Genomic DNA, 288358 nt, shown 5'->3' with positions numbered 1-288358 from the left:
ATTGCGTTTTTGACTCTGTGGTTGTTGTCTCATTTTAGTTTATCATGTTTTACATAAAGCTGCTTTGCTTTTGATACTTCCTGGTACTTGACTTGCCAAAAATTTATTGATACAGTCATGTGCGGATTACATGCATTTTTAATGTGTTTCCACAGCGGAAACGCAATATAAATATATGTATAAATGCAAATTTTTCACATCAAATGCTAATCTATGGGGAAAATCTTCACAAAACTAATCATACTTGAAAGAGAAATTGACATGTTTCGGATTTGAAACACACGCCGCTGGTCAGTTTACACAGTGAAATAAAAAAAGCACAGCGTACATGAGATTTCTATAAATCCTATCTACTTTGTTGGAACTGTAAAATGCAAAAACATGCAGAGTCAAAAACTCACCAAAAACTTCTTGTATGAACACAACCTTAGGGTTGGGTCACACTTGTATATAAAAAAATCGTTCAGAGATTCAGCCTGAAAACCCAGGACAATTTTTTTCTCTCTGTCATTCGTGTGCAGTCTGTTTTATTTTACTGCAGCAGCTATTAATCATTTACAAGAACATTTACAGTTTTCTGTCTGACAGAATTGTGATGTATATGTGAAAATCGGATGCTATACTGTGGCTCTGTATGACATCTGATTTTTTTACATGCACATGGGTTTTTAGAGTGTTTCCACAGCGTAAACACCTCAAAAATACATGTAATCCACACCTGAGTATATCACTAAAGTTTTGTCAAAGCAAAAAAGTAGGAAGTATCAAAAACAAAGCAGCAATATTTAAAGCATGACACACCAACAAGAGAAAAAAAGTGTCAAAAAACGCAATAAAAATGCACACAACAATGCTATGAAAAAACACAAGTAACAACTTAAATAACACATTCTACATATTTTCTGAAGTTGTCAGGTTCAGTTGTGAAATAAGCCATTTCTTAATGATTTTGACCTCCTGAATTCAAATCTGACAATGAAAATTTTTAGTTGTCTCTTGTTTCGATCATAAAGAGTTTTCCATTTATTGCTACACAATAAATGCATAAAATTTTCAGTACTTTGAAACGTTATTATTTTTGCAAATATAAAGATACCTAATTTTTTTATGCCAATTGTCTGATATTAATTTAAAGTAAACTCAGCAGTAGTGTTGAGCGATACCTTCCGATATCGGGAAATATCGGATCGGATTGGATCGGACCGATACCCAAAAAGTATCGGATATCGCCGATTCCGATACCGGAAACCAATGCAAGTCAATGGGACAGAAATATCGGAATAAAAATAAACCCTTTCTTTCCTTGTAGGTTAATTTTACATGAAGGAAAACAACTAAGAATAATGTAGAATGTATTGGGGGAGGTGGGGGAGACTATAAAGGCATAGAGGTTTAGCCCAATTAAATGGAATAGCAGGAATTAATATTTTTTTAAGACGTTCTGAGTTACGGAAATATTGACTATGTTAAGTTTTTTTATATTTTGTCAGATATTTATGTTTTACTACTTCCATGCTTTTCACCTTCTTTTTTACTTCTCCCACACTTTCTCCTTCATCATCCTCAGCATCAGCATCTTTTTCATCAACTTCTTCTTCACCTTCTTCATCTTCTTCTTCTTCTCCTTCTTCGTATTATTCTTTTTTTTTACATTCTTCATATTCTTCTTATTCAACTATTATTCTTCTTCATATTCTACTTCTTCATCTTCTTCATATTCTTCTTCTTCATCATATTCTTATTTGTGACAGGCATTCCTGTAGTTGTTATCTATAAAAGTTTGAACATTACACCTTTCGTTCTGCCCGTCACAAAAGATTTACAACAGGATTTGTCCGCGTTCAGTTTGGCCTGCAGCAGCAGGTCTTTTCCAGGGGCACCACGAGGAGGAACGGACTCACCCTCATACACTGCTTAGTCATCTTCTGCTTATAATTTAGATATTATCTTTTGCTCTGATTTTTAGTCTTATGCTTAATGTTCTTCCGCTTTTTGTTCTGCAGCTTCTTGTACTTCTGCTTCTTGGTTTTCTGTCTCTTGTTCTTCTGTATCTTGGTGGTTGTCTTTTTCTTCTTTGTCCTATTGGTCAACTTCTTCAGGGTCATCTTCTTGGTCTTCTTCGGGGTGGTCTTCAGGGTTGTCGTCTTCGGGGTCCTCGTCTTTGGGGTGGTCTTCAGGGTCCTAGTGTTCAGGGTCGTCGTCTTCGGGGTCCTCGTCTTCTTCAGGGGTGGTCTTCAGGGTCCTCGTCTTCAGGGTCATCGTCTTCGGGGTCCTTGTCTTCTTCGGGTTGGTCTTTAGGGTCCTCGTCTTCAGGGTCCTCGTCTTCGGGGTCCTCGTTATCTTCGGGTTGGTCTTCAGGGTCCTCGTCTTCAGGGTCCTTGACTTCGGGTTCCTCGTCTTCTTCGGGGTGGTCTTCAGCGTCCTCGTCTTCAGGGTCCTCGTCAGGGAGATCCGGAGTGATTACCAAGAACCATTTCAAAAAGTTTGGACTTGGAAATGTAGCAGAAGGTACAAGAAGGCTGAGGAACTGCCGAGAACCAGCTGATAGTACTGGAACCCGGATGGGTAGCAGAAGGTACAAGAGCCAATGGAACTACCGAGAACCAGCTGAAGGTACTGGAACTCGGTTACTAAGCAGGAGGTACCTGTGCCAGAAAGCACTACCAAGGACCAGCAGACGTTGGTGGAACTTGGATACCGAGAAGGAGGCACCTAAGCCAAAGGCATTGCCAAGAACCAGCTGACGGTACTGGAACCCGGTTGGGTAGCAGAAGGTACCCATGTAAAAAAAAGTTGCAAGGCCGCGAGCCGGCCGCAGTTACCGAAACCCACAGTCCTACAGGGGGTGCTTGTCTTATTGGCACTATGGAACCAGCCTTCATTGCCAGATTCCGCAGCCCACATAGGAGTCACCTAAACTGCAGGCACCATAGAGTCGGCTAACCCGACCGCAACACGACAGGACAACGCATTGGAGGCAAAGTGACGTTGACACTACCCGGAAACAGCTGGCATGCTGGAACCAGGCTGGGCAGGAGGGAGTACCCATGCCAAAGACACTGCCGAGAACCAGCTGACGGTACTGGAACCCGGATGGGTAGCAGAAGGTACAAGAGCCAATGGAACTACCGAGGACCAGCTGACGGAACTGGAACTCCGTTACTAAGCAGGAGGTACCTGTGCCTGAAAGCACTACCAAGGACGAGCAGTCGTTGGTGGAATATGGATACAGACAAGGAGGCACCTAAGCCAAAGGCACTACCGAGAGCCAGCTGATCGTACTGGAACCCGGATGGGTAGCAGAAGGTACCCATGTAAAAAAAAGTTGCAAGGCTGCGAGCCGGCCGCAGTTACCGAAACCCACAGTCCTACAGGGGGTGCTTGTCTTATTGACACTATGGAACCAGCATTCATTACCAGATCCCGCCGCCCACATAGGAGTCACCTAAACTGCAGGCACCATAGAGTCGGCTAACCCGACCGCAACACGACAGGACAACGCATTGGAGGCAAAGTGACATTGACACTACCCGGAAACAGCTGGGGTGCTGGAACCAGGCTGGGCAGGAGGGAGTACCCATGCCAAAGACACTGCCGAGAACCAGCTGACGGTACTGGAACCCGGATGGGTAGCAGAAGGTACAAGAGCCAATGGAACTACCGAGGACCAGCTGACGGAACTGGAACTCGGTTACTAAGCAGGAGGTACCTGTGCCAGAAAGCACTACCAAGGACCAGCAGACGTTGGTGGAACTTGGATACCGAGAAGGAGGCACCTAAGCCAAAGGCACTGCCGAGAACCAGCTGACGGTACTGGAACCCGGATGGGTAGCAGAAGGTACAAGAGCAAATGGAATTACCGAGGACCAGCTGACGGTACTGGAACCCGGATGGGTAGCAGAAGGTACAAGAGCCAATGGAACTACCGAGGACCAGCTGACTGTACTGGAACTCGGTTACTAAGCAGGAGGTACCTGTCTCAGAAAGCACTACCAAGGACCAGCAGACATTTGTGGAACTTGGATACCGAGAAGGAGGCACCTAAGCCAAAGGCACTGCCGAGAACCAGCTGACGTTACTGGAACCCGGATGGGTAGCAAAAGGTACCCATGTAAAAAAAAGAGTCAAGGCCGCGGGCCGGCCGCAGTTACCGAAACCCACAGTCCTACAGTGGGTGCTTGTCTTATTGGCACTATGGAACCAGCCTTCATTGCCAGATTCCGCAGCCCACATAGGAGTCACCTAAACTGCAGGCACCATAGAGTCGGCTAACCCGACCGCAACACGACAGGACAACGCATTGGAGGCAAAGTGACGTTGACACTACAGGGAAACAGCTGGCGTGCTGGAACCAGGCTGGGCTGGAGGAAGTACCCGTGCCAAAGACACTGCCGAGAACCAGCTGACAGTACTGGAACCCGGATGGGTAGCAGAAGGTACAAGAGCCAATGGAACTACCGAGGACCAGCTGACGGTACTGGAACTCGGTTACTAAGCAGGAGGTACCTGTGCCTGAAAGCACTACCAAGGACGAGCAGTCGTTGGTGGAACTTGGATACCAAGAAGGAGGCACCTAAGCCAAAGGCACTGCCGAGAAACAAGCTGACGATACTGGAACCCGGATGGGTAGCAGAAGGTACCCATGTAAAAAAAAGTTGCAAGGCCGCGAGCCGGCCACAGTTACCGAAACCCACAGTCCTACAGGGGGTGCTTGTCTTATTGACATTATGGAACCAGCCTTCATTGCCAGATCCCGCAGCCCACATAGGAGTCACCTAAACTGCAGGCACCATAGAGTCGGCTAACCCGACCGCAACACGACAGGACAACACATTGGAGGCAACGTGACGTTGACACTACCCGGAAACAGCTGGCGTGCTGGAACCAGGCTGGGCAGGAGGGAGTACCCGAGCCAAAGACACTGCCGAGAACCAGCTGACGGTACTGGAACCCGGATGGGTAGCAGAAGGTACAAGAGCCAATGGAACTACCGAGGACCAGCTGACGGTACTGGAACTCGGTTGCTAAGCAGGAGGTACCTGTGCCAGAAAGCACTACCAAGGACCAGCAGACGTTGGTGGAACTTGGATACCGAGAAGGAGGCACCTAAGCCAAAGGCACTGCCGAGAACCAGCTGACGGCACTAGAACCCGGATGAGTAGCAGAAGGTACCCATGTAAAAGAAAAGTTGCAAGGCCACGAGCCGGCCGCAGTTACCGAAACCCACAGTCCTACAGGGGGTGCTTTTATTATTGGCACTATGGAACCAGCCTTCATTGCCAGATCCCGCAGCCCACATAGGAGTCACCTAAACTGCAGGAACCATAGAGTCGGCTAACCCGACCGCAACACGACAGGACAACGCATTGGAGGCAAAGTGACGTTGACACTACCCGGAAACAGCTGGCGTGCTGGAACCAGGCTGGGCAGGAGGGAGTACCCGTGCCAAAGACACTGCTGGGAAACAGCTGGCGGTGCTGGAACCCAGGGTAAATACTAAAAACAGAGTGGAGCCAGAGGCCTAATTGGAGCAAGTTTAAAGTCAATAGTAATGTGGACAGAGCAGGAGAATTTGCCGGACACACAGCAGGGGAACAGCTGACATTACTGAACCCCAATAACACTGGAGCAAGCGTTGACTGTACAGATGGCACTTCTGAGAAGCAACTAGTGGTATTGGAGCCCAGGGTAAATACTAAAAACAGAGGAGCCAGAGGCGTAATTGGAGCAAGTTTTAAATCAGTAGTACAGTGGTTGTGGACAAAGCAGGAGAATTTGCCGGACACACAGCTGGGGATCAGCTAACGTTACTGAACCCCAATAACACGGCAGCAAGCATTGACTGTGCAGACGGCACTTCTGAGCAGCAACGAGTGGTATTGGAGCCCAGGGTAAATACTAAAAACAGAGGAGCCAGAGGCGTAATTGGAGCAAGTTTTAAATCAGTAGTACAGTGGATGTGGACAAAGCAGGAGAATTTGTCGGACACACAGCTGGGGATCAGCTGATGTTACTGAACCCCAATAACACGGCAGCAAGCGTTGACTGTGCAGACGACACTTCTGAGCAGCAACTAGCAGTATTGGAACCCAGGGTAAATACTAAAAACAGAGGAGCCAGACGTGTAATTGCAGCAAGTATTAAATCAGTAGTACAGTGGATGTGGACAAAGCAGGAGAATTTGCCGGACACACAGCTGGGGATCAGCTGACGTTACTGAACCCTAATAACACGGCAGCAAGCGTTGACTGTGCAGACGGCACTTCTGAGCAGCAACTAGCGGTATTGGAGCCCAGGGTAAAAACTAAAAACAGAGGAGCCAGAGGCGGAATTGGAGCAAGTTTTAAATCAGTATTACAGTGGATGTGGACAAAGCTGGAGAATTTGCCGGACACACAGCTGGGGATCAGCTGACGTTACTGAACCCCAATAACACGGCAGCAAATGTTGACTGTGCAGACGGCACTTCTGAGCAGCAACTAGCGGTATTGGAGCCCAGGGTAAATACTAAAAACAGAGGAGCCAGAGATGTAATTGGAGCAAGTTTCAAATCAGTAGTACAGTGGATGTGGACAAAGCAGGAGAATTTGCTGGACACACAGCTGGGGATCAGCTGACGTTACTGAACCCCAATAACACGGCAGCAAGTGTTGACTGTGCAGACAGCACTTCTGAGCAGCAACTAGCAGTATTGGAGCCCAGGGTAAATACTAAAATCAGAGGAGCCAGAGGTTTAATTGGAGCAAGTTTTAAATCAGTAGTACAGTGGATGTGGACAAAGCAGGAGAATTTACCGGACACACAGCTGGGGATCAGCTGACGTTACTGAACCCCAATAACACTGGAGCAAGTGTTGACTGTGCAGATGGCACTTGTGAGCAGCAACAAGCGATATTGGAGCCCAGGGTAAATACTAAAAACAGAGGAGCCAGAGGTGTAATTGGAGCAAGTTTTAAATCAGTAGTACAGTGGATGTGGACAAAGCAGGAAAACTTGCCGGACACACAGCTTGGGATCAGCTGACGTTACTGAACCCCAATAACACAGCAGCAAGTGTTGACTGTGCAGACAGCACTTTTGAGTGCCAACTGGCGGTGTTGGAGCTCAGAGATTACAGTTCAGGTGGTAGAAACATGAACACAACAGGAGACCTGGATACTGTTGCCAACCAAGTATTTATTCTGGAAGAGGACTGGCAAATTCATGAGAGATCCAGGCCTTGTTCATTTTGAGAAAAGTAAGCCGGTCAACGTTATCGGAGGATAGTCGCATGCGACGGTCTGTTAGTACACCACCTGCAGCACTAAAGATGCGTTCTGATAATACACTAGCAGCAGGGCAAGCTAGCACCTCCAATGCATACTGGCTAAGCTCTGGCCATGTATCCAGCTTACAGACCCAAAACTTGAAGGGAGAAAAGCTGTCTGGGAGTACACTGAGAGGGCAAGACATGTAGTCTGTCACCATCTGACGGAAACGTTGCCTCCTGCTGACTGGAGCCGTCTGTCATGGTGTAGACATTTGTGGCGGCGGGGACACAAAACTTTGCCACATTTGGGCCATACTGGTCTTGCCTTGTGCTGAGGCGTTGCTTCTGCTCCCTCTTTGTGCAGAGCTTCCTCCACTGCCTTGACGCACTGAGCTGCTTTGTAAAGCACTAGCAGCACTGCTCTCGGTTGGAATGGAGAACATGATGGAATGCACCAGTGCGTCTTGGTACTCCCGCATTTTACGCTCCCGGTTCAATGATGTTATGAGGCTTTGTAAGTTGTCCCGGTAGCGAGGATCTAGGAGGGTGGACACCCAATAATCAGCCGTGTTGAGAATGTGGACGATGCGGCTGTCGTTTCTCAGGCACTGCAGCATGAAATCAACCATGTGCTGCAGACTACGCTGTCTCCTGCTTGAGGCGTGATCTCTGCCTGCTCTGCATCACCCCACCCTCGCTCTAGATACTGACTACTAGAGCATTGTGTACCTCCCTCCTCTGGACAGATGTCTTCCTCCTCCATTGACTCCTCCTCATCCTCCTCACAAAGTGTCCCCTGCCTAGGCCTTTGGGAGGAACCACATTGCGTAGACTGTAGAGAAGCAGATGGCATTTGTGACTCCTCATCTTCCACCTCTTCCAAAACCTCCTCCCTTAGTGCTTGCAGTGTTTTTTCAAGCAGGCAGATAAGGGGGATAGTCATGCTGACAAGTGCATGATCTGCTCTCGCCATCCGCGTGGAATAATCGAAGGCACGCAAAACGTGGCAAATGTCCTTCATAGAGGCCCACTCAGTGGTGGTGAAGTGTGAACGGCGCGCACTGCGACTTGTTTATGCCTGCTGCAGCTGGTACTCCATTACTGATGCCTGCTGCTCACACAACCTCTCCAACATATGTAGCGTTGAATTCCATGTGGTGGGTAGGTCACATATGATGCGATGTTCTGGAAGATGTAATCGGCGCTGCAGAGCTGCAATACGCGATCTTGCGTTGCTGGAACGCCGCAAGTGAGCGCACTCTATGTGGATGTAGCGTCGGCGTCCCTGCCTCCTGCTAGGCAGGGACGCTGTTCCCCTCACCTCTCTGCTCCGTGCCCGGCGGCTTCCTCCCGCTCTGCTTGCAGCGCCCGCTCTCCCCCGGTCACTGTGCTTAGGGCGCGCGCGCGCTCCCCCTCTCTTAAAGGGGCCGCGCGCGTCGCCCTAAGGAGTCCCCGGCCAATGGCCGGAGGATCCCTCCATATATAAGGCACCTCCTCCAAAATGGAGGTGCCCGAGCAATGTTGTTGCACTGTTCACTACTCTGCTTCAGCCCTCAGGTCCCGTTTCCAGTTACCTGCCAGTTACCTGCCAGTTACCTGCCAGTTTCCTGCCAGTTTGCTGTCTGATTCCTGCCTGTTATCCGCTTACCCGTTTGCTAGCCTGAGGTCCGACGGTCTGCCTTCCGACTCCTGTCAGTCTGTCTATGGACCAGCTAACCCGCTCACCTGGGAGCGCTCATCTGCTACCTGCCTGTTAGCCTACCTGGAGGCTCCGCCGTCACGTGCTGTGACCACCTGCCAGTCCAGAGACTCTTGCCCGCTCACCTGGGAGCGCTCATCTGCTACCTGCCTGTTAGCCTACCTGGAGGCTCCGCCGTCACGTGCTGTGACCACCTGCCAGTCCAGAGACTCTTGCCCGCTCACCTGGGAGCGCTCATCTGCTACCTGCCTGTTAGCCTACCTGGAGGCTCCGCCGTCACGTGCCGTGACCACCTGCCAGTCCAGAGACTCTTGCCCGCTCACCTGGGAGCGCTCATCTGCTACCTGCCTGTTAGCCAACCTGGAGGCTCCGCCGTCACATGCTGTGACCACCTGCTTATCCAGAGACTCTCGCCTGCTCACCTGGAAGCACTCATCTGCCATCTGCCTGCTAGCCTACCTGGAGGCTCAGCCGTCACAGGTCGTACCTGCCCGTTTACCCAGAGGCTGTCCCAGGCACTTGCTGTGACCTCCTGCCCGTTTACCCAGAGACCGTCCCGGTCACTTGCTGTGACCTCCTACCCGTTTACCCAGAGACTGTCCCGGTCACTTGCCGTGACCTCCTGCCCGTTTACCCAGAGACTGTCCCGGTCACTTGCTGTGACCTCCTGCCCGTTTACCCAGAGACTGTCCTGGTCACCTGCTGTGACTGCCTGCCTGTCTTCCCTGGTCGCCACCCGCTTCCTTACAAGGACCGCCCCCTTGTATAAGTTGCTCAGAGGTTCCGCCTCCCAGACCCGTTACAGTTTGCTCGGGCCATGGAACCCGGTGGCACCCAAGCTCCCTCTCTCTCGGACCTTTGTCATGAACTGTCCCGACAGAGGTCCCAACAGGAGTCCATCCTGGGTCACCTGCGGAATGTCAATACTCGCCTGGACACTTTGACTGCTCCACCAGCAACCACCGCTAGTGTCATGACTCGCAGCCCGGCTGCTCCGCTGCCCACCAATACCATAGTATCCTGCTCTGGAATCCGGCTTTCTGCACCTCCTCGCTTCGGAGGCGACTCCGCTCAAGCTCGGGGCTTCATTAACCAGTGCACCCTGCACTTTGAACACCAGTCCCACCAGTTTAATTCCGACCGGGCCAAAGTAGCCTTCATCATGTCCCATCTCACGGGAGAGGCACTGGCTTGGCTAAATCCTCTATGGGAGAGAAGAGACCCTCTGGTGTCCGACCTGCCAGCCTTTCTCACGGCTTTCCGGAAGGTCTTCGACGAACCCGGACGGAAGACCTCATCCGCCTCATCTCTGCTACGCCTCCGTCAAGGGAGTCTCACCGTGGGCCAATATGCCATACGGTTCCGTACCCTTGCTTCGGAGCTGGCCTGGGATAACGACGCCCTGGTGTCCGTCTTCTGGGAGGGTCTGTCCGGCCGTATTAAAGATGAACTCGCCGGTCGGGACATTCCTACCACTCTCGACGACTTGATTACACTTGCCACCCGGATTGACATCCGGTTCCAGGAGCGCGCTAGGGAGGTCACCCGTGAGACGAGGATTCCACGTCTAGTCCCTACCTTCCAGAGACCCGTCACTCCCTCTGTTACTCCCCAGGCACACTCACCTGAGCCTATGCAGGTCGACCAGAGACCCGTCAAGACTTACGACGTGCCGAGGGGAGCTGTTTCTACTGTGGCAGTAAGGAGCACCGGATCCGTTCCTGCCCTGAGAGGTCGGGAAACGCCTGTGTCTAGGATCGCTCAGAGAGGTCGCCCTAGACAAAAGTAAACCCTCTCCATCCCTGATGCTGTCTGTTTCTATCTTCTGCGGAGAGAACCGCTATTTTGAACTGGCTCAACTTGACTCTGGAGCTGCTGGAAATCTCATCTCTCAATCCCTGGTAGAAAAATACCACATTCCCACCAAACCTCTGGCCGTACCTTTATTTGTCGCCGCCGTGGATGGGGGTCTCTTACCACATCCCATCCAACTCATCACCGAATCTCTGACTCTACAGGTGGGAATGCTGCATTCTGAGAGCATCTCCTTTCATGTTCTGCCTGGACTCTCTCACGCACTATTGCTTGGCCTGCCTTGGCTCCAGAAACATGCACCCGTGTTTGACTGGCAGACCGGAGAGTTCCTTCGCTGGGGACAGGACTGCCATAAGACTTGTCTAATTCCCATTCGTCCTGCCCGTCCTTCTCCTACCCCAGCCAATCTGCCCGGTCTTCCGGTTCCCTATTGGTCTTATGCGGATGTCTTCAATAAAAAAGAGGCAGAAACTTTACCTCCTCATAGACCATACAACTGCCCAATCGACCTGATGCCCGGCTCTACTCCTCCCCGTGGGCGAATCTACCCTTTGTCCGCTGCCGAAACCCGGTCCATGTCTGAATATATTGAGGAGAACCTGGCCCGGGGATTTATCCGGAAATCTACCTCCCCGGCGGGAGCAGGCTTCTTCTTTGTCAAAAAGAAGGATGGCTCACTCCGTCCATGTATAAACTATAGAGGCCTAAACCAGATTACTGTGAAGAATAAATACCCCCTTCTGCTTATTCCTGAATTATTTGACCATCTGAGGGGGGCTAGAATCTTCACCAAACTGGATCTCCGTGGGGCGTATAACCTGGTCCGTATCCATCAGGGGGATGAGTGGAAGACGGCATTCAATACCCGGGACGGCCACTATGAGTACCTTGTGATGCCCTTCGGTCTCTGTAACGCTCCTGCCGTCTTTCAAGAGTTGGTCAATGACATCTTCCGTGATCTTCTCTACTCCTGCGTGGTGGTCTACCTGGACGATATCTTGGTCTTCTCTCCGGATCTTCCTACTCACCGGAGGGACGTTCGTCAGGTCCTGCTCAGGCTCAGGCAGAACCACCTCTACGCTAAATATGAGAACTGCATCTTTGAGCAGACCTCTCTTCCATTTCTGGGCTACATAATCTCTCAGACAGGTTTACAAATGGATCCTGAGAAACTGTCTGCCATCCAGAAGTGGCCCCGACCAGAGGGGTTGAAGGCTATTCAGCGGTTCCTGGGCTTCGCCAACTATTACCGCCTGTTCATACCGCACTTCTCTTCCCGGACCGCCCCTATCTCTGCTCTCACCCGTAAAGGTACGAACCCCAGAGAATGGTCGCCCGAAGCAGAGGAGGCATTTCTTTCCTTAAAACAGGTCTTCCTCTCCGCCTCGGTGCTGCATCGTCCGGACGGCAACAAACAATTCTTCCTAGAAGTTGACGCCTCCTCCTCCGGAGCTGGGGCGGTACTTACCCAAAAATCTTCTTCCGGAAGAAAGGTAACCTGCGGCTTTTTCTCCAAACTTTTCTCCTCTTCTGAGCGCAATTATTCTATAGGAGACCGAGAATTGTTGGCCATTAAGATGGCACTGGAGTAGTGGCGTTACCTGCTCGAGGGGGCTCTCCACCCGGTAATAATTTACACTGACCACAAGAACTTGGCATATCTCCAGAGCGCCCAGAGACTTAACCCGCGCCAAGCCCGGTGGTCTTTGTTTTTTGCCCGCTTTGATTTCATTCTTCATTTTCGTCCGGCTGACAAAAACATCAAAGCTGACGCCCTGTCCCGATCCTTTCTGGTGTCTGATCTTGAGGAGGAGCCTAAACACATCATCGATCCCGCCAGAGTAATGCAGGTAGCCCCCGTGGGCCTAAATCGTCTCGCTCCCGGTAAGACGTTCGTAACGGAGTCCGATCGGAAGAAGATTCTACACTGGGGTCACTCGTCTAAGCTAGCTGGGCACGCCGGTCAGAAAAAGACCCTCCAGCTTATTGCCCGGCACTACTGGTGGCCTACCCTGCACAAGGATGTAATTGACTATGTTTCTGCCTGTGTGTCCTGCTCCCGCAACAAAGTTCCGAGACACCTGCCTGCCGGCCGCCTTCTTCCTCTGCCTGTGCCTGCTGCCCCGTGGCAACATATAGCTATGGACTTCATAACAGATCTCCCCGTCTCTGCCGGTTGTACGGTCATTTGGGTGGTCGCTGACCGCTTTTCCAAAATGGCTCATTTTATTCCCCTGCCAGGCCTCCCGTCTGCTCCCGAGCTAGCTAAAGACTTTATCCGCCACATCTTCCGTCTCCATGGTCTGCCTCTCCACATCGTGTCAGATCGTGGGGTTCAGTTCACCTCACGCTTCTGGAGAGCCACATGTAAACTGCTCGACGTCACCCTGGACTTCTCCTCGCTTACCACCCACAGTCCAATAGTCAAGTGGAGCGGATCAATCAGAATTTGACCAGTTACCTCCGGCACTTCGTTAATGCCCACCATTCAGACTGGGTGGATCTCCTACCATGGGCCGAGTTCTATTACAACAATCACGAGAGCGAATCTTCTTCTAAATCCCCGTTTTTTGTAGTCTTCGGTCAGCATCCTCGGATCCCTTTTCCTGTCTCCACCTCTGTGGACAACCCGGCCGCGGAATCTCTCGTTAGCAAATTTTCCTCCATTTGGGAGAGTACCCGATCCGCACTCCTTCAGTCGTCCGAGCGGATGAAGAGACACGCCGACAAAAAACGCCTGGATTCCCCACAATTTCGTCCCGGAGATAAAGTCTGGCTCTCATCCAAATATGTCCGGCTCAAGATTCCTTCCTATAAGTTAGGGCCTCGGTTCATCGGCCCACTGGAGGTTATCAAACAGATCAACCCGGTGGCCTATAAATTGAAACTCCCGGCCAACTTACGGATCCCTAACTCCTTTCATGTATCTCTTCTCAAACCCGTGGTACTTAACTCCTTTTCCAAGTCTACAGGTACGCCTCCTGCTCTGGTTTCTGCTGAAGACGAGTTTGAGGTAGAGAACATTCTGGCCACCAAAAGGGTAAGAGGAAAGACCTTTTTTCTAGTGGATTGGAAGGGGTTTGGTCCTGAGGAGAGAACATGGGAGCCCCGGGAGAACATCCATGCCCCTCTCATCCTTGCTAAATTTCTGTCTGGCCTAAAAAAGGGGGGGCCCAAAGGGGGGGGCACTGTAGCGTCGGCGTCCCTGCCTCCTGCTAGGCAGGGACGCTGTTCCCCTCACCTCTCTGCTCCGTGCCCGGCGGCTTCCTCCCGCTCTGCTTGCAGCGCCCGCTCTCCCCCGGTCACTGTGCTTAGGGCGCGCGCGCGCTCCCCCTCTCTTAAAGGGGCCGCGCGCGTCACCCTAAGGAGTCCCCGGCCAATGGCCGGAGGATCCCTCCATATATAAGGCACCTCCTGCAAAATGGAGGTGCCCGAGCAATGTTGTTGCACTGTTCACTACTCTGCTTCAGCCCTCAGGTCCCGTTTCCAGTTACCTGCCAGTTACCTGCCAGTTACCTGCCAGTTTCCTGCCAGTTTCCTGCCAGTTTGCTGTCTGATTCCTGTCTGTTATCCGCTTACCCGTTTGCTAGCCTGAGGTCCGACGGTCTGCCTTCCGACTCCTGTCAGTCTGTCTATGGACCAGCTAACCCACTCACCTGGGAGCGCTCATCTGCTACCTGCCTGTTAGCCTACCTGGAGGCTCCGTCGTCACGTGCTGTGACCACCTGCCAGTCCAGAGACTCTTGCCCGCTCACCTGGGAGCGCTCATCTGCTACCTGCCTGTTAGCCTACCTGGAGGCTCCGCCGTCACGTGCTGTGACCACCTGCCAGTCCAGACTCTTGCCCGCTTACCTGGGAGCACTCATCTGCTACCTGCCTGTTAGCCTACCTGGAGGCTCCGCCGTCACGTGCCGTGACCACCTGCCAGTCCAGAGACTCTTGCCCGCTCACCTGGGAGCGCTCATCTGCTACCTGCCTGTTAGCCTACCTGGAGGCTCCGCCGTCACGTGCTGTGACCACCTGCCAGTCCAGACTCTTGCCCGCTTACCTGGGAGCACTCATCTGCTACCTGCCTGTTAGCCTACCTGGAGGCTCCGCCGTCACGTGCCGTGACCACCTGCCAGTCCAGAGACTCTTGCCCGCTCACCTGGAAGCGCTCATCTGCTACCTGCCTGTTAGCCTACCTGGAGGCTCCGCCGTCACATGCTGTGACCACCTGCTTATCCAGAGACTCTCGCCTGCTCACCTGGGAGCACTCATCTGCCATCTGCCTGCTAGCCTACCTGGAGGCTCAGCCGTCACAGGTCGTACCTGCCCGTTTACCCAGAGACTGTCCCGGTCACTTGCTGTGACCTCCTGCCCGTTTACCCAGAGACTGTCCCGGTCACTTGCTGTGACCTCCTGCCCGTTTACCCAGAGACTGTCCCGGTCACTTGCCGTGACCTCCTGCCCGTTTACCCAGAGACTGTCCCGGTCACTTGCTGTGACCTCCTGCCCGTTCACCCAGAGACTGTCCCGGTCACTTGCTGTGACCTCCTGCCCGTTTACCCAGAGACTGTCCCGGTCACCTGCTGTGACTGCCTGCCTGTCTTCCCTGGTCGCCACCCGCTTCCTTACAAGGACCGCCCCCTTGTATAAGTTGCTCAGAGGTTCTGCCTCCCAGACCCGTTACAGTGGACTTGTGAAGCAGTGCATCAAGATCCGGATAGTCCCTCAAAAAACTCTGCACGACCAAGTTGAGCACATGTGCCAGACATGGGATGTGAGTGAGGTTGCCTAGGCCCAGAGCTGCCACCAGATTTCGGCCATTGTCACACACTACCATGCCTGGCTGGAGATTCGCTGGCACAAATCACATGTCGCTCTGCTGCTTGATGGCATTCCAGAGCTCCTGCGCTATGTGGCTTCGATTCCCCAAAGAAATTAATTTTAATACGGTCTGTTGACGTTTGGCCACGGCTGTGCTCATATCGGTCATCATAACAGGTAACCGTTCACGGGTCGATGTGGAGGTAGACCGTGACGGCTCCTGCAGCGCTGATACAGAGGAACTGGAGTATGAGGAGGAGTCAATGTGTACAGACTGGATTCCTGCAATCCTTGGAGTTGGCAGAACACGTACAGCGCCACTCTCAAGATCTGTACCCGGCTCCACAACATTTACCCAATGGGCAGAGAGGGAAAGGTATCGTTCCTGTCCATGCTTACTGGTCCACGCATCGGTGGTCAGGTGGACCTTGCTACGGACGGCGTTTTGTAGCGCATCTTTCATTTTTACCTCCACATGCTGTTGCAGGGCAGGGACGGCTTGCCTGCTGAAATAAAAGCGGCTGGGCACGTTGTATTGTGGGACTGCCAATGCCATAAAGTTACGGAAGGTGTCAGTCTCCACCGGCCTGAATGATAGCATTTCAAGGGCCAGTAGTTTAGCAATGCCAGCATTCAGAGCCTGTGCTCGGGGGTGGTTTGCCGAGTATGGGCGCCTTTTCTCCCATGCCTGTGCTAACGATGGCTGTAGACTGGCCTGGGAGTGTGAGGATGACAGGGAAAATGGTGCAATGGGTGGAATTACACTGTGTCTCTGTACAACAGTGCCAGAGATTCTTCCATGGCGATCCTGTGAGGAAGCATAACCAGCTGTGTGTGAGCTGGAGGAAGAGGCTACAACACGAGCTGAAGAGGTGGTAGGTGGCGCTGTAGGTTGGCCTAGGTCTTCATTGTGTTTTTGTAACTCTACCACGTGCTTGGTCCGCATATGTTTCCACATATTTGTGGTATTGAGGTTGCTGACACTTTTCCCTCTTTTCACCTTCTGATTACACAGCTTGCATTTGACAAAGCAAATGTCATCTGCAACTGTGTCAAAAAAGGACCAGGCACTGCAAGTCTTGGGAGCGCCCGCTTTGGATTTTGGAAGAGCCATGCTCCTAATGGGTGCTGAAGTGGAGGCTACAGGCAACCAAGTCTGCCCCCTCCCTCTCCCTCCTTTTTGGGCTGTTTGGGGAATCTCTTCCTCAGAGCTGCTCCCACCACCTTCCTGTCCCTCACGCCATGATGGGTCAAGGACCTCATCATCTACACCACCCTCTTCAAACAACTGCTTCTCCTGGGTAGTCTCGACAGCACAGTACGCACCAGAAAGTGGCACCTGAGTCTCATCATCAGATGTGTACTGAGGTGTGCTGCTGACCATAGGCACTGGCCCACCCTCCTCTTCAGATTCAGAGAGACAGAACGGTTGCGCATCAATGCTTTCTTCAAATTCTCGAATTCTGCTTGGCTGGCCCCCTCTTTCCAAGCCAAAAGATTCAGAGAACAGAAGTAGAGATGGCTACTGTCCAGGGCTCTCTGACTGCCTGGGCAATTTGGCAGGTGGTGAAGAGACAGATGGGTGCTCTTCAGTGCTCAGGACCTGAGAGGATCTGGAATTAATTGAAGTCGATGCGTTAGCTGCCATCCATCCGACAACGGCTTCAATTTGGTCCTCCCGCAGCAGTGGGGTACGGCTAGCTCCTACAAAGCTGCGCATAAAGGACTGTTCCCTGGTAAAACTGTGGGATGCTGAGTCACTGGTGCCTGCAGCAGGCACAGAATCCCCACGTCCTCTCCCTGCAGGCACAGAATCCTCACATCCTCTCCCTGCAGAAACTCGACGCCCACGCTCACGACCACATGCCTTACTCCCTGCCTTCTTCATCTTGGTAGACTGATAAAGATACGCAGAAAAGTACTAAGGGCTTAGTGTGCTTATTCCTGAACAGCTGCTAACAGGTATAAGAAGCACAAATTTTATAAAGTGTGGACTAGACTTTAATATGAGCTAATGTGGCCTACACAACTGTAAAGTGGAGTGTTTGGTGAACTTTATTTAAGTTTTTTTTGTCACAAAAAGACACTGGATGTGCCCAAAGATGTAATACCGATAGTATCGCAAACTTTTTGCAGCTGTTACAATGTTGGAAGGTAAACTACAATGCATTAGATGAGGCTACAAAAAATAGGCTAATACTAATCTGGCTGGGGCTGCAGGGCACAATGCTGCAGAAAGGCTCCTCTATCTACTCCTATATAGTGTGTTTGGAACCAATGTAGCTGAATACGGATGGAACCACCACACTAATAGGAGAAATCAGGAAAAATGTTCAATTAGCACAAAAGGACAATGTATGAGGCAGTGACGCACGCTGAGCGCACTACAACCAGACGTGGCTGAAGCACACACTACAGCGTGAGCTGCACTCACACACAGAGACCTTGCAGACAGGCGTGAACAGTGCAGATGCAGAGCACTGTGCACTAGCGCTGCAAGAAAAAAAAAAATCTCTATCTACTCCTATATAGTGTGTTTGGAACCAATTTAGCTGAATACGGATGGAACCACCACACTAATAGGAGAAATCAGGAAAAATTTTGAATTAGCAAAAAAGGACAATGTATGAGGCAGTGACGCACGCTGAGTGCACTACAACCAGACGTGGCTGAAGCACACACTACAGCGTGAGCTGCACTCACACAAACAGACCTTGAAGACAGCAGTGAACAGCGCAGATGCAGAGCACTGTGCACTAGCGCTGCAAGACAAAAAAAATTCTCTATCTACTCCTATATAGTGTGTTTGGAACCAATTTAGCTGAATACGGATGGAACCACCACACTAATAGGAGATATCAGGAAAAATTATGAATTAGCAAAAAAGGACAATGTATGAGGCAGTGACACACACTGAGTGCACTACAACCAGACGTGGCTGAAGCACACACTACAGGGAGAGCTGCACTCACACACAGAGACCTTGCAGACAGCGATGAACAGCACAGAGAACAGTGCACTAGCGCTGCAAGGCACAGCAATTTATAAAGTAGCTTGGGTAAAGCAGGATAGACCAAATAGGTAGCTAAAACAGTCCCTCAGAACAACAGCGTCCTATCCCTAACTGAATTCACAGCAGAGTGAGCTCAAAATGGCGACAGCGGCTTTTATAGTGCATCAAGACATAATTTCAGCAGCCAATCACAGCCATGCCATTAGTTAAGAAGCCTACATGCCTAACAGGATGTGCCCACACTTCATAGGATCCGCATTGGCTGAATAAAATGAAACTGGCTCATTGCATTATGGGAACTTCCTATTCCGGTATACGATATTGTAAAAGTATCGGAATTAAGAATCGGAATTCCGAAACTGCGAATATCGGCCGATACCCGATATTTCAGTATCGGAATGCTCAACACTACTCAGCAGTAGTGTTGAGCCACCCCCGTAGTGTTCGAGTTCGGTTCGGTTCGTTGAACACCCGTATGTTCGCCGAACTGTTCGTCGAACTGTTCGTCGAACACCTTCGAACACCGTTAAAACCTATGGCAGGCAAACAAAAACACATAGGAACACATAGAAAACACATAGAAAACACTTCAAAGGTGTCCAAAAGCTGACAAACTGCTCAGAAGACACAACTACCACATGGAAAAGTGACAAGTACATATAGTCATGCGAAAAGAAAAGAGGTGGAGGAGTAAAAGGAGGGGGAAATACAGATATAGGCATGTCATGCCCTTCTAAGACCAAAAAAGTGCGAAGCCGACACGGCCGGTCTGTTTCTGCCCGTGCGACCTCCGTGTCGCCGGGTTTGTGCCAGAGCTGTGGTGGACCCTGACGGCCAGCCCCCCTCTCCCAATACTGGTGCCTGTCCGCTGGTGTGTCGAGCGAGCCCCCCTGCGGTGGAGGCAGGTCTAAGCTTTTTAATTTAAATTGTCTCTCTAATTTGAATGAGTACACTTTAAATCCATTTACAAGGATCTATTGGAGGGCAAGTCTGATGCCAGCAGCCGCGGGAATTCCAGCTCCTGCAGCGTCCACTAAAGCTGCTGCAGTTAAAAAGCTTTTATAAGGATCGAGCTCGGCGGTCCTCTACAAGGCGTCCTACCGCTAGTCCCAGCCCCTGTGCCTTGTGGTGCCTCCCGATGCTCTTCACTGAGTGTCCCGGGGGCCCGAAGCATTTCCTTTGAAAAAATTAAGTGTCCAAACTACAGGTGGTGTAACTTGCTTAACAGCTGGGATAATCCGCTGACTAGCAGACACTGCTACTAGGCACAAAGTATTTCATGGGCTAGATGCAGTTAAAAATTTGTAATTAGATACTCTTGTTGGATGCTGAGAAAGCATTCCATAGAGTCTCCTGGCACGCCATATATTATTCTCTTAAAAATCTTGGGGTAGGGGTCTAGGGGAACCTTTTATAGGCAAAATCACGGCCCTGTATCGCAATACGTCACCTAGGCTGAAGATAAATGGAACATTTTCATCACCTTTCATAATCACCAATGGGACAAGGCAGGGATGTCCTCTGTCCCCTCTCTTATACATCCTAGTGACGGAGCACCTGCTCTCATCAATTCACCATAACCCCAATATTAGGTGGATTGAGGTGGGAGGCACCGAGCACAAGTGCTCTGCATTTGCTGTTGATGTCCTAGTATATATCACTCAATCACATATATCCATCCCTACTGTTATGGCTGAAATAGATCACTTTGTTACATGGTGAAATTTTAAAATCAATGCAGCGTAGTCTGAGTCCCTCGATGTCTTCCTCCCCAAATCCATACAGGATTCCATCCAGTCTAACTTTCCATTTGCCTGGCCCTCACAGGGTATCAAATACTTAGGAATTCGTATTCATATAGACCTCTCCCGTCTATGTTATCTTAATTTTGGGCCCTTTATTGAACAACCCCATACAGATCACGGTTGGCAAGTTAGAACTGTAAGATTTACTACGTGAACCACTGGTGTTTTGTGGAAAAGCACATATACACTGTGTTCCAAATTATTCTGCAAAAAGTGTTTAGGAGTGATAAGGTAAGAATTTTTTTGTTTGTCAGTTAAACTCATTGATGGTGATGTGTGTCAAGGCTCTTTATATCACTGTAAGCAATTGCAGACACCTGTGCTAATTAGTTTGGCAGGTGTGTCCAATGAAAGGCAAGACTACTTAAGAAGGCTGTCTCACATTATTAAGCAGCCTACATTTTCTGCCAAAATGGGAAAGAAAAAGGATGTGTCGGCTGCTGAGAAGCAACAAATTGTGGAGTGTTTAGGTCAAGGCATGACTACAATCAACATTGCCAAGACACTTCATCCTGATCATCGCACAATCAAGAAGTATGTAGCTCATTCACAGTACACAAGTGTGCGTGCTGATAAGGGAAAATTGAGGACTCTTTCCTACAGGCAATTACATCAGGTTAAAAGAGCAGCGGCAAAAAAGCCTTGTCATAGCAGCAGACAAGTTTTTGAAGCTGCTGGTGCCTCCAACGTCCCCCAAACAACAAAATGCAGGGTCCTTCAGAGGTTTGCAGCTGTGCGTAAGCCATCCTGTCGACCTCCTCTATCCACTGTACACAAGCAGAAACTGCTCCAGTGGACCAAACAATACATGAAGACTGACTTCAAAACTGTTTTGTTCACCGATGAGTGCCGTGCAACGGTCAATGGTCCAGATGGATGGAGTGGAGGATGGCTGGTTGATTGACACCCCATGCAAACACGGCTACGGCGCCAACAAGGAGGAGATGGAGTAATGTTATGGGCTGGAATCATGGGGAGAGAGATTGTTGGCCCCTTTAGGATCCCTGAAGGGGTAAAGATGAACTCCATAATGTATGTGGAGTTTCTCAAATAGCACTTCCTGCCATGGTTCAAGAAGAAGAACCATGTATTCCGTAGCAAGATCATTTTCATGCATTATAATGCACCATCTCATGCTGCACATAACACATCTGCATCTCTGGCTGATATGGGCATAAAAGGGTACAAACTTATGGTGTGACCCCCATGCTCCCCTGACCTCAACCCCATTGAGAACCTCTGGAGCATCATCAAAAGGAGTGTCTATGATGGCGGGAGGCAGTTCACATCTAAGCAACAGCTCTGGGAGGGTATTCTGTCCTCATGTAAAACAATTGAAGCAGAAACCATCCAAAACCTGACAAATTCAATGGACGAGAAAGTTCAAAAGCTCCTTTCGAACAAGGGGTCCTATGTGCAAATGTAACATCACCTAGAATAAAGTTTTGAGTTGAAAACTGTTTGATTTCAGTTTCTAATAGCCTGCTAATGCTTATAATTTCAAAAATGACCATTTTTTTGTTCTTTATTAAAATGAAAAGGTTGATCGAAGAGTGTGGGGGATCTAAGAGTGTGGCAACCCAGTAGTCAGGATTATTTCGAATTCTGACAATCTGAGGGTCATGTTGCAGGTAGTGCAGCAAGAAGGCACTGTGTCTTGCGCATCTAGGAGCCCCAAAATTATTTTCCGGGCAAGATGCAGCTAAAAATTATTATTTATTTGAAAGCTGGTGGAGCTTAGTATAGATGGCCTAATTGAATCAGTACTGCAAACTGCTACAAGGCCAAAATTATTTTACAGGCAAGAAACAGATAATCATGATTTTTATTAATAACACTGGTGTACAAAAAAAAAAAATTCTGGCATGGACTTTAAGAACAGTTTTAGACTAATTTGTGGGTGCTGAATTCAAATCTGATCTTATAATTTCTCTATCACATCACGTTTTTGCGCTATAGGTATATAGCCCATTTTCAATAATTCGAAGAAAAATATAAGTAGTGTATGAAAAGTGCCGGTTTATACGGTTCACTAAGGTAAATTTAATTTTCATTTAGTCTCCCAATAAATGTGAGAATATCTTTGTTTTCTTTGAACATGCATAATTCCCATTTGTTATGATAAGAAAGTAAAAAGCAGTTTTCAAACACCCTTGTTTTCTGTGCTACTGGGACAGTAGAGCTACAGCAGAGCATTGGGTGAAAAGTGAATGGCCTCAGCGAAAGAGTTTGGCATCAATGATCCTCTAGTGGATAGGAAGAACATTGTCTTTCCTCCCTTGCACATAAAACTGGGATTGATGAAGCAGTTCGTCAAAGCTCTCAATCACAGTGGAGAATGCTTTAACTATATATGTTCAACTTTTCCTATTCTTAGTGAAGAGAAGAAAAAGGCTGGAATATTTGATGTACCTCAAATAAGAACACTTATGAGAGACCCAAACTTTATCACATCAATGAATGAGACAGAAGAAAGAGCTTGGAATGCATTTTGTAATGTGGTGCAGAATATTCTAGGGAATAAGAAAGCAGACAACTATGAAGAGATTGTGGAAGAGCTACTAATGAGTCTGCAAAATCTTGGATGTAGAATGAGTATCAAGATTCACTATTTACACAGCCATTTGGACTTTTTTCCAGAGAACCTTGGGGATGTGAGCAAGGAAAAAGGGGAGCGTTTTCATCAGGACATTAAAACAATGGAAGAACGGTATCAAGGCCGGTGGGACTCACATATGATGGCTGACTATTGCTGGAGCTTGATGAGAGACCACCCAGAAGCTGTACATCACAGATCAGCCAAGAAAAGAAAGTTCAAATAACTGTCATTTGCCATTCATCTGTGTGCCATATACAGTGCCTACAAGTAGTATTCAACCCCCTGCAGATTTAGCTGGTTTGATAAGATGCAAATAAGTTAGAGCCTTCAAACTGCAAACGAGAGTAGGTTTTATGAACAGAAGCATAAATCTTACAAACCAAAAAGTAATGTTGCTCAGTTGAATTTTATTAAATTTTAAACATAAAAGTCTGGGTCAATTATTATACAACCCCTATGTTTAATATTTTGTGGAATAACCCTTGTTTGCAATTACAGCTAATAATCGTCTTTTATAAGACCTGATCAGGCCGGCACAGGTCTGTGGAGTTATCTTGGCCCACTCCTCCATGCAGATCTTCTCCAAGTTATCTAGGTTCTTTGGGTGTCTCATGTGGACTTTATTCTTGAGCTCCTTCCACAAGTTTTCAATTGGGTTAAGGTCAGGAGACTGACTAGGCCACTCCAACACCTTGACTTTTTCCCTATTGAACCAGGCCTTGGTTTTCTTGGCTGTGTGCTTTGGGTCGTTGTCTTGTTGGAAGATGAAATTACGACCCATCTTAAGATCCTTGATGGAGGAGCGGAGGTTCTTGGCCAAAATCTCCAGGTAGGCCGTGCTATCCATCTTCCCATGGATTCGGACCAGATGGCCAGGCCCCTTGGCAGAGAAGCAGCCCCACAGCATGATGCTGCCACCACCATGCTTGACTGTAGGGATGGTATTCTTGGGGTCGTATGCAGTGCCATCCAGTCTCCAAACGTCACGTGTGTGGTTGGCACCAAAGATCTCGATCTTGGTCTCATCAGACCATAGAACCTTGAACCAGTCTGTCTCAGAGTCCTCCAAGTGATCATGAGCAAACTGTAGACGAGCCTTGACATGACGCTTTGAAAGTAAAGGTACCTTACGGGCTCATCTGGAACGGAGACCATTGCGGTAGAGTACGTTACTTATGGTATTGACTGAAACCAATGTCCCCACTGCCATGAGATCTTCCCGGAGCTCCTTCCTTGTTGTCCTTGGGTTAGCCTTGACTCTTCGGACAAGCCTGGCCTCGGCACGGGAGGACACTTTCAAAGGCTGTCCTGGCCGTGGAAGGCTAACAGTAGTTCCATAAGCCTTCCACTTACGGATGATGCTCCCAACAGTGGAGACAGGTAGGCACAACTCCTTGGAAAGGGTTTTGTACCCCTTGCCAGCCTTGTGACCCTCCACGATCTTGTCTCTGATGGCCTTGGAATGCTCCTTTGTCTTTCCCATGTTGACCATGTCTGAGTGCTGTTCACAAGTTTGGGGAGGGTCTTAAATAGTCAGAAAAGGCTGGCAAAAGAGATCTTTAATCCACACATGTGAAGCTCATTATTCTTGGTGCCTGAACTACTTCTTAATACTTTAGGGGGACCAAACAGGATTCTTGTGGTTTGAGGGGCTGAATAATAAATGACACTCTGAATTAACTTTTTACGTTTTAAAAAACAAACAAAAAAAAAAAACAAAAACAAAATTTGCTGCAGTGCATTTCCCACTTCCTGGCTGATCTACAGTACAAATGTCACAATGCCAAGTTAATTCCGCATGTGTCAACCAGCTAAATCTGCAGGGGGTTGAATACTACTTGTAGGCACTGAATATGTGTTTTTATATTTTGTAGTTTAATTTTGTAAGTAAATTTGATTTGCTGTACACAGACTTTGTAATTTTTGTTATTCCTTGATTAAAAATATACAAAATGTAGTAACGAAAATCATGAGGTTTTTATCAAAAAACATTCGATAGGAGTAATTTCCATCAAAAATATCACGAAATCCTGATGTGATAGCCAAAAATGGAGTTCGTACTAGTAATCAGCAGCCAAAATTGACTTAAAATATGTTTTAAAACCTTTTGACAGAAAAATTGCATTGACCAGTGTAATTTTAAATCTGGTGGAGCTTAGTATAGATGGCCTAATAGAATCAGTACTGCAAACTGCTACAAGGCCCAAATTATTTTCCAGCCAAGATACAGATAAACATGATTAGTAATTTTAAATCTGGTGAAGTTTAGTATAGATGGCCTAATAGAATCAGTACTGCAAACTGCTAAAAGGCCCAAATTATTTTCCAGCCAAGATACAGATAAACATGATTAGCAATTTTAAATCTGGTGGAGTTTAGTATAGATGGCCTAATAGAATCAGTACTGCAAACTGCTACAAGGCCCAAATTATTTTCCAGCCAAGATACAGATAAACATGATTAGTTATTTTAAATCTGGTGGAGTTCAGTATAGATGGACTAATAGAATCAGTACTGCAAACTGCTACAAGGTCCAAATCATTTTCCAGCCAAGATACAGATAAACATGATTAGTAATTTTAAATCTGGTGGAGTTTAGTATAGATGGCCTAATAGTATCAGTACTGCAAACTGCTACAAGGCCTAAATTATTTTCCAGCCAAGACACAGATAAACATGATTAGTAATTTTAAATCTGGTGGAGTTTAGTATAGATGGCCTAAAAGAATCAGTACTGCAAACTGCTACAAGGCCCAAATTATTTTCCAGCCAAGATACAGATAAACATGATTAGTAATTTTAAATCTGGTGGAGTTCAGTATAGATGGCATAATAGAATCAGTACTGCAAACTGCTACAAGGTCCAAATCATTTTCCAGCCAAGATACAGATAAACATGATTAGTAATTTTAAATCTGGTGGAGTTTAGTATAGATGGCCTAATAGTATCAGTACTGCAAACTGCTACAAGGCCCAAATTATTTTCCAGCCAAGATACAGATAAACATGATTAGTAATTTTAAATCTGGTGGAGTTTAGTATAGATGGCCTAATAGAATCAGTACTACAAACTGCTACAAGGCCCAAATTATTTTCCAGCCAAGATACAGATAAACATGATTAGTAATTTGAAAGCTTAAAATGGTTGGTGAGGTGATTTTAACAAATCATCAAGCTTTTACTCTCCCCAGGATGACACAGGGGTAGAAAAGTCGTTTCGGATCCATGATTTGTTCATCTTTATGAACGTGAGTCTGTCTACATTATCAGTGGAGAGCCGTGTGCGCTTATCTGTCAGCACACCACCAGCAGCGCTGAACACATGTTCAGACAGAATGCTGGCTGCGGGGCATGACAAGATCTCCAAGGCGTAAGTGGCGAGCTCCGGCCATTTATCCAGATGGGAAGCCCAAAAAGAGCAAGGGTCCAGTGACACAGTCATGGCTTCAATGTTTACTTGGAGATACTCCTGTACCATCGTCTCTAGGCGTTGACTATGTGTCAGAATTCTTGTCTCCTGTGGCCTTGCTAAGGATGGGCTAAAAAAGTGGTGAAATGATTCCGCAAAATTGATGTTACCAGCAGATACTGTGTTTCTGTTACGTTTTGAGTGCTGAACACTCGACAGTCCCACAGTTGGCAAGTTGGAACTGTGAGATTCACTACGTGCACCACTGGTGTTTTGTGGAAAAGTACATGTAAGATTCTGCAACAAGTCTCTGCTGATACTCCTGCTTGCGTGCATCCCTTTCTATGGCAGGAATAATTTCTGCAAATTTACTGCTGCCGACTGTCTGGACTTTGCAGATGTTAGCCCTTCCGCATACAACGCCTCCTCCTCTACTTCCTCCACCTTCTTTTGTGCCACCACCTGACTCCGAATTCTGTTTAACATGTGCTCCAGCATGTAAATCATCGGAATAGTCATGCTGATAATGGCATCGTCAGCACTAAACATCTTCGTCGCCATTTCAAAACTGTGCAGAATGGTGCATAGGTCCCTGATCTGAGACCACTCCTCCAGCGTGATTTGCCCCACCTCTGGATCTCGTTGGCCCAGGCAATACGGCAGAACATATTGCACCAGGGCTTGTCGGTGCTGCCACAGTCGCTGCAACATGTGCAGAGTTGAATTCCACCGGGTAGGCACATCGCATTTTAGCCGGTGAAGTGGCAGGCCCAACGACTTCTGTAGAGATGTAAGTCGCTGAGCTTCGGGATGCGAACGGCGGAAGTGAGCACACAGCGACCGTGCCCTCTGCAGAAGGCCATCTAGTCCAGGATAGTGGGCTAAAAATTGCTGGACAACCAGGCTCAACACGTGAGCCATACAAGGCATGTGTGTGACATTGCCCCGGCGAAGGGGCGCACCGAGGTTTGCAGCATTGTTGCACACGGCCTTCCCTGGTTTCAGGTCCAGTGGATACAACCATTCATGAAACTGGTTCTCCAGAGCTGACCACAACTCCTCAGCTGTGTGACTCACATTTCCCAGACATTTCAAAGTAAAAACCGCCTGATGACGTTGAGCTCTGCTGCCAGCATAGTAAGGAGGTGTGCAGGATCCCTTCTGCGCAGTTAGAAAGCTTGTGGCATGACCAGACAGGCTTTGGGTGCAGGTGGAGGACCGAGAGGAGGTTGAGGAGGCAGAAGCAGTGGAGGAACTTCGAGATAATGAGGATTGACGCACAACTCGTGGGGACGGCAAGACTTGGACAGCAGCCCCTTGTCCTGCTGTCACCATAGTTACCCAGTGCCCAGTCAGCGACATATAATGCCCCTGTCCATGCCTACTCGTCCAAGTGTCTGTGGTGAAATGCACCCTGTCACACACAGAGTTTCTCAAAGATGCGGTGATGTTGTGTGCGACATGCTGGTGGAGCAGAGGCACACCTTTTTTTGAGAAGTAGTGCCGACTGGGCATCTGGTACTGGGGCACTGCGACGGACATAAGGTCTCGAAAATCCTCTGTGTCCACCAGGCGGAAAGGCAGCATTTCTGTAGCCAAGAGCTTGCAGATGGTGAAATTCAACCTCTTAGCTTTCTCATGGCTAGGAGGAAATGGTCTTTTTCTTGTCCACATCTGAGGGACCGAGGGCTGCCTGTTGTGCTTAGATGGGGTTGAGAAGGGTGTCCCCGGCAAACTGCCGGTCTGTGAGGAAGATGCAGGCGGACATGTTAGGTTGCCTTGATCCAAAGGTGGTTATATCGATGCCGGACCGCGCTCAACACCAGCTGGTGTTTCCACCTCCAAAGAAAATGATGTCCTGCCAATCACGCTGGCTGTTGCGGGTAAAGAGGTGGCAGGTCTGCGTCCCAAAAACAGGTGTGACTGCTGTCCCCCCAGTCACAGAGGATGAAGAGGCCACGGATGCACAAGATGTGGCAGACGGTGGTTGGCCCGGCCGGCTAGGCCGCATTGTAGCACAGTGAGCTTCCCAATGCAACTTATGCTTCATATCCATGTGCCGGTTCATGCATGAAGTACTCAAACTATGTTATTTTTGGCCTCTACTTAGCTTTTGCTGACAAATGTTACGGATAACACAAGTTGGGTCATCCTTATCGATCTGAAAAAATTCCCAGGCTATGCAAGGCTTAGCACTCATGCGACCTGAAGAGCCACCACGACTTGTGGTCAGAGGCAGAGTTGTGTTTAAGGATGCAGTTGTTGACGTGCTTCCAGTACTACGTCTCTTGCAGTACTGATACTATTAGGCCATCTATACTAAACTCCACCAGATTTAAAATTACTAATCATGTTTATCTGTATCCTGGCTGGAAAATGATTTGGACCTTGTAGCAGTTTGCAGTACTGATTCTATTAGGCCATCTATACTGAACTCCACCAGATTTAAAATTACTAATCATGTTTATCTGTATCTTGGTTGGAAAATAATTTGGGCCTTGTAGCAGTTTGCAGTACTGATTCTTTTAGGCCATCTATACTAAACTCCACCAGATTTAAAATTACTAATCATGTTTATCTGTATCTTGGCTGGAAAATAATTTTAAATCTGGTGGAGTTTAGTATAAATGGCCTAATAGAATCAGTACTGCACACTGCTACAAGGCCCAAATTATTTTCCAGCCAAGATACAGATAAACATGATTAGTAATTTGAAAGCTTAAAATGGTTGGTGAGGTGATTTTAACAAATCATCAAGCTTTTACTCTCCCCAGGATGACACAGGGGTAGAAAAGTCGTTTCGGATCCATGATTTGTTCATCTTTATGAACGTGAGTCTGTCTACATTATCAGTGGAGAGCCGTGTGCGCTTAGCTGTCAGCACACCATCAGCAGCGCTGAACACATGTTCAGACAGAATGCTGGCTGCGGGGCATGACAAGATCTCCAAGGCGTAAGTGGCGAGCTCCGGCCATTTATCCAGATGGGAAGCCCAAAAAGAGCAAGGGTCCAGTGACACAGTCATGGCTTCAATGTTTACTTGGAGATACTCCTGTACCATCGTCTCTAGGCGTTGACTATGTGTCAGACTTCTTGTCTCCTGTGGCCTTGCAAAGGATGGGCTAAAAAAGTGGTGAAATGATTCCGCAAAATTGATGTTACCAGCAGATACTATGTTTCTGTTACGTTTTGAGTGCTGAACACTCGACAGTCCCACAGTTGGCAAGTTGGAACTGTGAGATTCACTACGTGCACCACTGGTGTTTTGTGGAAAAGTACATGTAAGATTCTGCAACAAGTCTCTGCTGATACTCCTGCTTGCGTGCATCCCTTTCTATGGCAGGAATAATTTCTGCAAATTTACTGCTGCCGACCGTCTGGACTTTGCAGATGTTAGCCCTTCCGCATACAACGCCTCCTCCTCTACTTCCTCCACCTTCTTTTGTGCCACCACCTGACTCCGAATTCTGTTTAACATGTGCTCCAGCATGTAAATCATCGGAATAGTCATGCTGATAATGGCATCGTCAGCACTAAACATCTTCGTCGCCATTTCAAAACTGTGCAGAATGGTGCATAGGTCCCTGATCTGAGACCACTCCCCCAGCGTGATTTGCCCCACCTCTGGATCTCGTTGGCCCAGGCTATACGGCAGAACATATTGCACCAGGGCTTGTCGGTGCTGCCACAATCGCTGCAACATGTGCAGAGTTGAATTCCACCGGGTAGGCACATCGCATTTTAGCCGGTGAAGTGGCAGGCCCAACGACTTCTGTAGAGATGTAAGTCGCTGAGCTGCGGGATGCGAACGGCGGAAGTGAGCACACAGCGACCGTGCCCTCTGCAGAAGGCCATCTAGTCCAGGATAGTGGGCTAAAAATTGCTGGACAACCAGGCTCAACACGTGAGCCATACAAGGCATGTGTGTGACATTGCCCCGGTGAAGGGGCGCACCGAGGTTTGCAGCATTGTTGCACACGGCCTTCCCTGGATTCAGGTCCAGTGGATGCAACCATTCATGAAACTGGTTCTCCAGAGCTGACCACAACTCCTCAGCTGTGTGACTCACATTTCCCAGACATTTCAAAGTAAAAACCGCCTGATGACGTTGAGCTCTGCTGCCAGCATATTAAGGAGGTGTGCAGGATCCCTTCTGCGCAGTTAGAAAGCTTGTGGCATGACCAGACAGGCTTTGGGTGCAGGTGGAGGACCGAGAGGAGGTTGAGGAGGCAGAAGCAGTGGAGGAACTTCGAGATAAAGAGGATTGACGCACAACTCGTGGGGACGGCAAGACTTGGACAGCAGCCCCTTGTCCTGCTGTCACCATAGTTACCCAGTGCCCAGTCAGCGACATATAATGCCCCTGTCCATGCCTACTCGTCCAAGTGTCTGTGGTGAAATGCACCCTGTCACACACAGAGTTTCTCAAAGATGCGGTGATGTTGTGTGCAACATGCTGGTGGAGCAGAGGCACACCTTTCTTTGAGAAGTAGTGCCGACTGGGCATCTGGTACTGGGGCACTGCGACGGACATAAGGTCTCGAAAATCCTCTGTGTCCACCAGGCGGAAAGGCAGCATTTCTGTAGCCAAGAGCTTGCAGATGGTGAAATTCAACCTCTTAGCTTTCTCATGGCTACGAGGAAATGGTCTTTTTCTTGTCCACATCTGAGGGACCGAGGGCTGCCTGTTGTGCTTAGATGGGGTTGAGAAGGGTGTCCCCGGCAAACTGCCGGTCTGTGAGGAAGATGCAGGCGGACATGTTAGGTTGCCTTGATCCAAAGGTGATGCTATCGATGTCGGACCGCGCTCAACACCAGCTGGTGTTTCCACCTCCAAAGAAAATGATGTCCTGCCAATCACGCTGGCTGTTGCGGGTAAAGAGGTGGCAGGTCTGCGTCCCAAAACAGGTGTGACTGCTGTCCCCCCAGTCACAGAGGATGAAGAGGCCACGGATGCACAAGATGTGGCAGACGGTGGTTGGCCCGGCCGGCTAGGCCGCATTGTAGCACAGTGAGCTTCCCAATGCAACTTATGCTTCATATCCATGTGCCGGTTCATGCATGAAGTACTCAAACTATGTTATTTTTGGCCTCTACCTAGCTTTTGCTGACAAATGTTACAGATAACACAAGTTGGGTCATCCTTATCGATCTGAAAAAATTCCCAGGCTATGCAAGGCTTAGCACCCATGCGACCTGAAGAGCCACCACGACTTGTGGTCAGAGGCAGAGTTGTGTTTAAGGATGCAGTTGTTGACGTGCTTCCAGTACTACGTCTCTGTCCAGGAAGGTGCAACCTGACCTTGTCATCAATAGCATTCTCCTCCACCTCCTCTGCTGTCCTCATCGACTGGCTGACTGTGGGTTGACAGTAAGTGGGATCTCCAACCTCGTCATCATCACCCTGTGTGTTAACACACCCGTCGTCCTCAGAGCCATCCTCTTCCTGCCCCGACAAAAAACTCAAGCTGTCGCTCCAATCAGGTATTTGAGTCTCATCATCGTCTTCCTCATTGTCTCCACCAACAGGAGTTACAGTTTGGGAATGAGGGTCTACATTATGGTCTGAACCTTCTACGTCTGTTCCTGGATCCGACTCATGAAGATTCTGGGCATCAGTGCAGATCATTTCCTCGTCTGGATTCACAGAAGCTCTCGAACCGACCTCTGATTCCCAGGCTATAGTATGAGGAAACAGCTCTGCAGACTCAACCATCTGTTCTACCCCATACTCAGACGGGCAGCTGGAGATTTGGGAGCTGTGAGGAAGCAAGTGCGATTGGGGTGACACCTCTGAGAACTGGAGTATTTGTGATGTTGAAGTTGAGGTGGAGGAGAGCCCACTTAAAGGAGCACTTGATATCCGTTGAAGCACCTGCTGTTTTTGTGCCTCATCTGGAATTTTTAGCGATTGGCATGGCAGTAAAAAGGGATCTTATCACATTGTCCGCTAAAAGAAGTAGACATCTTAGTTTGGCTGGAAGATAGTCTTTCTTCTGCAGATGTTACTCTTGCTTTAACACCTACCCCACGGACACAACCTTTTTTCCCTTCCCAACACACCTATTCCCCTTTCCACCATCAGCAGGCCTTTTTCAACTCATTTTGGTGGTTAACTAATTGACAACTCTGGAGTTGTTTGCACAAAAAACAATGAATGGGAACCGAGCAGAGCTGAGTGGCCAAGCTGTGGTATTAGCCCAAAAGTATTGGCTGGGTAAGATGCAGTAAAACAATTTTATTACATACACAGGTGGTGGAGGTTAGTATATATGGACTAATAGAACATGTCCCACACACTGCTACAAGCCCAAATTTTTTTTCAGAGCTAGATGAAGATAAAAATTATTTTTAATTTGCAACCTAGTGGAGGTTAGTATAGATCGACTAATAGAACAAGTTCCACACACTGCTACAAGCCCAAATTTTTTTTCAGAGCTAGATGCAGATACAAGTTATTTTTAATTTGCAACCTGGTGGAGGTTAGTATAGATGGACTAATAGAACAAGTCCCACACACTGCTACAAGCGCAAATATTTTTTCAGAGCTAGATGCAGATACAAATTATTTTTATTTTGCCACCTGGTGGAGGTATTTGGAGGAAAATGAGGCGTGCATCTTATAGTCCGAATGTTGGGGGGGAGGGGGTATATATATATATATATATACACTGTGTGGCTTGTGGGGGGGCGACAGAGGTGGAGGAGCAGGGCACAGGAGGCAGCAGCCGCCCGCTGCAGCCTACACTGTCCCCACTGCTAAAGAAAATGAATATTCACTGATCCCCACGCCCACGCTGTGGCTACACTGTGTGCCGGCTATTAAGGAGCATGAAGTCACTGCTCCCTGCGCACACAGTCCCGGTGTGGGGAGCAGTGACTTCTGGCAGCAGATCTCTCCTTGTGAGCTGCGCACGGCAGTGACGTCATGCGCGGCTCACATGTAGAGATCAGTGCGGGCAGACAAGATGCAGCACTGGAGGAGAGAAGAAAGGTGAGTAGGAGTGATTATTTTCTTACGTGCAGCCTGGTGGGGATTAGGGGGACCATGCATACCAGGATATGGATGAGGGTGCATACATAACAGGATAAAGATGAGGGGAGCCATGCCTACCAGGATAACGCTGAGGGGGGCATACATAACAGGATAAAGATGAGGGGGCCATACATACCAGGAAAAGGATGAGGGGCCCTACATACCTGGATAAGGATGAGGGGTGCCATGCATACCAGGATAGGGATTATGGGTGCCATGCATACCAGGATAGGGATTAGGGGTGTCATGCATACCAGGACAGGGATGAGGGGTGCCACGCATACCAGGATGGGGATGAGGGGTGCCATGCATACCAGGATGGGGATTGCTGTGCCATGCATACCAGGATGCAGATTGATGTGCCATGCATACCAGGATGGGGATGAGGGGTGCCATGCATACCAGGATAGGGATGAGGGGTGCCAAGCATACCAGGACAGGGATGAGGGGTGCCATGCATACCAGGATAGGGATGAGGGGTGCCATGCATACCAGGATAAGGATGAGGGGTGCCATGCATACCAGGATGGAGGGATGCCAGGCATACCAGGATGCAAATGGGGACCACGAATAAAAGGAAGGGGGGGATATAAACCAGGATGGGGTATATTGTCAGAATTGGGGGACATTACCCCTATACCAGTGTCAGCAGAAGACCCCCTCCCCCTTAAAAGGCCATCATGAACACATTTTTTGCTTACATTTTTTTTTATTTTCCTCCTCTAAAACCTAGGAGAATCTTATGGTCCGGTGCGTCTTATATTCCGAAAAAACGATATATCTGAAAAAGCATATAGAAACATGTCAATATGCTAAGAAACTAAGCTAAAAACTAGAGATGAGCGTTGTTCGACTCGAACTGTTCGCCAATCTCAAATTCGAGCTGTTTTGGGCGGTGTTCGAGCCGTTCGGCGAACACGAACGATTTGAGAAAAATTCGGCTGTTCGAGGTTATGTTCGATAACTGTTCATGCACCAAAATCATAACTGGATTTTTTCTCAGTAATGATGAAAATTAATGTTAATACGCAGTTTGAGTGTACAGCGGGGCGGGGGGAGGGGTAGGGGATGGATCTCTGCAGGAATAATGAAGATCTCCATTTTTTTTTCTCTTTCCCGCATTTACAGTGGGGAGGTGCAATCTGTCAGCCTATCAGCAGCGCACACACGGAGAGAAGTGCTTTTTTTCACACAAGCAAGGGCATGTGTCATTGGCAGTGTATGTCACATGTCCTTGCCCTATAAGACCAAGCCATTTTCCCCGTCGCCACCATTTTCTCACTGCTGCAGCTGCATGTTAGACGGCACCGCTGTTGCTGTGTGCGCTATACCTTGTTAATTTCAAGCCAATTTTCGCACAAATCTACAGATAGCTTGGGAGTAGGGAATAGTTGTGATTGCAGTCCTTTTAAGGACTAGGTTACAGCATTTCCTACGACTTTTATTAGGCAGGTCTGTGCTCTTAAATAGATAGGTTGTGGGAGTAAAGACTAATTGTAATTGCAGTCCTTTTCAGGACTAGGCTACATCAGTTCCTATCAATTTTTGCCAGGCAGGTCTGTGCCAGGGCTGTGGAAGTTTTTTTCACAGCATTTGGCTGAATCTAGCAAAGCTAATCCTTTTTGGCCTATTGCAGAGTGTGTTAGTCAGTGGAGTAGCCTATCTGTGTTGCAAGATACACCACCTGTGTATAGAATACCAATTTTTTACTGCACCTAGTGAAGTAAAATCTTTTGGGCATAGCAACATTCTATTAGTCCATCTATACTGACCTCCATCAGGTTGCAAATTGAATATAATTTTTTTCTGCATCTAGCTCTGAAAAAATAACTGGGCTTCTAGCAGTGTGTGGGACTTGTTCTATTAGTCCATCTATACTGACCTCCATCAGGTTGCAAACTGAATATAATTTTTTTCTGCATCTAGTTCTGAAAAAATATTTGGCCTTCTAGCAGTGTGTGGGACTTGTTCTATTAGTCCATCTATACTGACCTCCATCACGTTGGAAATTCAAAATAATTTTTTGTCTGCATCTAGCTCTGAAAAAATATTTGGCCTTCTAGCAGGGTGTGGGACTTTCTCTATTAGTCCATCTATACTGACTTACATCACGTTTCAAATTCAAAATAATTTTTATCTGCATCTAGCTCTGAAAAAATATTTGGCCTTCTAGCTGTGTGTGGGACTTTCTCTATTAGTCCATCTATACTGACCTCCATCAGGTTGCAAATTAAAAATAATTTTTGTCTGCATCTAGCTCTAAAAATATATTTGGCCTTCTAGCAGTGTGTGGGACTTTCTCTATTAGTCCATCTATACTGACCTCCATCAGGTTGCAAATTAAAAATAATTTTTATCTGCATCTAGCTCTGAAAAAATATTTGGCCTTCTAGCAGTGTGTGGGACTTTCTCTATTAGTCCATCTATACTGACCTCCATCAGGTTGCAAATTAAAAATAATTTTTATCTGCATCTAGCTCTGAAAAAATATTTGGGCTTCTAGCTGTGTGTGGGACTTGTTCTATTAGTCCATCTATACTGACTTCCATCAGGTTGCAAACTGAATATAATTTTTTTCTGCATCTAGCTCTGAAAAAATATTTGGGCTTCTAACAGTGTGTGGGACTTGTTCTATTAGTCCATCTATACTGACCTCCATCAGGTTGCAAACTGAATATATTTTTTTTCTGCATCTACCTCTGAAAAAATATTTGGGCTTCTAGCTGAGTGCGCGACTTGTTCTATTAGTCCATCTATACTGACCTCCATCAGGTTGCAAATTGAATATAATTTTTTTCTGCATCTACCTCTGAAAAAATATTTGGGCTTCTAGCTGTGTGTGGGACTTGTTCTATTAGTCCATCTATACTGACCTCCATCAGGTTGCAAACTGAATACAATTTTTTTCTGCATCTACCTCTGAAAAAATATTTGGCCTTCTAGCAGTGTGTGGGACTTTGTCTATTAGTCCATCTATACTGACCTCCATCAGGTTGCAAATTAAAAATAATTTTTTGTCTGCATCTAGCTCTGCAAAAATATTTGACCTTCTAGCAGTGTGTGGGACTTTCTCTATTAGTCCATCTATACTGACCTCCATCAGGTGGCAAACTGAATATATTTTTTTTCTGCATCTACCTCTGAAAAAATATTTGGGCTTCTAGCTGTGTGTGGGATTTGTTCTATTAGTCCATCTATACTGACCTCCATCAGGTTGCAAACTGAATATAATTTTTTTCTGCATCTAGCTCTGAAAAAATATTTGGCCTTCTAGCAGTGTGTGGGACTTGTTCTATTAGTCCATCTATACTGACCTCCATCAGGTTGCAAACTGAATATAATTTTTTTCTGCATCTTGCTCTGAAAAAATATTTGGCCTTCTAGCAGTGTGTGGGACTTGTTCTATTAGTCCATCTATACTGACCTCCATCAGGTTGCAAACTGAATATAATTTTTTTCTGCATCTACCTCTGAAAAAATATTTGGGCTTCTAGCTGTGTGTGGGACTTGTTCTATTATTCCATCTATACTGACCTCCATCAGGTTGCAAACTGAATACAATTTTTTTCTTCATCTACCTCTGGAAAAATATTTGGGCTTCCAGCTGTGTGTGGGACTTGTTCTATTAGTCCATCTATACTGACCTCCATCAGGTTGCAAATTGAATATAATTTTTTTCTGCATCTAACCCAGCCAATAGTTTTGGCCTAATACCACAGTTTGGCCACTCAGCTCTGCTCAGTTCCCATCCATTGTTTTTTTGTGCAAACAACTCCAGAGTTGTGAATTAGTTAACCACCAAAATGAGTGAAAAAAGGCCTGCTGCTGGTGGAAAGGGGAATAGGCGTGTTGGGAAGAGGAAAAAAGGTTGTGTCCGTGGGGTAGGTGTTAAAGCAACAGTAACATCTGCAGAAGAAAGACCATCTTCCAGCCAAACTAAAATGTCTACTTCTTTTAGCGGACAATGTGATAAGATCCCTTTCTTACGGCCACGCCAATCGCTACAAATTCCAGATGAGGCACAAAAACAGCAGGTGCTTCAACGGATATCAAGTGTTCCTTTAAGTGGGCTCTCCTCCACATCAACTTCAACATCACAAATACTCCAGTCCTCAAAGGTGTCACCCCAATCGCACTTGCTTCCTCACAGCTCCCAAATCTCCAGCTGCCCGTTTGAGTATGAGGTAGAACAGATTGTTGAGTCTGCAGAGCTGTTTACTCATACTATAGCCTGGGAATCAGAGGTCGACTCCAGCGCTTCTGTGAATTCAGACGAGGAAATGATCTGCACTGATGCCCAGAATCTTTATGAGTCGGATCCAGGACCAGACGCAGAAGGTTCTGACCATAATGTAGACCCTCATTCCCAAACTGTAACTCCTGTTGGTGGAGACAATGAGGAAGACGATGATGAGACTCAAATACCTGATTGGAGCGACAACTTTAGTTTTTTGTCAGGGCAGGAACAGGTTGGCTCTGAGGACGACGGGTGTGATAACGCACAGGGTGATGATGATAAGGTTGGAGATCCCACTTACTGTCAACCCACAGTCAGCCAAGAGATGAGGTCAGCAGAGGAGGTGGAGGAGGATGCTCGTGATGACGAGGTCAGGTTGCGCCTTCCAGGATAGAGACGTAGTACTTGAAGCACGTCAACAACTGCATCCTCAAACACAACTCTGCCTCTCACCACAAGTCGTGGTGGCTCTTCAGGTCGCATGGGTGCTAAGCCTTGCATAGCCTGGGCATTTTTTCAGATCGATAAAGATGACTCAACTCGTGTTATCTGTAACATTTGTCAGCAAAAGCTAAGTAGAGGCCAAAAAATACATAGTTTGAGTACTTCATGCATGAACCGGCACATGGACATGAAGCATAAGTTGCAGTGGGAAGCTCACTGTGCTACAATGCGGTCTAGCCGGCCGGGCCAACCACCGTCTGCCATATCTTGTGCATCCGCGGCCTCTTCATCCTCTGTGACTGGGGGGACAGCAGTCACACCTGTTTTGGGGCGCAGACTTGCCACCTCTTTACCCGCAACAGCCAGCGTGATTGGCAGGTCATCATTTTCTTTGGAGGTGGTAACACCAGCTGGTGTTGAGCGCTGTCCGACATCGATAGCACCACCTTTTGATCAAGGCAACCTAACATGTCCGCCTGCATCTTCCTCACAGACCGGCAGTTTGCCGGGGACACCCTTATCAACCCTGTCTAAGCACAATAGCCAGCCCTCGGTCCCTCAGATGTGGACAAGTAAAAGACCATTTCCTCCTAGCCATGAGAAAGCTAAGAGGTTGAATTTCACCATCTGCAAGCTCTTGGCTACAGAAATGCTGCCTTTCCGCCTGGTGGACACAGAGGATTTTCGAGACCTTATGTCCGTCGCAGTGCCCAGCACCAGATGCCCAGTCGGCACTACTTCTCAAAGAAAGGTGTGCCTGCGCTCCACCAGCATGTCGCACACAACATCACCGCTTCTTTGAGAAACTCTGTGTGTGACAGGGTGCATTTCACCACAGACACTTGGACGAGTAGGCATGGACAGGGGCGTTACATGTCGCTGACTGGGCACTGGGTAACTATGGTGACAGCAGGACAAGGGGCTGCTGTCCAAGTCTTGCCGTCCCCACGAGTTGTGCGTCAATCCTCTTTATCTCAAAGTTTCTCCACTGCTTCTGCCTCCTCAACCTCCTCTCGGTCCTCCACCAGCACCCAAAGCCTGTCTGGTCATGCCACAAGCTTTCTAACTGCGCAGAAGGGATCCTGCACACCTCCTTACTATGCTGGCAGAAGGGCTCAACGTCATCAGGCGGTTTTTACTTTGAAATGTCTGGGAAATGTGAGTCAAACAGCTGAGGAGTTGTGGTCAGCTCTGGAGAACCAATTTCATGAATGGTTGTCTCCACTGGACCTGAAACCAGGGAAGGTCGTGTGCGACAATGCTGCAAACCTGGGTGCGGCCCTTCGCCGGGGCAATGTCACACACGTGCCTTGTATGGCTCACGTGTTGAACCTGGTTGTCCAGCAATTTTTACCCACTATCCCGGACTAGATGGCCTTCTGCAGAGGGCACGGTCGCTGTGTGCTCACTTCCGCCGTTCGCATCCCGCAGCTCAGCGACTTACATCTCTACAGAAGTCGTTGGGCCTGCCACTTCACCGGCTAAAATGCGATGTGCCTACCCGGTGGAATTCAACTCTGCACATGTTGCAGCGACTGTGGCAGCACCGACAAGCCCTGGTGCAATACGTTCTGACGTATAGCCTGGGCCAACGAGATCCAGAGGTGGGGCAAATCACGCTGGAGGAGTGGTCTCAGATCAGGGACCTATGCACCATTCTGCACAGTTTTGAAATGGCGACGAAGATGTTTAGTGGTGACAATGCCATTATCAGCATGACTATTCCGGTGATTTACATGCTGGAGCACATGTTAAACAGAATTCGGAGTCAGGTGGTGGCACAAGAGGAGGAGGAGGAAGTAGAGGAGGAGGAGTTGTATGCGGAAGGGCTAACACCTGCAAGGTCCAGACGGTCGGCAGCACCAAGGCGGCAGGCATGTGAGGGTGGGGGAGATGGTTTTACCAAGGTGCATGGTAGCAGCCAAACTAGTGAGGAAGGTGCAGGAGCCCAGGAAGAAGTGGAGGACGAACTGATGGAAGACTCATCAGATGAGGGAGACCTTGATCACATTTCTGTTGTGCGAGGTTGGGGGGAGAGGACAGAGGAAGGAAGCATGATTGTTACCTCACCACCAACACAACAGGGACTTGGTGCTCCTGGATGCGCAACACACATGAGTGCCTTCTTGCTGCACTACCTGCAACATGACCCTCGAATTGTGAGAATTAGAAATAATCCTGACTACTGGGTTGCCACACTGTTAGATCCCCGGTACAAAAGTAAATTTGCAGAAATTATTCCTGCCATAGAAAGGGATGCACGCATGCAGGAGTATCAGCAGAGACTGTTGCAGAATCTTTCATGTGCTTTTCCACAAAACACCAGTGGTGCACGTAATGAATCTCACAGTTCCAACTTGCCAACCGTGGGACCGTCGAGTGTTCAGCACTTAAACCGTAACAGAACCACAGTATCTGCTGGTAACATCAATTTTGCGGAATCATTTCACCACTTTTTTAGCCCATCCTTTGCAAGGCCACAGGAGACAAGAAGTCTGACACATAGTCAACGCCTAGAGACGATGGTACAGGAGTATCTCCAAGTAAACATTGAAGCCATGACTGTGTCACTGGACCATTGCTCTTTTTGGGCTTCAAATCAAGATAAATGGCCAGAGCTAGCCACTTACGCCTTGGAGATCTTGTCATGCCCCGCACCCAGCGTTCTTTCTGAACGTGTGTTCAGCGCTGCTGGTGGTGTGCTGACAGATAAGCGCACGCGGCTCTCCACTGATAATGTAGACAGACTCACGTTCATAAAGATGAACAAATCATGGATCCAAAACGACTTTTCTACCCCTGTGTCATCCTGGGGAGAGTAAAAGCTTGATGATAGGTTAAAATCACCTCACCAACCGTTTTAAGCTTTCAAATTACTAATCATGTTTATCTGTATCTTGGCTGGAAAATAATTTGGGCTTTGTAGCAGTGTGCAGCACTGATTCTATTAGGCCATCTATAATAAGCTCCACCAGATTTAAAATTACTAATCATGTTTATCTGTATCTTGGCTGGAAAATAATTTGGGCTTTGTAGCAGTGTGCAGTACTGATTCTATTAGGCCATCTATACTAAGCTCCACCAGATTTAAAATTACTAATCATGTTTATCTGTAACTTGGCTGGAAAATAATTTGGGCTTTGTAGCAGTGTGCAGCACTGATTCTATTAGGCCATCTATACTAAGCTCCACCAGATTTAAAATTAATAATAATTTTTAGCTGCATCTAGCCCGGAAAATAATTTTGGGGCTCCGAGATGCGCAAGACACATAAGTGCCTTCTTGCTGCACTACCTGCAACATGACCCTCATATTGTCAGAATTCGAAGTAATCCTGACTACTGGGTTGCCACACTCTTAGATCCCCCAAACTTTTCGATCAACCTTTTCATTTTAATAAAGACCAAAAAAATGGTCATTTTTGAAATTATAAGCATTAGCAGGTTATTAGAAACTGAAATCAAACAGTTTTCAACTCAAAACTTTATTCTAAGTGATGTTACATTTTCACATAGGACCCCTTGTTCGAAAGGAGCTTCTGAACTCTCTCGTCCATTGAATTTGTCAGGTTTTGGATGGTTTCTGCTTCAATTGTTTTGCATGAGGACAGAATACCCTCCCAGAGCTGTTGCTTAGATGTGAACTGCCTCCCGCCATCATAGACACTCCTTTTGATGATGCTCCAGAGGTTCTGAATGGGGTAGAGGTCAGGGGAGCATGGGGGTCACACCATAAGTTTGTCCCCTTTTATGCCCATATCAGCCAGAGATGCAGATGTTTTATGTGCAGCATGAGATGGTGCATTATCATGCATAAAAATGATCTTGCTGTGGAATACACGGTTCTTCTTCTTGAACCATGGCAGGAAGTGCTGTTTGAGAAACTCCACATACATTATGGAGTTCATCTTTACCCCTTCAGGGATCCTAAAGGGGCTGACAATCTCTCTCCCCATGATTCCAGCCCAAAACATTACTCCACCTCCTCCTTGTTGGCGCTGTAGCCGTGTTTGCGTGGGGTGTCCATCAACCAGCCATCCTCCACTCCATCCATCTGGACCATCGAGCGTTGCACGGCACTCATCCGTGAACAAAACAGTTTGGAAATCAGTCTTCATGTAATGTTTGGCCCACTGGAGCCGTTTCTGCTTGTGTGAAGTGGATAGAGGAGGTCGACAGGATGGCGTATGCACAGCTGCAAACCTCTGAAGGACCCTGCATCTTGTTGTTCGGGGGACGTTGGAGGCACCAGCAGCTTCAAAAACTTGTCTGCTGCTATGACAAGGCTTTTTTGCCGCTGCTCTTTTAACCTGACGTAATTGCCTGTAGGAAAGAGTCCTCAATTTGCCCTTATCAGCACGCACACGTGTGTACTGTGAATCAGCTACATACTTCTTGATTGCCAAGACACTTCATCCTGATCATCGCACAATGTTGATTGTAGTCATGCCTTGACCTAAACACTCCACAATTTGTTGCTTCTCAGCAGCCGACACATCCTTTTTCTTTCCCATTTTGGCAGAAAATGTAGGCTGCTTAATAATGTGGGACAGCCTTCTTAAGTAGTCTTGCCTTTCATTGGACACACCTGCCAAACTAATTAGCACAGGTGTCTGCAATTGCTTACAGTGATATAAAGAGCCCTGACACACATCACCATCAATGAGTTTAACTGACAAACAAACAAATTCTTCCCTTATCACTCCTAAACACTTTTTGCATAATAATTTGGAACACAGTGTACATGTGCTTTTTCACAAAACACCAGTGCTTCACGTAGTGAATCTTACAGTTCTAACTTGCCAACCGTGGTCTGTATGGAGTTGTTCAATAAAGGGCCCAAAATTAAGATAACATAGATGGGAGAGGTCTCTATGAATAGGAATTCCTAAGTATTTGTTACCCTGTGAGGGCCAGGCAAAGGGAAAGTTGGACTGGATGGAATCCTGTATGGATTTGGGGAGGGAGACATCGAGGGCCTCAGACTTCGCTGCATTGATTTTAAAATTTGACCATGTAACAAAGTGATCTATTTCAGCCATAACAGCATGGATGGATATATGTGATTGAGTGATATATACTAGGACATCATCAGCAAATAGAGAGCACTTGTACTCGTTGCCTCCCACCTCAATCCACCTAATATTGCGGTTATGGCGAATTGATGAGAGCAGTTGCTCCGTCACTAGGATGTATAAGAGAGGGGACAGAGGACATCCCTGCCTTGTCCCATTGATGATTGTGAAAGGTGATGAAAATGTTCTGATGCACCCCCTGGGCCTTGGGACACCCGGAGCCGGACCCTTTTTGGTGGATGCTGGTGGTTGTAGTCTCCGTGGCGGCGACCCGGTTCCGTGGCTCAGGGTGGTCAAACCAGTGGCGGAACTATTTATGTGGTTTTGATGTTTAAATGTCCGACTACGCCACCCGTGGATTGCGGTCAGAGTGAACCGCCGCTGCAGGGCAGACCGCTGAGGCTGGTGTTGTGGGTGCAGCAGAGCGTAGCATAACTCCCCACGGGAGTAGTATAGCCTCAGGGCAGTGTATGCGGAGGATGGGGGTGATGGTGCAGGGCAGCAGCAGTAACGACACGGAGTCAGTGATGCAGTCCAGGGCCTTTACTCACAGTTCTTATTATCCAGACCACGTCTGCAGGTAACGGCTGCCCACGTCATACTGTGCTCACCAGGTGAGGGGCTCAGACAACTCCCAGATAACTTTGGAGCGCTTCACAGGATCCCCTTTGTGTGTCCTTTGTCTGGCCTTTCTTACCAACCCTTCTGTCCGGCTGCCTCGGGCCTCCTCTTGGTAAACTTGGCGCCAGTTTCCCTGACCCTATGTGGTGCCTTCCTAGCGGGTGTAGCGAGGGGCTGCACCACATAAAATGTCACAGCCTCCGGTTTCTAGCTGAGGGTCGTTTCCTGCCTCCACTAGTTTCGGGGACCGGTCTCCCCCTTTGGCCTGACCGCTCCACGCAGGTGGATTCGGGCGTGCGGTGGCGATTCGCCAGTCCGCACCCCTGGGATCCCTTCATTCCTCGTTCCTGGAGCCTTCTCCGGTCCTTCTCCCTCTTCCAGGCCTGGGCCTCTGTTACTAGGTCCGCCTCCGGAGCAGAGCTCATGCAGAGTCCCTGCTCCCTGTCACTTCTGCTCAGACTTCTCTGCACTGAACTAAGATGGTGCCCACCTTTTATACTCCCTTCTCAATGCACCCAGGAACTGCTTCCTCCCTGCTCCTGCACTACAGGGTTCCCCTTCCTCAGTGTTCCCTCCCCCCACTCCAGCCAGGGACAGGGACTGTCGTGCCCATCTCAGGGGCATATTGGTCGCCCTGCCCCACGGCAATGTGGTGTAATGCATGCAGGTGTCGGGTCCTGATCCACACTCTATCCTTACCTGAGAGTGAGATATCACACCTCTGGGTGAGGTGCAATACCTCTGCAGCAACTGAGCCCTCAGGGTGCTACAGTTCCATTTATCTTCAGCCTAGGTGACGTATTGCGATACAGGACCGTGATTTTGGCTATAAAAGTGTCCCCTACCCCAAGCTTTTTAAGAGAATCATATATGGCGTGCCAGGAGACTCTATGGAATGTTTTCTCAGCATCCAACGAGAGTATCTAATTACAAATTTTTAACTGCATCTAGCCCAGGAAATACTTTGTGCCTAGTAGCAGTGTCTGCTAGTCAGCGGATTATCCCGGCTGTTAAGCAAGCTACACCACCTGTAGTTTGGACACTTAATTTTTTCAAAGGAAATGCTTCGGGACCACGGGATACTCAGTGAAGAGCATCAGGAGGCACCGCAAGGCATAGGGGCTGGGACTGGCAGTAGGATGCCTTGAGGTGGACAGCCGAGCTCGATCCTTATAAAAGCTTTTTAACTGCAGCAGCTTTAGTGGACGCTACTGGAGCTGGAATTACGTGGCTGCTGGCATGAGACTTGCCCTCCAATAGATCCTTGTAAATGGATTTAAAGTGTATTCATTCAAATTAGAGAGACAATTTAAATTAAAAAGCTTAGAGCTGCCTCCACCACAGGGGGGCTCGCTCGACCCACCAGCGGACAGGCACCAGTATTGGGAGAGGGGGGCTGGCCGTCAGGGTTCAATGCGGCTCTGGCACAAACCTGGCGACACGGAGGTGGCACGGGCAGGAGCGGACTGGCCGTGTCGGCTTCTCACTTTTTGGATTTTAGAAGGGCATGACATGCCTATATCTGTGTCTCCCCCTCCTTTTACTCCTCCATCTCTTTTCTTTTCGCATGACTATATGTACTTGTCACTTTTCCATGTGTTAGTTGTGTCTTCTGAGCAGTTTGTCAGCTTTTGGACACCTTTGAAGGTGTTTTCTATGTGTTTCTATGTGTTTTTGTTTGCCTGCCATCGGTTTTAACGGTGTTCGAAGGTGTTCGACGAACAGTTCGATGAACAGTTCGGCGAACACACAGGTGTTTGACGAACCGAACCGAACTCGAACACTACGGGGGTGGCTCAACACTACTAAAAACTCCTTAAACTGTATACTTTACACATAGAGAATTTATAAAAGTAGGTGATACAGCTGTGATTAGGATTACATCATCGGAGCTGAGTTGGCATTTTTTGATTTGTCACCCTAAGATGATATAATACTGAAGGCTCAATTGACCAAAGAGATGACGTAATAGACTAACTACTAACAATGCAATAATGATGATGAAATAATAAAGATGCAATTTTTCTATAAGACTGCACAAAATTAGTTAAGTTCAACTGTTTTCGTCTATGAACCAATTTGGCTGCACACGTTGAGTTTTTGGTCAGCAATTTAAATCAGTATTTGTCAGCCACAATCTGGAGTGGAACAATCAGAGGAAAATTATAATAGAAACACTTACATCACTTCTGAATTTTTCACCCAATCTTGGTTGTGGCTTGCAAGTACTGAGATAAAAAACTCACCAAATAAACATGTGCATGTGGCCTTAATGTATCAGGAGCGGCAGACAAGTGGCGTGCACATCTCTGAGCCTCACTACTAATCTTACTCCAGTGACAGAAATAAGATTTCAGGTGTCAGGTACGTTGCAGCCAGTCATGAATTAGACAAGCTGGGGTGTCACACTTGCGTCCCACACCAACTCACAATTTTAGTGGAGCTGGGCGATACTGGGGTGAAAACACCAAAAGTTGCAATCTTTTTGCACAACTCCGTGTCCGCATATTCAGGAGACTAACTTCTTGGCATATATAAAGAAGCACATGTACATGTTCCTTTTCTTTACCTATAGTTAAATGTAGAAATAAATGGTAAAAAGAAAAAAGAAAATGACCACATACCAAAGAACAATTCAAAAGCTCAAACTTCACGGAAAAAAAACGACCCTCTTTAAACTGAGTGCTGGAATATGTAACAAAGATGTTAAATTATCTCCAGCAAATTGCACTGCAAGGCCAGTCAACGTCTCCGTTTATGCTGGCTAAATTAGAAAAATCACTTAGCGATGTGTATGTGCATTTAGCCCAACATGAATCCAAATGCATTTTTCACTGTGCACTGCAGTCTTGTCAAGGCTAATTTATAGACATAATGGCTTGAATGGAACTGCCTTATTAATCACTTTTGCTAATTATGGAAATTGCTCTAGGTTTTTTTCCCCACTTAAACCAACAGGGACAGATTATGCCGCTCTGACATTTTTCTGAAAAGTCTCCTTTGAAAACAATTAAAGTTTCAATAATTATGCCGTAGAGCTGGAAATAAACACACACATGTCCGCCTCGGAGCATATGCAGGTTCTACCTTCTTTTTTTTTTATACTTAACTAGTTTTGTGCCAGGAGAAGGTGGATAATACCTTATTGATTAGGAATTGCTTAGCTTAGCTGTTCATTAGAATTATGAGCATGGTTTGGCCTGCAGCATTGAACCAAAATAATCAATGGTAAATAGTTTAGAGTAACAAAGCTGCAGGGAAGCTAAGCTATGAGATGGCAATAAATGTGGAAGGGCCACGCTAACTAAGCAGTACTGAGAAAATTCTCTTCAGCTCGATGGAGCAGATTTATCAATGTCATAAAGATCTTGCAAATTGCCACAAATTCATTTTCAAAACGGTTAAAAGCATATTTGATGTATGTTTTCGAGACTGCGGGTGTTTTTGTTAAAAGTAACAGTTTCAGAAATCTCCCTTAAATTGTTAATATATGTATGAGCTTTGTTTTCCTCAAGAACCAATGATTATTAATGAGGTCACTTCAAAGTTGTAGAATGTGATTAAAATACAACTTTTTTGTTTTATATGTAATAATTCAGAAAAAAACTGTGTGCATAAAGCCTACAGTAAGTTGTATGTAAGCTATGTGAAATGTGCAGCCCCACTGTGACAGATTACACATCGGTGTGCTTTGTGCAAAATGGATGGCATTCGGACAGTAGATGGACAAATGATATTGAATGTGCTGGATCAATTGTGCCTTTTATTCACACGGAACGAGTGTCTTCATTTAAAAGAAAAGCAGCAAGCACTAGTCTCTTCTGTTTTCCAGATGAGACTCAAATTAAAACCACAGTAAGGCCAGTTTCACACGTCCGTATATTTCCGGTACCGGAAAAAACGGTACGGAGATATCCGTATCCCGTGTATCCATGTGTCCGTGTGTGTCACATGTGTGGCAACTGTTTGCCACCCGTGTGTTGCATCAGGATCACATGGACACTGTTCCCAAGCGCCGGGTGCTGAACACTGCCCTGATCATGGTTCCTGCCAGCACTGCGATCAGCACCAGCAGGGACATTGATGAGGGTAGTAGTATTCTGCTCCCACAATGTCCCTGTGTAAAAATGAAATGAAAATAATAAAATCCATATATTCACCTGTCCAAAGATGTCTCCCGCTGTAATCCTCTGATTGCTGGCGGAGGGGAGCTGGGGAGAATGAGCCGCTCCTGCGAGCAAGCCCCAGAGTTGAGCTCAGGAGAGGTGTCCTGTCACTCACTGTAAGCCTCTGACCCCTGACGCCTGAAAGTCGGGGAGAATGAGCCGCTTCAGTGAGCGGCTCCAGAGCTGTGCTGAGTGAGTGACAGGGCACCGCTCCTGAGCTCAGCTCCGGGGCTCGATTGCTGGAGCGGCTCATTCTCCCCAGTTCCCCGCCACCGCTGTCAGAGGATTACAGCAGGGGACAACTCCGGACAGGTAAGTATATGGATTTTATTATTTTATTTTTATTTTTACACAGGGACACTGCGGGAGCAGACTTCTACTACCCTCCTCATTGTCCCTGCTGGTGCTGATCACATTGCCAGCAGGAACCATGATGAGGGCAGTGTTCAGAACCCAGTGCATGGGAACAGTGCTAACTGTAGCGCTGATTCCCAAGCACCGGTACGTGTCACACTGATGACACACAGATGTCATTCGTGTGTGTTCAGCGTGAGAAACTTTTGCGGACTATGCATCCGTGAAAAAACAAACATGTCAGCATGTGGAGCACACAGAAACACGGTCAGTGGAAACACAATGACATGTGTGCAGACCCATAGAATTGAATGGGTCTGCATGTGTCAGTGTCTCAAGTACATGTGGAAACTGTCACCACACTTACTGGAAACACGGACGTGTGAAAGAACCCTAAGAGGAATTCAAATTCCCCCAAAAATTAAAGTATTAACAAGTGAAACAGTTGTTTCAATGTAAAATAAAAAAACTGTTTACTAGGCAATATGAAAGCCCCAGTGGCACCTCGGCAGTGCTATTCGTGGCCAAAATGCAAATGTCAAGTCTGATCTTCACTTTTGGGCTGCATTCATTACTGAAGCTAAAGGGTCTGTCCAGCCTAAGAAGCAAAGTTTGTAGTCACTCTGTGTGACTGCGGGATTATGACAATATGCGAAGCGCACATGCCATGATTCCCCTGTATGCTCCGTGTGACTGAGTGGTCACGTAACTGAATGTATGCGATTTGCATACTAGTGTCCGCTATTTCATCCTTCTTCTCTGCTAGATTCTAAAACTTATCATGGATAACACAGAATTCATTATCTTTCCACCATCTCACTCAACTCCCCATCTGACCTATCCATCATAGTTAATGGCTGACCACTCTCCCCAGTTCCGCAAGCTCACTGCCTCGGGGTATCCCTGGACTCTAAGCTCTCCTTCAAACCACATATCTAAGCCCTTTCCACTTCCTGCTGACTCTAACTCAAAAATATCTCCGGGATCCACACATTCCTTATACAAGAATCTGTAAAAACCTTGGTGCATAACCTCATCTACTCCCGTCTCGACTACTGCAACCTCTTGCTTTGTGGCCTCCCCTCTAACACTCTTGCACCCCTCCAATCTATCCTAAATTCTGCTGCTGGACTAATCAACCTGTCCCTTCCCTGGTTTCTCCTCTCTGTCAATCCCTTCACTGGCTCCCCATTACCCAGAGACTCCAGTTCAAAACCCTAACCATGGAATACAAAGCCATCCACAACCTGTCTCCTTCATATATCTGTGAGCTAGTCTCCCTGTACTTAACTGCACGCAACATAAGATCCTCAAATGATCTCCTTCTCTAATCCCCTCTTATCTCCTCTTCCCACATTCGCATGCAAGATTTTTCCCATGTATCCCCCCTACTCTGTAATTCTCTACCCCAACATATCAGACTCTCGCCTACCATTGAAACCTTCTAAAGGAACCTGAAGATCCACCTCTTCCGACAAACCTACAACCTGCAGTAACCATCGCTCCACCATACCGCTGCACAACCAGCTCTATCCTCACCTACTCTATCCTCACCCATCCCTTGTAGACTGTGAGCCCTCGCAGGCAGGGTCCTCTCTCCTCCTGTACCAGTTGCTGAGTTGTATTGTCTATCAATATTGTAATTTTTTTTCTATGTATACCACTTTCACATGTAAAGCACCATGGAATAAATGGCGCTATAATAATAAATAATAATAATAATAATAGTGTCATCCAACTTCTTTCAATGCTGATCTATTGAGAGAAGAAGGATGAGACTAGACAGCATGTGATCACAAGCATATAAATTGTGTACAAGCATTCATATGACCACTAGTGATGAGCGCGCATACTCGCAAGTACTCGGTACTCGCCCGAGAATCTCAGTACTCGAGATGCTCGGAGCTCGCCAAGTACTTGCGAGATGCTTGGGCGGATGCTCGGGTCCTCTCCCTGCATGTTTGGCACTCTTTAAAGTGCCACTCAACATGCAGGGATTGCCTGCCACTCATTGTAATGCCGCAGCCATGGTGGTTGTGGCATTACAGTGATTGGCTGGCCACACAGCGTCATCAGGTCTATATCAGACCTGGCACCACTGTGCTCGTCACAGTCACTCCGAAATCAGGCAGAGTATGGAGAGGTGCTGCTACGTCAGGGAGAGATTTGCTTGTGTATTAGGTAGTGTAGGGATAAAAAACATACATTACACATATCCATCTTAACAAGCAGTCCTTTTGAGGACTAACTAATCCATCTGCAGAGATATCAGGCAGGCAGGGTATATAGGCAGGCGGTGTATATAGCACAAGAGGCTCCATTCCAATTCTGCCTTCTGCTGCTGTTAGATATTTCTATACAAAGGCCCAGGTCTCATGGGCCAGGAATACTTTTTTTTGGATCTTAATCCTCATTATTTGCTTAAAAAGCAATCCAGAGAACACCGTTTTTCTGCGCCACTTGCTTGTTGGCACTGCTAAATACAGCCTGGTCCTTTCCATATTACAGCGCTAAAAATCCAGCTATTTAAAACTGTGTTTCCTCCGTCACACAGATCACATATACGTTTTCAGAAAATGCTGCCATTTTTGGCCTCCATTCCAATTTTTTTTTCACTGTGTCAGCGAAGTTTTTGACACCGGTTTGCTGTTCAAACTAGTTACCTACAGGCCAGGTTTTTAAAACTCTGTTTTCTCCATCACACGGGTCAAATATACATTATCAGAAAATACTGCCATTTCTGGCCTCCATTAAAAATTTCTTTCAGTGTGTCAGTGAAGCAATTCACACCAGTTTGCTGTTCAAACTAGTTACCTACATGCCAGGTATTTAAAACTCTGTTTTCTCCGTCACACGGATCACATATAACTTCGCTCCAAACTCAGTCATTTGTAGTGAGCGTGGAAGATACTGACCTCCATTTAAAATGGGCAAGGCACGTGGCAAGGGATGGGGAACTGGACGTGATGGTGATGGTGCATGCAGAGGCCGAGGACAAGGCCGTGGGAAAGCTGAAATTGTGCCACAATAAACACACACATCTTCTCGCCCGACATTCCTGTCCCAATTCCTAGAAACCGCAGCACACCACTATTGAACCCAGAGCAGTGTCAAAAGATTGTTGGTTGGATAGCGGATAATGCTTCCAGTGACTTAACCACCACCACCACCACCCTGTCTTCCACACGGTCAAGTCTCAATAGCCATGAATCTGGACCGCATATTCCTTACCCTGATCCTCCTTCCTCCCACCATGCCGAGTGCCCGGAGACAACTGATCCCACACTTGGACACTCTGTAGAGCAGTTCACTTTTCCATTTATAGATTTGGGCCTCTTGCCCTGTCCACTTAAAGTGGGGCAAGAGGAGATCGCATGTAGCGATGCCCAAATATTTGAGCAGCCACGGTCACTCGAAGGCGACGGTGGGAAAGAGTCACAAGAGGTGGACGACGATGAGACACAATTGCCAGAGAGTCAGGAGGAGGACCAGGGTGCAGAAGTGGAAGACGAGGTGAAGGATGATATAGTAACTGACCCAACCTGGCAGGAAGGCATGCAGAGAGAGGACAGCAGCACACAGGGGGGGGGGGAGGCAGAGCACCCCAATAGGCAGGAAGAAGCAGTGTGGTGGCCGCAGACAGAAGGCAGGCCACCGTTCCCCGTAACACCAACACGAAGAAAGTTGCCTGTTCAACTGTTAGGTCTTTCCGAGTCTGGTTGTTTTTTAAAGACTCTGCTGATAACCCCAAAAAGGCCATTTGCACCATCTGCCAGGCCAGCATCAGCAGGGGTGGCAAAACGACCAGCCTGACCACCACAGCATGATTAGGCACATGGCGGCAAAGCACTTGACTATGTGGGCCGAACCCCAGGGTCCAGGAACAGTGTCTGCGGGTATCACCATTGCTTCTTCCGCTGTTGTGCATGCAAACCAATCCCCTGTCTATGGTGCATGCGAAGATGCCTCCTGCCCTGCACCTGTTGTTGCAAACTCTCAAGTAGCAGCATCAGGAAGCATGTCCATGTCCTTGTCCCAGCGCAGCGTAAAGTTGTCCATACCCCAGTCCTTGCGCAAATATGCAGCCTACGCCCCACAGGCCACACTACTAAATTATCACATTTCACGACTGCTTGCGCTCAAAATGTTGCCTTTTAGGCTCGTGGAGATAAAAGCATTCCGCAACCTGATGGTGGCGGCCATCCCTCAGTACTCGGTCCTCAGCCGCCACTATTTCTCCCGGTGTACCGTCCCCGCATTACACAAGCACGTGTCCCACAACATTAGCCGTGCCCTCAAAAACGCAGTTACTGGGAAAGTCCATCTAACCACGAACACGTGGGCAAGTGCTTGTGGGCAGGGACGGTACATCTTGCTGATGGCACACTGGGTTAACATAGTGGAAGCCGGGAACCAGTCGGACCCTGGGATGGAACACATCCTCCCGACGCCAAGGATTGCGGGCCCTAGGTCAATCAGGGTTGCCCCCACAGTCTACAGCTCCTGCACCTCATCCTCCTCAGCCTCCTCCTACTCTTCAGCCTCCTCCTCCTCTTCAGCCTCCATCTCCGAAATGATCACATCAGTCACAAGCTGGAAGCACTGCAGCACAGCCTCGGCCAAGTGGCAAAATGCTGTGCTGAAGCTAATATGCTCTGGTGACAAACTGCACAATGCTGAAGAGTTGTGGACAGCTCTGAAAGAACAGTCAGATCTGTGGCTCACACCGCTGTACCTACAGTCAAGTACCAACAGGCATGGTCGTGTATGACAATGGCCGGAGCCTGGTGGCGGCTCTGAGGAGAGGCGAGCTCACACATGTACCATGCCTGGCCCTCGTGGTTCAGCGGTTTCTCAAATCCTACCCGGAGCTGCCGGATCTGCTTGTTAAAGTACACCGCCTGTGTGTCCATTTTAGAAAGACAGTTACAGCTTCCGCTGCCCTTGCAGTGTTTCTGCAGCGTTTGCAGCTTCCGGCTCACAGACTGGTGTGTGATGTCCCCACGTGTTGGAATTCTACACTGCTGATGTTGGGAAGGATTTGTGAGCAGAAGAGGGCAGTTGTTGAGTACCAGCATCAACAAGGCCGTCGGTATTCAGTTCAGACTCCACACATAAGACCTCAGGAGTGGACATGGATGTCAGACATATGTACTATCCTGCAAAACTTTGAGGACTCCAACAAGATGGTGAGCAGCGATGACGCCATAATTAGCATCACCATCCCACTTCTCTGTCTTCTGAAATGCTCTCTGCTCACAATCAAAGAGGATGCATTGCAGGCGGAGCATGATGAGATGGAGCAAGGAAACATACAGGTTGATTACACACAGCCCAGCCTCATCTCATCCCATCGTGGATTGGGTGACAATGAGGAAGAGGAGGATGAGGAGGAAAGAAAGGAGCTAGTTTCATGCACAGCTGTCATACCGTCTGTTCAGCGTGGATGGCCAGAGGACAGAGAGGAGGAGGAGGAGTAGAGTACGGTCAGTCATCCTCTTGGTGAGGACACGGAAGTCTTGCCTGTTAGTAGTCTGGCACACAAGTTTATGTTACGCTGCCTTTCCCATGACCCTCACGTTCTCAAAATTTTGGGTGACAGTCATTACTGGTTGGTGACAATTCTAGACCCACGCTACAAGGACAACTTTATATCTCTTATTCCTGAGGCTGACAGATCTACAAAAATGGGGCTGTACCAGAAGGCCCTTGTTGCGGAACTTTTTAAAAAATTCCCATCTGAAAACACTGATGGCAGAGGGCACACTTCGTTGGACAACCAAGGAGTAAAGGCGAGAGAGACACAACTTCAATCCAGCAGAGGCAGGGGAACACTGTCAAAGTTCTGGGAGAGTTTTCTCAGCCCCTCCCATCGCACAGGCCCTGAGGTGCCGGGGTACTTTCACAAGGAGTGCAAAGTTTGGGAAGATGCTGACGGAGTACCTTACTGACCGTACCAACATCCTTCACATGATTCCTCTGTGCCTTATAATTATTGGGTTTCCAAGCTGGATATGTGGAATGAACTGGCTCTCTATACCTTGGAGGTTCTGGCCTGACCTGCCGCCAGCGTTTTATCAGAGCGGGTTTTTAGTGCCGCTGGTGGAATTATAACTGATAAGCGCATCCACCTGTCAACTGAAAATGCTGACAGGCTGACTCTTATAAAAATGAACAAGGGCTGGATTAGGCCAGCCGTCTCAACACCACCGAATGATAGCAGCGTAACATAAACTCAAATCCAGTGTCTTTTCTTGGGAGGTGAATTCCCTTGCACCTTTTCACACCCAGACAAGGGTATACGCTTTCTTATTTTGGCTATTTGCTCTTGTCCTCCTCCTTCTCCTCATCCTCCACCACCATATCACCAGGGTGACCGTGGTCTGTGATGCAACACCCACATAATTTTTTTAAAAGTGTTTATGATGCCCGTAAAAATTTTTTTAATACAGTATGTTCATATATACCCCCAGGGGTAAATGTTTGTCAGCCCATACACTTAGTGCATGGGCATTGCAAGTATAGGACGCCCGCTCCTTTCTAATGGGAACATTTTTTTATAAGGCCCTCCTCCACGTCTCTTCCAAGGGGCATTGGAGTGCCTCCAAATTTTTGGCAACCCTTGCATTCACTTCATAGGCCAGCACTATGGGAGTCTCACTTCCTAATAATGGGAACATTGTTTTGAGGAGGCCCTCTGACCTCCATATGTCTTCCAAGGTGCATTGAAGTGCCTCCAAATTTTTGGCAACCCTTGCATTCACTGCATAGGCCAGCACTATGGGAGACCCACTTCCTAAAAATGGGAACAATGTTTTGAGGAGGCCCTCTGACCTTCATGTCTTTTCCAAGGGGCATTGGAGTGCCTCCAAATTTTTGGCAACCCTTGCATTCACTGCATAGGCAAACACAATGGGAGACCTACTTCCTAATAATGGGAAGATAGTTTTCAGGAGGCCCTTCTCTAAGTCTCTTCAAAGGGGTGTTGGGGTGCATCCAAATTTTCAAACTGCTATTGGGGTGCGTCCAAATTTTGGGCAGCCATGTCACTCACTGCATACGCAATAACAGTATAGAAGACCCACTCTTAGTAATGGGAACAATAAAACATAGCCGGCTGATGGCTCTCTAAGAATAGTGAGGGCCGACTGCTTGTCCTTTAAGTATAGTAAAGGATGCCTGATGGCCCTATAAAAATGGGCTTTGTGACTTTCAGAGTCCCTCCTTCATAAATGAAACACGATGTGTCTGATGATATCTCACACACCACATGGCCAGATAAGGTTGTAAAATGTTAAAATGACATTTCCTGGTGAATGCATTTGTCACGGTTGAAAGCAATGCAAAAGTGAAAAAACGTGAGCATAGCCCAAGGTGTGGAGGAGCATTTTTGTTTTTGGTTATTTATTTTGCTTTATATACAAGTCATTACCCCGGAAAGGATGTTCCTTAACATATTTCCCAGGAAAATCCATTTTGGTTTCGTTTTGGTATGTTTTATTGTGAGTCCGTAAAAGTGGCATAATATCTCTGACAACGTTGTTGACAGAAGTGAACTGGGAGTCAGAAATGCTTCCATTGGTCTTCCCCATGCTGTCCCATGTCATTTGAGCACTGTTCCCATCGATTTGGGCAATTTTTAGGCCCTCTGCAGACCGCCTGGGGGAGTCGCCGGAAAAATGCTTGAGTTTCCCATAGACTTACATTGGGCTCGTTGCTCGGGTCGAGCACCTGAGTATTCCAATGTGCTCGACCCGAACATCGAGCACCCGAGCATTTTAGTGCTCGCTCATCACTAATGACCACCACTTGCATGGGGCGGTGCACAATTTCACAATTTGACAGGCTGCAGTCACAGAGAAGAGACTTTTCTTCTGAGACCTGACAACCCCTTAAAATAGACTGCTTATTGTTTTGCTCACACTGCCTCCTTTTAGTGATTGCAAATGATTTATGTTTTTTTAGCCAAGTATATGTCATAAATACAAAATATACACAACACTGATATATTTTTTTGGATTTTACATGTGTAGATTGATAAGTTGTATATTAATTGGCTTAGCACAATCACATCAGTGCAATAATTATGGGCGTTTAATTGCTTTGTAGCTCTTCATGGGGTAAAGCTGGAAAGGGAGGCACAGCCCCAGATGAAAAACATAGCGGTGTGCAATTACTGAGGTTTTTAGCCCCGCTGCAGATGAGCATATGACAAATGGGTGATAAATACAGAAGTGGTGACATGTTTCTATTATACTTTTCCTCTGATTGTTCCACTCCTGGTTTTGGCTTAAAAATACTGATATAAAATACTGACCAAATACTGAACGTGTGCACGTGGTCTAAGGGTGTGTTCATAGGGAGTCTCCTGATGTGGATTTTGTTGCAAATTCTGCATAAAAAAATGCTTTAAATCTGCTTGCAATTAATTTAAATGAAAAAATGCACCTACAGTGCAGATTGAAAATTTTCCACACATTTTAAACACTTTAAAAAATGTGTTATGTCAATTCTCTGTGTTTTCCATTGCAACATTTATGGCAAATATCTCCATTTTGGTTTCTGATGCGTTTTTTTTTTTTTTGTCAGAATCCACACCATAATGATACATTTTAATTAAATTATGTGGTGTATCAAAATCAAGCTGAAAAAATTGTCAAAATCTGTATCAAAACATTGAAAGAAATGGATGTTATTACAAATCCATGCCAAAAAAGCACGTTTTTTTCAATAATTTTTAAGATGTGGATTTTTTTAGTCAGAAAAATACATGTCAAATGGTATAGTACAAATACTTGTAGTTTTTACAGGGCAGTTTTAATGGCACACAGCTGTGACGTCCATATATAGTGTACTATAAGGCCTTATTCACATGTCAGTATTTTCACATACACATAAAAATGGTACAAGTGTCATTAGTGTTTGGTCGTTTTTTACCATCAGTTTTTATCAGTGATTTTCATGTATAGGTTAATAATAAATGACAAATCTTCTCCTATACATTACAATGTTAATCACGGACAGCGGAAGGATTGTACACTGATGCCATCCATTTGCTGTTCGTGAATATCACAGGCTTATAGATTTGTATTGGTACTTTTCATCTGTGCAAAAAACAACCATGTTGCCGTGATTTTTGCACAGATAAATGCCCTGCAAAACAACAAACATGTGAACAGACTTTAATGGGTATGTGTTCTATCCTTGAAAAACACAGAACTTGTACATGAGTGTCAGACGTCTGAATGAGTCATAATGCAGATTTCTCCAACCTGTGGTTAATAGTCTCATACTTTGTGGCTTGTGGTTGCTCAATGCCTTAGCGCTTGGAATAACTGACCGTAATGAACAGAACAAGCCATGAAAAGGCTGTAGATTACCAGTGCAGTGGCAGCCTCCTCCTCCTTGGTGATATCAACCCTCTTAGGCTGTGGTCAGACATCCATATGTTCTCTCATGCGAGAAAATAGGGCTCTGTGTCAGAGTTGAGCCAAGTATCATCTTAGTGTGATCCGATTCTCTAGCATCAGAGAATCGCAGCACAGGTGTGAAGAAGGCTGAGAACTTTTTTATCCATCTTCTCCATTGTCTGAGTCCATGAATGTTGGACTGTAATCAGATGATAAAAGAGCGCTAGCCGGCACTGCCCCACAGAATAACATTGGTTCGAGTGCTATCCAATAAAATCCATTGACTGGCACTCGGTCGTGTTAAATGCTTGTGTGAGCGAGCCCTTAGCGTGTGGCTTTCTCTTCCGCCTGGCTTTTTATGCACCGTCCCCTATCCACTTCCAGGCCACCTGCTTCTATCTGTGTGCTCCTCTACTGCAAAATATAGCAGTGAATTCCAACTGCTCCAACCACCAGACCATCCTTCTTCCTTGTTTTTCTCCAGTATGAGTTATTTAGTGAGAGGACGGCAGTTCATAAGAATGATATTTTTACATAATTATGGTTAATTGTCAAATGATGATTCCCACTCTATTTACTTCTGTAACGGGAGGTGAGTGGTCCGCCATAGCAATTTCAAAACAAGTCATGCGACCAAAAACTTCTGTGTAAATTGTCTGACACCCAACTGTATTAATGCTGTGATTTTACTGTAGAAGGTGGTTAAACCACAGATAAGTTACATGTGTCAGCCATGGACTGGGGTGGGCTTCCAAGGACACAGTGAAGCCGTGGACAAGAAAAGCAGTAAACACTAAACTTGTCAAATGAACTTTTACTGTAAGGCCACGGCCCCACTATCAGTATTTGGTCAGTATTCGGTCAGTATTTTTTCTTAGGAGTGGGAGACAAAACCAGGTGAGGAACAATCAGAGAAAAGGTATGATAGAAACAAGTTGCACCAATTGTGAAACAAGTGCACCATTTATCACCCACTCCTGGTTTTGGCTCCCACTTCTGAGAAAAAATACTGACTGAATACTGACCACATACATATAGTGGGGCTGTGGCCTTTAACACGTTATTTTACACATACCCGGTCAGAACAGACCGGGACCACTGTGCCGCGTCACTCAGTAGGCATGGAGATGTTGACTACGTTACTATAATTTACCTACTTGTGCATCCGCCTAGTGCGGCTACTGAGCATTTACCTGGAAAACTGGAACAATCAAATTAATGCCAGTGGTGGCCTATTGGTGATGCAGCACAGCAGCTTACAAACTTAACAAAATGTGTCATGCTAGGTATGGGAAGGACCCAGCATATGATGAGGAAAAAAGGGGGGTGGGGGCCCAGCAACTAGGGAAAGAGGGAGTGGAGAACCCTAGGTAGATCTTATAACACCCTGGCTCCCCTATCTCCCCTAAATAACTTTGTCACCTATCGCCGAGCAGGATACCTAATCTCTACTGACCCAAGAGTTAGGCCCTAGGTAGGGAGGGGAAGGGGTGAGCACTAGTCAGCCCCACTGCAACTTTAGACAAACAAGGTGAAGAGACAAGGGGATAAACTTAGCTTTGAGAAGACACCAGAGCAATCACGACAACGATCACAAAGGAACTCCAAGAAAAAACTAGCCGACTGCTAGAAACTCCATGCCTGAACAGAGAAAAATGCTTCTATCACCAGTGATTCTCTGGAGAGACTGGGTGTTATTTAAATGTTCAGCAAGAGTGTGTTAAATAGCAGCAGAAAGGAGAGATCACCGCTGGGTCCTAGAGAGGGAATGATCAAGAAGGTGTCTGCAAAGCCAAGCGCAGCGACCTTCTCCAGCCAGATCCAGAATGACTGTCTGCCACACCCGACACACCTGTAACAAAATAACTCTAAACCCATTAGGTAGAACTTAGTTTTTGAATTATACACTGTTGTGTCCACTTTACGGACCAGGCGAGAGAAATGGGCCGCTCTTCAGAAGACCTCTGTATACTTTGGTACAATCCCCTTTAATACTATAGTCTCTATAAGTCACTAATAGTTCAGCAAGTTGAGTTAGATGGGCATTGATGCATTCAAGTGCCCGGATCTGCCTGTCTAAGTTTGGGGCCAAACTAACTGTGTGTGCATACAGTAAATCCTCGCACCGTAATCCTCGCAGTGGGCCTGAGCTCACGACTTACTGACCTGTATCTGGTCGCTGTCCAAAGAAGAAAGAACCGACAGCACTCAGCAAAATGGATTCCCATTGACTCCAAGGAACCAACTTGGAAAAATTGCTGCATATAAAAGGAAAAACAGCATCCGTTCCAGGGTGTTCAAGGTATCAAAATTGTAATTTATTCTGCCAGATCACAACCTATCAAGTATGACTTACTGACCTGTGTCTGGTTTCTGTGTCTTCGTGGAGATGAGCCTGTCTGGACGACAGCTGTTTGATCAAGGGATGCCAAGTCTCTAACCGATGCGTGGTACCATAACTTACTTGCTGGAGGGAACACTAGTAAAATTGATGCCACTTCGGTGGTGTCTGCCACAAATTTTTGGAAATGTGGAGACTCCTGATGGGGTCTCCATCTGCTTGGTTAGCTATAGTGGAAGAGGTGTCAGTCCTAATTTTATTATTTCTACTGTAGTGAAATTGATGCCACTTCAGTGGTGTCTGCCACTAATTTTTGGAAATTTGGAGACTCTTGATTGGGTCTCCATCTGCTTGGTTAGCTATAGTGGAAGAGGTGTCAGTCCTAATTTTATTATTTCTACTGTAGTGAAATTGATGCCACTTCGGTGGTGTCTGCCACTAATTTTTGGAAATCTGGAGATTCCTGATTGGGTCTCGATCTGCTGGGTTGGCTGTAGTGGAAGATGTGTCGGTCCTAATTATAATATTTCTACTCTGGTGAAATTGATGCCACTTTAGTGGTGTCAGCCTTTTATTTTTGGAAATGGGGAGACTCCTGGTTGGGTCTCCTTCATGTGTGTTGCTTGTAGCAGTAGGCCTCCCAGACCGGCAGGGCTCCACTTAATTTCATTCAACTACACGTGTTACTATCTTTAAATTTTTGTACAAATACTAATCTATGAAGCTGATTTTTCTGCCATCTGAGTGTGGCTGAGCATAAAAGCAGCTTGAGCTGTTGCATGTGGTATCAGGGCTCTCAGCACAGCAGTCCTACATTGATCTCTCACCCACCTCCTCTTAATTTGAAGCTTAATTCAAAGCTGTAATGCTAGCCCAGACCCTGATATCTCATGCATGGCCCATGGCTGATTGCTGCTGTGCCATTATAAAATTTGTACTGTGGTTCAATTGAGGCCACTTTCCTGGTTTCTGCTCCTAATTTTATGTGTTTTGGCAGCTTTTGGGCCCGCTTGAAGGTGTTGTGTATGCATTTGGTTTTGCCCCACATTGAATCCAATGGCGTTCGGCTATTTTCGGTGAATATTCAACGAATAACTCGGCGAATATTGCAAAACCGGAGATCGTAATCAAAACCAAATATTGAAATATTCTCTCATCTTTATAGACAACTGTGTATCTTGAATAATCATCGATAAATATGAGAAAATATCTCTTCTTTCCAGGAGTTTGAGTACTCATTGGACCACAAATATCTGTGTGTATTAAGTCCAAAAGCTGTTCTGATTTTGTTGTACTATTTTTAGGAAAGGATTTTCTTGACATTTTCCTTTAGGACAGCTAGTACATTTCACTGTCTGATTACATAGATCGACTGTAATACCATCAGCAAGTTGTTTTACTTGCATTAACAGTAAAGACAGCTTCAGTACTTGAAGTTTCATATTCTTCAGTAATGGCAATTTTAACCCTTTGATGATTATTCTGCTTTTTTATTATAGCTTTCCAGACTCTGTAGTCAGCCCTGATTTCTTGCAGACAAAACACTCACGCGTTTCCTTCTAATGACTTTTATTTTTCATTAGATCTTGTGCTTTTAAAGCGGATTCTGTTTTGGATACCCCACTGTTGCTTACGCTTTCTGTTTTTCACTTATACTTATACACAAGCTTTCCTCTAACATTCTCCATTGTAGGTTCATAATCTGGACACGTATCTCGTACAGTTACAAGTGTGTCATAGCTTTCTGGTAGACCGCTTAATAGGAGTGCACCAATATGGAAATTATTTAGGTCTTCCTCAATGCCCTGCAGGCGCTCCACAATTTCTAGAGCATTTCTGCATATCTTGGCTCTTATTTGGCTTAGACGCATACAGTTTACTCATTAAATAAAACCTATTGTTGAGATTTATCCTTTCATGCACTTTCTGCAGTTGTTCCCACATTTCTTTTGCAGTTTCACATTTACATACATGCACATCTATACTAAGGGAGATAGTATCTTGTGCTTTTTGATCCTTCTCTACCCAGTCTTCTGGTAGTGGGTCATGTCTAGACTGCTGTGCGTATTTCCACATATGTTCTTTTACCAGCAGCATCTTTACCTTGCATTTCCAGGATTGGTTGTTCTGGTTAGTCAGATTCAGCAGCCATCTTTGCTTCTTCTTCTTAGTACACTGCTGTTCTCTTTCTTCTGGATCTTTTGGTTTCTGGGCACATAACCTGTTGACATCGGATTAATCTCTGTGCTGTCCAGCCATTAAAAAGTGAATATATATTTATTCAGGAACAAAGATAACACAGCTTACAACTGGTATTTCTCATAGCAAAGGATCTTAGCATCTTGTCTGTTTGCTTGCAAAGTGAAAGTAAAAATGTGCTCCAGCTACGAGCACACAGTGAATAGGAACTGTCACCACTTTGGAGTTATCAGACCTCTACTATGGCCATACAGGGTATAGAAAAGTAAATCTATACATACCTGCATGGCCTATAGTAGAGGTTTCATTGCAGAGAAAAGTGCTTAATCAATTCTATTTGTACAGGCTTGGCCAATATGCTTATTATTCCCCCAAATCTCCGCCTGTATGCTTATTTATCATATTCGCCCCCCTCCCCTGCACATGCACAGTGCTCCTTGACTTCCCGGGCATGCTAAAAGCGCCGCTCACATAGAGCTCGCTTTGCTTCATCCCGGCCCCATCTGCCTGTGTACTGCGCAACAGGGTTCTATTGTGCAGGTGACGGGAAGTGACAGTGACCCTCCGGCGCCTGCGCAATAGAAACCTGTGGCGCAGTGCACGGAGAGACGGGGCTGAGATGAAGCAAAGTGCGCTCTATATGAGCGGTGCTTTGCGCATGCCCGGGAAGTCAGGGAGCACGGTGCACGTCAAAGGGCCCTGTGACCTGCAGGGGATGGGGGGATATGATAATTAAGCATATAAGCGGGGATTTGGGGGAATAATAAGCACATAGGTGGGGATTGCTTGGCGTCCCCTGAACGCCAAGCTTGTACTAAATAGAATTGAATAAAGCGCTTATCTCTGCAATAAAACCTCTACTATGGGCTATACAGGTATGTATAGATTTACTTTTCTATACCCTGTATGGCCATAATAGAGGTCTGATAACTCCAAAGTGGTGACAGATTCCCTTTAAACACTGCTTTATTAGCAATATAACAACTGCTGGAGACAGAAACTTATGCACTATTAAACAGTAGTAAATAGTAGTTGTTGCAATATATATAATAATATGCATTATTCCAACAAGATAACAAGTCAAAAAGGCGGGTCTCTGGAGGCTTATCTGTGTGTGCTGTCAGTGACTGACAGTTTTGTCTCTATACATGCGTGAGAGAGACTTGACACTCTAAGGGAGTGATGAACTGTTAAAGTATGTTTTATTACATACATTCAGTCAGTGTCTGCTAAATGCTGCCTGTAGTTCGGGAAGCATATACTAGCTGGGGTAAGCTTGAAGCAGTAGCTGCTATGCCTCCTTCCTTGGTAGATAACTCAATTACATGTAATGTATTGTACTGTGTGATGTAATTTTTGGCACTGAAAATCTACAAAAAACTTGTCATGTCTGCCCATGGATTTAATGACTGTTTATTGAGAATGTGACAGGGGTCAATCACATCACATAATTATAAATTACAGGTACTGACTGATAAATGTCATCATTGTATAAAATATCCCGTACTGAGCTGTCTCAATACAGCCACTATCACTAAACTCTGTGACCGTTTGATACACTATCATTGAGATCACATCTACTACAGTGTCTGACCATGTCTGCTGAACTTTTATCTGTCTGACTGCTGAGAAAAACTACAAGATATTTTGTATATCCAGATGTGACGGGGTGAGCAGCATCTGATAAGAATTTAGTCATCAAGCGAACACCCTTGATCTAGAAGCAAGCGGGAGAGAAAGAGACATATTCATGGAGATAATAGAATTCAGTCAGTTTCCATTGCGATCAAATCTTCGGCATTCTGTCCTCATTATCTATTCCACACTTGCTCTATTTCTCCCTGTTTTTAAAGTCACCAGCCAATGAGATAAGATGCAGCCTGTCACTTTTTATCACTTAACAAGGAGAGCTAGTCAAAAGCAGGACTTGCCAACTGGAAATCAACATGCTGTAGGCTTTTCCTCTTCTTTTCTAATCCTTTGAACATATGTGTTGTGTAATTGCCACTATATTTTTTCATCTTCTTTCTGCCTATGGGTCTTGATAGGTATGTACTATTAGAAAATGCTCAAATGCTGGAACAACTGTCTGACATGCTGTAGATCTCTGAGTTACGAATGTTCTTATTCTCCGTTATATGTCAATGCTTGCAGAAAAACCTATTGAGCCTGGATTTTATTTACAGATGGAGCAGTCGTTTCTTAAAATGACAGATATCGCAATGCTGCTGAATATCCTAATGTAGAAAAGTGTAACTCCAGACCTAATTACAAGTTTCATAGTTTTTTTGTGTTAAGTTTCTGCATCTTGATTTCTATATAATGTGTAAGTTTAAGGGTTCGTTTACACGAGCGCATATATTGGGTGCCATCTGATGTTTTATTTGATAGCACTTGGACTAATGTTATTCTATGGGGCAGTCTTGATCAGGTTTTTTTTTTCTCATGCCACTTCGGGTTTTCTTATGCACGCTGCGGGTTGCTGCGCAAATCGGATCACATTCTCCTATTCAAGTGTATGGGTGTAAGGAAAACATTGGACTGCACTCGGATAACATCCACGTGCAGTTGATTTCCACAGACTCGCACAATAGAGAAGATGGAGAAATCTTGGTCTCCATCTTCTCCTCACTTGTGCTACGATTGTCTCATCCCAAAAAATCGGATTACACTAAGCTGAGACTCGGCTCAAACTCTGATCAGAGTTTGATCTGAGTGTCCTTTACATAATTGATGCGATTTTCTCGCATGAGAGAATCAACACTTGTGTGACCCTGGCCTAAAGAGGACCTTTTACCAATTTTAGCATGTTAAATTGGCCATATCATGGAATAGTGACTGTAGAGCTGAAAGTATGTTATTTTTTAAGTTCTCATCTTCGTTGCAGAGATATTAGTTTGCAAAGTTTAGTTTCTAATTTATGTTAGTCCCAAGAGGGCTGTTCTCACACAGAAAAAGCCAGCTCTTAGCTTTTTTTTTGTTCTTTATTTTCCCACTACATTATGCCACTTGCTTATGATTGGTTATCGTTATGCAGGGAAAAATGTACATGCCCCCAGAGACTAAGCTATGTTAAGACCCCTTTGGACATATAATACTGTATATTATAATCATGGTGGCTACGGCTCTTAATCTGGGTGCGCACCCACTTGAGGGTATTTTCAGGCAACACTCACTCTGACCAATCGAGCACTTTCACAGAGGGAAGCTATGGTTCATGCTAGTTGAGGGTGCGCCGAATCTCTTTGCCATGTGGAAGATGCACTGAGCCCTGCAATTTGTTTATCAAACTAAACACGTTTTAGGTGCAACAAGGTATAATTTTTTTTCGGGGTTAAGTCCCCTATATGACAATGGGTTTAGTTTAAATAGTGATTTTGAGGTGAAAGACCCCCTTTAAATTCTTTCTCTAATTTGTATTGATAATATGCAGTGCCTTGAAAAACTATTCATACCCAATGAACTTTTCCACATTTTTTCATGCTGCACCCACAAACTTAAATGTATTTTATTGGGATTTTATTTGATATAGACCAACACAAAGTAGCAAATATTTGTGACATGTAAAGGAAATGATACATGGTTTTCTACTTATTTTAAAAATATAAATCTGAAAATTGTGATGCACATTAGTATTCAGCCCCCGCAAGTCAATACTAGGAGCACCTTTCACTGAAATTGCTGCTGCAAGCCTTTTGGAGTAGAACAAAACCAGCTTTTCATATCTAGAGGATGAAATTCTTCTTTGTACATGTAATAGTGGGGAAGGACGTAGCCTTCCTTCGGCACTGATGTAGTTAAAAGAGAATGTTCCCGGAGTTAGACCTCTCTCAAATGTTGTTAGGCTAAGCTAAGGGGTTAGCTGCAGTGTCCACAGAAGTCCAATTTATCACTAACTAAGCTGATTGTCATACCTCACTCAAAACTTGAAATAAAAAGCGATCAAGGTATCGAATGTACTCCAAAATGGTATCAATAAAAATGTCATCTTGCCATGCAAAAACTAAGTACTAATACAGCTCCATCAATGGAAAGGTCGCAGAAAAAGAAGGTAAAATTATATGTCGATGGTACCTGATGCATACGTCTAGATTGGTGAAGAAATGGTTCAATGACAATGAGGTAGAGGTGCTGGATTGGCCCCCACAGTCCCCAGAACTCAACCCAATCGAACACTTGTGGGTAGAATTGAAGAAAAAGCTGTATAAATACCCCAAATGAGTCGACCAGTATGCACCAACTTTGGGAACGTGTAGAAGAGACCTGGAAGCAGATTTTGGTCGAGACATGTTTCAATCTGATCAAGAGCATGCCCAGAAGGATTCAGGCAGTGGTGAAAGCCAAAGGTAGATTTACAAAATACTAACAAAATAATAAAAATCTAAATTTAGATTGTTAGGAGCAAAACAGTAACAATACAGTGACATAATCTGCATAACTAATGATATACTAAATAATTTCAAGTCAAATTTATGTATGAGATAGCCAATATGATTGCATATAAAATAATGGTAGTCTTACGTTTGAAACAGTAGTGGATGGTGACATATGGAGCCTGAAAGTCAAAAGTTCAAAACATTGTTACCCTTTTGCTCGTCAGTGTACAGTATCTCACATAAGTGAGTACACCCCTTCCAATTTTTGTAAATATTTTATTATATCTTTTCATGGGATAACAGTGAACATATGACCCTTTGATACAATGTAAAGTAGTCAGTGTACAGCTTGTATAACAGTGTAAGTTTGGTGTGCCCTCTAAATAACTCAACACACAGCCATTAATGTCTAAACCGCTGGCAACAGAAATGAGTACACCCCTATGTGAAAATGCTATAAGAAGATTGCCAACACCTTGAAACTGAGCTTCAGCACATTGAGCAAGACCATACATAACAAGACAGATTCCACTCAGAAGAGGCCTCGCCATGGTCGACCAAAGTAGTTGAGTGCATGTGCTCAGCGACAGCTCAGCGACATAGCCAGAGGTTGTCTTTTCAAAATAGACGTATGAGTGCTGCCAGCATTGCTGCAGAAGGGGTGATGGGTCAGCCTGCCATACACCGCACACTGCATCAAATAGGTCTGCATGGTTGTGTTTCCAGAAGGAAGCCTCCTCTAAAGATGATGCACAAGAAAGCCAACAAACACTTTGCTGAAGACAAGCAGACTAAGGACATGGATTACTGGAACCATGTCCTGTGTTCTGATGTGACCAAGATAAACTTATTTAGTTCAGATGTTGTCAGGTGTTTGTGGGGACAACCAGGTGAAGAGTACAAAGACAAGTGTGTCTTTCTTACAGTTAAGCATGGTGGTGGGAGTGTCATGGTTTGGGGCCGCATGAGTGCATCAAGCTGTGGGGACCTACAGATCTTTAAGGGAACCATGGATGCCAACTTATACTGTGACAAACTGAAGCAGAGCATGGTCCCCTCCCTTCGGAAACTGGGCAGCAGGGCAGTATTCCAACATGATAATGATCCCAAACACACCTCCAAGGCAACCACTGACTTGCTAAAGAAACTGAGGGTAAAGGTGCTGGACTGGCCAAGCATGTCTTCAGACATGAACCCTATTGAGCAACTGTGGGGCATCCTTAAATGGAAGGCAGAGGAGCGCAAGGTCTCTAACATCCATCAGCTCCGAGGAAAAAATTGGAACACATCCAACTTTGATCCGATTATCGGATCGCACTTGGCCATGCAAGTCAATAAGTGCATGCAGATCATCAGACTGCACTCGAATGGCATCTGAGTGCAGTCCAATTTCTGCACACTGGCACAATTGAGAAGATGGAGAAATTTTGTACTGCATATTCTCTTTATCTGAGAAAATCGGATCACACTATGCTAACACTCTGGTCAAACTCTGATCAGAGTTTGATTAGAGTGCCATTTACATATTCAGACAGATTCTGTCCAATGAGAGAATCTACGTCCTTCTAACCCTAGCCTTAGATGCAGGTATTGCTGCACAAGGGGAGGGGGCTCACATCAGATATTGAAAGTAAAGATTCACATACTTTTGTAATATTTAACCATATTCTTCATTTCAAAAATGACAATCTAATATTTTTCACTCATTTTTTTATTGGTTCTCTTTATCTACTTTTAGGATTTGTTTGACTAGCTGATGTAGTTTTAGGTCAATTTTATGCAGAAATATTGAAAATTCTGAGTAGGTCACAAACTTTCAAGCATCCCTTTATATAACAGTTATTAAATGTTTATTAATGTTAAATATTTTATGTAATCAGAGTTCTGCAAGTAGGTGGCAAATGTACTAAAACCATTATGTATCTCTCCAAAATGCAGCGTATGAATTGAATGTCTCACTGGTCGTAGAAAACAGACAATTCCTATGTAGAAAGTTCTTGCAGTCATAGCCCTTTCCTTTACCAACAACTAAGCTACAATCAGGAAAATAGATCTATATAAATGGAAATACCACCTGAAGGATCAGATTGCCCATACTTGCAATCAGGCATCCAAGGACAGGTGCTTAGGGCAGCAGGATTAAGAATTAAACATTTTTTGTTGGCACCACTGCCACCATGCAATTGCTTGCAAATTTGCTGACTGGGGAATGAGATCCAGGCAGAGGTCAGAGGTAGATAGAGCAGCATCCTTCAATCAGCCAATCAGCACTTCCAGGTAATGTCTGATGCCATTACCCAGGGGTTCAGCTTCCTTTCACAGTTTCTAGCCATATGAAGCTGTGGCATGAAACCCTTTGGATGCTGTCAGGCTCATAACAGCAGAAGACTCTAACTTGCCTGCTTCTGACTGCAGCCTCCCTACTTGCTGCTGGATAGGAAAAACTCATCTTGCCAGATTGCAAATTGTCTCTTCAGAGAGGAAGAGGACTAGAATTCTAGTGCCATCTATAGGAAGTAGCAATCCTAAAAGTCCAATATTAACTCATTAACGAGCCTTGTCACATGACTTAGGATAGTAAGCCAAAAACAAAATCTCAATTTGCAGACACTGTGTTTTGGGGTACTGCCCCTCGTCAGTGCAAAGTGTGAGATCTGGTTTGACTTGGTGAGAGGCGTCTGACCGGGATTCAAGGGGTAATGTTTCTCCTTGTGGAGAGGGATATGTCAAGCCTGACATGCCAACATGAGGTCACCCTGGCACCCTACAAATAAATGGTGTCCCAGTTCCCATGTGCTTGATCCTCCTGTCAGCCCCAGGGATTTCCCGTCCAGCACGGCTGTATTCTCGAGATTCACTACATTTCCCTCAAGCGATTCCTCTGTTTGGAAAGGGTGTCAGTGTTCTCCATAGCCCCCAACTCAAGCCGTAGGCTCTGGACGTTAGTGGAATCTCTACAGGGACATTTGTATGATCTCATACCGTCAGAATTATTTTGCCCACACCTTGCCTCCAGTCCACTGCACCTTGAACTCACCCAAGCAACTGTCACCCACGAACTCTCCTAACTAAACCAGGAAGTGGTTGCCTTTTACTGTCCCTAACTCCTCCCACTTTGAGCTGGACCAATCACAAACTGTCTCCTTTCTCTGTCTGCCCCGGCAGTTGGTTGCTGGGCAGACTTCACCTTTGACCTGCTTAACTTCAGTCACTATCTTCTAACATTATGCACTAAGCATTTTACACTTACAATGCCTATCACTGTCCAAGCTGCTCTATGTCCTAATCTCTAAACTATGTCCTATACTTTCCCTACACCTGAGCTGAGTGCATGTTACTCACAATAGGCTTTACCTTTACAGTATTTAGACAGCAGCATCTGTACCTTAAAACACTATACATTAGTTCCATTACATTACTAAAAACCGCATGACACAGTTCACATTTCACATGCCACAATAAAACGCAGTAAAACCGCACAACACTATTCTTATAATACGACACTGTCTTCAGGGACAGGGCAGTCCGCACCCTATCACTATAATAGGAGAAATCTTCTATCTGGCAGGTCCTGGGCCATTAAATCTGCAGCCGTCCTCATTTTATACATCTTCTCATTGTCCTAAGTGCATAAAGTTATCTGCACAAGACAAGGTTTAACTATTTTATTATCTCCTTGCAGCTGACTAAACAATATGTTTAGGTAGGCAGTGAAAAGGATAAACCTTGTAACTTGTACAGATAGCTTGTAAGAATTCGGAACATATAAGCTGATATTGGAGACGTCAGTATGGCAGATATGTCCTATGCTGCTGCTCCTCCTGACAATGACAGTGCCTATGACACTGTGACACGGAGCCCTGCTAAGCTTTGCATTGCATATTCACGGACACTACAAATCACTGCACTATTATAGTATAGGACATCACAGAGGGGCCTTCCATCATTAGGGACCATGTCCTATTAGCCAGAACAGTACAAGTGGCTCTAATTATGGTCTATGCTGGAAATCAGCCTTTATTTCACATATAAGAAAAAAATTGATGTCTAAACCAGGCCTTACGCAAAAGCAAAATGAATGTTCTTGTGGCCCCATCTGAACCTATATTATTATACCACCGAGAAAAAAGGACGGTGAACCGTATTAAAAAAACGAGCATTTGTGCAGTGAGCCGGGCCTGGGCAGCGGTTAGTGTAGGTGGGTGCAGAAAAACATTTTTCTTTAGTTCTTTCATATTGACAAATATTACTACAATCAAAGATGTAATTTATAAGTTATTGTATTTAATTGTGTTTTTCTCTATCTCTGATTTAATTAGTATTTTGTTTGTCCAGTCATCAGAGTGGGAAAACTTATATATTATTATTCAGCAATAGCTTAGTGTTAATATGTAATCACTGTATGGTGTTATTAGGTTACTATATCATGAAATGAGAACCACGGGGTGGTATTTAAATCATTGCTTTACCTCCACTCATTCATTGTCTATGGGACTGAGGAGGAGAGACAAAGACAGTGCAAGACACGGATTGACATTGTTGTCTACTAAAGGTAGTAATGTCTTATGTAAATGTCACCATTCATACTTACTGATCATCTGATTATTTGTATGACTATATGATTGATATAGACCAACGATTATCTTATCAAAATGAATGCAGCTTTAGAGAGATCATGGCCAAAAAAACACACTACGGCCACTAGACGGGTATATTCATTTTCAAAATCTAGGGTAGATTTGTAGACCACAAATATGGACTCATGAGTAGTGTTGAGCCACCCCCGTAGTGTTCGGGTTCGGTTCGGTTCGTCGAACACCGGGATGTTCGAGGAACTGTTCGTCGAACTGTTCGTCGAACACCTTAGAACACCGTCGAACACCGTTAAAACCAATGGCAGGCAAACAAAAACACATAGAAACACATAGAAAACACCTGCAAAGGTGTCCAAAAGCTGACAAACTGCTCAGAAGACACTCTCTTTAAAAAAGCCGGCCGGCAAATTCAGCAGCGGCATACACCGGTACCCGACAATTTAGACAAGAAGGAATAGAGCATCACACATAGATTAGATAGATAGAAACATGTCAGTCACACATATAAGAAGCACAGTGACAGTGTTGGTTACTGCACTTGTCATTTAGTGTAAAGGATTTATTAAAAAAAATATTAGTGTTTTCATGCACCGTCTCTTTAAAAAAGCCGGCCGGCAATTCAGCATCTGTACCCGACAATTTAGAACAGAAAGAATAGAGCTTCACACATAGATTAGATAGATAGAAACATGTCAGTCACATATATAATAAGTACAGTGATAGTGTTGCTTACTGTACTTGTCATTTAGTGTAAAGGATTTATTTAAAAAAATAATAGTGTTTTCATGCACTGTCTCTTTAAAAAAGCCGGCCGGCAATTCAGCAGCGGTACCCGACAATTTAGAACAGAAAGATAGAGCATCACACATAGATTAGATAGATAGAAACATGTCAGTCACATATATATGAAGTACAGTGATAGTGTTGGTTACTGTACTTGTCATTTAGTATTAAAATAAAGGATTTATTATTAAAAATTTGGCGTGGGGTTCCCCTTAATTTTAGGCTCTAGCGGAGGTTAAGCAGACGGCTGGGGCAGATGTTTGAAGCCTGGGAAGGGGGTAATACCCACGGAGCTTCCCAGGCTACTAATATCAGCCCCCAGCTGAATACATAGCCTTTACTAGCTATTAAAATGGGGGACCCCCAAAAAAAATGATGTGGGGTCCCCCCTAGTTTAATAGCTAGCAAAGGCTAGGCAGACAGCTGGGGGCTGATATTAATAGCCCAGGAAGGGAGCCATGAATATTGGTCCCCTCCCAGGCTAGAAACACCAGCCGTCAGCCGCCCCAGAAATGGCGCATTCATAGGATGCGCCAATTCTGGCACTTAGCCTCGCTCTTCCACGCTGCCCTGGTGCGGTGGCAGGGGGTAATAGGGTTGGGGTTGATGTCAGCTTATAATGCCAGCTGACATCAAGCCCAGGTTAGTAATGGAGAGGCGTCTATAAGACACCCCCATTACTAACCCCATAGTCAAAGTTAAAAAAAACACAAACACCCAGAATAAAGTCCTTTAATTGAAATAAAGACACAATCCTTTATTGTTCTAAATTAAACCATACTTACCATCACGCCCATTCCAGCTGAAGCCAACGATCTCCTGCAATAAAAGAAAAATAATAAAGCAACCTCATCCTTACCTTTCCATGGTTCCCACGACAGCTTCAGCTCTGCTACATCGAGATGACAGGCTGGACCGCAGCAGAACGCTGCCATCCAGCCTGTCATCCCGCAGACACTGAGAAGCGCAGGCTTGCTTGCGCTGCTCAGCGTCTCTCTGTGACGACATCCAGATGAGCCGAGTTCATGTCCAATGAACTCGGCTCACCTCATGCACGTCACTGACAGCGTGGGAAAATTCTCACGCTGAAGCGCTGATTGCAGGAGAATTTTCCCACGCTGTCAGTGACGTGCAGGAGGTGAGCTGAGTTCATTGGACATGAGCTCACCTCATGCACATCACTGACAGCGTGGGAGAATTCTCCTGCACTCAGCACTTCAGCGTGAGAATTTTCCCACGCTGTCAGTGACCTGCATGAAGTGAGCCGAGTTCATTGAACATGACCTCGGCTCATCTGGATGCCGTCACAGTGAGGAGCGCAAGCATGCCTGCGCTTCTCAGTGTCTGCGGGATGACAGACTGGATGGCAGCGTTCTGCTGCGGTCCAGCCAGTCATCTCGATGTAGCAGAGCTGAAGCTGTCGTGGGAACCATGGAAAGGTAAGGATGAGGTTGGTTTATTATTTTTCTTTTATTGCAGGAGATCGTTGGCTTCAGCTGGAATGGGTGTGATGGTAAGTATGGTTTAATTTAGAACAATAAAGAATTGTGTCTTTATTTCAATTAAAGGACTTTATTCTGGGTGTTGTGTTTTTTTAAAATACTTTACTAGAAATTCATGGCGGTCATGTCTAATACTGGCGTGACCCCATGAATTTTGGGCTTGGGGCCAGCTGATAATACCAAGCTGGCCCTAACCCCTTTATTACCCAGTGAGCCACCGCACCAGGGCCCTGGATGAGTTGGGTACAGCGCCAGAAGATGGCGCTTCTATGAACGCGCCATTTTCCGGGGTGGCTGCGGACTGCAATTTGTAGGGGGGGGGGGCCCAGAAAGCTTGGGCCTCCCTGCGCTGCAGATTCCAGCCCCCAGCTGCCTAGTTGTACCTGGCTGGACACAAAAATAGGGCGAAGCCCCACGTACTTTTTTTTTAATTATTTCATGAAATTCATGAAATAATTAAGAAAAAAAGGGCTTCCCTATATTGTTGTGTCCGGCCAGGTACAAATAGGCAGCTGGTGGATGGGGGCAGCCCGTTCCTGCCTGCTGTACCTGGCTGGACACAAATATAGTGCGAAGCCCCACTTCAATTTTTTTAAATTATTTCAGGAAATTCATGAAATAATTTAAAAAAAATTGACGTGGGGCTTCGCACTATATTTGTGTCCAGCCAGGTACAGCAGGCAGGAACGGGCTGCCCCCAACCACCAGCTGCCTATTTGTACCTGGCCGGACACAACAATATAGGGAAGCCCTTTTTTTCTTAATTATTTCATGAAATAATTTAAAGAAAATTGACGTGGGGCTTCGCCCTGTTTTTGTGTCCAGCCTGTCATCCCGCAGACACTGAGAAGCGCAGGCTTGCTTGCGCTCCACAGTGTCTCTCTGTGAGGGCATCCAGATGAGCCGAGTTAATGTCCAATGAACTCGGCTCACCTCATGCACGTCACTGACAGCGTGGGAAAATTCTCCTGCACTCAGCGCTTCAGCGTGGGAGAATTCTCACACTGAAGCGCTGAGTGCAGGAGAATTCTCCCACGCTGTCAGTGACGTGCAGGAGGTGAGCTGAGTTCATTGGACATGAGCTCACCTTATGCACGTCACTGACAGCGTGGGAAAATTCTCCTGCACTCAGCGCTTCAGCGGGAGAATTCTCACGCTGAAGCGCTGAGTGCAGGAGAATTCTCCCACGCTGTCAGTGACGTGCAGGAGGTGAGCTGAGTTCATTGGACATGAGCTCACCTTATGCACGTCACTGACAGCGTGGGAGAATTCTCCTGCACTCACCGCTTCAGCTTGAGAATTTTCCCACGCTGTCAGTGACGTGCATGAGGTGAGCCGAGTTCATTGGACATGAACTCGGCTCATCTGGATGTCGTCACAGAGAGACGCTGAGCAGCGCAAGCAAGCCTGCGCTTCTCAGTGTCTGCGGGATGAGAGGCTGGATGGCAGCGTTCTGCTGCGGTCCAGCCTGTCATCTCGATGTAGCAGAGCTGAAGCTGTCGTGGGAACCATGGAAAGGTAAGGATGAGGTTGCTTTATTATTTTTCTTTTATTGCAGGAGATCGTTGGCTTCAGCTGGAATGGGCGTGATTGTAAGTATGGTTTAATTTAGAACAATAAAGGATTGTGTCTTTATTTCAATTAAAGGACTTTATTCTGGGTGTTTGTGTTTTTTTTAACTTTGACTATGGGGTTAGTAATGGGGGTGTCTTATAGACGCCTCTCCATTACTAACCTGGGCTTGATGTCAGCTGGCATTATAAGCTGACATCAACCCCAACCCTATTACCCCCTGCCACCGCACCAGGGCAGCGTGGAAGAGCGAGGCTAAGTGCCAGAATTGGCGCATCCTATGAATGCGCCATTTCTGGGGCGGCTGACGGCTGGTGTTTCTAGCCTGGGAGGGGGCCAATATTCATGGCTCCCTTCCTGGGCTATTAATATCAGCCCCCAGCTGTCTGCCTAGCCTTTGCTAGCTATTAAATTAGGGGGGACCCCACGTCATTTTTTTTGGGGGTCCCCCATTTTAATAGCTAGTAAAGGCTATGTATTCAGCTGGGGGCTGATATTAGTAGCCTGGGAAGCTCCGTGGGTATTACCCCCTTCCCAGGCTTCAAACATCTGCCCCAGCCGTCTGCTTAACCTCCGCCAGAGACTAAAATTAAGGGGAACCCCACGCCAATTTTTTTAATAATAAATCCTTTATTTTAATACTAAATGACAAGTACAGTAACCAACACTATCACTGTACTTCATATATATGTGACTGACATGTTTCTATCTATCTAATCTATGTGTGAAGCTCTATTCTGTCTGTTATAAATTGTCGGGTACCGCTGCTGAATTGCCGGCCGGCTTTTTTAAAGAGACGGTGCATGAAAACACTATTATTTTTTTTGATAAATCCTTTACGCTAAATGACAAGTACAGTAAGCAACACTGTCACTGTACTTCGTATATATGTGGCTGACATGTTTCTATCTATCTAATCTATGTATGATGCTCTATTCTGTCTGTTATAAATTGTCGGGTACCGCTGCTGAATTGCCGGCCGGCTTTATTAAAGAGACAGTGCATGAAAACACTATTATTTTTTTAAATAAATCCTTTACACTAAATGACAAGTACAGTAATCAACACTGTCACTGCACTTCTTATATATGTGACTGACATGTTTCTATCTATCTAATCTATGTGTGATTCTCTATTCCTTCTATTCTAAATTGTCGGGTACCGCTGCTGAATTGCCGGTCGGCTTTTTTAAAGAGACGGTGCATGAAAACACTATTATTTTTTTTGATAAATCCTTTACGCTAAATGACAAGTACAGTAAGCAGCACTTTCACTGTACTTCATATATATGTGACTGACATGTTTATATCTATCTAATCTATGTGTGAAGCTCTATTCTTTCGGTTCTAAATTGTCGGGTACAGGTGTATGCCGCTGCTGAATTGCCGGCTTTTCATGTTTCACTGTTGGCACTGTTCCCATCGATTTGGGCAATCACTGTAATGCCACAACCACCATGGCTGTGGCATTACAGTGAGTGGCAGACAATCCCTGCATGATTGGTGCTCTAAATAGCGCCAGACATGCAGGACACGCTTTTGGTGCACGAACAGTTATCGAACATAACCTCGAACAGCCGAATTTTTTGCAAATCGTTCGGGTTCGTCGAACAACTCGAACACCACCCAAAACAGCTCGAATTTGAGATTGGCGAACAGTTCTAGTCGAACACCGCTCATCTCTACTCATGAGTTTGCATTGGAGCTGAAGGAACATGACGGTTGGAGGTTTCAATCAAGACTATTTGCATATTTGTCTTTTTTAAATTTTAATTGCAGTGGAGGAAAACAATAGCTTACAATGGTGAATTTCTTCAGTCAGGTTATTCTAGCTTAGAGGGGCCACCTATGCTAGTAAAGACAAGGACCGCTGTTGGGTCAACCTCAAAAGAACCAACTCGAAAGGAGTCTGCAGAAATTAATCAGATTATTTGATTTTTTATGATGGCTTCATCCTTGCCGATGGTTTGTCTGTGGTATTGCAGATTAGTCTCATTAATTTGAATGGGACTGAGCTTTAATTCCATTCTCATCCTGAACAAGCCCTTAACAGTCCTGGGCTATTAAATCGTAGAGCACATTACATCCGTATACAAGCTTGTCCAGACGGTGAATAATTGATACTAGTGTTTCTTTAACAGCAAACACATTCTTGACGCTTTATAAAGAGCCATTCAGTATAACAAGGTCAGGCTTATTCAAATGAATGAGTCTCCAAATTTCCCCTGTACAGTGAACCAATTTCACAGTATATTGAGTAGGGGCCAAGAGACGGAACGGATGCCTGAAAATGTTCCTTTTTAACATGAAATGCAGCTTTGATCAAGCAGTGAGCTGGCTTTCATCAAACCATGTCCGCTGAACAGAATCTATCACATTTATTTTTTTTTTCCAACAAGACTTCAAAGGATATTTCCCAGCGAGAAGCCAAATATCACACATATCGATACGGCAAAATGACTGCTCTTGGTTTTAAGTAGGATTTATAATAACAAAAATACCATCCGCTAAGGCTTTCATCCAATCAGCATCATAAAAACTATTTACACTGTAAATTCATCCATGTTCCCAAACCTTGCTTATACATTCATGGCGTTCTCGTTTACTTGACAGCATCTTTAGAGAGGGCTTCATGGTCATCTCGTCTTCTTTGGAAAGGAATTGCATTTTCGACACTTGAGAAGCAGAAGAGCATTGTGTAATGTAATTCTGCAGTTGCCTATTGACTCAGTTTATGAATGCACATGCCAGGGCTGATTACTAATTGAATATTGTAGTTCCTCGTTAAAGTAGCATCACTGTTTAACCCCTCAAAGACTGGGTGATTTTTCATTTATTCTCTATTTATCACCATTTCTCCCCTTCTTTCAAGAGTCATAGCTGTCTTTTTTTTTCTACGGACATAGCCATATGAGGGCTTGTTTTTTTTTGCAGGACAAGTTGTAGTTTTGTATGACATCGTTCATTTTATTATACAATATACTGGAAAATGAGAAAAAAAAATTCCAAGAGTGATAAAATTGTAAGAAAAAAAATTCCACTTTTGCAATTCATTTTTTTTATTTTGTTTTTAATCTGTTCATAATGTGATAAAAAAATGACCTGGGATTATGATGCATCACATCAGCATAATTATGTAGATACAAAACTGGTATCATTTTTTTTTTATTATTTAAATGGTGAAGAGAAATTCAGAAAAAAAAAAAATTTTGTTTGTGTCACCATGTTCCAAGACAAATAAGGTTTTCATTTTTTGATTGATTGAGTAGTCTGAATGCTTTTTCTTTAGTATCCTGAGCTGGAATCATAGCAGGTAGTGGAATAGATATGATGTTTTAATCCTTTAATGCATTTTTTGGTGGAGATTTGGCAACTAAAAAAAACACAAGTCTGGAGTCTCAATTTATTTTACCATTACAAGTTTTACCGGTCAGTTTAATTAATGTTATATTTTCATAGATCAGATAGATTTTATTGACACTTCGATACTACATATAATTTTTTATTCTATTTTTTTAATATCTTTATTTTTAATGTGGTAAAAGAGAAGTGTTTTCAATTTACTTGTTTTTTAATTTTATTAACATGATTCTTTTTACTTTTTTCTTTAGTTCTGTTAGGGGACTTAAACCTATGATCATCTGATCACCTATTCTGCATATTGTGATACAACTGTAGCACAGTATGAAGTAAAAATTACAGACTCCTATGAGGCCGCAGGCATGGGCGCCTACAGCAGGCTCCCACCGACCATCATGCAACCCATTATCATCAAGGTGTTAACCTCTTAAATGCCACTATCACTGAATGGTAGCGGCAATTAAGAAGTTAACAGCAACGGACAGAGCTCCACTCTACATGCTGCTGTTAGCAGCAGATGATGGCACAGCCATCTTCTGCCAGGAATAGGGCAGACTCAACTCCTAAGCCCACTCCATCCACCTGCCTCCGACATTGACATTGGGGTTAGGCAAAGTAAATAATTATTTGTGGTTTAGATAGAACTCTTCTTGTAGTCACTGAAAAGTGACTTTCATTGTTGCAAAACATTTAACTACACCTTCCTTCCTGCTTGTTTTCCATCTATCTCCTGCCTTAGCTGGCTTTATGAAGCCAGAGCTGTTAATCAAATAAGGGAGGAGGGGGGAAGGATGAGAGGGACAACAAGCAGATGGGAAGGTGTATTTAAATGATTGGCCCCATCGTTAAGTACCAAGCGCCTGTACTTGGTTTGAACAGTCAATCTGTGCTAGCAGAGTCCTTATTAGGCATAACCAACAGTCATCCTCATAAGATCACTTCCAATAGAAGGTGCTGTTGTGGCGCCCCTGAGGGTTCGACCGCCACAGAAATGCTGCACTTCTTTAATGGAGTGTGGTGTTCCTCCTCTGAGGTAAGCCTGGTGTGATGGTAGTGTTCCAGCCTTTTGCATCCAACACCACATTTCCACCAGAGGGAGCTAGTATGCACTAGTGCTGCTCCCCTGGTTACAGGGAGACTGGGAAACACAAAGTAGTAGAAACCAGTTAGTGGGTGTGGGTGGAGGAACAGTTAGTTAGTGACACTTCTAATTTCATATTTAATAGAATGCCCTCTTTGATCTTAGTATTCTAGTGGTTCCTGTCTGCCTAGTGCAGAGTCCAGTCCTTCAGACCTGTGTGGTCTCTGGCAGTCTTTCTGTCAAGTGGTCGTACTGTGCTGTCAAAATACTGTGTGTAAAGTGACTTCCCTCCGGGAGCGCAGATCCTGTGTGGGCCTGCACCGGTATGGGACACAGCCCTCGTACCCCGATCTATTGGACGAGAGGAAGGTTGCAGACAAGGAATGTCTCAACCCTGCCAAGGGCCAGGATCAAGAAGGCCCGGGAGCTTTAGAGTGTGGCTCCCTAGCAAATGGGTCCCGGGGAGGATGCAGACGGAGCGGAGCACGCCACCTGTCCTCGCCTACCTGATCTATTCAGAGGGATTCCGGCTGCAAGAGGGGTACTGGCCCCCGACACCCGACCTCGTACTCTATGTCCAGGACGGGAAAGCCCGGTTAAGCCCTGAGGATCCCGCCGGGCTTCGGATGGAGAGGAATTGCCACCCGAGCCCTACACCTGAGAGGAGCTCAGAGGGAGACCCGGCCTATCTACACACGCACAGACGGGAAAGGGTAAAGTCTGTAGTGCAGCAACACTCTGGTGTAGGGATGCTGCCTCACACTGGACTTCCTCTGAGGTAGTTGGACCCCCGTCCCTGGTGGCCGCAGGACTCCGCGAGGAGCAGGGCGAAGCCTTGCTCTGCTTGAGAGAACTGTGAGTAAAGCCTTGGAAGTTCACCCCTATGGCCTCCGGACTGTTCATTACGCGCCATACCACGCGACGCGGTGCCCGTACTCCCACACTACGACTCCCCCCATCCTCCTGTTAACCTGCCCTGAGGCCGCGCTCCGCCTGTGGGGAGCAGCGAGAACTTTAGCCGCCATGACACCGGGCCTCAGCGGACTGTAGCGGCGCTGGTGGCCCCATCACCAGACACCACAGGTGGCGTAGTCGACAATTACCACTCAACCCGGAAAGCCCTAACATCATTTTTAATGTGACGGCCCTGGGCACGGAACGGGTCCAGGCCACGGCTGCATTCCCCCTCGACATCTGACCCAGCTCCGAGCATCCCCCCCATCTTTTCCCAGGGCAGGGCTTGCGAGCGTCACACTGTCCTAAATGTTTTACAATCCATTGTGCTTACAAAAGGTGAACATCCAAGAACATCATCAAAACTGATGGCATGACCTCTAGGGTCTGATTACTGAGCCCTGAAGCATTCCCGAGATCAGGGCTTTGGAACTTCGAGAATGGATCTTTGCAGCCCCATCCTAAATGGAACCTGCACAATTCCACTCCATTCATTGTCTATGGTACTGCGAGTACAGACAATAAATGGAGTAGAGACAGAGCATGCACACCTAAGCTCTATTCAAGATGGGGCTGCAAATCCTCATTCTTGCAGTTCCTGAGCCCTGATCTTGGAATCACCAGTGGATAGACTGCTGTGATGAGCAAGTTATCCCCTATGATATTTTGAGGAATGACACTTAAACCACTTGGTTTGCCTATATCTATGGACAACTATAGTTAATATACAGTGTCATAGAAAATAATAAATTCTCTACGCCGCATGGAATTGTAGGGGCAAAAATAGCTGACACAAGGATTGTATAACAGACTGATACAAGCTACATTCACTTTCCCCAACCTCCTTTTTTCTCTCACACAGTTTTGCAGTAAGGAAACAAAAGCTTACAATCTACCAACCTCTTTTGATAATAGGATCACACAGTTAACATATGGTTGAGTGAGGAATCCTAGTTAAAATGCAGGATGTCTATTGGGCATAGATTAAATGTGAGTTTGGACAGGTAATTAGACAAAAGGTCTATTTAGACTACAATAGGGTACATGTGTTTACGAATAGACAGATAAGTGGAAGAAGCCTTTGTCTCCAGGAAATGACTTTTGTGTGAAAGACTAAGATTTACAGAATAGACAGTAAAAGCCTCTTTAAGTTTTGAGAGGATTAAAGTGAAGAGCTAATGCTTTTTAGTGATAGCTATTGTCACCCGGGATATACATTTATTTAATCAGAACAGCTTCAGCTAGACGTTATGACTTTGAAAGAAAATATTGAATATTTAAGTTTGTACAAATTCAATACTATTTCTACACCAGGGCGAACCAGGTTAGAAGATGCATATTTTCTCATGACTGTAACCTCTGCCTATAAGCCACAAATCAATAGTGGACAGATAACTGACAACAGCCAAGTCATATTTGGTCTCTAGGTAATAGTAAAATGGTAAAATCCCGATAAAAAATATGATGGCAATCTCAAACTTCATACAATTCTGAAGGGCTGAGGGCAGCCCACAACCCAGGTCACTGATGTTCTGTAATATCCCATCATTTGCCACCAATTTGTCAAGATATCGCAGCATGTGTAAGACACGCAGAACCACCTGCTGAGATCTTTTGGAGCGAACAACTCTCTGCTGCCCCCTATCATCCGGACAATTACACACGATTAGCAGAGGAGGCCGCAGGCTGTTTGCACTATTAGGCCGGTTATCGGAAAACAAACAGTGAGGGTATGGTATATTCACCTCCGATTCCAACGCATGGAATATATGTATATACCCCCATATGATCAATGCCAACTCCACGATAACCCAAGAAAGATTATTAGCTGTAACCACCAGTTGTGTTTTAATCAGGCTGACTGGAGGCCTGGTAGGTAGCATATGGCTTCATGGCGCGGTTTACAGAACAAAAGTAACAGAACTTTGAAATTTTATATTTAATCCAAAAGGAGGCAGTGTTTATAATAAATATACAATAGATTTTATAAAGGTGACAAAACAATACAGCATACACAGGCACAGAAAATAAATGGGATTAATGAAAGAACTTACTACGCCGCTCACAGAGATGAGTCAACTTAGCCGAAGGAGAGCGCTTTGCTTGGGGACATTCAGGGAACGGGATCATGCATACATGACGTGTATTTCTCTACAGGAACCCAGATCACAATTTGCCTTGATCTTTTATGAGCACCTGAGTTTTATCCACACCCACTCATCCTCCCCATGATGACCTCACATCGGCCGGGTTGTGAGCTGCCTTCAGGATTTTATGAAAATCCCACTTGTGCAATAACTTCACTCCTGATGGTCGCATCGCAGAAGTTCGAGATTGCTGCCATATTTTTTATCAGGATTTTACCATTACCTAGAGACCAAACATGACATAGCTGTTGTCAGTTATCTGTCCACTATTGATTTGTGGCTAATAGGCCGGGGTTACAGTTATGAGAAAATATGCATCTCCTTCCCTGGTTTGTCCTGGCACGGAAAAACTACAAATTTTGATATTCAATATTTTCTTTTGGAGACATCATGTCTACCTGAAGCTGTTCTGATGAAAGAAATGGGTATCCTGGGTGTCAATTGCTAGATCTAAAAAGCATTAGCTATTCGCTTTAATCTTCTCAAAATTTAAAGAGACTTTTCCTGTCTATTCTGTAAATCTCAGTCTTTCATGCAAAAGGCATACCCTGGGGGGAGACAAAGGCTTCTTCCACTTCTCTGTCTATGCGTAAACACATGTACTCTATTGTCATCTGAAAAGATCTTTTGACTAATTAAATATATATTTGTCCAAATATCCTGCAGTGGAACAACGATCCCCAAACCTATAGTCATTATTAAGAACTTGTCACGGGTGTGTCGGGTGTGTCAGATGTGACAGACAGTCGCCCTGCAGTTGGTTGCAGAAGATCTCTTTGTTTTGGCATTACAGACATCTTCTTAGCTGTTTCACTATAGGACCCAGTGGCTACCTCCTTCCTGCTAATTGACACCCTGGCCTGGGTGTTTAAATAGTTTCACTTTGCAGCAGGAAAGTGCCGGTGATACTCATATGTTTCCTTGTGAATGCTTGGAGCTCTCAGACTTCCTTTGTGGTGCTAGGAGGATGCTTGGAGTTATCTCTCTGAAGTCGGCTAAAGCTAAGCTCCTTTCCCCCGTGTTTGTCTCCCTTGTTGTCTTTAGTCGTTAGTGGGGAACGACTAATGCTCATCCCTCTTCCCTATACAGGGCCAAGCGCTAGAGAAATACAGGGTTTAGGTTCACGTGCCGCGATTGATGAGGAACCAATATAGGGACATTAGTGGAGACAGAGTGATATCAGATCAGCCTAGGAGATTTCCACTCCCCCTTTTGCCCTTTCCCTTTGTGTTGCACTTAGTCTTTCACACACCTTGCGTGACAGAACTATCTTAAGTGTAAAGAAGAATAAGGAGTCCTGAAAGTGATGATGTGGCCACTCATAGGCCAGATCTCTGCATCATACAGTCTGTCTGAGTTTACATGAAGAGAAAGAAGGATTTGCACAAACCTCATACACAGAAGATCTGTGGTTAGTTGTCCAAGGGGCCTGAGTTTGTCTGGGATTACAAGAACAGATCTATATTCACAGAAGATCTGTAGTTAGTTCTCCAAGATGTTTAGAACAACCTTTCCACCAAGTTCCTTCATAATCTGTGTCCAAGCGTACCTGGAAGAATTGATGCTGTTTATTAGGCAAAGGGTGGTTACTAGTGATGAGTGAGTATGTTCTGTTAACCCTTTCAACGAGCATGCTCGGGTGTTTCCCGAGTATCTTCAGCGTGCTCGGGTGTTATGTTTGAGTTGCGCTGTGTCCATGATTTGCAACTGTTTGACAGCTTTAATACATGTGAGGAGTGCCTGTTTCTTAGGCATTCCTCACATGTATTAAAGTTGTCAAACAGTCACAAATCATGGACACAGAGCAACTCAAACCTAACACCCGAGCATGCTCGTAAATCTCGAGTAACGAGCATGCTCGCTCATCACTAGTGGTTACCAAATATTGATTTGATTTAGATTCCTCTTTTGTACACTCAGTTTGCATTTTGTTATTTTATAAAAATAAACTATTAACACTTCTAATTTTAAAAGCATTCTTACTTTGCAGCCTTTTATCCACACCTGTCTAAATCTTTGCACAGTACTTTATATGTATGGATTCAGTGATTGCAATTTATCATTTTTGTACTCCTATACTTTATACTGAAGGCTTACATTTGTTGCCAAAAAGCAAAATACCAAGTCCTAAATTTCCCACTAACACTAAATAGTCTTTTAATTTCTAGACGGGTGCCTATGCTTCAATATTTCTTTGGAAATATATCATGTAGGAGCTAATGCTGTTCTAACATCGAAATCACTTGTTAAAGAATATTAAAATGCATTTCATTCTATATTTTCATTCTTCATTTTCTGTATTCCTCAATTCATATTCCTTTGTACATATATAAAGAAGACAGTTAAGTACAACTGAAGATCAGGTGCATGACACGAATTGGAAATCTGTAAGACAAAGCGGATTTTCTATTACATTATTGTAGCATAAAATAATAAACCAACAGAAGAAAGAGTACTTTTGACATTTCAAATGGAAAATATGAAGTGGTTTTCAAAAGTGAAAATGCCAAATTTTATAATGATGTATAAACCTGTACAATAGAAGCTGTGCATAGTCCAGCAGGTGGCGCTGTTGAACAAAAAAAAGGAGCCTTAGGTAAAGGATACTGAGCACATATTTATTGACTGTGCTGGCTTGCAAAATTGCTTTGTCACTTTAAGGGGAGAGGTTTGGGGAGGATATTGGAAAAAAAGCAGTTTTCATTATTCAACTTGAAATGAATTTTCTCTAAAAATAAAAAGAGGCTTATTTGCACGGCGTGTTTTCATTTCCTCAAATGATAATGTGATATCCTCATAAGCTATTTCCATGTAAGATAGGCAGTGCTATGAACTGTTATATGTTGATTTGATAGCAGAGTACATATATCGAGGTCCATGTTGTTTTGTGCTGACTAATCCTAACATATTCCTGAGCGGATTGTTCCTAGTGGCATAGTCATTGAGAGAAGTACACGCAAATCAGATTATAACTTAACTTTAATAAATGCAGGATAGTATATAGCAGGTTATCAGCTCTTTTCTGTTTTCTATACATGGTGAGATGTTTTGCACATACAGCAGGTTGCGGAGCTAAACCAAAGTTACATCAGGCTTTGAGCATTTTCTGTTATGTTTGATTACATAAAGTGTAGAAAAGGAATGTATCTATAGATCTACGAGGCTAACACAGTCCCACATTCTTTGCCACTTACTACATTGCACACATGGATAAGGTAAGAACAAGGGAACATCCAGAAATTAAACCCGGGGAGCCACACAACTATTATTTTTTTACTCAATCACCATATAAATATGAAAAGAAATTTCAAAATGGGCAATTCATCAAAGGTTTTTCACCAGATTTCTGAGAGATTGCGCAAAAATAATGCCACTTCTGGCATTTTCATGCCACTTTCACCCCAGCTACGCAATGGAGGCGTGATGGCTTGTGATGATCCCCGCTCATCAAATTCATGACAAGCGGTAGCGTTTGCTATGCCAATCACTCCTGAAGCCCATGAGCTAAATTACAGGAGGAGAATACAAGGGTTCCCTACTAACTGCAAGATGGTTTAACAAGAACTCTGGGATTGCCATGATTCTCGGTGAGTGTAATGGCCCACATACACATTGCCAATATCAGTAGACTTGCCGGCAGTCTGTTATCTATGGGGTCTCCAGGCTCTTCCCTCACAGATGATGTCATTAAAGATAAGGATCAGGAATGTCTGATCTAGGATGGTGATCTTTTTGTCCTTGGTAAGATAAGCTACCGCCAGAGAAGTCTTGCAGTAGCTCTCTTATAGAGCTCCTGTGTAGAGAGGAGTTTGGATAAATGTCAATCAGTCCAAACCATAACTTGGCTGACAGCCATTTATTGTGCATGGTAGCTCCAGATCCTGCAAACTTCTTCTCTGTTATTGTGGTGTTCAATTGTACTTTTCCTCCACTAAAAACTTTCCATTATGTGGTAACATCATTTGCTTCATGATTACTTGACTCACATATTCCAATATGTGAAACTTTACAGAAAACCTTTGTGGAAACACGAGGGCCAGTGGGTGCTCTCTCTCTTAGGAAGAACGCATGGACCAGGGCTCATCCCACTAAATTCCTGCGCTCCTTCCCCGTGGGCATGATACTACTCCGTCAACACAGGTTGAGGGTAATACCCTACGGTAATAATTTATTGGATCACCAACAGACAGCAACATATAGTACAATCCCAGCAAGTACTAAGCATGGCACAAATTACAGAGTCTCATTCTTCCGCTGGCTCAGTGGGAATTAGAATATTTGTGACTTTGGGGCTTTCAGGACCAACTACCCCAACTAGTAGCACCCCTCTTTTGGTGGGTACCCACAGAGAGAAGGTAGTGGCAAACTTAGGAAGCTGACAGAGTCCATTGAGGTATGTTGCCAGATGACTTGATTGTCCCAACCTGTGTTCTCCATGGGTTCAGTGATGGGCAATGGATCAAATCTGTATTCCTTCGGTTGGAGCAATGGTTCCTTTTCTGCTGTCCTGTTGAGTTTCAAATCTGTATTCTTCCAGATGCAGACATGATGCCTATGCTACTCTCATGTAGATTCTCTATAAAAAGGCAGATCCCTCTTTTATTGTCCACAGCTCTTATTCAGGCCATTATCCACAGGTTTGAGGGGAGGTGGGAGGAGGCCATCGCTCATTGTTTGAGTGTTCAAATAACATGCATATTTTCTCCTTTAATGTTTTCAGAACAACAAACTGCATGGACTAATACAATAGATAATAATGTAGATAACCGCAGCACTACTGGACTAAGGTGCACAGGTAGGGTCCAATACCGGATGAGTAATGAGAAAGACTTAGCACTCAGAAAGAAATACATTTCATAAATTTTAATGGCAGTCCATAAGTGGTAACAGACGTTTCGGTCTTTATGACCTTCATCAGTGAACCGACTGCTGAGGACAAAGTGCATCATCTAGAATCAGCGGTAGATACCGCATTCTCTTCCTTGCACATCACTTATCTGAATACATGATTTACCTCTATTTGGTCACCTTGTCCTCTTTCTCCTTCCTCTTACTTTGTCCTCAGCAGTCGGTTCACTGATGAAGGTCGTATATACTGAAACATCTGTTGTTACCACTTATGGACTGCCATTAAAATTTATTTCTTTCTGAGTGCCAAGTCTTTCTCACTACTCATCTGATACAATAGGTGGTCAGCAGGCCTTAACCAAATTAACAAACATCAATTGTTCCATTAACCTCAAGTATAGCTGGACAATAAGCTGCAGTGATGGATACAATAGGTAGTCAATAAGCATTCAACAAATCAACAAAACATCATTTCAAGAGTCAACATTCAGGCTCATATGAACAATGGCTTATGTCTCTTAACCTACGGAAAATAAATGTTGTGCCGTCACATTCTTATATACATATTGGTGAATATTATCAGCAGTTGATATTTTTAGACTTTTGCACTTTAGGTTTCCTCAAATGGTACAGTGCTGTCCATTTTTTTTCACGGACCCATAGATTTCTATTTGTGAACAGTCCCATTCACTATTATATTTGGTTTAGTGCAAGGAATTATTAGAATCTGTGCACACATTATGTAGTGCAAAAATATCTGCACTATTTATGCATCTCTTGGCAGGAAGAATGCAGCATAAAATAAGTACTTTTCGAACCATTACTGTAGCGATTTTTACATGCATTTTTGCCGCATATTTTTTCCTACTCAAGAGAATAGGTGAAATCTGCAGCAAAAACACTAAAAAAATTGACATTCTACAGATTTAATTGTACTGCAAATCTCTAAGTACAAAATAAGCAATGTCTTTATAAGACTTCAGGAATCTCATTCACTTTGCTGATAATAAGAATTCCTTCAGGCTTTGTGACAAAATTGTGCAGAAAAATCATGACAAAAATGCAACCGGTGCACAGACCCTTAATTGTGTTTAGTATTTAAAGATTTGTGGACTATCATATACATATACTGTAACTGACATTACCATGATATGTTTCGCAATCGAAGAGTTACATGTTAATATTTGATCAAGCCTCCCAAGACAAGCTGTGATATTAATAACAACCGCTTTGCCATCTTATAGGCACTCATATAGGCAAATGTGTGCTTGATTCAAATAAAAACCTGCAAACCTGTATGCAGTTTATCTGTAAATGTTGAGGGTGGGGGAAGTGGAGTGCATGATTCAAATGACTGACTGTGTTGGTGACAATCTCAGCTGTGGTGGTAGCGGCATTAGCAGTGGCAGCCAAGGAGTACTGTGAGTCTGGGCAAATCTAGAGGTTGGAATCAGGAGGAGGGTCAAGGAGCTCCATCTATTTACTACAGTGAGACAACCGTCAGCCAAGTTGGGGATTATAATAAACATAATGACCGTGTGGTGCATAGGACCCCACATAAAAAATATAGCATTAACATTTCTAATTTTGAGAGCATTACTTTGCAATATTTTTTCTATACCTGTCTAAAACTTTTGTACACAGATGTCATCCAAGTGCAGCTAGATGGTTTCCACTGACTCATTGACTTGCATGGCTGACTGCAATCTGAATATCAGATCAAACTCAGGGATGTAGTGATTGTTTTCTCGGACAATGGTTTCCACGGACTCATTGATTGGCATGGCTGACTGCAATCCGAATATCGGATCAAACTCAGGGATGTAGTGATTTTTTTCTCAGACAATGGTTTCCACGGACTCATTGACTTGCATTGCTGACTGCAATCCGAATATCAGCTCAAACTCATGGATGTAGTGATTTTTTTCTCGGACCAGCTCGGTGACAAAATATCAGATTGCACCCGGACCAATGTTATGATATTGGGCCATGCACAAGTCAAAAGTCAAAGATCGCTGCATTCTCAAGTTTGATCCAATGTTTAATCCAATATTTGGATCGCACTCGGCCATGCAAGTCAATGGGTCTGTGCACACCATCAGACGGCACTCAGATTCCACGGACTGACAGAATGGAGAAGATGGAGACATTTTTTTCTCCATCCTCTCCTCATCCGAGAGAATCAGATCAGACTATGATCAGAGTTTACTGATCAAAGTTTGATCAAACTGTGATTTGCATAATCGATCCAATTTTCTCGGAGGAAAAAACATATGGTCGTCTGTACCTGCCCTTAAAGTAAGAAAAAAGTTATGCATGAAAGACTGTTGGTCATATACTGTATATAAGCTACTATCCCAGTTTCAGAGAGCCAGATGCATATTTATCAAGAAACCTACATTACAATTAAGTAGACATACAGGGCTCGGTTGACAGTAATTAAGACAGTGTTGACAGCCACATATTAATAGCTCTACACTTCCAAGAAGATTATCAAAGAAAGAGGAATAACTAAGTATACGTTCTAAACACACAACTTTAGAAAAAGATACATACATTTAGTTATGCAGCAAAAAGTTTCACTAACAGCAAGTGAATGAAACTATGAGGGTCAGTTACCATACCGGGGCCTCTAACAATTTTGTTGTTGAATGTCTACCAAAGTTTCCATGGTGTACATTACAGGATTAAATTCATAGTCATTCTATTTAAGACTAACGTAGACAGCCATGCACTGATTGAATGAAGCAGAAGAATGTATGCTCGACCTCCTGTACATTTATACGAACTCTGCAGAGCACCATTCCCTGAGAAAGTCCCAGCACTTGGACCCCCAGCAATTAGGAAGGGGAGAACTTGTGTACTAAACCCTTTAAGCTCAGCTGCTCAATATCATACATTTGAATTATCCAAATGTGAGAAGTGTGAGCTTATATTTTTAAACATTTAATATGCTCCATAACACAATATTATTCTGGGATGTGCATCAGACATTGATCGCAACCGAGCAAAAGTAGTTCTGCGCACTACCCTATCATTACATTCAACCTATTTTGCAATTATGCAGTTTTCTTCTAGCCTAAGAGAGGCATGCACTCTACTGTCCCTTGTGAAAAGAAAATCAATTTGGTCATTTGTGAATTACTGCTGTTCTCACTTTTTATAGGTTTAACATTCAACAGAATAAAGAGCCAAAAGCTCAACAGAAAATGCTTCAGTGCAGAAGAATAGGACTACAGAAAATCATATTCGATAAAGTGGCAATGGCTGCAAAGATTTATGGTTAAGATGAAGAAAATATTCACTTTTTCCAATTCCTGATATAAATGTACCATGACTCTTTTGTTATGTCGTCTTCTTCGTAAGGCTTCCTAAAAGCTTATAATAATAGCTACTCTAGGTTTGTTTTTATATATGTTACGTGTTCATGTAATCTCTCTATCATCTACATGTGCATCTCACTAAATTAGAATATCATCAAAAAGTTAATTTATTTCAGTTCTTTAATACAAAAAGTGAAACTCCTATATTAAATATAGAGTCATTACAGAGTGATCTATTTCAAGTGTTTATTTCTGTTAATGTTGATGACTATGGCTTACAACCAATGAAAACACAAAAGTCATTATCTCAGTAAATTAAAATAATTAACAAAAAAACACCTGCAAAGGCTTCCTAAGCATTTAAAAAGGTCCCTTAGTCTGTTTCAGTGGGCTCCCTAATCATGGGGAAGACTGATGCTTTTTCAGATGTCCAGAAGGACACACGCCACAAGGTCCCAGATTTCCAATTTTCTTTTGGAAATCAAGGTCCCAGAGTCTGGAGGAAGAGTGGAGAGGCACACAATCCAAGCTGCTTGAGGTCTAGTGTGAAGTTTCCACAATCAGTGATGGTTTGGGGAGCCATGTCATCTGCTGGTGTAGGTCCACTGTGTTTTATCAAGACCAAAGTCAGCACAGCCGTCTACCAGGAAATTTTAGAGCACTTCATGCTTCCCTCTGCCGACAAGCTTTTTGGAGATGGAAATTTAATTCTCCAGCAGCACTTGGCACCTTTCCACACTGCCAAAAGTACCAATACCAGGTTTAAAAACAACAGTATCACTGTGCTTGATTGGCCAGCAAACTCGCTAGGCCTTAATCCCATAGAGAATCTATGAGGTATTGTCAAGAGGAAGATGAGAGACACCTGACCAGACAATGAGACGAGCTGAAGGCTGCTATCAAAGCATCCTGGACTTCCATAACACCTCAGCAGTGCCACAGGCTGATCGCCTCCATGCCACGCCGCATTGATGCAGTAATTGATGCAAAAGGAGCCCCGACCAAGTATTGAGTGCATTTACTGAACATACATTTCAGTAGGCCAACATTTCGGATTTTAAAAACATTTTTCAAGCTGGTGTTATAAAGTATTCTAATTTACTGAGATAATGACTATTGTATTTTCATTGACTGTAAGCCATAATCATCAACATTAACAGAAATAAACACTTGAAATAGATCACTCTGTTTGTAATGACTCTATATAATATATGAGTTTCACTTTTTGTATTGAAGAACTGAAATAAATTAACTTTTTGATGATATTCTAATTTAGTGAGATGCACCTGTATCTATCTATTATCAATTGCTTAATATTAAAAACATCTAATAACATGTAATAAATCTAACACACTCATACTGTATGTGCTATGGCAGTTGAGATCTAAGGATTTGTTTGCAAGGTTCCTCTGCTTCTGACATTACTGGTCAAATGTTATTAATAATATGTATTCTATTCAGGGCCTTAAAAGTAAGGGTGTGGCATGGATAAATGGATTTTCTAATCCAGGCCTCAAGGAACCTTATAAAAAGTAATGTTTGAGCATTTAAATTACGATGCACAGGTATTTCATTAGTTTGAATAAACGCTCATTCAGACTTTAGTTTTTCACACATATATTTTTCATGGAAAGCATTTGTACTTATGACAGTCTTTGGGACTGTTCACATTTCTGTGATTTTTTTGTGTGAAGTGAGTGGACCTTGCAAAATTGCTGAAACATGTCTGATATTGATCAAAGTGTTGGATCAAACTCGACAATATAAGTCTATGGGTCATGAAAATCTTGGACAGAGCTTGGATGCCATCCATGTGCTGTCCATTTTTCATGCACAGTTATATATGAGAATGTTGAGAAACTTCTTTTTTTGACATTTGAGAAAAACTGATAATCGGACCAAAGTCTGTTGAAACTTAGAACACACTCTTATGAGAATCTAATGAAACTCTGATGATAATAACTGATGAAACTTGAGGCTTAGGAATTTTGAGAAATGCTATTTTAGAGAAGATGTGGAAAAAGTGTTGAACAAGAGAAGTGAGCCTTTAAAGTTCTACTTAGGTCATCAGTACGATATTATCTACGATCAATGTTTCCAGATTTTGCCCGATATAGCATGGACAATCACAGTTGGTTATTTGCGCCCTGAATGCATTATCCCACTGCTGATGATCTATTCTTTTCATAATAACTTTTTAGAAAATGTATAAATACCAGATAAAATGTTTGAGGACACAAATTTCATTAATGAGACAATTTCTATGTAAAGAGTGAATCACTCTGATCACATATGCTTTTATCCCCGCTGTTTACTTCTGACTCAAGCATCAGAAGCAACTCAGTCATGTTTGCTTTTATTATTAATGAAATGAATATTACACCCTTCTCTTTTCAATGATATTCCAATTAAATTCCTAATAGGTGCCTGTTTATGAAAACTCTACAGTTAAAATAATAAATTCATACTTTAGAGATGGGTTAAAAAAGAGACATACAACAAGAAGCTACTTAAAATCTACTTTTTTTGCGAGCATTCTCATAATAGAGCAGATGTGCAACAGCATGATCAAATCTGCCATAATCCAAGACTTACATATCATAGAGGCAGGCATGAGGCTGTTATTGGGTCCTTTAAGAGTCCTGGCTAAGCCCATCCCCTTTGACACTTGATGAGAATCTGATCAGGAGTCGTCTCTCCTGAGGAACTGCAATGTTAATAGACAAGGGTGGAAAGAACAGGCTCAATTTTCCATAAAGGCAATGAAATTATCAGACCATTTTGTCCTGAGTAGTAAAATTTGCCACCACGATGGTGGATCATATTAAGTATTTTTTCTACTGGGCTCCTTCAATCCATCAGCTGACAAAGGTTTTTCTATTGAAATATAATTATATAGGAGAAATGCTGTTTATTAAGTTCTCTAATGCAGAAATGTTGGATCAGCTTTGCATAATCTGTGCCTCATGACCAAAGCGTTAACGGGGTTGTCCAGACTTTTCACAAAGGTCTGTATTCACTCTGTGACTGTGTGGCGCCCCTGAGGGTTCAGTCGCCACAGAGGTACTGCACCTCACCCAGAGGTGTGGTGTCTCCTTCTCTCAGGTAAGGAGGGAGTGCTGCCCGGAACCCCAACACCCGCATTCAACACTACACTACTTCAGGCCGGCTGGAAGTGCAAGATGCATGATCACAGTGCTGAGCCCTGTCCCTAGCTGGAGTGGGGGGAACCAAAGGTAGGGGGAACCAGTAGTGGGTGTGGGTGGAGGAAGCAGTTTAGGGGAGCACCATTGAAGGAGGTATTTAAAGGGAGGCCATCTTAGGTCAGTCAGAACAGAAGAGAGTGTTAGTCAGTCAGGGAGCAGAGTCTCTTAGGAGCTCTGCTCCACAAGTAGGGCCTAGTGCTAGAGGCCCAGGAGGGGAGCAGAGGAAGAAGGCTCCGATCTATAGAAGGGATCCCAGGGGGTACGGCGAGTGCAGGATGGCACCCGTACGCCCCGAATCTGTCAGAACACAGAGGGATCATAGGCCGCAAGAAGGGGACCGGCCCCTGAACCAGCCCTGTTACTCCAGGTCTCGTCTGGAAAAACCGGAGGCTTCTGGCTTTTGTAGTTCAGTTGCCAAGCCTCATTCTAATCTCCTTGAGGGTCAAGCAGGTCCGGGAGCTCCAGTTAGACAGGAGGGACTTCAGAGCACCCGAGTGGGACTGAGAGTGAGGAAGCGCAGGGCAGGAGGGAGAAGACCCAGCGTGAAGACAGTCTCGAGAGGAACACAAGAAAGCGGGGTTCTGTCAGGTGCTCCTAACTTACCTGAGAAAGAGCTGAACCCCCGGTCTGGTGAACGCAGCGCGACGTGGGAGGCTGTGAGCTGGACAGTGCAACCTGAGGAACTTAACAACTGTGAGTAAAGACTCGGATGACTGCACTGCACTGCCTCCGTCCCTTATTTAAGCTGCGCCATATTTCCCCCTGCACTACAACACCCAGCGCAACCAACTATATCTACACTGCCCTGGAGCTAGCTATTCCTGTGGAGAGCCACACCATCCCTGCTGCAGTAACATCAGCTTCAGAGGACTGCTCCGCAGCGGCGGCTCCCTTTGGCCGCATTCCACAGGTGGCGTCACGAACTTTACAAATCCCCTATAAATAAAACCCCCCTTTTTGTTGACCACCCCGGACCACGGACCGGGCCAGCCACCGTGATATTTCCCCCAGCATCCAGAGGCCCGACTGCCGAGTATCCCCCGGCCCTGGGGGAGCGTCAACTGCAGACTTGTGAATCATCACATCACGCAGCGTGCACTGTAAAGGTTCTCCGGGGTCGGAAGTCATATGATATGCATACTTCTAGCCACATTTCATATAGACCTGCACAGCCTTCGCTCAATACCAGCGAATTGAGTGAGGCCGCACATGTCTAGTTGGAATGTGGCCCGGAGTATGCATATCACTTACTTATGATCACATAACCACTTGGTCTGGCCGCTGGCAACAGAAAATCCTCAAACCCCACGCACTGTGTGCTATGTGAGGATTCACAAGTTTGCAGTCACATATAGTGACTGCTGACCTTTGTGAAAAGCCTGGATAATTCCATTAAAGGTGTTTCCCTTTCTTGTAAATGGCTTACCTTTCCATTTACGAATGTAGTGTTCATTAACAAAATGATCTACAGCAAATCCTGGTAGCATTAAAACAAAGGTTCTGTGCATTACTGGAATGAATAAAAATAAATAACACCTGATTAACATTTAATATTTTTAATATTTTTATAATCTTGATGAACCCTTTAATACAGAGCAGCCATCTGGAATCCCTTTGCCCCATATTGCGAAATACTCTGGCAGAGGAGAGGAGGAATATTTTGCTTGCTGTTTTACCCTTTCCACATCAATGGAAGAATTCTACAGGTAAATTAATTCCAATCAGACCTCAGTAGGACAGTGTGTCATGATGCTTTGTCTGTAATAGTGCAAGATTATGGAGTTTGTTCTTTTCACATATAGACCTCTAACAACAGAACCTATAATAGTGCAAAATCCTATATAAGATTAATGAAACTGGAAAAAAAATCTCTGTACATTGCTGCGGAATATGATAGCGCCACATGAGTGACATGAATACATAAATAATACAGACTAATGATTTAATGTTTTTTATGGCTTATTTCAATATCTAATGATTCTTTAATTGTCTTTCAATCACCTTATAGAGCTTTCTTAACAATGTGTCTCCATGACTTGATAGAGAATCATTTGCAATTCAAGACCAAATTTCTAATGTTAATACATTTGCTACAGCTATTTTACCCAAGGACCTTATTCTTTGTGAATTTGAAAAACAGTATTAACAAGTCCTCATTTATTTCACAAGGATCCCCATTTGTGGGGAAAATTATATTTGCAGACCATAATCAAATCACCAATTTAAAGCTTTGCAGCATTTCTTTATAGAGGTACATGTTGCTGTAGGCTAGATTTATTCTTTGGTAAACCAATTACAGTAGAAGGTGGAATGTCGTTGCTGAGCAACTTATTAAAGTATTTGCTCATAAAGAAGCTGGCTTTTAGTGCAGAACGTATGTAAATATAGCCCAGGCTGTACGACATGTACTGTATCGTCAATTTTATTTTTTTTGCATTTTATCTTACAATCTTTCTTTAATGGCATATTACAAATGGCTCCACACAGTTGTTAAATGATCATTGGTCATGTAAAACATATTTTTTTCATATTAATTAGCTTTCATTAGGAAGACTACGGTTTCATCATATCAAACTTGTTTGTTTGCAAAATCTTTGACAACTACACGTTAATAGAATAATGTTGCGCCCCCATTAGGTTCATAGAGTATCTAAGGGTCTGTGTACACAGACCAACCAGCAACACGATGCAACTGTGAACAGACCAAAGTAATGATGTTCAGTGCACATAACTACAATGGTTTTCGACAGCATGAGTCCTGTTTACGCAGAACGATTCACTGCCGAGATCGGTGATCTTTGGTGTTTCATAAAAGATCATTTTGCCCAATGAATGAGCATTTTGACTCCAGTGTACCCACTTCTTGAAAACGTCTATAGTGTTTTTGAAAATGTAGCTGAATTAAAAACAGGGCAGAAGTCCCATTGAAAAAAATCCATATTTCCCACCTGATAAGCTGCAGCTGCCAGCATTTCTGAGGAAGTCCCTTCATAGTGCATTCAAGCAGACTCAGATAGTCCTTCCAGTTGTTTTTGTGGCAGCTTTGGAGTCAGCTTTTTGTTCTCTCTTCAAATTTATCATATAAAATAGCATTGGCTTCCAAGCGGCTTTCATTCCAAGAATGGTCAAGTTACTTCTTTTAGCCACTTCACTGCTTTCGAAGCCTTAAACACTTAAAATAAGTAAAACAAAACCTGCTAGTCACCCGGCTAAATTATACTAATGTAAAGTATTTATTTAAAGAGGTTGTCCACTACATAAAGTAATCAATGTCTGATCGGTTGGGGTCCCATACCTGGTAACCCCATCCGTTCAACTGTTCTTGATGATGACTGTGGGCCAGAAGTGCTCAATTGCGGAGTTGCTCTGTTTTCTGATAACTGCGGTGGCAGGGTACTACACATCTATCTTCTATTGATTTGAATAGGAGGCGGATGTGTATTACTCTGTAACAGCCACTATTGGAAGATGTCGCAGATCCACAAGTGAGCAGTTTCGGCCGGCGGCCTACACAGCCGACTCGAAGGACAGCTGAACTGCGGGGGTGCCGGATGTCGGACCCTGACTGATCAGACATTAATGACCAATCCAAAGGATAGGTCGTCAATAGTGATGTGTGAACGTGCTCAGATAAGGGGTTATCTGAGCACACTAGGATGCTAACCGAGTATCGTCGGTATGCTCAAAAAATTGGATCAAGTCACTATTGGTGCATGTCTCACGGCTATCCGACATCCTCAACACATGCATGGATTGCCTGTTTGTTCGACAGCCACAACACATGCATGGATTACCTGTTTGTTTTGCAATCCCTGAATGTGTTGCGGCTGTCTAACAGCCGTGAGACATGCAGCCGCGGCAACTTTAGCCTATTTTTCGAGTATGCTGAAGATACTCGGTTAGCACCCGAGCATGCTTGGATAACCCCCTATCCGCGCACGTTCGAGTATCACTAGTCATCAATGATAAAATAGTGAACAACCTCTTTAAATAAATACTTTACATTAGCATCATTTTTTAAATATATTTTTATTTTTTCTTAGGAATGTAGAAGGGTTAAATATTTAGCAGCAATTTTTTATTTGTTCAGCAAAATTTGAAAAGCCTTCTATATTAGGGACCACTTCACATTTGAAGTGACTTAGGGGCCTATATTTCAAAAAACACTGAAAAGTGACTCTATTTGAAAACTATGCTCTTCAAGGTATTCAAAACCACATTTATAATTGGCACGGAAAGGAAAAAGTGCTCTTTGAATTTCGAAGTACAATTTTGGCTGGAATAGATTGTGGACGCCATGTCGCATTTGAAGACCCCCAGGGTGCCAAAAAACACAAAAACCCTGCTTTTGGAAATTACACCCCTAAAAGAATTCATCTAAGGGTGCTGTGAACATCTAGGTCCTACAGTTGGTTCACAGAATTTGATAATGTTGGTGTGTGAAAATTAAACAATTAAATTTTTTCACAAAAATGTTGCTTTAGCCCCAAGTGTTTCATTTTCACAAAGGGAGCAGGAGTAATTGGTCTACACAAAGTTGTGCACTTTTTCTTCAGTCAGCCGATGCCCCATATGTTGGGGAAAACAACTGTAAGGGCACAAGGCAGGGCTTGGAAGGGAATGTGCATTATTTGGATTTTGGAGAGCTATTTTGGCTGGAATAGATTGCAAATGACATGTTACATTTGAAGAGCCCATGACATGAGGAAACAGTAGAACACCCCCCCAAGTGATGTCGTTTTGGAAACTGCACCTCAGGAGATTCACAGTTTTATAATATCAGGCTGAGTAAATGAAAATTTACAATTTTTTTCCACTAAAATGTGGCTTTGGCCACAAGTTTTTAGTTTTCAAAATGGCTAATAGGAGAAAACAAAGGGTACAATTTGCTATGCAAATTTTTCCTGAATATACTAATATTCCATATGTGGTCGAAAATTACTTTAGAGTCACACTGCAAAGCTCAGAAGGGAAGGAGCACCATATTGGAGTTCAATTTTTTCAGGAATGGTTTGAGGGTGTCGTGTCACATTGGCAAAGCACCTAACATTTCAGAAAAGCAGATCCCTCCATAAATGACTCCTCTTTATAAACTACACTCCTCAATGAATTCATCTAGGGGTGCATTGAGCATGTTGATACCACATGTGCCTCACAGAATTTTATACCAGAAAGAATGATTATATTATTACTAGTGATGAGCGAATGTGCTTGCCACTGCTCGATACTCACCCGAGCATCATGGTGCTCGACAAGCTCGGCGAGTATTTCCGGATTGCTAGGGTGGGAACTCGGGTCCCCGCCCTGCATGTTTAGCGCTCCTTAGAGAGCCAATGAACATGCAGTAATTGCTTGCCATGCACTGTAATGCCGTAGCCATGTTGATTGTGGGCATTACAGTGATTGGCTGGCCGCACAGCGTCATCAGGTCTATATAAGACCTGGCGTCGCTATGTTCGTCACAGTCTACCCCGGAACCAGGCAGAGTAGGGAGAGCTGCTGCTGGGTCAGGGGGAGATTTGCTTGTTTATAGTTAGTAAAAGTATTCCACAGCATATCTATATCCATCTGAACTAACAGTCCTTCTGAAGACTAATTCAGCTGCATATATTCAGTGGTGATATCAGGAGTTAGGCAGGCATGCATCATATGTGGCTGACTGCAGTGCATATAATGCAAGAGAGTCCATAGCACATTCCTGCTGCTGCTGCTGTTCTTACAGATATTTGTAGACATAGCCCAATGTGGAGCTAGGGCAAAAAATGTTTTTGATCTTAATCTTGGTTATTTGCTTAAAAACCCAGGCAGGCAGGGTATGTGACAGACTGCAGTGCATGATATAGCACAAGAGGTCCATTGCACGTTCAACTTCTTAGTGATCCTGCTGTGACAAATATTTCTAGACAATGCCCGAGGAATCAGGGGCCAGGGCAAATTTTTTTTTATCTTAATCCTGGTTATTTGCTTAAAAAGCAATCCAGAGTACACAATTTTTCTGCTCCATTTGCTTGTTAGCACTGTAGAATACAGTCAGATTTTTTCCATATTACAGCGAACTTGAACTGAATGTGGAAAATATTACCACTAGTATTAGTAAACTACAGGCCTGCTATTTAAAAACATGGTTCTATGTCAGATGTATCACATATAACAGCGTTCAAAATCAGCCATTTCTGCCTTTCATTTCATTGTAGTGTGTCGGTCAAGCAATTCACACTAGGTCTCTGTGAAGAACAGTATTAGTACTACAGGCCTGCTATTTAAAACAGTAGTTCTCTGTCAGATGTATCACATATAACAGCGTTCCAAAATCTTCCATTTCTGCCTTCCATTTCGCTGCAGTGTGTCGGTCAAGCTATTCACACTAAGTCTCTGTGAAGAATAGTATTAGTAAACTACAGGCCTGGTAATTAAAACCGTTGTTCTGTCAGACGTATCACATTTAACTGCATTCCAAAATCAGGCATTTCTTGTGAACGTGGAAAATGTTGTCCCCTATTTAAAATGGGTAAGGTGCATGGCAAGGGACGGGGAAGTGGATGCGATGGTGATGGTGCATGCAGAGGCCGAGTACGTGGCCGTGAAATTGTGCCACAACAAACACCCACATCTTGTCGCTCGACCCTCCTGTCCCAATTCCTAGGGGATCGCAGCACACCACTATTGAACCCAGAGCAGTGTCAAAAGATTATTGGTTGGACAGCAGATAATGCTTCCAGTCACTTTGCCACCACCACCCTGACTTCTACATGGTCAAGACTCCGTAGCTGTGAGTCTGGACCGCATATTTCTGACCCTTATCCTCTTTTCTCACCATGCTGAGTTCCTGGAGACAAGTGATCCTACACTTGGACACTCAGAAGAGCTGTTCACTTTTCCATTTGTAGATTCGGGCCTCTCGCCCGGCCAGCTTCAAGCGAGTCAAGAGGAGAATGCGTGTAGTGATGCCCAAATATTTGAGCAGCCACGGTCACATGAAGGCAACAGTTGGAAAGTAAAATTACTGTCGCAAGAGGTGGATGATGATGATGAGACACAATTGCCAGAAAGTCAGGAGGAGGACTAGGGTGCAGAAGTGTAAGACGAGGTGGTGGATGATATAGTAACTGACCCAACCTGACAGGGGGACATGCAAAGCAAGGATAGCAGCACACAGGGGGAGGGAGGCGTAGCACCACTACAGGCAGGAAGGAGCAGTGTGATGGCCGCAGACACAAGGCGTGAAAGCGTTCCCCTTAATGAGGACACAACGGAAGTTGCAAGTACAACTGTTAGATCTTCCTGAGTCTGGTTGTTTTTTAAAGACTCTGCAAATAACCCCAAAAAGACCATTTGCGCCACCTGCCAGGCCATCATCAGCAGGGGCAGCAAAACTATCAGCCTGACCACCACCAGCATGATCAGACACATGGCAGCAAAGCACCCGACTAAGAGGGCCGAACCCCAGGGTCCAGAAACAGTGTCTGCGGGTGACCCCACTGCTTCTTCCGCTGTTGTGCGTGCACACCAATCCCCTGTCCATGGCGCATGCAAAGATGCCTCCCGCCCTGAACCTGCCATTGCATACTCTCAACTAGTACCATCAGCAAGCACACCCACGTCCTTGTCCCCGCGCAGCGTTCAGTTGTCCCTACCCCAGTCCTTTGAATGCAAGCACAAATATGCAGGCAACACCCCACTGGCCACACTACTAAATTCACACATTTCGCAAATGCATGCGCTTAAAATGTTGCCTTTTTCGGCTCATGGAGATGGAAGCTTTCCGCAACCTGATGGCGGCGGCTATCCCTTGGTACTCGGTCCACAGCCGCCACAATTTCTCCTGTTGTGCCGCCCCCGCACTACACGAACACGTGTCCCACAACATTAGCCTTACCCTTAACAAGGCAGTTACTAGGAAAGTCCACCTAACCACGGACACGTGGACAAGTGCTCGTGGGCAGGGACAGTACATCTCGCTGATGGCACACTGGGTTAATATAGTGGAAGCCAGGACCCAGTCGGACCTTGGGACGGAACACGTCCTCCTGACACCGAGGATTGTGGTCCCTGGGTCAATTAGGGTTGCCCCCACAATCTACAGCTCCTGCACCTCCTCCTCAGCCTCCATCTCTGAAATGACCATATCAGTCGCAAGATGGAAGCACTGCAGCACTGCCTTGGCCAAGCGGAAACAGGCTGTGCTGAAGCTAATATGCTTAGGTGAGAACCAATAAATGCAAACAGAGGTTTCTTTAAAATTTAACAACTCTTTATTTCATACACCATTTAAAAACAAAAACTAAAAAAGGCATGGAAATATTGCAGTAGTGGGCATCTAGTGGCATGACCAGACATTAATCAAATCTTTATTCATAAACAGGATACATAATATACAAATCTTCAATGTGCATAGTGCTAAGAGAGTATTATAATGTCGCCATCTAATAAAGATGTTTTATACTGTAGAAAAAAAGGCAACAACTCTTTATTTTAATGGTTAAGAATCCATAGTTCACCATAATTTACTGAGCACCATTATCATTCTGTTACCTATCATACCAAGGGTGCTACATGGACACTAGACATTAAACAAAGTCCAAACACATCATGACATAATATACCAATGTCCAGGGAGCACCATCACTTCAAACAGATCCTCATAAATTCTTATAAGATATAATTACCAAATAAAAAGTGGTCAGCCACACGAAAATGTCCTCCTTCGTGTGGCTGACCACTCTTTATTTCATTCTGTTTGAAGTGATGGTTAAATTTTAAAGAAACCTCTGTTTGCATTTATTGGTTTTCTTGATTAATTAAAGAGGTTATTATAGAGTTGGCCTATTTATTGGTATTTAATATGCTTAGGTGACAAACTACTCAACACTGAAGAGTTGTGGACAGCTCTGAAAAAGCTGGCAGATCTGTGGCTGACATCGCTGACCATACAGCCAGGTATGGTCGTGTGTGACAATGGCCATAACCTGGTGGCGGCTCTGAAGCGAGGTGAGCTCACACACATACCATGCCTGGCCCATGTGCTTAACCTAGTGGTTCAGGAGTTTCTCAAAACCTACCGGATCTGCCGGATCGTCTTGTCAAAGTATGCAGCGTGTGTGCCCATTTTATAAAGTCAGCTACAGCTTCTGCCACCTTTGCCTTGCCTCAGCAGTGTTTGCAGCTTCCAGCTCACTGACTGGTGTACAATATGCCCACGCATTGGAACTATACATTGCAGATGTTGGGAAGGATATGTGAGCAGAAGTGGGCAGTTGTTGACTACCAGCATCAACAAGGCCGTCGGTATTCAGGTCACTGTCCACACAAAAGACCTCAGGAGTTGACATGGATGTCAAACATATATACCATTCTCCAAAACTTTGAGGACTCCATCAAGATGGTGAGCGGAAATGACGCCATAATTAGCGTCGCCATCCCACTTCTCTGTCTTCTGAAATGCTCTCTGCTCACAATTAAAGAGGATGCATTGCAGCACAATGAGATGGAGCAAGGAACCATACAGGGTGATTCCACACAGCCCAGCCTCATCTCATCCCCATGTGGATTGGGTGACAATGAGGAGGAGGAGGAAGAACAGGAGCATGTTTCCTGCACTATATGCAGAACTACCTGCACAACTGTCATACCGTCAGTTCTGAGTCAATGGGCTGAGGACAGGGAGGAGGAGGGGGAGGATGAGGAGAAGAGCATGGTCAGTCGTCCTTTTGGCTGAGTTTATGTTACGCTGCATTTCCCATAACCCTCACGTTGTCCAAATTTTGGGTGACAATCATTACTGATTGGTGACACTTCTAGACCCACATTACAAGGAGAACTTTCTGTCTCTTATTCTCGTGCAGGACAAGCCTAATAAAATGGGGCAGTACAATAAGGCCCCTGTTGTGTAATTATTTAAAAATTTCCCATTTGAAAACGCTGATGGCAGAGGTCACAATTCTTTGGACAACCAAGGAGTACAGGCGAGAGAGACACAAATGCAATCCAGCAAAGGCAGGGGAACACTGTTAAAGTTCTGGAACAGTTATATCAGACTCTCCCATCGCACAGGCCCTGATGCGTGAGGTACTCTCACAAGGAGCGCAAAGTTTTGGAAGATGGTGAGGAAGTACCCTGCCTACCGTACAAACATCCTCCGTGATTCCTCTGTGCCTTATAATTATTGGGTATAAAAGCTGGACACTTGGCATGAACTGGCTCTCTACACCTTGGAGGCCCTGACCTGCTGCTATCGTTTTGTTAAAGCGGGTTTCTAGTGCTGCTGGTGGAATTATAACCGATAGGCGCATCCGCCTGCCAACTGAAAATGAACAAGGGCTAGATTGGGCCACACTTCTGAACACAACCCAATGATAGCAGCAAAACATAAACTCAAATACATTGTCTTTTTTTTGGGAGGTCCAACTCTATTCGCATGCACCTCTGTCTTTACACCCAGACATGGGTATACACATCCTTATTTTGTCTATTTGATCTTGTCCTCCTCCTTATCTTCATCTGCATCCTCCATCAGCATATCACCACCATATCTACCATATCACCATATCTACGTCTCTTGCAAGGGAGATTGGAGTGCCTACAATTTTTTTGCATTCACTGCATAGGCAAACAGCATGTGAGACCCACTTCCTAATAATGGGAACATTGTTTTTAGGAGGCCCTCCGACCTCTATGTCTCTTGCAAGAGACATTGGAGTGTCTCCATATTTTTGGCAGCCGTTGCATTCACTGCATAAGCAAACAGTAAATGAACATTGTTTTCAGGAGACCCTCTGACCTCTACAACTCTTGCAAGGGACATTGGAGTTCCTCCAATTTTTTGGCAGCCATTGCATTCACTGCGTACCCTATAACTGTATAGCAGACCCTCTTCTTTTCTAATAGTAACATGTTGTTACTGTGACCCAGCTCTGTGTCTTTAAATTGTTAGTAGGGTTTTTCCTAAATTTTTTGCAGGCGCTGGACTCACTGCATACCTTATTACTGTATAGCAGACCCTCTCCTTTCTAATGGGAACAATTCATTACTGTGGCCCAGCTCTATGTGTCTTTAAATTGGTATTGAGGTTTTTTTTTAATTTTGGCGGCCCTTGCAGTCACTGTATGGGCATTACCACTATAAGAGACCCACTCCTTTATAATGGAAATTGTTTTTTACTGAGGTTCTCCTCTATGTGTCTTCAAATGGGTATTAGGGTGCATCCACCTTTTTGGCAGCTGTTGCAGTCACTGCACACACAATAACAGTATAGGAGACCCACTCGTTAATAATGGGAACAAAAAAGTATAGCCGGCTGATGGCCCTCTAACAATATTAACCCCTTCCCGACCCGTGTCACACCGTTTGTGACATGGAAAACAGTTCGTTCCCGACCCATGTCACAGCGTCTGTGACATGGAGGGAAAGAGCCCCTGCAGCGCCTGCGAGCGGGGTCGCTCAGGTGTCACAGTTGCTACTGCAACTGGACATCCTGAAGTTGACCCCCCGGGGGGTGGATTAACCCCCCCGTGCCTGGGACCCCTCCGATTGGCTGTTTCATTTTCACTTTTAGTGAAACTGCCAATCGGTATGAATTAAATATTTCACCAATGAAAATTGGTGTAATATTTAAATCTGGGCATTGCCTGATGCTTACAGCATCAGCCATTGGCTGGGGGGAGTGTCACCTCTGTTCCCCCCCTCCCCCCCAGATCTGATTGGGGGGCTAGCGTCACATGGATACTAGCCCCAATCAGATATGGAGGGATGGCTGAAACCTCCCAGCACCTTCCCAACCCTAGATCGTCTGCTGTGGACCCCCTGCTGTGGACCCCCTGCTGTGGACCCCCTCCTGTGGACCCCCTGCTGCGGACCCCCTGCTGTGGACCCTGTGGATCGCGTCTGCCGCCGCCACCGCTGATCTCCAAACGCAACATGGTGTCTTCTAACAATTTGAGCCGACAATTTGTTAGCGGACACCATGTTGCATTTGAAGAGCCGCTGTGTGCCCAAACATTGGAGCTCCCCCACAAGTGACCCCATTTTGGAAACTAGACCCCCCAAGGCACCTATCTAGATGCATAATGAGCACTTGGAACCCCCAGGTGCTTCACAAATTGATTCATAAAAATGAAAAAGTGGAAAAAAAACACTTTTTTATTTTTACGGATTAATTTGTGAAGGACCTGGGGGTTTCAAGTGCTCACTATGCATCTGGGTAAGTGCCTTGGGGGTTCTAGTTTCCAAAATGGGGTCACTTGTGGGGGAGCTCCAATGTTTGGGCACACAGCGGCTCTCCAAACGCAACATGGTGTCTTCTAACAATTTGAGTCGACAATTTGTTAGCGGACACCATGTTGCTTTTGGAGAGCCGCTGTGTGCCCAAACATTGGAGCTCCCCCACAAGTGACCCCATTTTGGAAACTAGACCCCCCAAGGCACCTATCTAGATGCATAGTGAGCACTTGGAACCCCCAGGTGCTACACAAAATGATCTGTGAAAACAAAAAAGTACTTTTTTTTTCACAAAAATTTTCTTTTAGCCTAAATTTTTTAATTTTCACATGGGTAACATAATAAAATGCATCCTAAAATGTGTTGGTCAATTTCTCCTGAGTACACTGATACCTCATATGTGGTCATAAACCACTGTTTGGGCGCATGGCAGGGCTCAGAAGAGAAGGAGCGCAATTTGACTTTTGGAGCTAATTTTCCATTCAAAAAGTAAAATGGCGCTCCTTCCCTTCTGAGCCCTGCCGTGTGCCCAAACAGTGGTTTATGACCACATATGAGGTATCAGTGTACTCAGGAGAAATAGACCAACAAATTTTAGGATGCATTTTATCCTGTTACCCATGTGAAAATTAAAAAATTTAGGCTAAAAGAAAATTTTTGTTAGAAAAATAAAAATGTTCATTTTTTTCTTCCATGTGGCTTTAGTTCCTGTGATGCACCTGAAGGGTTAATAATCTTCTTGAATGTAGTTTTGAGTAGCTTGAGGGGTGCAGTTTTTGGAATGGTGTCACTTTTGGGTGTTTTCTGTCATGTACACCCCTCAAAGGGACTTCAAATGTGATGTGGTCACTAAAAAAAATGGCTTTGCAAATTTTGCTGGAAAAAAGAAAATTTGCTGATGAACTTTGAACCCTTCTAACTTCCTACCAAAAATTTTTTTTTTTCAAAAATTGTGCTGATGTAAAGTAGACATGTGGGAAATGTTATTTATTAACTATTTTGTGTCACATCACTCTCTAGTTTAGCAGAATAAAAATTCAAAATTTGAAAATTGCAAAATTTTCAAAATTTTTCCCATATTTTTGATTTTTTCACAAATAAACGCAAATATTATCGACCTAAATTTAATACTAACATGAAGCCCAATATGTCACGAAAAAACAATCTCAGAATTGCTAGGATCCGTTGAAGTGTTCCAGAGTTTTTACTTCGTAAATGGACACTGGTCAGAATTGACAAAAATGCCAAGGTCTTTAGGGTCAAAATAGGCTGGGTCCTGAAGGGGTTAAGGGCCGACTGCTGGCCCTTTAAGAATAGTAAGGGCCGCCTGATGGCCCTGTAAAAATAGTGTTTGTGACTTTCAGAGTCCCTCCTTCATAAATGAAACAGGGTGTGTCTGATCATGTCTCACACATATGTTTTTTTCTATTTTTCATGCCATTCACTATGCAGTATAAGAAATTAGATTAGACATCAAATTTATATAAATTTTTTTGGCTACTATCATTCAGTAAAAAACGCCTTTTTTCGAGAGCTATAATTTTTCTATATTTTTGCTGACAGAGTCATGTGAGAGCTTTTTTTTGCGGGAGGAGTTAATGTTTTTATTGGTACCATTTTTGGGCACATAACATTTTTTTATTGCCTTCTATTCCAATTTCTGAGAAGCAGAACGAACAAAAATCAGCAATTCAGGAATTGCTTTTGTTTTTTTTCATGCCATGCCGTATGAAAAAAAAGGGACAATACTGCTTTATTCTTCAGGTCAGTATGATTACAGCGGTACCACATTTATATAATTTTTTCATGTTTTGATGCTTCACGCAATAAAAACTATTTTGTAGAAAAAATAATTGTTTTTGCATCGCTGTATTCAAAAAGCTTTAGCTTTTTTATCTTTCCACTGACAGAGCTGTATTGTGGCTTTGTTTTTGCAGAACAAGATGATGTTATCATCTATTCTATTTTTATTTACATTCAACTTTTTGATCGCTTTTTATCTACTTTTTTGATGAAAAAGCATAGTTTTTTAGAAAGTTTTATTTTTATTTATTTTCATGGTGTTCACTGAAGGGGTTAATTAGTGTGACAGTTTTACAGATATGGTCTATCTGGACATGTCAATACCAAATATGTATACTTTTTTGTTTATATTTGTTCTTATATAAATATACAAATTCATTGGTATAATGTGTATTTTTTTGTTCTTTATTTTGTTTTTTGTTTTTTAATATTTTTGCATATTTTTAAAACTTTTTTTTACTTAGTCCCTCTATGGGACTTTACCTTTTATTATTTTGATCACTGGTATAATGCACTGCAATGCACATGCATTGCAATACATTACACCTGTCAGTGTTACAGTGACAAATTGCCTTTGATATGATACTTCTGGTATGGTCTAACAGGCCACTGGAGCAGGCATACCCAGCGGTCATTATTTGGCCTTTAACTGGCATGACAACCATCTGCAGCCCACGATTATGTTACGGATCTGCTAATCGGGTGGGAGAGGGAGACCCTCCCTTTCCTAGCCTTTTAAATTCTGCAATCACTATTGATCGTGACATTTAGAGGGTAAAACAGCCAGGGGGTGGTGTGGGCTATCACTTAAGCTGAGCTCCTGCTGGATCTCATGCAGGCACAGCTCCTGTGCCTGCATAATCACCAAGACATACCGATAAGTACATTTGCGTGAACGCACTTCAAAATATGATGTACCGATATGTCGGGAAGGGGTGAAGGAAGAGAGATCAGCTGTTTATGGTTCCCAATAATTAGCTATACCAGAGATTGACTACAAAAAGCATCTTTTACCCTAACAGTTAAAGGATCTGGGAATGTTTAGCTTGCAAATAAGTAGGCTAAGAGGAGACTTAATAGCTGTCAAGAAATATCAGAAGGGATGCCACAATGTAGAGGGATCATCCTTATTCTCATTTGCACATGGAAAAATAAGAAATATTGTAATGAAACTGAAAGGGAGAAGATACAGATTAGATATTAGAAAAAACATTTTGACAGTGAGGGTCATCAATGAGTGGAACAGGCTGCCATGAGAGGTAGTGAGTACTCCTTCAATGGAAGTCTTCAAACTAAGGCTGGACAGACATACGTCTGAGATAGTTTAATGAATCCTGCATTGAGCAGGGGGTTGGACATGATGAACCTGGTGTCACGCCAGGGCAAGGAGATGCACAGGAAGCAGTGCAAAGGAAGAGGGGAAAAGAGGAAAGGGATGGACCTGATGATAGGGAGAGGGGGAGATGGTGACCCCTCAACACTCACCTAGCGTTGAGCCCTGAGGTCCAAATCACCCTAGACGAGTCCTTCCCCCCATGCGCCGTCGCATGCCTAAGCCCTGTCTGACCTTGGGTTTTGCGCTAACTAGTGAGATGGGCAGTAAGACATTGGTCTTACTTCTAGCACAAGACAACACAGGGAAGGAGACAAGCAGGGGAAAGCACACATAAACAAATAAAGGCTATGGCCTCAAAGGAGGACACAACAGCTTCTCCAAGGAACACCTTCTCCAGAGAAGTCAGGCTCAGAACTGAAAACTCTATTGCTGGCATGGGAGGAAGCCAGAAGTTAATTTAAATATTGAAGGGGGAGTGTTACTAATGAGTAGTGTTGAGCCACCCCCGTAGTGTTAGGGTTCGGTTCGGTTCGTTGAACACCGGGATGTTCGAGGAACTGTTCGTCGAACTGTTCGTCGAACACCTTAGAACACCGTCGAACACCGTTAAAACCAATGGCAGGCAAACAAAAACACATAGAAACACATAGAAAACACCTTCAAAGGTGTCCAAAAGCAGACAAACTGCTCAGAAGACGCTCTCTTTAAAAAAGCCGGCCGGCAATTCAGCAGCGGCATACACCGGTACCCGACAATTTAGACAAGAAGGAATAGAGCATCACACATAGATTAGATAGATAGAAACATGTCAGTCACATATATAAGAAGTACAGTGACAGTGTTGGTTACTGTACTTGTCATTTAGTGTAAAGGATTTATTAAAAAAAATATTAGTGTTTTCATGCACCGTCTCTTTAAAAAAGCCGGCCGGCAATTCAGCAGCGGTACCCGGCAATTTATAACAGAAAGCATAGAGCAGCACACATAGATTAGATAGATAGAGACTTGTCAGTCACATATATAATAAGTACAGTGACAGTGTTGGTTACTGTACTTGTCATTTAGTGTTAAAATAAAGGATTTATTAAAAACAAAAATTGGCATGGGGTTCCCGGTAATTTTAGTCTCCAGCGGAGGTTAAGCAGACAGTTGGGGCAGATGTTTGAAGCCTGGGAAGGGGGTAATACCCATGGAGCTTCCCAGGCTTCTAATATCAGCCCCCAGCTGAATACCTAGCCTTTACTAGCTATTAAAATGGGGGACCCGCCCAAAAAAATGACGTGGGGTCCCCCCTATTTTAATAGCTAGCAAAGGCTAGGCAGACTGCTGGGGGCTGATATATATAGCCCAGGAAGGGTGCCATGAATATTGGCCCCTCCCAGGCTAGAAACACCAGCCATCAGCCGCCCCAGAAATGGCGCATCCATAGGATGCGCCAATTATGGCACTTAGCCTCGCTCTTCCCACTACCCTGTAGCGGTGGCAGTGGGGTAATAGGGCTGGGGTTGATGTCAGCTTTTAATGCCAGCTGACATCAAGCCCAGGTTAGTAATGGAGAGGCGTCTATAAGACACCTCCATTACTAACCCCATAGTCAAAGTTAAAAAAAAACACAAACACCCAGAATAAAGTCCTTTAATTGAAATAAACACACAATTCTTTATTGTTCTAAATTAAACCATACTTACCGTCACGCCCATTCCAGCTGAAGCCAACGATCTCCTGCAATAAAAGAAAAATAAGAAAGCAACCTCATCCTTACCTTTCGATGGTTCCCAGGACAGCTCCAGCTCTGCTACATCGAGATGACAGGCTGGACCGCAGCAGAAAGCTGCCATCCAGCCTGTCAACCTGCAGACATTGAGAAGTGCAAGCATGCTTGCACTCCTCAGTGTCTGGCTGTGACGGCATCCAGATGAGCCGAGTTCATGTCCAATGAACTCGGCTCACCTCATGCACGTCACTGACAGCGTGGGAAAATTCTCCTGCACTCAGCGCTTCAGCGTGAGAATTCTCCCACGCTGTCAGTGACGTGCATGAGGTGAGCTCTTGTCCAATGAACTCAGCTCACTTCATGCATGTCACTGACAGCGTGGGAAAATTCTCCTGCACTCAGTGCTTCAGCGTGAGAATTTTCCCACGCTGTCAGTGACGTGCATGAGGTGAGTTCATGTCCAATGATCTCAGCTCACCTCATGCACGTCACTGACAGCGTGGGAGAATTCTCACGCTGAAGCGCTGAGTGCAGGAGAATTTTCCCACGCTGTCAGTGACGTGCCTGAGGTGAGCCGAGTTCATTGGACATGAACTCGGCTCATCTTTATGCCGTCACAGCCAGACACTGAGGAAAGCAAGCATGCCTGCGCTTCTCAGTGTGTGCGGCATGGCAAGCTGGATGGCAGCGCTCTGCTGCGATCCAGCCTGATATGTGAATGTAGCAGAGCTGAAGCCCTCGCTGGAACCATGGAAAGGTAAGGATGATGTTGGTTTATTATTTTACTTTTATTGCAGGAGATCGTTGGCTTCAGCTGGAATGGGCGTGACGGTAAGTATGGTTTAATTTAGAACAATAAAGAATTGTGTCTTTATTTCAATTAAAGGACTTTATTCTGGGTGTTTGTGTTTTTTTTTTAACTTTGACTATGGGGTTAGTAATGGGGGTGTCTTATAGACGCCTCTCCATTACTAACCTGGGCTTGATGTCAGCTGGCATTATAAGCTGACATCAACCCCAGCCCTATTACCCCACTGCCACCGCTACAGGGCAGTGGGAAGAGCGAGGCTAAGTGCCAGAATTGGCGCATCCTATGGATGCGCCAATTCTGGGACGGCTGACGGCTGGTATTTCTAGCCTGGGAGGGGGCCAATATTCATGGCACCCTTCCTGGGCTATTAATAACAGCCCCCAGCTGTCTGACTAGCCTTGGCTAGCTATTAAAATACGGGGGACCCCACGTCATTTTTTTGGGGGGGTCCTGCATTTTAATAGCTAGTAAAGGCTAGGTATTCAGCTGGGGGTTGATATTAGTAGCCTTGGAAGCTCCGTGGGTATTACCCCCTTCCCAGGCTTCAAACATCTGCCCCAGCCGTCTGCTTAACCTCCACTAGAGCCGAAAATTATGGGGAACCCCACGCCAATTTTTTTTTAAATAAATCCTTTATTTTAACACTAAATGACAAGTACAGTAACCAACACTATCACTGTACTTCATATATAAGTGACTGACATGTTTCTATCTATCTAATCAATGTGTGATGCTCTATTCTTTCTGTTATAAATTATCGGGTACCGCTGCTGAAATGCCTGCCGGCTTTTTTAAAGAGACGGTGCATGAAAATACTATTATTTTTTTTAATAAATCCTTTACACTAAATGACAAGTACAGTAAGCAACACTGTCACTGTACTTCATATATATGTGACTGACATGTTTCTATCTATCTAATCTATGTGTGATTCTCTATTCCTTCTATTCTAAATTGTCGGGTACCGCTGCTGAAATGTCGGCCGGCTTTTTTAAAGAGACGGTGCATGAAAACACTATTATTTTTTTTAATAATTCCTTTACACTAAATGACAAGTACAGTAAGCAACACTGTCACTGTACTTCATATATATGTTACTGACATGTTTCTATCTATCTAATCTATGTGTGATTCTCTATTCTTTCTGTTCTAAATTGTCGGGTATTGGTGTATGCCGCTGCTGAATTGCCGGCTTTACATGTTTCACTGTGAGCACTGTTCCCATCGATTTGGGCAATCACTGTAATGCCACAACCACCATGGCTGTGGCATTACAGTGAGTGGCAGACAATTCCTGCATGATTGGTGCTCTAAATAGCGCCAGACATGCAGGACACGCTTTTGGTGCACGAACAGTTATCGAACATAACCTCGAACAGCCGAATTTTTTGCAAATCGTTTGGGTTCGTCGAACAACTCGAACACCGCCCAAAACAGCTCGAATTTGAGATTGGCGAACAGTTCTAGTCGAACACCGCTCATCTCTACTAATGAGCAGCAGCTCAGACCAAAGCCAAATGAAGTCTCAGCAGACTTAAACCAGGAACTCTTAACCCCTTCTGTACCAAAAGAAACAATAAAACTGCACCACTCGTGAATAATGTTGAGCGATACCTTCCGATATCGGGAAATATCGGATCGGATTGGATCGGACCGATACCCAAAAAGTATCGGATATCGCCGATTCCGATACCGGAAACCAATGCAAGTCAATGGGACACAAATATCGGAATAAAAATAAACCCTTTCTTTCCTTGTAGGTTAATTCTACATGAAGGAAAACAACGAAGAATAATGTAGAATGTATTACATGAAAAGCCAGCAATTCAGCAGCGGCATACACCGGTACCTGACAATTTAGAACAGAAAGAATAGAATATCACACATAGATTAGATAGATAAAAACATGTCAGTCACATATATATAAAGTTTAGTGACAGTGTTGCTTACTGTACTTGTCATTTAGTGTAAAAGATTTATAAAAAAAAAATAACAGTGTTTTCATGCACCGTTTCTTTAAAAAAGCCGGCCGGCAATTCAGCAGCTGTACCCGACAATTTAGAATAGGAAGAATAGAGCATCACACATAGATTAGATAGATAGAAACATGTCAGTCACATATATAAGAAGCACAGTGATAGTGTTGATTACTGTACTTGTCATTTAGTGTTAAAATAAAGGATTTATAAAAAAAAAAATTGGCATGGGGTTCCCCATAATTTTAGGCTCTAGCGGAGGTTAAGCAGACAGCTGGGGCAGATGTTTGAAGCCTGGGAAGGGGGTAATACCCACGGAGCTTCCCAGGCTACTAATATCAGCCCCCAGCTGAATACCTAGCCTTTACTAGCTATTAAAATGGGGGACCCCCCAAAAAATGACGTGGGGTCCCCCCTATTTTAATAGCAAAGGCTAGGCAGAAAGCTGGGAGCTGATATTAATAGCCCAGGAAGGGTGTTATGAATATTGGCCCCCTCCCAGGCTAGAAACACCAGCCATCAGCCGCCCCAGAAATGGCGCATCCATAGGATGTGCCAATTCTGGCACTTAGCCTCTCTCTTCCCACTGCCCTGTAGCGGTGGCAGTGGGGTAATAGAGTTGGGGTTGATGTCAGCTTATGATGCCAGCTGACATCAAGCCCATAGTCAAAGTTAAAAAAAAACACAAACACCCAGAATAAAGTCCTTTAATTGAAATAAAGACACAATTCTTTATTGTTGTAAATTAAACCATACTTACCATGGTATGCTGCTGCTGAATTGCCGGACGGCTTTTTTAAAGAGACGGTGCATGAAAACACTATTATTATTTTTTTTAATAAATCCTTTAACACTAAATGACAAGTACAGTAAGCTGAGTGGTGCCATCCAGCTTGTCATCCTTCAGAGACACTGCAGAGCGCAGGCATTATGGGAACTTCCGATTCCGGTATTCGATATTCTAAAAGTATCGGAACTCAGTATCGGAACTCCGATACCGCGAATATCGGTCGATACCCGATATTTCAGTATCGGAATGCTCAACACTACTCGTGAATGGTTGTGTAGACTCCAAAGAGGATCTGTGACCAGCTAATCTCTGTGATCTTCTGATCCCAGGCGCACCACTGGTCCCAGCAGGTTGCGGCAAATTTGTGACACCTGAGGTGCCTTCAAACATTAACATTCAATGATTCTATAATTATATGGGTAGCTCATGAGCAGTAGGCATTGTGCAATACTACGCATGCCCTTTCGTTGTGTTATATGCACGCTTAGTTTTTACTTCTAAATAACCACATGGATTACATCGTATCGATGGGATGAGTACAAGTTGTAAGAAAAATGTAATGGAAGGTATGGAAATTAAAATGCAGTGCCATTGGTGTAATAAATGTGTTCCTCTGACACCTTGACAATCTTAAAAACATTGTTGGAATGAACAGTTTGAAAGACACACATAATGCATGGTAAAAGGATCTTTTTTATAGGCATAAATATATTATTGCTAAATAGGGAAAGTAAAACCATCTTTCACCCACCATAGTGTCTTTCCTTTAGAGACTATACCTTATGTGTGCAAGGTGAAAGCTTAACAACTTTACCTCAGAGGTTCTCACACAGGCAGTCAAGCGTGCTGCTTTATATTGGATCTATGCTGTTGATGGCTTTTTTTTGAGACTTGTCCTATTCAAACAGTAAATTTACTATCTAATCACAAGTTGCCATGTCATTCTAAAACAGAGTAATGCAAGGCTGCAAGCAATGCATAAAATAATCTAACAAGACTGACAGCCAGTTAAATGGCTCTGTGTTTGCCTTTTCATTATTGCGGCAGCCTTTGATCCTTTAGAATTAGCTGGCTTATCTCTGGGGAACCCTCACAACGGAGGCCATTGTGCTTCAGCTTTCTGATTTAGAATATCTTAAACTGAGGTTTATGAATACAAATGGTTAAATCTAGAGAATTCAAAACTCAAAGGTTGTCTGAATGTATAACGATGTACAAAGTAAGGAATAAAAAGAAATTGTAAAAACCATTAAAAGAACAGAAGGTCATAAATATATATAAAAAAAATAATCCAGATAACATATGTTCTAGCAGACAATAGATGAATGCAGTTTACTTTCCACAGAGTTTAGAAAAGGAAATCACTCTTCTTCTAGTAACCTAATGGCCCATATTTTACTTCTCAAAGTTAATTATTTTGTCAAACGAGCATATTCTATGATGATGGACAATACTATTCAATCCCACCCCTCACAAAAAACATAATACAAAAATTATATACAGTATAGTTTCAAGCTGTCAGATGGCTGTCAAGAAATGCTGGTCAGTTTTTTCAAAACAGTTGCAGTTCTGCAGGTTGCTGACCACAACAGATTGCCCAATTTTGGATTGTGAATTGACAGTGTCACAATGATGTTGGGACTATGGGCTCTAACCAGGTCACTAGAACTTGGGGCGCCCTAGTCTATCCCTGTTCCCCAGATTTCTCCTGAAGGTGGAGATGCCAGGTTTATGTGCCTTTCTATGCTCCTATATCAACCCTGATCTGTCCCCTTCCCCACCCAGGGTAGTCGGAAACCGCAGTGTATAGGAGCACACTAACCAGACAAACAAGGGATGACGGACAGGGATAAATAAAAATATCAACCATACAAAATACAAGCACCAAGCAACAGAGTGAGACCCAGGGGAGTTAAAGAAAGGATAAACCAAATAGGAGAGGATGAGAATGTGCACACAGACAAAACTCCAAGCATCAACCTCCTGAATAAATCTTCAAACATCAACTCTAACCATGAACTACATCTACAACTCTAGAACCAGCAGTACGAAATAACACTGGCAATCAATAGGTGCCTAAGGTGAACATATATAGCCGAGGGGAGTGATCAACTCTGAACAGCTGAGAGAATCTAGGCAAGGTCCAGGAGACTCAACTTAACAGATTAACCCTTGCACTGCTAGCAAGGAAAAAAACTGCACTGTTTAATAAGATGGTGAAGTACTTCTAATCAGTGCAGGAGTTTGTGAAACCAGACACTGAGGTCTTCAGGACCCTCTCTGTCGTAGTATCCTCGTGACAGATAAACACTCCACAAGAGTTGTCAAAATTAATTGTTCTTAATGAAAAAAATCCTATGTTCAGTTGATATATTTTTAATAATACAACAGGTTTCAGAAGCATAAAGTTTGTGAGGGGTGCTCCAGGTGATGTGATTTTTCCCATTGCATAATATGGACAAATGGCCCATGTTAGAAAGAGTTATTTCCCTGATCAGGCATGGAAAAAGTAGATGGACACCAGCAATGGTTCAGGTGAATTTTTCCCTATTCGATGTTACTGTAACTCTTGTCTAGTAACTCACAATCACTTATGGGTAAGGGAAAGAGGGAAGACCTACTACAGGGAAAGGCTGCACCCACACCCAATTGGTCCCTGTACTTACTTGAAAGACCCTATCCGCACAACTCTAAAACACCACCATGGACCTGGCTCCCTAAAAGGCCATCAAGGGGTTTCTCGATGAGAGGGGAGGGGAGGCCGCAACACTCTGCCAACTGCCAACAAGACAAGAGGAAAATGTGCAGGAAGACATGAAAACCTAGGGTGAGAAAATGAAAACATGTGCATAAAAGGTAGAGAGGGAAAGCTAAGGAGAGCCAAAAATCAACAGAACAAGAATAATCTCCAAGAAATCTAAAGGAATTCAATTGGAGTTTACAATGCAAGGTAAATCCCCCAGCTAAAGGGCTGGAAACTCTGTAACCCAAGTCCACCTAGAAGTATAGCCAGCATATAAAAGAGAACCCAGAATGTATAAGCGCAGACCAAAATGGGAAAATGGAAAACACATGGAGAGGGAGCAAGCCAAAAATGGGGAACAAAGACAATTAGAACCATCAGACATTCTACAGAGAAAAAAAGGCAATAGCTCAACAGGCAGGGGAACTGACCACAGAGCAACAGGTCAGCAGATCAAATCTCCAAGCTGAGCCATGATTAAACAAACTAGCAATGACAGACTGGGACAGGGTGGAGAGAACCCTGCTCTTGTGGGCTTACATTCTCCAGAAATGTACTGGTTGTCTCTAAATAATCCTTTAATTATGTGACCAATTTATAACATTAAAAGGCATCCTACCTTTTCAATGTCATCACGCATCACTTTATGTGGCAACAAATTTGAGATGCTTTCATAAATTGCAAACATTTGCAATTTTCACATTTTTTATGTTTCTGCACTAAAAAAAGGTATTCATACCATACAAAATAGTAACCTTTAAAATAAATCTACATTATGATGGCATAACATTTTATTTCTCTACTCATTTTTGGGTTTCTAAGTTCTAAATTGAGCAGCAATTTTTAATATTTTAAAAATCTTAATTTTTTTTCTCAAACCCCTTCCTGATGTGTCAATTTTCTGTTTCTTTGCACTTACGATTTTCCTCCCCTTTCTCCTAGAGCCATAAGGTTTTTATTTTTCTATCAACATGGCCATATGAGGGCTTGTTTTTTGTGGCACAAGTTTTAGTTTTGAATGACACCATTCACTTTACCATTCAATGGAATGGAAAATAAGAAGAAATTATAAATGCTGTGAAATGAAAAGATAACATTTTAAACAAAAAAAATTGTTTGTGTCGCCATTTTCTGAGACCTATAACATTTTCATTTTTTGATGTAGCTGTATGATGGCTTGTTTGTTGACATTTTTATTGATACAATTTTGAGGTAAATATTTTTTTGTTTGCTTCTTGCATCTTTTTGGCTGAGTTATGTTGAATGAAAAAAAAACCTCAATTTTTGTGTTTTGATTTTTTTCCCTTTTACAGCCTTTTCTGTGTATAATTTTTATATAGTTAAATAGGTTCAAAATAGACTGTGCCATGAAATTACAGTATCTACAGCCCACAATGCCATTTGTGCTGATGAAATGATTCAGACCTTTTTTAAAAGCTGTTATAGTGTCTGCCATTACTACCTCTTGTGGTAGGACATTCCAAAGTCTGACTACTCTAACTGTAAAGGATCCTTTCCTGTTTAGGTGCTGGAATCGCCTTTCTTCTACTTGTAGTGAGTGCCCCCTGGTCCACTGTAAGGTTTTTGGAAGGAATAAGTCATGTGCAAGTCTTTTGTATTAACCACACATGTATTTATACATATAAAGGAGATCTCCTCTGAGACATCTTTTTTCTAAGGCCTTCCATCCCTTGTAATAATCTAGTTTCTCACCTTTGAACCTTTGAACTGACTCTAACTTCCAAATATCCATCTTTAAAATGTAGAGCTCAAAACTGGATCCCGTATTCTAGATGTGGCCTTACAAGGCATTTATAAAGGGGTAACAATACATTGGGATCACTGGATTTTCTCTCTCTGTTTATACCCCTAAAATCTTGTTTGATGTTGTAGCTGCTGCTTGACATTGAGTGCTGCTGCTCATCTTACTTGTAACCAGAATACTCCAGTCCTTCTCTTTTTCTGTAGTCCCGAGTATACTTCCATTTAATGTGCATGCAGCAATAGGATTACTCCTTCCTAGATGCATTACTCTACATTTATGTGCATTAAACCTCATATGCCAAGTGTTTGCCCATTCAGATATCTTATCTAGATCATTTTGCAATAGTGTACTGTCAAGATCAGTTATAATATCCTACATAGTTTGGTGTTGTCAGTAAAAACTGACACTTTACTCTCAATACCATCCACAAGGTCATTAAGAAATAAATTAAAAAGAATCAGTCCTAGCACAGATCCTTGCAGTACTCCACTGCTGACAATATTCCATTTAGAGAATGTACCATTTATAACGACTCTTAACCCTAGCATGCGTGACATCACAAATCTACACCTTTTTGGCCCCCATTCAAATCATATGGAGAAAGTCACATAAATAACTTTTACAAGTTTATTTCAAAACTGCAAAATAAAACATGAATAATACACAACATTTTAATTATATTTTTTTGTAGAAAACACCAAAAAACATTTTTTTTCCAAAATTTAAAACGAAGATATGAAAAACACACAAAGGTATATGAATCTAGAGTAAACTAGCTGCAGCTACATTTCTTTTCTAACTTTTTCTTTTCAATTTTATTGGTCTTCCAAACAATTTTCACGTTATCTTTTCTGAAGATTGTTCTTTACAGACATTTTCAAGTTTCTTGGACAAATGAAACGTTTTCTTTCTCCTAGCCCTGGAATATCCTGAAACTGTACGCCACACCGTTTCATTGCTTCTTTAGTTTGCTTTGGCAAGAATTTCATGTTGCTTTGCTCCATCATGTGAGGCATTACAAGTTCATGGCAAAGGTCCTTCAAGAATAGGCGTCTCCTGTCCTTCCTCCTTGCATGGAATACTGGATGAGTTTCTGTATAAATAATGAATGAATTCAGGGCTGCTACATCAAGCATATTTGAAAAAATTACTACAGGCCAACGTCTTGTTTGCCTCTTGCATGAATATTCTCCCACCATTTCTTCCATTTTGTCTACACCTCTTTTAGTTTTATTGTAATACAGGATGATTTCTGGTTTCAATGTCCTGTCATTGCTGTCAACACTGCAATCATAATGCATGGTACTGAGTAATATAACGGATTTCTCCTTCTTCGCTTTGTAAGATACCAGTGTCGCTTTGTTGTTTAAACCAAAGACACTCTCATAAAGTGCTCGCTGTGGATTGAGTTTCATTGCTTGAGGAATTTCTCATCAGTTTGGCTTCATAGTACCAACAAGTCTAACAGCTTTTTCAAGCAGAAAATTGCCCAGTGCAACATTGGTAAAATAATTGTCCATGGTAATGTTTCTACCTGAATTGTAAATTGGTACAGCAAGTGTTTTCACAATCTCAGACCCTAGATCTTTCTGTACTGGCGCATCAACTTCTTTGCCACAGTAGATAAGCCCATTTATGCCATAATAATTTGCAGAATCACACATCCAGAAGATTTTTATTCCATACTTGGCTGGTTTACTGGGCATGTATTATATGAACTTGCAACGTCTTCTGAATGGTGCAAGTTGCTCATCTAGTGTAACATTAGTACTAGGATTGTAAAGTTTGGTGCAATTTTTGATAAATATGTTCCAGATATGACTGATAGGGGCTAATTTGTCTGTTTGGAACCTTGCTGCACGAGTTCGCTTATCATCATATTGAATGTTTCTTCTAATTTCCTCATATCTGTCCACTGCCATTGTCGCTTTATAGTGTGGATCAGAAAGTGGGTCCAGAAATAATTCTCTGAATGAAACATCATACGATTTTTGACTCCCTGCCAGAAGTAAAAGTCCAATATATGCATAAAGTTCCTCTTTTGAGATATTTTTCCAGTACTTATTTTTTGCAGAAGAGATACGTCTTCCTTATAGGTTTGAACATAAAAGGACCTCTTCTCCAATATTGACAGAAAAATAAGTACAGAATACGTCTTTAGGGGAAAAGTACCTGGGACTTCCCACAGCTTCTTGAGCATGTCTCACAATATTATGTATTGGAGTTCATCCGACTAATGAAGGATTACTGTCCCAAAAAAACCTCAGCAGCTCTTACCTTTTATACTTTCTTTTAGGTGGTGTACAATTCTCTGGATTTTTGTGGCTCACAAGCTCTACCCTTTTCAAGCTTCTTATAGAACAAAGAGACTGAAAATGAGTCATACTTAGTCCCAACTAGTGTTGAGCCACCCCGGTAGTGTTCGAGTTCGGTTCGGTTCGTCGAACACCCGTATGTTTGCCGAACTGTTCGTCGAACTGTTCGTCGAACACCTTCGAACACCGTTAAAACCAATGGCAGGCAAACAAAAACACATAGAAGCACATAGAAAACACCTTCAAAGGTGTCCAAATGCTGACAAACTGCTCAGAAGACACAACTAACACATGGAAAAGTGACAAGTACATATAGTCATGCGAAAAGAAAAGAGGTGGAGGAGTAAAAGGAGGGGGAGACACAGATATAGGCATGTCATGGCCTTCTAAAACCAAAAAAGTGCGAAGCCGACACGGCCAGTCCGTTCCTGCCCGTGCGACCTCCGTGTCGCCAGGTTTGTGCCAGAGCCGCGGTGGACCCTGACGGCCAGCCCCCCTCTCCCAATACTGGTGCCTGTCCGCTGGTGGGTCGAGCGAGCCTCCCTGCGGTGGAGGCAGGTCTAATCTTTTTAATTTAAATTGTCTCTCTAATTTGAATGAGTACACTTTAAATCCTTTTACAAGGATCTATTGAAGGGCAAGTCTCATGCCAGTAGCTGCGTTAATTCCAGCTCCAGTAGCATCCACTAAAGCTGCTGCAGTTAAAAAGCTTTTATAAGGATCGAGCTCGGCGGTCCACCGCAAGGCGTCCTATCGCCAGTCCCAGCCCCTGTGCCTTGGGGTGCCTCCCCGATGCTCTTCACTGAGTGTCCCAGGGGCCCGAACCATTTCCTTTGGAAAAATTAAGTGTCCAAACTACAGGTGGTGCAGCTAGCTTAACAGCTGGGATAACCCGCTGACTAGCAGACACGGCTACTAGGCACAAAGTATTTCCTGGGCTAGATGCAGTTAAAAATTTGTAATTAGATACTCTCGTTGGATGCTGAGAAAGCATTCCGTAGAGTCTCCTGGCACGCTATATATTAATCTCTTAAAAAGTTGGGGTAGGGGTCTAGGGGACCCTTTTATAGGCAAAATCACGGCCCTGTATCGCAATACGTCACCTAGGCTGAAGATAAATGGAACATTTTTATCACCTTTCATAATCACCAATGGGACAAGGCAGGGATGTCCTCTGTCCCCTCTCTTATACATCCTAGTGACGGAGCACCTGCTCTCATCAATTCACCATAAACCCAATATTAGGTGGATTGAGGTGGGAGGCACCGAGTACAAGTGCTCTGCATTTGCTGATGATGTCCTAGTATATATCACTCAATCACATATATCCATCCCTGCTGTTATGGCTGAAATAGATCACTTTGTTACATGGTCAAATTTTAAAATCAATGCAGCGAAGTCTGAGGCCCTCGATGTCTCCCTCCCCAAATCCATACAGGATTCCATCCAGTCCAACTTTCCCTTTGCCTGGCCCTCACAGGGTATCAAATACTTAGGAATTCGTATTCATAGAGACCTCTCCCGTCTATGTTATCTTAATTTTGGGCACTTTATTGAACAACTCCATACAGACCACGGTTGGCAAGTTAGAACTGTAAGATTCACTACGTGAACACTGGTGTTTTGTGGAAAAGCACTTGTACACTGTGTTCCAAATTATTATGCAAAAAGTGTTTAGGAGTGATAAGGTAAGAATTTTTTTGTTTGTCAGTTAAACTCATTGATGGTGATGTGCGTCAGGGCTCTTTATATCACTGTAAGCAATTGCAGACACCTGTGCTAATTAGTTTGGCAGGTGTGTCCAATGAAAGGCAAGACTACTTAAGAAGGCTGTCCCACATTATTAAGCAGCCTACATTTTCTGCCAAAATGGGAAAGAAAAAGGATGTGTCGGCTGCTGAGAAGCAACATATTGTGGAGTGTTTAGTTCAAGGCATGACTACAATCAACATTGCCAAGACACTTCATCCTGATCATCGCACAATCAAGAAGTATGCAGCTGATTCACAGTACACACGTGTGCGTGCTGAAAAGGAAAAATTGAGGACTCTTTCCTACAGGCAATTTTGTCAGGTTAAAAGAGCAGCGGCAAAAAAGCCTTGTCATAGCAGCAGACAAGTTTTTGCAGCTGCTGGTGCATCCATGTCCCCCAAACAACAAGATGCAGGGTCCTTCAGAGGTATGCAGCTGTGAGTAAGCCATCCTGTCGACCTCCTCTATCCACTGAACACAAGCAGAAACGGCTCCAGTGGGCCAAACAATACACGGAGACTGACTTCAAAACTGTTTTGCTCACCGAGGAGTGCCGTGCTAAGCTCGATGGTCCAGATGGATGGAGTGGAGGATGCCTGGTTGATGGACACCCCAGGCAAACACGGCTACGGCGCCAACAAGGAGGAAGTGGAGTAATGTTTTGGGCTGGAATCATTGGGAGAGAGATTGTCGGCCCCTTTAGGATCCCTGAAGGGGTAAAGATGAACTCCATAATGTATGTGGAGTTTCTCAAACAGCACTTCCTGCCATGGTTCAAGAAGAAGAACCGTGTATTCCGCAGCAAGATCATTTTCATGCATGATAATGCACCGTCTCATGCTGCACATAACACATCTGCATCTCTGGCCGATATGGGCATAAAAGGGGACAAACTTATGGTGTGACCCCCATGCTTCTCTGACCTCAACCCCATTGAGAACCTCTGGAGCATCTTAAAAAGGAGTGTCTATGATGGCAGGAGGCAGTTCACATATAATCAACAGCTCTAGGAGGGTATTCTGTCCTCATGCAAAACAATTGAAGCAGAAACCATCCAAAACCTGACAAATTCAATGGACGAGAAAGTTCAGAAGCTCCTTTCGAACAAGGGGTCGTATGTGCAAATGTAACATCACCTAGAATAAAGTTTTGAGTTGAAAACTGTTTGATTTCAGTTTCTAATAACCTGCTAATGCTTATAATGTCAAAAAAGACCATTTTTTTGTTCTTTATTAAAATGAATAGGTTGATCGAAGAGTGTGGGGGATCTAAGAGTGTGGCAACCCAGTAGTCAGGATTATTTCGAATTCTGACAATCTGAGGGTCATGTTGCAGGTAGTGCAGCAAGAAAGCACTCATGTGTCTTGCGCATCTAAGAGCCCCAAAATTATTTTCCGAGCTAGATGCAGCTAAAAATTATTATTAATTTGAAAGCTGGTGGAGCTTAGTATAGATGGCCTAATAGAATCAGTACTGCAAACTGCTACAAGGCCCAAATTATTTTCCAGCCAAGATACAGATAAACATGATTAGTAATTTTAAATCAGGTGGAGTTTAGTATAGATGGCCTGATAGAATCAGTACTGCACACTGCTACAAGTCCCAAATTATTTTCCAGCCAAGATACAGATAAACATGATTAGTAATTTGAAAGCTTAAAACGGTTGGTGAGGTGATTTTAACAAATCATCAAGCTTTTACTCCCCCCAGGATGACACAGGGGTAGAAAAGTCATTTCGGATCCATGATTTGTTCATCTTTATGAACGTGAGTCTGTCTACATTATCAGTGGAGAGCCGCGTGCGCTTATCTGTCAGCACACCACCAGCAGCGCTGAACACACATTCAGACAGAACGCTGGCTGCGGGGCATGACAAGATCTCCAAGGCGTAAGTGGCGAGCTCCGGCCATTTATCCAGATTGGAAGCCCAAAAAGAGCAAGGGTCCAGTGACACAGTCATGGCGTCAATGTTTACTTGGAGATACTCCTGTACCATCATCTCTAGGCGTTGACTATGTGTCAGACTTCTTGTCTCCTGTGGCATTGCAATGGATGGGCTAAAAAAGTGGTGAAATTATTCCGCAAAACTGATGTTACCAGCAGAAACAGTGTTTCTGTTACTTTTTGAGTGCTGAACAATTGACGGTCCCACGGTTGGCAAGTTGGAACTGTGAGATTCAATACGTGAACCACTAGTGTTTCGTGGAAAAGCACATGTAAGATTCTGCACCAGTCTCTGCTGATACTCCTGCATGCATGCATCTCTTTCTATGGCAGGAATAATTTCTGCAAATTTACTTTTGTACCGGGGATCTAACAGTGGGGCAACCCAGTAGTCAGGATTATTTCTAATTCTCACAATTCGAGGGTCATGTTGCAGGTAGTGCAGGAAGAAGGCAGTCATGTGTCTTGCGCATCCAGGAGCACCAAGTCACTGTTGTGTTGGTGGCGAGGTAACAATCATGCTTCCTTCCTCTGCCCTCTCCCCCCAACCTCGCACAACAGAAATGTGATCAAGGTCTCCCTCATCTGATGAGTCTTCCATCAGTTCGTCCTCCACTTCTTCCTGGGCTCCTGCATCTTCCTCACTAGTTTGGCTGCTACCATGCGCCCTGGTAAAACCATCTCCCCCACCCTCACATGCCTGCCGCCTTTGTGCTGCCGACCGTCTGGACCTTGCAGATGTTAGCCCTTCCACATACAACTCCTCCTCCTCTACTTCCTCCACCTCCTATTGTGCCACCACCTGACTCCGAATTCTGTTTAACATGTGCTCCAGCATGTAAATTACCGGAATAGTCATGCTGATAATGGCATCGTCAGCACTAAACATCTTCTTCGCCATTTCAAAACTGTGCAGAAGGGTGCATAGTTCCCTGATCTGAGACCACTCCTCCAGCGTGATTTGCCCCACCTCTGGATCTCGTTGGCCCAGGCTATACGTCAGATCGTATTGCACCAGGGCTTGACTGTGCTGCCACAGTCGCTGCAACATGTGCAGAGTTGAATTCCACCAGGTAGGCACGTCGCATTTTAGCCGGTGAAGTGGCAGGCCCAACTACTTCTGTAGAGATGTAAGTCGCTGATCTGCGGGATGCGAACGGCGGAAGTGAGCACACAGTGACCGTGCCCTCTGCAGAAGGCCATCTAGTCCGGGATAGTGGGCTAAAAATTGCTGGACAACCAGGTTCAGAACGTGAGCCATACAAGGCACGTGTGTGACATTGCCCTGGTGAAGGGCCACACCCAAGTGTGCAGCATTGTCGCACACGGCCTTCCCTGGTTTCAGGTCCAGTGGAGACAACCATTCATGAAACTGGTTCTCCAGAGCTGACCACAACTCCTCAGCTGTGTGACTCACATTTCCCAGACATTTCAAAGTAAAAACTGCTGCCAGCATAGTAAGGAGGTGTGCAGGATCCCTTCTGCACAGTTAGAAAGCTTGTGGCATGACCAGACAGGCTTTGGGTGCAGGTGGAGGACCGAGAGGATGTTGAGGAGGCAGAAGCAGTGGAGGAACTTCGAGATAAAGAGGATTGACGCACAACTCGTGGGGACGGCAAGACTTAGACAGCAGCCCCTTGTCCTGCTGTCATCATAGTTACCCAGTGCCCAGTCAGCGACATGTAATGCCCCTGTCCATGTCTACTTGCCAAGTGTCTGTGGTGAAATGCACCCTGTCACACACAGAGTTTCTCAAAGAAGCGGTAATGTTGTGTGCGACATGCTGGTGTAGCGCAGGCACACCTTTCTTTGAGAAGTAGTGCCGACTGGGCATCTGGTACTGGGGCACTGCGACGGACATAAGGTCTCGAAAATCCTCTGTGTCCACCAGGCGGAAAGGCAGCATTTCTGTAGCCAAGAGCTTGCAGATGGTGAAATTCAACCTCTTAGCTTTCTCATGGCTAGGAGGAAATGGTCTTTTACTTGTCCACATCTGAAGGACCGAGGGCTGGCTGTTGTGCTTAGACGGGGTTGAGAAGGGTGTCCCCAGCAAACTGCCGGTCTGTGAGGAAGATGCAGGCGGACATGTTAGGTTGCCTTTATCCAAAGGTGGTGCTATCGATGTCGGACAGTGCTGAACACCAGCTGGTGTTTCCACCTCCAAAGAAAATGATGACCTGCCAATCATGCTGGCTGTTGCGGGTAAAGAAGTGGCAGGTCTGCGTCCCAAAACAGGTGTGACTGCTGTACCCCCAGTCACAGAGGATGAAGAGGCCGCGGATGCACAAGATGTGGCAGACAGTGGTTGGCCCGGCCGGCTAGGCCGCATTGTAGCACAGTGAGCTTTCCACTGCAACTTATGCTTCATATCCAAGTGCCGGTTCATGCATGAAGTACTCAAACTATGTATTTTTTGGCCTCTACTTAGCTTTTGCTGACAAATGTTACAGATAACACGAGTTGGGTCATCTTTATCGATCTGAAAAAATGCCCAGGCTATGCAAAGCTTAGCACCCATGCGACCTGAAGAGCCACCACGACTTGTGGTCAGAGGCAGAGTTGTGTTTGAGGATGCAGTTGTTGATGTGCTTCCAGTACTACGTCTCTGTCCATGAAGGCGCAACCTGACCTCGTCATCACTAGCATCCTCCTCCACCTCCTCTGCTGACCTCATCTCTTGGCTGACTGTGGGTTGACAGTAAGTGGGATCTCAAACCTCGTCATCATCACCCTGTGTGTTATCACACCCGTCGTCCTCAGAGCCAACCTCTTCCTGCCCTGACAAAAAACTAAAGTTGTCGCTCCAATCAGGTATTTGAGTCTCATCATCGTCTTCCTCATTGTCTCCACCAACAGGAGTTACAGTTTGGGAACGAGGGTCTACATTATGGTCAGAACGTTCTGCGTCTGGTCCTGCATCCGAATCATAAAGATTCTGGGCATCAGTGCAGATCATTTCCTCGTCTGAATTCACAGAAGCTCTGGAGCCGACCTCTGATTCCCAGGCTATAGTATGAGAAAACAGATCTGCAGACTCAACCATCTGTTCTACCCCATACTCAGACAGGCAGCCGGAGACTTGGGAGCTGTGAGTAAGCAAGTGCGATTGGGGTGACACCTCTAAGGACTGGAGTATTTGTGATGTTGAAGTTGAGGTGGAGGAGAGCCCACTTAAAAGAGCAATTGATATCCGTTGAAGCACCTGCTGTTTTTGTGCCTCATCTGGAATTTGTAGCAATTGGCGTGGCCGTAAGAAAGGGATCTTATCACATTGTCCGCTAAAAGAAGTAGACATCTTAGTTTGGCTGGAAGATGGTCTTTCTTCTGCAGATGTTACTGTTGCTTTAACACCTACCCCACGGACACAACCTTTTTTTCCCTTCACAACACGCCTATTCCCCTTTCCACCAGCACCAGGCCTTTTTCCACTCATTTTGGTGGTTAACTAATTCACAACTCTGGAGTTGTTTGCGCAAAAAACAATGGATGGGAACCGAGCAGAGCTGAGTGGCCAAACTGTGGTATTAGCCCAAAAGAATTGGCTGGGTTAGATGCAGATAAAAATTATTTTGAATTTGCAACCTGATGGAGGTTAGTATAGATGGACTAATAGAACAAGTCCCACACACTGCTACAAGCCGAAATATTTTTTCAGAGCTAGATGCAGAAAAAAATTATATTGAATTTGCAACCTGGTGGAGGTTAGAATACACTGTGTTCCAAATTATTATGCAAATAATATTTTCTCAGATTTTCCCAAATTATCTATATGAATTGCAGTCATTGTAATTTTCCAGTCAAATAACTATTAGAGTACAATTGAAAGGTTTTTGTACAAACTGCTTATAGTAACAGTATATTTTTTAAAAAATATAAAACTCAAACTGCACTCAAAATGCATGTTCCAAATTATTATGCACAGCAGAGTTTTCAACCTTTTCATTTTAATAAAGAACAAAAAAATTGTCATTTTTGAAATTATAAGCATTAGCAGGTTATTATAAACTGAAATCAAACAGTTTTCAACTCAAAACTTTATTCTAGGTGATGTTACATTTGCACATAGGACCGCTTGTTCGAAAGGAGCTTCTGAACTCTCTCGTCCATTGAATTTGTCAGGTTTTGGATGGTTTCTGCTTTAATTGTTTTGCATGAGGACAGAATACCCTCCCAGAGCTGTTGCTTAGATGTGAACTGCCTCCCGCCATCATAGACACTTCTTTTGATGATGCTCCAGAGGTTCTCAATGGGGTTGAGGTCAGGGGAGCATGGGTGCCACACCATAAGTTTGTCCTCTTTTATGCCCATAGAAGCCAGAGATGCAGATGTGTTATGTGCAGCATGAGACGGGCATTATCATGCATGAAAATGATCTTGCTGCGGAATGCATGGTTCTTCTTCTTGAACCATGGAAGGAAGTTCTGTATGAGAAACCAACATACATTAGGAATTCATCTTTACCCCTTCAGGGATCCTAAAAGGGCCGACAATCTCTCTTCCCATGATTCCAGCCCAAAACATTACTCCACCTCCTCCTTGTTTGCGCCGTAGCCGTGTTTGCATGGGGTGTCCATCAACCAGCCATCCTCCACTCCATCCATCTGGACCATCGAGATCATTTCATGCATGATAATGCCCCGTCTCATGCTGCACATAACACATCTGCATCTCTGGCTGATATGGGCATAAAAGGGGACAAACTTATGGTGTGGCACCCATGCTCCCCTGCCCTCAACCCCATTGAGAACCTCTGGAGCATCATCAAAAGGAGTGTCTATGATGGCGGGAGGCAGTTCACATCTAAGCAACAGCTCTGGGAGGGTATTCTGTCCTCATGCAAAACAATTAAAGCAGAAACCATCCAAAACCTGACAAATTCAATGGATGAGAGAGTTCTGAAGCTCCTTTCGAACAAGGGGTCCTATGTGCAAATGTAACATCATCTAGAATAAAATTTTGAGTTGAAAACTGTTTGATTTCAGTTTGTAATAACCAGCTAATGCTTACAATTTCAAAAATGACCATTTTTTTGTTCTTTATTAAAATGAAAAGGTTGAAAACTCTGCTGTGCATAATAATTTGGAACATGCATTTTGAGTGCAGTTTGAGTTTTTTATTTTTTAAAAAATATACTGTTATCATGGGCAGTTTGTACAAAAACCTCTCAATTGTACTCTAATAGTTATTTGACTGGAAAATTACAATGACTGCAATTCATATAGGTAATTTGGGAAAATCTGAGAAAATATTATTTGCATAATAATTTGGAACACAGTGTAGATGGACTAATAGAACAAGTCCCACTCACTGCTAGAAGCTGAAATATTTTTTCAGAGCTAGATGCAGATAAAAATTATTTTGAATTTGCAACCTGGTGGAGGTTAGTATAGATGGACTAATAGAACAAGTCCCACACACTGCTACAAGCCGAAATATTTTTTCAGAGCTAGATGGAGAAAAAAATTATATTGAATTTGCAACCTGGTGGAGGTTAGTATATATTGACTAATAGAACAAGTCCCACACACTGCTACAAGCCGAAATATTTTTTCAGAGCTAGATGCAGATAAAAATTATTTTGAATTTGCAGCCTGGTGGAGGTTAGTATAGATGGACAAATAGAACAAGTCCCACACACTGTTACAAGCCCAAGCCCAAATATTTTTTCTGAGCTAGATGCAGATAAAAATTATTTTGAATTTGCAACCTGGTGGAGGTTAGTATATATGGACTAATAGAACAAGTCCCACACACTGCTACAAGCCAAAATATTTTTTTCAGAGCTAGATGCAGAAAAAATTATATTGAATTTGCAACCTGGTGGAGGTTAGTATAGATGGACTAATAAAACAAGTCCCACACACTGTTATAAGCCCAAGCCCAAATATTTTTTCTGAGCTAGATGCAGATAAAAATTATTTTGAATTTGCAACCTGGTGGAGGTTAGTGTAGATGGACTAATAGAACAAGTCCCACACACTGCTACAAGCCCAAGCCCAAATATTTTTTCAGAGCTAAATGCAGAAAAAAATTATATTGAATTTGCAACCTCGTGGAGGTTAGTATAGATGGACTAATGGAACAAGTCCCACACACTGCTACAAGACAAAATATTTTTTCAGAGCTAGATGCAGATAAAAATTATTTTGAATTTGCAACCTGGTGGAGGTTAGTATAGATGGACTATTAGAACAAGTCCCACACTCTGCTACAAGCCAAAATATTTTTCAGAGCTAGATGCAGAAAAAAATTATATTGAATTTGCAACCTGGTGGAGGCTAGTATAGATGGACTAATAGAACAAGTCCCACACGCTGCTACAAGCCGAAATATTTTTTCAGAGCTAGATGCAGATAAAAATTATTTTGAATTTGCAACCTGGTGGAGGTTAGTATAGATGGACTAATAGAACCAGTCCCACACACTGCTTCAAGCCCCCAAAAAATTTCAGAGCTAGATGCAGAAAAAAATTATATTGAATTTGCAACCTGGTGGAGGTTAGTAAAGATTGACTAATAGAACAAGTCCCACACACTGCTACAAGCCCAAGCCCAAATATTTTTTCTGAGCTAGATGCAGATAAAAATTATTTTGAATTTGCAACCTGGTGGAGGTTAGTATAGATGGACTAATAGAACAAGTCCCATACACTGCTATAAGCCGAAGCCCAAATATTTTTTCAGAGCTAGATGCAGATAAAAATTATATTGAAATTGCAACCTGGTGGAGGTTAGTAAAGATTGATTTAATAGATCAAGTCCCACACACTGCTACAAGCCCAAATATTTTTTCTGAGCTAGATACAGATAAAAAATTATTTTGAATTTGCAACCTGGTGGAGGTTAGTATAGATGGACTAATAGAACAAGTCCCACACACTGCTACAAGCCCATGCCCAAATATTTTTTCAGAGCTAGATGCAGATAAAAATTATTTCGATTTTGCAACCTGGTAGAGGTTAGCATAGATGTACTAATAGAACAAGTCCCACACACTGCTACAAGCCGAAGCCCAAATATTTTTTCAGGGCTGGATGCAGATAAAAATTATATTGAATTTGAAACCTGGTGGAGGTTAGTATAGATGGACTAATAGAACAAGTCCCACACACTGCTACAATCGCAGCCCAAATATTTTTTCAGAGCTAGATGCAGAAAAAAATTATATTGAATTTGCAACCTGGTGGAGGTTAGTATAGATGGACTAATAGAACAAGTCCCACACACTGCTACAAGCCCAAATATTTTTTCAGAGCTAGATGCAGATAAAAATTATATTGAATTTGCAACCTGGTGGAGGTTAGTATAGATGAACTAATAGAACAAGTCCCACACACTGTTAAAAGCCCAAGCCCAAATATTTTTTTCTGAGCTAGATGCAGATAAAAATTATTTTGAATTTGCAACCTGGTGGAGGTTAGTGTAGATGTACTAATAGAACAAGTCCCACACACTGCTACAAGCCCAAGCCCAAATATTTTTTCAGAGCTAGATGCAGAAAAAAATTATATTGAATTTGCAACCTGGTGGAGGTTAGTATAGATGGACTAATAGCAAAACCTACAAAAGACAAAAATATATCTCATACCCTACCATCATTTTATATAAATGTAAAGCAAAGTTGCATAATAAATATAGGGTACTTAGTGAACTATTTTTGATCAAAAAAAGTATACAAGCCGTCCCACCAGCGGCAAGGTGACCCTAAATTGGGACGGTACCTATACTGTCTATATTATAAACCTTACTGTATATCAAAGTTGAAGTAATGCATATAAAAGGGTAGACAAATAGGACCGGGTCCCAACTCCAGACCACCTAGGCCCGTGGTAAGCTACATATATACTAATCAGCTCAACAAAGGGGATGCCACACCCTTAAATTGCACAGAATGCAAACAAGACAAAAAAACAAGCAATGTGAACTGAGGTCTAAGATGGTAGACATGCAAGAAATAGGAGCATGTTCACACTAGCAAAAAGAAGCAAAACCTACAAAAGACAAAAATATATCTCATACCCTACCATCATTATATATAAATGTAAAGCAAAGTTGCATAATAAATATAGGGTACTTAGTGAACTATTTTTGATCAAAAAAAGTATACAAGCCATCCCACCAGCATGTCTACCATCTTAGACCTCAGTTCACATTGCTTGGTTTTTTGTCTTGTTTGCATTCTGTGCAATTTAAGGGTGTGGCATCCCCTTTGTTGAGCTGATTAGTATATATGTAGCTTACCACGTGCCTAGGTGGTCTGGAGTTGGGACCCGGTCCTATTTGTCTACCCTTTTATATGCATTACTTCAACTTTGATATACAGTAAGGTTTTTAATATAGACAGTATAGGTACCGTCCCAATTTAGGGTCACCTTGCCGCTGGTGGGATGGCTTGTATACTTTTTTTGATCAAAAATAGTTCACTAAGTACCCTATATTTATTATGCAACTTTGCTTTACATTTATATATAATGATGGTAGGGTATGAGATATATTTTTGTCTTTTGTAGGTTTTGCTTCTTTTTGCTAGTGTGAACATGCTCCTATTTCTTGCATGTCTACCATCTTAGACCTCAGTTCACATTGCTTGGTTTTTTGTCTTGTTTGCATTCTGTGCAATTTAAGTGTGTGGCAACCCCTTTGTTGAGCTGATTAGTATATATGTAGCTTACCACGGGCCTAGGTGGTCTGGAGTTGGGACCCGGTCCTATTTGTCTACCCTTTTATATGCATTACTTCAACTTTGATATACATTAAGGTTTTTAATATAGACAGTATAGGTACCGTCCCAATTTAGGGTCACCTTGCCGCTGGTGGGACGGCTTGTATACTTTTTTTGATCAAAAATAGTTCACTAAGTACCCTATATTTATTATGCAACTTTGCTTTACATTTATATATATTGATGGTAGGGTATGAGATATATTTTTGTCTTTTGTAGGTTTTGCTTCTTTTTGCTAGTGTGAACATGCTCCTATTTCTTGCATGTCTACCATCTTAGACCTCAGTTCACATTGCTTGGTTAGATGGACTAATAGAATTAGTCCCACACACTGCTACAAGCCAAAATATTTTTTCAGAGCTAGATGCAGATAAAAATTATATTGAATTTGCAACCTGGTGGAGGTTAGTATAGATGGACTAATAGAACAAGTCCCACACACTGCTACAATCCCAAGCCCAAATATTTTTTCAGAGCTAGATGCAGAAAAAAATGATATTGAATTTGCAACCTGATGGAGGTTAGTTTAGATGGACTAATAGAACAAGTCCCACACACTGCTACAAGCCGAAATATTTTTTCAGAGCTAGATGCAGAAAAAAATTATATTGAATTTGCAACCTGGTGGAGGTTAGTATAGATGGACTAATAGAACAAGTCCCACACACTGCTACAAGCCGAAATATTTTTTCAGAGCTAGATGCAGATAAAAATTATCTTGAATTTGCAACCTGGTGGAGGTTAGTATAGATGGACTAATAGAACAAGTCCCATACACTGCTACAATCCGAAATATTTTTTCAGAGCTAGATGCAGAAAAAATATATTGAATTTGCAACCTGGTGGAGGTTAGTAAAGAAGGACTAATAGAACAAGTCCCACACACTGCTACAAGCCGAAGCCCAAATATTTTTTCAAAGCTAGATGCAGATAAAAATTATTTTGATTTTGCATCCTGGTGGAGGTTAGTATTGATGTACTAATAGAACAAGTCCCATACACTGCTTCAAGTCCAAGCCCAAATATGTTTTCAGAGCTAGATGCAGATAAAAATTATATTGAATTTGCAACCTGGTGAAGGTTAGTATAGATGGACTAATAGAACAAGTCCCACACACTGCTACAAGCCCAAGCCCAAATATTTTTTCAGAGCTAGCTGCAGATAAAAATTATTTTGAATTTGCAACCTGGTGGATGTTAGTGTAGATGGACTAATAGAACAAGTCCCACACACTGCTACAAGCCCAAATATTTTTTCAGAGCTAGATGCAGAAAAAAAATATATTGAATTTGCAACCTGGTGGAGGTTAGTATAGATGGACTAATAGAACAAGTCCCACACACTGCTACAAGCCGAAATATTTTTTCAGAGCAAGATGCAGATAAACATTATATTGAATTTGCAACCTGGTGGAGGTTAGTATAGATGGACTAATAGAACAAGTCCCACACACTGCTAGAAGCCGAAATATTTTTTCAGAGCTAGATGGAGAAAAAAATTAAACTGAATTTGCAACCTGGTGGAGTTTAGTATAGATGGACTAATAGAACAAGTCCCACACACAGCTACAAGCCGAAATATTTTTTCAGAGCTAGATGCAGATAAAAATTATTTTGAATTTGCAACCTGGTGGAGGTTAGTATAGATGGACTAATAGAACAAGTCCCACACACTGCTACAAGCCAAAATATTTCTTCAGAGCTAGATGCAGATAAAAGTTATTTTGAATTTGCAATCTGGTGGAAGTTATTATAGATGGACTAAAAGAACAAGTCCCACACACTGCTACACGCCAAAATATTTTTTCAGAGCTAGATGCAGAAAAAAATAATATTGAATTTGCAACCTGGTGGAGGTTAGTATAGATGGACTAATAGAACAAGTCCCACACACTGCTACAAGCCCAAATATTTTTTCTGAGCTAGATGCAGATAAAAATTATTTTGAATTTGCAACCTGGTGGAGGTTAGTATAGATGGACTAATAGAACAAGTCCCACACACTGCTACAAGCCCAAGCCCAAATATTTTTTCAGAGCTAGATGCAGATAAAAATTATTTTGATTTTGCAACCTGGTGGAGGTTAGTATAGATGTAATAATAGAACAAGTCCCACACACTGCTACAAGCCGAAATATTTTTTCAGAGCTAGATGCAGATAAAAATCATATTGAATTTGCAACCTGGTGGAGGTTAGTATAGATGGACTAATAGAACAAGTCCCACACACTGCTACAATCCCAAGCCCAAATATTTTTTCAGAGCTAGATGCAGAAAAAAATTATATTGAATTTGCAACCTGGTGGAGGTTAGTATAGATGGACTAATAGAACAAGTCCCACACACTGCTACAAGCCGAAATATTTTTTCAGAGCTAGATGCAGATAAAAATTATTTTGAATTTGCAACCTGGTGGAGGTTAGTATAGATGGAGTAATAGAACAAGTCCCACACACTGCTACAAGCCCAAGCCCAAATATTTTTTCAGAGCTAGATGCAGAAAAAAATTATATTGAATTTGCAACCTGGTGGAGGTTAGTATGAATGGACTAATAGAACAAGTCCCACACACTGCTACAAGCCGAAATATTTTTTCAGAGATAGATGCAGATAAAAATTATCTTGAATTTGCAACCTGGTGGAGGTTAGTATAGATGGACTAATAGAACATGTCCCATACACTGATACAATCCGAAATATTTTTTCAGAGCTAGATGCAGAAAAAATATATATTGAATTTGCAACCTGGTGGAGGTTAGTAAAGAAGGACTAATAGAACAAGTCCCACACACTGCTACAAGCCGAAGCCCAAATATTTTTTCTGAGCTAGCTGCAGATAAAAATTATTTTGAATTTGCAACCTGGTGGAGGTTAGTATAGATAGACTAATAGAACAAGTCCCACACACTGCTACAAGCACAAGCCCAAATATTTTTTCAAAGCTAGATACAGATAAAAATTATTTTGATTTTGCATCCTGGTGGAGGTTAGTATTGATGTACTAATAGAACAAGTCCCATACACTGCTAAAAGCCGAAGCCCAAATATTTTTTCAGAGCTAGATGCAGAAAAAAATTATATTGAATTTGCAACCTGGTGGAGGTTAGTATAGATGGACTAATAGAACAAGTCCCACACACTGCTACAAGCCAAAATATTTTTTCTGAGCTAGGTGCAGAAAAAAATTATATTGAATTTGCAAACTGGTGGAGGTTAGTAAAGATGGACTAATAGAACAAGTCCCACACAGTGCTACAAGCCCAAATATTTTTTCTGAGCTAGATGCAGATAAAAATTATTTTGAATTTGCAACCTGGTGGAGGTTAGTATAGATGGACTACTAGAACAAGTCCCACACACTGCTACAAGCCCAAGCCCAAATATTTTTTCAGAGCTAGATGCAGATAAAATTATTTTGATTTTGCAACCTGGTGGAGGTTAGTATAGATGTACTAATAAAACAAGTTCCTCACACTGCTTCAAACCCAAGCCCAAATATTTTTTCAGAGCTAGATGCAGATAAAAATTATTTTGAATTTGCAACCTGGTGGAGGTTAGTAAAGATGGACTAATAGAACAAGTCCCACACACTGCTACAAGCCCGAGCCCAAAGATTTTTTCAGAGCTAGATGCAGATAAAAATTATTTTGATTTTGCAACTTGGTGGAGGTTAGTATAGATGTACTAATAGAACAAGTCCCACACACTGCTACATGCCGAAGCCCTAATATTTTTTCAGAGCTAGATGCAGAAAAAAATTATATTGAATTTGCAACCTGGTGGAGGTTAGTATAGATGGACTAATAGAACAAGTCCCACACTCTGCTACAAGCCGAAATATTTTTTCAGAGCTAGATGCAGATAAAAATTATTTTGAATTTGCAACCTGGTGGAGGTTAGTGTAGATGGACTAATAGAACAAGTCCCACACACTGATACAATCCGAAATATTTTTTCAGAGCTAGATTCAGAAAAAATATATATTGGATTTGCAACCTGGTGGAGGTTAGTAAAGATGGACTAATAGAACAATTCCCACACACTGCTACAAGCCGAAGCCCAAATATTTTTTCTGAGCTAGATGCAGATAAAAATTATATTGAATTTGCATCCTGGTGGAGGTTAGTATTGATGTACTAATAGAACAAGTCCCATACAATGCTACAAGCCGAAGCCCAAATATTTTTTCAGAGCTAGATGCAGATAAAAATTATATTGAATTTGCAACCTGCTGGAGGTTAGTATAGATGGACTAATAGAACAAGTCCCACACACTGCTACAAGCCCAAGCCCAAATATTTTTTCAGAGCTAGATGCAGATAAAAATTATTTTGAATTTGTAACCTGGTGGAGGTTAGTATAGATGGACTAATAGAACAAATCCCACACACTGCTACAAGCCGAAATATTTTTTCAGAGCTAGATGCAGAAAAAAATTAAACTGAATTTGCAACCTGGTGGAGTTTAGTATAGATGGACCAATAGAACAAGTCCCACACACTGCTACAAGCCGAAATATTTTTTCAGAGCTAGATGCAGATAAAAATTATTTTGAATTTGCAACCTGGTGGAGTTTAGTATAGATGGACTAATAGAACAAGTCCCACACACTGCTATAAGCCCAAGCCCAAACATTTTTTTTGAGCTAGATGCAGATAAAAATTATTTTGAATTTGCAACCTGGTGGAGGTTAGTGTAGATGGACTAATAGAACAAGTCCCACACACTGCTACAAGCCCAAGGCGAAATATTTTTTCAGAGCTAGATGCAGAAAAAAATTATATTGAATTTGGAACCTGGTGGAGGTTAGTATAGATGGACTAATAGAACAAGTCCCCCAAACTGCTACAAGCCGAAATATTTTTTCAGAGCTAGATGCAGAAAAAAATTATATTGAATTTGCAACCTGGTGGAGATTAGTAAAGATGGACTAATAGAACAAGTCCAACACACTGCTACAAGCCCAAATATTTTTTCTGAGCTAGATGCAGATAAAAATTATTTTGAATTTGCAACCTGGTGGAGGTTAGTATAGATGGACTAATAGAACAAACCCCACACACTGCTACAAGCCCAAGCCCAAATATTTTTTCCGAGCTAGATGCAGATAAAAATTATTTTGAATTTGCATCCTGGTGGAGGTTAGTATTGATATACTAATAGAACAAGTCCCACACACTTCTACAAGCCGAAGCCCAAATATTTTTTCAGAGCTAGATGCTGATAAAAATTATATTGAATTTGCAACCTGGTGGAGGTTTGTATAGATGGACTAATAGAACATGTCCCACACACTGCTACAAGCCCAAGCCCAAACATTTTTTCTGAGCTAGATGCAGATAAAAATTATTTTGAATTTGCAACCTGGTGGAGGTTAGTGTAGATGGACTAATAGAACAAGTCCAACACACTGCTACAAGCCCAAGCCCAAATATTTTTTCAGAGCAAGATGCAGAAAAAAATTATATTGAATTTGCAACCTGGAGGAGTTTAGTATAGAAGGACTAATAGAACAAGTCCCACAAACTGCTACAAGCCGAAATATTTTTTCAGAGCTAGATGCAGATTAAAATTATTTTGAATTTGCAACCTGGTGGAGGTTAGTATAGATGGACTAATAGAACAAGTCCCACACTCTGCTACAAGCCCAATCCCAAATATTTTTTCTGAGCTAGATGCAGATAAAAATTATTTTGATTTTGCAACCTGGTGCAGGTTAGTATAGATGTACTAATAGAACAAGTCCCACACACTGCTACTATCCGAAGCCCAAATATTTTTTCAGAGCTAGATGCAGATAAAAATTATATTGAATTTGTGTAACGGGTCTGGCATGCGGAACCTCTGAGCAACTATACAAGGGGGCGGTCCTTGTAAGGAAGCGGGTGGCTCCCAGGGAAGACGGGCAGGTAGTCACGGCAAGTGACAGGGACAGTCTCTGGGTAGAGGGGCAGGTAGTCACGGCAAGTGACAGGGACAGTCTCTGGGTAGAAGGACGGGTACTCACGGCAAGTGACAGGGACAGTCTCTGGGTAGAAGGACAGCAGGCAGGTGACTGGTGAGCGCTCCCAGGTGAGCGGCCGAGAGTCTCTGGACAGGCAGGTGGTCACGGCAAGTGACGGCAGAGCTTCCAGGTAGGCTAGCAGGCAGGTAGCAGGTGAGCGCTCCCAGGTGAGCAGGCAAGAGTCTCTGGACAGGCAGGTGGTCACGGCAAGTGACGGCGGAGCCTCCAGGTAGGCTAGCAGGCAGGTTGCAGATGAACGCTCCCAGGTGTGCAGACAAGAGTCTCTGGACAGGCAGGTGGACACGGCAAGTGACGGCGGAGCCTCCAGGCAGGCTAGCAGGCAGGTAGCAGATGAGCGCTCCCAGGTGAGCGGGCAGGCTGGTCCATAGACAGACTGACAGGTGTCGGAAGGCAGACCGTCGCACCGCAGGATTGCAAGCAGGTAAACGGATATCAGGCAGGTATCAAGCAGGAATCTGACAGGTTACTGGCAGGTAACTGGTAACGGGACCTGAGGGCTGAAGCAGAGTGAAGGCTTTGCAACAACATTGCTCGGACACCTCCATTTTGGAGTAGGTGCCTTATATATGGTGAGGTCCTCCGGCGATTGGCCGGGGACTCCTTAGGACGGCGCGCGCGGCCCCTTTAAGAGAGGGGGAGCGCGCGCGCGCGCCCTGAGCACAGTGGCCGGGAAGCAGCGCACGCTGCCAGCAGAGCGGCACGAGGACGCCGGGCACGGAGTGGAGAGGTGAGGGGAACAGCGTCCCTGCCTAGCAGGAGGCAGGGACGCCGATGCTACAGTACCCCCCCCTTTAGGCCCCCCCTTTTTTAGGCAAGACAGAAATTTATCAAGGATGAGAGGGGCATGGATGTTCTCCCAGGGCTCCCACGTTCTCTCCTCAGGACCAAACCCCTTCCAATCTACCAGAAAAAAGGTTTTTCCTCTTACCCTTTTGGTGGCCAGAATGTTCTCTACCTCAAACTCGTTTTCAGCGGAAACCGGAGCAGGAGGCCTACCTGTAGACTTGGAAAAAGAGTTAAGTACCACGGGTTTGAGGAGAGATACATGGAAGGAGTTAGGGATCTGCAAGTTGGCCGGGAGTTTCAATTTATAGGCCACTGGGTTGATTTGTTTGATAACTTCTAGTGGGCCAATGAACCGAGGCCCTAACTTGTAGGAAGGAATCTTGAGCCGGACATACTTGGACGAGAGCCAGACTTTATCTCCAGGACGGAATTGTGGAGGATCCAGGCGTTTTTTGTCAGCGTGTTTCTTCTTCCGCTCGGACGACTGAAGGAGTGCGGATCGGGTACTCTCCCAAATGGAGGAAAATTTGCTAACGAGAGATTCCGCAGCCAGATTGTCCACCGTGGTGGAAACGGGAAATGGGATACGAGGATGCTGACTAAAGACTACAAAAATTGGGGATTTGGAGGAAGATTCGCTCTCGTGATTATTGTAAGAGAATTCAGCCCATGGCAGGAGATCCACCCAGTCTGAATGGTGGGCATTAACGAAGTGCCGGAGGTAACTGGTCAGGATCTGATTGATCCGCTCCACCTGACCATTGGACTGTGGGTGGTATGCGGAGGAGAAGTCCAGGGTGACGTCTAGCAGCTTACATGTGGCTCTCCAGAAGCGTGAGGTGAACTGAACCCCACAATCCGACACGATGTGGAGGGGCAGGCCATGGAGACGGAAGATGTGGCAGATAAAGTCTTTAGCCAGCTCGGGTGCAGACGGGAGGCCTGGCAGGGGAATGAAATGAGCCATTTAGGAAAAGCGGTCAGCGACCACCCAAATGACCGTACAACCGGCAGAGACAGGGAGATCTGTTATGAAGTCCATAGCTATATGCTGCCAGGGGGCAGCAGGTACTGGAACAGGAAGGAGGCGACCGGCTGGCAGGTGTCTCGGAATCTTGTTGCGGGCGCAGGACACACAGGCAGAAACAAAGTCTATTACGTCCTTGTGCAGGGTAGGCCACCAGTAGTGCCGGGTGATAAGCTGGAGGGTCTTTCTCTGACCGGCATGGCCAGCAAGCTTAGACGAGTGACCCCAGTGTAGGATCTTCTCCCGATCAGGTACCGTTACGAACGTCTTACCGGGAGGGAGTCGATTTAGACTCACGTGGGCCACCTGCATTACTCTGGCGGGATCGATGATGTGTTTAGGTTCCTCCTCAAGATCAGACACCAGGAATGATCGGGACAAGGCGTCAGCATTGATGTTTTTGTCAGCCGGGCGAAAATGAAGAACAAAATCAAAGCGAGCAAAAAACAAGGACCACCGGGCTTGGCGCGGGTTAAGTCTCTGGGCACTCTGGAGGTAAGCCAAGTTCTTGTGGTCCGTGTAAATTATTACCGGGTGAAGAGCCCCCTCGAGCAGGTAACGCCACTCCTCCAATGCCAGCTTAATGGCCAATAATTCTCGGTCTCCTATAGAATAGTTGCGCTCGGAAGAGGAGAAGAGTTTGGAGAAGAAGCCGCAAGTTACTATTCTCCCGGAAGACGATTTTTGGGTAAGTACCGCTCCGGCTCCAGAGGAGGAGGCATCAACTTCCAGGAAGAATTGCTTGTTGCCGTCCGAGCGATGCAGCACCGGGGCGGAAGAGAAAGCCTGTTTTAAGGAAAGAAAGGCCTCCTCAGCTTCGGGCGGCCATTCTCTGGGATTAGTGCCCTTACGGGTGAGCGCAGAGATTGGGGCAGTCCGGGAAGAGAAGTGCGGTATGAAGAGGCGGTAGTAGTTGGTGAAGCCCAGGAACCGCTGAATAGCCTTCAACCCCTCTGGTCGAGGCCACTTCTCGATGGCAGACAGTTTCTCAGGATCCATTGGTAGGCCGGTCTGAGAAATTATGTAGCCCAAAAACGGAAGCGAGGTCTGCTCAAAGAGGCACTTCTCATATTTAGCGTAGAGGTGGTTCTGCCTGAGCCTGAGCAGAACCTGACGAACATCCCTCCGGTGTGTGGGGAGATCCGGAGAGAAGACCAAGATGTCGTCCAGGTACACCACTACGCAGGAATAGAGAAGGTCCCGGAAGATGTCATTGACCAACTCTTGAAAGACGGCAGGAGCGTTACAGAGACCGAAGGGCATTACCAGGTATTCATAGTGGCCGTCCCAGGTGTTGAATGCCGTCTTCCATTCATCCCCCTGATGGATACGGACCAGGTTATACGCCCCACGGAGGTCCAGCTTGGTGAAGATTCTAGCCCCCTCAGACGGTCAAATAATTCCGGAATGAGCGGAAGGGGGTATTTATTCTTCACCGTGATCTGGTTAAGGCCTCTATAGTCTATACAGGGACGGAGTGAGCCATCCTTCTTTTTGACGAAGAAGAAGCCTGCTCCCGCCGGGGAAGTAGATTTCCGGATGAATCCCCGGGCCAGATTCTCCTCAATATATTCTGACATGGATCGGGTCTCAGCAGCGGACAAAGGGTAAATGCGCCCACGGGGAGGAGTAGCGCCGGGCATCAGGTCGATTGGGCAGTCGTATGGTCTATGAGGGGGTAATGTCTCTGCCTCCTTTTTATTAAAGACGTCCGCATACGACCAATAAGGAGCCGGAAGACCAGGTAGATTGGCTGGAGTAGGAGAAGGACGGACAGGATGGACGGGAACTAAACAAGTCTTATGGCAGTCCTGTCCTCAGCGAAGGACTTCTCCGGTCTGCCAATCAAGCACGGGTGCATGTTTCTGAAGCCAAGGTAGGCCTAGCAATAGAGCGTGAGAGAGTCCAGGCAGAACATGAAAGAAGATGCTCTCAGAGTGCAGCATTCCCACCTGCAGGGTTATGGATTCGGTGATAAGTTGGATGGGATGTGGTAAGAGGCCCCCATCCACGGCAGCGACAGATAAGGGTACGGCTAGAGGTTTGGTGGGAATGCGGTATTTCTCTACCGGAGACTGAGAAATGAGATTTCCGGCAGCTCCAGAGTCAAGTTGGGCTAGTTCAAAATAACGGTTCTCCCCGCAGATGATAGAGACCGACAGCAACAGGGATGGAGAGGGTTTACTCTTGTTTAGGACGACTTCTCTGAGCGATCCTAGACACAGGCGTTTCCCGACCTCTCCGGGCAGGAACGGATCCGGTGCTCCTTACTGCCACAGTAGAAGCAGCTCCCCTCGGCACGGCGTAACTCTTGACGGGTTTTGACCATCTTGGTCTGGTCGGCCTGCATAGGCTCGGGTGAGTGCGCCTGGGGAGTAGCAGGAGAAGGGACAGGTTTCTGAAAGGTAGGGGCTAGACGTGGAAAACTCCTCTCACGGGTGACCTCTTTGGCGCGTTCCTGGAACCGGATGTCAATCCGGGTGGCAAGAGTTATTAAGTCGTCGAGAGTGGTAGGTATGTCCCGACCGGCGAGTTCATCTTTAATACGGCCGGACAGACCCTCCCAAAAGACAGACACCAGGGCGTCGTTATCCCAGGCCAGCTCCGAAGCAAGGGTACGGAACCGAATGGCATATTGGCCCACGGTGAGATTTCCTTGATGGAGACATAGCAGAGATGATGCGGATGAGGACTTCCGTCCGGGTTCGTCGAAGACTTTCTGGAAAGCCGTGAGAAAGGCTGGCAGGTTGGACACCAGGGGGTCTCCTCTCTCCCATAGAGGATTTAGCCAAGCGAGTGCCTCCCCCGTGAGATGGGACATGATGAAGGCTACTTTGGCCCGGTCAGAGATAAACTGGTGGGACAGGAGTTCAAAATGCAGGGTGCATTGGTTTATGAAGCCCCGAGCTTGAGCGGGGTCGCCTCCGAAGCGAGGAGGTGCAGAAAGCTGGGGTCCGGGGCAGGATGCCATGGTATTGGTGGGCAGCGGCGCTGCCGGGCTGCGAGTCATGACACTAGCGGTGGTTGCTGGTGGAGCAGTCAGAGTGTCCAGGCGAGAGTTGACATTCCGCAGATGACTCAGGATGGACTCCTGTTGGGACCTCTGACGGGACAGTTCATGACATAGGTCCGAGAGCGAGGGAGCTTGGGTGCCACCGGGTTCCATGGCCCGAGCAAACTGTAACGGGTCTGGGAGGCGGAACCTCTGAGCAACTATACAAGGGGGCGGTCCTTGTAAGGAAGCGGGTGGCTCCCAGGGAAGAGGGGCAAGTAGTCACGGCAAGTGACAGGGACAGTCTCTGGGTAAAAGGGCAGGTAGTCACGGCAAGTGACAGGGATAGTCTCTGGGTAGAGGGGCAGGTAGTCACGGCAAGTGACAGGGACAGTCTCTGGGTAGAAGGACGGGTACTCACGGCAAGTGACAGGGACAGTCTCTGGGTAGAAGGACAGCAGGCAGGTGACTGGTGAGCGCTCCCAGGTGAGCGGGCGAGAGTCTCTGGACAGGCAGGTGGTCATGGCAAGTGACGACAGAGCCTCCAGGTAGGCTAGCAGGCAGGTAGCAGGTGAGCGCTCCCAGGTGAGCAGGCAAGAGTCTCTGGACAGGCAGGTGGTCACAGCAAGTGACGGCGGAGCCTCCAGGTAGGCTAGCAGGCAGGTAGCAGATGAGCGCTCCCAGGTAAGCAGACAAGAGTCTCTGGACAGGCAGGTGGACACGGCAAGTGACGGCGGAGCCTCCAAGCAGGCTAGCAGGCAGGTAGCAGATGAGCGCTCCCAGGTGAGCGGACAAGAGTCTCTGGACAGGCAGGTTGTCATGGCAAGTGACGGCGGAGCCTCCAGGCTGGCTAGCAGGCAGGTAGCAGATGAGCGCTCCCAGGTGAGCGGGCAGGCTGGTCCATAGACAGACTGACAGGTGTCGGAAGGCAGACCGTCGGACCGCAGGCTTGCAAGCAGGTAAACGGATATCAGGCAGGTATCAAGCAGGAATCTGACAGGTGACTGGCAGGTAACTGGTAACGGGACCTGAGGGCTGAAGCAGAGTGAAGGCTTTTCAACAACATGGCTCGGGCACCTCCATTTTGGAGGAGGTGCCTTATATATGGTGAGGTCCTCCGGCCATTGGCCGGGGACTCCTTAGGATGGCGCGCGCAGCCCCTTTAAGAGAGGGGGAGCGCGTGTGCGCACGCCCTAAGCACAGTGGCCGGGAAGCAGCGCGCGCTGCCAGCAGAGCGGGAGGAGGACGCCAGGCACGGAGTGGAGAGGTGAGGGGAACAGCGTCCCTGCCTAGCAGGAGGCAGGGACGCCGTCGCTACAATGTGCAACCTGGTGGAGGTTAGAATAGATGGACTAATAGAACAAGTCCCACACACTGCTACAAGCCCAAACCCAAACATTTTTTCTGAGCTAGATGCAGATAAAAATTATTTTGAATTTGCAACCTGGTGGAGGTTAGTGTAGATGGACTAATAGAACAAGTCCCACACACTGCTACAAGCCCAAGCCCAAATATTTTTTCAGAGCTAGATGCAGAAAAAAACTATATTGAATTTGCAACCTGGTGGAGGTTAGTATAGATGGACTAAAAGAACAAGTCCCAAAAAACCGTTAGAAGCCAAAATATTTTTTCAGAGCTAGATGCAGATAAAAATTATATTGAATTTGCAACCTGGTGGAGGTTAGTATAGATGGACTAATAGAACAAGTCCCACACACTCCTACAAGCCAAAATATTTTGTTAGAGCTAGATGCAGAAAAAAATTATATTGAATTTGCAACCTGGTGGAGGTTAGTAAAGATGGACTAATAGAACAAGTCCCACATACTGCTACAAGCCCAAATATTTTTTCCGAGCTGGATGCAGATAACAATTATTTTGAATTAGCAACCTGGTGGAGGTTAGTATTGATGGACTAATAGAACAAGTCCCACACACTGTTACAAGCCCAAGCCCAAATATTTTTTCAGAGCTAGATGCAGATAAAAATTATATTAAATTTGCAACCTGGTGGAGGTTAGTATAGATGGACTAATAGAACAAGTCCCACACACTGCTACAAACCCAAGCCCAAATATTTTTTAAGAGCTAGATGCAGAAAAAAATTATATTGAATTTGCAACCTGGTGGAGGTTAGTATAGATGGACTAATAGAACAAGTCCCACACACTGCTACATGCCGAAATATTTTTTCAGAGCTAGATGCAGAAAAAAATTATATTTAATTTGCATCCTGGTGGAGGTTAGTATAGATGGACTAATAGAACAAGTCCCACACACTGCTACAAGCCGAAATATTTTTTCAGAGCTAGATGCCGAAAAAAATTAAACTGAATTTGCAACCTGGTGGAGTTTAGTATAGATGGACTAATAGAACAAGTCCCACTCACTGCTACAAGCCGAAATATTTTTTCAGAGCTAGATGCAGATAAAAATTATTTTGAATTTGCAACCTGGTGGAGGTTAGTATAGATGGACTAATAGAACAAGTCCCACACACTGCTACAAGCCAAAATATTTTTTCAGAGCTAGATGCAGAAAAAAATTATATTGATTTTGCAACCTGGTGAAGGTTAGTATAGATGGACTAATAGAGCAAGTCCCACACACTGCTACAAGCCCAAGCCCAAATATTTTTTCTGAGCTAGATGCAGATAAAAAATATTTTGAATTTGCAACCTGGTGGAGGTTAGTATAGATGAACTAATAGAACAAGTCCCACACACTGCTACAAGCCCAAGCCCAAATATTTTTTCAGAGCTAGATGCAGATAAAAATTATTTTGATTTTGCAACCTGGTAGAGGTTAGTATAGATGTACTAATAGAACAAGTCGAACACACTGCTACAAGCCCAAGCCCAAATATTTTTTCAGAGCAAGATGCAGAAAAAAATTATATTGAATTTGCAACCTGATGGAGGTTAGTATAGATGGACTATAAGAACAAGTCCCAAAAAACTGTTAGAAGCCAAAATATTTTTTCAGAGCTAGATGCAGATAAAAATTATATTGAATTTGCAACCTGGTGGAGGTTAGTATAGATGGACTAATAGAACAAGTCCCACACACTCCTACAAGCCAAAATATTTTGTTAGAGCTAGATGCAGAAAAAAATTATATTGAATTTGCAACCTGGTGGAGGTTAGTAAAGATGGACTAATAGAACAAGTCCCACACACTGCAACAAGCCCAAGCCCAAATATTTTTTCTGAGCTAGATGCAGATAAAAATTATTTTGAATTTGCAACCTGGTGGAGGTTAGTATAGATGGACTAATAGAACAAGTTCCACACACTGCTACAAGCCCAATCCCAAATATTTTTTCAGAGCTAGATGCAGGTAAAAATTATTTTGCTTTTGCAACCTGGTGGAGGTTAGTATAGATGTACTAATAGAACAAGTCCCACACACTGCTACTATCCGAAGCCCAAATATTTTTTCAGAGCTAGATGCAGATAAAAATTATATTGAATTTGCAACCTGGTGGACGTTAGTAAAGATGGACTAATAGAACAAGTCCCACACACTGCTACAAGCCCAAGCCCAAATATTTTTTCAGAGCTAGATGCAGATAAAAATTATATTAAATTTGCAACCTGGTGGAGGTTAGTATAGATGGACTAATAGAACATGTCCCACACACTGCTGCAAACCCAAGCCCAAATATTTTTTAAGAGCTAGATGCAGAAAAAAATTATATTGAATTTGCAACCTGGTGGAGGTTAGTATAGATGGACTAATAGAACAAGTCCCACAAACTGCTACAAGCCGAAATATTTTTTCAGAGCTAGATGCAGATAAAAATTATTTTGAATTTGCAACCTGGTGGAGGTTAGTATAGATGGACTAATAGAACAAGTCCCACACACTGCTACAAGCCAAAATATTTTGTCAGAGCTAGATGCAGAAAAAAATTATATTGAATTTGCAACCTGGTGGAGGTTAGTAAAGATGGACTAATAGAACAAGTCCCACACACTGCTACAAGCCCAAGCCCAAATATTTTTTCTGAGCTAGATGCAGATAAAAATTATTTGAATTTGCAACCTGGTGGAGGTTAGTATAGATGGACTAATAGAACAAGTTCCACACACTGCTACAAGCCCAATCCCAAATATTTTTTCAGAGCTAGATGCAGGTAAAAATTATTTTGCTTTTGCAACCTGGTGGAGGTTAGTATAGATGTACTAATAGAACAAGTCCCACACACTGCTACTATCCGAAGCCCAAATATTTTTTCAGAGCTAGATGCAGATAAAAATTATATTGAATTTGCAACCTGGTGGACGTTAGTAAAGATGGACTAATAGAACAAGTCCCACACACTGCTACAAGCCCAAGCCCAAATATTTTTTCAGAGCTGGATGCAGATAAAAATTATTTTGAATTTGCAACCTGGTGGAGGTTAGTGTAGATGGACTAATAGAACAAGTCCCACACACTGCTTCAAGCCCAAGCCCAAATATTTTTTCAGAGCTAGAAGCAGAAATTTTTTTTATTGAATTTTCAACCTGATGGAGGTTAGTGTAACGGGTCTGGGACGAGGAACCTCTGAGCAACTATACAAAGGGGCAGTCCTTGTAAGGAAGCGGGTGACTGCCAGGGAAGGTCGGCAGGCAGTCACGGCTAGTGACGAGGACAGTCTCTGGGTAAGATGGCAGTAGGTCATGGCAAGTGACGGGGACAGTCTCTCGACAGGCGGGTGGTCACGGCAAGTGACGGGGACAGTCTCTAGACAGACGGGGGGTCACGGCAAGTGACGGCTAAGCCTCCAGGTAGGCTTGCAGGCAGGTAGCAGGTGGATGCTCCCAGGTGAGTGGGCAAAAGTCTCTAGACAGACAGGTGGTCACAGCAAGTGATGGCTGAGCCTCCAGGTAGGCTAGCAGGCAGGTAGCAGGTGGACACTCCCAGGTGAGCGGGCGAGAGTCTCTGGACAGGCAGGTGGTCACAGCAAGTGACGGCAGAGCCTCCAGGTAGGCTAACAGGCAGGTAGCAGATGGACGCTCCCAGGTGAGCGGGCAAGAGTCTCTGGACGGGCAGGTGGTCAAAGCAAGTGACGGCAGAGCCTCCAGGTAGGCTAACAGGCTGGAAGCAGATGGACGCTCCCAGGTGAGCAGGCAAGAGTCTCTGGACAGACAGGTGGTCACAGCAAGTGACGGCAGAGCCTCCAGGTAGGCTAACAGGCAGGTAGCAGATGGACGCTCCCAGATGAGCGGGCAAGAGTCTCTGGACAGGCAGGTGGTCACAACACGTGACGGCAGAGCCTCCAGGTAGGCTAGCGGGCAGGTAGCAGGTGAGCGCTCCCAGGTGAGCGGGCAGACGGATCCATAGATAGACTGGCAGGGCTGGTAGGCAGACTGTCGGACCGCAGGAATGTCAACAGATAGACACGTATCAGGCAGGTATCAAACAGGAAACTGGCAGGTAACTGGCAGGTATCTGGTAACGGGACCTGAGGGCTGAAGCAGAGTGAAAGACTATGCTACAACATTGCTCGGGCACCTCCATTTTGGAGGAGGTGCCTTATATATGGAGAGGTCCTCCGGCCATTGGCCGGGGACTCCTTAGGACGGCGCGCGCGGCCCCTTTAAGAGAGGGGGAGCGCGCGCGCGCCCTAAGCACAGTGGCCGGGAAGGAGCGCGCGCTGCCAGCAGAGCGGGAGGAAGACGCCGGGCACGGAGCGGAGAGGTGAGGGGTACAGCGTCCCTGCCTAGCAGGAGGCAGGGACGCCGACGCTACAGTTAGTATAGATGGACTAATAGAACAAGTCCCACACACTGCTGCAAGCCAAAATATTTTTTCAGATGCAGATAAAAATTATTTTGATTTTGCAACCTGGTGGAGGTTAGTATAGATGTACTAATAGTACAAGTCCCACACACTGCTACAAGCCGAAGCCCAAATATTTTTTCAGAGCTAGATGCAGATAAAAATTATTTTGAATTTGCAACCTGGTGGAGGTTAGTATAGATGGACTAATAGAACAAGTCCCACACACTGCTAGAAGCCGAAATATTTTTTCAGAGCTATATGCAGAAAAAAATTATATTGAATTTGCAACCTGGTGGCGGTTAGTATAGATGGACTAATAGAACAAGTCCCACACACTACTACTAGCCGAAATATTTTTTCAGAGCTAGATGCAGATAAAAATTATTTTGAATTTGCAACCTGGTGGAGGTTAGTATAGATGGACTAATAGAACAAGTCCCACACACTGCTACAAGCCGAAATATTTTTTCAGAGCTAGATGCAGATAAAAATTATTTCGAATTTGCAACCTGGTGGAGGTCAGTATAGATGGACTAATAGAACAAGTCCCACACACTGCTACAAGCCGAAATATTTTTCAGAGCTAGATGCAGAAAAAAATTATATTGAATTTGCAACCTGGTGGAGGTTTGTATAGATGGACTAATAGAACAAGTCCCACACTCTGCTACAAGCCCATCCCAAATATCTTTCCTGAGCTAGATGCAGATAAAAATTATTTTGAATTTGCAACCTGGTGGAGGTTAGTATAGATGGACTAATAGAACAAGTCCCACACACTACTACAAGCCGAAATATTTTTTCAGAGCTAGATGCAGATAAAAATTATTTTGAATTTGCAACCTTGTGGAGTTTAGTAAAGATGGACTAATAGAACAAATCCCACACAATGCTACAAGCCAAAATATTTTTTCAGAGCTAGATGCAGAAAAAAATTATATTGAATTTGCAACCTGGTGGAGGTTAGTATAGATGGACTAATAGAACAAGTCCCACACACTGCTACAAGCCCAAGCCCAAATATTTTTTCTGAGCTAGATGCAGATAAAAATTATTTTGAATTTGCAACCTGGTGGAGGTAAGTATAGATGGACTAATAGAACAAGTCCCACACACTGCTTCAAGCTGAAACATTTTTTCAGAGCTAGATTCAGATAAAAATTATTTTGAATTTGCAACCTGGTGGAGGTTAGTATAGATGGACTAATAGAACAAGTCCCACACACTGCTACAAGTCGAAATATTTTTTCAGAGCTAGATGCAGATAAAAATTATTTTGAATTTGCAACCTGGTGGAGGTTAGTATAGGTGGACTAATAGGACAAGTCCCACACACTGCTACAAGCCGAAATATTTTTTCAGAGCTAGATACAGATAAAAATTATTTTGAATTTGCAACCTGGTGGAGGTTAGTATAGATGGACTAATAGAACAAGTCCCACACACTTCTACAAGCCGAAATATTTTTTCAGAGCTAGATGCAGATAAAAATTATTTCGAATTTGCAACCTGGTGGAGGTCAGTATAGATGGACTAATAGAACAATTCCCACACACTGCTACAAGCCGAAATATTTTTCAGAGCTAGATGCAGAAAAAAATTATATTGAATTTGCAACCTGGTGGAGGTTTGTATAGATGGACTACTTGAACAAGTCCCACACTCTGCTACAAGCCCATCCCAAATATTTTTCCTGAGCTAGATGCAGATAAAAATTATTTTGAATTTGCAACCTGGTGGAGGTTAGTATAGATGGACTAAAAGAAAAAGTCCGACACACTGCTACAAGCCGAAGCCCAAATATTTTTTCTGAGCTAGATGCAGATAAAAATTATTTAGAATTTGCAACCTAGTGGGGGTTAGTATAGATGGACTAATAGAACAAGTCCCACACACCGCTACAAGCCCAAGCCCAAATATTTTTTCAGAGCTAGATGCAGATAAAAATTATTTTGAATTTGCAACCTGGTGGAGTTTAGTATAGATGGACTAATAGAATTATGCTATGCCCAAAAGGTTTTACTTCACTAGGTGCAGTAAAAAAATTTGTATTCTATACACAGGTGGTATAGCTTGCAACACAGATAGGCTACTCCACTGACTAACACACACTGCAAGAGGCCAAAAACGATTTGCTTTTAGCCAAATGCTGTGAAAAAAACTTGCACAGCACTGGCACAGACCTGCCTGGCAAAAAGTGATAGGAACTGATGTAACCTAGCCCTCAAAAAGACTGCAATTACAATTAGTCTTTACTCCCAACCTATCTATTTAAGAGCACAGACCTGCCTCATAAAAGTCGTAGGAAATGATGTAACCTAGTCCTCAAAAGGACTGCAATTACAATTAGTCTTTACTCCCAACCTATCTATTTAAGAGCACAGACCTGCCTGATAAAAGTGATAGGAACTGACGTAACCCTGAAAAGGACTGCAATTACAATTAGTCTTTACTCCCAACCTATCTATTTAAGAGCACAGACCTGCCTGATAAAAGACTTAGGAAATCATGTAACCTAGTCCTTAAAAGGACTGCAATCACAACTATTACCTACTCCCAAGCTATCTGTAGATTTGTTCGAAAATTGGCTTGAAATTAACACTGAAAGTATAGCGCGCACAGCAACAGTGGTGCCGTCTAACACGCAGCTGCAGCAGTGAGAAAATGGTGGCGACGGGGAAAGTGGCTGGGTCTTATAGGGCAAGGACATGTGACATACACTGCCAATGACACATGCCCTTGCTTGTGTGAAAAAAAGCACTTCGCTCCGTGTGTGCTCTGCTGATAGGCTGACAGATTGCACCTCCCCACTGTAAATGCGGGAAAGAGAAAAAAAAATGGAGATCTTCATTATTTCTGCAGAGATCCATCCCCTGCCCCTCCCCCCACCCCGCTGTACACTCAAACTGCGTATTAACATTAATTTTCAGCATTACTGAGAAAAAATCCAGTTATGATTTTGGTGCATGAACAGTTATAGAACATAACCTCGAACAGCCGAATTTTTTTCAAATTGTTCGTGTTCGCCGAACGGCTTGAACACCGACCAAAACAGCTCGAATTTGAGATTGGCAAACTGTTCGAGTCGAACACCGCTCATCTCTAGTCCCAACATCATATAACAGGACCTTCAGAAAATAGCTCACAGTGTATACTGTCCTCAGTACTATCTACACAGCTCATTACTGTGTTCAGAAGGACCTGCAATGATGTCATGGCCTTATCACTCCCTCCCAAAATCACATGACATCCTCACATGGCATGATCCACCCCCTGGACCCTACACCAGCAATCCTGACAACAAATAAAGTAACTTGAGACACAAACACTGCTGAGCACATGATAAAAATAGCAGGGGCCTAAAAGGCCCCCGTTCCATTCAGTTGTGGTTTTCCCCAAGAAAGCATTATTACACCAAAATGCCTATCAAAAAAATTATATGAACAACTGGATATTAGCAATAACGACATACTTCAGGAATACCTAGAGTTTCAAATTTCTAACTTAAGTAATTTTGCAGTTAATAGCAAAAAAGTAAGCACTGGGGGCATAAAAGGCCCCCGATACGCATTGTAGGGTTAATTGCCTGTCTTTTAGCCAATTCTTTACCCATCTGCACATAATTTTCCCTATGCCCTGCTTCTGGAGCTTAGAAGGCTGCTATTGGTACAGTATCAAATTGCAAATTCCAGATAAATCACATCAGCCACATTACCAACATCCAGATTTGCACTTTCCTTGGTTAGATATGACTGATATTTCATGAATCCATGCTGGTTGTAAAGTGTTATATTATTTTCTGCAATATATCTCTGCAGGTCATCTCTTATAATGCCCTCAAAAACTTTGCACACTGCTGATGTCAGACTTACCGGACGGTAGTTAACTGGATCCACATTCTTACCTTTCTTAAATATCGGTACCACATAAGATATCCTCCAATCCTGTGGTACTACCCCTCTTACAAGAGAGTCTAAGTATATGAGATTCAGTAGTCTGTCAATTACTGAGCTCAATTCCCTCAGTATCCATGGATAAAAGCCATTTGGCCTGGGGGATTTGTCAATGTTTAATTTGCTCAGATGCAGGCATACTTTTTCTTTTGTTAGGCTGTGTGCCCACGATGCGTATTTTGGTGCGTATTTTGGAGCGTATTTGCAGTGCGTAAATGCTCCAGAAACGCATTGCATACCTTATCCCATGACTTCCTATGACATTCTGCAAGTTCTGTGCACATGGTCCTTTTTTTTTCTGCGCAGATTTTACTCGCCTCTAGAATGCATTGGAAAAACGCATGGCAAATACGCGTCAAATACGCGTCAAAAACACATGTAAAAACCGCATGCGTTTTTCTGCCAAGGAGATGCAGAAATGCTCAGGAAAATTTCTGCTTCATTTCTGCATCGTGGGCACTAAGCCTTAAACTAGTTATATTTGGTGGTGAACTTTGAATTTTGCCTTGTTGAATGATCTTTGAATCAGTCAGTTCATTGGTGAACATGGATGAAAAGTGCCTGTTTAATATCTCAGCTTTCTTGTCCTCTATAATTATCTTGTTATTATCATCTTTTTAGGGGCCAATACCATCCATTTTGTACTTTTTGGCATTAATATATTTATGACATTTTTTGGGATTTACTTTAATGTCGTTAGTGATTTGTTTCTCGGTAGATAACTTTGCTTGCTTGATTTCTTTTTTTGCATTTCTTATTGAGATCTTTATACTTCTGAAATGCTATTTCTGATTTCTCAACCTTCAAGGTTTTGAATGCCCTTTGTTTTAGTCATATTATACTTTATATTTATCCATAATGGCTTCTTTTTATTTCTGGACATTTTATTTCCTGATGTTATATGGTTTTTACAGCATTCCAACATGCCTAATTTATGTTTGGTATCCACCATTACCATGATATGGTCCCAGCCTACAAGATTAAGCTCTTCCCATAATTTGTTGAAATCAGCTTTCCTAAAGTTCCAGGTTTTTGCATTTCCTTTTTGAAATGTTTTATTGAATATTACATTTAAACTTACCATATTATGGTTGCTGCTGCCCAACTGCTCCCGAATCTGTGGATCTGAAATTTTAGCTGGTCTATTTGACAGGACCAGATCCAGCAAATTGGATCATTTATCAGCTGAAAGAGGTAATTGTCTTGAACTGCGGATAAGAACTTGCAGCTTTTAACCCAAAAAATTCTATGTCCCATTGAATGTTTGGATAGTTTAAATCCCCCATAATAAAGACCGTATTATTGTTTGCTGCCTTTTTAATTTGTTGCAGATTTTCATCTTCTAACTCTTCAGCTATATCAGGAGGCTTGTAGCAAACTCCAATTAGCAGCTTTCCATTATTGCCATCCCTATTTACACTTACCCAGACTGACTTTAAGTTGTCGCAGCTCCCTCAATATAATCATTGAGCACAGGTCTTCAGTTGAATTTAATAAAAATACACACCCCTCCACCATTTTTGTATTTCAAGTTCTTTCTTAATGTAGGGTAACCCTCTAAGTGTGTCACCCAGTTATGGCTTTTGTCCAGCTAGGTTTCCGTAATGCTTACCACATTGTAATCTGGGCTAACAAAAGAGTCTCTAATTCATTTATTGTGTTTGCAAGACTTCATGCATTTGCCAGCAAACATTTAATACTATTAGCTCATTTATTACTCCTATTCACCTTCCTAATTTCCTTTCATTTACAGGATAATGACTTGCATATAGTGATGGGCGAGCACTAAAATGCTCGGGTGCTCGATGCTCGGGTCAAGCACATTGGAATACTCGGGTGCTCGACCCGAGCAATGAGCCCAATATAAGTCTATGGGAACCTTGAGCATTTTTCAGGTGGCTCCCCCCGGCAGTCTGCAAAGGGCCTAAAGATTGCCCAAATCGATGGGAACAGTGCTCAAATGACATGGGAACAGCATGGGGAAGACCCCTGGAAGGATTTCTGACTCCCAGGTCACTTCTGTCAACAATGTTGTCAGAGGTATTACGCCACTTTTATGGACTCACAATAAAACATACAAAAACAAAACCAAAATGCATTTTCCTGGGAAATATGTTAAGGAACATCCTTTCCAGAGTAATGACTTGTATATAAAGCAAAATAAATAACCGAAAACAAAAATACTCCTTCACACATTAGGCTATGTTCACACTTAGCATTTTTGCACTTTTGCATTGCTTTCAGCTGTGACAGATGCATTCACCAGGAAATGACATTTTAACATTTTACAACCTTATCTGGCCATGTGGTGTGTGAGATATCATCAGACACATCGTGTTTCATTTATGAAGGACGGACTCTGAAAGTCACAAAGCCTATTTTTATAGGGCCATCAGGCGGCCTTTACTATTCTTAAAGGGCCAGCAGTCGGCCCTCACTATTCTTAGAGAGCCATAAGCCGGCTATGTTTTATTTTTCCCATTACTTAAGATTGGGTCTCCTATACTATTATTGCGTATGCATTGAGCGTCAGGGCTGCCCCAAATTTAAACGCTCTCCAATACCACTTTGAAAATTTGGATGCACCACAATACCCCTTTGAAGAGACTTAGAGGAGGGCCTCCTGAAAACGACGTTCCCATTATTAGGAAGTAGGTCTCCCATTGTGTTTGACTATGCAGTGAATGCAAGGGTTGCCAAAAATTTGGAGGCACTCCAATGCCCCTTGGAAGAGACGTAGAAGAGGGCCTTCTGAAAAAAAATGTTCCCATTATTAGGAAGTGGGTCTCCCATTGTGTTTTCCAATGCAGTGAATGCACGGGCTGCCAAAATTGGGAGGCACTCCAATGCCCCTTGGAAGAGACATGGAGGAGGGCCTCATAAAAAATGTTCCCATTAGAAAGGAGCGGGTCTCCTATACTTGTAATGCCCATGCACTAAGTGTATGGGCTGACAAACATTTACCCCTGGGGGACATACATGAACATACTGTATAAAAATTTTTTTTACAAGCATCATAAACACCCTTAAAAAAAATTATGTGGGTGTTGCATGACGGACCATGGTCACCCTGGTGATATGGTGGTGGAGGATGAGGATGAGGAGAAGGAGGAGGACAAGAGCAAATAGCCAAAATCAGGAAGCGAATACCCATGTCTGGGTGTGAAGAGTAGAGATGAGCGTTGTTCGTTGTTGAGATTGTTAGCCAATCTCAAATTCGAGCTGTTTTGGGCGGTGTTCGAGCCGTTCGGCGAACACGAACGATTTGAGAAAAATTCGGCTGTTCGAGGTTATGTTCGATAACTGTTCGTGCACCAAAATCATAACTGGATTTTTTCTCAGTAATGATGAAAATTAATGTTAATACACAGTTTGAGTGTACAGCGGGGTGGGGGGAGGGGCAGGGGATGGATCTCTGCAGGAATAATGAAGATCTCCATTTTTTTTCTCTTTCCCGCATTTACACTGGGGAGGTGCAATCTGTCAGCCTATCAGCAGCGCACACACGGAGCGAAGTGCTTTTTTTCACACAAGCAAGGGCATGTGTCATTGGCAGTGTATGTCACATGTCCTTGCCCTATAAGACCAAGCCATTTTCCACGTCGCCACCATTTTCTCACTGCTGCAGCTGCGTGTTAGACGGCACCGCTGTTACTGTGTGCGCTATACCTTGTTAATTTCAAGCCAATTTTCGCACAAATCTACAGATAGCTTGGGAGTAGGGAATAGTTGTGATTGCAGTCCTTTTAAGGACTAGGTTACAGCATTTCCTACGACTTTTATCAGGCAGGTCTGTGCTCTTAAATAGTGTTGAGCCACCCCCGTAGTGTTCGGGTTCGGTTCGGTTCGTCGAACACCGGGATGTTCGAGGAACTGTTCGTCGAACTGTTCGTCGAACACCTTAGAACACCGTCGAACACCGTTAAAACCAATGGCAGGCAAACAAAAACACATAGAAACACATAGAAAACACCTGCAAAGGTGTCCAAAAGCTGACAAACTGCTCAGAAGACACTCTCTTTAAAAAAGCCGGCCGGCAAATTCAGCAGCGGCATACACCGGTACCCGACAATTTAGACAAGAAGGAATAGAGCATCACACATAGATTAGATAGATAGAAACATGTCAGTCACATATATATGAAGTACAGTGACAGTGTTGGTTACTGCACTTGTCATTTAGTGTAAAGGATTTATTAAAAAAAATATTAGTGTTTTCATGCACCGTCTCTTTAAAAAAGCCGGCCGGCAATTCAGCATCTGTACCCGACAATTTAGAACAGAAAGAATAGAGCTTCACACATAGATTAGATAGATAGAAACATGTCAGTCACATATATAATAAGTACAGTGACAGTGTTGCTTACTGTACTTGTCATTTAGTGTAAAGGATTTATTTAAAAAAATAATAGTGTTTTCATGCACTGTCTCTTTAAAAAAGCCGGCCGGCAATTCAGCAGCGGTACCCGACAATTTAGAACAGAAAGATAGAGCATCACACATAGATTAGATAGATAGAAACATGTCAGTCACATATATATGAAGTACAGTGACAGTGTTGGTTACTGTACTTGTCATTTAGTGTTAAAATAAAGGATTATTTAAATAAAAATTGGCGTGGGATCCCCCATAATTTTAGTCTCTAGCGGAGGTTAAGCAGACGGCTGGGGCAGATGTTTGAAGCCTCGGAAGGGGGTAATAGCCACGGAGCTTCCCAGGCTACTAATATCAGCCCCCAGCTGAATACATAGCCTTTACTAGCTATTAAAATGGGGGACCCCCCCAAAAAAATGACGTGGGGTCCCCCCTATTTTAATAGCTAGCAAAGGCTAGGCAGACAGCTGGGGGCTGATATTAATAGCTCAGGAAGGGTGCCATGAATATTGGCCCCCTCCCAGGCTAGAAACACCAGCCGTCAGCCGCCCCAGAAATGGCGCATCCATAGGATGCGCCAATTCTGGCACTTAGCCTCGCTCTTCCCACTGCCCTGTAGCGGTGGCAGTGGAGTAATAGGGCTGGGGTTGATGTCAGCTTATAATGCCAGCTGACATCAAGCCCAGGTTAGTAATGGAGAGGCGTCTATAAGACACCGCCATTACTGACCCCATAGTCAAAGTTAAAAAAAACACAAACACCCAGAATAAAGTCCTTTAATTGAAATAAAGACACAATCCTTTATTGTTCTAAATTAAACCATACTTACCGTCACGCCCATTCCAGCTGAAGCCAACGATCTCCTGCAATAAAAGAAAAATAATAAAGCAACCTCATCCTTACCTTTCCATGGTTCCCACGACAGCTTCAGCTCTGCTACATCGAGATGACAGGCTGGACCGCAGCAGAACGCTGCCATCCAGCCTCTCATCCCGCAGACACTGAGAAGCGCAGGCTTGCTTGCGCTGCTCAGCGTCTCTCTGTGACGACATCCAGATGAGCCGAGTTCATGTCCAATGAACTCGGCTCACCTCATGCACGTCACTGACAGCGTGGGAAAATTCTCACGCTGAAGCGCTGAGTGCAGGAGAATTTTCCCACGCTGTCAGTGACGTGCAGGAGGTGAGCTGAGTTCATTGGACATGAGCTCACCTCATGCACATCACTGACAGCGTGGGAGAATTCTCCTGCACTCAGCACTTCAGCGTGAGAATTTTCCCACGCTGTCAGTGACGTGCATGAGGTGAGCCGAGTTCATTGGACATGACCTCGGCTCATCTGGATGCCGTCACAGCGAGACAGTGAGGAGCGCAAGCATGCCTGCGCTTCTCAGTGTCTGCGGGATGACAGACTGTATGGCAGCGTTCTGCTGCGGTCCAGCCAGTCATCTCGATGTAGCAGAGCTGAAGCTGTCGTGGGAACCATGGAAAGGTAAGGATGAGGTTGGTTTATTATTTTTCTTTTATTGCAGGAGATCGTTGGCTTCAGCTGGAATGGGTGTGATGGTAAGTATGGTTTAATTTAGAACAATAAAGAATTGTGTCTTTATTTCAATTAAAGGACTTTATTCTGGGTGTTGTGTTTTTTTTAAATACTTTACAAGAAATTCATGGCGGTCATGTCTAATACTGGCGTGACCCCATGAATTTTGGGCTTGGGGCCAGCTGATAATACCAAGCTGGCCCTAACCCCTTTATTACCCAGTGAGCCACCGCACCAGGGCCCTGGATGAGTTGGGTACAGCGCCAGAAGATGGCGCTTCTATGAACGCGCCATTTTCCGGGGTGGCTGCGGACTGCAATTTGTAGCGGGGGGGGGGCCCAGAAAGCTTGGGCCTCCCTGCGCTGCAGATTCCAGCCCCCAGCTGCCTAGTTGTACCTGGCGGACACAAAAATAGGGCGAAGCCCCACGTATTTTTTTTTTAATTATTTCATGAAATTCATGAAATAATTAAGAAAAAAAGGGCTTCCCTATATTGTTGTGTCCGGCCAGGTACAAATAGGCAGCTGGTGGTTGGGGGCAGCCCGTTCCTGCCTGCTGTACCTGGCTGGACACAAATATAGTGCGAAGCCCCACTTCAATTTTTTTTAATTATTTCATGAAATTCATGAAATAATTAAGAAAAAAAGGCCTTCTCTATATTGTTGTGTCCGGCCAGGTACAAATAGGCAGTTGGTGGTTGGGGGCAGCCCGTTCCTGCCTGCTGTACCTGGCTGGACACAAATATAGTGCGAAGCCCCACTTCAATTTTTTTAAATTATTTCAGGAAATTCATGAAATAATTTAAAAAAAATTGACGTGGGGCTTCGCACTATATTTGTGTCCAGCCAGGTACAGCAGGCAGGAACGGGCTGCCCCCAACCACCAGCTGCCTATTTGTACCTGGCCGGACACAACAATATAGGGAAGCCCTTTTTTTCTTAATTATTTCATGAAATAATTTAAAGAAAATTGACGTGGGGCTTCGCCCTGTTTTTGTGTCCAGCCAGGTACAACTAGGCAGCTGGGGGCTGGAATCCGCAGCGCAGGGAGGCCCAAGCTTTCTGGGCCACCCCCGCTGCAAATTGCAGTCCGCAGCCACCCCGGAAAATGGCGCGTTCATAGAAGCGCCATCTTCTGGCGCTGTACCCAACTCATCCGGGCCCTGATGCGGTGGCTCACTGGGTAATAAAGGGGTTAGGGCCAGCTTGGCATTATCAGCTGGCCCTCAGCCCGAAATTCATGGGGTCACGCCAATATTAGACATGACCACCATGAATTTCTAGTAAAGTATTTAAAAAAAACACAACACCCAGAAAAAAGTCCTTTAATTGAAATAAACACACAATTCTTTATTGTTCTAAATTAAACCATACTTACCATCACGCCCATTCCAGCTGAAGCCAACGATCTCCTGAAATAAAAGAAAAATAATAAAGCAACATCATCCTTACCTTTCCATGGATCCCACGACAGCTTCAGCTCTGCTACATCGAGATGACAGGCTGGACCGCAGCAGAAAGCTGCCATCCAGCCTGTCATCCCGCAGACACTGAGAAGCGCAGGCTTGCTTGCGCTCCACAGTGTCTCTCTGTGAGGGCATCCAGATGAGCCGAGTTAATGTCCAATGAACTCGGCTCACCTCATGCACGTCACGTCAAAGGATTGTGTCTTTATTTCAATTAAAGGACTTTATTCTGGGTGTTTGTGTTTTTTTTAACTTTGACTATGGGGTTAGTAATGGGGGTGTCTCATAGACGCCTCTCCATTACTAACCTGGGCTTGATGTCAGCTGGCATTATAAGCTGACATCAACCCCAACCCTATTACCCCCTGCCACCGCACCAGGGCAGCGTGGAAGAGCGAGGCTAAGTGCCAGAATTGGCGCATCCTATGAATGCGCCATTTCGGGGGCGGCTGACGGCTGGTGTTTCTAGCCTGGGAGGGGGCCAATATTCATGGCTCCCTTCCTGGGCTATTAATAATAGCCCCCAGCTGTCTGCCTAGCCTTTGCTAGCTATTAAATTAGGGGGGACCCCACGTCATTTTTTTGGGGGGGTCCCCCATTTTAATAGCTAGTAAAGGCTATGTATTCAGCTGGGGGCTGATATTAGTAGCCTGGGAAGCTCCCTGGGTATTACCCCCTTCCCAGGCTTCAAACATCTGCCCCAGCCGTCTGCTTAACCTCCGCTAGAGCCTAAAATTAAGGGGAACCCCACGCCAATTTTTTTAATAATAAATCCTTTATTTTAATACTAAATGACAAGTACAGTAACAAACACTATCACTGTACTTCATATATATGTGACTGACATGTTTCTATCTATCTAATCTATGTGTGATTCTCTATTCCTTCTATTCTAAATTGTCGGGTACCGCTGCTGAATTGCCTGCCGGCTTTTTTAAAGAGACGGTGCATGAAAACACTATTATTTTTTTTGATAAATCCTTTACGCTAAATGACAAGTACAGTAAGCAGCACTTTCACTGTACTTCGTATATATGTGGCTGACATGTTTATATCTATCTAATCTATGTGTGAAGCTCTATTCTTTCGGTTCTAAATTGTCGGGTACAGGTGTATGCCGCTGCTGAATTGCTGGCTTTTCATGTTTCACTGTTGGCACTGTTCCCATCGATTTTGGGCAATCACTGTAATGCCACAACCACCATGGCTGTGGCATTACAGTGAGTGGCAGACAATCCCTGCATGATTGGTGCTCTAAATAGCGCCAGACATGCAGGACACGCTTTTGGTGCACGAACAGTTATCGAACATAACCTCGAACAGCCGAATTTTTTGCAAATCGTTTGGGTTCGTCGAACAACTCAAACACCGCCCAAAACAGCTCGAATTTGAGATTGGCGAACAGTTCTAGTCGAACACCGCTCATCTCTACTCTTAAATAGATAGGTTGTGGGAGTAAAGACTAGAATCATAGAATCATAGAATGGTAGAGTTGGAAGGGACCTCCTGGGTCATCTGGTCCAACCCCCTGCTCAAAGCAGGATTCACTAAATCATCTCAGACAGATGTCTGTCCAGCCTCTGTTTGAAGACGTCCATTGAAGGGGAACTCACCACCTCTCGTGGCAGCCTGTTCCACTCATTAATCACCCTAACTGTCAAAAAGTTTTTTCTAATATCTAATCTGTGTCTCCTCCCATTTAGTTTCATCCCATTGCTGCTAGTCTTTCCTTGTGCAAATGAGAATAAAGATGATCCTTCTACAATGTGACAGCCCTTGACATATTTGTAGACAGCTATTAAGTCTCCTCTCAGTCTTCTTTTTTGCAAGCTAAACATTCCCAAATCCTGCAACCGTTCCTCATAGGACATGGTTTGCAGACCAGTCACCATTCTGGTCGCTCTTCTCTGAACTTGCTCCAGTTTGTCTATGTCTTTTTTAAAATGTGGTGCCCAAAACTGTACCCAGTATTCCAGATGAGGTCTGACCAAAGAGGAGTAAAGACCGATAATGACTTCACGTGATCTAGACTGTATGCTTCTGTTAATACATCCCAGAATTGTATTTGCCGTTTTTGCTGCTGCATCACACTGTTGACTCATGTTCAGTCTATGATCTATTAGTATACCTAAGTCTTTTTCACATGTACTGTTGCTTAGCTCTATTCCTCCCATTCTGTATATGCTTTTTTCATTTTTATTGCCCAGATGTAGTACTTTGCATTTTTCCCTGTTAAAAACCATTCTGTTGGTTGCTGCCCACTGCTCCAGTTTATTTAGGTCTTTTTGAATCCTCTCTCTCTCTTCTCTAGTATTAGCTATCCCTACTAGCTTTGTGTCATCAGCAAATTTAATCAGCTTACCCTCAATTCCTTCATCTAAATCATTGATAAAGATGTTGAACAATACAGGTCCCAGGACGGAGCCCTGTGGTACCCCACTTGAGACATTCATCCAGCTGGATGTGAAGCCATTTACAACCACCCTTTGAGTCCGATCACTAAGCCAGTTATGAATCCACCTAACAGTTGCCTGGTCCATTGCATACTTGGTCATTTTTTCAATAAGGATGGTGTGAGATACTTTGTCAAATGCTTTGCTGAAGTCAAGATATACTATATCTACAGCATTTCCCTGATCCACCCAGTCAGTGATTCTGTCATAGAAGGAAATTAAGTTAGTCTGACATGACTTGTTAGTTACAAACCCATGCTGACTCTGGTTAATCACTTCATTCTTATCCATGTACTTACATACATGTTGTTTAATAATTTGTTCAAAGATCTTTCCTGGTATAGAAGTCAGACTCACCGGCCTATAGTTCCCTGGGTCCACCTTCTTCCCCTTTTTGAAGATAGGAACAACATTTGCTCTTCTCCAGTCTTCTGGGACTTCTCCTGTTCTCCAAGAATTTTCAAAGATTATGGAGAGTGGTTCTAAAATTTCTTCTACGATCTACTTCAGTACTCTGGGGTGTAATTCATCTGGACCTGGAGACTTGAACTCATTTATGTTAGCTAAATATTCCCTCACAATCTTTCGGTTTACAGATAACTTGGATTCCTCTATTCCTTTATAAGGACAGTGAAGATCAGTTGATGTTACATTTTCTTTCTGAGAGAAAACAGATGCAAAATAGGAATTAAAAAGTTCGGCCTTCTCAACATCCTCTCTTACCATTTCTCCATTTTCATCCTGTAAAAATCCTATAGCATCTTTGACTTTTCTTTTACTTTTGACATACCCCCAAAATCCTTTTTTATTGCTTTTGACATCTCTTGCAAGCCTTAATTCATTGTCAGCTTTAGCTAACCTGATACGTGCCCTACAGGATTTGCAGACTGCATTATAATCTTCTTTAGATATGCCTCCCTCTTTCCATTTAATAAACATTTCTTTCTTTCTTTTTGGCATGTGTTTAAGTTCTGTGTTCATCCATCCTGGTTTCCTTAAATGCTTCCCATTCTTCCTACTTTTCGGGATTGTTAACGATTGTGCTTTGAGAATCTCATTTTTAAAAATTTCCCATCCTTCCTGGACATTTTTGTCCTTAAGGACATCCAGCCATTGGATCCCCCCTATTCTCTTTCTGAGTCTCTTAAAATCTGCCTTTCTAAAATCTAACCTTGAAGTTTGAGTCTTCACATGTCTTCCTCCTCTAGTTATCCAAAATTCTATAATAGCATGATCGCTGCCTCCTAGGGTCCCAGCCACCTTTAACTCCTCAACCATTTCCTCCCTGTTTATAAGGATTAGATCCAAAGTAGCAGATCCCCTTGTTTTCTTCCCTACCTTTTGGAAGATAAAGTTGTCAGCAAGAGAGGATAAGAATTTGCTTGACCTGTTAGTTTTACTTGAGAGAGATTCCCAACAAATGTCTGGATAGTTGAAATCTCCCATGACCACTACGTCATATTTTTTGGAGAACTTGGTCATTTGATACATAAAGAGTTCATCCATATCTTCAGCTTGCCCAGGTGGCCTGTAGTAAATGCCTACAATGGTGTCCTTTCCGTTGTTCTCTCCTTGTATTCTTACCCAAACAGTTTCCACAGAACTCCCAGTCTCTGAAGCTTCAATCTCTGTGCAGATATACGCTTTTCTAACATACAATGCAACACCTCCTCCTCGTTTATCAAGTCTGTTTCTTGCAAATAAGTTGTATCCTTTTAGCCTTTTATTCCAATCATGTGTATCGTCCCACCAAGTTTCAGTGATTCCAATGACATCATATTCCTTTTGCTGCATTAGTAGTTCCAATTCTCCTTGTTTGTTGCCCATGCTTTGTGCATTTGTATAAAAACATTTTAGTTTGTGATTGGTTTCTCTTCCTCCCATATTTTTATTATTTAAATTGTTTTGTCTTTGTTCTTCTTTTCCACTTCCAGTAGCAGAGATCTCAATAGTATTTGTCAGCTGTATGGCTTTTTCTGGCCTTTTGCTTCCCTTCCCACATTGTTCTAGTTTAAAGCTCTTCTGATGAGTGTAGCAAGGCGACTTCCAAATACATGTTTTCCAGTCTTCGTAAGGTGCACCCCATCTCTAGCAAGTAGTCCATCGTATAGGTAATTCATTCCGTGATCCAGAAATCCAAATCCTTGTTGACGGCACCATCGACGTAGCCAGTTGTTCACCTGTAGAATCTTATTCCACCTCATTGTTCCATGGCCATCCACTGGGAGGATGGATGAGAAGACCACCTGCGCTCCCAATTCTTTCACTTTCTTGCCTAAGTCTTCAAAGTCACTGCAGATGGTTTCCAGGTCCTTTCTTGCGTTGTCATTTGTCCCCACATGTATTAGCAGGAATGGGTAGTGATCTGTAGGTCTGAAGAGTCTTGATATCCTGTCAGACACATCTTTAATTTTTGCTCCTGGAAGACAGCACATTTCTCTTGAGGTTATGTCTGGTCTGCAGATAGCGGCCTCTGTTCCTCTTAACAGGGAATCCCCCATAACCACCACTCTCCGTTTTTTCTTCACAACATTCTTCTTTCTCCATCCAGGAGGATTCTGAGGGCTTACAAGGTTATTCATTGCTGGCAAAGTCTTATTTTGCTGTATTTCTTCATGGTTCTCCTGCGTGAGAGCCTGGTACTGGTTCCTGAGCAGTATGGGTGCTGACTGCCTCTCGATCCTCCTGCTTCTGTGGGTCACATGCTTCCATTCCTCTGTTTCGTCAGGTGCAGTTCGAATTTCTTCTCTTTCTGAATCATGAAGAGATAATTCTGCTCTGTCTAAGAACTCTTCACCTTCCTTAATGATTTTCAAGGTAGTTAACCTCTCTTCTAGATTTCGCAACTTTTCCTCCAACAGGGACACAAGCTTGCATTTCTGACATGTGAAGTTTGGCTTGTAAACTGGCAAGTCTGTGAACATGTAGCAGGATATGCAGCTCACCAAATGGCTCCTGGACTCTTCCATGTTCTTATTGTTAATGTTCTGAAAACAGTGAAAAAAGCTTAAAAAAAAGCTTCAAAATGCGCGCGCCGGTAGGCGCGCGGTTTACCGATGTCCTCTTTTCAGCTCCAACAGCCAAAATCCAGTGTTCTTTGAGCTCGCGGAGACTCTTCACTTACCCCAAAATGCAGTGGGAATATGCAAATTATCTCCTCAGGACTCCTCCCCTGGTTTACCGATGTCCTCTTTTCAGCTCCAACAGCCAAAATCCAGTGTTCTTTGAGCTCGCGGAGACTCTTCACTTACCCCAAAATGCAGTGGGAATATGCAAATTATCTCCTCAGGACTCCTCCCCTGGTTTACCGATGTCCTCTTTTCAGCTCCAACAGCCAAAATCCAGTGTTCTTTGAGCTCGCGGAGACTCTTCACTTACCCCAAAATGCAGTGGGAATATGCAAATTATCTCCTCAGGACTCCTCCCCTGGTTTACCGATGTCCTCTTTTCAGCTCCAACAGCCAAAATCCAGTGTTCTTTGAGCTCGCGGAGACTCTTCACTTACCCCAAAATGCAGTGGGAATATGCAAATTATCTCCTCAGGACTCCTCCCCTGGTTTACCGATGTCCTCTTTTCAGCTCCAACAGCCAAAATCCAGTGTTCTTTGAGCTCGCGGAGACTCTTCACTTACCCCAAAATGCAGTGAGAATATGCAAATTATCTCCTCAGGACTCCTCCCCTGGTTTACCGATGTCCTCTTTTCAGCTCCAACAGCCAAAATCCAGTGTTCTTTGAGCTCGCGGAGACTCTTCACTTACCCCAAAATGCAGTGGGAATATGCAAATTATCTCCTCAGGACTCCTCCCCTGGTTTACCGATGTCCTCTTTTCAGCTCCAACAGCCAAAATCCAGTGTTCTTTGAGCTCGCGGAGACTCTTCACTTACCCCAAAATGCAGTGGGAATATGCAAATTATCTCCTCAGGACTCCTCCCCTGGTTTACCGATGTCCTCTTTTCAGCTCCAACAGCCAAAATCCAGTGTTCTTTGAGCTCGCGGAGACTCTTCACTTACCCCAAAATGCAGTGGGAATATGCAAATTATCTCCTCAGGACTCCTCCTCTGGTTTACCGATGTCCTCTTTTCAGCTCCAACAGCCAAAATCCAGTGTTCTTTGAGCTCGCGGAGACTCTTCACTTACCCCAAAATGCAGTGGGAATATGCAAATTATCTCCTCAGGACTCCTCCCCTGGTTTACCGATGTCCTCTTTTCAGCTCCAACAGCCAAAATCCAGTGTTCTTTGAGCTCGCGGAGACTCTTCACTTACCCCAAAATGCAGTGGGAATATGCAAATTATCTCCTCAGGACTCCTCCCCTGACTAATTGTAATTGGAGTCCTTTTCAGGACTAGGTTACATCAGTTCCTATCAGTTTTTGCCAGGCAGGTCTGTGCCAGTGCTGTGCAAGTTTTTTTCACAGCATTTGGCTGAATCTAGCAAAGCTAATCCTTTTTGGCCTATTGCAGAGTGTGTTAGTCAGTGGAGTAGCCTATCTGTGTTGCAAGATATACCACCTATGTATAGAATACCAATTTTTTTACTGCACCTAGTGAAGTAAAATCTTTTGGGCATAGCATCATTCTATTAGTCCATCTATACTGACCTCCATCAGGTTGCAAATTGAATATAATATTTTTCTGCATCTAGCTCTGAAAAAATATTGGGCTTGTAGCTGAGTGTGGGACTTGTTCTATTAATCCATCTATACAGACCTCCATCAGGTTGCAAACTGAATATAATTTTTTTCTGCATCTTCCTCTGAAAAAATATTTAGGCTTCTAGCTGTGTGTGGGACTTGTTCTATTAATCCATCTATACAGACCTCCATCAGGTTGCAAACTGAATATAATTTTTTTCTGCATCTAGCTCTGAAAAAATATTTGGCCTTCTAGCAGTGTGTGGGACTTTCTCTATTAGTCCATCTATACTGACCTCCATCAGGTTGCAAATTAAAAATAATTTTTATCTGCATCTAGCTCTGAAAAAATATTTGGGCTTCTAGCTGTGTGTGGGACTTGTTCTATTACTCCATCTATACTGACCTCCATCAGGTTGCAAATTGAATATAATTTTTTTCTGCATCTAGCTCTGAAAAAATATTGGGCTTCTAGCTGTGTGTGGGACTTGTTGTATTAGTCCATCTATACTGACCTCCATCAGGTTGCAAACTGAATATATTTTTTTCTGCATCTACCTCTGAAAAAAAATTGGGCTTGTAGCTGTGTGTGGGACTTGTTCTATTAATCCATCTATACAGACCTCCATCAGGTTGCAAACTGAATATAATTTTTTTCTGCATCTACCTCTGAAAAAATATTTGGGCTTCTAGCTGTGTGTGGGACTTGTTCTATTACTCCATCTATACTGACCTCCATCAGGTTGCAAATTGAATATAATTTTTTTCTGCATCTAGCTCTGAAAAAATATTGGGCTTCTAGCTGTGTGTGGGACTTGTTGTATTAGTCCATCTATACTGACCTCCATCAGGTTGCAAACTGAATATATTTATTTCTGTATCTAGCTCTGAAAAAATATTGGGCTTCTAGCTGTGTGTGGGACTAGTTCTATTAATTCATCTATACAGACCTCCATCAGGTTGCAAACTGAATATAATTTTTTTCTGCATCTAGCTCTGAAAAAATATTTGGCCTTCTAGCAGTGTGTGGGACTTTCTCTATTAGTCCATCTATACTGACCTCCATCAGGTTGCAAATTAAAAATAATTTTTATCTGCATCTAGCTCTGAAAAAATATTTGGGCTTCTAGCTGTGTGTGGGACTTGTTCTATTAGTCCATCTATACTGACCTCCATCAGGTTGCAAATTGAATATAATTTTTTTCTGCATCTAGCTCTGAAAAAATATTGGGCTTCTAGCTGTGTGTGGGACTTGTTGTATTAGTCCATCTATACTGACCTCCATCAGGTTGCAAACTGAATATATTTTTTTCTGCATCTACCTCTGAAAAAAAATTGGGCTTCTAGCTGTGTGTGGGACTTGTTCTATTAATCCATCTATACAGACCTCCATCAGGTTGCAAATTGAATATAATTTTTTTCTGCATCTAGCTCTGAAAAAATATTTGGCCTTCTAGCAGTGTGTGGGACTTGTTCTATTAGTCCACCTATACTGACCTCCATCAGGTTGCAAATTCAAAATAATTTTTTGTCTGCATCTAGCTCTGAAAAAATATTTGGCCTTCTAGCAGTGTGTGGGACTTTCTCTATTAGTCCATCTATACTGACCTCCATCAGGTTGCAAACTGAATATATTTTTTTCTGCATCTACCTCTGAAAAAATATTTGGGCTTCTAGCTGTGTGTGGGACTTGTTCTATTAGTCCATCTATTCTGACCTCCATCAGGTTGCAAATTGAATATAATGTTTTTCTGCATCTAACCCAGCCAATAGTTTTGGCCTAATACCACAGTTTGGCCACTCACCTCTGCTCGGTTCCCATCCATTGTTTTTTTGTGCAAACAACTCCAGAGTTGTGAATTAGTTAACCACCAAAATGAGTGGAAAAAGGCCTGGTGCTGGTGGAAAGGGGAATAGGCGTGTTGGGAAGGGGAAAAAAGGTTGTGTCCGTGGGGTAGATGTTAAAGCAACAGTAACATCTGCAGAAGAAAGACCATCTTCCAGCCAAACTAAAATGTCTACTTCTTTTAGCGGACAATGTGATAAGATCCCTTTCTTACGGCCACGCCAATCGCTACAAATTCCAGATGAGGCACAAAAACAGCAGGTGCTTCAACGGATATCAAGTGTTCCTTTAAGTGGGCTCTCCTCCACATCAACATCAACATCACAAATACTCCAGTCCTCAAAGGTGTCACCCCAATCGCACTTGCTTCCTCACAGCTCCCAAATCTCCAACTGCCCGTCTGAGTATGAGGTAGAACAGATGGTTGAGTCTGCAGAGCTGTTTACTCATACTATAGCCTGGGAATCAGAGGTCGACTCCAGCGCTTCTGTGAATCCAGACGAGGAAATGATCTGCACTGATGCCCAGAATCTTTATGAGTCGGATCCAGGACCAGACGCAGAAGGTTCTGACCATAATGTAGACCCTCATTCCCAAACTGTAACTCCTGTTGGTGGAGACAATGAGGAAGACGATGATGAGACTCAAATACCTGATTGGAGCGACAACTTTAGTTTTTTGTCAGGGCAGGAACAGGTTGGCTCTGAGGACGACGGGTGTGATAACGCACAGGGTGATGATGATGAGGTTGGAGATCCCACTTACTGTCAACCCACAGTCAGCCAAGAGATGAGGTCAGCAGAGGAGGTGGAGGAAGATGCTAGTGACGACGAGGTCAGGTTGCGCCTTCCTGGACAGAGACGTAGTACTGGAAGCACGTGAACAACTGCATCCTCAAACACAACTCTGCCTCTCACCACAAGTCGTGGTGGCTCTTCAGGTCGCATGGGTGCTAAGCCTTGCATAGCCTGGGCATTTTTTCAGATCGATAAAGATGACCCAACTCGTGTTATCTGTAACATTTGTCAGCAAAAGCTAAGTAGAGGCCAAAAAATACATAGTTTGAGTACTTCATGCATGAACCGGCACATGGGCATGAAGCATAAGTTGCAGTGGGAAGCTCAGTGTGCTACAATGCGGCCTAGCCGGCCGGGCCAGCCACCATCTGCCATATCTTGTGCATCCGCGGCCTCTTCATCCTCTGTGACTGGGGGGACAGCAGTCACACCTGTTTTGGGGCGCAGACCTGCCACCTCTTTACCCGCAAAAGCCAGCGTGATTGGCAGGTCATCATTTTCTTTGGAGGTGGTAACACCAGCTGGTGTTGAGCGCTGTCCGACATCGATAGCACCACCTTTGGATCAAGGCAACCTAACATGTCCGCCTGCATCTTCCTCACAGACCGGCAGTTTGCCGGGGACACCCTTATCAACCCCGTCTAAGCACAATAGCCAGCCCTCGGTCCCTCAGATGTGGACAAGTAAAACACCATTTCCTCCTAGCCATGAGAAAGCTAAGAGGTTGAATTTTACCATCTGCAAGCTCTTGGCTACAGAAATGCTGCCTTTCCGCCTGATGGACACAGAGGATTTTCGAGACCTTATGTCCGTTGCAGTGCCCAGTCGGCACTACTTCTCAAAGAAAGGTGTGCCTGCGCTCCACCAGCATGTTGCACACAACATCACCGCTTCTTTGAGAAACTCTGTGTGTGACAGGGTGCATTTGACCACAGACACTTGGACGAGTACGCATGGACAGGAGCGTTACATGTCGCTGACTGGGCACTGGGTAACTATGGTGACAGCAGGACAAGGTGCTGCTGTCCAAGTCTTGCCGTCCCCACGAGTTGTGCGTCAATCCTCTTTATGTCAAAGTTCCTCCACTGCTTCTGCCTCCTCAACCTCCTCTCGGTCTTCCACCTGCACCCAAAGCCTGTCTGGTCATGGGCGTTGGGCCTGCCACTTCATCGGCTAAAATGTGATGTGCCTACCCGGTGGAATTCAACTCTGCACATGTTGCAGCGACTGTGGCAGCACCGACAAGCCCTGGTGCAACACGTTCTGACGTATAGATTGGGCCAACGAGATCCAGACGTTGGGCAAATCATGCTGGAGGAGTGGTCTCAGATCAGGGACCTATGCACCCTTCTGCACAGTTTTGAAATGGCGACGAAGATGTTTAGTGCTGACGATGCCATTATCAGCATGACTATTCCGGTGATTTACATGCTGGAGCACATGTTAAACAGAATTCGGAGTCAGGTGGTGGCACAAGAGGAGGTGGAGGAAGTAGAGGAGGAGGAGTTGTATGCGGAAGGGCTAACATCTGCAAGGTCCAGACGGTCGGCAGCACCAAGGCGGGGGGGAGATGGTTTTACCAGGGCACATGGTAGCAGCCAAACTAGTGAGGAAGGTGCAGGAGCCCAGGAAGAAGTGGAGGACGAACTGATGGAAGACTCATCAGATGAGGGAGACCTTGATCACATTTCTGTTGTGCGAGGTTGGGGGGAGAGGACAGAGGAAGGAAGCATGATTGTTACCTCGCCACCAACACAACAGGAACTTGGTGCTCCTGGATGCGCAACACACATGAGTGCCTTCTTGCTGCACTACCTGCAACATGACCCTCGAATTGTGAGAATTAGAAATAATCCTGACTACTGGGTTGCCACACTGTTAGATCCCCGGTACAAAAGTAAATTTACAGGAAATTATTCCTGCCATAGAAAGGGATGCACGCATGCAGGAGTATCAGCAGAGACTGTTGCAGAATCTTACATGTGCTTTTCCACAAAACACCAGTGGTGCACGTAGTGAATCTCACAGTTCCAACTTGCCAACCGTGGGACCGTCGAGTGTTCAGCACTCAAACCATAACAGAACCACAGTATCTGCTGGTAACATCAATTTTGCGCAATCATTTCACCACTTTTTTAGCCCATCCTTTGCAAGGCCACAGGAGACAAGAAGTCTGACACATAGTCAACGCCTAGAGACGATGGTACAGGAGTATCTCCAAGTAAACATTGAAGCCATGACTGTGTCACTGGACCCTTGCTCTTTTTGGGCTTCCAATATGGATAAATGGCCGGAGCTAGCCACTTACGCCTTGGAGATCTTGTCATGTCCCGCAGCCAGCGTTCTGTCTGAACGTGTGTTCAGCGCTGCTGGTGGTGTGCTGACAGATAAGCGCACGCGGCTCTCCACTGATAATGTAGACAGACTCACGTTCATAAAGATGAACAAATCATGGATCTGAAACGACTTTTCTACCCCTTTGTCATCCTCGGGAGAGTAAAAGATGGATGATTGGTTAAAATCACACTACCAATCGTTTTAAGCTTTCAAATTACTAATCATGTTTATCTGTATCTTGGCTGGAAAATAATTTGGGCTTTGTAGCAGTGTGCAGCACTGATTCTATTAGGCCATCTATAATAAGCTCCACCAGATTTAAAATTACTAATCATGTTTATCTGTATCTTGGCTGGAAAATAATTTGGGCTTTGTAGCAGTTTGCAGCACTGATCCTATTAGGCCATCTATACTAAGCTCCACCAGATTTAAAATTAATAATAATTTTTAGCTGCATCTAGCCCGGAAAATAATTTTGGGGCTCCGAGATGCGCAAGACACATAAGTGCCTTCTTGCTGCACTACCTGCAACATGACCCTCATATTGTCAGAATTCGAAGTAATCATGACTACTGGGTTGCCAAACTCTTAGATCCCCCAAACTTTTCGATCAACCTTTTCATTTTAATAAAGACCAAAAAAATGGTCATTTTTGAAATTATAAGCATTAGCAGGTTATTAGAAACTGAAATCAAACAGTTTTCAACTCAAAACTTTATTCTAGGTGATGTTACATTTTCACATAGGACCCCTTGTTCAAAAGGAGCTTCTGAACTCTCTCGTCCATTGAATTTTTCAGGTTTTGGATGGTTTCTGCTTCAATTGTTTTGCATGAGGACAGAATACCCTCCCAGAGCTGTTGCTTAGATGTGAACTGCCTCCCACCATCATAGACACTCCTTTTGATGATGCTCCAGAGGTTCTGAACGGGGTAGAGGTCAGGGGAGCATGGGGGGTCACACCATAAGTTTGTCCCCTTTTATGCCCATATCAGCCAGAGATGCAGATGTTTTATGTGCAGCATGAGATGGTGCATTATCATGCATGAAAATGATCTTGCTGTGAAATACACGGTTCTTCTTCTTGAACCATGGCAGGAAGTGCTGTTTGAGAAAATCCACATACATTATGGAGTTCATCTTTAGCGCCTTCAGGGATCCTAAAGGGGCCGACAATCTCTCTCCCCATGATTCCAGCCCAAAACATTACTCCACCTCCTCCTTGTTGGCGCTGTAGTCGTGTTTGCGTGGGGTGTCCATCAACCAGCCATCCTCCACTCCATCCATCTGGACCATCGAGCGCTGCACGGCACTCATCCGTGAACAAAACAGTTTTGGAATCAGTCTTCATGTAATGTTTGGCCCACTGGAGCCGTTTCTGCTTGTGTGAAGTGGATAGAGGAGGTCGACAGGATGGCGTATGCACAGCTGCAAACCTCTGAAGGACCCTGCATCTTGTTGTTCGGGGGACGTTGGAGCCACCTGCAGCTTCAAAAACTTGTCTGCTTCTATGACAAGGCTTTTTTGCCGCTGCTCTTTTAACCTGACGTAATTGCCTGTAGGAAAGAGTCCTCAATTTGCCCTTATCAGCACGCACACGTGTGTACTGTGAATCAGCTACATACTTCTTGATTGCCAAGACACTTCATCCTGATCATCGCACAATGTTGATTGTAGTCATGCCTTGACCTAAACACTCCACAATTTGTTGCTTCTCAGCAGCCGACACATCCTTTTTCTTTCCCATTTTGGCAGAAAATGCAGGCTGCTTAATAATGTGAGACAGCCTTCTTAAGTAGTCTTGCCTTTCATTGGACACACCTGCCAAACTAATTAGCACAGGTGTCTGTGTAACATACCTGGCGGCGTCCTTGCATGGTGGTCCATCTCCCACTGTGCAAGAGAGCGCACTTGATCTCCTGTCCAGAATGTCTCTCTGGCTTCCCTCCATGCTGTCTGTTTGTGTCTGTTTCTGCTGCTTAAGGGCGGCGCCCGATCACTTCCTGCCTTTTGTACCTGCTGTGGGTCACACCCCTTGTGCGTCCTCAGCCTATTGCTGTCTGTCACTTGGTATATAGCTCAGCAGCTCCCTTCTATCCCTGCCTGAGCATAGTGTTTTCCTTCAGTGTGTGCTTGCACTCTGAAGGTGCCAGGTCCCGTCTTTGTTTCCTTGTCTGCCTTTCCTGGAGGCTGTATTTCCAGGCCTGTCTGAACCTAGTCCTGTATGTCTCCTGCTTTTTGTATCAGTTCCCGTGTCTGAACTGAGTCCTGTATGTCTCCTGCTTTTTGTATCAGTTCCCGTGTCTGAACTGAGTCCTGTATGTCTCCTGCTTTGCGGTATCAGCTCCCGTGTCTGAACTGTGTCCTGTATGTCTCCTGCTTTGCGGTATTAGTTCCCGTGTCTGAACTGAGTCCTGTATGTCTCCTGCTTTTTGTATCAGTTCCCGTGTCTGAACTGAGTCCTGTATGTCTCCTGCTTTGCGGTATCAGCTCCCGTGTCTGAACTGTGTCCTGTATGTCTCCTGCTTTGCGGTATTAGTTCCCGTGTCTGAACTAAGTCCTGTATGTCTCCTGCTTTGCGGTATTAGTTCCCGTGTCTGAACTGAGTCCTTTCTGTGTTCTCTTGTCTGTCCTGTCTGAACACGCTCCTTGCCTGTTCGTTCCGCCTTCTAGTGGCCGATTTCCTAGACCCGCTCCTGTTTCTGGTCTGTCCTGTCTGAACACGCTCCTTGCCTGTTCGTTCCGCCTTCTAGTGGCCGATTTCCTAGACCCGCTCCTGTTTCTGGTCTGTCCTGTCTGAACACGCTCCTTGCCTGTTCGTTCCGCCTCTCTGGGGGCCGTATTCCCAGACCCGCTCCTGTATCCCGCTGCAGTGTCGGTCTCCTCCGTACACTCAGTTCCAGTCTGAACACTCTCCTGTCCTTTACCTGTTTTGCCTCTATGTCCGTTCCCTTCCTTTTTCTGCAGAGTCTGAACTCGTACCTAACTCCTGCTTGTTGTCTCTGCAAGTACTGTGTGAGTATCTGGCTCTGTCTTTCCCTTCCTGTCTGTTCCGTGTGAACAGAGCCCTGTCCTCCCTGCTCAGCCTTGTCTGCACTCTAGCTGTGCTTGCCTGTAACCCTCTGCCTGTATTGTTCCTGAGTCCCGGTGTGTACTGGGTCCTATCCCGCCTGTGTTCCTACCTGCTAGTGCCTCCCTGTCTGCACTCTAGCTGTGCTTGCCTTTACCCCCCTGCCTGCATACCCGCCTGCCTGCATTCCAGTCGTGCCTGCCTATACCCTCCAGTCTGTGTGCCAGCCTACCAGCCTGTTCCTGTATTCCCCTGTGTGGGTCAACAGCCGTGTCCGGGGTCTGTCCTGGAGTAGCACCTGGTCCCTCTGCTCGGTTCCTCCTTGGTGCACTGGCGTCGTATGCCGTCGTGCGACCCTGGTCGGATTGGGTGAATACTTAGTCACGCCCCTCCAGGCATTCACTCTCCGGCACGGTCCAGTGGAATCACTACCAATCCCAAGCACACGCCGCTTAGCCCGGGCGTGTGCATAACAGCATGCTCAGGCCATGGTTCCCGTTGAGCCCCACGGCCTTCGCCCTCTGAGAAGTTTTCCAGCGAATATATGCATTAAAATAAATAAATAAATTTTTTCCCTCTTAGCTGAGTTCCAGGCGAAATTACGCACCGTCCAGATGGATCTATCAGCTCTCGTTCCTGCGGATCCGCCACGTTACTATGGGGATCCAAGACAGTGTCGTGCATTTGTGGAGCAATGCATGCTACACTTTAAGGCCTACCCTCTCTACTTTCCTTCCGATTGGGCTAAAGTGGCCTTTATGATGTCTTACCTGGCGGGTGATGCCTTGGAATGGATCAACCCCCTATATGAAACGCAGGATCCGATCCTCCGGGACCTAATGGCCTTCCTGGTGGCCTTTCTAATGGTCTTCGATGATCCTAACCCGGAGGCTCCTGCTGAAGCTTCACCTCCCAATATCCCGGAGCAGCCCCGATGGGTAATGTGTGTGGGTAGCGCAATAGTCCTCCAGCCCAATGAGACTACTGCCCACCCAGAATCCTCACAGGGTGACTACGCTTTCCGGAATACTTCTCTCAACCTCAAGAGGCAGTCCAGACGTGCTAGACGTAGAGGCAAGCCGTCACGCCAGGGTCTGTCCTCCCTGAGACCTCCTGACCCCAACCTTGAAGTCCCTACTGAAGCTTCATCTCCCTGTATCCCGGAGAAACCCCAATGGGTAATGTGCGTGGGTAGTGCACCAGTTCTCCTGCCCGAAGAGACTTCTGCCCATCCAGACTCCACACAGGAGAACTTCCTGCACCCGGCATCAGATGCTTCTCTCTCTTTAACCGGTGTGCATGTCCAAGGATGCTCCAAAGCTGTGGTTACCTCTGAGTCTGTGCACCTCTACTACCTGGCGGAGGATCCCCTGTTGCCTCCTGAACCCTCCGGGATACCACTCGATGACAAATGGAGAGAGACTTCTCTACACCCGGTACTCAATACTTTGTCCGCTTCGTCCTGTGAGCCTGACAATGGGTACCCCAAAGTGGTAGTTACCTCCGAGTCTCTACACCCCTCCGACCAGGCGGAGGATCTCCAGTTGTCTCCTGAACCCTTCGGGGTGCTACCTGGTAACGAAAGGACAGAGACTCTCCTATACTCTGTACCTGATACCTCGCTCGCTTCCTCCAGTGAGTCCAACCTAGTGTACTCCGAAGCAGAGGTTACTCCCGAGTCTCTACACCCCTCCGACCAGGCGGAGGACCTCCAGTTGTGTTCAGAACCCTTCGGGGTGCCACCTGGTGGTGAATGGACAGAGACTTTCCTATACTCGGTACCCGATACCTCGCCTGCTTCCTCCAGTGAGTCCGACCTAGTGTACTCTGAAGCAGTTGTTTTCTCTGAGCCTCTGCACTCTTCTGACCCGGCGGAGGACCTCCAGTTGTTTCCTGAATCCTCCGGGGTACCACCAGATAACAAAGAGACAGTGACTTTTCCTCATTATGTACCTGATAACCCGTCTATTTCTTCCTGTGAGCTTGACAAGATGTACCTCGAAGCAGAGATTACCCTTAAGTCTCTGTCCCCCTCCAACCCAGTGAACGACTGGCCCTCGAATTCCCTGCGGAAGATTCTGGCAGGCCTGAAGAAGAGGGGGCGTAAGGGGGGAGGTACTGTAACATACCTGGCGGCGTCCTTGCATGGTGGTCCATCTCCCACTGTGCAAGAGAGCGCACTTGATCTCCTGTCCAGAATGTCTCTCTGGCTTCCCTCCATGCTGTCTGTTTGTGTCTGTTTCTGCTGCTTAAGGGCGGCGCCCGATCACTTCCTGCCTTTTGTACCTGCTGTGGGTCACACCCCTTGTGCGTCCTCAGCCTATTGCTGTCTGTCACTTGGTATATAGCTCAGCAGCTCCCTTCTATCCCTGCCTGAGCATAGTGTTTTCCTTCAGTGTGTGCTTGCACTCTGAAGGTGCCAGGTCCCGTCTTTGTTTCCTTGTCTGCCTTTCCTGGAGGCTGTATTTCCAGGCCTGTTTGAACCTAGTCCTGTATGTCTCCTGCTTTTTGTATCAGTTCCCGTGTCTGAACTGAGTCCTGTATGTCTCCTGCTTTTTGTATCAGTTCCCGTGTCTGAACTGAGTCCTGTATGTCTCCTGCTTTGCGGTATCAGCTCCCGTGTCTGAACTGTGTCCTGTATGTCTCCTGCTTTGCGGTATTAGTTCCCGTGTCTGAACTGAGTCCTGTATGTCTCCTGCTTTTTGTATCAGTTCCCGTGTCTGAACTGAGTCCTGTATGTCTCCTGCTTTGCGGTATCAGCTCCCGTGTCTGAACTGTGTCCTGTATGTCTCCTGCTTTGCGGTATTAGTTCCCGTGTCTGAACTAAGTCCTGTATGTCTCCTGCTTTGCGGTATTAGTTCCCGTGTCTGAACTGAGTCCTTTCTGTGTTCTCTTGTCTGTCCTGTCTGAACACGCTCCTTGCCTGTTCGTTCCGCCTTCTAGTGGCCGATTTCCTAGACCCGCTCCTGTTTCTGGTCTGTCCTGTCTGAACACGCTCCTTGCCTGTTCGTTCCGCCTTCTAGTGGCCGATTTCCTAGACCCGCTCCTGTTTCTGGTCTGTCCTGTCTGAACACGCTCCTTGCCTGTTCGTTCCGCCTCTCTGGGGGCCGTATTCCCAGACCCGCTCCTGTATCCCGCTGCAGTGTCGGTCTCCTCCGTACACTCAGTTCCAGTCTGAACACTCTCCTGTCCTTTACCTGTTTTGCCTCTATGTCCGTTCCCTTCCTTTTTCTGCAGAGTCTGAACTCGTACCTAACTCCTGCTTGTTGTCTCTGCAAGTACTGTGTGAGTATCTGGCTCTGTCTTTCCCTTCCTGTCTGTTCCGTGTGAACAGAGCCCTGTCCTCCCTGCTCAGCCTTGTCTGCACTCTAGCTGTGCTTGCCTGTAACCCTCTGCCTGTATTGTTCCTGAGTCCCGGTGTGTACTGGGTCCTATCCCGCCTGTGTTCCTACCTGCTAGTGCCTCCCTGTCTGCACTCTAGCTGTGCTTGCCTTTACCCCCCTGCCTGCATACCCGCCTGCCTGCATTCCAGTCATGCCTGCCTATACCCTCCAGTCTGTGTGCCAGCCTACCAGCCTGTTCCTGTATTCCCCTGTGTGGGTCAACAGCCGTGTCCGGGGTCTGTCCTGGAGTAGCACCTGGTCCCTCTGCTCGGTTCCTCCTTGGTGCACTGGCGTCGTATGCCGTCGTGCGACCCTGGTCGGATCGGGTGAATACTTAGTCACGCCCCTCCAGGCATTCACTCTCCGGCACGGTCCAGTGGAATCACTACCAATCCCACGCACACGCCGCTTAGCCCGGGCGTGTGCATAACAGCCTGCAATTGCTTACAGTGATATAAAGAGCCCTGACACACATCACCATCAATGAGTTTAACTGACAAACAAACAAATTCTTCCCTTATCACTGCTAAACACTTTTTGCATAATAATTTGGAACACAGTGTACATGTGCTTTTCCACAAAACACCAGTGGTTCACGTAGTGAATCTTACAGTTCTAACTTGCCAACCGTGGTCTGTATGGAGTTGTTCAATAAAGGGCCCAAAATTAAGATAACATAGATGGGAGAGGTCTCTATGAATAGGAATTCCTAAGTATTTGATACCCTGTGAGGGCCAGGCAAAGGGAAAGTTGGACTGGATGGAATCCTATATGGATTTGGGGAGGGAGACATCGAGGGCCTCAGACTTCGCTGCATTGATTTTAAAATTTGACCATGTAACAAAGTGATCTATTTCAGCCATAACAGCATGGATGGATATATGTGATTGAGTGATATATACTAGGACATCATCAGCAAATAGAGAGCACTTGTACTCGGTGCCTCCCACCTCAATCCACCTAATATTGGGGTTATGGCGAATTGATGAGAGCAGTGCTCCGTCACTAGGATGTATAAGAGAGGGGACAGAGAACATCCCTGCCTTGTCCAATTGGTGATTGTGAAAGGTGATGAAAATGTTCTGACGCGCCCCCTGGGCCTTGGGACACCCGGAGCCGGACCCTTTTTGGTGGATGCTGGTGGTTGTAGTCTCCTTGGCGGCGACCCGGTTCGGTGGCTCAGGGCGGTCAAACCAGTGGCGGAACTATTTATGTGGTTTTGATGTTTAAATGTCCGACTACGCCACCCGTGGATTGCGGTCAGAGTGAACCGCCGCTCCAGGGCAGACCACTGTGGCTGGTGTTGTGGGTGCAGCAGAGTGTAGCATAACTCCCCACGGGAGGAGTATAGCCTCAGGGCAGTGTATGCGGAGGATGGGGGTGATGGTGCAGGGCAGCAGCAGTAACGACACGGAGTCAGTGATGCAGTCCAGGGCCTTTACTCACAGTTCTTATTATCCAGACCACGTCTGCAGGTAACGGCTGCCCACGTCGTACTGTGCTCACCAGGTGAGGGGCTCAGACAACTCCCAGATAACTTTGGAGCGCTTCACAGGACCCCCTTTGTGTGTCCTTTGTCTGGCCTTTCTTACCAACCCTTCTGTCCGGCTGCCTCCGGCCTCCTCTTGGTAAACTTGGCGCCAGTTTCCCTGACCCTATGTGGTGCCTTCCTAGCGGGTGTAGCGAGGGGCTGCGCCACATAAAATGTCACAGCCTCCTGTTTCTAGCTGAGGGTCGTTTCCTGCCTCCACTAGTTTCGGGGATCGGTCTCCCCCTTTGGCCTGACCCCTCCACACAGGTGGATTCGGGCGTGCTTTGGCGACTCGCCCGTCCGCACCCCTGGGATCCCTTCGTTCCTCGTTCCTGGAGCCTTCTCCGCTCCTCTTCCTTCCTTCTCCCTCTTCCAGGCCTGGGCCTCTGTTACTAGGCCCGCCTCCGGAACAGAGCTCATGCAGAGCCCCTGCTCCCTGCCACTTCTGCTCAGACTTCTCTGCACTGAACTAAGATGGTGCCCACCTTTTATACTCCCTTCTCAAATGCACCCAGGAACTGCTTCCTCCCTGCTCCTGCACTACAGGGTTCCCCTTCCTCAGTGTTCCCTCCCCCCACTCCAGCCAGGGACATGGACTGTCGTGCCCATCTCAGGGGCATATTGGTCGCCCTGCCCCACGGCAATGTGGTGTAATGCATGCAGGTGTCGGGTCCTGATCCACACTCCATCCGTACCTGAGAGTGAGATATCACACCTCTGGGTGAGGTGCAATACCTCTGTAGCAACCGAGCCCTCAGGGTAATACAGTTTCATTTATCTTCAGCCTAGGTGACGTAATGCGATACAGGGCCGTGATTTTGGCTATAAAAGGGTCCCCTAGACCCCTACCCCAAGCTTTTTAAGAGAATCATATATGGCGTGCCAGGAGACTCTATGGAATGCTTTCTCAGCATCCAACGAGAGTATCTAATTACAAATTTTTAACTGCATCTAGCCCAGGAAATACTTTGTGCCTAGTAGCAGTGTCTGCTAGTCAGCGAATTATCCCGGCTGTTAAGCAAGCTACACCACCTGTAGTTTTGACACTTAATTTTTTCAAAGGAAATGCTTCGGGACCACGGGATACTCAGTGAAGAGCATCAGGAGGCACCCCAAGGCATAGGGGCTGGGACTGGCAGTAGGATGCCTTGCGGTGGACAGCCGAGCTCGATCCTTATAAAAGCTTTTTAACTGCAGCAGCTTTAGTGGACTCTACTGGAGCTGGAATTACGCGGCTGCTGGCATGAGACTTGCCCTCCAATAGATCCTTGTAAATGGATTTAAAGTGTATTCATTCAAATTAGAGAGACAATTTAAATTAAAAAGCTTAGAGCTGCCTCCACCACAGGGGGGGCTCGCTCGACCCACCAGCGGACAGGCACCAGTATTGGGAGAGGGGGGCTGGCCGTCAGGGTTCACCGCGGCTCTGGCACAAACCCGGCGACACGGAGGTGGCACGGGCAGGAGCGGACTGAACGTGTCGGCTTCTCACTTTTTGGATTTTAGAAGGGCATGACATGCCTATATCTGTGTCTCCCCCTCCTTTTACTCCTCCACCTCTTTTCTTTTCGCATGACTATATGTACTTGTCACTTTTCCATGTGTTAGTTGTGTCTTCAGAGCAGTTTGTCAGCTTTTGGACACCTTTGAAGGTGTTTTCTATGTGTTTCTATGTGTTTTTGTTTGCCTGCCATTGGTTTTAACGGTGTTCGAAGGTGTTTGACGAACAGTTCGACGAACAGTTCGGCGAACACACGGGTGTTCGACGAACCGAACCGAACTCGAACACTAAGGGGGTGTCTCAACACTAGTGAAGAGGTGCATGGGAATACACCTACCAAAAACCCCCCACAGGATTTGAGTTTATGTTACACTGCTCTCATTCGGTGGTGTTGAGAAGTCTGGCCCAATCTAGCCCTTTTTCATTTTTATAAGAGTCAGCCTGTCAGCATTTTCAGTTGAAAGGCAGATGCGCTTATCAGTTATAATTCCACCAGCGGCACTAAAAAACCAGCTCTGATAAAATGCTGGTGGCAGGGCATGCCAGGACTTCCAAGGCGTAAAGAGCCAGTTCATTCCACACATCCGTCTTGGATGCCCAATAATTATAAGGCATAGAGGAATCACGGAGGACGTTGGTACGGTCGGCAAGGTACTCCCTCAGCATCTTCCCAAACTTTGCACTCATTGTGAGAGTACCCCGTGCCTCAGAGCCTGTGCTATGGGAGGGGCTGAGGAAACTCTTCCAGGACTTTGACAGTGTTCCCCTGCCTCTGCTGGATTGGAGTTGCTTCTTTCTCACCTGTACTCTTTGGTTTTCCAACAAATTGTGACATCTGCGCCAGCGTTTTCAGATGGGAATTTTTTTAATAGTTCCGCAACAAGGGCCTTGTGTTACTGTCCGCCTCAGGAATAAGAGATATAAAGTTTTCCTTGTATCATGGGTCTAGAAGTGTCACCAACCAGTCATGACTGTCACCCAAAATTTTGAGATCGCGAGGGTCATGGGAAAGGCAGAGTAACATAAACTCAGCCATGCTTGCCAGACTGTTAACAGGCAAGACTTCCATGTCCTCACCAAGAGGAATACTGACCATGGCCTCCTCCTCCTCTCTGTCCTCTGGCCATCCACGCTCAACAGACGGTATGACAGATGTGCAGGTAGTACCGTTTATAGCTAGTGTTGAGCATTCCGATACTGAAATATTGGGTATCGGCCGATATTCGCGGTATCGGAATTCGGATACTTATTTCCGATACTTTTAGAATATCGGATACCGGAATCGGAAGTTCCCATAATGCAATGAGCCAGTTTCATTTTATTCAGCCAATGAGGATCCTAAGAAGTGTGGGCACATCCTGTTAGGCATGTAGGCATGTCAACTAATGGCATGGCTGTGATTGGCTGCTGAAATGATGTCATGATGCACTATAAAAGGCGCCGCCTCCATTTTTAGCTCACTCTGCTGTGAATTCAGCTAGGGATAGGACGCTGCTGTTCCGAGGGACAGTTTTAGCTACCTATTTGCTCTTTTCTGCTTTACCCAAGCTACATTATAAACTGCTGTGCCTTGCAACGCTAGTGCACAGTTCTCTGTGCTGTTCACCGCTGTCTGAAAGGTCTCTGTGTGTGAGAGCAGCTCACGCTGTAGTGTGCGCTTCAGCCACGTCTGGTTGTAGTGTGCTCAGCGTGCGTCACTGCCTCATACATTGTCCTTTTTTGCTAATTGATAATTTTTCCTGATTTCTCATATTAGTGTGGTGGTTCCATCCATATACAGCTACATTGGTTCCAAACACACTATATAGGAGTAGATAGAGAAGTTTTATTTTGTCTTGCAGCGCTAGTGCACAGTGCTCTGCATCTGCACTGTTCACAGCTGTCTGCAAGGTCTCTATGTGTGAGTGCAGCTCACGCTGCAGTGTGTGCTTCAGCCACGTCTGGTTGTAGTGCGCTCAGCATGCATCACTGCCTCATACATTGTCCTTTTTTGCTAATTGATCATTTTTCCTGATTTCTCCTATTAGTGTGGTGGTTCCATCCGTATCCAGCTACATTGGTTCCAAACACACTATATAGGAGTAGATAGAGGAGCCTTTCTGCAGCCTTGTGCCCTGCTGCCCCAGCCAGATTAGTATTAGCCTATTTTTTGTAGCCTCACCTATTGCATTGTAGGTTACCTTCCTGCATTGTAATAGCTACAAAAAGTTTGTGATATTATCGGTATTACATCTTTGGGCACATCCAGTGTCTTTTTGTGACAATAAAAAACTAAATAAAGTTCACCAAACACTCCACTTTACAGTTGTGTAGGCCACATTAGCACATATTAAAGTCTAGTCCACACTTTATAAAATTAGTGTTTCTTATACCTGTTAGCAGCTGTTCAGGAATAAGCACACTAAGCCCTTAGTACTTTTCTGCCTATCTTTATCAGTCTACCAAGATGAAGAAGGCAGGGAGTAAGGCATGTGGTCGTGGTCGTGGGCGTAGGCGTGGAGTTTCTGCAGGGAGAGGACGTGAGAATTCTGTGCCTGCAGGGAGAGGACGTGGGGATTCTGTGCCTGCTGCGGGCACCAGTGACTCAGCATCCCCCAGTTTTACCAGGGAACAGTCCTTTATGCGCAGCTTTGTAGGAGCTAGCCGTACCCCACTGCTGCGGGAGGACCAAATTGAAGCCATTGTCAGATGGATGGCAGCTAACGCATTGACTTCAATTAGTTCCTGATCCTCTCAGGTCTTGAGCACTGAAGAGCACCCATCTGTCTCTTCACCACCTGCCAAATTGCCCAGGTAGTCAGAGAGCCCTGAACAGGAGCCATCTCTTCTTCTGTTTTCTGAATCTCTTGGCATGGAAAGAGGGGGCCAGCCAAGCAGAATTCGAGAATTTGAAGAAGAGGTAGTATGCAGTGATGCGCAACCGTTTTATCTCTCTGAACCTGAAGAGGCGGGTGGGCCAGTGCCTATGGTCAGCAACACACCTCAGTAAGTATCTGATGATGAGACTCAGGTGCCACTTTCTGGTGCATACTGTGCTGTCGAGACTACCCAGGAGAAGCAGTTGTTTGAAGAGGGTGGTGGAGATGATGATGTCCTTGACCCACCATGGCATGAGGGACAGGAAGGTGGTGGGAGCAGCTCTGAGGAAGAGATTCCCCGATTGACCCAAAAAGGAGGGAGAGGGAGGGGGCAGACTTGGTTGCCTGTAGCCTCCACTTCAGCACTCATTTGGAGCATGGCTCTTCCAAAACCCAAAGCGGGCGCTCCCAAGACTTGCAGTGCCTGGTCCTTTTTTGACACAGTTACAGATGACATTTGCTTTGTCAAATGCAAGCTGTGTAATCAGAAGGTGAAAAGAGGGAAAAGTGTCAGCAACCTCAATACCACAAATATGTGGAAAGATGTGTGGACCAAGCATGTGGTGGAGTTACAAAGACTCACTGAAGACCTAGGCCAACCTACAGTGCCACCTACCACCTCTTCAGCTCATGTTGTAGCCTCTTCCTTCAGCTCACACACAGCTGGTTCAGCTTCCTCACAGGATCGCCATGGAAGAACCTCTGGCACTGTTGTACAGAGACACAGTGTAATTCCACCCACAGCACCACGTTCCCTGTCATCCTCACACTCCCAGGCCAGTCTACAGCCATCGTTAGCACAGGCATGGGAGAAAAGGCGCCTATACTTGGCAAACCACCCCCGAGCACAGGCTCTGAATGCTTGCATTGCAAAACTACTGGCCCTTGAAATGCTATCATTCAGGCTGATGGAGACTGACACCTTCTGTAACTTGATGGCATTAGCAGTCCCATAATAGAACGTGCCCAGCCGCTTTTATTTCAGCAGGCAAGCCGTCCCTGCCCTGCAACAACATGTGGAGGGAAAAATTAAACATGCGCTACAAAACGCCATCAGTAGCAAGGTCCACCTTACCACCGATGCGTGGACCAGTAAGCATGGACAGGGACGATACCTTTCCCTCACTGCCCATTGGGTAAATGTTGTGGAGCCGAGTACAGATCTTGAGAGTGGCGCTGTACGTGTTCTGCCAACTCCAAGGATTTGCAGGAATCCAGTCTGTACACATTGACTCCTCCTCATACTCCAGTTCCTCTGAATCAGCGCTGCAGGAGCCGTCACGGTCTACCTCCACATCGACCCGTGAATGGTTACCTGTTATGATGACCGATATGAGCACAGCCGTGGCCAAACGTCAACAGGCCGTATTAAAATTAATTTCTTTGGGGAATTGAAGCCACACAGTGCAGGAGCTCAGGAATGCCATCAAGCAGCAGAGCGACGTGTGGTTTGTGCCAGCGAATCTCCAGTCAGGCATGGTAGAGTGTGACAATGGACGAAATCTGGTGGCAGCTCTGGGCCTAGGCAACCTCACTCACATCCCATGTCTGGCACATGTGCTCAACTTGGTTGTGCAGAGTTTTTTGAGGGACTATCCGGATCTTGATGCACTGCTGCACAAGGTCCGCATAGAGTGCGCTCACTTGAGGCGTTCCAGCAACGCAAGATCGCGCATTGCAGCTCTGAAGCGCCGATTACGTCTTTCGGACCATCGCATCATATGTGACCTACCCACCAGGTGGAATTCAACCTTACATATGTTGGAGAGGTTGAGTGAGCAGCAGGCAGCAGTAATGGAGTACCAGCTGCAGCAGGCGCAAACAAGTCGCAGTGCGCGCCGCTCACACTTCACCACCACTGAGTGGGCCTCTATGAAGGACATTTGCCACGTTTTGCGTGCCTTTGATTATTCCATGTGGATGGCGAGTGCAGATGATGCACTAGTCAGCATGACTATCCCCCTTATCTGCCTGCTTGAAAAAACACTGCAAGCACTAAGGGAGGAGGTTTTGGAAGAGGTGGAAGATGAGGAGTCACAAATGCCATCTGCTTCTCTACAGTCTACGCAACGTGGTTCCTCCCAAAGGCCTAGGCAGGGGACACTTTGTGAGGAGGATGAGGAGGAGTCAATGGAGGAGGAAGACATCTGTCCAGAGGAGGGAGGTACACAATGCTCTAGTAGTCAGTATCTAGAGCGAGGGTGGGGTGATGCAGAGCAGGCAGAGATCACGCCTCAAGCAGGGGACAGCATTTCTTGGCCAGTTGGCAGTCTGCAGTACATGGTTAATTTCATGCTGCAGTGCCTGAGAAATGACAGCTGCATCGCCCACATTCTCAACACGGCTGATTATTCAGTGTCCACGCTCCTATATCCTCGCTACCGGGACATCTTACAAAGCCTCATAACACTGTTGAACCGAGAGCGTAAAATGTGGGAGTACCAAGATGCACTGGTGCATTGCATCATGTTCTCCATTCCACCCGAGAGCAGTGCTGCTAGTGCTTTCCAAAGCATCTCAGTGCGTTGAGGCAGTGGAGGAAGCTCTGCACAAAGAAGGAGCAGAAGCATGGCCTCAGCAAAAGGCAAGACCAGTATGGCCCAAATGTGACAAAGTTTTGTGTCCCCGCCACAAATGTCTACACCATCACAGACGGCTCCAGTCAGCAGGAGGCAATGTTTCCGTCAGATGGTGACAGACTACATGTCCTGCCCTCTCAGTGTACTCCCAGACGGCTCTTCCCCTTTCAAGTTTTGGGTCTCTAAGCTGGATACATTGCCAGAGCTTAGCCAGTATGCATTGGAGGTGCTGGCTTGCCCTGCTGCTAGTGTATTATCGGAATGTGTCTTTAGTGCGGCAGGTGGTGTACTAACAGACCGTCGCATCCGACTATCCTCCGATAACGTTGACCGGCCTGAATCTCGCATGAATTTGCCAGTCCTCTTCCAGATTAAATAATTGGTTGGCAACAGTATCCAGGTCTCCTGTTGTGTTCATGTTTCTACCACCTGAACTGTAATCCCTGGGCTCCAACACTGCCAGTTGCTGCTCAGAAGTGCCGCCTGCACAGTCAACACTTGATGCCATGTTATTGGGGTTCAGTAACGTCAGCTGATCCCCTGCTGTGTGTCTGGCAATTTCTCCTGCTCTGTCCACATTCACACTACTACTGATTTTAAACGTGCTCCAATTAGGCCTCTGGCTGCTCTCTGTTTTCACTATTTATCCTGGGTTCCAACACTGCCAGTTGCTGCTCAGAAGTGCCGTCTGCATAGTCAACACTTGCTGCCATGTTATTGGGGTTCAGTAACATCAGCTGATCCCCAGCTGTGTGTCTGGCAATTTCTCCTGCTCTGTCCACATTCACACTCCTACTGATTTTAAACGTGCTCCAATTAGGCCTCTGGTTGCTCTCTGTTTTCACTATTTACCCTGGGTTCCAACACTGCCAGTTGCTGCTCAGAAGTACCGTCTGCACAGTCAACACTTGCTGCCATGTTATTGGGGCTCAGTAACGTCAGCTGATCCCCAGCTGTGTGTCCAGAAAATTCTCCTGCTCTGTCCACATCCACTGTATTACAGATTTAAAACTTGCTCCAATTAGGCCTCTGACTCGTCTTTGTTTTCACTATTTACCCTGGGCTCCAACACCACCAGTTGCTGCTCAGAAGTGCCATCTGCACAGTCAACACTTGCTGCTGTGTTATTGGGGTTCAGTAACGTCAGCTGATCCCCAGCTGTGTGTCTGGCACATTCTCCTGCTCTGTCCACATCCACTGTACTACAGATTTAAAACTTGCTCCTATTACACCTCTGGCTCCTCTCTGTTTTCAGTATTATCCCTGAGCTCCAGCACCGCCAGTTTCCACTCAGAAGTGCCGTCTGCACAGTCAACACTTTGTCCAGTGTTATTGGGGTTTAGTAACATCAGCTGATCCCCAGCTGTGTGTCAGGCAAATTCTCCTGCTATGTCCACATTCATTGTACTACAGATTTAAAACTTGCTCCAATTACACCTCTGGCTCTTCTCTGTTTTCAGTATTATCCCTGAGCTCCAACACCGCCAGTTGCTGCTCAAAAGTGCCGTCTGCACAGTCAACACTTGCTGCCGTGTTATTGGGGTTCAGTAACGTCAGCTGATCCCCAGCTGTGAGTCTGGCAAATTCTCCTGCTCTGTCCACACCCACTGTACTACAGATTTAAAACTTCCTCCAATTACACCTCTTGCTCCTCTCTGTTTTCAGTATTATCCCTGAGCTCCAACACCGACAGTTGCTGCTCAGAAGTGCTGTCTGCACAGTCAACACTTGGTCAAGTGTTATTGGGGTTCAGTAACGTCAGCTGATCCCCAGCTGTGTGTCTGGAAAATTCTCCTGCTCTGTCCACATCCACTGTACTACAGATTAAAAACTTGTTCCAATTAAACCTCTGGCTCCACTCTTTTTTCAGCATTTACCCTGGGTTACAGCCCCGCCGGCTGTTTCCCAGCAGTGTCTTTGGCACGGGTACTCCCTCCTGCCCAGGCTGGTTCCAGCACCCCAGCTGTTTTTGGGTAGTGTCAACGTCACTTTGCCTCCAATACGTTGTCCTGTCGTGTTGCGGTCGGGTTAGCCGACTCTATGGTGCCTGCAGTTTAGGTGACTCCTATGTGGGCTGCGGGATCTGGCAGTGAAGGCTGGTTCCATAGTGCCAATAGCACAAGCACCCCCTGTAGGACTGTGGGCTTAAATAACTCAGGCCGGCTCGCGGCCTTGCAACTTTTTTTTTCATGTGTACCTTCTGCTACCCATCTGGGTTCCAGTACCGTCAGCTGGTTCTCGGCAGTGCCTTTGGCTTAGGTGCCTCCTTATCGGTATCCAAGTTCCGCCAAAGTCTGCTGGTCCTTGGTAGTGCTTTCTGGCACAGGTACCTCCTGCTTAGTAACCGAGTTCCAGTACCATCAGCTGGTCCTCGGTAGTTCCATTGGCTCTTGTACCTTCTGCTACCCATCCGGGTTCCAGTACCATCAGCTGGTTCCCGGCAGTGTCTTTGGCACAGGTACTTACTCCTGCCCAGCCTGGTTCCAGCACGCCAGCTGTTTCCGGGTAGTGTCAACGTCACTTTTCCTCCAATACGTTGTCCTGTCGTGTTGCGGTTGGGTTAGCCGACTCTATGGTGCCTGCAGTTTAGGTCACTCCTATGTGGGCTGCGGGATCTGGCAATGAAGGCTGGTTCCATAGTGCAAATAGGAAAAGCACCCCCTGTAGGACTGTGGGTTTCGGTAACTCAGGCCGGCTCACGGCCTTGCAACTTTTTTTTCATGTGTTCCTTCTGCTACCCATCCGGGTTCCAGTACCGTCAGCTGGTTCTCGGCAGTGCCTTTGGCTTAGGTGCCTCATTCTCGGTATCCAAGTTCCACCAACGTCTGCTGGTCCTTGGTAGTGCTTTCTGGCACAGGTACCTCCTGCTTACTAACCGAGTTCCAGTACCATCAGCTGGTCCTCGGTAGTTCCTTGGCTCTTGTACCTTCTGCTACCCATCCGGTTTCCAGTACCGTCAGCTGGTCCTCGGTAGTTCCTCAGCTTTCTTGTACCTTCTGCTACCCATCCGGGTTTCAGTACCGTCAGGTGGTTCTCGGCAGTGCCTTTGGCTTAGGTGCCTACTTCTCGGTATCCAAGTTCCACCAACGTCTGCTGGTCCTTGGTAGTGCTTTCTGGCACAGGTATCTCCTGCTTAGTAACCGAGTTCCAGTACCGTCAGCTGGTCCTCGGTAGTTCCGTTGGCTCTAGTGCCTTCTGCTACCCATCCGGGTTCCAGTACCGTCAGGTGGTTCTCGGCAGTGCCTTTGGCTTAGGTGCCTCCTTCTCAGTATCCAAGTTCCACCAACGTCTGCTGGTCCTTGGTAGTGCTTTCTGGCACAGGTACCTCCTGCTTAGTAACCGAGTTCCAGTACCGTCAGCTGGTCCTCGGTAGTTCCATTGGCTCTTGTACCTCCTGCTACCCATCTGGGTTCCAGTACCATCAGCTGATTCTCGGCAGTTCCTCAGCCTTCTTTTACCTTCTGCTACATTTCCAATTTCAAGCTTTTTGAAATGGTTCTTGGTAATCACTCTGGATCTCCCTGACGATGACCCTGAAGACAAGGACCCTGAAGACCACCCCAAAGAAGACGAGGACCCCAAAGACGAGGACCCTGAAGACCACCCCGAAGAAGATGAGGACCCCGAAGACGAGGACCCCGAAGACGAGGATGATGAAGACGAGGAAACAGAAGACCACCCCGAAGAAGACGAGGACCCCGAAGACGATGACCCTGAAGACGAGGACCCTGAAGACAACCCCGAAGAAGACGAGGACCCCAAAGACGACCCTGAAGACGACCCTGAAGACCACCCCGAAGAAGACCAAGAAGATGACCCTGAAGAAGATGACCAAGAGGACAAAGAACAAGTAGACAACCACCAAGATACAGAAGAACAAGAGACAGAAAACCAAGAAGCAGAAGAACAAGAAGCAGCAGAGCAAAAAGCGGAAGAACATTAAGCATAAGACTAAAAATCAGAGCAAAAGATATTATCTAAATTATAAGCAGAAGAAGACTAAGCAGTGTATGGGGTTGAGTCTGTTCCTCCTCGTGGTGCCCCTGGAAAAGACCTGCTGCTGCAGGCCAAACTGAACGCGGACAAATCCTGTTGTAAATCTTTTGTGACAGGCAGAACGAAAGGTGTAATCTTCAAACTTTTATAGATAACAACTACAGAAATGCCTGTCACAAATACGAATATGATGAAGAAGAAGAATATGAAGAAGATGAAGAAGTAGAATATGAAGAAGGATAATAGTTGAATAAGAAGAATATGAAGAATGTAAAAAAAAAATAATAATACGAAGAAGGTGAAGAAGAAGAAGATGAAGAAGGCGAAGAAGAAGTTGATGAAAAAGATGCTGATGCTGAGGATGATGAAGGAGAAAGTGTGGGAGAAGTAAAAAAGAAGGTGAAGAGCATGGAAGTAGTGAAACAAAGATCTGACAAAATATAAAAAACTTAACATAGTCAATATTTTTGTAACTCAGAACGTCTTAAAAAAAAAAAATTCCTGCTATTCCATTTGATTGTGCTTAACCTCTATGCCGTTATTGTCTCCCCCACCTCCCCCAATACATTCCACATTATTCTTAGTTGTTTTCCTTCATGTACAAATAACCTACAAGGAAAGAAAGGGATTATTTTCATTCCGAAATTTGTGTCCCATTGACTTGCATTGGTTTCCGGTATTGGAATCGGCGATATCCGATATTTTTTTGGTATCGCTCCGATCCAATCCGATCCGATATTTCTCGATATCGGAAGGTATCGCTCAACACTATTTATAGCGCATGAAACTAGCTCCTGTTCTTCCTCCTCCTCTTCTTCATTGTCACCCAATTCACGTTGGGATGAGATGAGGCTGGGCTGTGTGTAATCACCATGTATTATTCCTTGGTCCATCTCATCGTGCTCCGCCTGCAATGCATCTTTGATTATGAGCAGAGAGCATTTCAGAAGACAGAGAAGCGGGATGGTGACGCTGATTACGGCATCATAGCCGCTCACCATCTTGGGGTCATCTTGGGGTCCTCAAAGTTTTGGAGGATGGTACATATGTCTGACATCCATATCCACTCCTGAGGTCTTATGTGTGGAGTCTGAACTGAATACCGACGGCCTTGTTGATGCTGGTACTCAACAACTGCCCTCTTCTGCTCACAAATCCTTCCCAACATCTGCAGTGTAGAGTTCCAATGCATGGGGACATCACACACAATTCTGTGAGACGGAGCTGCAAGCGCTGCTGAAGTCAGCTACAGAGGCGGAAGCTGTAGCTGACTTTCTAAAATGGGCACACAGGCGGCGTACTTTAACAAGCAGATCAGGCAGCTCCAGGTAGGATTTGAGGAACCGCTGAACCACGAGGTTAAGCACATGGGTCAGGCATGGTACGTGTTCTGAGCTCGCCTCGCCTCAGAGCCGTCACCAGGTTCCAGTCATTGTCACACACGACCATGCCTGACTGTAGGAACAGCAGTGTGAGCCACAGATATGCCTGCACTTTCAGAGCTGTCCGCAACTCTTCGGCATTGTGTGGTTTTTCATCTAAGCATATTAGCTTCAGCACAGCCTGTTTCCGCTTGGCCGAGGCAGTGCTGCAGTGCTTCCAGCTTGTGACTGATGTGGTCATTTCGGACATGGAGGCTGAAGAGGAGGAGGAGGCTAAGGAGGATGAGGTGCAGGAGTTATAGACTGTGGGGGAACCCTGATTGACTTAGGGCCCGCAATCCTTGGCGTCGGGAGGACGTGTTCCTTCCCAAGGTCCGACAGGGTCCTGGCTTCCACTATGTTAACCTAGTGTGCCGTCAGCGATATGTACCGTCCCTGCCCATAAGCACTTGTCCACGTGTCTTTGGTTAGGTGGACTTTCCCAGTAACTGCGTTGGTTAGGGCACAGCTAATGTTTTGGGACACGTGCTTGTGTAATGCAAGGACAGTACACCGGGAGAAATAGTGGCAGCTGGGGACCGAGTACCGAGGGATTGCTGCCGCCATCAGGTTGCGGAATGCTAAAAGGCAACATTTCGAGTGCAAGCAGTCGTGAAATGTGGGAATTTAGTAGTGTGGCATGTGGGTCGCTGGCTGCATATTTGCGCTTGCGTTCCAAGAACTGGGGTATGGACAACTGAACGGTGCACTGGGACAAGGACATGGATGTACTTCCTGATTCTGCTACTTGAGAGTGTCAACAACAGGTGCAGGGCAGGCGGCATCTTCGAACCATGGACAGCGGATTGGCTTGCATGCACAACAGCGATAGAAGCAATGGTGCCACCCGCAGACACTGCCCTGTGACTGATCATGCTGGTGGTGGTCTGGCTGCTCGTTTTGCCACCCCTGCTGAGGCTGGCCTGGCAGTTGGTGCAAATGGCCTTTTTGGGTTTATCGGCAGAGTCTTTAAAAAAACAACCAGACTCGGGAAGTCCTAACAGTTGTACTGGCAACTTCCTTTGTGTTGGTGTTACGGGGAACGGTTGCCTGCCTTCTGTCTGTGACCATCACACTGCTTCTTCCTGCCTGTTGGGGTGCTCTGCCTCCCTCCCCCTGTGTGCTGCTGTCCTCGCTCTGCATGTCCTCCTGCCAGGTTTGGTCACTTGCTATATCATCCACCACCTCGTCTTTCACTTCCGCACCCTGGTCCTCCTCCTGACTTTTATGGCAATTGTATCTCATCATCGTCCACCTATTGTGACACTTTCCCACCATCGACTTCATGTGACCGTGGCTGCTCAAATATTTGGGCATCGCTACATGCGTTCTCCTCTTGCCCCGCTTCAAGTGGACCAGACGAGAGGCCCGAATCTATAAATGGAAAAGTGAACAGCTCTTCAGAGAGTCTCCGGGCACTCGGCATGGTGGGAGGAAGGAGGATCAGGGTGAGGAATATGCAGTCCAGACTCACGGCTACTGAGACTTGACCATGTGGAAGACAGGTTGGTGGTGGTGGCTAAGTGACTGGAAACATTATCCGCTATCCAACCAACAACCGTTTGACACTACTCTAGGTTCAATAGTGGTGTGCTGCGGTCCTCTAAAAATTGGAACAGGAAGGGAAGGTTAGGCGAGAAGATGTGGGTGTTTGTTGTGGCATAATTGCAGCTTGCCAATGGCCTCGGCCGCTGCATGCACCATCACCATCACGACCAGTTCCCCATCCCTTGCCACGCGCCTTGCCCTTTTTAAATGGAGGACAATATCTTCCACGCTCAGTACAAATGGCTGAATTTGGAGCGAAATTATATGTAATCCGTGTGATGGAGAAACCACTGTTTTAAATGCCTGGCCTGTAGGTAATTATTTTGAACAGCAAACTGGTGCCAAAAATTTTGCAGACACACTGAAAAAAAATTTGAATGCAGGCCAAAAATGGCAGTATTTTCAGCGCAATTATATGTGATCCGTGTGACGGACAAACCACAGTTTTAAATACCTGACCTGTAGGTAAGTAGTTTGAACAGCATACTGCTGTGAATTGCTTCACTGACACACTGAAAGAAATTTTTAATGGAGGCCAGAAATGGCAGTATTTTCTGACAACGTAACTATTTTGAACAGCAAACCGGTGTCAAAAACTTTGCTGACACACTGAAAAAAAATTTGAATGGACGCCAAAAATGGCAGTATTTTCAGCGCAATTATTTGTGATTCGCGTGACGGACAAACTACAGTTTTAAATAGCTGGAGTTTTAGCGCTGTAATATGGAAAGGACCTGGCTGTACTCAGCAGTGCCAACAAGCACATGGTGCAGAAAAACGGTGTTCTCTGAATTGCTTTTTAAGCAAATAATGAGGATTAAGTTCCAAAAAAAATTATTCCTGGCCCCTGAGACCTGGGCCTTTGTCTAGAAATGTCTAACAGCAGCAGAAGGCAGAACTGGAATGGAGCCTCTTGTGCTATATGCACTTCAGTCTGCTATGTGCACTGCCTGCCTGATTATATACACGGCCTGCCTGATATCTCTCTGCAGATTGATTAGTCCTCAGAAGGACTGTTTGTTTAGATGGATATGTGTAATGTACTTGTTTCCTCCCTTCACTACCTAATACACAACCAATTCTCTCCCTAGCTCAGCAGCACCTCTCCCTACACTGCCTTATTGTGGAGAAGACTGACGAGCACAGCAGCGCCAAGTCTGATATAGACCTGATGATCCTGTGTGGCCAGCCAATCACTGTAGTGCCACAACCAACATGGCTGCAGCATTACAGTGAGTGGCAGGCAATCCCTGCATGCTGATTGGCGCTCTAAAGAGCACCAAACATGCAGGGAGGGCACCCGAGCATCTCGCAAGTACTCGTCGAGCTCCGAGCATCTCGAGTACTGAGATGCTCGGGCGAGTACCGAGTACTTGCGAGTATGCTCGCTCATCACTACTTGTATATAATACAAAATAAATTACAGAAAAAAAATGCTTCTCCACATCTTGGACTATGTTCACACATAGTGTTTTAGCTGCATTTTTGTACATTCGCAATGCTTTCAACAGTGAAAAATACATTCACCATTCAATGTAATTTTAGCATTTTACTATCTCATCTGGCCATCTGCTGTGAGACAAGGTCAGACACATACTGTTTAATTTATGAAGAAGGGACTCTGAAAGTCACAAAGCCTATTTTTACATGACCATCAGGTGGCTTACTATTGTTAGAGGGCCAGCAGTCTGCCCTTACTTTTGTTAGGGGCCCAGCTGCCGGCTATGCTTTGCATAGCTGTATATTGCTACTGGAATATAATTTATCCATTCAAGGTGGGCAAATTTTCTTTTTTGCATTAATACTATAAAGATTGAAACTTGGAGGGCCAGCAAGCCGCTATTCTTTGCATGGCCATGTAATGCTGCTGCAATATAACGTATCCATCTGAGTTGGTAAAAATTTTTTTTCGTATATTCTGTAAAGTTTGAAACTTAGAGTTCCAGCAGGAAGCTCTCACAATTTATAGAGTGCCAGCAGGCGGCCTCCACTATCTTTCGAGGGCCAGCAGGAATCTTGGGGGCAGATGAGACCAAGATAGAGATTTTTGGTAAAGCGCATCATCCAACTGTTTACTGAAGATGGAATGAGGCCTACAAATAAAAGAACACAGTACTTACAGTCAAATATGGTGGAGGTTGAAAGCTATTTAGAGGTTGTTTTGCTACCTCTGACACTGGGTTACTTGACTGTGTGCAAGCCATCATGAAATGTGAAGATTTCCAAAGAATTTTGGGCTGCAATGTAGCGCCCAATGTCATAAAGATGGATTTGCTTCCTAGGTCATGGGTCTTTAAGCAGGACAATGACCCCAAATGTACTTCAAGGAGCACCCAGCGATGGATGTAAACAACGCACTGGAAAGTTCTGAAGTGGTAAATCCAGCTCCAGTAGTGTCAAGTCTCCCATCACTACCTCTTACAAACAGAAGTTACAGTCACGTGTGTTAACTTTGATGAATTTCTGTCAAATTTGAAACATTTCTGCCAACTTCAACGAATTTATGTCAACTATGATAAATATCTGTCAACTTTGATGAATTTCTGAGTACAGATCACCATAAAAATTATAAATTGGTCAATGAGTCTATGTTAAAAATTATTCAGGTTATTCAGGTTATGGACTGTGGAAGAGATGTATGTGACCTGATTGAACACTCATTTCCAGCAGATGTTGCCACTAGTGATGAGCAAGTATGTTCTGTTAACCCTTTCGCCGAGTATGCTCGCGCGAGCACCGAGTAGTTACAGCTGCTCGGTGTTATGTTTGAACCACTCCTGTGTGCAAGATGATTTGCGACTGTTCAACAGCTTTAATACATGTGAGGAATGTCTATTTCTTACGCATTCCTCACATGCATTAAAGCTGTCAAACAGTCGCAAATCATGCACACAGCAGTGATTCAAACATATCACCGAGCAGCTGTAACTACTCGGTGCTCGCCCTAGCATACTCGGCGAATGGGTTAACAAAACATACTCGCTCATCACTAGTTACCACCTAGCACCTGTCCCTATTCTAAATGCAGCTATCAGAGTAATTAATAGGGAATAGAATGTTTTTAGTATAAGGCAATAATCCCTGGCTGGATGAGTGTAATACGCTATCCATTGTGCAATAGCTCACCCGTACACAAATTACAGATAAGAGAGGTAATATTTTAGAATATAAAATCGATATTTACCCGTATTGAACATTTTTTTTGGTACGTGGCAGCACCAAACTGTGGAGGAACGCAAGCAACCCTGCCTGCTTTGATTAATTTCTGAGTACAGATCACTGTAAAAATTATGACTCGGTCAATGAGTGTATGGAAAATGTTAATCAAATTATGGACTGTGGAAGAGATGTATGTTAGCAGAATGAACACTCATTTCCAGCAGATGTTGCCACGTAGCACCTGTCCCTATTCTAAATGAAGCTAACAGCGGTGTTCACAGGTAACAGTATTCATTTTTTTTATGTAACAGCACAAGTATAAGACAATCATTATTGACTAGATGCCTGTAATACGCTATTTCTAGTGCAATAGCTCATCCATACACAAATTGAAGATAAGAGAGGTAATATTGTAAAATATTGAATAGATTTTAACCGGCCCCGAAGAGTTTTTTTTTTGGTACGTAGCAGCACCAAACTATGGAGGAATGCAAGCAATCCTGCCTGCTTTGATGAATCTCTGAGTGGAAATTATATTAAAAGACATGAATCTGTCAATTAGATTTTGAAAAAAGCAGTCAAGTTATAGACAATGTAAGAGATGTATGTGACGACAATGAACACTCATTTCCGGCTGATGATGCCTAGCACCTGTCCCTATTCTGAATGCAGCTATCAGCATTATTAATATTAAATAGAATAGATTTTTTTTTGCAGCAGCCAATAATCCCTGCCTGGATGTCTGTAATACGTTATGCATAGTGCAATAGCTCACCCGTGCACGAATTTCAGATACGAGAGGTAATCTTGTAGAATATAAAATCGATTTTAACCAGTCCTGAAGAGTTTTTTTTGGTACCTGACAGCATCAAACTGTGCAGGAACGCAAGCAACCCTGCCTGCTTTGATGAATTTCTGAATACAGATCACTGTAAAAATTATGAATTGGTCAATGAGTGTACAGTATAGAAATAATCAATCAAGTTATGGACTGTGGAAGAGATGTATGAGACCAGAATGAAGACTCAGTTCAAGCAGATTATACCTAGCACCTGTCCCTATTCTAAATGCAGGTAACAACAGTGTTAATAGGGAATAGAATAGAATTTTTTTTTGCAGCAGCACGAAGTATAAGGAACTAATCATTGACTAGATGCCTGTAATACGCTATCCCTAGTGAGATAGCAATCCGTTGAGAAGATGAGATGAGGCTACGCCTGCAAAGCCTCCTCTTTAATTGTGAGCAGCGAGCATTTCAGTAGATAGAGAAGCAGAATGGTGAAGCTGATTATGGCATCATCGCCGCTTACCATCTCGATGAAGTCCTCAAAATTTTGCTCTTATGTGTGGAGGCTGACCAGAATGCCGACGGGCATGTTGGAGCTCGTACTCAACAACTACCCTCTGCTGCTCACAAATCCTTGCCAGCATATGCAATGTTGAGCTCATGTGGTCACATTGCACACCAGTCAGTGAGCTGGAAGCTGCAAACATTGCTGAAGCACTGCCAGGGTAACAGAAGCTGAAATAGGCACACACGTGGCATACTTTCACAAGCAGCTCCGCCAGATCAGAGTAAGTTTTGAGAAAACACTGAAACACTAAGTTGAGCACATGGGCCAGGCATGGTACGTGTGCAAGGTTGTCAAACTTCAGAGCCGCCACCAGGTTACGGCCATTGTCACACGTGACCATGCCTGGTTGTAGGTTCAGGGACGAGAGCCACAGATCTGTCTGCTCTTTACAGATTTCAACAACTCTGAAGCAATGTGCGGTCTCTCACCTAAGCAGATTATCTTCAGCAAAGCCTGTTTCTGGTTGGCTGAGGCAGTGCTGCAGTGTTTCCAGCTTGCAGCCGATGTTGACGTTCCGGAGATGGAGGGTGAGGAGGTAGAAGGTGGGGGCACCCCTAATTGAACCAGGGCCCGCAATCCTCGGTGTTGGAAGCACGTTTTCCATCCCAAGGTCCAACCGGGTCCCAGTTTCCACAATATTCACCCAGTATGCCGCCAGGGAAATGTAGCGTCCCTGGCCACAAGTGATTGTGTAAGTCGGGGAAAGCACACCAGGAGAAATAGTAGCGTCTTGGGCCCGAGTACCGAGGAATGGCCGCTACCATGAGGTTAAGGAAAGCTTAAGCCACCACAAGCATAAAAGGCAACATTTCCAGTGCAAGATGTCTGGAAATGTGGTAGTTTAATATTGTGGCCTGTTGGTGGATGGCTGCATATTTGTACTGGCATTCCAAGGGTTGGGGTAGGGACAACTGCACGCTGCGCTGGGACAAGGACGTGGACGTGGTTGCTGATGGTAGTTGTAAGTGTGCAATGACAGGTGCAGGGTGGTAGGCATCTTCACCTTCATTATGGACAGGGGATTGACGTGCACGTACAACAGCGGAAGAGGCAGTGGTGTCCCTCGCAGACATTGTTTTTGGACCCTGGCGTTTGGCCCAACTAGTTGGGTGCTATGCTGTCATGTGGCTGAGCATGCTGGTGGTGGTCAGGCTGGCAGTTTTGCTGCCCCTGCTGATGCCGATATGGCAGATGTTGAAAATGGCCTTTTTTGGGTTAACTGGACAGTCTTTAAAAAAGTGCCAGACTCGGGCAATCTAACAGTTGGATCGGCTACTTCCCTTGTGTTGCTGTTCTGGGGAACAGTTGCCCGCCTTGTGTCTGTGGCCACCCCACTGCCTCTTTCTGAATTTTGTGGTGCTATGGATCCCTCCCCCCTGCGTTGCTGTCCTCGCTCTGCATGTCACCTTCCCAGGTTGGGTCAGTGACTTAACTGTGCTCCACCTCATCCTCCATGTCCGCACCCTGGTCCTCCTCCTGACTTTCTGCTAAATGTGTCTCATCTTCATCCACCTCTTACAACAATAAGTGCACTTTCCTACAGTCACCTTCGTGTGACCCTGGCTGCTCAAATATTTGGGCATAGCTACATGCAACCTCCTCATGTCGCGCTTGAAGCAGGCAATGTGAGAGGCCAGAATCTATGAATGGAAATGAGAATAGCTCTTCGGAGTGTCCAAGTGTGGGATCACTTGTCTTCGGGCACTCAGCATGATGGAAGAAGGAGGATGAGGGTGAGGATTAAGTGGTCCAGACTCATGACTACTGAGACTGGACCATGTGGAAGACAGGATGGTGGTGGCAAACTGACTGGAAGCATTATCTGCTATACAACCAACAATCTTTTCACACTGGCCTGGCTTTCAAGAGTGGTGTTCCGTGCCCCCCTAGAAAGTGGGATAGGAAGCAAGGTTGACATGATGTGGGTGTTTGTTTTGATCCCGCAGCAGGCACAGTTTTACCTTGCCCATGGCCTCTGCCTCTGCATGCACCATCAGCCTTAGATCCACTTTCCCCTCCCTTACCACGCGCCTTGCCCATTTTAAATGGAGTATACTATTTTGCAGCATAAACAAAATTTCACGATTATTACCGCAGTAAGATTTGACCACGTCAGATGGATAACTTTCTCTGCAATAGCAGTATAGCGATGCTATCGGTTACGGGCTAACTCTGGATATATGTTTTGAATGCACAACTGGAGTACTTCAAATGGAGTGTAATATTTGGCAGCTTCAAGAAAATTTCACGATTATTACCGCAGTAATATTTGACCACCTCAGATGGACAAGTTTCTCTGCCATAGCAGTATAGCGATTATATTGGTTAGCGGCCAAGGCTTGAAGGATGGATGTTTTGAACGCACACCTGGCACACTTTACATGGAGTATAATATTTTGCAGCTTAAACAAAATGTCATAATTATTACCGCAGTAATATTTGATCACCTGAGATGAACAAGTTTATCTGCAATAGCAGTATAGCGATGATATTGGTTAGTGGCCAAGTCTGGATGGATGTTTTGAATGCACTACTTGAGCACTTTAAATTGAGTATAATATTTTGCAGCTTAAACAAAATTTCACAATTTGACCTCAGATGGTCAAATTTCACTGCTTGCACTATATAGCAATGCTTTTCAAATCAACCAGGTCTGGCTGTATGCTGTTATCAAACTAATGGACCAGTATAAATCATGTATTAGATTGCTTTTTACAAAAATTATCAGGAATTAGAGCAAAAAGAATATTATTATCCCTGCTATCTAGGGCTATTCATCTGAGTTCCAGCAGCTGAAAGAATGTGCAATGAACCCTATCCTGTACTACACTGTCAAGGAAATATTGAATATTAAAAATATTCTTCCTCCCCCTGTCATAGATATTGACCATTTCTCCCAAGCCTCTTTTCACCCCTTCCCTTATTCCCCTTTTGATCAGTACAAAAGCTGTCTCCAAGAAAATCTCAGCACAACAACCCACTTTACACAGTCATGAGTAAGGCCTTAAACAGGCAGCCAAGAGGTGCCCCCAAACTACTTTAAATGTGAGCATCTTGTCCATGGCTGACACAGGGGGTGATTAGTTGCAGGATTGCAATAATTTGCGTGTAACTGTTGAGGCTGCTTCCTGCGCTTCAAAAGAAAATCTATAGACACGCCGACTATGGAATATGAAATATTGTAATTTCCATAACTCCAATAATAATAGGACCTATATTTTTAGTGGCAGGATCAGCCAATAAGCGATATGCCCATTTTTCGTAGTCAAAAAACTTTCGATCAAGCTGTAGCGCAAAAGCACCAGAATGACCAGTCGCAAATACATCATGCGTAATCTCTAAATGAAGGTAAAATCATAATGGAAAAATTGGCATTGATTGCAAGCTTCTGCAATCAATGAGCGGTAAGTAATTGCAGAAATTAGCGTTTTTAATAAAAATGTACAGGCTGGAAACCAGCCCACATGATGTCACCTCAAGGGGTGAGTGGGCAGATCTCCCCTTAGGTATATGAGAACCCATGGAGAATAGAGGAAAACTCATTGCCAGGAGGGTATACTGGTGGCATTCGATAACACTCAAATCAAACTGGGGAGCCATTCCTCCACCTATGCTGCTTCATCCCTGCGAACTATATAGCATAAGTTTCCTCTTTAATCCTGTTTATTTTATGCAACTGCTTATGTATTTTAATGTCTCCTTTGTGAAATCCTTGAATATATTTTTCATAAACACGGTGAGTAGCTGCCCATTTTCTAAAGACTATGATACTTTTCCAGCACGGGACCACCAATTTTGTTAATATTATTATTGTGTTTTATTAGTGATTTACTTGTTATATTTTATATAGTTCTGCTAACTTGTCAGTATGTGCACTAGATTCACTTGTAAAATGTCCAGCATTCCACTAATCCGTATCTCAGGAGCATCTAACCATTTTTTCAATAGCCAATAATCTCGTTATGCGTGTGTATATTGCAGACACAGTGGAGCCGTCCCCACAGGAGGTCTTCAGATGGACCCTTCTAGAATATTCTTCATTGTTGAGTGAACAGTGAATATTTAAGGGGGAGGGTGTGATCACTTCTGACCTGGGAGGGGACTGAGCCCAGTGGAAGAAAGGTCAGAGATGTTTTTAGGAGAGTTGGGTGGAAGGATTTGAAGGAAGAGGATGGAGACAGTGTCTATGGCCTTATACAAAACCAGTGGAACTACTGAACCCAGATTGGGAATTTGAGGACTGAGAGAACTGTTTTTTTGGCCATTTACCTGGAATTGCTTATTACCATGGCTGTGATCAATAAAATATTGCTGCATCGTTAATCTGCCTAGGTGATTACTTACAACCCACAACAGCACAACTTTACAAGTGGTGGCAAGCGGTGGGATCACCTATCTCTGGAGAGTATACCAGGGAAAGTTACCGAGCGGATACTTGGCAGAAGAGATGATGGAGGATGGACCGACTGAGTTGAGGAGGATGCTGGATGCGCTAGGAGAGCGGGCCACGGAGTTGGAGCGGGCTGCAGTGTTAAACAAATTGCTGGGTGTGCATGTAGAGATACCCCCAGCCACCCCATTGCAGAGGACAATGGATAACAGGAGAGAGGGGCCTACATCTTTAAGGTACCGGGATATACCACAGTTCAATGAGGACACCTCAGATATTGATGAACATCATTAATAAATATATTAAATATTATAGGGTCTGTCTTGGGCCCTATATTATTTAATATATTTATTAATGATCTAGTGGAAGGGTTGCATAGTAAAATAGCAATATTTGCAGATGATACTAAACTTTGTAAAGTAGTTAATACAGATGAGGATCGGGCACAGATACAGGAGGATTTAGATAAATTGGGGAGTTGGGCCAAAAAATGGCAAATGGGGATCTATGCCGATAAATGTAAGGCCATGCACATGGGAAAGAAAAACAGCAGTCACCCATACATATTAAATGGGAAACCGTTGGGGAAATCTGACAGGGAGAAGGACCTGGGCATCTTGGTTAATAGCAAATTAAATTGGAGTGCCCAGTGTCAGGCAGCAGCTGCGAAGGCAAATAGAGTCATGGCATGCATCAGAAGAGGAATAAGGGCATATGATGAGAACATTGTTCTTCCTCTGTATAAAGCGCTGGTAAGGCCGCACTTAGAATATTGTGCACAGTTCTGGGCTCCGGTGCTCATGAAAGACATATTGGAGCTAGAGAGGGTACAAAGGAGGGCGACTAAGGTAATAAAGGGAATGGAGGGACTAGAATACCCAGAGAGGCTGTCAAAATTAGGCCTATTTATGTTGGAAAAGAGAAGGCTTAGGGGAGACCTCATAAACATGTATAAATACATCAAGGGGCAGTACAGAGATCTCTCCCATGACCTGTTTATACCAAGGATAGTGACAAAGACGAGGGGGCACACTATGCGTCTGGAGGAAAGGAGGTTCCTGCACCAGCATAGAAGGGGATTCTTTACGGTCAGAGCCGTGAGACTCTGGAACTCTCTGGGAGAGGAAGTGGTGATGTCCAACTCACTTAATGAGTTCAAGAGAGGCCTGGACGCCTTTCTTGAGAACAATAAAATTACATCTTATGCTTAGTTAATTAATCCAGGGATTTAATCTGACTGCCAGATTGGTGTTGGGAGGTGAATTTTTCCTCAATGATGTAAATTGGCCTATACCGCATGTTTTTTTTTTTTTGCCTTCCCCTGGATCAACGCTGCGGAATAGCTGCAGTGCACAAGAAATAGGCTGAACTGGATGGATGCTTGTCTTTTTTCGGCCTTATAAACTATGTAACTATGTAACTATCTCTGTTTATTTGAGAACCTCTGCCTGCTGCATGAGGTGTCAGTCTGTGACTGGCCCAGATTTTTGAGCGTTGGCCTTACCGGAAAAGCAAGAGAAGCTTTTAATAACTTGTCTTCGGTGGATCAGAGATGTTACTCTACCATTCGCAGTGCATTACTAGAGAGGTATGCTGTCACGCCGTAAACCTACCGGAGGAAGTTTCGGGAGACTGACAAGCCCGCGGCACACACACATCGGGAGTTTGCCAACACACTACGTACGGCATGCACTCAGTGGATAGAGGGACGGGGGGCTCGGGAAGCAGAACATGTAATGGATATAATCATACTGGAACAATTTATGTCAAAGCTCCCAGGTAATTTGAAAGAATGAGTGACAGATAGAAAACCACTCAGCCTGGATGAGGCTGCAAGATTGGTGGATGATTGGTCTGCTAATCGACCAGGGCTACGTGGAAGTACAGCTCCAGTGAGTCAGGAACAGGATTTTACAAGGAGGCCATCGAGACCCATGGATCGGCCAGATGAGGAAATGCAGGGAGTTCAGACTTCACAAAGAGGGGGAGGTTGCCCAAGCCCCCAAGTACGGCCCGTGTTGGGGCAAGGAAGGCTTAACTGCTATAACTGTGGACGAATGGGACACTTTGCCAGGGAATGCTGGGAACGTTCTAGCCCACATCACAACCTAGGACGAGGATTGGTGTGCCACTGGGCCAATGTCGTAACCCAAAGCCAAAGACCGGTTCTCACTGCTTCAGCCGAGAGAGAGCGGCACTATCTGCAGACTAACCCCCCCCCCGTGGTGAGTAATACACAAAATGCCATGACTGTCACAATGAAGGAATGTAATCTGGGGGAGGTAAATGACATCAGGGAGGAGGCCCTTAGGGACTTAGGGACACTGGATCTACCCTCACCCTGGTCAGCCCAGATACTGTCCCCCCAGAGCTCCCTTTACCAGGCCGCCAAGTGACCGCTCCCCTAACTGGGTGTCAGCTCTCTGGGGTTGGTCGCAATGGATACAAGTTTGGTTCACATTGGGCACGTGTGGAGTTTCCCAGGACAAACAAGGGATCAGGAGAGGGATATGGAGGACCCTGCAGAAAGGACAGACCCCTGATCCAGTGAACTAAATACAGAGTCCTTGTCTCAGGGCTTCCCCCATCGGGAAGTTGGCAGGATCTGAAAGACCATATGAGAGAAGCTGGAGGTGTCTATTACACTGATGTATACAAGGGTGGAATGGGGACTGTGGAGTATATTCGCAAGGACGACATGGAATATGCTTTGAGGAAACTGGATGATACAAAGTTTTGTTCTCATAAAGACAAGACTTCTTACATTCGTGTCCGTGCTGAAAAAGTGGGGGAGGTATGTGAGGAGCTGCCCATTTTCTAAAGACTATGATACTTTTCCAGCAATGGACCACCAATTTTGTTAATATTATTATTGTGTTTTATTAGTGATTTACTTGTTATATTTGATATAGTTCTGCTAACTTGTCAGTATGTGCACTAGATTCACTTGTAAAATGTCCAGCATTCCACTAATCTGTATCTCAGGAGCATCTAACCATTGTTCCAATAGCCAATAATCTCATTATGTGTGTGTAGATTGCAGACACAGTGGAGCCGTCCCCACAGGAGGTCTTACATGCAGTCTCAGATGGACCCTTCTAGAATATTCTTCATTGTTGAGTGAACAGTGAATATTTAATGGCGAGGGTGTGATCACTTCTGACCTGGGAGGGGACTGAGCCCAGTGGAAGAAAGGTCAGAGATGTTTTTAGGAGAGTTGGGTGGAAGGATTTGAAGGAACATTATGGAGACAGTGTCTATGGCCTTATACAAAACCAGTGGAACTACTGAACCCAGATTGGGAATTTGAGGACTGAGAGAACTGTTTTTTTTGGCCATTTACCTGGAATTGCTTATTACCATGGCTGTGATCAATAAAATATTGCTGCATCGTTAATCTGCCTATGTGATTACTTACAACCCACAACCGCACATCTTTACAAACACTGCCTCCCTTTTGGATTAAATATAAAATGTAATAGTTCTGCTTCTTTTGTCCTGTAATCATTGCCTCCCCCAATTCCATATACGCCACCAAAATGCAGGCGCCCGCCCAGGCCTGTATTATAAGTCAATCTGGACTGTGGTGGCAGGGAATATTAATAATTGGGCTATCGTGCAGCCGGCAGCAACCGTATGGGGCATACACACATATTCCTTGAGCTGGAATTCGGAGGTGTGACACCATATGCTTTCTGCGTGCTTGCCGATGCCCAAAGAGTGAGTAGTCTGGATCGTGTGCTCGCAAATTCCTGACGAAATCCTGACAGAGTGACGGCACAGTGAAATATCTTGTGATCTCCCCGGTGTTGTCCCTGTGGAGTTCCTGACATACACTATCTCTCCACAAACTCTGCCTAACTACTGCTAACAGCAGTATTAATATTCATCAGAATGAGCCCTTACAAGGGCTGTTGGTGCATATGAAATAAACACAACTGGGGCAGAATCCTTGCCTAAAACAAGCAGAAATTCTCTCCCTCACTCAGCCGCAGCTCTCACTACTCTGCCTATTTCCGGAGTAGGGTCCCCGGTCTTATATAGACCCGATGACGCTATGCGTCTAGCCAATCACTGGAATGCCACCACCAACATGGTTACGGCATTACAGTGACTGGCAGGCAATCCCTGCATGTTAATTGGCTGCCTAAAAAGCACCAAACATGTGGGGTGGGGACGTGAGCTCCAACCCGAACATTAAAAAAATACTCACCGAGTACCGAGCATGAAAAATAATTTCTAATCATTTTTCGGCTACTAAAAGAAATAATCCAAAAACACAGCAGGATATCATAGACTTGGCTTAAGAACCTCAAATTAAAGATCACTCCGCTCCTTCCGTAAGTAAATTGTCCTATTTTATGGACCACACAAGAGCTGTGACAGGCATGCTGCCAACTGAAATGAAAGGAGTTATTTCATTACTGGTTATAATATGCACTGCCTCATTTCACAAAGAGTCTGCTCATGTTGTTAGGGATATTGCAGAAACCAGGTAGATGATTTGATTTTAAGTTATTTTTACTATTATGGTGATTATTATTATTTTCTAGTAAATAGATGGGAGTATGGTACAGAAAATGTAGTTTTAATGAGCAGAAATGGGCAGACATGGATACAAGAAGAGCGATGCAGTTTAATAACTGCACTTTCTAGTATCTAATAACATTTTTTCTGTAGAAGAAATGCATGTGCTGATCATTATGGAGATTTCTTATCTCCAACACCTGACAGGATTTTTGGACTTAGGCCATGTGCCCAAGTAGCGTTTTTGTAGTGTGTTTGCGGCGTTTTTATGGCCTCGAAAACGCTTGTAAAACTGTCTGCCATGCAAAGCAATGTGAATTCGGATGTGCTGTGCACATGATGCGCTAATTAGCGCGCTGAATTCGCATTGCATTGCAAAACGCAGCATGACCATTTCTACCGTGATTATGCCGCAAATTCGCAGCCATTGAGGAACATTGAAATGCAGCAAACCTGCATGTATATGTGGATTTGCTGCGTTTCAATTAAATTAAGTGGCTGCGAATTTGCAGCATAATCGCACTGCGTGTGGTACCCAGGATGAAGAGGAGACTACAACTCCTCTTCATCCCGGCTACCACGCGGTGAAAAAAAGAAACAAAAAAGTTAAAAATAAAAAAAACCTGTATACTCACCTCTCCGGTCTGCTCCCGGCCGTGTCCTCTCTCCTCGGCATCCCGAGGTGTACTTACAGGACCTGCGGTGACGTCATTTAGTCAGCTGATGGTCATGCGACCGCTGACGTCAGCGGTCAGGTGATGGTCTCATGATCATCAGCTGACTAAATGACGTCACCGCAAGTCCTGCAAGTACACCGTGGGATGCCGCCATGAGCAGACCGGAGAGGTGAGTATACAGGTTTTTTTCATTTTTAACTTTTTAATTCTTTTTATTTTTACTATAGATGCAACATTTAAAGCATCTAAGTTGGTCACACAATATAAATCCATTCCGGTTGCATGGATTTATATTGTGTGACCAATTTGTCAAGCACCTTTCCAAGTAATGCTCAAAATCACTTTGAAAAGTGCTTGAAAAAACGCATGTAAAAACACTTCTCTCTGGCAGAAAAAACGCATGTAAATCTGCATGCATTTTTTTCTGCCAGAGAGAGGCAAAAACGCTCTGCATCAAATCTGCTACATGGGCACATAGCCTTAAAGGTAATATTTTAGAAGGATTTCACACTTCCCCAAAACTGTTTATATGTGCATGAAGCTCTGGGAAAGACAAGTCAAGCAATATCTTTAGCTAACCTCTCTGCTCCTCTATAATAAAAGAAATCTGCATTTGAATCAATAAGCAAATTGATCTAATTTCTTTTGGCACCTGGAGGCTCTTCCCAAGCCTCTCTTGAGCTTTAAGCCCCCGTCTCACATAGCGAAATCGCTAGCGAGATCGCTGCTGTGTCACGGTTTTGGTGACGCAACAGCGACCTCACCAGTGATGTCGCTATGTGTGACACTTTGCAGTGATCAGGCCCCTGCTGTGAGGTAGCTGATCGCTGCAAAGTGTCCTGGACCATTTTTTGGTCATTGCCCTCCTGCTGGTCAGCACACATCACTGTGTGTGACCAGCGGGAGCAGCGATCAGGCTGGTAACCATGATAAACAATGAGTTACTAGGTGCGCGTGTGCCCCTAGTAACCCAATGTTTACCATAGTTACCAGCCTGCTCCTGCTTCAGCAGGCTGGTAACCGGAGCAGGACATCGTGGAAAGATTCTTTCCACGATGTCGCTGCTCCCCTGATCGTTGGTGAGCCTGCCTGTTTGACAGCTCACCAGCGACCACATAGTGACGCAGCAACGATCCCTGACAGGTCATATCGTTGTCGGGATCGTTGCAGCATCGCTAAGTGTGACGGGGCCTTTACTCACTGCCCAGCCCTGCTTAATTGACTGCTCCTTTGAAGCTGTCAGTCAAGGAGCAGAAGGCAGCACTGGGTGGGGAATATTTGGTGTGACAATGGTTTTGGAAGAGCTTCCACATGCCAAAAGCACTTTAGCGTAATTTGGATATTGATTCAAATGCAGATATCTCAGTAACAAACACACAGACTGCATGGCAAAAAGTATAGATGGACTTGTCTTTCCAAGAGCTACGTGAACATATAATTAGTTTGAGGATTACATCTAACAGACAGATTAACTTTAATGGGAACCTGTTATTTCCAAGCCCACTATTTACTTGAAGATATTTGGTTAATTTGCAGGTAAATATTGTTAAAATCCTGTTTGATTCCTTATTGGAGCAACAGATATAGAGAGAAAATCTATCCTCCCTGTCCTCATTCGCTTCCAGTCATATGGGTGGTACAGGAAGGATATAAGTTAATTTTCTCTCTGTAGCTACTGCTCCAATAAGACAGTCAAGATTTTAATGTTATTTACTTTCAACATCTTCAGATAAATAGCATTTAAACACATGGCAAGTTCCCTTTTTGCAGGGTTTCCCCACTTGGTATACTCTCAATGAGCCACAACAATAATCAGCAAGTCTCATGATGGCAAAGTGTTTAACCCATGTATTACATGGGTACTTATTCATTTGAATGGCTGTGTTTAATGGGAACCTATCATTTGATTCATTTTGCCTAAATCATGGACAGTGTGACTGAGCCAGAGCGTGTTAGAGAAAGCATAGTTTGAACAGCCAGCTGGGGGTAATGGTAAGAGATGTGTCTAGTCCTGCACTGCCCTCAACCAGTTTCTCCCCATCTGCCTTAGGTGATTGACAAGGGAGAAACCTGGAAGACACATTTCAAGCAACTACAGTGGTTTAGGGAGAAGCTGGCCATTTATTCTTATGGTTACCAAACGGCTCTTCAAAATATGTTTTCTCTGAAAACATTATAGTGTTTTAGAGAAAAATATACCTTTCTACAATCATAGAAGAATTATGTTTACAATTCAAAGAAGCAATTGTGAATTAAGTTTTTAACTAAAAGAATAATCAGCAAGAGCATTTCCACCATAACATAAAAATCACCATATATTATGAAACTCAAATGAAAGCAACAGCAAATATCTGGGAGTGCTCTATGATTTACAGCATTTTTTTGCTTCCAAAAATATTGGTTATACATAAAGACTAGTGTTGAGCCACCCCCGTAGTGTTCGAGTTCTGTTCAGTTCGTCGAACACCCGTGTGTTCACCGAACTGTTCGTCGAACACCTTCGAACACCGTTAAAACCAATGGCAGGCAAACAAAAACACATAGAAACACATAGAAAACACCTTCAAAGGTGTCCAAAAGCTGACAAACTGCTCAGAAGACATAACTAACACATGGAAAAGTGACAAGTACATATAGTCATGCGAAAAGAAAAGAGGTGGAGGAGTAAAAGGAGGGGGAGACACAGATATAGGCATGTCATGCCCTTCTAAAATCCAAAAAGTGAGAAGCCGACACGGCCAGTCCGTTCCTGCCCGTGCCACCTCCGTGTCGCCGGGTTTGTGCCAGAGCCGCGGTGGACCCTGACGGCCAGCCCCCCTCTCCCAATACTGGTGCCTGTCCGCTGGTGGGTCGAGCGAGCCCCCCTGTGGTGGAGGCAGCTCTAAGCTTTTTAATTTAAATTGTCTCTCTAATTTGAATGAATACAGTTTAAATCCTTTTACAAGGATCTATTGGAGGGCAAGTCTCATGCCAGCAGCCGCGTAATTCCAGCTCCAGTAGCGTCCACTAAAGCTGCTGCAGTTAAAAAGCTTTTATAAGGATCGAGCTCGGCTGTCCACCACAAGGTATCCTAACGCCAGTCCCAGCCCCTATGCCTTGGGGTGCCTCCTGATGCTCTTCACTGAGTATCCCGTGGTCCCGAAGCATTTCCTTTGAAAAAATTAAGTGTCCAATCTACAGGTGGTGTAGCTTGCTTAACAGCCAGGATAATCCGCTGACTAGCAGACACTGCTACTAGGCACAAAGTATTTCCTGGGCTAGATGCAGTTAAAAATTTGTAATTAGATACTCTCATTGGATGCTGAGAAAGCATTCCATAGAGTCTCCTGGCACGCCATATATTATTCTCTTAAAAAGCTTGGGGTAGGGGTCTAGGGGACCCTTTTATAGCCAAAATCACGGCCCTGAATCGCAATACGTCACCTAGGCTGAAGATAAATGGAACTATAGCACCCTGAGGGCTCGGTTGCTACAGAGGTATTGCACCTCACACAGAGGTGTGATATCTCACTCTCAGGTAAGGAAGGAGTGTGGATCAGGACCCGACACCTGCATGCATTACACCACATTGCCGTGGGTCAGGGTGACCAATATGCCCCTGAGATGGGCACGACAGTCCCTGTCCCTGGCTGGAGTGGGGGGAGGGAACACTGATGAAGGGGAACCCTGTACTGCAGGAGCAGGGAGGAAGCAGTTCCTGGGTGCATTGAGAAGGGAGTATAAAAGGTGGGCACCATCTTAGTTCAGTGCAGAGCTTTCTGAGCAGTAGTGACAGGGAGCAGGGGCTCTGCATGAGCTCTGCTCCGGAGGCAGGCTTAGCAACAGAGGCCCAGGCCAGGAAGAGGGAGAAGGAAGAGGAGCGGAGAAGGCTCCAGTAACGAGGAACGAAGGGATCCCAGGGGTGCGGACGGGCGAGTCGCCACCGCATGCCCGAATCCACCTGCGTGGAGGGGTCAGGCCAAAGGGGGAGACGGGTCCCCGAAAATAGTGGAGGCGGGAAACGACCCTCAGATAGAAACCGGAGGCTGTGACATTTTATGTGGCGCAGCCCCTCGCTACACCCACTAGGAAGGCACCACATAGGGTCAGGGAAACTGGCGCCAAATTTACCAAGAGGAGGCCCGAGGCAGCCGGACAGAAGGGTTGGTAAGAAAGGCCAGACAAAGGACACACAAAGGGGGTCCTGTGAAGTGCTCCAAAGTTATCTGGGAGTTGTTTGAGCCCCTCACCTGGTGAGCATAGTACGACGTGGGCAGCCGTTACCTGCAGAAGTGGTCTGGATAATAAGAACTGTGAGTAAAGGCTCTGGACTGCATCACAGACTCCGTGTCGTTACTGCTGCTGCCCTGCACCATCACCCCCATCCTCCGCATACACTGCCGTGAGGATATACTCCTCCCGTGGGGAGTTATGCTACGCTCTGCTGCACCCACAACACCAGCCTCAGCGGTCTGCCCTGCAGCGGCGGTTCACTCTGACCGCAATCCACGGGTGGTGTAGTCGGACATTTAAACATCAAAACCACATAAATAGTTCCGCCACTGGTTTGACCGCCCTGAGCCACGGAACCGGGTCGCCGCCACGGAGACTACAACCACCAGCATCCACCAAAAAGGGTCCGGCTCTGGGTGTCCCAAGGCCCAGGGGGCGCGTCAGAACATTTTCATCACCTTTGATAATCACCAATGGGACAAGGCAGGGATGTCCTCTGTCCTCCCTCTTATACATCCTAGTGACGGAGCACCTGCTCTCATCAATTCGCCATAACCCCAATATTAGGTGGATTGAGGTGGGAGGCACCGAGTACAGGTGCTCTCTATTTGCTGATGATATCCTAGTATATATCACTCAATCACATATATCCATCCCTGCTGTTATGGCTGAAATAGATCACTTTGTTACATGGTCAAATTTTAAAATCAATGCAGCGAAGTCTGAGGCCCTCTATGTCTCCCTCCCCAAATCCATACAGGATTCCATCCAGTCCAACTTTCCCTTTGCCTAGCCCTCACAGGGTATCAAATACTTAGGAATTCCTATTCATAGAGACCTCTCCCGTCTATGTTATCTTAATTTTGGGCCCTTTATTGAACAACTCCATACAGACCACGGTTGGCAAGTTAGAACTGTAAGATTCACTACGTGAACCACTGGTGTTTTGTGGAAAAGCACATGTACACTGCGTTCCAAATTATTATGCAAAAAGTGTTTAGGAGTGATAAGGGAAGAATTTGTTTGTTTGTCAGTTAAACTCATTGATGGTGATGTGTGTCAGGGCTCTTTATATCACTGTAAGCAATTGCAGACACCTGTGCTAATTAGTTTGGCAGGTGAGTCCAATGAAAGGCAAGACTACTTAAGAAGGCTGTCCCACATTATTAAGCAGCCTACATTTTCTGCCAAAATGGGAAAGAAAAAGGATGTGTCGGCTGCTTAGAAGCAACAAATTGTGGAGTGTTTAGGTCAAGGCATGACTACAATCAACATTGTGCGATGATCAGGATGAAGTGTCTTGGCAATCAAGAAGTATGTAGCTGATTCACAGTACACACGTGTGCGTGCTGATAAGGGCAAACTGAGGACTCTTTCCTGCAGGCAATTACGTCAGGTTAAAAGAGAAGCAGCAAAAAAGCCTTGTCATAGCAGCAGACAAGTTTTTGAAGCTGCTGGTGCCTCCAACGTCCCCCGTACAACAAGATGCAGGGTCCTTCAAAGGTTTGCAGCGTTGCGTACGCCATCCTGTCGACCTCCTCTATCCACTTCACATAAGCAGATACGGCTCCAGTGGGCCAAACATTACATGAAGACTGATTTCAAAACTGTTTTGTTCACGGATGAGTGCCGTGCAACGCTCGATGGTCCAGATGGATGGAGTGGAGGATGGCTGGTTGATGGACACCCCACGCAAACACAGCTACAGCGCCAACAAGGAGGAGGTGGAGTAATGTTTTGGGTTGGAATCATGGGGAGAGAGATTGTCGGCCCCTTTAGGATCCCTGAAGGGGTAAAGATGAACTCCATAATGTATGTGGAGTTTCTCAAACAGCACTTCCTGCCATGGTTCAAGAAGAAGAACCGTGTATTCCACAGCAAGATCATTTTTATGCATGATAATGCACCATCTCATGCTGCACATAACACATCTGCATCTCTGGCTGATATGGGCATAAAAGGGGACAAACTTATGGTGTGACCCCCATGCTCCCCTGACCTTTACCCCATTCAGAACCTCTGGAGCATCATCAAAAGGAGTGTCTATGATGGCAGGAGGCAATTCACATCTAAGCAACAGCTCTGGGAGGGTATTCTATCCTCATGCAAAACAATTGAAGCAGAAACCATCCAAAACCTGACAAATTCAATTGACGAGAGAGTTCAGAAGCTCCTTTCGAACAAGGGGTCCTATGTGCAAATGTAACATCACCTAGAATAAAGTTTTGAGTTGAAAACTGTTTGATTTCAGTTTCTAATATCCTGCTAATACTTATAATTTCAAAAATGACCATTTTTTTGGTCTTTATTAAAATGAAAAGGTTGATCGAAGAGTGTGGGGGATCTAAGAGTGTGGCGACCCAGTAGTCAGGATTACTTCGAATTCTGACAATCTGAGGGTCATGTTGCAGGTAGTGCAGCAAGAAGGCACTTATGTGTCTTGCGCATCTCGGAGCCCCAAACTTATTTTCCGGGCTAGATGCAGCTAAAAATTATTATTCATTTTAAATCTGGTGGAGCTTAGTATAGATGGCCTAATAGAATCAGTACTGCAAACTGCTACAAAGCCCAAATTATTTTCCAGCCAAGATACAGATAAACATGATTAGTAATTTTAAATCTGGTGGAGCTTAGTATAGATGGCCTATTAGAATCAGTGCTGCACACTGCTACAAAGCCCAAATTATTTTCCAGCCAAGATACAGATAAACATGATTAGTAATTTGAAAGCTTAAAACGGTTGGTGCGGTGATTTTAACCAATCATCAAGCTTTTACTCTCCCCAGGATGACACAGGGGTAGAAAAGTCGTTTTGGATCCATGATTTGTTCATTTTTATGAACTTGAGTCTGTCTACATTATCAGTGGAGAGCCGCGTGCGCTTATCTGTCAGCACACCAGCAGCAGCGCTGAACACACGTTCAGACAGAACGCTGGCTGCGGGGCATGACAAGATCTCCAAGGCGTAAGTGGCTAGCTCCGGCCATTTATCCAGATTGGAAGCCCAAAAAGAGCAAGGGTCCAGTGACACAGTCATGGCTTCAATGTTTACTTGGAGATATTCCTGTACCATCTTCTCTAGGCGTTGACTATGTTTCAGACTTCTTGTCTCCTGTGGCCTTGCAAAGGATGGGCTAAAAAAGTGGTGAAATGATTCCGCAAAATTGATGTTACCAGCAGATACTGTGTTTCTGTTACGGTTTGAGTGCTGAACACTCGACGGTCCCACGGTTGGCAAGTTGGAACTGTGAGATTCACTACGTGCACCACTGGTGTTTTGTGGAAAAGCACATGTAAGATTCTGCAACAGTCTCTGCTGATACTCCTGCATGCGTGCATCCCTTTCTATGGCAGGAATAATTTCTGCAAATTTACTTTTGTACCGGGGATCTAACAGTGTGGCAACCCAGTAGTCAGGATTATTTCTAATTCTCACAATTCGAGGGTCATGTTGCTGGTAGTGCAGCAAGAAGGCACTCATGTGTCTTGCGCATCCAGGAGCACCAAGTCCCTGTTGTGTTGGTGGCGAGGTAACAATCATGCTTCCTTCCTCTGTCCTCTCCCCCCAACCTCGCATAACAGAAATGTGATCAAGGTCTCCCTCATCTGATGAGTCTTCCATCAGTTCGTCCTCCACTTCTTCCTGGGCTCCTGCACCTTCCTCACTAGTTTGGCTGCTACCATGTGCCCTGGTAAAAGCATCTCCCCCACCCTCACATGCCTGCCGCCTTGGTGCTGCCGACAGTCTGGACCTTGCAGATGTTAGCCCTTCCGCATACAACTCCTCCTCCTCTACTTCCTCCACCACCTCTTGTGCCACCACCTGACTCCGAATTCTGTTTAACATGTTCTCCAGCATGTAAATCACCGGAATAGTCATGCTGATAATGGCATCAACAGCACTAAACATTTTCGTCGCATTTCAAAACTGTGCAGAAGGGTGCATTTGACCCTGATCTGAGACCACTCCTCCAGCGTGATTTGCCCCACCTCTGGATCTCGTTGGCTCAGGCTATACGTCAGAACGTATTGCACCAGGGCTTGTCAGTGCTGCCACAGTCGCTGCAACATGTGCAGAGTTGAATTCCACCGGGTAGGCACATCGCATTTTAGCCGGTGAAGTGGCAGGCCCAACGACTTCTGTAGAGATGTAAGTCGCTGAGCTGCGGGATGCGAACGGCGGAAGTGAGCACACAGCGACCGTGCCCTCTGCAGAAGGCCATCTAGTCTGGGATAGTGGGCTAAAAATTGCTGGACAACCAGGTTCAACACGTGAGCCATACAAGGCACGTGTGTGACATTGCCCCGGCGAAGGGCCGCACCCAGGTTTGCAGCATTGTCGCACACAGCCTTCCCTGGTTTCAGGTCCAGTGGAGACAACCATTCATGAAATTGGTTCTCCAGAGCTGACCACAACTCCTCAGTTGTGTGACTCACATTTCACAGACATTTCAAAGTAAAAACCGCCTGATGACGTTGAGCCCTACTGCCAGCATAGTAAGGAGGTGTGCAGGATCCCTTCTGCGCAGTTAGAAAGCTTGTGGCATGACCATACAGGCTTTGGGTGCAAGTGGAGGACCGAGAGGAGGTTGAGGAGGCAGAAGCAGTGGAGGAACTTTGAGATAAAGAGAATTGACGCACAACTCGTGGGGACAGCAAGACTTGGACAGCAGCCCCTGGTCCTACTGTCACCATAGTTACCCAGTGCCCAGTCAGCGACATGTAACGCCCCTGTCCATGCCTACACATACAAATGTCTGTGGTGAAATGCACCCTGTCACAAACAGAGTTTCTCAAAGAAGCGGTGATGTTGTGTACGACATGCTGGTGTAGCGCAGGCACACCTATCTTTGAGAAGTAGTGCCGACTGGGCATCTGGTACTGGGGCACGGCGACGGACATAAGGTCTCGAAAATCCTCTGTGTCCACCAGGCGGAAAGGCAGCATTTCTGTAGCCAAGAGCTTGCAGATGGTGAAATTCAACCTCTTAGCTTACTCATGGCTAGGAGGAAATGGTCTTTTACTTATCCACATCTGAGGGACCGAGGGCTGGCTATTATGCTTAGACGGGGTTGATAAGGGTGTCCCCGGCAAACTGCCGGTCTGTGAGGAAGATGTAGGCGGACATGTTAGGTTGCCTTGATCCAAAGGTGGTGCTATCGATGTCGGACAGCGCTCAACACCAGCTGGTGTTACCACCTCCAAAGAAAATGATGACCTGCCAATCACGCTGGCTGTTGCGGATAAAGAGGTGGCAGGTCTGCGTCCCAAACCAGGTATGACTGCTGTCCCCCCAGTCACAGAGAATGAAGAGGCCGTGGATGCACAAGATATGGCAGACGGTGGTTGGCCCGGTCGGCTAGGCCGCAATGTAGCACAGTGAGCTTCCCACTGCAACTTATGCTTCATGTCCATGTGCCGGTTCATGCATGAAGTACTCAAACTATGTATTTTTTGGCCTCTACTTAGCTTTTACTGACAAATGTTACAGATAACACGAGTTGGGTCATCTTTATCGATCTGAAAAAATGCTCAGGCTATGCAAGGCTTAGCACCCATGCGACCTGAAGAGCCACCACGACTTGTGGTGAGAGGCAGAGTTGTGTTTGAGGATGCAGTTGTTGACGTGCTTCCAGTACTACATCTCTGTCCAGGAAGGCGCAACCTGACCTCGTCGCCACTAGCATTCTCCTCCACCTCCTCTGCTGACCTCATCTCTTGGCTGACTGTGGGTTGACAGTAAGTGGGATCTCCAACCTCATCATCATCACCCTGTGCGTTATCACACCCGTCGTCCTCAGAGCCAACCTCTTCCTGCCCTGACAAAAAACTAAAGTTGTCGCTCCAATCAGGTATTTGAGTCTCATCATCGTCTTCCTCATTGTCTCCACCAACAGGAGTTACAGTTTGGGAATGAGGGTCTACATTATGGCCAGAACCTTCTGCGTCTGGTCCTGGATCCGACTCATAAAGATTCTGGGCATCAGTGCAGATCATTTCCTCGTCTGGATTCACAGAAGCGCTGGAGTCGACCTCTGATTCCCAGGCTATAGTATGAGTAAATAGCTCTGCAGACTCAACCATCTGTTCTACCTCATACTCAGACGGGCAGCTGGAGATTTGGGAGCTGTGAGGAAGCAAATGCGATTGGGGTGACACCTTTGAGGACTTTAGTATTTGTGATGTTGAAGTTGATGTGGAGGAGAGCCCACTTAAAGGAACACTTGATATCCATTGAAGCACCTGCTGTTTTTGTGCCTCATCTGGAATTTGCAGCGATTGGCCTGGCCGTAAGAAAGGGATCTCATCACATTGTCCGCTAAAAGAAGTAGACACTTTAGTTTGGCTGGAAGATGGTCTTTCTTCTGCAGATGTAACTGTTGCTTTAACACCTACCCCAAGGACACAACCTTTTTTCCCCTTCCCAACACGCCTATTCCCCTTTCCACCAGCAGCAGGCCTTTTTCCACTCATTTTGGTGATTAACTAATTCACAACTCTGGAGTTGTTTGCACAAAAAAACAATGGATGGGAACCGAGCAGAGCTGAGTGGCCAAACTGTGGTATTAGGCCAAAACTATTGGCTGGGTTAGATGCAGAAAAAAATTATATTCAATTTGCAACCTGATGGAGGTCAGTATAGATGGACTAATAGACCAAGTCCCACACACTGCTAGAAGCCCAAATATTTTTTCAGAGCTAGATGCAGAAAAAAATTATATTCAATTTGCAACCTGATGGAGGTCAGTATAGATGGACTAATAGACCAAGTCCCACACACTGCTAGAAGCCCAAATATTTTTTCAGAGCTAGATGCAGAAAAAAAATATTTTTAATTTGCAACCTGATGGAGGTCAGTATAGATGGACTAATAGACCAAGTCCCACACTGCTAGAAGCCCAAATATTTTTTCAGCGCTAGATGCAGAAAAAAATTATATTCAATTTGCAACCTGATGGAGCTCAGTATAGACGGTCTAATAGAACAAGTCACACACACTGCTAGAAGCCCAAATATTTTTTCAGAGCTAGATGCAGAAAAAAAATATTTTTAATTTGCAACCTGATATAGGTCAGTATAGAAGGACTAATAGACCAAGTCCCACACACTGCTAGAAGCCCAAATATTTTTTCAGAGCTAGATGCAGAAAAAAATTATTTTTAATTTGCAACCTGATGGAGGTCAATATAGATGGACTAATAGACCAAGTCCCACACACTGCTAGAAGCCCAAATATTTTTTCAGAGCTAGATGCAGAAAAAAATTATATTCAATTTGCAACCTGATGGAGGTCAGTATAGATGGACGAATAGACCAATTTCCACACACTGCTAGAAGCCCAAATATTTTCTCAGAGCTAGATGCAGAAAAAAATTATATTCAATTTGCAACCTGATGGAGGTCAGTATAGATGGACTAATAGAACAAGTCCCACACACAGCTAGAAGCCCAAATATTTTTTCAGAGCTAGATGCAGAAAAAAATTATATTCAATTTGCCACCTGATGGAGGTTAGTATAGATGGACTAATAGAACAAGTCCCACACACTGCTAGAAGCCCAAATATATTTTCAGAGCTAGATGCAGAAGAAAATTATTTTTAATTTGCAAACTGATGGAGGTCAGTATAGATGGACTAATAGACCAAGTCCCACACACTGCTAGAAGCCCAAATATTTTTTCAGAGCTAGATGCAGAAAAAAATTATATCCAGTTTGCAACCTGATGGAGGTCAGTATAGATGGACTAATAGAACAAGTCCCACACACTGCTAGAAGCCCAAATATTTTTTCAGAGCTAGATGCAGAAAAAAATTATTTTTAATTTGCAACCTGATGGAGGTCAGTATAGATGGACTAATAGACTAAGTCCCACACACTGCAAGAAGCCCAAATATTTTTTCAGAGCTAGATGCATAAAAAAATTATATTCAATTTGCCACCTGATGGAGGTCAGTATAGATGGACTAAAAGAACAAGTCCCACACACTGCTAGAAGCCCAAATATTTTTTCAGAGCTAGATGCAGAAAAAAATTATTTTTAATTTGCAACCTGATGGAGGTCAGTATAGATGGACTAATAGACCAAGTCCCACACACAGCTAGAAGCCCAAATATTTTTTCAGAGCTAGATGCAGAAAAAAATTATATTCAATTTGCAACCTGATGGAGGTCAGTATAGATGGACTAATAGAACAAGTCCCACACACTGCTAGAAGCCCAAATATTTTTTCAGAGCTAGATGCAGAAAATTTTTTTTTTTTTAATTTGCAACCTGATGGAGGTCAGTATAGATGGACTAATAGACCAAGTCCCACACACTGCAAGAAGCCAAAAATTTTTTCAGAGGTAGATGCAGAAAAAAATTATATTCAATTTGCAACCTGATGGAGGTCAGTATAGATGGACTATGTTATGCACACGCCCGGGCTGAGCGGCGTGTGCGTGTGATTGTAGTGATTCCACTGGACCGTGTCGGAGAGTGAATGCCTGGAGGGGCTTAACTAGGTATTCACCCGATCCGACCAGGGTCGCACGACGTCATACGACGCCAGTGCACCAAGGAGGAACCGAGCAAAGGGACCAGGTGCTACTCCAGGACAGACCCCGGACACGGCTGTTGACCCACACAGGGGAATACAGGAACAGACTGGTAGGCTGGCACACAGACTGGTGGGTATAGGCAGGCACGACTGGTATGCAGGCAGGCGGGTAAGCAGGCAGGGGGGTACAGGCAAGCACAGCTAGAGTGCAGACAGGGAGGCACTAGCAGGTAGGAACACAGGCGGGATAGGACCCAGTACACACTGGGACTCAGGAACAATACAGGAAGAGGGGTACAGGCAAGCACAGCTAGAGTGCAGACAGGGAGGCACTAGCAGGTAGGGACACTGGCGGGATAAGACCCAGTACACACTGGGACTCAGGAACAGAGCCACAGATGTGGCGGACAAACACAGCAGAGTGAGGCCGCCCAGAGAGGTGAGCGAGAACAGGGCAGGACAAGGCCGCCTGGAGCGGTGAGCAAGAGTAGAGCAGGACAAGGCCGCCAGGAGCGGTGAACAAAGGATCAAAGCTGAGCGAGACTGCTGGAGCAGTGAGCAAGAGTAAAGCAGGACGAGGCCGCATGGAGCGGTGAGCAAGAGTGGAGCGAGACTGCCGGAGCAGCGAGCAAAAGGGTCAGAGCGGAGCAAGGCTGCCGGAGCAGCGAGCAAAGGAGTCAGAGCAGGCTAGAACCGCCGGAGTGGTAAGCAAAGGAGTCAGAGCAGGCTAGAACCGCCGGAGCGGTGAGCAAAGGAGTCAGAGCAGGCTAGAACCGCCGGAGCGGTGAGCAAAGAAGTCAGAGCAGGCTAGAACCGCCGGAGCAGTGAGCAAAGGAGTCAGAGCAGGCAAGGCTGAGTAGGGGGGACAGGGCTCTGTTCACACGGAACAGACAGGAAGGGAAAGGCAGAGCCAGACACCCACAGGGTACTTGCAGTGAAGTAGCGAGTGGACCACAAACTCACAAACGGGAGTACAGAGACAACAAGCAGGAGTTACGTACGAGTACAGACTCTGCAGAAAAAGGAAAGGAACGGACATAGAGAAAAGACAGATGAAAGATAGGAGAGAGTACAGACTGGAACTGAGTGTACGGACGAGACCGACACAGGAGCGGGACACAGGAGCGGGTCTGGGAATACGGCCCCCAGAGAGGCAGTACGAACAGGCAAGGAGCGTGTTCAGACAGAACAGACAAGATACAGGAGCAGGTCTGGGTAATCGGCCCCCAGAGAGGCGGGACAAACAGGCAAGGAGCGTGTTCAGACAGGACAGACAAGATACAGGAACGGATCTAGGTAATTGGCCCCTAGAAGGCGGGAGGAACAGGCTAGGAGCGTGTTCAGACAGGACAGACAAGATACAGGAACGGATCTAGGTAATCGGCCCCTAGAAGGCGGGAGGAACAGGCTAGGAGCATGTTCAGACAGGCCTGGAAATACAGCCTCCAGGAAAGGCAGCAGGCAAGAGTACACAGACAGGACTCAGTTCAGACACGGGAACTGATACCGCAAGGCAGGAGACATAGACAGGACTCAGTTCAGACACGGGAACTGATACCGCAAGACAGGAGACAAAGAACGGGACCTGGCATCTTCAGAGTGAAGGCACACACTGAATGAAACACTATGCTCAGGCAGGGATAGATGGGAGCAGCTGAGCTATATACCAGGTGACAGACAGCAATAGCCTGAGGACGCACAAGGGGTGTGACCCACATCAGGTACAAAAAGCAGGAAGTGATCGGGCGCCGCCCTTAAGCAGCAGAAACAGACACAAACAGACAGCATGGAGGGAAGCCAGAGAGACATTCTGGACTGGAGATCAAGTGCGCGCTCTTGCACAGTGGGAGATGGACCACCATGCAAGGACGCCGCCAGGTATGTTACAGTACCCCCCCCCTTACGCCCCCTCTTCTTCAGGCCTGCCAGAATCTTCCGCAGGGAATTCGAGGACCAGTCGTTCACTTCAAGGAGATCACTTCCACTGTCCACAGGAAAAACTGATCTCATCTGGTTAGCTAGGATGCTACCTCCTATCCAGCCATCCTCAGCAACAGACGAAACGGGTGGAGTACCAGGAACAGCACACAAGGAAGTCTCTCTCCACATATTTTCAGGTGGCACCCCAGAGGGTACAGGAGACAACTGGAAGTCCTTCCCCGGGTTGGAGGGGGACAGAGACTTGGGGGTAATCTCTGCTTCGAGGTACATCTTGTCAAGCTCACGGGAAGAAATAGACGGGTCATCAGGTACATAATGAGGAAAAGTCACTGTCTCTTTGTTATCTGGTGGTACCCCGGAGGATTCAGGAAACAACTGGAGGTCCTCCGCCGGGTCAGAAGAGTGCAGAGGCTCAGAGAAAACATCTGCTTCAGAGTACACTAGGTCGGACTCACTGGACGAAGCAGGCGAGGTATCGGGTACCGAGTATAGGAAAGTCTCTGTCCATTCACCACCAGGTGGCACCCCGAAGGGTTCTGGAGACAACTGGCGGTCCTCCGCCTGGTCAGAGGGGTGTAGAGACTCACGGGTAACCTCTGCTTCAGAGTACACTAGGTCGGACTCACTGGACGAAGCAAGCGAGGTATCAGATCTAGGATATAGGAGAGTCTCTGTCCATTCACCACCAGGTGGCACCCAGAAGGGTTCTGGAGACAACTGGAGGTCCTCCGCCTGGTCGGAGGGGTGTAGAGACTCGGGAGTAACCACTGCTTCGGAGTACACTAGGTTGGACTCAGTGGACGAAGCGAGCGAGGTATCAGGTACAGAGTATAGGAGAGTCTCTGTCCTTTCGCTACCAGATAGCACCCCGAAGGGTTCTGGGGACAACTGGAGGTCCTCCGCCTGGTCGGAGGGGTGTAGAGACTCGGGAGTAACCACTGCTTCGGGGTACACTAGGTTGGACTCAGTGGACGAAGCGAGCGAGGTATCAGGTACAGAGTATAGGAGAGTCTCTGTCCTTTCGCTACCAGGTAGCACCCCGAAGGGTTCAGGAGACAACTGGAGGTCCTCCGTCTGGTCGGAGGGGTGTAGAGACTCGGGGGTAACTACCACTTTGGGGTACCCATTGTCAGGCTCACAGGACGAAGCAGACAAAGTATCGAGTACCGGGTGTAGAGAAGTCTCTCTCCATTTGTCATCGAGTGGTATCCCGGAGGATTCAGGAGGCAACAGGGGGTCCTCCACCAGGTAGTAGAGGTGCACAGACTCTGAGGTAACCACAGCTTTGGAGCATCCTTGGACATGCACACCGGTTAAAGTCGGTGAAGCATCTGATGCCGGGTGCAGGAAGTTCTCCTGTGTGGAGTCTGGATGGGCAGAAGTCTCTTCGGGCAGGAGAACTGGTGCACTACCCACGCACATTACCCGTTGGGGCTTCTCCGGGATACAGGGAGATGAAGCTTCAGTAGGGACTTCAAGGTTGGGGTCAGGAGGTCTCAGGGAGGACAGACCCTGGCGTGACGGCTTGCCTCTACGTCTAGCACGTCTGGACTGCCTCTTGAGGTTGGGAGAAGTATTCCGGAAAGCGTAGTCACCCTGTGAGGATTCTGGGTGGGCAGTAGTCTCATTGGGCTGGAGGACTATTGCGCTACCCACACACATTACCCGTCGGGGCTGCTCCGGGATATTGGGAAGTGAAGCTTCAGCAGGGGCTTCAGGGTTAGGGTCCTCGAAGACCATACGAAAGGCCACCAGGAAGGCCTGCAGGTCAAGGACGACAGGATCCCATGCTTCCCATAGGGGGGTGACCCATTTCAAGGCATCACCCGCTAGGTAGTCAATCATAAAGGCCACTTTAGCCCAATCGGAAGGAAAATAGAGAGGGTAGGCCTTAAAGTGTAGCATGCATTGCTCCACAAATGCACGACACTGTCTTGGATCCCATAGTAACGTGGCGGATCCGCAGGAACGAGAGCTGATAGATCCATCTGGACGGTGCGTAATTCGCCTGGAACTCAGCTAAGGAAAAAAAAATGTATTTATTTATTTTAATGCATGTATTCGCTGGAAAACTTCTCAGAGGGCGAAGGCCGTGGGGCTCAACGGGAACCATGGCCTGAGCATGCTGTTATGCACACGCCCGGGCTGAGCGGCGTGTGCGTGTGATTGTAGTGATTCCACTGGACCGTGCCGGAGAGTGAATGCCTGGAGGAGCTTAACTAGGTATTCACCCGATCCGACCAGGGTCGCACGACGGCATACGACACCAGTGCACCAAGGAGGAACCGAGCAAAGGGACCAGGTGCTACTCCAGGACAGACCCCGGACACGGCTGTTGACCCACACAGGGGAATACAGGAACAGACTGGTAGGCTGGCACACAGACTGGTGGGTATAGGCAGGCACGACTGGTATGCAGGCAGGCGGGTAAGCAGGCAGGGGGGTACAGGCAAGCACAGCTAGAGTGCAGACAGGGAGGCACTAGCAGGTAGGAACACAGGCGGGATAGGACCCAGTACACACTGGGACTCAGGAACAATACAGGCAGAGGGGCACAGGCAAGCACAGCTAGAGTGCAGACAGGGAGGCACTAGCAGGTAGGGACACTGGCGGGATAGGACCCAGTACACACTAGGACTCAGGAACAGAGCCACAGATGTGGCGGACAAACACAGCAGAGTGAGGCCGCCCAGAGAGGTGAGCGAGAACAGGGCAGGAGCGGTGAGCAAGAGTAGAGCAGGACAAGGCCGCCAGGAGCGGTGAACAAAGGATCAAAGCTGAGCGAGACTGCTGGAGCAGTGAACAAGAGTAAAGCAGGATGAGGCCGCCTGGAGCGGTGAGCAAGAGTGGAGCGAGACTGCCGGAGCAGCGAGCAAAAGGGTCAGAGCGGAGCAAGGCTGCCGGAGCAGCGAGCAAAGGAGTCAGAGCAGGCAAGAACCGCCGGAGCGGTAAGCAAAGGAGTCAGAGCAGACTAGAACCGCCGGAGCGGTGAGCAAAGGAGTCAGAGCAGGCTAGTACCGCCGGAGCGGTGAGCAAAGGAGTCAGAGCAGGCTAGAACCGCCGGAGCAGTGAGCAAAGGAGTCAGAGCAGGCAAGGCTGAGTAGGGGGGACAGGGCTCTGTTCACACGGAACAGACAGGAAGGGAAAGGCAGAGCCAGACACCCACAGGGTACTTGCAGTGAAGTAGCGAGTGGACCACAAACTCACAAACGGGAGTACAGAGACAACAAGCAGGAGTTAGGCACGAGTACAGACTCTGCAGAAAAAGGAAAGGAACTGACATAGAGAAAAGACAGATGAAAGATAGGAGAGAGTACAGACTGGAACTGAGTGTACGGACGAGACCGACACAGGAGCGGGACACAGGAGCGGGTCTGGGAATACGGCCCCCAGAGATGCAGGACGAACAGGCAAGGAGCGTGTTCAGACAGAACAGACAAGATACAGGAGCAGGTCTGGGTAATCGACCCCTAGAGAGGCGGGACAAACAGGCAAGGAGCGTGTTCAGACAGGACAGACAAGATACAGGAACGGATCTAGGTAATCGGCCCCTAGAAGGCGGGAGGAACAGGCTAGGAGCGTGTTCAGACAGGACAGACAAGATACAGGAACGGATCTAGGTAATCGGCCCCTAGAAGGTGGGAGGAACAGGCTAGGAGCATGTTCAGACAGGCCTGGAAATACAGCCTCCAGGAAAGGCAGCAGGCAAGAGTACACAGACAGGACTCAGTTCAGACACGGGAACTGATACCGCAAGGCAGGAGACATAGACATGACTCAGTTCAGACACGGGAACTGATACCGCAAGACAGGAGACAAAGAACGGGACCTGGCATCTTCAGAGTGAAGGCACACACTGAATGAAACACTATGCTCAGGCAGGGATAGATGGGAGCAGCTGAGCTATATACCAGGTGACAGACAGCAATAGGCTGAGGATGCACAAGGGGTGTGACCCACAGCAGGTACAAAAGCAGGAAGTGATCGGGCGCCGCCCTTAAGCAGCAGAAACAGACACAAACAGACAGCATGGAGGGAAGCCAGAGAGACATTCTGGACTGGAGATCAAGTGCGCGCTCTTGCACAGTGGGAGATGGACCACCATGCAAGGACGCCGCCAGGTATGTTACAGACTAATAGACCAAGTCCCACACACTGCTAGAAGCCCAAATATTTTTTCAGAGCTAGATGCAGAAAAAAATTATATTCAATTTGCAACCTGATGGAGGTCAGTATAGATGGACTAATAGACCAAGTCCCACACACTGCTAGAAGCCCAAATATTTTTTCAGAGCTAGATGCAGAAAAAAATTATATTCAATTTGCAACCTGATGGAGGTCAGTATAGATGGACTAATAGACCAAGTCCCACACACTGCTAGAAGCCCAAATATTTTTTCATAGCTAGATGCAGAAAAAAATTATATTGAATTTGCAACCTGATGGAGGTCAGTATAGATGAACTAATAGAACAAGTCCCACACTCTGCTAGAAGCCCAAATATTTTTTCAGTGCTAGATGAAGAAAAAAATTATTTTTAATTTGCAACCTGATGGAGGTCAGTATAGATGGACTAATAGACCAAATCCCACACACTGCTAGAAGCCCAAATATTTTTTCAGAGCTAGATGCAGAAAAAAATTATATTCAATTTGCAACCTGATGGAGGTCAGTATAGATGGACTAATAGAACAAGTCCCACAGACTGCTAGAAGCCCAAATATTTTTTCAGAGCTAGATGCAGAAAAAAATTATATTCAATTTGCAACCTGATGGAGGTCAGTATAGATGGACTAATAGACCAAGTCCCACACACTTTAGAAGCCCAAATATTTTTTCAGAGCTAGATGCAGAAAAAAATTATATTGAATTTGCAACCTGATGGAGGTCAGTATAGATGAACTAATAGAACAAGTCCCACACACTGCTAGAAGCCCAAATATTTTTTCAGAGCTAGATGCAGAAAAAAATGATATTCAATTTGCAACCTGATGGAGGTCAGTATAGATGGACTAATAGACCAAGTCCCACACACTGCTAGAAGCCCAAATATTTTTTCAGAGCTAGATGCAGAAAAAAATTATATTCAATTTGCAACCTGATGGAGGTCAGTAAAGATGGACTAATAGACCAAGTCCCACACACTGCTAGAAGCCCAAATATTTTTTCAGAGCTAGATGCAGAAAAAAATTATATTGAATTTGCAACCTGATGGAGGTCAGTATAGATGAACTAATAGAACAAGTCCCACACTCTGCTAGAAGCCCAAATATTTTTTCAGTGCTAGATGAAGAAAAAAATTATTTTTAATTTGCAACCTGATGGAGGTCAGTATAGATGGACTAATAGACCAAATCCCACACACTGCTAGAAGCCCAAATATTTTTTCAGAGCTAGATGCAGAAAAAAATTATATTCAATTTGCAACCTGATGGAGGTCAGTATAGATGGACTAATAGAACAAGTCCCACAGACTGCTAGAAGCCCAAATATTTTTTCAGAGCTAGATGCAGAAAAAAATTATATTCAATTTGCAACCTGATGGAGGTCAGTATAGATGGACTAATAGACCAAGTCCCACACACTTTATAAGCCCAAATATTTTTTCAGAGCTAGATGCAGAAAAAAATGATATTCAATTTGCAACCTGATGGAGGTCAGTATAGATGGACTAATAGAATGATGCTATGCCCAAAAGGTTTTACTTCACTAGGTGCAGTAAAAAAATTGGTATTCTATACACAGGTGGTATAGCTTGCAACACAGATAGGCTACTCCACTGACTAATACACTCTGCAATAGGCCAAAAAGGATTAGCTTTGCTATATTTAGCCAAATGCTGTGAAAATATACTTGCACAGCACTGGCACAGACCTGCCTGGCAAAAACTGATAGGAACTGATGTAACCTAGCCCTGAAAAGGACTGCAATTACAATTAGTCTTTACGCCCAACCTATCTATTTAAGAGCACAGACCTGCCTGATAAAAGTCGTAGGAAATGCTATAACCTAGTCCTTAAAAGGACTGCAATCACAACTATTCCCTACTCCCAAGCTAACTGTAGATTTGTGCGAAAATTGACTTGAAATTAACAAGGTATAGCGCACACAGCAACAGCGGTGCCGTCTAACACGCAGCTGCAGCAGTGAGAAAATGGTGGTGACGGGGAAAATGGCTGGGTCTTATAGGGCAAGGACATGTGACATACACTGCCAATGACACATGCCCTTGCTTGTGTGAAAAAAAGCACTTCGCTCCGTGTGTGCGCTGCTGATAGGCTGACAGATTGCACCTCCCCACTGTAAATGCGGGAAAGAGAAAAAAAAATGGAGATCTTCATTATTCCTGCAGAGATCCATCCCCTGCCCCTCCCCCCTCCCCGCTGTACACTCAAACTGCGTATTAACATTAATTTTCAGCATTACTGAGAAAAATCCAGTTATGATTTTGGTGCACGAACAGTTATCGAACATAACCTCGAACAGCCGAATTTTTCTCAAATTGTTCGTGTTCGCCGAACGGCTCGAACACCGCCCAAAACAGCTCGAATTTGAGATTGGCGAACAGTTCGAGTCGAACAATGCTCATCTCTAATAAAGATATTGGAAATATCAGATACAACAATTGCTTTTTTAGGAGGTAGGTGTCCGTATATCGAACATTTGTGTTTTGCTTTCACTTTGCACTTAGTAAACTTTTAATGAATTAATTATGTTAAAACCTCTGAATATAAACAAAGGTTTTACATCATTCTCCACACATTTTTTGACCTGTAGAGCACATACTTCTTACTGTAACTGTCCTGCATTTAGAAGGACGGTCCTAAATTTAGGAATCTGTCTGGCTGTGCTGGTAGGTCGGAAATGTGGTCCAACTAAAACTGTACATGTATGCTTGGCACACATATATAGTGGAATACAATGGTGGAGTGGGGAAATATTACGGTAGATCCCTACTCACTTCTTCTGAGTTAATGCTGAAGGTCATGTAATTGCTGCCATTAATGTGACATTCTGAGGTCAGGTGACTGGGCAGCAGAGAAGGGCTGAGTAGTAAAAGGGCAGGAAAGTGATAGGACACATAGGCAGGTGGGATGCTTGTGTAAAGGCCTCTCTGAGGACTTAAAGCGGTCTTCTATTTTAAGAAAAGTTGTACTCTCAGCTGCAATTAGTTGTAAAAAAACAATTGTGCTTTACCTGCCCTACCTGGCTGCCGGAGCAGCAGCCAATCACTGAGCTCAGTGACTCTGCCCGTGTAGATGGCACAAGCCACTGAACACAATGATTGGCTGCACCTCTGTCAATGTGACATCATCATTGTAGACAACAACAGATTCTTGAAGCAGTGGCGGAGACACAATGATAGATGGAAAGCACAGGGTTTTTTTTACAACAAACTGCTGCTGAGAACACAATGTTCCTAAAAACAGAAAATTTCTTTAATACCCTGGGTGGGGATTTAGGCTATGTTCACACATCATGCTTTTTTCAGCGTTTTTTTCTGCAATAAAACTGCAGCAAAACCTGATCTCTTGCCAGGGGGTTGTTCAGTATTTCTTGCTTTTTTGCTTGCTTTTTGGTGCATTTTTTCAGCGTATTTTCACAGTTTTTTTTCACTGTCCTTTTGTCTTTTTATGCATGTACATAAAGTTCAGTGAAAAAAAAATTACAGTTTTTTGGCATCACAGTGGGAGAGGTGTATTGCTTAGGAATAGTTTACCTAATACACTGACAGTGCATTGAGTATGTATGACACTATTTACTTTCACACTATGGGGTCTAACATTCAGTTGCACAGGCATTGTTCAATTTCACACCTCCCTGGGCCACAGGTATTGTTCAATCTCACCCCTAGCATAGCCAATACACATCACTAATTTAATTAAACTCTCCTAATACAAACCACCATCTCAGTGACCAAAACAAGATGGTAAATTCACAAAAATAAATGTGTTTCTCATAATGTTGTACTTGCTTATTTTCACTTAAAACGCAGAAAAACCTGATAGCTATGTTCACGCTATGCGTTTTTTCAGTGTTTTTCCCCTACCCATAACTTCCAATTGGTGAAACATGCTGAAAAAATAGAAAGAAGTTACATGCTCTATTTTGGAAAAAACATGCAAAGCACAAAATCCTGATAAAAAAAAGATGTGTCCATGAGATTTCTGGAATCTCATAGACTTTGCTGGTACTATAAAATGCAGCTGCAAATTTACATAAAAAAGCATCAAAAAATGCTGAAAAAAACAAGATGTGTGAACATAGCTTTATGGGAATCATACTGTGAAAAGGGGCAAATTGGAGCATCATACAGTCTCAGTAAGGATGGCAGAGGTATACCTTACTGTGTCTGGTGTGTTATACTGTTTGGAAGAACTATGGGGGCTTCACACTGTGTGTGCATGTGGAGAGGACTGTATGTGGCCTATACTGTGCTGGTGACTGTGGGGGCCTTATAGTGTATGTGGAGGCTGTAGGACATCATATTGTGGGAGCAGCACTGTGGGGGAATCCTACTGTGAGTGAAGGGTGCTGTGGGGGCATCATACTGTGTGTATGGGGAATTGTTTTGGCAATCATACAGTAGCGGGGCACTGTGGAAACATCCTACTGTATGTGCAGACTGCTGTGGGGAAATCATACCATGTGTGTGTGGGACTATGGGAGCATCATATTGTGTGGGTGGGATGTGAAGGCATCGCACTTCGTGTGAGGAGCCCATTGTGGGCATTATACTGTGTGTAAGAGAGGGCACTGTGGAGCTGCTCTATGGTGTAAGGGTATATAGAGGTAGGTAGAGATGACCGAATCAATCTACAGAGGGTTGAGTTCAAGTTAAATTTCATGAATTTTGTGGTTTCATGCAAATTCGGACATTTTGAGATTCGATTCTTATGCAATAGAAGAAATAATACAGTGTTAAACAGTCAGAGTAAAATTCAAATGCCTAAAATGTAAACCATAAGACTTGTGATCAAAGTAACTCTTGATTACAAAGTGCCAAATTTGGCACAAGACGTGTGTTTTGCATTAGCTACTTTTATGGGGCCTAGCTAGAGTTAAGCAGACTGGTGTATATATATATATATGAAATATAAATCTCTTACCCCCTACGAACACCTGTGTGTCAAACAGATGCGAGTTAGCGCTGGAAGTCTCATCCAAGATTATCAAGCTGTTTCCCGCCCCGATCCAACAGAGGAAGAGGCTTTGTGCAAATGACGCAAGAAGATGCAATAGAGTGCCGATCTACAGAAAAAAGGGTACACTGGATAAAGCAAAGAGTGATATACCAAGTGATATACTGAACTAGGGATAAATTAAATAAATTTAAAATATTGCAATACAGGTGTGGAAATAATGGAGAAAAATGAGCAAAATACCCAACAAATATGTAGAGAGAAAAAACATATTTAAGATTAAATATAAAACGGCCTACAAAGCTGTCCATAATCTGTCTCTTCAGCACATCTTTAAATTAATCTCCCAATCTCTTTCAACATGCAACATCTTGTCCTCCCAAGACCTTCTCCTCTCCTCTACACTCACACGTTCCTCAACCAATTAACTCCAAGACTTCTCCCGAGTGACCCCCATCATCTGGAATTCTGTGCCCCATCACATCCGATTTTGCCACACTCTGGACCTTGAAAATGCGTTTAAGGTCCTTGAAAACTCATCTATTCAATAAAGCTTACAGCTTACAATGACCCCCTGCCATCTCACCACCACTGGAGCTGCCGCATCCCCCAACCTACTGTCTGCTTCCCCATTATCCTGTAAACTGTAAGCCAGCAAGAGCAATGCCTGCACTTTTCTGTACCAGTCTGTGATTGTTAGTTTATAGAACCAAAAAAAAGGGGATTGTATGGGAAAAATATCAACAAACCAGATGGTAAATACCCAATCCCAAGAAAAGTCAGCCAGAGAAAGAAGCCATTAAATAATTATACAATTTATTGAATCTTAAATAGAACAGGTATCAAAGTATAAAATTGCTACTAGTAAAAAGTGGTTTCCGTGAGAAGCACAACTAGATAAGGCAGATGAAAAAAAAAAAAAAAAAGCAAAAGAAGGAGACAATATCCCTATAAGCCGCCCCGAACAACAACCGCATATGTATAAGGCATGTGCATTTAAACTGACTGAGATCAGATGATACAAATATCATATAACTCTAGTTCATAAAATGATCAATGCTGTAGAAGTCAGAACAGTAGTATCAAATGAGGCTGAAGTGAGACTCTAATGCCATCAATGGTAGCATCAAGTCACCTGGCATATATACACCACAAGTCCGTGGTATATACCAGAGCTCCTTGATATAGTTAGACAGCCAGAAACTAATAACCCTTAGAGTAACACTATGTACATATGTAAGTGTCTTAAGGGCTATAGAAGATACAAGATATTGGTATCAGTCCCCTGTCAGCTGTGCCTGCACACCGCACATTCAACATGTCCCTAGGTAATGTTGCTTGTACCAATATCTTGTATCTTCTATAGCCCTTAAGACACTTACATATGTACATAGTGTTACTCTAAGGGTTATTAGTTTCTGGCTGTCTAACTATATCAAGGAGCTCTGGTATATACCACGGACTTGTGGTGTATATATGCCAGGTGACTTGATGCTACCATTGATGGCAATGGTGCTCTAAAAATGAATAATAGTGATTTTACGCTTTCATTTTTTCCATCTCTTAATTCAAGAGCCATAACTTTTTATTTTTACGTCAACTAAGCCATATGAGGACTTGATTTATAAGTTATACTTTTGAATGACACCATCTATTTTATCATGTGATTTACTGGGAATCAGGAAAGAAAAATTCCAAGTGTTGATAAAAGCAATTCAGCCATTGGTTGTTTTTTAATTTTTTACTTACAGTGTTCATTTTACCGTAAAACTGACCTAGAAACATGATTCTCCAGGTCAGTATGATTACGGGGATACAAAAAATGCACATTTTTTTGTTTCAAGTGGTGTACAAAAATTGGAAATTTGGAAAGAAAAAAAGTTTGCTTGTGCCGTTATTTTCCAAGAGCTGTAACATTTTAAATTTTCTAGATATAGAGCTGTGTGAAGGTTCGTTTTTTTATGCCCTGTCCTTGTGTTTTTATTGATATAATTTTTTGGAAGATATGATTTTTTGATCGCCTGTTATTACAATTTTTTGTGTTGTCAGCTGAAAAGCAGTAATTCTGTCATGTTGATTTTTTTTTCACTACGCAGTTTACCCATCCGATGAAATAATTTTATTTTGATAGATTGGACTTTTATGAATGCAGAGATATGTATACTTTTGTAATTCTTTTTATTTCTTAATTTTTAATGAGAGGAAAGGAGGGTGATTTAAACGTTTATATATATTTTGCTTTCATAGTTTTTATAGCTTTTTTTCTACAGTTTATTGTATTTGCTAGTCCCATTAAGGCAGGGGTCCTCAAACTTTTTAAACAGGGGGCCAGTTCACCGTCCCTCAGACCATTGGAGGGCCGGAATATAGTTTTTAAAGAAAACTATGAACAAATTCCTATGCACACTGCACACATCTTATTTTGAAGTAAAAAAAACAATACAGGAACAAATACAATATTTAAAATGAAGAACAAGTAAAGTTAAATCAACCGGTATTTCAATAGGTAGGTAACTGTACCCAATAGGCTGCATAGGTCCCCAATAGGCAGGTAAATGTACCCAATAGGCAGCATAGGTCCCCAATAGGCAGGTAAATATCCCCAATAGGCAGGTAAATGTCCCCAATAGGCAGGTAAATATCCCCAATAGGCAGCATAGGTCCCCAATAGGCAGCATAGGTCCCCAATAGGCAGCATAGGTCCTCAATGGGAGGGTAAATGTTCCCAATAGGCAGGCTGTTTCCCCCTTATAATGCCATATGCAGGCTGCCCCCCCCCCTTATAATGCCCCATGCAGGCTGTTCCCCCTTTATAATGCCCCATGCTGGATGCCACCCCCCATATAATGCCCCATGCAGGATGTCCCTTTCTCACACCATATAATGCCCCATGCAAGATATCACTCCCCTGTCTTTATAATGCCCCATGCAGGATGTCCCTTTCCCCCCCATATAATGCCCCATGCAGTATGTCACCCCCCATATCATTCCCCATGCAGGATGTCACCCCCCATATAATGCCCCATGCAGGATGTCACCCCCCCATATAATGCCCCATGCAGGATATCACTCCCCTGTCTTTATAATGCCCCATGCAGCATGTCACCCCCCATATAATGCCCCATGCAGCATGGTACCTCCCCATATAATGCCCCATGCAGCATGTCACCCCCCCATATAATGCCACATGCAGCATGTCACCCACCCCATATAATGCCACATGCAGCATATCACCCCCATTTAATGCCCCATTTAGCATGTCACCCCCCCATACAATGCCCCATGCAGCATGTCACCCCCCCCATATAATGCCCCATGCAGCATGTCACTCCCCCATATAATGCCCCATGCAGCATGTCACCCCCCCATATAATGCCCCATGCAGGATGTCACCCCCCATATAATGCCACATGCAGCATGTCACCCCCCCATATCATGCCCCATGCAGCATGTCACCCCCCCATATAATGACCTATGCCTCCATACATAAAAAAAATAAAAAAAAATCCAATACTCACCTCACTTCTCACTTGCTGCCGCTTCCGCTGCCGCTGCTCTACTCTGGTCCGGACTCCAGCGTCACGGCGGCGTTGTCCCGCTCTGCGCTGCCTGTGACGGCACTCAGGAGGGCGTGGTGTAAAGACGTCACCGCGCCCTCTGACCTGAGACGTCACAGGAAGCGCAGAGCAGGAAGACAGCGGATCTGCGGAGGCACGGGGAGAGGTAAGTATCCGCCTGCCGGGGCCCTGAGCAAGCGGGGGGATGGGCGGGCAATAGCACCGCTCTCCTCTCCTCCGCCATAGCCCGGCGGGCTGGATAAAAGTCCTCCGCGGGCCGCATGTGGCCCGCGGGCCGTAGTTTGAGGACCCCTGAATTAAGGGATTTGAACCTGCGAACGTGTGATTGATTCTGATTAGTGATGAGCGAGCATGCTCGCTACTGCTCGGTGCTCGCCCGAGCATCTCACTGCTCAAGATGCTCGGCGCTCGCCGACTATTTCCGGGTTGCTTGGGCGGGAACTCAGGTCCCCTCCCTGCATGTTTGGTGCTCTTTAGAGAGCCAATGAACATGCAGGGATTGCATGCCATGCACTGTAATGATGTAGCCATGTTGGTTGTGGGCATTACAGTGATTGGCTGGCTGCACAGCGTCATCAGGTATATATCAGACCTGGCGCCGCCATGCTCGTCACAGTCACTCCGCATCAGACAGTGTAGGGAGAGCTGCTGCTGCATCAGGGAGAGATTTGCTTGTGTATTAGGTAGTGTAGGGAGAAAAACCGTGCATTACACATATTCATCTTAACAAACAGTCCTTCTGAGGACTAATCCATCTGCAGAGATATCAGGCAGGCAGGGTATATAGGCAGGCAGTGGATATAGCAGACTGCAGTGCATATAGCACAAGAGGCTCCATTCCAATTCTGCCTTCTGCTGCTGTTAGATATTTCTATACAAAGGCCCTGGTCTCAGGGGCCAGGAATACTTTTCTTTGGATCTTAATCCTCATTATTTGCTTAAAAAGCAATCCAGAAAACACTGTTTTTCTGCGCCATTTGCTTGTTGGCACTGCAGAATACAGTCAGGTCCTTTCCATATTAGAGCGCTAGAAATCTAGCTATTTAAAACTGTGTTTTCTCCGTCAAACGGATCACATATACAATGTCAAAAAAAAATGCCATTTCTGGCCTCCATTAAAAATTTCCTTTAGTGTGTCAGTGAAGCAATTCACAGCAGTTTGCTGTTCAAACTAATTACCTACAGGCCAGGTGTTTAAAACTCTGTTTTCTCCGTCACACTGATCACATATAAGTTCGCTCCAAACTCAGTCATTTGCAGTAAGCATGGAAGATACTGTCCTCCATTTAAAATGGGCAAGGCACGTGGCAAGGGACGGGGAACTGGAAGTGATGGTAATGGTGCATGCAGAGGCCGAGGACAAGGCTGTGGGCAAGCTGAAATTCTGTCACAACAAATACCCACATCTTCTCCCCTGACCTTCCTGTCCCAATTTCTAGGGGACCGCAGCACACCACTATTGAACCCAGAGCAGTGGCAAAAGGTTGTTGGTTCGATAGCGGATAATGCTTCCAGTCACTTAGCCACCACCACCCTGTCTTCCACACGGTCAAGTCTCAGTAGCCATTAGTCTGGACCGCATATTCCTCACCCTGATCCTCCATCCTTCCACCATGCTGAGTACCCGGAGACAACTGATCCCACAAATGGACCCTCTGAAGAGCTGTTCACTTTTCCAGTTATAGATTTGGGCCTCTCGCCCGGTCCACTTGAAGCGTGGCAAGAGGAGATTGCGTGTAGCTATGCCCATATATTTGAGCAGCCACGGTCACATGAAGGCGACGGTGGGAAAGTGTCACAAGAGGTGGACGATGATGAGACACAATTGCCAGAAAGGCAGGAGGAGGACCAGGATGCGGAAGTGGAAGACGAGGTGGTGGATGATTTAATAACTGACCCAACGTGGCAGGAGGACATGCAGAGCAAGGACAGCAGCACACAGGGGGAGAGAGGCAGAGCACATCAACAGGCAGGAAGAAGCAGTGTGGTGGCCACAGACAGAAGGAAGGCAACCGTTCCCAGTAACACCAACACGAAGGAAGTTACCAGTACAACTGTTAGGTCTTCCCGAGTCTGGTTGTTTTTTAAAGACTCTTAGGATAACCCCAAAAAGGCCATTTGCACCACCTGCCAGGCCAGCATCAGAAGGGGAGGCAAAGCGACCAGCCTGACCACCACCAGCATGATCAGGCACATGGAAGCAAAGCACATGACTTTGTGGGCCGAACCCCAGGGTCCAGGAACAGTGTCTGCGGGTGGCACCATTGCTTCTTCCGCTGTTGTGCATGTAAGCCAATCCCGTCCATGGTGCATGCGAAGATGCCTCCTGCCCTGCATCTGTCGTTGCACACTCTCAAGTAGCAGCATCAGGAAGCACGTCCATGTCCTTGTCCCAGCGCAGCGTTCAGTTGTCCATACCCCAGTCCTTGGAACGCAAGCGCAAATATGCAGCCAACTCCCCACAGGCCACACTACTAAATTCTCACATTTCACGACTCTTGCACTTGAAATGTTGCCTTTTAGGCTCGTGTAGACGGAAGCATTCCACAACTTGTTGGCGGCGGCCGTCCCTCGGTACTCGGCACAGAGCCGCCACTTTTTCTCCCGGTGTGCCGTCCCCGCATTACACAAGCACGTGTCCCAAAACATTAGCCGTGCCCTCAACAAAGCAGTTACAGGTAAAGTCCACCTAACCACGGACACGTGGACAAGTGCTTGTGGGCAGGGATGGTACATCTCGCTGATGGCACACTGGGTTAACATAGTGGAAGCCGGGACCCAGTCGGGCCTTGGGACGGAACACGTCCTCCCGATACCAAAGATTGTGGGCCCTAGGTCAATCAGGGTTGTCCTCACGGTCTACAGCTCCTGCACCTCATCCTCCTCAGCGTCCTCCTCCTCTTCAGCCTCCATGTCCGAAATGACCACATCAGTCACAAGCTGGAAGCACTGCAGCACTGTCTCGGCCAAGCGTCAACAGGCTGTTCTGAAGCTAATATGCTTAGGTGAAAAACCGCACAATGCTGAACAGTTGTGGACAGCTCTGAAAGAGCAGGCAGATCTGTGGCTCACACTGCTGAACCTACAGCCAGGCATGGTCGTGTGTGACAATGGCCGGAACCTGGTGGCGGCTCTGGGGCGAGGCGAGCACAGACAGGTACCATGCCTGGCCCATGTGCTTAACCTCGTGGTTCAGCGGTTTCTCAAATCCTACCTGGAGCTGCCGGATCTGCTTGTTAATGTACGCCGCCTGTGTGCCCATTTTAGAAAGTCAGCTACAGCTTCCGCCGCCCTTGCCGTGTTTCAGCAGCGTTTGCAGCTTCCGGCTCACAGACTGGTGTGTGATGTCCCCACTCATTGGAACTCTACACTGCAGATGTTGGGAAGGATTTGTGAGCAGAAGAGGGCAGTTGTTGAGTACCAGCATCAACAAAGCCGTCGGTATTCAGTTCAGACTCCACACATAAGACCTCAGGAGTGGACATGGATGTCAGACATATGTACCATCCTCCAAAACTTTGAGGACTCCACCAAGATGGTGAGCGGCGATGACGCCATAATTAGCATCACGATCCCGATTCTCTGTCTTCTGAAACACTCTCTGCTCACAGTCAAAGAGGATGCATTGCAGGCAGAGAATGATGAGATGGAGCAAGGAACCATACAGGCTGATTACACACAGCCAAGCCTCATCTTATCCCAACGTGGATTGGGTGACAATGAGGAAGAGGACGAGGAGGAGGAAGGACAGGAGCTAGTTTCATGGACTATAGACGGTACTACCTGCACAGCTGTCATACCGTCTGTTCAGTGTGGATGGCCAGAGGACAGAAAGGAGGAGGAGGAGGAAAGCATGATCAGTCATCCTCTTGGTGAGGACACGGAAGTCTTGCCTGTTTGTAGTTTTGCACGCATGGCTGAGTTTATGCTAAACTGCCTTTCCCATGACCCTCGCGTTCTCAAAATTTTGGGTGACAGTCATTACTGGTTGGTGACACTTCTAGAACCATGCTACAAGGAGAACTTTATATCTCTTATTCCTGAGGCGGACAGGTCTACAAAAATGGGGCTATACCAGAGGGCCCTTGTTGCGGAACTATTTAAAAAATTCCCATCTGAAAACACTGGCAGCAGAGGGCACACTTTGTTGGACAACCAAGGAGTACAGGCGAGAAAGACACAACTCCAATCCAGCAGAGGCAGGGGAACACTGTCAAAGATCTGGGAGAGTTTTGTCAGACCCTCCCATCGCACAGGCCCTGAGGCGCGGGGTACTCTCATAAGGAGTAAAAAGTTTTGGAAGATGCTGAGGGAGTACCTTGCCGACTGTACCAACGTCCTTCATGATTCCTCTGTGCCTTATAATTATTGGGGATTCAAGCTGGATATGTGGAATGAACTGGCTCTCTATGCCTTGGAGGTCCTGGCCTGCCCTACCGCAGAGCGGGTTTTTTGTGCCGCTGGTGGAATTATACCTGATAAGCGCATCTGCCTGTCAACTGAAAATGCTGACAGGCTAACTCTTATAAAAATGAACAAGGGCTGGATTGGGCCAGACTTCTCAACACCACCGAATGATAGCAGCGTAACATAAACTCAAATCCAGTGTCTTTTCTTGGGAGGTGTATTCCCATGCACCTTTTCACACCCAGACATGGGTATACGCTTCCTGATTTTGTCTATTTGCTCTTGTCCTCCTCCATCTCCTCATCCTCCACCACCATATCATCAGGGAGACCGTGGTCCATGATGCAACACGCACATAATTTTTTTTAAAGGGTGTTTATGATGCCCGTAAAAAAAATTTCTGGAGATACATAAAATGCATGTACATTAATGCCAGAAGCCTCACCAACAAAATGGCGGAATTAGAATTAATTTTGTTGGAAAATAAATATGACATGGTGGGGATATCTGAGACGTGGCTCGACGAGAACCGTGACTGGGCAGTTTATTTACAGGGCTATAGTCTGTTCAGATTCAGAAATGATCGTTCAAACAAGTGAGGGGGGGGTGTTTTTATGTAAAATCATCCTATCATCCTTAAAACCCATCTTGCGGGAGGATATGTGTGAATCTAATGAAAATGTAGAGTCCCTGTGGGTGGAGATAAGGGGAGGGGGAAAAAATAATAAATTACTGATAGGGGTTTGCTATAAGTAGTGTTGAGCCACCCCCGTAGTGTTCGAGTTCGGTTCGGTTCGTCGAACACCCGTGTGTTCGCCGAACTGTTCGTCGAACTGTTCGTCGAACACCTTCGAACACCGTTAAAACCAATGGCAGGCAAACAAAAACACATAGAAACACATAGAAAACACCTTCAAAGGTGTCCAAAATCTGACAAACTGCTCAGAAGACACAACTAACACATGGAAAAGTGACAAGTACATATAGTCATGCGAAAAGAAAAGAGGTGGAGGAGTAAAAGGAGGGGGAGACACAGATATAGGCATGTCATGCCCTTCTAAAATCCAAAAAGTGAGAAGCCGACACGGCCAGTCCGCTCCTGCCCGTGCCACCTCCGTGTCGCCGGGTTTGTGCCAGAGCCGCGGTGAACCCTGACGGCCAGTCCCCCTCTCCCAATACTGGTGCCTGTCCGCTGGTGGGTCGAGAGAGCCCCCCTGTGGTGGAGGCAGCTCTAAGCTTTTTAATTTAAATTGTCCCTCTAATTTGAATGAATACACTTTAAATCCATTTACAAGGATCTATTGGAGGGCAAGTCTCATGCCAGCAGCCGCGTAATTCCAGCTCCAGTAGCGTCCACTAAAGCTGCTGCAGTTAAAAAGCTTTTATAAGGATCGAGCTCGGCTGTCCACCGCAAGGCATCCTACTGCCAGTCCCAGCCCCTATGCCTTGGGGTGCCTCCTGATGCTCTTCACTAAGTATCCCGTGGTCCCGAAGCATTTCCTTTGAAAAAATTAAGTGTCCAAACTACAGGTGGTGTAGCTTGCTTAACAGCCGGGATAATCCGCTGACTAGCAGACACTGCTACTAGGCACAAAGTATTTCCTGGGCTAGATGCAGTTAAAAATTTGTAAGTAGATACTCTCGTTGGATGCTGAGAAAGCATTCCATAGAGTCTCCTGGCACGCCATATATGATTCTCTTAAAAAGCTTGGGGTAGGGGTCTAGGGGACCCTTTTATAGCCAAAATCACGGCCCTGTATCACAATACGTCACCTAGGCTGAAGATAAATGGAACTGTAGCACCGAGGGCTCGGTTGCTACAGACGTATTGCACCTCACCCAGAGGTGTGATATCTCACTCTCAGATAAGGATGGAGTGTGGATCAGGACCCGACACCTGCATGCATTACACCACATTGCCGTGGGGCAGGGCGACCAATATGCCCCTGAGATGGGCACGACAGTCCCTCTCCCTGGCTGGAGTGGGGGGAGGGAACACTGAGGAAGGGGAACCCTGCAGTGCAGGAGCAGGGAGGAAGCAGTTCCTGGGTGCATTGAGAAGGGAGTATAAAAGGTGGGCACCATCTTAGTTCAGTGCAGAGAAGTCTGAGCAGAAGTGGCAGGGAGCAGGGGCTCTTCATGAGCTCTGCTCCGGAGGCGGGCCTAGTAACAGAGGCCCAGGCCTGCAAGAGGGAGAAGGAAGGAAGAGGAGCGGAGAAGGCTCCAGGAACGAGGAATGAAGGGATCCCAGGAGTGCGGACGGGCGAGTCGCCACCGCACGCCCGAATCCACCTGCGTGGAGGGGTCAGGCCAAAGGGGGAGACCAGTCCCCGAACTAGTGGAGGCAGGAAACGACCCTCAGCTAGAAACCGGAGGCTCTGACATTTTATGTGGCGCAGCCCCTTGCTCCACCCGCTAGGAAGGCACCACATAGGGTCAGGGAAACTGGCGCCAAGTTTACCAAGAGGAGGCCCGAGGCAGCCGGACAGAAGTGTTGGTAAGAAAGGCCAGACAAAGGACACACAAAGGGGGTCCTGTGAAGCGCTCCAAAGTTATCTGGGAGTTGTCTGAGCCCCTCACCTGGTGAGCACAGTACGACGTGGGCAGCCGTTACCTGCAGACGTGGTCTGGATAATAAGAACTGTGAGTAAAGGCCCTGAACTGCATCACTGACTCCGTGTCGTTACTGCTGCTGCCCTGCACCATCACCCCCATCCTCCGCATACACTGCCCTGAGGCTATACTCCTTCCGTGGGGAGTTATGCTACGCTCTGCTGCACCCACAACACCAGCCTTAGCGGTCTGCCCTGTAGCGGCGGTTCACTCTGACCGCAATCCACGGGTGGCGTAGTCGGACATTTAAACATCAAAACCACATAAATAGTTCCGCCACTGGTTTGACCGCCCTGAGCCACGCAACCGGATCGCCGCCACGAAGACTACAACCACCAGCATCCACCAAAAAGGGTCCGGCTCCGGGTGTCCCAAGGCCCAGGGGGTGCGTCAGAACATTTTCATCACCTTTCACAATCACCAATGGGACAAGGCAGGGATGTCCTCTGTCCCCTCTCTTATACATCCTAGTGACGGAGCACCTGCTCTCATCAATTCGCCATAACCCCAATATTAGGTGGATTGAGGTGGGAGGCACCGAGTACAAGTGCTCTCTATTTGCTGATGATGTCCTAGTATATATCACTCAATCACATATATCCATCCCTGCTGTTATGGCTGAAATAGATCACTTTGTTACATGGTAAAATTTTAAAATCAATGCAGCGAAGTCTGAGGCCCTCGATGTCTCCCTCCCTAAATCCATATAGGATTCCATCCAGTCCAACTTTCCCTTTGCCTGGCCCTCACAGGGTATCAAATACTTAGGAATTCCTATTCATAGAGACCTCTCCCATCTATGTTATCTTAATTTTGGGCCCTTTATTGAACAATTCCATACAGACCACGGTTGGCAAGTTGGAACTGTGAGATTCACTACGTGCACCACTGGTATTTTGTGGAAAAGCACATGTAAGATTCTGCAACAGTCTCTGCTGATACTCCTGCATGCGTGCATCCCTTTCTATGGCAGGAATAATTTCTGCAAATTTACTTTTGTACCGGGGATCTAACAGTGTGGCAACCCAGTAGTCAGGATTATTTCTAATTCTCACAATTCGAGGGTCATGTTGCAGGTAGTGCAGCAAGAAGGCACTCATGTGTGTTGCGCATCCAGGAGCACCAAGTCCCTGTTGTGTTGGTGGCGAGGTAACAATCATGCTTCCTTCCTCTGTCCTCTCCCCCCAACCTCGCACAACAGAAATGTGATCAAGGTCTCCCTCATCTGATGAGTCTTCCATCAGTTCGTCCTCCACTTCTTCCTGGGCTCCTGCACCTTCCTCACTAGTTTGGCTGCTACCATGCGCCCTGGTAAAATCATCTCCCCCACCCTCACATGCCTGCCGCCCTGGTGCTGCCGACCGTCTGGACCTTGCAGATGTTAGCCCTTCCGCATACAACTCCTCCTCCTCTACTTCCTCCACCTCCTCTTGTGCCACCACCTGACTCCGAATTCTGTTTAACATGTGCTCCAGCATGTAAATCACCGGAATAGTCATGCTGATAATGGCATCGTCAGCACTAAACATCTTCGTCGCCATTTCAAAACTGTGCAGAAGGGTGCATAGGTCCCTGATCTGAGACCACTCCTCCAGCGTGATTTGCCCCACCTCTGAATCTCGTTGGCCCAGGCTATACGTCAGAACGTATTGCACCAGGGCTTGTCGGTGCTGCCACAGCCGCTGCAACATGTGCAGAGTTGAATTCCACCGGGTAGGCACATCGCATTTTAGCCGGTGAAGTGGCAGGCCCAACGACTTCTGTAGAGATGTAAGTCGCTGAGCTGCGGGATGCGAACGGCGGAAGTGAGCAAACAGCGACCGTGCCCTCTGCAGAAGGCCATCTAGTCTGGGATAGTGGGCTAAAAATTGCTGGACAACCAGGTTCAACACGTGAGCCATACAAGGCACATGTGTGACATTGCCCCGGCGAAGGGCCGCACCCAGGTTTGCAGCATTGTCGCACACGGCCTTCCCTGGTTTCAGGTCCAGTGGAGACAACCATTCATGAAATTGGTTCTCCAGAGCTGACCACAACTCCTCAGCTGTGTGACTCACATTTCCCAGACATTTCAATGTAAAAACCGCCTGATGACGTTGAGCCCTACTGCCAGCATAGTAAGGAGGTGTGCAGGATCCCTTCTGCGCAGTTAGAAAGCTTGTGGCATGACCAGACAGGCTTTGGGTGCAGGTGGAAGACCGAGAGGAGGTTGAGGAGGCAGAAGCAGTGGAGGAAAAATGACATAAAGAGGATTGACGCACAACTCGTGGGGACGGCAAGACTTGGACAGCAGCCCCTTGTCCTGCTGTCACCATAGTTACCCAGTGCCCAGTCAGCGACATGTAACGCCCCTGTCCATGCCTACTCGTCTAAGTGTCTGTGGTGAAATGCACCCTGTCACACACAGAGTTTCTCAAAGAAGCGGTGATGTTGTGTGCGACATGCTGGTGGAGCGCAGGCACACCTTTCTTTGAGAAGTAGTGCCGACTGGGCATCTGGTACTGGGGCACTGCGACGGACATAAGGTCTCGAAAATCCTCTGTGTCCACCAGGCGGAAAGGCAGCATTTCTGTAGCCAAGAGCTTGCAGATGGTGAAATTCAACCTCTTAGCTTTCTCATGGCTAGGAGGAAATGGTCTTTTACTTGTCCACATCTGAGGGACCGAGGGCTGGCTATTGTGCTTAGACGGGGTTGATAAGGGTGTCCCCGGCAAACTGCCGGTCTGTGAGGAAGATGCAGGCGGACATGTTAGGTTGCCTTGATCCAAAGGTGGTGCTATCGATGTCGGACAGCGCTCAAGACCAGCTGGTGTTACCACCTCCAAAGAAAATGATGACCTGCCAATCACGCTGGCTGTTGCGGGTAAAGAGGTGGCAGGTCTGCGCCCCAAAACAGGTGTGACTGCTGTCCCCCCAGTCACAGAGGATGAAGAGGCCGCGGATGCACAAGATATGGCAGACGGTGGTTGGCCCGGCCGGCTAGACCGCATTGTAGCACACTGAGCTTCCCACTGCAACTTATGCTTCATGTCCATGTGCCGGTTCATGCATGAAGTACTCAAACTATGTATTTTTTGGCCTCTACTTAGCTTTTGCTGACAAATGTTACAGATAACACGAGTTGGGTCATCTTTATCGATCTGAAAAAATGCCCAGGCTATGCAAGGCTTAGCACCCATGCGACCTGAAGAGCCACCACGACTTGTGGTGAGAGGCAGAGTTGTGTTTGAGGATGCAGTTGTTGACGTGCTTCCAGTACTACGTCTCTGTCCAGGAAGGCGCAACCTGACCTCGTCGTCACTAGCATCTTCCTCCACCTCCTCTGCTGACCTCATCTCTTGGCTGACTGTGGGTTGACAGTAAGTGGGATCTCCGACCTCATCATCATCACCCTGTGCGTTATCACACCCGTCGTCCTCAGAGCCAACCTGTTCCTGCCCTGACAAAAAACTAAAGTTGTCGCTCCAATCAGGTATTTGAGTCTTATCATCGTCTTCCTCATTGTCTCCACCAACAGGAGTTACAGTTTGGGAATGAGGGTCTACATTATGGTCAGAACCTTCTGCGTCTGGTCCTGGATCCGACTCATAAAGATTCTGGGCATCAGTGCAGATCATTTCCTCGTCTGGATTCACAGAAGCGCTGGAGTCGACCTCTGATTCCCAGGCTATAGTATGAGTAAACAGCTCTGCAGACTCAACCATCTGTTCTACCTCATACTCAGACGGGCAGCTGGAGATTTGGGAGCTGTGAGGAAGCAAGTGCGATTTGGGTGACACCTTTGAGGACTGGAGTATTTGTGATGTTGAAGTTGATGTGGAGGAGAGCCCACTTAAAGGAGCACTTGATATCCGTTGAAGCACCTGCTGTTTTTGTGCCTCATCTGGAATTTGTAGCGATTGGCGTGGCCGTAAGAAAGGGATCTTATCACATTGTCCGCTAAAAGAAGTAGACATTTTAGTTTGGCTGGAAGATGGTCTTTCTTCTGCACCTACCCCACGGACACAACCTTTTTTCCCCTTCCCAACACGCCTATTCCCCTTTCCACCAGCAGCAGGCCTTTTTCCACTCATTTTGGTGGTTAACTAATTCACAACTCTGGAGTTGTTTGCACAAAAAAACAATGGATGGTAACCGAGCAGAGCTGAGTGGCCAAACTGTGGTATTAGGCCAAAACTATTGGCTGGGTTAGATGCAGAAAAAAATTATTTTTAATTTGCAACCTGATGGAGGTCAGTATAGATGGACTAATAGACCAAGTCCCACACACCGCTAGAAGCCCAAATATTTTTTCAGAGCTAGATGCAGAAATTTTTTTTATTCAATTTGCAACCTGATGGATGTCAGTATAGATGGACTAATAGACCAAGTCCCACACACTGCTAGAAGCCCAAATATTTTTTCAGAGCTAGATGCAGAAAAAAATTATTTTTAATTTGCAACCTGATGGAGGTCAGTATAGATGGACTAATAGACCAAGTCCCACACACTGCTAGAAGCCCAAATATTTTTTCAGAGCTAGATGCAGAAAAAAATTATTTTTAATTTGCAACCTGATGGAGGTCAGTATAGATGGACTAATAGAACAAGTCCCACATGCTGCTAGAAGCCCAAATATTTTTTCAGAGATAAATGAAGAAAAAAATTATTTTTAATTTGCAACCTGATGGAGGTCAGTATAGATGGACTAATAGACCAAGTCCCACACACTGCTAGAAGCCCAAATATTTTTTCAGAGCTAGATGCAGAAAAAAATTATTTTTAATTTGCAACCTGATGGAGGTCAGTATAGATGGACTAATAGACCAAGTCCCACACACCGCTAGAAGCCCAAATATTTTTTCAGAGCTAGATGCAGAAAAAAATTATATTCAATTTGCAACCTGCTGGAGGTCAGTATAGAAGGACTAATAGAACAAGTCCCACACACTGCTAGAAGCCCAAATATTTTTTCAGAGCTAAATGAAGAAAAAAATTATTTTTAATTTGCAACCTGATGGAGGTCAGTATAGATGGACTAATAGACCAAGTCCCACACACTGCTAGAAGCCCAAATATTTTTTCAGAGCTAGATGCAGAAAAAAATTATATTCAGTTTGCAACCTGATGGAGGTCAGTATAGATGGACTAATAGAATGATGCTATGCCCAAAAGATTTTACTTCACTAGGTGCAGTAAAAAAATTGGTATTCTATACACAGGTGGTATATCTTGCAACACAGATAGGCTACTCCACTGACTAACACACTCTGCAATAGGCCAAAAAGGATTAGCCTTGCTAGATTCAGCCAAATGCTGTGAAAAAAACTTGCACAGCACTGGCACAGACCTGCCTGGCAAAAACTGATAGGAACTGATGTAACCTAGTCCTGAAAAGGACTCCAATTACAATTAGTCTTTACTCCCACAATCTATCTGTTTAAGAGCACAGACCTGCCTGATAAAAGTCGTAGGAAATGCTGTAACCTAGTCCTTAAAAGGACTGCAATCACAACTATTCCCTACTCCCAAGCTATCTGTATATTTGTGCAAAAATTGGCTTGAAATTAACAAGGTATAGCGCACACAGCAACAGCGGTGCCGTCTAACACGCAGCTGCAGCAGTGAGAAAATGGTGGCGACGGGGAAAATGGCTTGGTCTTATAGGGCAAGGACATGTGACATACACTGCCAATCACACATGCCCTTGCTTGTGTGAAAAAAAGCACTTCGCTCCGTGTGTGCGCTGCTGATAGGCTGACAGATTGCACCTCCCCACTGCAAATGCGGGAAAGAGAAAAAAAAATGGAGTTCTTCATTGTTCCTGCAGAGATCCATCCCCTGCCCCTCCCCCCGCCCCGCTGTACACTCAAACTGCGTATTAACATTAATTTTCATCATTACTGAGAAAAAATCCAGTTATGATTTTGGTGCACGAACAGTTATCGAACATAACCTCGAACAGCCGAATTTTTCTCAAATTGTTCGTGTTCGCCGACCGGCTCGAACACCGCCCAAAACAGCTCGAATTTGAGATTGGCGAACAGTTCGAGTAGAACAGCGCTCATCTCTAGCTATAAGTCTCCAAAAATAATGGAAGCAGCGGAGAATATCCTCGTAAAGCATATAGATGAAGCAGCGACTCAAGGAGAAGTCATTATTATGGGGGACTTCAACTACCCTGAAATACATTGGGGGACAGAAACCTGTAGTTCAAGCAAAGGTAATAGGTTTTTGACAGCTATGAGAGACAATTACCTTTCACAACTGGTTCAGGACCCAACAAGAAGGGGGGCACTGCTAGACCTAATATTAACCAATAGGCCAGACCGCATATCAAATATACGAGTTGGGGGTTACTTGGGTAATAGTGATCACAAAATAATACGTTTTCATGTAACCTTTAATAAGATGTGTAGTAGAGGGGTTACAAGGACACTAAACTTCAGGAAGGCAAATTTCCAACGGTTGAGAGATGATCTTAGTGCAATAAACTGGGACGATATCCTGAGACATAAAGCTACACAAAGCAAATGGGAGACATTTATTAGCATCCTGAATAGGACCTGTGCACAATATATACCCTATGGGAATAAACATGCTAGAAATAGGAGGAAACCACTATGGCTAAATAAAGCTGTAAGGGGCGCAATAAGTGACAAAAAGAAAGCATTTAGAGAACTAAAACAAGTAGGTAGTGATGAGGCATTAAATAAATATAGAAAATTAAATAAATTCTGTAAAAACCAAATCAAGGCAGCAAAGATTGAGGCAGAGAGAATCATTGCCAGAGAAAGTAAAAATAACCCCAAAATATTCTTTAACTACATAAATAGTAAAAAACTAAAAAATGATAGTGTTGGCCCCCTTAAAAATAGTCTTAGTGAAATGGTGGATAAGGATGAGGAAAAAGCCAATATGCTAAATGATTTTTTTTCAACTGTATTTACACAAGAAAATCGCATGACAGAAAACATGATTATTGATAACAAAAATTCTCCATTAAATGTCACTTGCTTAACCCAGAAGGAAGTACGGCGGCGTCTAAAAATCACTAAAGTTGACAAATCCCCGGGCCCGGATGGGATACACCCGCGAGTACTGCAGGAATTAAGTAACGTCATAGATAGACCATTATTTTTAATCTTTAAAGATTCCATAATAACAGGGTCTGTACCACAGGACTGGCGTATAGCAAATGTGGTGCCAATATTCAAAAAGGGGACAAAAACTGAACTTGGAAATTATAGGCCAGTAAGCTTAACCTCTACTGTGGGTAAAATCCTGGAGGGTTTCCTAAGAGATGCTATACTAGAGTATCTGAAGAAGAATAGCCTCATGACCCAATATCAACATGGGTTTACGAGGGACCGTTCCTGTCAAACTAATCTGATCAGTTTTTATGAGGAGGCAAGTTCCGGACTGGACCAAGGAAATGCAGTGGATGTTGTGTATTTGGACTTTTCAAAAGCTTTTGATATGGTTCCACACAAAAGGTTGATACATAAAATGAGAACAATGGGGAAAGGGGAAAATATATGTATGTGGGTAAAGAATTGGCTCAGTGATAGGAAACAAAGGGTGGTTATTAATGGAAAACACTCAGACTGGGTCTCAGTTAACAGTGGGGTACCACAGGGGTCAGTATTGGGCCCCCTTCTTTTTAACATATTTATTAATGACCTTGTAGGGGGCATACAGAGTAATATTTCAATATTTTCAGATGATACTAAACTCTGCAGGGTAATCAATACAGAGGAGGACAATTTTATATCACAGGAGGATCTATGTAAACTAGAGGCTTGGGCTGATAAATGGAAAATGAGCTTTAATGGGGATAAATGTAAGGTAATGCACTTGAGCAGAGGAAATAAAATGTATAATTATATGCTTAATTGTAAAACACTGGGCAAAACTGTAACTGAAAAAGATCTGGGTGTATTGGTGGAAGACAAGCTCACGTTTAGTGGCCAGTGTCAGGCAGCTGCTGCAAAGGCAAATAAAATAATGGGATCCATTAAAAGAGGCATAGATGCTCATGAGGAGAACATAATTTAACCTCTATACAAGTCACTAGTGCGACCACACTTAGAATACTGTGTACAGTTTTGTTCTCCAGTGTATAAGAAAGACATAGCTGAACAAGAGAGGGTGCAGAGAAGAGCTACCAAGGTTATTAGAGGACTGGGGGGTCTGCAATACCAAGACAGGTTATTACACTTGGCGTTATTTACTGTGGAAAAACGAAGGCTTAGGGGTGATTTTATTACTATGTACAAGTATATGAGGGGACAGTACAAAGACCTGTCTACTGATCTTTTTACTCTGAGGCCAGAGACGGGGAGAAGGGGGCATCTTCTATGTCTGGAGGAATGAAGGTTTAATCATAATCACAGACGGGGATTCTTTACTGTAAGAGCAGTGAGACTATGGAACTCTCTGCCGCATGATTTTGTAATGAGTGATTCACTACTAAAATTTAAGAAGGGCATGGATGCCTTTCTTGAAAAGTATAATATTACAGGTTATATATACTAGATTCCTTGATAGTGTGTTGATCCAGGGAACTAGTCTGATTGTCGTATGGAGTCGGGAAGGAATTTTTTTCCCCAATGTGGAGCGTAGTGTTTGCCACATGTTTTTTTTTTGCCTTCCTCTGGATCAACATGTTAGAAATGGGTTGAACTAGATGGACTTAGTCTTCCTTCAACCTTAAAAACTATGTTACTATGTATGTTCATGTATACCCCCCAGGGGTAAATGTTTGTCAGCCCATACAATTAGTGCACGGGCATTACAAGTATAGGAGGCCCGCTCCTTTCTTATGGGAACATTGTTTTATGAGGCCCTCCTCCACGTCTCTTCCAAGGGGCATTTTTGGCAGCCCTTGCATTCACTGCATAGGCCAACACTATGAGAGACTCTCTCCTTTATAATGGGAATTTGTCGTTTCTGTGGCCCTGCTCTATGTTTCTTTAAATTCTTAGTGGGGTTTTTCCTAAAATTGGTCAGCCGTTGGACTCACTGCATACCCTATAACTGTATAGCCGACTCTCTTCTTTCTTATGGGAATTTGTTGTTACTGTGGCCCTGCTCTGTGTGTCTTTAAATTCTTAGTGGGGTTTTTCCTAAAATTGGTCAGCCGTTGGACTCACTGCATACCCTATAACTGTATAGCAGACTCTCTCCTTTCTTATGGGAATTTGTCGTTACTGTGGCCCTGCTCTTTGTGTCTTTAAATTCTTAGTGGGGATTTTCCCAAATTTTGGCAGCCCTTGCAGTCACAGCATGGGCATTACCACTATAGGAGACCCGCTCCTTTATAATGTGAACATTTTTTTTACTGAGATCCTCCTCTATGTCTCTTCAAAGGGGTATTGGGTTACGTCCAAATTTTTGACAGCCCTTGCAGTCCCTGGATACGCAATAACAGTATGGGAGACCCACTTGTTAATAAAGGGCACAACATAGCTGGCTGATGGCTCTCTAACAATAGCGAGGGCCGACTGCTGGCCTTTTAAGAATAGTAAGGGCCGTCTGATGTCCCTATAAAAATAGGCTTTATGACTTTCAGAATCCCTCCATCATAAATAAAACAGGATGTGCCTGATGATGTGTCACTCACCACATTGCCAGATAAGGTTGTTAAATATTAAAATGACATTTCCCGGTGAATGCATTTGTCTTAAAAAATAACATAAAAAAAAAAAAACAATAGGATCTTTCTTTAGTATAAAAAACAGCGTCACCAATTTAACCTCTATGTAATCACATTGTTCAGCTCATGCACATACTCCTCCATCTCCGAAATAACCACATCAGTCACAAGCTGACAGCACTGCAGCACTGCCTTGGCAAAGCGGCAATAGGCTGTGCTGAAGATAACATGCTTGATGCTTAATTGACAAACCGCCCAGCGCTGCAGAGTTGTCGAAAGCTGTAACACAGCAGCCTGATCTGTGGCTCTCACCGCTGAACATACAGCCAGGCATGGTCGTGTGTGAAAATGGGCGGAACCTGGTGACAGAGAAATGACAGCTGGAGTAGATACGGTTTCCCTCTATGCCAGTACTTTCACCGAGCTAAATACAGCTCTCAGTAAAAAAGTTGTGGACTGGCTCTGTACCGTCCTTGGCCACATTCACCTGTCCACGTGTTTGTGGTTAGGCGGTCCTTCCCAGTAAGTGCACTGGGGAGGGCACGGGTAATGTTGTGGGACCCGTGCTTGTGGAAGGCGGAGACGATACCGGGAGAAACAGTGGCGGCTGGGGACCGAGTATGGACACTCGGCCACTGACCGCATGAGGTTGTAAAAAGCTTTCGCCTCCACGAGTTTAAATGACCATATTTCAAGTGCAAGCAGCTGCCCAGAAATTTGGCAGTTTAGTGTTGCGGCCTGTGTGTGGGTGGGTGGCTGGCTGCATACTTGCACTTGCATTCCAAGTAACAGAAAACTAAGCAGATGGTGGCCTCTATCATCATCATGGCCTCACCTCGGCACTGTGAAATCTCCTGAAGGAGAAGACAGGGCCCGCCGGAGGAGTCTCCGGTTCTCTGGTGGGCCCGTCTAACCCTGCCGAGAAGCAGCCCTGGCTAAGAAAAGTGTGGCAGAAGGTTCCCGGACACTCTATGGCTGCTTTTTTTTAATGTGGATAGGCCATGCCTATGCATGTTATTTCTTAAACTGCATTACAGATGTCCAACTCTGTATTTAAGAAATTAAATGCACAAAGAAAGATGTGTGTGTGTGTCAAAGCACCACCGACAAGTGCGAGTTGATGTTGGATGGGCTATCATTGCTACTGCAACAAGCTGCATTAGAGGACTTTCTGGGAGAAATGACACGCAGGGTATATATAGTTTCCCTCTATGCCAGTCCTTTCACCGAGCTAAACACAACTCTCAGCAAAAAAAGCTGTGGACTGGCTTCGTACCGTCCCTGGCCACATTCACCTGTCCACGTGTTTGTGGTTAGGCGGTCCTTCCCAGTAAGTGCACTGGGGAGGGCACGGGTAATGTTGTGGGACCCATGCTTGTGGAAGGCATAGAAACAGTGGCGGCTGGGGACCGAGTAAGGACTCCCGGCCGCCACCTGCATGAGGTTATGAAAAGCTTCCGCCTCCACGAGCCTATAAGGCCACATTTGAAGTGCAAGCAGCTGTCATAAATTTGACAGTATAGTATTGCAGCCTTTTGGCTGCATACTTGCACTTGCATTCCAAGGAATGGGGTAGGAGCAACTGAACGCTGAACTGGGGCAAGGACGTGGACGGTGATTGTTGCAAGTCTGCAACGACAGGTGCATGGCGGGAGGCATCTTCGCATGCGCCAAGGATCACTTATGATGGGCACACTTTTAGGCAGTGACCTGGGAGTCAGAGATGCTTCCAGAGGTCTTCCCCATGCTGTTCCCATGTCTTTTCAGTACTGTATGCATGTATCTGATGATGTGTCACACACCACATGGCCAGATAAGGTTGTAAACTGTTAAAATGACATTTCCTGGTGAATGCATTTGTTTTTGTTGACAGCAATGCTAAAAAAGTGCAAAAATGCATCAAAAACGCTACAGGTGAACATAGCCCAAGGTGTGGAGGAGTATTTTTGTTATTGGTTATTTATTTTGCTTTATATAAATTGTACCATGTCATGGAAAGGATGTTACGTCACATATTTCCCAGGAAAATCCATTTTGGTATCGTTTTGGTATGTTTTATTGTGAGTCCATAAAAGTAGCGTAATACCTCTGACAACGTTGTTGACAGCAGTGACCTGGGAGTCAGAAATGCTTCCAGGGGTCTTCCCCATGCTGTTCCCATGTAACTTGAGTACTGTTCCCATCGATTTGGTCAATTTTTAGGCCCTCTGCATACCTCCTGGAGGAGCCGCCTGAAAAATGCTCGAGTTTCCAATAGACTTACATTGGGCTCGTTGCTCGGGTCGAGCACCCTAGTATTCCAATTTGCTCGATCCGAGTAACGAGTACCCAAGCATTTTAGTGCTCGCTCATCACTACTTCTGATATATCCTGCAATGTCATAGCATTGCTGTTTGTAGTAAAAATCATGGTCTTCTGTGAATGCCTCCCATGTGCTGGTGTACCATGATGACAAGTAATGGAGACTTTAGCAGACCCCTGGCTGTCTTGTCAACCCATTGGCATCCCTCAATTATGTCACGGGAGCGCTGATGAGTGATTAGAACAGCACGCCCTTCTGCCATCGTGCTGTAAGTGCCACTGTCTCAGATTGAAAGCGGCATTAAACAGGATACAGCGGCAAGCGGAGCTCCATTCACCCTGCAGATATTAGAAGCAGATGATGTCTGTATAATTCAGGCATCATCTGCCGGGAAGGATGTGTGCTCAATTTGCAAGCTTGCATCAGAGATGGGGAGATGGCATGTGCGAACACAAAACATCATATGTTGTTAAGGGGTTAAACTCAAAAATAAAATATATACAGAAAATAGAATGTGAAACAAATAGTTTCCAAATTTCTTAGTTTCATAGCTTTTAACTTTCAAGTAGACATACTGTATATTCATTAAGTTCAGACATAAGTCCATCAAGTCTGGCAATAATTGAAAAGGCGTAAACATACAGAAAAGTGTGTTGTTAACAATTCTAACTCTGCAAATAAGTATGATGGAGAAGAAAAGGGAGAGATGGAAAAGTATAAAAAAATAAACAATGGCAAAATATATTTATTACTAAAATGTTTAAGAGGTAAAGAGATAGCTACAGTATTGGAATATGTGATAAATATATTAAAGGGTTGTCTACTACTTGGACAAACCCTTCACGATTGTTATATTCTCCCATCTAAAATGAAAGCAGTCTATGCTCACCTCCAATGCTGATGTCATTTCAGCAACGTAGTTGCCGGGTCTTCAGGGGCTCGTATGATGTTGCTTTGTCACGTGAGCCCTGTAGGCAATCAGCAGCCACTTCAATCTTCCTTTCTTCAGACGAACTGACAGCTGGAAGAAGTGAAACCTAATTTATTGGAATTTCAGTTACATTCGAAGGAAGTGAGAATAAGGCTGCGTACACACGATGCGTTTTTCATGCGCTTCCGCTGCGGAATTTCCGCAGCGGAAACGCTTCAAAAACGCATGGTAATCCGCACCCCATGGTCCCCAATGGCATTCCGCAATGTCAATGCACATGCTGTGGATTTTTCCGCAGCGTTTCTGCAGCGCTCATAAATCCGCAGCATGTTCATTAATTTTGCGGAAGCGCAGCGGAAGAGCCGCCATTGACTTGTATTAAGACGCATAATATCCGCGTCTGTAAATTTGTACAAGTGGATATCATGCGTCTCTATGTGCGGATGGTACCCAGTTCTGGAGGAGAGAAGACTCTCATCCAGATCTGGGTACCATTGTACCTGTAAAAAAAAGAATAAAATAAAAAATAAAGTTTATATTCACCTGTCCGGCGGCTTCTCTCTGCATGCGGGCAGCGCTTCTCCTTCCAGGACCTGAGATGACGTCGCGGTCATGTGACCGCAGGCTGTCTCGCGATAGCCCGGCAACCCGGAAGAAGCCAGGACGAGCGCTGCAGCACACGCCGGGGCATCGGAGGTAAGTATAGCTTTATTTTTTTATTTTTACGAACACACTGTATAAATCCACGCTGTTTGCATGGATTTATACAGTGTGACCTAGTTGTCAAGCACTTTCCAAGTGAGGCTATCGCCTGGAAAGTGCTTGTCAGTCCGCATGCGGAAACACATGCGTTAACGCATGTGGATACGCATGTGAATCCGCATGTATTATGCAGGAAAAACGCATGCACAATCTGCATGCGTTTTTTCTGCCAGGGAGATGCAGAAATGCTGCAGAAATTTTCTGCTTCATTTCTGCATCGTGGGCACATAGCCTAAAGAGGCCACTGATTAGCTGCAGGGCTTATGTGGCATAACAAGCTTACATAGTGTAAGCAGATATGTCAAAAAGTAAAACAGAGAATAGTGAAGCTTTTGCACAGTGGACGGTTCACAAATCCATGTATGAGCAGCTTACCATTATGTGCTTCCTGCATCGTCAATACTTCTCTGCTTATTAAGCCCCTGCACAGGACAGATCAGAAAGGGCTAAATTGTTTAAAAATTTCAAACCCAAATACTTTGAATTCCATAGGTGTCATTTTTTTCACAAAATCATTTTTTTCAAATAAGCAGTAGCAGCACTAATTACCATATATAGCACGATGGACCAAATGGTTTATTTGCCGGTGGAAATACTGATGCACTTCAGCAAACAGAGTTGACTTTTTCCCTTTTGAAGCAGATATCCTGAGCCCCAATAGGTTTCTGGGTTAACAAATTGGACCAATGGCAAGTACTATCATGTCCGGCCCACAGTGTAATCAGAGCCAGTTTTAGTAAAAGTTGGGGCGTTTGCAAAAGTTATAAGTGGGGTCCAAAATATTGCACCATCACTCAGAAATAGGTTGCTTTTACACAAGCTTATTTCCGACCACAAAATTAGCACAATATACTATATTGAAGTGGTTTTTCGATTGTTTATCGGCAATTTTAGATAAGCTTACAAAGAATGATGGTCACAGAACTATCTGTAAGAGACAATTCTGTTCCCGAAGAGTATCATGTTTTCAGCAGCAAATCTCCTGATTACATATCCAAAGTACTGCTGAGAACAAGAACTTATGTTCCAGCATAAACAATCCAATCACTTCTGAGCTCTTGTCTGCCGGTATTTCTAAATGTGAATATTTCAAACACATATTGTATGTGACACAAACACTGTATGTTATACACAAACTGTATGTTGCACACAACTATTTATATACATATAGTACACACATAACTACTGTATTTATACAGTGCTCAAAAAAATAAAGGGAACACTCAAATAACACATCCTAGATCAAAATGAATGAAATATTCTCATTGAATACTTTGTTCTGTACAAAGTTGAATGTGCTGACAACAAAATCACACAAAAATCATCAATGGAAATCAAATTTATTAACCAATGGAGACCTGGATTTGGAGTCACCCCCAAAATTAAAGTGGAAAAACACACTACAAGCTGATCCAACTTTGATGTAATGTCCTTAAAACAAGTCAAAATGAGGCTCAGTATTGTGTGTGGCCTCCACGTGCCTGTATGACCTCCCTACAATGCCTGGGCATGCTCCTGATGAGGTTGTGGATGGTCTCCTGTGGGATCTCCTCCCAGACCTGGACTAAAGCATCCGCCAACTCATGGACAGTCTGTGGTGCAACGTGACGTTGGTGGATGGAGCGAGACATGATGTCCCAGATGTGATCAATCGGATTCAGGTCTGGGGAATAGGCGGGCCAGTCCATAGCTTCAATGCCTTCATCTGGCAGGAACTGCTGACACACTCCAGCCACATGAGGTCTGGCATTGTCCTGCATTAGGAGGAACCCAGGGCCAACTGCACCAGCATATGGTCTCACAAGGGGTCTGAGGATCTCATCTCGGTACTTAATGGCAGTCAGGCTACCTCTGGTGAGCACATGGAGGGCTCCAAAAGAAATGCCACAGAACACCAGGATTGGCAAAGTCGCCACTGGCGCCCTGTGCTCTTCACAGATGAAAGCAGGAAGCCACACACAATACTGAGCCTCATTTTGACTTGTTTTAAGGACATTATATCAAAGTTGGATCAGCCTGTAGTGTGTTTTTCCACTTTAATTTTGGGGATTACTTCAAATCCAAGCCTCCGTTGGTTAATAAATTTGTTTTCCATTGATGATTTTTGTGTGATTTTGTTGTCAGCACATTCAACTTTGTACAGAAAAAAGTATTCAATGAGAATATTTCATTCATTCTGATCTAGGATGTGTTATTTGAGAGTTCCCTTTATTTTTTTGAGCACTGTATAAACATGTAGCACACACATATATACCGAGCACATACATAAACATATGTATACATAGTGCCCATACATACACAGATATGTGTAAACAAAGCACATATACACATACAAATAGAACATAATGAGTAACAACAGATCTGATGAGTACATATTTAATTACATGTAGAAGGTCAGTATATATCAGAAAGATACTGATAGAGAGACCCATAAGCCATTCCAAAATTAAACAATCAAAATAGATGAAAAATGAGTTTAAATGGCTAAAAACAATTAATATTTTATTAATGTACAGTGGGGAAAATAAGTATTTGATCCCTTGCTGTTTTTGTAAGTTTGCCCACTGACAAAGACATGAACAGTCTATAATTTTAAGGGTAGGTTAATTTTAACATCGAAAGATAGAATATCCAAAAAAAAATCAAGAAAATCACATTGTATAAATTAGATCCATTTATTTGTATTTTGCAGTGAGAAATAAGTATTTGATCCCCTAAAAACCATTATGAGTTCTAGCCCTTACAGACCAGTTAGACGCTCCTAATCAACTCGTTACATGCATTAAAAACAGCTGTTTTGCATAGTCAATTGTATAAAAAACTCCTGTCCACAGACTCAATTAATCAATTAATCAAATAATATATATAAAAGATGACACGCAATAATGAGAACACAGAATAATGAGAAGTGTATATGACAAAAAAAGACCACCGCACTAGCTACCAAAGCACACAGTAATAAGCCAAGATGGGCATATTGACAATGTCAAATATATAATAATGGACAAAATGGTCAGAAAAAAAGAGACTACACTCTCAGAACAGAAAAATGACACCATATACAGTACAGACCAAAAGTTTGGACATACCTTCTCATTTTAAAGATTTTTCTGTATTTTCATGACTATGAAAATTGTACGTTCACACTGAAGGCATCAAAACTATGAATTAACACATGTCGAATTATATACTTAACAAAAAAGTGTGAAACAACTGAAAATATGTCTTATATTCTAGGTTCTTCAAAGTAGCCACCTTTTGCTTTGATGACTACTTTGCACACTCTTGGCATTCTCTTGATGAACTTCAAGAGGTAGTCGCTGGAAATGGTTTTCACTTCGCAGGTGTGCCCTGTCAGGTTTAATAAGTGGGATTTCTTGCCTTATAAATGGGGTTGGGACCATCAGTTGTGCTGTGCAGAAGTCTGAAGGATACACACCTGATAGTCCCACTGAATAGACTGTTAGAATTTGTATTATGGCAAGAAAAAAGCAGCTAAGTAAAGAAAAACAAGTGGCCATCATTACTTTAAGAGATGAAGGTCAGTCAGTCCGAAAAATTGGGAAAACTTTGAAAGTGTCCCCAAGTGCAGTTGCAAAAACCATCAAGCACTACAAAGAAACTGGCTCACATGAGGACAGCCCCAGGAAAGGAAGACCAAGAGTCACCTCTGCTTCTGAGGATAAGTTTATCCGAGTCACCAGCCTCAGAAATCGCAGGTTAACAGCAGCCCAGATTAGAGACCAGGTCAATGCCACACAGAGTTCTAGCAGCAGACACATCTCTACAACAACTGTTAAGAAGAGACTTTGTGCAGCAGGCCTTCATGGTAAAATAGCTGCTTGGAAACCACTGCTAAGGACAGGCAACAAGCAGAAGAGACTTGTTTGGGCTAAAGAACACAAGGAATGGACATTAGACCAGTGGAAATCTGTGCTTTGGTCTGATGAGTCCAAATTTGAGATCTTTGGTTCCAACCACCGTGTCTTTGTGAGACGCAGAAAAGGTGAACGGATGAACTCTACATGCCTGGTTCCCACCGTGGAGCATGGAGGAGAAGGAGGTGTGATGGTGTGGGGGTGCTTTGCTGGTGACACTGTTGGGGATTTATTCAAAATTGAAGGCATACTGAACCAGCATGGCTACCACAGCATCTTGCAGCGGCATGCTATTCCATCCGGTTTGCGTTTAGTTGAACCATCATTTATTTTTCAACAGGACAATGACCCCAAACACACCTCCAGGCTGTGTAAGGGCTATTTGACCAAGAAGGAGAGTGATGGGGTGCTACGCCAGATGACCTGGCTTCCACAGTCACCAGACCTGAACCCAATCGAGATGGTTTGGGGCGAGCTGGACCGCAGAGTGAAGGCAAAAGGGCCAACAAGTGCTAAGCATCTCTGGGAACTCCTTCAAGATTGTTGGAAGACCATTTCCGGTGACTACCTCTTGAAGCTCATCAAGAGAATGCCAAGAGTGTGCAAAGCAGTCATCAAAGCAAAGGGTGGCTACTTTGACGAAGCTAGAATATAAGACATATTTTCAGTTGTTTCACACTTTTTTGTTAAGTATATAATTTCACATGTGTTAATTCATAGTTTTGATGCCTTCAGTGTGAATGTACAATTTTCATAGTCATGAAAATACAGAAAAATCTTTAAATGAGAAGGTGTGTCCAAACTTTTGGTCGGTACTGTAAATCAGGAGAAAAAGTGGTGAGATGCACATGTCAGAAATAATCAACACTGTGGTCAAAATAAATGCATTCCCCAATTGTCCCAGTTGACATGTGTAAGGCTAAGAGGTCAATCTTACCCATCATAAAATGCACCCAGCCACGTTGACACAGATGTAAAGAAGAGCCCTGTGTATATACAAAATGAGCACACATATATGCAGAGCACATACATAAACATAAAGACAAAATCCTTATGGGAAAGCATCTTGTGGACAGGTGAGACCAAGATAGATCTTTTTGGTAAAGCACATCATTCTACTGTTTACCAAAAATGTATGAGGCCTACATAAAAATAACTCAGTACATACAGTCAAATATGGTGGAGATTCAAAGGTGTTTTGGGGTTGTTTTGCTGCCTTTGGTACTGGGTGCCTTGAAGGTGTGCAAGGCATCATGAAATCTGAAAATTACCAAAGGATTTTGGGTTGCAATATCATGCCCAGTGTCAGAAAGCCAGGTTTGAGTCCTAGGTCATGGATCTTCCAGCAGGATAATAACATCAAACATATTTCATGAAGCACCCAGAAATGGATGGAAACAAAATGCCCTCACTAAAGTCTCTAATGATCTACTAACAGCTAAATCTAATGGTCACTACTCCCTGCTGTTTCTCCTGGATCTCTCTACTGCTTTTCACAATATGGATCACCAGCTCCTCCTCACTATGCTCCACTCTATAGGCTCCAAGGACACCACTCTCTCCTGGTTCTCCTCCTATCTCTCTGACTACTCCTTCACGGTATCTTTTGCCGCCTCTTCTTCCTCTAATCTTCCCCTTACTATCGGGGTTCCACAAGGATCAGTCCTATGTTCCCTCCTCTTCTTCTTGTATACTTCCCCTTTTGGACAAACAATCAGCAGATTTGGTTTCAAGTATCATCTCTTTGCTGATGACACCCAACTATACACCTCTTCACCTGACATCACCCCCACTCTAATACAAAATACCAGTGATTGTCTGTCCGCTGTCTCTAACATCATGTCCTCCCTCTATCTGAAACTGAATCTATCCAAAACTGAACTCCTTATTTTTCCTCCCTCTACTAACCTACCTATACCTGACTTTTCAATTTCCTTGGGTGGCACCACCATATCTCCCAAGCAGCAAGCTCGCTGACTTTGAGTCATATTTGACACACAACTTTCCTTTATTCCCCATATTCAATCACTCATGTCAACTGCAACTTAAATACATCTCCAGAAACTGACCTTTTCTCACCTCAGAGTCTTTCAATTCTTGTTTGAGGGATTTTCATCCATTCTTCCTTGGAAAATTCTTCCATATCTGTGAGATTCTTGGGTCTTCTTACTTGCACTGCTATTTTGAGGTAAAGCCACAGATTTTCAATGATATTTAGATCAAGGGACTGTGAGGGCCATTGTAAAACCTTCAGCTTGCGCCTTTTGAGGTGGTCTATTGTGGATTTTGACATGTGCTTAGGATCATTATCCATTTGTAAAAGCCATCCTCTTTTTAACTTCACCTTTTTTACAGTTGGTGTTATGTTTGCATTAAGTGTTTGGTGGAATTTCATTGAATCCATTCTTCCCTCTACCGTTAAATGTTTCCTGCATCATTGACTGCCACACAACCCCAAAACATGATTGATCCATCCCCATGCTTAATGATTGGCGAGATGTTCTTTTCCTGCAATTCTGTGCCTTTTTTCTCCACACATACCTTTGATCATTGTGGCCAACGAGTTATATTTTGACCTCATCGGTTCACAGGACTTGTTTCCAAAATGCATCAGTCTTGTTTACATGTAACTTTTGCATACTTCTGACACTGAATTTTATGGTGAGGACACAGGAGAGGTTTTCTTCCGATGACTCTTGTATGATGGCCATATTTGTACAGGTATCTCTGAACTCCAGAGTCTATTAAATCTTTCTAAAGGTCTTTTACAGTTGAGGGGGAGTTCTGATTTGAATCTCTAGCAATCCTACGAGCAACTCTAACTGAAATTTTGCCTGGTCTTCCAAACCATATATTGACCTCCACTGTTCCCGTTACATGTCATTTCTAGTGATGAGCGAGCACTAAAATGCTCGGGTGCTCGAAGCTCAGGTCGAGCACATTGGAATACTCGGGTGCTCGACCCGAGCAACGAGCCCAATGTAAGTCTATGGGAAACTCCAGCATTTTTCTGGTGGTCCCCCCCGGCAGTCTGCAGAAGGTCAAAAATTGCCCAAATCATTGGGAATGGTGCTCAATTAAACGTCAGGCAGGCAGAATATATAGGCAGACAGGCAGGGTATATAGGAGGGTGCATGAAAAACATCGCAGGGAAAACACTAGTGCCCTCCGATTTTCATGCACCCATCTCTTTAAAAAAGCCGGCCGGCAATTCATCAGTGGCATACACCGGTACCCGACATGTCCAATGAACTCAGCTCACCTCATGCAAGTCACTGACAGTGTGGGAAAATTCTCCTGCGTTTGCGGTGAGTGTGAGAGAATTCTCCTGCGCTCAATGCAAGCGCAGGAGAATTTTCCCACGCTGTCAGTGACGTGCATGAGGTGAGCTAAGTTCATTGGACATGAACTCGGCTCATCTGGATGCCGTCACAGCGCTTCTCAGTGTCTGCGGCATGGCAAGCTGGATGGCAGCTTTCGGCTGCGATCCAGCCTGTCATGTGAATGTAGCAGCGCTGGAGCCATCCTGGGAACCTTGGAAAGGTAAGGATGAGGTTGGTTTATTATTTTATTTTTATTGCGGAAGACATTGGCTTCAGCTGGAATGGGCATGATGGTAAGTATGGTTTAATTTAGAACATTAAAGAATTGTGTGTTTATTTCAATTCAAGGACTTTATTCTGGGTGTTTGTGTTGTTTTTTAATTTTGACTATGGGGTTAGTAAAGGGGGTGTCTTATAGACGTCTCTCCATTACTAACCTGGGCTTGATGTCAGCTGGCATTATAAGCTGACATCAACCCCAGCCCTATTACCCCACTGCCACCGCTACAGGCCAATGGGAAGAGCGAGGCTAAGTGCCAGAATTGGCGCATCCTATTGATGCACCATTTCTGGGGTGGCTGACGGCTGGTGTTTCTAGCCTAGGAGGGGGCCAATATTCATGGCACCCTTCCTGGGCTATTAATATCAGCCCCCAGCTGTCTGCCTAGCCTTTGCTAGCTATTAAAATAGGGGGGACCCCACGTCATTTTTTTTTGAGTCCCCCTTTTTAATAGCTGGTAAAGGCTAGGTATTCAGCTGGGGGCTGATATTAGTAGCCTGGGAAGCTCCGTGGGTATTACCCCCTTCCCAAGCTTCAAACATCTGCCCCCGCCGTCTACTTAACCTCCGCTAGAGACTAAAATTACGGGGAACCCTACGCCAATTTTTTTTTAAATAAATCCTTTATTTTAACACTAAATAACAAGTACAGTAACCAACACTGTCGCTCTACTTATTATATATGTGACTGACATGTTTCTATCTATCTAATCTATCTGTGATGCTGTATTATTTCTGTTCTAAATTGTCGGGTACCGATGTATGCGGCTGAAGAATTGCCGGCCGGCTTTTTTAAAGAGACGGGTGCATGAAAACACTATTATTTTATTTTTAATAAATCCTTTATTTTAACACTAAATAACAAGTACAGTAACCAACACTGTCACTGTACTTATTATATACAGTATGTGACTGACATGTTTCTATCTATCTAATCTATGTGTGAAGCTCTATTCTGTCTGTTCTAAATTGTCGGGTACCGGTGTATGCCGCTGCTGAATTGCCGGCTTTTCATGTTTCACTGTTGGCAATGTTCCCATCGATTTGGGCAACCACTCTAATGCCACAACCACCATGGCTGTGACATTACAATGAGTCGCAGACAATCCCTGCATGATTGGTGCTCTAAATAGCGCCAAACATGCAGGACGGGGACCCGAGCTCCCGCCCAAGCATCTCGAAAGTACTCGGCGAGCTCCGAGCATCTCGAGTACTGAGATGCTTAGGGGAGTACCGAGCAGTGGCGAGCATGCTCGCTCATCACTAGTCATTTCTTAATTACATTTCGAAGTGAGGAAAGGGCAATTTGAGAATGCTTTGCTATCTTCTTATAGCCTTCTGCTTCTTTGTGGGCCTCCACTATTTTTATTTTCAGAGTGCTAGCCAGCTATTTAGAAAAACCCATAGCTGCTGTTTTTTTGGCACAAGGTTAGAGGAGACTGAGTTTTTTTAAAGCTGGGAAATTAGCATCACCAGGCCTTTCCTAACGATTATAGTGAACAAGCCATAACCCTAAAAGGCTAATTAAGGTTTGAAACCTTGGTCAAAGTTATCTGAGCACATAAATCTCCAAGGATGCCCAACCTTTTGCATCGGCCCATTTTCCTTTATGTATTTTTCAAAATGTAAAAAATGGCAATATTTTTATTTGCCTAAAATACATAGGAAATATGTCATCTTTAGCTTTAGCCCTTTAAGAAATAATTTAATCTTCAGCTTGCCTAACTGTTCACAATAACTGTAATTTTGTCCAGGGATGCCACAATATATATAACATATATTAATATTGTAGGGGTTCATGCTCTTGGGTAGCCGAGCCACATTTTATATATGTGGCACAGGGTTTTATCTTAAAACAGCAAGTAGTTTATTGTCCTTTTTAAAATTTACAGCTCCAAAATGAAAACAGTCTTCTTTCAGTATCAATGGATAGCATAAGCAGTCCTTCTCTTCAGGCAGAATGAAACAGCATAAATGTAGCAACCTCACCAACTTTGGTATTCCCAACAGCAGCTCATACTTGTATTAAATGTGTTCACCAAACAAACACCTCTCAGTTTGGCTCCAGCACATCTTTCTTTGCAGAGCAGATTACCCAACAGCTCTGCCTTTCTCCAGTCTCAATACAATCCACACTGCTGATCTAATACAGTTGTTGTTAAAAGGCCCACAAACTCAGGACTGGATCAAAGGATAGACTTTTCCCAGCCAGGTTCTTTTGGTTTCTCCAAAAAAATGTGTATATACACTGCTCAAAAAAATAAAGGGAACACTTAAACAACAGAATATAACTCCAAGTAAATCAAACTTCTGTGAAATCAAACTGTCCACTTAGGAAGCAACACTGATTGACAATCAATTTCACATGCTGTTGTGCAAATGCAATAGACAATAGATGGAAATTATTGGCAATTATCAAGACACACTCTCAAGGAGTGGTTCTGCAGGTGGGGACCACAGACCACATCTCAGTACCAATGCTTTCTGGCTGATGTTTTGGTTACTTTTGAATGTTGGTTGTGCTTTCACACTCGTGGTAGCATGAGACGGACTCTACAACCCACAGAAGTTACTCAGGTTGTGCAGCTCATCCAGGCTTGCACATCAATGCGAGTTGTGGCAAGAAGGTTTGCTGTGTCTGTCAGCGTAGAGTCCAGAGGCTGGAGGCACTACTAGGAGACAGGCCAGTACACTAGGGGACGTGGAGGGGGCCGTAGGAGGGCAACAACCCAGCAGCAGGACCGCTACCTCCGCCTTTGTGCAAGGTGGAAAAGGAGGAGCACTGCCAGAGCCCTGCAAAATGACCTCCAGCAGGCCACAAATGTGCATGTGTCTGCACAAACGGTTAGAAACCGACTCCACCGATGGGGGTTGTGCTCACAGCCCAGCACCGTGCAGGATGCTTGGCATTTGCCACAGGACACCAGGATTGGGAAAGTCGCCACTAGCGCCCTGTGCTCTTCACAGATGAAAGCAGGTTCACACTGAGTGACAGACGTGACAGAGTCTGGAGACGCCGTGGAGAGCGATCTGCTGCCTGCAACATCCTTCAGGATGACCGGTTTGGCAGTGGGTCAGTAATGGTGTGGGTTGGCTTTTCTTTGGAGGGCCGCACAGCCCTCCATGTGCTCGCCAGAGGTTGCCTGACTGCCATTAGGTACCGAGATGAGATCCTCAGACCCCTTGTGAGACCATATGCTGGTGCGGTTGGCCCTGGGTTCCTCCTAATGCAGGACAATACCAGACCTCATGTGGCTGGAGTGTGTCAGAAGTTCCTGCAAGATGAAGGCATTGAAGCTATGGACTGGCCCGCCCGTTCCCCAGACCTGAATCCGATTGAGCACATCTGGGACATCATGTCTTGCTCCATCCACCAATGTCACGTTGCACCACACACTGTCCAGGAGTTGGCGGATGCTTTATTCCAGCTCTGGGAGGAGATCCCACAAGAGACCATCCGCAACCTCATCAGGAGCATGCCCAGGCATTGTAGGGATGTGTTATTTGAGTGTTCCCTTTATTTTTTTGAGCAGTGTATGTGTGTGTGTATCCATGTATATACTGTATATGTGTGAATGCATGTGTGTGTGTATATACGTGTATGAGTATAATATACAATATATATACACACATACGCGCGATATATACGTGCCCCCATCATGTGTAAAATTGTACCATCTGTAGCTCATTGTGCATCTTTTATTGATTAAAAACGTCAATTAATAAAATGAAACGTTGGTTGTCCTCCACCCCTCTTTTTTGTGTACCAGTGAAAGGTTAAACAGACAGCTGGGAGGGTTTTTTTTTAAAACAAAATGATTAACCATGGAAATTGTCGGGGAGTGTTTATTTCATTAATATTTCATTCATTCAGATCTAGGATGTGTTATTTGAGTGTTCCCTTTATTTTTCTGAGCAGTGTATATATATTGTAAGGCGGCAGTGTTCACACCGTGCAGTAACTGAGTCAGTGACCCAAGCAAGTCCAACATAAGCAGCTTTTATTCAGCAACTCAAGGATAAAACAGAAAGTCCTCCGGTTCGCAGCCGGTTTAACATAAGTCCATGAACAACGGTTGCTGGGGGCAACCGCCGTGCCGGGCCGCTCAGAGCCTGACGGGTGCAGAGCCTTCCCAGGCGTGGGTTCAGCAACTCACAGGTCCGCTGAGCTCTACTGCTATGCTCCTAGCAGGTCCCAACACTGAACAACACTAATCCTTAATGCAGGGTTTTTAAAGGACCTGTGGCACGAGCCCCTGGAAAACCCGGGTTGGAGGGAGGAGGCCGCCCCACTGCCTTCCTGTAGCCTCCTCCAAGAAATGAAGGCCCTGCTGGGTTTTACTTAATCTGCCTTAGCCAGATAGCCTGACCAGGTCAATGCTCTCCTTCGCTCCTGCATTGCAGCCACAGCTGTGTCTGTGACTGCAATGCACTCCAACGGGTTTAATAGGTCTCTGTACACATTCTGGGGAATATATAACGTCCCTCGTATACGATCCCAGTCACTGCCTCACAATATATACACACACTTATGTTTATATACACACACACATACATATGTATATATACACACACATAAATATGTATACACACATGTACACAAACACATACACACGTGGTCAAAATTGTTTGTACCCCTCGTTTAATGAAAGAAAAACCCACAATGGTCAAAGAAATAATTTGAATCTGACAAAAGTAATAATAGATTAAAAATCTATGAAAATGAACAAATGAAAGTCAGACATTGCTTTTCAACCCTGCTTCCACAGAATTTTAAAAAAAATTAAACACTCATGAAATAGGCCTGGACAGAAATGATGGTACTATTCTTAACGTAATATTTTGTTGAACAACCTTTTGAGGCAATCATTGCAATCAAACGATTCCTGTAACTGTCAATGAGACTTCTGCGCCTCTCGACAGGTATTTTGGCCCACTCCTCATGAGCAAACTGCTCCAGTTGTCTCTTGTTTGAAGGTTGCCTTTTCCAGACGGCATGACCCAACAATGCAGACGAGCTGAAGGCTGCTATCAAACCAAAGTGGGCTTCCATAACACCTCAGCAGTGCCACAGGCTGATCGCCTCCATGCCACGCCACATTGATGCAGTAATTTATGCAAAAGGAGCCCCGCCCTGTGCATTTACTGAACATACATTTCAGTAGGCCAACATGTTGAATTTTATAAACATTTTTCAAACTGTTGTTATAAAGTATTCTAATGTACTGAGATAATGACTTTTGTGTTTTCATTGGCTGTAAGCCATAATCATCAACATTAACAGAAATAAACACTTGAAATAGATCACTGTGTTTGTAATGACTCTATATAATATATGAGTTTCAATTTTTGTATTGAAGTACTGAAATAAATTAACTTTTTGATGATATTCTAATTTAGTGAGATGCACCTCTATGTGTATATACTGTATATATACACATACACATACGTACCTTTATATATAGAACATATGGCCAAAAAGATTCAGGATGGAGAACGGAAATGGGGACCAGACCTTCCCGATATGAGCCGGGGGTCATTGGAGCGGAAGTCTCAGTGACTCCCCAGCGCTTGCGCAATTCAAGGCTGCGGCGCAGTACGCAGCCAAATGGGGCCGGAGGGAAACAAAGCGCGCTCCATGTCAGCGGTGCTTTGCGCATACGCGGGAGCGGAGGCAGAACAGGGCACATCACAAGGACCCGTGACGTGCAGGTGAGTGGGGGGAGTATGATAATTTATCACAGAGGCGGTGATTTAGGGGAATAATAAGCAGACAGGAGGGGTTTGCTCGGTGTCCCCCGGACGCCAAGCCTTTGGAAAACAGAGTTTATAAAAACAGATTTCTCTGCAATCAGACTTTGACTATGGGCCATACAAGTATGTTTAGATTTACTTTTCTATCACCTGTATAGCCATAGCAGAGGTCTGATATCGCCCATGGGGGTGACAGATTCCCTTTAAAGTTATGAATAATTATTAGGCAGCTTATTTTCCTCAGCAAAATGGGCAAAATAAAGAGATTTGCCCAGTTTGCCTCCAGTCCTGAGTGTAATTTCAAGGAGGATGTCCAGCATGGCCGACGCATTTGTCACCAAAACGGACAAGGTTATGTGCCAGAAGTGTAGAAAACCTAACATTTGTCAAAATGAATCAGGATTAGATCTGTGCCAACTTTCATGCACCGTCGACTGTTGCCAAAGATTAAATCTGCCATAGGGCTGATTTGCACAAATTCTATGGGCATGAACCCCTATTTCCCACAGCGCTGTTACATGCAGTGAACCATATGCAATCTGTCTGAGGAAGGTCCTTTGGATCAAAACACCACTGTTTTTGGATTGCTTTGCTAATAAATCTTATATTTTTTTCTGCAACTCTGAGTGCCAGATTCTGTCTTCACTTCTGCTACCCCCAGTGCCAAATGACGACACTCAACGAGGCATCTACTCCCTGTCCATCATGTCATCTATACTGTAGTACTGCTGCTGCTGATCGGGCTATCACTATTTGCCCTAAACGGCCAGGCATGTCCTTGCTTTTCCCGTCTTAACTATCTACCATGCTGCTCCTGCTGTAGCCACTGCACAGTCACATCAGTCACATACAGTTGAAACCAGAAGTTTACATACATATGAAAAGACACATTTGCATGTTTTTTTCAATATCTGACATAAAATCAGAATAAACCTTTCCCGCTTTAGGTCAATTAGGATTACCATAATTTTTATTATTTGCCAAATGCCAGAATAATGAGAGAGAGAATGTTTTAAGGCATTTTATTACTTACTGCAAAGTCAAAAGTTTACATACTTTTCATTAGTATTTGGTACCATTGCCCTTAAACTGAATGACTTCGGTCAAATGTGTGGGATATCCTTCCACAAGCTTCTCACAATAGTTGGTTGGAATTTGGGCCTATTCCTTTTGACAAAACTGGTGTAACATTCACTTTGTTATCCTTAAGCCACTTTGTTACCATTTTGGCAGTATGCTTCGGGTCATTGTCCATTTGGAAGACCCATTTCCACTCAAGCTTTAACTTCCTGGCTGATGTCTTGAGATATTGCTTCAGTATTGCCACATAATCTTCTTTTCTCATGATGCCATCTATTTTGTGAAGAGCACCAGTCCCTTCTGCAGCAAAACAACCCCACAACATGATGCTGCCACCCCCCATGTTTAGCAGTTGGGATGTTGTTCTTAGGCTTTCAAGCATCTCCCTTTTTCCACCAAACGTAACGATGATCATTATGCACAAAAAGTTCAATTTTAGTTTCATCAGACCACTGCACATGTCTCCAAAAATTAAGGTCTGTGTTCCTGTGTGCATTTGCAAACATTAATCTGGCTTTTTTATGTTTCTTTTGGAGTAATGACTTTTTCCTGGCAGAGTGGCCTTTCAGTCCATGTTGATGCAGTACTCATTTCACTGTGGATATTGACACAATCTTACCAGCTTCCGTCATCATCTTCACAAGGTCTTTTGCTTTGTCCTTGGGGTGATATGCACATGTCGGGCCAAAACACATTCTTCTCTAGCAGACAAAACCCGTGTCTTTCCTGAGTGGTATGATGGCTGGATATTCCCATCTTGTTTGTACTTGCGTATAATTTTTTGCACAGATGAACGAGGCACCTTCAGGTATCTTAAAATTGTAGCAAGGATGAGCCAGACTTGTGCAAGTCCAGAATTCTCTTACTGATATCTTGGCTGATTTCTTTAGACTTTGCCATGATGCTACACAAAGAAGCAGTGTGTTTCAGGTGGGCAGTAAAATACATCTGTGGTGCCCCTGAGGGTTCGGTCGCCACAGAGGTGTTGCATCTCAGCCAGAGATGTGGCATCTCACTCTCAGGTAAGGAAGGAGTACAGCTCAGGACCCTAACACCTGTATCCAACACACACCACTCCAGGCCAGCAGGAGGAGCAAGATGCCTCTGTTCCTTGCTGAGCCCCTTTCCTGGCTGGAGTGGAGGGAACCCAGAGAGGGGGGAACCATGTAGTGGGTGTAGGTGGAGGAAGCAGCTCAGGGGAGCATAGGAGAAGAAGATATAAAATGGGAAGCCATCTTAGATCAGTCAGAATAGTCAGAGGAGGAAAGTGAAAGGAGCAGAGGCTCTGCAGGAGCTCTGCTCCAGAGGCGGGCCTAGCCAGTGAGGCCCAAGTCTGAGAGGAAGGAGAGAAGAGAGGAGAGGGAGCAGAGAGGCTCCAGGAACAGAAGAAAGGACCCTAGGGGTACGGGCCATGCAGAAGGCCACCCGTACGCCCGCATCTGCCAGGTGGTGGAGGGGTCAGGCCATCTAAGGGGAACCGGTCCCTCAACTAGTAGAAGATTGCAAGTCTCAGCTAGAAACCGGAGACTGCAGTACTTTATGTCCTGTAGCCACAAGTCCATGCCAGTCTCACCGAGAAGGTAGCCATATAGGACCCAGGGGACGGAACAGACGTCGCCCGCCAAGGCCCGCGGGTACCGGATATGAGATACTAGGTGTGAGGTGCAGGGAAAAGGCCAGAGAGAGGACACAGAAGGGGGTCCTGCTAAGTACTCCAGAGCTATCTGGGAGTGGACTGAACCCCTCACTGAGTAAGCACAGCAGGATGAGGGAGATTACTTTGGCGCCTGTAATCTGGACTGCATTAACTGTGAGTAAAGACCCTGGGACTGCACCTCATTGTCTCTGTGCTTCTTGCTGCGCCATCAACCCCTGCACTACAACGCCCAGCACAACCTGAAATATCCACACTGCCCTTGAGCTAGCTCCTCCTGTGGAGAGCCACACCACCCCTGCTGCAGTAACATCAGCTTCAGAGGACTGCTCCACAGTGGCAGCTCCCTTTAGCCGCATTCCACAGGTGGCGTCACAAACTCTTTAATATAAACTATAAAATCCCCTGTAAATATAGCCCCCTATTATTGACCGCCCTGGGTCACGGACCGGGTCACCGCCACTGTGATATCCCCCAGCATTTACAGGCCCGGCACCGGGTACCCCACGGCCCAGGGGGCGCGTCACATCCACAGGTGTGTTTCTAATTAACTCAGAAACCTATCAGAAGCTTCCAAACACATGGCATCATCATATGGGCAGTCCAGAATTGTTTAAAGGCATAGTAATCTTAGTATATGTAAACTTTTGACTTTGCAGTAAGTAATAAAAATGCCTTAAAACATTCTCTCTCTCTCTCATTATTCTGGCATTTGGCAAATATTAAAAATTATGGTAATCCTAATTGACCTAAAACGAGATAGGTTTATTCTGATTTCATGTCAGAGATTGAGAATAACATGCATATGTGTCTTTTTATATATAGTGCATGTAAACTTCTATTTTCAACTGTATCTTCTGGCTGCTCACTGTGTTTTATAGAGCTAGACTGATTCTGGGTTAGTACTCATGTTTTTGTACCTCGACAAACAGCTATCAATATATAGGGCTATGTTTTTTAAAGCTTTGGTGACAACTAGTGTTGAGCCACCCCCGTAGTGTTCGGGTTCGGTTCGGTTCGTCGAACACCGGGATGTTCGAGGAACTGTTCGTCGAACTGTTCGTCGAACACCTTAGAACACCGTCGAACACCGTTAAAACCAATGGCAGGCAAACAAAAACACATAGAAACACATAGAAAACACCTGCAAAGGTGTCCAAAAGCTGACAAACTGCTCAGAAGACACTCTGTTTAAAAAAGCCGGCCGGCAAATTCAGCAGCGGCATACACCGGTACCCGACAATTTAGACAAGAAGGAATAGAGCATCACACATAGATTAGATAGATAGAAACATGTCAGTCACACATATAAGAAGCACAGTGACAGTGTTGGTTACTGCATTTGTCATTTAGTGTAAAGGATTTATTAAAAAAAATATTAGTGTTTTCATGCACCGTCTCTTTAAAAAAGCCGGCCGGTAATTCAGCATCTGTACCCGACAATTTAGAACAGAAAGAATAGAGCTTCACACATAGATTAGATAGATAGAAACATGTCAGTCACATATATAATAAGTACAGTGATAGTGTTGCTTACTGTACTTGTCATTTAGTGTAAAGGATTTATTTAAAAAAATAATAGTGTTTTCATGCACTGTCTCTTTAAAAAAGCCGGCCGGCAATTCAGCAGCGGTACCCGACAATTTAGAACAGAAAGATAGAGCATCACACATAGATTAGATAGATAGAAACATGTCAGTCACATATATATGAAGTACAGTGATAGTGTTGGTTACTGTACTTGTCATTTAGTATTAAAATAAAGGATTTATTATTAAAAAAATTGGCGTGGGGTTCCCCTTAATTTTAGGCTCTAGCGGAGGTTAAGCAGACGGCTGGGGCAGATGTTTGAAGCCTGGGAAGGGGGTAATACCCACGGAGCTTCCCAGGCTACTAATATCAGCCCCCAGCTGAATACATAGCCTTTACTAGCTATTAAAATGGGGGACCCCCCCAAAAAAATGACGTGGGGTCCCCCCTAATTTAATAGCTAGCAAAGGCTAGGCAGACAGCTGAGGGCTGATATTAATAGCCCAGGAAGGGAGCCATGAATATTGGCCCCCTCCCAGGCTAGAAACACCAGCCGTCAGCCGCCCCAGAAATGGCGCATTCATAGGATGCGCCAATTCTGGCACTTAGCCTCGCTCTTCCACGCTGCCCTGGTGCGGTGGCAGGGGGTAATAGGGTTGGGGTTGATGTCAGCTTATAATGCCAGCTGACATCAAGCCCAGGTTAGTAATGGAGAGGCGTCTATAAGACACCCCCATTACTAACCCCATAGTCAAAGTTAAAAAAAACACAAACACCCAGAATAAAGTCCTTTAATTGAAATAAAGACACAATCCTTTATTGTTCTAAATTAAACCATACCTACCATCACGCCCATTCCAGCTGAAGCCAACGATCTCCTGCAATAAAAGAAAAATAATAAAGCAACCTCATCCTTACCTTTCCATGGTTCCCACGACAGCTTCAGCTCTGCTACATCGAGATGACAGGCTGGACCGCAGCAGAACGCCGCCATCCAGCCTGTCATCCCGCAGACACTGAGAAGCGCAGGCTTGCTTGCGCTGCTCAGCGTCTCTCTGTGACGACATCCAGATGAGCCGAGTTCATGTCCAATGAACTCGGCTCACCTCATGCACGTCACTGACAGCGTGGGAAAATTCTCCTGCACTCAGCGCTTCAGCGTGGGAGAATTCTCACACTGAAGCGCTGAGTGCAGGAGAATTCTCCCACGCTGTCAGTGACGTGCAGGAGGTGAGCTGAGTTCATTGGACATGAGCTCACCTTATGCACGTCACTGACAGCGTGGGAAAATTCTCCTGCACTCAGCGCTTCAGCGTGGGAGAATTCTCACGCTGAAGCGCTGAGTGCAGGAGAATTCTCCCACGCTGTCAGTGAAGTGCAGGAGGTGAGCTGAGTTCATTGGACATGAGCTCACCTTATGCACGTCACTGACAGCGTGGGAGAATTCTCCTGCACTCACCGCTTCAGCGTGAGAATTTTCCCACGCTGTCAGTGACGTGCATGAGGTGAGCCGAGTTCATTGGACATGAACTCGGCTCATCTGGATGTCGTCACAGAAAGACGCTGAGCAGCGCAAGCAAGCCTGCGCTTCTCAATGTCTGCGGGATGAGAGGCTGGATGGCAGCGTTCTGCTGCGGTCCAGCCTGTCATCTCGATGTAGCAGAGCTGAAGCTGTCGTGGGAACCATGGAAAGGTAAGGATGAGGTTGCTTTATTATTTTTCTTTTATTGCAGGAGATCGTTGGCTTCAGCTGGAATGGGCGTGACAGTAAGTATGGTTTAATTTAGAACAATAAAGGATTGTGTCTTTATTTCAATTAAAGGACTTTATTCTGGGTGTTTGTGTTTTTTTTAACTTTGACTATGGGGTTAGTAATGGGGGTGTCTTATAGACGCCTCTCCATTACTAACCTGGGCTTGATGTCAGCTGGCATTATAAGCTGACATCAACCCCAGCCCTATTACCCCCTGCCACCGCTACAGGGCAGCGTGGAAGAGCGAGGCTAAGTGCCAGAATTGGCGCATCCTATGAATGCGCCATTTCTGGGGCGGCTGACGGCTGGTGTTTCTAGCCTGGGAGGGGGCCAATATTCATGGCTCCCTTCCTGGGCTATTAATATCAGCCCCCAGCTGTCTGCCTAGCCTTTGCTAGCTATTAAATTAGGGGGGACCCCACGTCATTTTTTTTGGGGTGTCCCCCATTTTAATAGCTAGTAAAGGCTATGTATTCAGCTGGGGGCTGATATTAGTAGCCTGGGAAGCTCCGTGGGTATTACCCCCTTCCCAGGCTTCAAACATCTGCCCCAGCCGTCTGCTTAACCTCCGCTAGAGCCTAAAATTAAGGGGAACCCCACGCCAATTTTTTTAATAATAAATCCTTTATTTTAATACTAAATGACAAGTACAGTAACCAACACTATCACTGTACTTCATATATATGTGACTGACATGTTTCTATCTATCTAATCTATGTGTGAAGCTCTATTCTGTCTGTTATAAATTGTCGGGTACCGCTGCTGAATTGCCGGCCGGCTTTCTTAAAGAGACGGTGCAAGAAAACACTATTATTTTTTTTGATAAATCCTTTACACTAAATGACAAGTACAGTAAGCAACACTGTCACTGTACTTCATATATATGTGACTGACATGTTTCTATCTATCTAATCTATGTGTGAAGCTCTATTCTGTCTGTTCTAAATTGTCGGGTACCGGTGTATGCCGCTGCTGAATTGCCGGCTTTTCATGTTTCACTGTTGGCAATGTTCCCATCGATTTGGGCAACCACTCTAATGCCACAACCACCATGGCTGTGGCATTACAGTGAGTGGCAGACAATCCCTGCATGATTGGTGCTTTAAATAGCGCCAGACATGCAGGACACGCTTTTGGTGCACGAACAGTTATCGAACATAACCTCGAACAGCCGAATTTTTTGCAAATCGTTCGGGTTCGTCGAACAACTCGAATAATGCCCAAAACAGCTCGAATTTGAGATTGGCGAACAGTTCTAGTCGAACACCGCTCATCTCTAGTGACAACAAGACATATTCCAGTTTTGTCTCCAGAAAAAAGGGATAATTTTTGTAAGGTTTGATACAAAGTCTTTGCATTTGCCTATTCATTTTGCAATTAGCAAATCAGTTGCTGACCACAAAAAAGGGAACAATTCTCCCTCCTAGCTGAGAAAGCTATATCTTCTTCGCATTCAAATCAGTGCACCTGTTTTCTCTCCAGAAAAAAAGGATATTTTTGTATGGCTTGATGTAAAAGTGTTGTAATTGCCTAAATATTTTCTGATTAGTAATCCAGTGGATCCCATAAAAAGGGATAATTTTTTCCACTTTTAGTTGAGATTCCATTACTTCACATTTAAAACAGTACAGTACACCTGCTTTGTCTCCCTAATTTAAAGAATATTTTTTAGAATTACTATGAAAAAAGCTATTGCTTTTTCATTTAGCAATGTTCAAAGCTCTTTATATGACTCGAAAAGAGATAATTGATGCAGTGAAAAATGTGAAAATGCCACGACTTCTTCCTTTGCAGCGCCTGTATATAATCAACAGCAATGCATGCATCTGCCTTAATATTTAGATCATTTATACAATCTAAGTAGCCTAAGAAGTCTGATACTTTAATGTGTTGCAAATATCCTGTTTTGTTACCTCTGGTTACCAACTGTTTTACTATACCAAATAGATTGAAGTCATTTGTACATTATAATGGCCGTGTTTGCATCACAGAGGTAAAAAAATATTCAATTAACTCGAAGTTGAACTCAGTGTTCTCCACATATATTCCAGGCTATTAGAGGCATTTTACTTATGTGAATCATGCAAATTTATTAGCTGCAAATAACATTTTGGGGGGAAAATTCAGCAAAATGCAACAAATTGGAATTTCAAAATAACCACTCATCTCTCACATGACTGAAAGAAACCATACGAAAATCGCAAAAAAAAACAAATGTGATGATGTGGTTTCTCCAAAAAGAAAGCAGAAAAAGGGTGTAAAAATTTTCAAAAAAAAAAAAACACATTTTGGAGAATTGCTGATGAGCACTCTTAAAGAATGATATCCCTACCCTTAAAAAAATATTTACTTAATACACATACAAAGCAAAAATACCCATTTTTATATTTAGGTAAAAAGGTTAAGGTTAACAATTTAATTGAAATATATTCCAAATAAATCGCTAAAACTGAACCAGAGATTCCTGGCAAAGAGTTTTTATTTCTTAAGTCATTATAAAAAGTGTCAAAGAAAAGTACTTATCTGTGTGAATAATCCATATAGCATCTTCTACATAGGAATATTAATGGCCTTTCCTCACTATCATTAATAACTGCACCCAGAAGACAGCATGAGGAGAACATACTGTGCAGCGGCTGTAGAAGAAGAGAGCGGTGCTGTGCATGTATACTGTTCACGGCATGATATTACAGTCTAATTCTTTGACAATGAAAACTCCATTGCTACTGTGATGAATTTGGTGACTTTTAATGACAAAGTTTAGACAACGTTGGAACCAACGTGTCTCAAAGCAATTGTTCATTTGTTTATATCAAAATCCTTACCTAATCAAAGTTTTTTTTTAAAAAATACATCTTACACTATTATATTTGTAAGGGACCCTTCCTGGCAAGGTTTGCTTCACAGTTCCAAAAGACCCAATACTACAAAATGTGTGTGTGCAGTCTGATGAATTGTTGGCTTCTCAGACACATTGTTCCCGAACACGTCACACTATATAAGGTTGGTATTTTATATTTTTAGTCATCACAATTGTTAATTTAGCTTGTTTTATGAATGGATAGTACAAAGATATAGATATTTCATAGAAATAAGTAAGGTTTTCTTAAGCGAAAACAGAAGGCTTTTTAATTATGAATGTCACAAATGTCATGATGCAATCTGCAACATGCAAAAATAATGTGCAATTCTTGCTCTTTGCTCTGCAAATGTTTTTTTTTCTGGTGAACCTTTAACCGCTTCCAGACCGCCCACTGTACATAAACATCGGCGCTGCCTGGGCTCTGTGCAGCGCCGACGTTTATGAACGGTCGGTGGTCCCGCAGCTCTCAGGACCGCCAGGGTCCTGCAAGAGCTGCGGGTGCGGTACAGGCAAGTAGCTCTGACAGGGGACATCATCGAGACCAGATTGGATCCGGTCCCAATGATGTTAACCATTTGCTATCTTCTATATGCTGCGAGCTATAGTGATCGTGGCATTTAGAAGATAGTGAGAGGAGAGAGGGTCGTCCACTTACCTCTCCGATGGCCCCCTGATGTCTTACAGGACCTGCCATTGTCATGGCAGCTGGAGGTCACATGACCGCCTCTGGATCTGCCATATATGGTGTCCTGCTAGGCTCAGCCTGCAGCTGAAGTCTAGCAGGAGACAGACAGTGTGAAACTGTCAGCAGAGCTCTCATGCAATGCAATACATGTCTATTGAATTGCATGAGAACAGTGATTAGAAAAATAAAAATTAATGTCCCATACAGGGACTAAGTAAAAATGTAAAAAAAAGTCAAAAAAATTGTTTTCAAACTGTTAAAAAAAATCAAAAAATAAATAAAAATAAATAAATAAAATATTAAACCAATAAATCAGTATATTTATGCAAAAACCAAAAAAGTACACATATTTGGTATTGCCACGTCCGAAACAACCCAATCTATAAAACTGTCACACTAATTAACTCCTTCTGTGCACACTGTAATAAAAATAAATAAAAAACAGAGCAAAAAACTATGCTTTTTCATCATATCACCAAACAAAAAGTGGAAAAAAATGTGATCAACAAGCAAAATGGAAATAAAAATGGTACCGCTGAAAACGTCATCTTGTTCCGCAAAAAAAAGCCACCATGCTGCTCCATCAGCCGAAAAATAAAAAAGTTATAGCTCTCAGAATAAAGCGATGCAAGAAAAATACTTTTTCTATAAAATTGTTTTATTGTGTAAAAGCGCCAAAACATAAAAAAAATATACAGTAAGTGTAGTATAGCTGTAAACGTACTGACCGAAGAATAATGCTGCCTTATCACTTTTACCTCATGCAGAAAAAAACTCAAAAAACAATTCCTGAATTGTTGGTTCTTGTTAATTTTACTTCCCAAAAAACGGAATAGAAAGCGATCAAAAAATGTCACGTACCCAAAAATGGTACCAATAAAAATGCCAACTCGTCCTGCAAAAGACAAGCTGTACATGACTCTGTTAGCCGAAATATGGAAAAATTATAGCTCTCAAAATATGTCGATGCAAAAACTAGATTTTGCAAAAAAAGCGTCAGTCATAAAAACCCGATATAAATCTGGTATCTCTGTAATCGCACTGACCCGAAAAATAAAGTAATCTCATCACTTATACTGCACGTTGAACGGCGTAAAAAATAAATAAAACCAATTCTTAACCTGCTACTGATTTATTATGTCTCCCAAAGATCGCAGTAAGGCTCTGCTCACATTTATCCTGCGCTCTGCACTGAGCACTTACACCAGAGTTTCCGTGTAAATCTCTGAAGTACGTGATTCAGACGTAACCGATGATGGAAGATTTCCTGTAATGAGGCAGACATAGGCACTGTGGATGCCGTCTGGCCTGTGATCCAACGGTGTCAGTTTTTTTAGGTGTGCATAAAAGTGCGGTTGGCCACAGTTTTGTGCACTTCTGAAAAAAAGGACACCGCTAAAGAGAGGCCAGACGGAGTCCAGAGTAACTCTGCTGCCTCATTACAGTGAATGGATCCCACAGGGGTTTCATCTGAATTACATCACTTGGAAATTTAGATGGAAACCCCGATGTAAGTGCTCAGCCTAGAGCGCCGGATAAATGTTACGTAAAATGTTCTCAATAAAAGCTTCAACTCAGTCCTCAAAAAAAGCTAGTCCCCACTCAGGTCCATCATTTGTTAAAAATATAAGGGACTTCCAAGTTACTGGCAGCAGAAAGCCTCTAGAAAAGCAAAATGGCCCTTGCCCCCCAAAAGAAATTCAGAAAATTTTGTGCTCCCAAATCCAAATGCCCATTCTACAATAATTTGTTCTCCAATTGTCAAATAGCGCTCCGTCCCTCCCAGATCTCGCCGTATGGCTAAGCGGTACGATACTGCCACATATGGGGTATTTCCACTTTTAGAAGAAATTGTGTGACACATTTCGGCACCATTTTTACCCATTGCCCTGTGTGAAAATGTAAAATCTGAGGGTTAAACATTTTTTGTGGTAAAAATATAATTATGTTTTCTACACTGCCCAATGGTATAAATTAAAAAATTAAAAAATACTCGCTACTTCCCTAGATGAATTCCTTGAGAGGTGTAGTTTACAAAATGGGGTCACTTGTGGCAGTTTCTGCTGTTTCGGCAAGTCAGCGGCTCTTCAAATGTGACATGATGTCTGCAACCTATCCCAGACAACATAGCACTCCTTTCTCTTCCGAACCCTGCCGTACACCAAAGCAGTGGTTTTCCCCCTCATATGGGATATCAGCGTACTCAGGAGAAATTGCAAAACAAATTTCATGGTGCAATTTCTCTTGTTATCCTTATGATAATGCAAAATTAGGGGATGAAAAACATTTTTTGTGGGAAAAATGTGAAAATTGTTATGTTCTGCTACCAGAGCTAAGGAAAGAGAGGAGATCTGTCCCTACGATAGAACTCAGCTTTATCCCTACGATGTAACAGGGGACCTGATCCTGCGATCAGACCTGCTAAAGTCCTAAGCTAGTCTGTACGGAGACCTATAGATGTGGGGAAGGAATCCCTACAAGTACTAAGGACTGGGAGGAAAATGGGACACCTCCTAACAGAAATAGTAGCAGACAGACAAACAAACAAAATATATAGAACACTGAGGTCCGTAGACCAAGCAAACTAACAGAGTTAGATACAGAGCACAGGCTAGCTAGAAAGTAGTTATACAATGAAGTCCAGCAAAGCCAGAAGGGCGGAGCAGGATTAAATAGGCCAACAAGGTCATGTGACCAGCAAAGGAAAAAACCTAAGAGCAAGGTTCTAACAGTACCCCCCCTTCTAAGAGGATCCTCCGGATCCCCTAGGACCAGGCTTATCAGGAAATCTCCTGTGAAACGCTCTGATAAGTCTGGACGCGGAAACATCATCTGACCTCACCCAAGAGTTATCCTCGGGTCCGAAACCTTTCCAGGCCACAAGATACTGCAAACTACCTCTATACCGTCTAGAGTTAAGGATGCGAGAAATTTCATATTCCCCGTCCTCCACCACCGGAGGAACAGAGGCAGAGGCGTCACCATCCGACACAACAGCTTTTTTTAACAGAGAGACATGAAATACTGGATTAATTCTCCAGGAGGTAGGAACCTCCAACCTAACAGCAGATTGGTTGACAACCTGAAGCACCTTAAAGGGCCCTACAAACTTGGGACCCAATTTCTTAGAAGGAATCCTCAACCGCAGATTCCTAGAGGACAACCAAACCATGTCACCAACAGCGAACAAAACCTCCTGTCGTTTCCTATCAAAGTAGTCTTTAGATTTTCTGTTGGCCTCCTGAAGATTACCATGCACATCCGTCCAAACTCTCTCCAAATCACCGGAAAAATTCTCCTCCTCAGGCACGGCAGATCCCAACTTGGAGAACGACCCAAACGACGGATGTCTCCCAGAACAACAAAAAAAAGGCGAACAACCAGCAGAAGAAGATGTATGATTGTTCAGAGCAAATTCAGCAAGTGGCAGAAACTCAGACCACCCCTCTTGATTGTCTGCCACAAAACAACGCAAGAACTGCTCAACATCCTGGTTTTTCCTTTCTGTCTGGCCATTAGATTCAGGATGATATCCGGACGAGAACGTCAAATGAACTCCCAACCTGTCACAAAAGGCACGCCAAAAACGAGCCACGAACTGAGGAACCCTATCAGAAACAATGTCAGTAGGAACGCCATGAAGTCTGACAATTTCCTTGACAAAGGCCTTAGCGAGAGTTTTAGCGCAGGGCAGTTTGACGAAGGGAACCAAGTGACACATCTTGCTAAAACGGTCCACGACCACCCAGATGACAGTAAAACCCTCAGAGGGGGGAAGGTCAGTTATAAAGTCCATAGCCAAATGTGTCCAAGGAGCACTGGGAACCTCCAAAGGACAAAGCAACCCCGCAGCAGGAGTATGTGAGGACTTAGATCTAGCACATATAGTACATTGACGCACCCACTTAATGACTTCCTTCTGCCATCCAGGCCACCAAAAACTGCGACCCACCAGTCTCTTGGTCTCAGAGATTCCGGGATGACCTGCCAACCGAGATTCGTGACACTCAACAAACAAATCTCTCCTAAAGGTCCCAGGCACAAACAACCTCCCATGAGGTGTGTTAGATGGGGCATTCTCCTATGCTTTAAGAATCTCATCTTCCAAAACGGAGTCCAAAGCAGCAATCACAACTCCTTCTTGTAAAATGTTCTCCTCTTTCTCTGCACCGACTATGGGAGAAAAACTGCGAGACAAGGCATCCGCCTTAACATTCTTAGTACCAGGGATGTAAGTAACGGAGAAATTAAACCGCGAGAAAAACAGTGCCCACCTAGCCTGACGGGCATTCAGGCGCTTGGCAGCATCAAGATAAATCAGATTTTTATGATCCGTAAGAACCTGAACGGGAAATTCCGCACCTTCTAAGAAGTGGCGCCAGTGTTCAAATGCGAGTTTAATAGCCAATAATTCCCGATTACCAATATCGTAATTCAGTTCAGTCTCCGAAAATTTTTTTTGAAAAAAAGGCACAGGGATGTAATCCATCCCCGTTATCCTGAGACAATACTGCGCCAACCCCCACAGAGGAAGCATCAACCTCAACCAAAAACGGTTGAGTCACATCAGGCTGCATAAGGATGGGAGCAGAGGTGAACCTCTCCTTGAGATACACAAAAGCTTCAATGGCCTCAGAAGACCACTGAACCGCATCAGCACCTTTCCTGGTGAGATTGGTCAGAGGTTTGACAATACTAGAAAAATTTTTTATGAATTTTCTGGAATAATTGGCGAAACCTAAAAACCTCTGTATCGATTTCAAACCAATAGGCCTAGGCCATTCCTGTACAGCTTGAACTTTAACCGGGTCCATCTCAAAACCTTCGCTGGAGATAATGTAACCCAAAAAAATAATTCTCTGTACAGCGAACTCACATTTCTCCAGCTTAGCAAAAAGCGAATTGTCCATTAACAACTGTAATACCTCACGTATGCTCCGCCAATGAGACTCCAGATCCGGCGAATAAATCAAAATGTCATCCAAATACACAACCACATTTTTGCCGATCAAAGGTCTAAGGATGTCATTAATAAGATTCTGAAAAAATGCAGGAGCATTAGTAAGACCAAAAGGCATAACCAGATTCTCAAAATGACCCACAGGAGTGTTAAAAGCAGTCTTCCATTCGTCACCCTCCTTCATGCGCAACAGATTGCATGCCCCCTTAAGGTCAATTTTAGAGAACCACTTGGCCCCCATTAACTGGTTAAACAGATCAGGAATCAATGGCAGTGGGTAAGGATTGCGTACAGTAATTTTGTTAATCTCACGAAAATCCAGACAAGGACGTAAACCGCCGTCCTTTTTTTTTTACAAAAAAAAATCCAACCGCCACAGGAGACTTAAAGGGCCTAATGTGACCGGCGGCCAAACTTGTCTGTATGTATTCCTCCAAAGCTTTCCTCTCAGGAATAGTAAGGTTAAATAAACGACTTTTAGGAAGAGTCGCTCCAGGGACAAATTCAATAGAACAATCATAGTCTCTATGGGGAGGCAAAACCTGCGATTCCTTCTCAGAAAAAACTCTCCAAAAATCCTGAATAGGAACAGGCAATTCTCCCCTATCCAAAGCTGCAATACGCCCGTTACAACACTTGTCATAACATTTATGGCTCCAGGATTTAATTTCACTGGTAGACCAATCCAGTACAGGATTGTGAAATTTTAACCAGGGCAATCCCAATATTACTGGAGAAGGCAAGTTATTCAAAACTACCAAATCCAATTTCTCATGGTGAACACCATTAATAGTGAGAGGAAATTCACAGACCTTGAGAGTAATATTCTTCAAAGGGGAACCATCCACAGAAACCACAGCAATGGGGGATGATAAAGGTTCGGGTTTTAAATTGAGTCTTTCCAAGAATCCCCCATCAATTACATTCAGAGTAGACCCACAATCAACAAACACCCGAAATTCCATTAATTTTTCCTGAGCAATCGTGGAAGCAGCTAAAAATACACCCTTGGAATTTAAACAGGCAATACGGGCATGACTGACCATTTTTTTTCTTTCTTCATACGAAGCTCACAGCCTTTAATCAAATGACCAGATTTTCCGCAATAAAAACACAAGCCTTCAGAAAATCTGCGGTCTTTTTCTTGAGAGCGAGGTGCCACCGATCCAATCTCCATCAGTTCACCACTGTTAGTACACACATTCTCATAACCAGAAACTGACATAGCAGAGGATTTGCTCTCATTAACCCTTGCACGCAGTCTCCTATCCACCCGTATAGCTAATTGCATAGCCTGTTGCAAATCTTCAGGTGTAGGATAAGCAATTAGCAGGTCTTTAACCCTTTCATTGAGCCCAGCAAGAAATAGACTTTTCAGAGCAGAATCGTTCCACCCTGTTTGAGTAGACCAACGACGGAAATGAGTACAATATTTTTCCACATTACCTGATCCCTGTTTCAAACGTCTCAACTCAGTCTCAGCTGATGCGACACGGTCAGGATCATCATATAATAGCCCCAAAGCAGAAAAAAAACTATTCACTGATCTGAAGCATGTATCACTAGCTTGCAAAGAAAAGGCCCACTCCTGAGGCTCTTTGCGCAAAAGTGACATTATGAACCCTAGGCGCTGGGATTCATCCCCAGAGGACTTGGGTCTCAAACGAAAATACAATAAGCAAGCATTTTTAAATGAAAAAAATTCTCGGTGTTCACCAAAAAATAAATCCGGCAAACATACCTTAGGCTCCAAGAAATGTGCTCCAGGACAGTTACTCACGTGCTGACGGAGCTCGGCCACCTCCAGAGAGAGTCCCTGCAGGCGTTTAGCCAAATCCAGAACCGACACCATGATGGAACAGAAAAATCTTTCCTTAGAGAATTTGCAGGCTGGACTTACTGTTATGTTCTGCTACCAGAGCTAAGGAAAGAGAGGAGATCTGTCCCTACGATAGAACTCAGCTTTATCCCTACGGTGTAACAGGGGACCTGATCCTGCGATCAGACCTGCTAAAGTCCTAAGCTAGTCTGTACGGAGACCTATAGATGTGGGGAAGGAATCCCTACAAGTACTAAGGACTGGGAGGAAAATGGGACACCTCCTAACAGAAATAGTAGCAGACAGACAAACAAAATATATAGAACACTGAGGTCCGTAGACCAAGCAAACTAACAGAGTTAGATACAGAGCACAGGCTAGCTAGAAAGTAGTTATACAATGAAGTCCAGCAAAGCCAGAAGGGCGGAGCAGGATTAAATAGGCCAACAAGGTCATGTGACCAGCAAAGGAAAAAACCTAAGAGCAAGGTTCTAACAAAAATTTTATTTTTACGGCTCAATATTATAAGCTTCTGTGAAGCACCTGGGGGTGCAAGGTGCTCTCCACACATTTAGATAAGTTCCCTAAGGGGTCTAGTTTCCAAAATGGTGTCACTTGTGGGGGGTTTCCACTGTTTAGGCACATTAGGGGCTCCCCAAATGCAACATGGCGTCCGCTAATTATTCAAACAAATTTTACATTCAAAAAGTCAAATGGCGCTCCTTCCCTTCTGAACCCTGCAGTGTACCCAAATAGTGGTTTTCCCCCACATATGGGATATCAGCATACTCAGGAGCAATTGCAC

The sequence above is a fragment of the Phyllobates terribilis genome, unplaced genomic scaffold (assembly GCF_046119375.1).
Source record: "Phyllobates terribilis strain yellow unplaced genomic scaffold, ASM4611937v1 Scaffold_5__5_contigs__length_657084704, whole genome shotgun sequence".
Lineage (NCBI taxonomy): Eukaryota > Metazoa > Chordata > Amphibia > Anura > Dendrobatidae > Phyllobates > Phyllobates terribilis.
This window is presented reverse-complemented; position numbering follows the sequence as displayed.